General features: G+C 45.8%; 6 protein-coding genes and 1 long non-coding RNA gene across 20 annotated transcripts in view; 2 read left to right on the top strand and 5 right to left on the bottom strand.

Moving 5' to 3' along the window:
• Positions 1-535, bottom strand: part of LOC128329259 (uncharacterized) — a 2,482-nt gene extending 1,947 nt beyond the window's left edge. The window contains exon 1 of the long non-coding RNA XR_008309591.1: positions 426-535. This is a non-coding gene — a long non-coding RNA (uncharacterized LOC128329259). The remainder of the gene's footprint in view (positions 1-425) is intronic.
• Positions 536-53,831: 53,296 nt separating this feature from the next.
• On the bottom strand, positions 53,832-56,714 carry ARL4D (ADP ribosylation factor like GTPase 4D). The gene is made up of 2 exons (XM_053259057.1): positions 56,526-56,714; positions 53,832-54,975 (listed from the first exon to the last, which is right to left on the bottom strand). Exon 2 carries the CDS (start codon positions 54,903-54,905, stop codon positions 54,312-54,314), a length of 594 nt encoding a protein of 197 aa, XP_053115032.1. The 5' UTR covers positions 54,906-54,975; positions 56,526-56,714; the 3' UTR covers positions 53,832-54,311.
• A 2,548-nt stretch (positions 56,715-59,262) lies between these two features.
• On the top strand, positions 59,263-63,196 carry CCDC200 (coiled-coil domain containing 200). Its single transcript, XM_053264928.1, has 4 exons — positions 59,263-59,455; positions 61,116-61,224; positions 62,534-62,613; positions 62,998-63,196. Exons 1-4 carry the CDS (start codon positions 59,387-59,389, stop codon positions 63,022-63,024), a joined length of 285 nt encoding a protein of 94 aa, XP_053120903.1. The 5' UTR covers positions 59,263-59,386; the 3' UTR covers positions 63,025-63,196.
• Positions 63,197-64,077: 881 nt separating this feature from the next.
• TMEM106A (transmembrane protein 106A) lies at positions 64,078-89,428 on the bottom strand. 6 transcript variants are annotated; one of them, XM_053264925.1, is made up of 9 exons: positions 89,170-89,428; positions 85,554-85,752; positions 82,872-83,108; positions 79,635-79,698; positions 79,042-79,201; positions 76,802-76,942; positions 76,667-76,710; positions 68,213-68,266; positions 64,078-64,953 (listed from the first exon to the last, which is right to left on the bottom strand). In XM_053264925.1, the coding sequence occupies exons 3-9, from the start codon at positions 83,095-83,097 to the stop codon at positions 64,821-64,823; spliced, it is 822 nt and encodes a 273-aa protein (XP_053120900.1). In that variant the 5' UTR covers positions 83,098-83,108; positions 85,554-85,752; positions 89,170-89,428; the 3' UTR covers positions 64,078-64,820. The 6 variants fall into 6 exon arrangements, with proteins under 6 accessions (XP_053120900.1, XP_053120896.1, XP_053120901.1 ...); XM_053264921.1 differs by lacking the exon at positions 89,170-89,428 and adding an exon at positions 88,872-89,136; XM_053264926.1 differs by lacking the exon at positions 89,170-89,428 and adding an exon at positions 88,872-89,136 and having other exon boundaries at positions 85,554-85,679.
• Positions 89,429-95,707: 6,279 nt separating this feature from the next.
• On the bottom strand, positions 95,708-135,166 carry NBR1 (NBR1 autophagy cargo receptor). Of its 3 annotated transcripts, none has more exons than XM_053260103.1 (22): positions 134,864-135,166; positions 132,864-132,974; positions 129,045-129,107; positions 126,355-126,373; positions 124,513-124,535; positions 121,735-121,938; positions 118,149-118,205; positions 117,127-117,335; positions 115,255-115,416; positions 114,139-114,345; positions 113,066-113,222; positions 111,610-111,891; positions 110,462-110,614; positions 110,188-110,263; positions 109,404-109,514; positions 107,549-107,710; positions 107,307-107,450; positions 106,475-106,805; positions 100,350-100,444; positions 100,002-100,077; positions 98,710-98,815; positions 95,708-97,603 (listed from the first exon to the last, which is right to left on the bottom strand). In XM_053260103.1, exons 1-22 carry the CDS (start codon positions 134,867-134,869, stop codon positions 97,424-97,426), a joined length of 2,934 nt encoding a protein of 977 aa, XP_053116078.1. In that variant the 5' UTR covers positions 134,870-135,166; the 3' UTR covers positions 95,708-97,423. The 3 variants fall into 3 exon arrangements, with proteins under 3 accessions (XP_053116078.1, XP_053116079.1, XP_053116080.1); XM_053260104.1 differs by lacking the exon at positions 134,864-135,166 and adding an exon at positions 134,297-134,711; XM_053260105.1 differs by lacking the exon at positions 110,462-110,614.
• Positions 135,167-135,353: 187 nt separating this feature from the next.
• Positions 135,354-215,603, top strand: BRCA1 (BRCA1 DNA repair associated). 4 transcript variants are annotated; one of them, XM_053260100.1, is made up of 23 exons: positions 135,354-135,655; positions 136,395-136,458; positions 137,375-137,468; positions 147,756-147,809; positions 150,111-150,188; positions 150,820-150,908; positions 152,283-152,428; positions 156,377-156,473; positions 161,678-161,726; positions 171,745-171,869; positions 173,543-176,695; positions 178,591-178,679; positions 187,639-187,780; positions 196,919-197,071; positions 197,362-197,696; positions 199,889-199,976; positions 202,257-202,334; positions 203,553-203,593; positions 206,410-206,493; positions 209,086-209,140; positions 209,913-209,986; positions 210,744-210,804; positions 213,168-215,603. In XM_053260100.1, the coding sequence occupies exons 2-23, from the start codon at positions 136,410-136,412 to the stop codon at positions 213,302-213,304; spliced, it is 5,271 nt and encodes a 1,756-aa protein (XP_053116075.1). In that variant the 5' UTR covers positions 135,354-135,655; positions 136,395-136,409; the 3' UTR covers positions 213,305-215,603. The 4 variants fall into 4 exon arrangements, with proteins under 4 accessions (XP_053116075.1, XP_053116074.1, XP_053116077.1 ...); XM_053260099.1 differs by lacking the exons at positions 210,744-210,804; positions 213,168-215,603 and adding an exon at positions 210,493-210,736; XM_053260102.1 differs by lacking the exons at positions 136,395-136,458; positions 210,744-210,804; positions 213,168-215,603 and adding an exon at positions 210,493-210,736 and having other exon boundaries at positions 135,354-135,552.
• Positions 215,604-229,225: 13,622 nt separating this feature from the next.
• On the bottom strand, positions 229,226-267,436 carry RND2 (Rho family GTPase 2). Of its 4 annotated transcripts, none has more exons than XM_053263748.1 (6): positions 267,192-267,436; positions 265,557-265,644; positions 236,103-236,212; positions 233,102-233,236; positions 230,411-230,655; positions 229,226-229,634 (listed from the first exon to the last, which is right to left on the bottom strand). In XM_053263748.1, the coding sequence occupies exons 1-6, from the start codon at positions 267,291-267,293 to the stop codon at positions 229,514-229,516; spliced, it is 801 nt and encodes a 266-aa protein (XP_053119723.1). In that variant the 5' UTR covers positions 267,294-267,436; the 3' UTR covers positions 229,226-229,513. The 4 variants fall into 4 exon arrangements, with proteins under 4 accessions (XP_053119723.1, XP_053119726.1, XP_053119724.1 ...); XM_053263751.1 differs by lacking the exon at positions 267,192-267,436 and adding an exon at positions 266,969-267,124; XM_053263750.1 differs by having other exon boundaries at positions 229,496-229,634; positions 230,381-230,655.
• Positions 267,437-287,400: the final 19,964 nt, after the last annotated feature.

Raw genomic sequence — 287,400 nt, 5'->3', positions numbered from 1 at the left:
GCCATCAAACTATATGAAGCTAAAACGTTAGCCCATTTTCTTTATGGTGCTCAGACCACCCAATATTCCCGTTTCGCAGCCTTAGAAACAACCCAAACCAAGTTTCTGAGAAGCCTATTTCAAGTGCCTTGCTGTGAGTCTAATAAGAGTGGAAACTAGGGTCTGGCTAGCAGTTTGCAATTTATGGTTAAAGCTTATCCCCCCCCCCTCCCAAGAGTTTGCCATCTTTGATACTGAAGGATGGCTTTCAGTCGCGATGGACATTATTAATAGCAGAGAAACTCTATTTACTTGGATTCTCTCCTGAGCTATTGAGAGTGTGGGCCCTCAAACAAAGGCTGCTGGATATCACATACCAAAATGACCTAAGTTCAAATAAGTTTTATCTTGGGAACCAAATATATAATTCAAAACCAGCTAGGTACCTTGGCATGCTAATGGTGCCTAAGTATAGGAGAATGGTTGTAGGCACATTTTAATGCTCTTCCATCAGTAATGCTCTTCCATCAGAGGTTTTGGAGGGTAGCAGTCTTCCCTTTAACAGGGATTCCCAGATGTTGATTACAACTCCCATAATTCCCAAACAAAAGCCATTGCGGCTGGGGATTCTGGGAGTTGTAGTCAACAACATCTGGGAATCCCTGTTAGAGGGAACACTGGAGGATAGGTTTAAGTGGATTCCTTTTGAGCAACGGGTATGCCCATGTGGAGATGGAGTAATTGAGTTTATAGCCCATGATTTATTATACTGTACTTTTTATCGAGATTCTCGTACTTCTCTTATAGCTCCTTTAAGAAATTTTCCAGGCCATTCAGATGAGATTTTTTTGTATGTTTCCTTCTTGCTTACTACGACTCTGATGTTACATATAATGTGGCCAAATTTTGTATGGTGGTCAATAGAATGAGAAAGACTCTAATACTCAATCCAATTGTTATAGTTTAAAGCAGAGTTTCTTAACCTTGGGCCCCCAGATGTTGTTGGACTACAACTCCCATCATCCTCAGCCACAAAGGCCATTCTGGGGATGATGGGAGTTGTAGTCTAACAACACGTGGGGGCCCAAGGTTAAGAAACCCTGGTTTAAAGGGTAATTGTTATTAATGAATTGTTATTAATGTTTAAAGTTTATCTGTCTACTTTGTATTGCTGGTCAGAGACCAAAATAAAACTTAGCTGAATTGAACTGAACTATACTTTTTGGAGAAAGGGTAGACCAGAGAAAGTCAGGAGGAGCATGGATTTGTTAAAGCAGGAGGGACCACTTTAAAGATGGAGAAAAAACTTTAAAAGGTGTTCAGCAGTTAATTAACTTCTGAGAAGAAGGATCCGGGCTCAGGTACTCTTCACTTGCCAGCATCGTATAGTGGACTAGAGCTGGGGAGACCTGAATTAAAATCTTCATTCAGCCATGAGACTCACTGGGTGACACTGGGCGTGGGCCAGTCACTTACCTCTCACAGGTTTGCTGTGAGGATAAACATAATTATGCCCAGTGGTCTGGGCTCCTAGGAGAAGGAGTGGGATATAAAATTAATAATAACAACAATAATAATAATAAACATATAGAGAAGTTTTTCACACCAGGCTTTTAGTTCTCATCTCCTCCGGAATGGAGGGAGTACGTTCACATATCAGCCAAATTTACCCTGAAGTCCCTCAGGGTAAATTCCTCCCCAATATCTCCCCGAGATATCGGGGAGATATCTTCCCACACAATTTGGGTTTTTCATTGCGCGTTAGAGTGTAGCCCAATTTATCTTCCCACACAATTTGGGTTTTTCATTGCGCGTTAGAGTGTAGCCCAATTTATATCCGGAGTAAAAAAAAAATCCACTTTTTGTGTCTGTTTTTTTGGGGGGGAGCAACTTCTAATTCGCAGGAAAGCCTCACAGAAAACCCGCCGTAAAGCCTGCTGTCTGGGAAAGCTCAGAGGGATAGTCTTGAGAACTTTTGATGAAAAGCAGTATATAAAAATGTGTAATATCAGTAGTCCTACTGCAGCAAAAACGAAAAGGAATCTTGTTATGCCTTAAAGACCAAGGCTGTCCCTAGGGAGTGTGGGGCCCTGGCGAGGTCAAGCGGTGGCCCAGAGATGCGGGACTCCTGTAAGGCAAAGCAGTGTCAGCACGGAGATTCCTGCCTGGAGTTTTGCTGTCTGTCCCACTGTTGCTGGCCTCCAGAGCACAGCTCTCACCCCCAGCCACACTGACCCAGCCCTCTGACCCTGCCACAGTGTGTTCTGCTCAGCTGCATGCGATAGAGACTCTGGCTGGGCTGCACTCCAGGGCCAGCAGCAGTGGAGACAGGGAGATTCCAGGGCTTATTGAATGCTTGGGCTTATGGTACGAGTTTCTCTTTGTTACCGCATTCATAAGTTTTGTGGATATACCTGTTGTGTGTCCATCTGTCTGTCTGTGCGAGGCGGTTGTCAGGGTTCCCGGGCACCCTGTGTTACTCGTAGGGTCCTAGGAAGTCACTTTGCAAAGTTTGGTCCCGATAGCTCAAAGGATGTGAGAATGTATAGGGAACAGACAGGCAAACAGACATTCAATTTTATATAGACAGATAGTGATGCTGCCTCTGTTTGGCTCCATCAGGGAGGCCAAACTCTGCATCCTGAGATGCTTCAGCCTTTGCTGCTCCATTCCAGGCTCTCTCTAAATCCTTCCTTGAGTCTATCTCTAGCAGCTTGCTTCACGCACACACCCCTTGTAGGGGAGGGGGGGGGGAATCAGGTAATCCTATAGGAGGTGGGAAGTGTGTGACTCACATTTCATAATGGCTCCTTCTCTAGGATTAGATTGGAGCCATCCAGAATCTTTAGAGTTGTTAAGAGTGATTTAACTTACAGAATGGCCAGCCAACTAAGTACCCCATACTCACAATTCTATATTAACATGGGGGAGAGAAAGAGAAAAGATGGGTGGATTGAAGGGGATCTGGAATACAAACATTGCAGTTTGTGACCACGATTATGTACAGTTTAATCGCAGAGCACAGGCACCAATGGGGACTTCCCTCCTGAGGCAAATAGCAATGGAAGTGGGGTGGAATCTGAACCGGGACTATGGTGGGGCAATTTGGATTTAGGTCAGATTGTAAATGTAATGTACATATAATGCTATTTATACTTAACCAGGAGTGCAGACCGCCCCCCTAAGCATTTGAGGAGTCCCCCTTCGTTTTACTGCTCCCTCACCAAACATACTGTCATATCTTCAAAACCCCAAAACATATCTTCAGTCCCCGAAACATATTTTTCTCACTCACCGAAGTGTCTATCCACTCCCCAACAATATCTTAAGTGAGGAGTTGCTCCTCATGCTTTCCCTCTGTCTGCAGTCACCCCTATCTAACAAACATGCATACCCCAATCACACAATCTGTGCATGGTCTAGTTTGCCCTTTGCCCCCCTCCTCCCTCCCCCGGGAATGACCAGCAGTGAAAGGTCATTAAATAAGCAATCAAGCTACACTAAAGCAAGGGAGATTGCAACCTCATCTGATATAACAGAACTTCATTTCCTTTCTGTAAGGAGGTAGCTGAACATCACTACTTTACAGTTCCAAGGGCTAGGGGGCCATCTGAGGCTGAACGGATGGGTATTTGTTTTTTGTTTTAAATATGAGACCTTAAAGAAGACTTTTAGTCTCTTGCATTAAGGTGACAAGAAATGGAAAAGAGTCATTTAAAACTGAATACATATCCAATTGCTTTCATTCCGTTTACAGATGTAAATAATGCAAAACAAACAAAACCCAACTAAAACATCACCACTGTTGAAAACCACCTCTTAAATACAGTAAAGAGAGGGGTCAATTTCCATTGCTTGGAGGACTTCCCTGGGGGTATGAATGCAAGGAGCTTTCAGATGCAGGAGGCCAAGTTACACTGCAGACTGGTCAGACAGCTGCCCTAAAATATTGCTTCTCACGGCTGGGTGACGTTTTTCATTAGTAAGTTATTAACAAAGCCATCAGAGATGGATCATGGTTGGGTCCTGACTTCTTTCTGAAAACTGGACGTGGAGAGGGGGGCAGAATCTCATAGGTTGATGTTTGCCTGCAATATCCAGACGTCAGAAAGACTGTGGGCATCAATCCTAGATGGAGCTGGCCAAGTTCAAATGACATGATCTCACTGGTCTGGCATGCCTACTGATCAAAGGGGGGAAATCAGAGCAAGATTATGTTTAAATTTTGGTCTGTATGTAATAATCTCATAAATATGAAATACTGCTGTCTCCTTTTATTCTTAGTTATGTATTTTTAGTCGTTCTGGTGGGCTCACTTTCAGTACCTTGATCTATGTTCAGGAGGACTTTCTAAAATTTATGTGGTTTTATTGTTTGTAGTAGAAGTTTGATTGTTTTCTCTTCTTCATTTGTTTTAATCTCATGCTGGTCACTGACCAAAATAAAGAGATTTGATTTGATTTGATTATGAAAAACAGGGTTGTTATTCTTTGTAAAACTAAAGAGTTCACAAAGCAGTTTACATAACAGAAGAAATGTTTAAAAGTGAGACAAAGCATGAGTCCCAAAGGGACTCACAATCTAAAAAGCAACACAAGGGAGACACCAGCTGAATCTCCAGCCAAGTCTGAAAAATCTCCAGCCACTGGAGAGATACAATGATCAGTTGAATAGGGACAGGTGCTATCTATCAACAAAACAATGTTTTGAAAACATAAGACAACACCTCTTTAAAAGTGCCTCTTTGCCCAGGAGTAACCTGATTAAAATGAGGAGATGCTTGGAAAGGGGTGTGTGTGCGGGCATCTGAAATTATCGTAAGTGTAAGGTGTTTTTATAACACCTATAATATTTTAAGCACTAAGCGTAAAGCTAACAATAAATATGGATGAATAATGTTTGAAGCTGAAATCCTACAAATTTCAAACAGTTATTATACTTCCCTTTTGCAAGCACATTAATTTAATTCTCAAGTTCAAGTATTTCTTGAACTTAAGAAATTACCCCTCTTGTTTTTAGATATTCAAATAATTCTGACAAGTTTTACATAAATTTACTTCTTTCTGACATTCATACTGATGTTTGGCAGCAGGTAGCCGGGTTTTGTATGGCTACAATGAAGAGCCGCACATGGGGTGTTAGAAATGGTCAATTTAGGTTTTTAGGTGGTTTCATCTTATCTTATTTTACTCTTATGTAATAGCTTCTATATACTATTCTTATATATCTGTATCAATATTTACTCTTAAGGTTCTTTTCATATGAGTCTGAGTTGAAATCTGTTTATCTGATCAAAGATCGTAATAAACTGAAGTGAACTGAACGAATTTTAAACTGTTCTTTTCCTTCCCTTTTGCAAGCACATTAATTAAAAGAATTCTATTACATTTATTTAATTTCTTGAACTTTCCTATAAGTGTAATCTACATAAAATGACTTTGCCCAGTCAATGATGGGCCTCACCTACTAGTGTGGCCATATTTCTTCTCTCTTCATATTTCTTCCTGTACTGATCTCGCTCAGAGTCAGAAATTTCCTTCTTCTCTGACAAGTTCAGACACTCAGACAAGGGGCACCAGCTAAAAAATCCACACACACCATTTCCTAGTTCCCTCTGTCTTATCTTTAATGAGATCCCGGTTGTGAGCAAGAGAAATCAATAACCCTCATCTTTGTTTTGCACTGTGCCAAAGAAGGCCAAGTGCATTCCCATCAGTCCTGGCTGATAAGCACATTTGTATGGGTGTCAGCATGGGGAGCGAGAGAAGGATATGCTCCAATTTGCCAGTGAGAAGGAAAAGGAGCAGGGGCCTTGTGCTGGGGCTAGAGAAGGTCAAACAAGGCACTAATAGGACTGGTGGTATAATTAGATGGCAGGCAGGGATTTCTTTGGCATCTAAACACAAATAATATGAAGGTGAAGACCTTTTTGTTCACTCAGACCTTTTGCATTTTAAATTTTAACTGATTTTTCTTTAAAAGTCTTTTAAATGATTTTGTACTGTATTTTGTATTTTCTTTCTCCCCCTTTTTGGTCTGTTATGATTTAATGTGTTGTGTGTTTTTATTTCATGTTTTAACGTTGTGTTGTAAGCCAATAGCTACCAAGAGAACAATTTGTTATGGGGCGGCTAACAAATAAAAATGGATGTCGTTGTTGTTGTTATGCTATTTACACACAGTCTTCCAGATGTTATTGAGTGGATTTGGTACTTTAATTATTGGGCCCTTTCCAAGGATCTAGGATAACTAAAGAAGAATTAAAGATATGGTCGTAGTATTTGTGCTGTCCCGAGTAGTGTGGCCTTCTGTAGCTGATGTGTTATAATTTTATTGATGCCCAAGGTGTTGAGATTGTGTTCAAGTTCTTTTGGTACTGCACCAAGGGCACCAACAACTATCGGCACCACTGTTCTTTTCTTTTTCCAGAGCTGCTCAGTTTCAATCTGAAGGTCCTAGTATTTCGTTATTTTCTACAATAGCTAAGTGCTATTTTCAACAGTTGTTTTTCGTTGACTCATCTATCCCCTGGGATTGCAGTATCAGTTATCAGAACCCGATTCTTCTTGATGACTGTCAGATTAGGCATTTGGTGTGCTAAATACCTATCAGTTTGTATTCGAAAATCCCAAAGGATTTTTGCCTCTTCATTTTCTGTGACCTCCTCAGTTGGATGATTCCACCAATTCTTGCTTGCTGGCAATTTGTAATTCTTGCAAAAGTTCCAGTGGATCTTTGTTGTGTCTTTCCTTATATTCACCCCTCTGATGGGCACTATCTTGATGAAGTGGAGGGGCTTGCGAGCTTTGAGGATGCAGAGAGCTATGCTGGAGGGTCACCCAAACCAGACAGACCTCTGCTGAGAAGCCAGACTCTATGAAACGTAGGTTAGCGGATCAACGTTGATCTATAATGTGAATAATAATAATAATAATTATTATTATTATTATTATTATGGTATCATAGTTCAAACCCTAACCCTAAACCTTAAAAAAAAAAAAATCAAACATCAACCCAAAATTAAAATGACAGGTTAACATTAATAGCATCTTCAAGACTGATAATGGGGGGAAAACCAGGACAAAACCCCCAATACATTCCAATGTGAGGAACCATGCACAACTGATTAAGCAGAGCCAATAGAGCAAATGTGAATACAACAAATATTTCTAAACCATTTTTCAACAGAAGTTCCCAAAGCTGTTTACATAGAAATAAGTAAGTAAGCAGGGGCGGAGCCACCATTGGGGGAACGGGTTCAAAGAACCCGGGCCGCCACCAATCAGGGGCCACAACTGCAGCCCCAGACATGCCATCTGACGTCAGGCGCGGGGAGGGAGTTATTTTGGTCCCAAATGGGGCCCTGTGGCCCCGTTTGGAACTGAAACCAGCCCGCACTGCCAAGCAGCGGGGCCGCAGTGATTCTCCCTGCCTTAAAGGCAGGGAGAACCGCTCCTGGCCTCGCTGCCAACACAGCGGGGCTGATCAATCTCCCTCCCAAATGGAGCCACATGGCCCCATTTGGAAGGGAGACCATGCCCTTGCATCTGACATCAGATGTGGGGGTATGGCTAGCTGCCCCCTGCATCTGACATCAGACATGGTGGGTGGGGCCAGGGGGCTGCGGTGGCCACACATGGGCCACCACCAGCCTCCCTACGCTCCTGTAAGTAAATTAAATAAAGTGGGTCCCTGTCCCCAAAGGGCTCACAATCTAAAAAATAAATGTAAGATAGACACCAGCAACAGCCACTGGAGGGATGCTGTGCTGGGGCAGTGCATGGGGATCTCAAAGGCATTATGCCTGCCTTACTGCATTGCTAGATACTGCCTCTGGTCCCTCTCTCTGCAAGCAGGCTTTTGCTTAACAGGCACAGCATATCCATGCCTTTCCTCTCTTATTTAACTATATATTTAATTCTCCTGGGTGTGCCAGGGAAAAATGTGTCCCGGCAGCCCAGCTGATTGGCTGGGCTGCAGGGCGCCTGATTTGCTGGTGCACCCAGGAGAACAGCAGCAGTGGCGGCCATGGCCGGGGAGCCAGGCGGGCCCGGCCACGGAGGCGAGGCGGCGGGCCTGGCCGGGCAAGGCCGCGGAGGCGAGGCAGCGGGCCTGGCCGCGCCACAGGCCAGGCGGCAGCGGGCCAGGCAGCCAGGCGGCAGCCGGCCAGGCGACGGGCCAGGTCGCGGTGTGGGCCAGGCGGCGGTGGGCCCCAGCCTGGCCGCAGATGTGAGGCGGCGGGGGTGGCCCGGCCCGCCCGACAGCGCGGTAGTGGTGGTGCGGCGGGGCGGGGTGGGGTGGGGGCGGCCCGGCCCGGCCACGGCGGTGAGCCCGGCCAGGCCCGGCTGCGGCGGCGGGACTCGGCACTCGGCCCGGCCGCGGCAGCAGCACTCGGTGGCGGGCCAGGCAGCGGCGGGCCCCAGCCCGCCCAACAGCGCAGTAGTGGTGGTGTGGTGGTGTGGCGGGGTGGGGGTGGCCTGGTCCGGCCGCGGCGGCAGCACTCGGGTCAGCTAGTATATTATTAATTTTTCTATGTAAACCGCTTTGAGAACTTTGGTTAAAGAGTGGTGTATACATATCCTTTGATATTGACATCTCCGATGTGAAGATGCCCAAGGCAGCTCAGAATCATAATGTAAAACATCAGTAGAACATTTTTTTAAAAAACAAACAAAACAAAAACTTTGAGGTTTTTGGGGGGGATGAGGGGGAGTCAGAAAGGAAAGGGAGAGAATGGAGAAAGAGAAAACATGGTATTGTTTCTGAATAAAGCTTAGTGAAAGAAACATCAGATTGTTCACAAGGGAAGCAGCAATAAACAGTCCTGCCAGGGGCGTAGCAAGGTTGGAGTGGGCGTGGAGACGAGCTGCTGATTAACAAAGGAGAATTTCAACCACGCAATGTGATCCTATGTATGTTTTCTCATAAATCCTAACAAATTCAGTACAGTTTGCTTCCAGGTAAGTGTGCAGAGAATTGCAGCCTCAGGCAGCAAATCTAACCACATCTAGCTGGAAGTACATTTCACTGAAACCTAAAGGACTTTGTAATTTTTTTGTCATGAAACAGCCACTTATTGGGCTTTTAAAAATGGTTTTTTAATTTAAAAAATATTAAAAACCAACAATTTGTCCAATCCACTTCAATTTAAATATACATATTCCTCTCAAATCTCTCTGCTCAAAACCAAAGCCCTATGCCCAGTCATTCCAAGTGATGGTTTGTTTGTTTCTTTGTTTAATGAAAGCAAACGGCAGATTCTTCCATATCGGGGTGGAACTACTTTTTTAAAAAATAGGTTTTATTAATTAAAAAAATATTTAAATCCAGCAAATTCCTCAATCTCTGAATTAAATATTTAGAGTCATTTCAATCTGCCCTACATCCCCCCCCCCTTATATTAAAGCTCTATGGCAAGCAATCCCTAAGTATCCAAGGGTGGGGGGGGGGAATAACCACAAAAAGGAAATCACATCCTACCTCTATTACTAAGCCTGAGGAGTCAAAAGCTGGGCAGAGCTGTGGTGGAGGCCACCCTCCCTGCCTGCCTGCCTGCCTGCCTGCCTGCCTCCTTCCTTCCTTCCTTGCTGCCTGCTTGCCTGCTGGCACTCGGGTTCAGGCTTCAGGGAGGCCTGCATGGAGGCCTCTCTGGAAGCCCCGCCCACACACTGAACAGCTGAGAGGCGGAGACTGAAGGGGCTGCAGCTGCTGGCAGGCTGCTTCGCTCCCCTGTCCAGAGCAGGAGGGCTAGCAGGAGAGGGGGCCAGCAGGCAAGGTAAGGGGGACTGGCTAAGGGGCCTGGGGCAGGGGCCTCCAGGCCCTGTGGGTCTAGAGACATTTGTCTCCCCTTGCCCAATAGAACTTACACCCCTGATTCCCACATAACTGCATTTGTTTATGTTGCACGCACTCTACATGGGACTGCCCTTCAAGACAGTCCAGAAATTTCAGTTGGTCCAGAATGCAGTTGCCAAGCTATTGTCTGAATGCTATTATCTGGGGCCAGAAGGGCAGACAATATTTTGCCAGATTCTTTACCAGATTTACTGGCTGCCAGTTTGTTTCTGGGCTCACTTCAAGGTGCTGGTATTGACCTATATGACCTCGGTTTCCTATGACGAGAGTATCTCAGGGATTGCCTCCTCCCATGTAAACCTGGTTGAGCACTTTGCTCTACTTCTGAGACCTCTCTTGAGTCCTCCTAACAACAGATGTGCAGCCCGTGGAGACAAATTAGTGACAGGGATTCTCATGTGGCTCCCAGGATGTGAAACACAGTTCCCCAAGAGAGCTGCACCTCTCTCGCTGCCTGTTTTTATGAGAGCTTCAGTGGGCATTGTTAAGACAGGACCTCTTTAGTTCCACCCCACTGCTGCTTTTAAATTGCTGTTGAATTGTTTTGATTTTATTTCAGTCTGCTGATATATTCTTGTACTGTATTATTTCTATAACTGTAAGCCACCTTCAGTACACATCTGTAGAGAAAGGCTGAGTAAAAATCATTAACATAAATTTAAAAATTCATTCATCGAAGCTCTTCCCACAATCGAGGAGGAAGGGCTACCCTCTTTTGTGGGGAGGAAGCCCGAAAGTACTTACCTCCCCGCAGACAATCCTCAACCGGGCTCTGGGTGGGCGGATTTCCCGCCCAGATGAGCGATGGCTTGTCTCCGCCGCTCCTGTGCCTGGCCGTGGCTCACCCATCAGTTTAAAGGGGTGGGCGCAATGAAGCACCATTGTGCGCCCCCCTGGAAGCCCAGGAACGCACCGCGCAAGTGTGCAGTGCATTCCTGGGATACACCCCCCCCAAGTGTGCCGGCCACCTGAGACACAATCAATTGAACGAAGTTAATGGAGCACTCACTCCGTTAATCTCGTTTAAAGGGGTGGCTACGTAGGCAGGCTTGCTGCTGTGGAGCCACTGGGCTCACCCTCGAGCCCACCTGTTTTCAAGAGCGAGCAAAACTGGGCTGGACTCCCTTAGCCCGGTTTTGCTTGCTCTTGAGAATAGCTTCATCTTTTCTTGTCTCTCTGCCTTCCCTGTTCCTCTTCTCTTTGTTGGTTTGTTATCCTTGTCTCCATCTTACTTCTATTGTTTCCTGCCACTGCATTCAGACATTGCATGAACTGGCTTAGAACTTCAGGTTGCAGTTAATATTCTAAACTAGGGATCACGTCACAGACAATCCCCTATTTCCAGTTTGGGGAACGCCAGAGGCAGGTTAGCGTTTCCCCTCCCACTTTCTGGTCCTCCAAGCTTGGTTCCACCCACTTGTACAGCCCTACCAGTGCCAGGCTGTGGGCATGGCTTCACAACTCACAAGAGGGAGGGCGTTCTACAGGTCCAGCGCATCCAGCACCGACCTACCACTGCCGTTGCCTCAAGGTTTGCAGACTTCAAGCAGTCCTCCCCTGGTAATGCTGCTGGCCCTTTAATTATAAGAGCAGCAGGGCCTGATGTGCCTGTTGGCAGCCGGCAGAGGAAGTAGGAAGTGTGCAGGAAGGGGCGTGACATTCAGTCAGAGACATGCCATGGAGTGCTGGGTAAGCCCTAAAGTGTAATTGCTGCTGGTGCTGCTCCAAGCTGGCCTTTCACTGGTCGCATAACCTGTAAGCACAGTTATTCATTCATTCATTCATTCATTTGTCAAATTTGTGCACCACCCCAAACTTTCATCTCTGGTCTGTTAACAATGTTATAGCAGCAGATGCATGCAGACAACACGACAACCCCTTCTAACTAGTGATGTGCACGGACCGGTCCGGAGAACATTCCACAGGCCTCCGGACCGGTCTGATCATGGGGCGGCTCGGCGGTTCAAACGCCGGGGTGGAGATTCCTTTAAGGGTGGGGGGAGGATGTACTTACCCCTCCCACCGCTTTCCCCCCGCCAGCACGTTTTTTAAAAAAGCATTTGGAGAGGCAGGATACCTCCCTGCCGCCCCTTCTCCCTCTTGGTAGCAAAAGGCTTCAGAAAGCCTTTTGTGCGTGCGCATGTCGCGTGCATGTCATGTCTCCGCGATGTGCATGCGCGATGTGCGTGCGCGACATGCGCACACGCAAAAGCCTTTCTGAAGCTTTTTGCTGCTGAGAGGGGGAAGGGGTGGCAGGGAGGTATCCTGCTGCCCCAAATGCTTACAAAAAAATGTGCGCCGGTGGGGGAAAAGCGGTGGGAGGGGTAAGTACACCCTCCCCGCACCCTTAAAGGAACCCCCACCACAGTGCCAGACCTCAGCTCCGTGGTTCTGTGCACATTCCTACTTCTAACAGAGGGTTAGAGCAGTGAAACTGAGAAGTAATCCCAGCTCCAAATTCCAGTTTGGGGAGTAAACGGAACCCTGTGGTTTGGTTGCGAGGCCATGGTTGCATGCATTCACACATCGCATGAAACTTGAGTTACAGGTTTGCTGGTAACCTGTAACTCCGGTTTCTTGCGATGTCTGAATGCAGCCACAGATTGTAAACTGTACAGCTAAAATAAAAACTGCAACAGGATAAATATTGTCACATAAAATGATTTGATAGCTGAAAATAAAATTTAAAAAATATTTTTTAGTTCTCACATAAAAATAAAATTAGTGAACAATGTAGTATGTTCTTGTAAAATGTTACCTCTTGGACTGTTGTAGAAAATGGAGACATGGTTAGTAAATTGATATTTCAACATAATCTGCATTGTGTTGAACAGTGGGGCAGACCTCCTTCCATTGCCCCCACAAGGAAAATATATTTCCAGGATGCAGAAAACTTGAAATCCTGCCTTCAGCTGTTGACATATGGCCCCTTTTAACAATTACACCCACTTCTTAAAGAGACAGAACATTTTGGTGCATATAGGACACTGACTAAACAACAACAAACAAAACAACAAAGTAAGCAGAACTGAGCACCCACAACATTCACCCTATATCTGCCCCCCGCCCCGAATATTCCACTCCAGGGGCTGCAAGAGGTAGCTGGTGCCTAAGCTGTTTCCCCATTCCCCCCAGAGATGGTGATGAAATCCCCTCCCCAATAAGGTCCATGTGGGAGAAGGAACTGACTGTGTAATTTGACCATCTGTTCCATTATTCGAGGCCCATAAGTACCAAATGACATGTGTTGGAAGTGTGCCTGGAGGAACCTGGGATCACATCCAGTTGGGTGAATCTGGAATCGTGTGGGGAGTGGGATGTTTGTTGCCATTTCAAAACAATTGAGGATTTTTTCCTGCCCACCACCCCGTCCCCGAACCCACTTCACACTTGGATGTCCCGATTGGAAGGAGGATAGTGCAGAGAAAAGAGATCAAGAAAGATGGAAAGGTAACAGAAGCATTGTGGTCAAACTGGTGTAATCTCTAAGGATGATATATAAAGAATCAGACCGCGTATAAATGCTGCATACTGCACACCAAACAGCATCAGTAGATACCACATGCTAAGAACATGTCCAAAAGTATAGCAGATGCTCACCAAACACAGAAGATCCACAAAAATAGATGGGAATTGGAGGGAGCCAATTTGGCTGGGGCCTGCTTGGAAGTATTACCTAAATTATCCTGGATTTGTTTGCTTAGGTATTACCTAAGTTACCCTCTCCTACAACATACCCATCCCAAACCTGCTTTTAAGTATCATAGTTAGGAATCCCCCAAAAGGAATTCTCAGCATTCTCACAAGACTACAGCTCTCATCATGGTTGTCCAGGGGTAGGTTTGCAAACTGTCCCTCATTACACAGGATGTCCCTCATTTCAGGGATGAAATGTTGGTCCCTATAGGAACAGCATTTGTTCCTCATTTATTCAAAAGCATATAATTCAATTACATATACATCAATGATACTCAGGCTCTTGATTGCCACTGCATCCAGCCCCCACAAACTTGTGTCCCTCATTCTGGTAATGAAATGTTGGCAACTCTATGCAGTGCTGTAGTGTGGTGACTGTGAGGCTGAAAGTCTCTGGTTCCAATCCCATGAACTCACTAGGAGGCTTTTAGGCAAGCCATTTTCTCTCCGCACCAGATCCCCTCTGCAATATGGAGATAATGATAGTGCTCTGCATTGCAGGATTGTTGTAAGGATTTCCGAGAAAATGTATTTGAAACGCTTTCAGCATGTATATAACAACGAAAATATAGCACACAATATATTACAAGAATGGACCCAAAACAAAATATTGCAGTGTATCCCGGATGTGCCAGTGTTACCTGAGCCTGTGAATGAGCATGGGGCATGGAGCATGAGAGCGGGGGGGGGGGAGAGTTAGCAACAAAGACTGTTCTCACTTGGGTCTTACTTCATATGCAACTTTCCCCCCATGGTTTCTGGGTGGTTGTGTGTGTTTGCGGGAGAACTGGTGCTCTTTTTGTTCAAGCCCTCCTCTCTCCCTACAGAGTTCCATTACCCTGCCCACCCACTCAGTTAACTGAGCTCACGAACATTCTGTCCCATCGACTCACATGGGGGCAGCGTGGTTTTTAAATTTTTTTTATCCCTTTTAGATTTTTTTCTCCAGATACACCGATATATCGGCAGACCACCCCAGGTTTGCTGGTATTTCCCACATGCCTGCAGACACTCGGGTTCTCCATCTGTAAGAGTCCCAAATTGCAACACTTTCAGAAAGAGTATATAGATATTAAGTGTGTGCTTGCGGTGTGAGTGATTAACTTGTGTTAGGAAAGAGCAGCAATGAGGAACAAGAGAGACAGCAGTGGGTGATGATGATGATTTCAGGATCAGAAAGGGGTACCCTGTGTAGTGCAAGATTTTTTCATCATAGTTCAGGTGTGCTTTTATGGAGTCTGGCAGTAGATCCTTGAAGGAAAAAGGCCAAGAATGAGTTTGTTCAGCACGCATCGTACTTGACCTATAGAGGCATTGCACTTTGTACACACAGCACCCTTCTCCTTGGAAAGTGGGAGGAGCAGCAGAGATGACAGCTGGCAGCACACCCCTGAACACCCCCCTCCTCCCTGCCCCAGTTGGAAGAAGTTTAATTTATCCTTGCCACACAGCAGGGACCGGCTGCAAATTGTATTCATCAACAAATTACAGCAATTAAAAGAGGGGAGAAGGATACAGATGAGAGTGAGATATGACCAAATGGTAGCCATTTAGCAGTAATTAGACATTAGAAAGAGGGAGGAAAGAGGGGGAAGGAAATCAGTATATAGAAACAATATTATTAATATTAGGATTAATGCTTTTTGCTTAATTTTCAGTTGCAATGAATTCCCAAACCACAAGAAGAAGAAAAACTATAATATACAAACAATACCTAAATACAACAAAACAATAAAAGCAACAGAATAAAATAGCAAAATGTATAAAACACAGCAGCAGCAGTAGCAGCAGCAGCAGCAACAACATGATGAAAACAGACTTTTTAAAATAGTAGTAGATCATTTGATATAATGCTCCTAATGGTGAGCAAAAGATCTAAATTAATTGCTGGGGTGAATCAAGAAAGTTTTGATCGCTGCCAAAAATGTAAACCAAGGTGAGTCTTTCCGGAGAGGGCGTTCCATAGGTAAATATTCCATCACCAGTAAATAAGTGCTCTTTTCAGTTGCCATTGTCTCATTCATGAAGGTGAGGGCACATGGAAAATAACCTCTCATGGAGCTCTCGGCAAGTTCATATGACCAAAGGTTGTCCAAGTATCCTGGTTCCAAGCCATAAAGGGTTTTCAAAGTTAAGACCAACACTTCAAATTGTGCCAGGAAGTCAACAGGAAGCCAGTGGAATTTCTCCAACACTGAGGAGAAACATCCCCATTATTGACCAATACTAGACAATTATGTTGCTACCACATTTTTCGTCAATAGAAGTTTCCAGGTAGTCTTCAGTGGCAGCCCACGTACAATGCATTGCAGTAGTCTTAGCTGAAAGGGTAAACTCAGTGTGTGGCAACGGTGTAAAAGGCCACTTCCATGCTAGGGATCATTAGGAAGGAGATTGAAAATAAGAATGCTAGTATTATAATGCCCTTATACAAACCTATGGTGCGACCTCATTTGGAGTACTGTGTACAATTCTGATCACTGTATCTTAGGAAGGACATTGTTGAACTGGAAAAGATGCAGAAGAAAGCAACTGAGATGATCAGGAGCCTGGAGCACCTTCCTTATGAAGCAAGGCTACAGCATCTGGGGTTTTTTAGTTTGGAAAAGAGGCGACTATGGGAAGAGATGATAGAGGTGTACAAAATTATGCATGGAGAAGAGTGAGTGGACAGAGAGAAATTTTTCTCCCTCTCTCACAACATTAGAACCAGGAGCCATCCCATGAAACTGAAGGTCGGGAAATTTACGACCGATAAAAAGGAAGTACTTTTTCACACAGCACATAATTAATCTATGGAATTCTCTGCCAAGGGATGTGGTGATGGCCACTAACTTAGATGGCTTTAAAAGAGCTTGGACAAATTCATGGAGGACATTGTGGCTATACGCCACCTCCAACCTCAGAGGCAAGATGCCTCTCAATACCAGTTGCAGGGGAACAACAGCAGGAGAGAGGGTTGCCCTCACCTCTTGCTTGTGGGCTTCTCAGAGGAATCTGGTGGGCCTCTGTGTGAAACAGGATGATGGACTAGATGGGTCTTGGGTCTGATCCAGCAGGGCTTTTCTTATGTTCTTATATGTAGTTGGAAGTTATCAGGGAATGGTGTGGCCAAGCTATCTCTGTCCAGGAAGGGGCACAGTTGGTGGAAGGGGCCTCATGCCACAGACACTACCTGAGCACCACAAGTTAAAGTCAGAGCTAAAGCACCCCTAAACTGTGCGCCTGATCTTCATGTCACCAGGGGCGTAGCTATAACTGAAGCAAGTGGGAGGACAAATGTCCCTGGGTTTATGCGGGAGGGGAGGCCCACTGGCTGGACAACAGCCCACTCTTGCCTCCTGGCTCCCTGATTCATTGGGAAACTGCTGACTCCTACTGGAGGACTCGTCTCAGCTTATGCAAGACAGGTCCTCGCCAGGAAGGGTATGAGGCAGCATCCCTCCCTCCATTTCTTCTCCTGAGCAGGGCTGACCTTAGGGTTTGTGATACCCCAGGTGAAGTATGACTTTGGTGCCTCCCCATTCAGTTAACATTCTGTAATGTGCAGAATATAATTTTAACTGTATGCACCGCTGCTCAGGAGGAGGGGGAAGAGCAACTGGCCCTATCCAGCGTGGTGTAGTGGTTAGAGTGCTGGACTAGGACCGGAGAGTCCCGAGTTCAAATCCCTATTCAGCCATGACAATTGCTGGGTGACTCTGGGCCAGTCACTTCTCTCTCAGCCTAACCTACTTCACAGGGTTGTTGTGAGGAGAAACTTAAGTATGTAGTACATCACTCTGGGCTCCTTGGAGGAAGAGCGGGATATAAAATGTTAATAATAATAATAATAATAATATCTAGTCCCAGCACAGCATCCCTCCAGTGGCTGTTGCTGGTGTTTGTCTTACGTTTCTTTTTAGAATGTGAGCCCTTTGGGGACAGGGATCCATCTTTATTTATTTTTCTATTTTTCTATGTAAACCACTTTGGGAACATTCATTGAAAAGTGTTACATAAATATCCGTCATTGTCATTGTCATCTTCGCAGTTCTTCTGCAGGAAAGATGGGCAGGGGAGAGAAGAGCTCCCTACAGATATTTGTGGTTTAGCATCTTTACCAGCTTTTAAAAGAGCCCTTAAGGTGCATTTTTTTTAGCCTGGCTTTTAGTAATCTTTGAATGTTTTAAATTGTTATTTTAACAGTTTGTTTTCTTTTGTTTTTATTGTATTAATTTTTTGAACTGCCTAGAGCCTTTGAAGTCAGGCGGTATATAAATAAAATCAAATAAAGCAAACAAACAAACAAAGTGGGGGTTTATGGGCCCATCTTCACTTCTTGTCCCAGGTCCCACTCCAACCATGTGATTTCCTTGCATGTCACATTTAGTTAGCTTCCAGATCACAAGGTTTCTCCCTCGCACCCAAAGCACTGTTAAGTCCCAAAAACGTCTCTTTTCGAAATTAGTACCTACAAATCGACAGTTGTGGAACAATGCCTAGCAGAATTGTTCCACCACGGCTGAGCTCCCACTCCACAAAAGTAGGAGTTAAAAGTAGGAGTTAGCAGGAGCCAAGAGCCAAACCCTAGTTTGGAAAAGGAGCTGGCGGGCAACAGCAAGACATCCTCAAACAGCGCCAAAGCCTCCCTTTCTTCCCACATCAAGAAGCCTCCTCTGCTGCGAATCCTGTTCTTTCTCATGAGAGGGTAGTAAGGGGGAGAGAAGACGCAGTTTCCATGGAGGTCGGTCTGGACAGGCTGCAGGGTTGGGGCTTCCCAGACACTCCAGCCCCAGGGATTAAGCTCCCCCCCCGCCATCAGCTGTCAAGGGCTGCCTCTCCCCTCCCCCGTATGTCCTCTATGACCCAAGCAACACCGCAGGAACCACAGATGGAGAAAAGACCTTTTCTGCTGCCCTTTTACAGATTAGCTATTATAGACAACCTCTCCAGACATGCAGACAGCTGGGAAAGCATAAGAAATGGGGGGAGCGGGGGGGGGGGGGCGGGAAGGGGAGGGCAAGGCAAGATGGGGTTGGGGGAGATGGTTACGGCTGCTCCCTGGGCTGAAAGCTGCCTGATGCAAGTGACACTTCCAATTAAATCTGCAAAAGAAGAGCTGTGCCGTGGGATCTTCAATCAATGCTGCAGCCTTTCTGGGGGAACATCATGGAATTTTGCTAAACAGGATTAAAAAACAAAACAAAAAACACCAACCTTGCTGCACTAGCTGTTTACTCTGGAACTGCCAGCCTTTGATCACTTGGGTTTTTTAATGGGGCATCCAGATGATTGATTGACTGATTGATTGATTGTTCAATTTCTATACCACTTTTCATTAAAATAATCGCAAAGCAGTTTACAATAGAATTAAAACAATGCACAATTAAAATACAAAAAGTATCTCTGTTAAATATAAAAATAAAAATAATATATCTCTATTTAAAAGTTTAAAAACCTATACAAAACAGTAATACACAAAACACAAAGCAACAGGAGTAAAAACCGTAAAGGTAAAAGTGTGCCATTGAGTCAGTGTCGACTCCTGGCAACCACAGAGCCCTGTGGTTGTCTTTGGTAGAATACAGGAGGGTTTTACCATTGCCATACCTCGCTCAGTATGAGATGCTGCTGAAAACTGTACTCTCATATAAAGCCTGGGTAAAGAGCCAAGTCTTTACTTGTTTTCTAAAAACAAGTGTCATAAGCAAAGAATTGTTGCCCTGTTTTCCTCCCATTCTTCTTCCATTTGTTTTAGTAGCTCATTTATTCTGATTTTTTTGGAATAAAACAGAAGAGCAGTACGACACTAGCAGGTGTAGATCACCTTAGCACTACTATGCTGTCCAGTTACAGCCAGTTCCCCCCACCCACCCCCACTCAATTTCCTCACTGTACTGGAGCAAAATGTCTGTTTTAGTTTGTATTGTTACACTCTTTAACAGACAATCCTTTCCTTCCATGATCTTTATTTCAAGGACAGGACTCTGCATTTCTTTGATGAAAATATGAGAGATGGTTTAGATCTGCCGGTTCTAGATGGGGTCACACTCCCCCTGAAAGATCAGGTACGTATCCTGTTTCCCAAATTTTCTCTGGTTTCTCTGACTGAGGCTGTGGCCAGGAGCACTTTTTATCAGGTTTAGCTGATACCTGTGTTTCCTCTAAGGCGTGCACATGTGGGCATGCTCACATGCTTTTTGATGTCCGCTCAGTCAATTGTAGATCCCGCTCAGGTTGAATCAGAGAGGTCCCACTCTGAATACACATGCGCACACATTGCCTTGATACTGCCGCCCAGAGCAAAACTCTTTATGCACACAATGAAAAAAATGGGAGAGAACACTGGCTGATACATCAGCTACATCCATTTCTGGAGGTAAATGACCTTAAAACAGTGGTGCATATGCTAGGCTTGACTACTGTAATGCACTCTACACGGGGCTGCCTTTGTACATAGTCCAGAAACTACAGTTGATACAGAATGCGGCAGCCAGATTGGTCTCTGGGACAACACAAAGGGACCACATAACACCGATTTTAAAAGAACTGCACTGGCTGCCAATATGTTTCAGGATGAAGTGTGAAGTGCTGGTTATTGCCTATAAAGCCCTTAACAACTTAAGCCCAGTGTAATTAAGAGAGCGCCTTCTTTGTTATGAACCCTGTCGCCCATTACGGTCTTCTGGAGGTCCAGTTATGGTTGCCATCGGCTTGTTTGGTGGTGACTTAGGACCAGGCCTTCTCTGTGGCTGCCCTGGGGCTTTGGAACACGCTCCCTGTTGAAATAAGAGCATCTCCTTCTCTGTTTTTAGGAAAACCCTCAAGATGCACCTGTTTTCTCAAAAATTAATTTTAAACTGTTGAATTTGTTTTTATTTTATGAGATTGTTTTTACTGTATTTTGTGGGATTTTAACTGTTTTTATTCTGATTTATAGTGTGTGTTTTAAATGTTGCACACCTCCTAGAGAGGTATATACCAGGCAGTATAAAATATGATGGATGGATGGATAGATAGATAGATAGATAGATAAGATAAAATTCGAGTTTTGGATGGGAAAGAAGCAGAAATCTGACATCTCTTTCTGATGTTTGTTGGGTTGTGTGTGTGTGAGAGAGAGGGGGGGGGGTTGCAGGGGAGCAGGGGAGTTAAGGAACTGTGCCTCCATAAATTCCTGCCATTTCCTCCAGCCCGCCCTACCTCCTTGCCTTGTTTCATTCTCCAGAAGGCAGTTGTATGCTGTTGTGAGGAAAAAGCTTGTTCAAGCCAGGTGAGTTCTGGAAGGACGAAGCAGTAAAAATCCTTCCATGGAGGTGTGTTGAACTTTAGACTAGTTTCACCCGGTGTATAGGCTGGCTTATGCAAGGCAGATGGCCCTTCCCTTTGGCAGCCTTCATCGCTTGCAGCATTATGTCTTGCATAATCTTGCAAAGGGCAGGATTTCCAGCATATGCTCCCAATTACCAGGGGTTATTTTCTAGTAGCTCTCCCTGGCTGGTAAACACTGGCCCCAGAGGCAGCTCCCCGCCCCCCATCATGAGGCAGACTGAGGTTGTTGCCTTTGTTGTGGGTGCAAGGCAAGGTGCAGATGCCTCCGATGCAGGTGAAGGGTGGCCCCACCACCATGGGTACCACCACTCCATCTACTGCCACCATCCTTCCTTGCTCTGCTCTTCATTCCCACCTCCTAGTCCCACTGAGGTGCTTCACTTCTCCCCCCCCCCCACCCCACATTTGAGCTAGGAACACCCCTGTCACTACTCCCTGGCTTGGTGGTAGCACCTGAGAGCGTCCATGAGTTACTGCAGCTGCCTTGACAGCATGGCCTGAGAATGAACATAGGAACATAGAAAGCTGCCTTATACTGAGTCAGACCCTTGGTCCATCTAGCTCAGACCGGTGGCAGCGACTTCTCCAAGGTTGCAGGTAGGAGTCTCTCTCAGCCCTACCTCAGAGATGCCAGGGAGGGAACTTGGAACCTTCTGCATGCAAGCAGGCAGGGGCTCTTTCCAGAGCAGCCCCATCCCCTAAGGGGAGTGTCTTACAGTGTTCACACACGTAGTCTCTCATTCAAATGCAAACCAGGGCAGACCCTGCTTAGCAAAGGGGACAATGCATGCTTGTTCACAAGACCAGCTCTCCTCCCAGATGGATGCTGCCATATGGGTGACGGAGAATGCCCACCAATTGGTAGAGGACATCATGTTGTCCTTCACCTCAGGCAGCAAAATGTCTCACAGTTTCTCAACCACCGGTCCCTGGACCGCTGCCGCTCCGCAAAGGGTTGAGTGCTGGTCCCTGACTGAGTCAACCCCCCACCAAAAAACAACTGCAGTCAAGACACTCACTTCTTCCATTTTTCACATGGCATTGGCACGGAAGAGGAAGAGGAGGAGTATCATGGAGGCGTGGGACCCTGCTTCCGCCTTGCCTCCACGTGCTGCTGTGATCTTCCTACAGCTATCTTATTCCCTATCTTTACAGCTTCAACCTGTATGTGGCGCGAGGGCATCGAGGAAAAGGTATGGCAGTGGGCGCCACTTGAAGGGCTGCTGGTACTTGCATGCTCATTGTTTGCAGCCAAAGGTTGATTGATTGAAACCCAGCTGCCTATTGCGGCCGAGGCGCCTTGAGAGGGAACACTGTTTCCCTCTTGCATCGGTTGTGGTCTTTCGGCCCCCTGTAACCCCCTGGTCTGCACCACAGGTGGAAGACGGCAGTCCCCTTTGTGACCTCGCCAGGGGATGGAACCTCTGGCTGGGATCATGCTGTGGTGAGGGCTAAGCAGTGGAGGGAGGGAGGAGGGCCGCCTTGGCTTGGGCTTTGCAGAAAGGGAGTGCAGGTGGACCTTCCTCAGGGGAGGGGGAGCAAGCACGCATACCAAGGAGGGCTAAGTGGAGGAGGGAGACGGTGTGGTACAGGGAAGAGGCAAGATACCATTTTGTGTGTTCATGCAAAAGGGTCATTGGATGAATGGCAATGGAATGAAGTGATCCTGGGGATTTGATGTCCAGCACTGTTCGTGTCCGATCCCAACCGATTTAAAACCAGCTGCCTGTTGCGGCCAAGGCACCTTGAGAGGAAACGCCGTTTCCCTCTTGCATTGGTGGGACGTTGTGGTCCCTCAGCCCCCTATAACCCCTGGTCTGCACTGCCGGCCGGTGGAAGACGGTGGTCCCCTTTATGACCTCGCCGGGCCGGGGGGCGGGCAGCCTCTGGCCAGGATCATGCCGCGGTGAGGGCTAAGTGGTGGAGGGAGGGAGAAGGGCTGCCTTGGCTTGTCTTGCAGCAATGCGTGGGCAGCATGTGGGACCACGTGAGCTGCGTGGCCCCAAAGGCAGGCTGGTGTGATTGGTGCATGCAGAGGAGTTGGGAGGGGGGTACAGAGGTACGCGCTGCAAGAGAGGATGGGGGGACAACTGCTACACTCTGGTGCGCAAGCACAGTGGCGGCAGCTCTTGGACCCAGGCGACCTTCCGAGTGCGGTCTGGTGCACCATTGCATCGCCCACCCTGAACAGTGCCTTGTCTCCCCAGCGAGGAAGACGAGGCATCTACCACTACAACACCCCACGCCCGCACCATCTCAGAATCACCCCCTTCCCTTTAACGCCAGGTCCCCACTACTCTTCTTCACATTTTCTTTCACCATTAAAAAAACCCATTCCCAGCGCCTACCACATAACCATTTTTAAGGAGTTTTGGAGGAGCTGTGCTGGTTTCATTAGGTCCGCCTCACAAAGTGCACATCTAAGAGCAGGATCCAGATCAAGCCAGGAGATCATGAAGCACTGACACAAATGAGAGGTGACTAAATTAATTTCAGTGTGTGGTCCTGACTAATGTCATCTGGATCCAGCCCTGCGACTACACAACTCCTGCTAAAACTCCACCTCCATCATGAGAGGGTTAAACTGTAGAATTCAGGCTCTACTGACAACTTGCCCAGCTCTCCTCTCCTCACCTCCTTTTTGCTTTGCTTGACATCCAGCCTGATGAAGAGTTTGGGGGAATTCAAAAGCTTGCTTGTGTATTGTTTTCATTGGCCTCATGTAGCTTTTGAAATTTTCTAATGACCCAATATCCCCTCTCCATTGAGTAATCACAAGCACCCCCATCCCCACCTCGCACATACTGAAGATATACTAGAGACATATTTGTTCACCCAGGCTTTTAGATTCAGGGGTTCTCAACCTTGGGTCCCCAGATGTTGGTGAACTTCAACTCCCATAATCCCCAGCCATAATGGCCAAATGCCACTGTTGTTGGGGGTTATGGGAGTTTAAGTCCACCAACATCTGGGGACCCAAGGTTGAGAACCCCTAATATTCCATGTTTGCCAAATATTCCAAATTTAATGGTTTTTAATGCTTATATTATTTTAATTGTAAACTGCCCAGAGATGCAAGTTTTGGGCAGTACAGAAGTCTGTTAGATAGATAGACAGATGGATAGATAGATAGATACAGGTGAAACTCGGAAAATTAGAATATCGTGCAAAAGTCCATTAATTTCAGTAATGCAAATTAAAAGGTGAAACTAATATATGAGACAGACGCATTACATGCAAAGCGAGATAAGTCAAGCCTTAATTTGTTATAATTGTGATTATCATGGCGTACAGCTCATGAAAACCCCAAATCCAGAATCCCAGAAAATTAGAATATTACATGGAACCAAGAAGACAAGGATGGAAGAATAGAACAATATCGGACCTCTGAAAAGTATACAGTGTACTGTGCTTGATTGGCCAGCAAACTCGCCTGACCTGACCCCATAGAGAATCTATGGGGCATTGCCAAGAGAAGGATGAGAGACATGAGACCAAACAATGCAGAATTGCTGAAGGCCGCTAATGAAGCATCCTGTTCTTCCATAATACCTCATCAGTGCCACAGGCTGATAGCATCCATGCCACGCCGCATTGAGGCAGTAATTGCTGCAAAAGGGGCCCAAACCAAGTACTGAATACATATGCATGCTTAGACTTTTCAGGGGTCCGATATTGTTCTATTCTTCAATCCTTGTCTTCTTGGTTCCATGTAATATTCTAATTTTCTGAGATTGTGGATTTGGGGTTTTCATGAGCTGTACGCCATGATCATCACAATTATAACAAATTAAGGCTTGACTTATCTCGCCTTGCATGTAATGCGTCTGTCTCATATATCAGTTTCACCTTTTAATTTGCATTACTGAAATTAATGGACTTTTGCACGATATTCTAATTTTCCGAGTTTCACCTGTAGATAGATAGATAGATAGATAGATAGATAGATAGATAGATAGATAGATAAACTTAAACTTGAAACCCCTTTACTAACTGCTAGTCCGGGAAACTGCGCATGAAGAATGTAGCGGTCCTTGAAATTCTGCACGAAGAATTTAGAGATCCTTGACTCCAAAAGGTTGAGAAATACTATTGGACTGCCCTGACTGGCCTCATTGTGGAGACAGTGGCCCCATTTGGACATAGTGTCAAACCTTGGGTAGATGAAGCTGTGGTTAATCTGTGAAGCCAAGAATCATGCCTCAGGAGGTTGATCAACTGTGGTTTATCAACCTCTGGCATGTGGTCAGAGGAACCCCTCTCTCTTCTTAGTCCTGTCTATGATGTTAGAGGGGGCGTGCTCAGTGAGATTGTGCCCTTTTGCTGTTCAGATGGCAATGGGGTCTTTCTGGACAGACACGGAAACACAACAGAGAAATTGGGGTGAGGGGGTGGTGGCTGAGTGGGTGGAAGAAAGGACAGTTCATCAGAAAAACTGATGCAGTGTCATATCCGCGCAGCTGTTCCTGGAGCCTAGGGCAGATCTCATGCAAACTAATTGCATCTGGTGTTTCTGGGAGCTGTTACCTGTCCAGAAAGGCAGCGCCAGGTCAAGCCATGTGACTGCCACCTTCGGTTAGGAAGAGTGACATGCATTTTAAGCCTCCAAATCTAAAAGATAGCGGGGGGGGGGGATTGATGCATGTGATTTAGAATCACTGCATTTTAAAGGGCAGTGGTGCAGACTCCCCTCAATGGCAATTGCAGTGCAAACCCATACCCCGCCATTGGATGGGAGCCTACGGCCAGCAAGTGGGCTCTCCCTAGAGGGCGATCTGCTTGCCACTTTGGAATTAGACACCCAGAAAAATGGCTTTTCACTTCTTGCTGTGAGGATCCCTGTGTAGCTCCTGTGGAGGTCCTCTTTTAATCTCTCTGGGGAAATCATCCCCAGTTGGGAAGGAATGGACTTGGGGGCCCTCCCTCCTTCCCCCCCATGGAAGAGATGATTGGGCCCCTCTCTCTCCACTTTTACTGGTTAAAGAGAGACTGCACAAGTGTTCTCTCTACTTTTTTTTCATCTTTGTGCAGAATGAGTTATGCTCTAGGCCAGGCCTGCTCAATTTAGGCCCCCCAGCTGTTTTTGGACTACAATTCCCATAATCCTCAGCCACAGTGGCCAATAAGCAGGGATTATGGGAGTTGTAGACCAACATCTGCAGGAAGGCCGAAGCTGAGCAGCCCTGCTCTAGGCATACATATTAAGGCAGTGTGTGCACCCTTGCATTCAGAATGGGCCTTCCAGAGCGGGATCTAAAATTAACTAAGTGGACATATTTTTTAAAAATATTGCACGCACACATGAGCACTCCTTAATGGAAACATACATACTACTGTTATGATTGTGAACCGCCCAAAGACTTTGGTTTTGGGCAGTATATAAATGTAATAAATAAATAAATAAATAAATAAATAAAATAAAAAATACCGCTGCCAATACCACCCCCGATTGACAATGGGACAAAGGGTTCTTTAGGAAGGGAAGGGAATGGAGGGAATATCCATGCACCACTCTAAATCAGGGTTATGCCATTCATGGTTAATTTTTCTTTGCAGGAACACATTCTACTGCACCAGTCTTGGATACCTCCTGAAAAGCGGGCCACGTTATACATTCAGAATGCTTTTAAACAGATTCCCACTTGCAATTTGTGGCAGCTAGGGCAGTCATTTGTTACCTGTCCAGGGTTCCCTCTGAGGCATGGGCATGTGTGTGCACCCACTAGCTTTTTGATGTGCACACGGTCAATCTGAGATCTTGCAGAGGTTGAATCTGGATGGCTGCACTCTGAATGCATGAGTGCACACACTACCTTGATACTGGCGCCCAGAACAACATTTATTCCGCACCCAGATGCAAAGAGTTAGAGGGAACCCTGCTGTCCATGTCCACTTTAAAAACACAGATAATGTTCAGCCAAGCAAGGAACTCCATGCAGTGCTGCCCAATCAGACAAAACATGCAACGCATTTACCAAAATGGCTTCCTGAGCAGCTGTGTTACCTCGGGTGCTAGGTCACTTAAAGGGTTCCTTCAGGAGTGTGGCTATAATTGAGCGGATGGGTTCAAAGAACCCGGGCCCCCCAGCTCCTGAGGGCCCCCCAGCTCCACCCCTCGCTATTTTCTTCATGATCTGTCTCACTCCAAGGGGCTGTGGGGGGTTGGGGTGAACATGGGCCCCCTCTACCCTAGCTACGCCCCTGGGTTCCTTGCACATGTGCCTCTTCTTCTGCAATTGGAAGCTGTCACAACATTTTCAATCGGAATTATAAGTAGAGGTCCAGTGTGCCAGGCAACATGCCAAGGGGTGCGTTGCAGGGTGCTCGTGCGTTCCAAGCCTCAATCTCTTTTGGTGCTAAGCGCACCACAAATCAACCACACTCTTCTTCGGAGCAAGAAGTCAGGCTTTGCCCATCAAACTCCTTAGAACCCTCACCTTTCAAATGGCAACACGGGAGGAGTAACGCAGAACACCTGACTTCCTATCCTCCCACCACATGCCTGTACAAAAGGCCTGTTGTTAATGAGTAGGAGCCATCGACAGAGACAGACACCACATTTGTACAGCAAAATGTTATCTCTTTAATTGACTGAACAAGAAGAAAGTTGCCACAGGCTGCGTTACTACAGGTGTATTCCTGATGTAGCTTTAATTGATGTAGCTTTAATTGACCTCTGCCCAGGTGCAGCATCCGAGTCTCTTGCACTTTAAATGTGATGTGCTCTTTCATCACCACGCACCTGTCTGCCTTGCTGTCGAGGTGGTGGGAAATGCTCCCAGGCATATCTTGAGAACACTGCTCTGACTGACTGCGCTTGTCTGGTGCTGCTCTGACTCCTCTCTGCCACAAGAGGGGCGGGCGCTGATCCCTTGTCTCTCTCCTGCATCTGGCCACTGCTGTTCTCATTTGCCTGAGTGGCTGGCAGGTCTGGATGTTCCGGCAGCAGGACTTCTCCAGACGTTGTGAAGGATGCAGCAGGCCACGATGACCTGTGGAACCAGCTCCTCCTCCACATCCAGCAAGTTGCAGAGGGCATGCCAATGGGGCTTCAGGCTCCCCAAAGCCCACTCTGTGACCTTTCTCACACTGCTGTGGTGGAAGCTGAAGTTCCTCTCCATGGCCTTACGAGGTGCACGATAGGGGGTGATGAGCCACTTCTGAAGGCTGTGTCCCTGGTTTCCAAATATCACAGGCTCGACTGTAACACTGCTGACACTGACAGTGATGAAACCTCGCAGCTTCCTCATGGGCAGCAGTTGCCCCTACACTCCCAAAACTTCCAAGAATGTGCAGTATCTCCTGCCTCTGCATTTGTCTCATTCTGGCTTCCTCCTCCATGCTTTCCAGGATCATTTCCATGGCGATGTGCATTGCCATGCTGGGTGCTCTGCCCACCATTGCTCAAATCTTCTTCACTGGGTGAAAAGGAAAAGGACGTGGTCCCCCCCTCCCCCTGTGTGAAACCTGAAGTTGGCAAAAAACTGAACAAAACAGTTAAAAATACAAGTATTATTGAGCTTACCCCAAGTGGCACCGTTGTGTGGTGCTGCCTGAACTGTGGTGTCCTCTTTGGTTGTGCAGGTCACACACCCCTAAAGCCAGCCCTGACAACCAGTAGAGAAAAGTCTTGAGCAATGTTCAGTGGGGATGGGCGCTCAGGCAATACTTCCGGGTGTAAGAATGGGGTTGTCAGTCACAGGCAGTGTTCCTTGTAACAGGGATTTCCAGATGCTGTTGACTACAACTCCCATAATCCCCAGTCAAAGTCTCCTGCAGCTGAGGATGCTGAGAGTAGTAGTCAACATCATCTGGGAATCCCTGTTACAGGGAACACTGCTGAGCACTGTTCCCTCTAACAGGGATACTCAGACGTTGTTCACTACAATTCCCAGCATTCCCAGCTGCAGTGGCCTTTGGCTGGGGATTCTGGGAGTTGTAGTCAACAACATCTGGGAATCCCTGTTACAGGGAACACTGGTCACAGGTGTTGAAGAGTGCCCTGTATTTCCATCTGTGAAATGTTGGAGAGTTGTTCCTAGGCAGCTCTAGGCCTCGACACCTCTCTTTTTCAGGAGGAGACTCCTGCTGAGACTTGGTGAAGGAAAGCATGCATCCTTGGAAGCTGAAATGACATGGGCCTTAACAGTTCCCCAAAGATTGACAATTTAAATAGGACACCAAGAAAAGCCATGGGTTTTTTTTACCAGAATAAATTATGCACGCATGTGCCTCTCTGTGGACTGTATATTTATTCTGTTTCTGTTGGTCAGGACAGAAAGTGCGGATAACGGAGAAGGGATATGTGAGAATCCCTGAGAGGGATAAAGAAGTATGTGGAACACTGACACCCCAGCCCATGCTAGAAGTCCTGTTCAGCCATTTCTCTGGCTTCTGGGATTTCACAAGGCACTTTCATAGCTACTTGTCTTCCTGGTCAGAAAAATTTGCATAACTTTTCAGATGAAAGCTGAGTTTCCCCAAATACTAAATTCCGCAAATGACAGCACATTTTGCACTTGTCAGTGTAGAATCCAATGGAAAGAGTTGTGGAATGCAAGAACATAGCTATGGAGTGGAACCAGGAATATTAATAGTTTAATGAGATAGATATTATGTACAGAGAGGCAAGTGCAGACTGCTTTTCAGTGCTCTTGCTGCTGGCTGTTTGTTAGCCCCGCCTCTAGTCCAGGACTGGAATACAAGTAACTAAAACCCCATTCAAAAGCTGGCCTGGATCAAGGAATGGATTCACCAAAAATACCAAGACAAGTGCAGTCATGGCAGCCTGGAGTACATATCACCTGCCAAAAGGGGACAACTTGCACCTGCCCTGACTTCTTCATCCTTTCCACTGAGTTCACATTTTCCAGCCCTGTCCATGAGGGCTAGAAAACCATGCCAGGGAGCATTCCAGAGAGCAACCCACGTGGGCCAACTTCATATTCTATGCTAAGCAGGTGCTGTTTGTTTGCTTCAAGCAGGAGGTTCCATCTGTATCGGTAGTCCTCTTCCTCCTCCTCTGCAGCTGATTGGCAAGCCCATATTTAGTGCATATGGCATTCCAGAGCTTGTTTCATAACAGCTGGCAGGCAGCACCTTGGAAAGGGCCTTGTAACAGCCAGAGCAGATCCAGCCCTCTAGAAGGGAGTCATCCAGCACCGACTTGTTGCATGCTGGGTTCACTGGGCATAGGTGAGGCTGACCACACAAGGCACAAGGCAGGTGATATGTATTCCAGGCTGCCATGACTGCACTTGTCTTGGTATTTTTGGTGAATCCATTCCTTGATCCAGGCCAGCTTTTGAATGGGGTTTTAGTTACTTGTATTCCAGTCCTGGACTAGAGGCAGGGCTAACAAACAGCCAGCAGCAAGAGCACTGAAAAGCAGTCTGCACTTGCCTCTCTGTACATAATATCCATCTCATTAAACTATTAATATTCCTGGTTCCACTCCATGGCTATGTTCTTGCATTCCACAACTCTTTCCATTGGATTCTACACTGACAAGTGCAAAATGCATTTGAGGGACTCAGGAGCAATATGCAAATGCCTTCTCATTTTTAAAAAAGAATTAACATATGTATTTAAAACAACAAGAATTGTGACTGTTAATAAAAAACCATAAAGCACGACAACTGCTAGTTATTTATGCCAATATAGAATGAAACACTGTATAGAAATTGTCTGGCATATTAAATTTAAAAAGAAAAAGGAGGCACTTTTTCTTCAAAACCAAACAATGTGCCCACCTAGAGGTCCTGCCGACATAATGAGAAGAGGGAGAACGTCTGCAGTTTTCCTGATTTTTGAGGCGAGAGAAAGTCAGGCATCTAGCAAAGCAAGCATCGGGTTTAGCCTGACGAGGTCGTAGTTCAGGGGCAGAGCTAACATAGGGCTGACAGGCCCAAAGAACTTGCACAGCCCTGCCTCCTGAGCCACCTTGCCCTGCCCCAGGGACCACCTTGCTCACCTCCCCCCACCTTCCCTCCCCCACTGACCAGCTCCCCAGCCACCCCTGCTGCTGTCATAGGAACATAGGAAGCTGCCATATACTGAGTCAGACCATTGGTCTCTCTAGCTCAGTTTTGTCTTCACAGACTGGCAGCGGCTTCTCCAAGGTTGCAGGCAGGAATCTCTCTCAGCCCTATCTTGGAGAAGCCAGGGAGGGAACTTGAAATCTAGATGCTCTTCCCAGAGCGGCTTCATCCCCTGAGGGGAATATCTTGCAGTGCTCACACATCAAGTCTCCCATTCAGATGCAACCAGGGCAGACCCTGCTTAGCTATGGGGACAAGTCATGCTTGCTACCACAAGACCAGCTCTCCTCTCCTCCTCCTGTCCACCCCTAGTGGCGCTCCTACAGCCTGCTGTTGCTTCCCAGATGCTCAGGGTCAGAGCCCGTGGTAGGAGCATGACTCCGCCATCACTGGAGGCCGCCCCTGCCACACCTCTGCCACCGTCGCTGTCAGGGCCCAGGGGATTCCGAAAGCCCACTGCCACCACAAGGGAGGGCTTCCCTTGAGAACACGGTCCGCCCATTCCCTCCCTAGGCCACTGTCGTAGTTGGATGGTGTGTGTCAGTGTTGCTGCAATGGCAATAAAGTTTTGATTCCAGGTGTCAAGAATCATAGTCGTGTTTTCCAGCGTTTAGCTATGGGCATCCTTGCAGCCATTCGCTTCAAGTCTTTAGATAACAGAATAGAATTCTCCCCCAAATAACACCAATCGTGGGTTCAAGCAAGCTTGTACTCTGGTTTGTAATTTTTGCTCATTTCATTAAAGACCGCCGGCCAGAAAGAGAAGGCAGAGGAGCAGTTCCACCATAAATAATGCCGCCTCATTTCTGACAGCATGAGGGCCTCTAAACTTCTGTTGGCCACTGTTAGTCCTTTCCATTTTCCTCTACAAAAGATTCTCCACTCCATAATCTGGGACAACTGAGACCCATTAATGCAGCCTTGCAGCTTGGATCCGTATTTGGCACATTTACCAAACTGGGCCCATTCCCAACCCCATTGATCTTGTTTTGATTGTTTTAATGTTGTTTTTAGAATATTGTTTTAAAATTTTAAATTCTGTTTTAAATTTCTTGCTTTTAATTTTTTTTGTTTTTGTTTTTATTTAATGTTTTGCTTTTTAAATCTTCTTGTAAACTGCCCAGAGACGTAAGTTTTGGGTGGTATAAAAATATGTTGGTTAAATAAATAAATAAATAAATAAATAAATAAATAAATTTCCATCAGGACCCCCCAACCAAGGAAACCTGGGACTGAAAAGTGTGGGAACCTTCTCTTCTCAGCAGCCTGATCAAGCAACAGCTCTTGGGATTCTTTCAAGGAAGTCATCATGGCACCTGCCAGTTTTAGGACAGTTTATCCTCAGAAATTCCCCAGCACCAACTCCCAAATGACCCAATCGTAAGCTGGAAAGTTATCCTGATGAGAAGAGGAGTTGGGCTGGGAATGGGGATGGGACTTTCAAACCTTCCTTCTTCATTTCCCACTTTGGATGAACCCACAGCAGATGACTTTGCCGACAAGGACTTTCAGGAATCAGAAGGGACGTTGGCAGGCTCGGACAGCCTGCGGCAGTTCCATGCTCTGTCATTGAGCCCTGTGGTGGCCCTGTCTCCTGTGGCTCAGGAGTGGTGTCACAATATCCCTGAAACTCCCCCAGGGGATGAGGGAGAGGGGAGCCAGTTTTCCTCACTAAGAGATTAATTATGGGCAGCTGCTTTAATTAGGATGGAACAGGTTCTGTTTTATTGAGCAGGGAGGCCTTGAGCATCACAATAAGGCAAGAGTGTGTGTGCTCTCTCTCTCTCTCTCTCTCTCTCTCTCTGTGTGTGTATGTGCAGGGGTGAAGCTATAATTAAGTGGATGGGTTCAAAGAACCCAGGGGCCCCCAGCTCCTGAGGGCCCCCAGCTCCACCCCGCCCTATTTTCTTCAACACATCCCTCACTCCAAGAGTCTGCCAGGGAGAGGGGTGAACACTGCCCCCTCTCCCCAGCTACGCCCCTGTGTGTGCATGCATGTGTGTGTGTGTGTTTGTTATTTTAGAAGTTTGTCCCAGGGGGATCCTGTTGACAGTGTGTGTGTGGGGGGGGGGGGGTGGAGTCAGAAAGGAGAAGGAGAAAATGGAGTTGTTTCTGAATACACTCTTAGTCAAATCTATATAAGCTTACTTTGTGAGAGAAGCTGCTATAAAATAGCACACACGCGCGTGTGTGGTATTTTTTAAAACTTCCACATACTGAGGTTTGCATCCGCTCTGGACAGACGCTAGTCCTATTCACACATCACGTTCTATGCACACCCAATGGTACACTTCCAAGCTGTTGCCTGCACTAGAGGGGCCTGCACCCAGGTTCACTTTTAAAATGAAAGCATGTACATGCATTCGCATACAGATGGGTACATGTGTACAGATACCTGTATGCATGTGTGATGCAAAGTCTGAATAGGATTTCTGTTGTGCTTGCTTCCTTCCAGGACACTTGCCTGGAATACTGGTGTGTTCACCCAGGTCTTTCCCCTCCTTGGAATGATTGTGCCCTTTGACATTCCCTCTGGCCTCAGATCGGAGCAATTCCTCTGCGCCTTGAAATCCCCAAGAGCAGACCACATTTTGTGCTCCCCTTTGCTTCTTGCTCTAAGTGGTTCTACTCACACTTCCACGAACCTCAGTTTCCACTGACCAACACTGCACACAAAACAGTCTGGCCAGCTCTTGTGGTTTTTGTGTGCATCTCTGTGTGTAGAAATCAACAAACAAAGCTTTCCACAGCAGCTAAATATGATACCCTGTTAACGTCTTCTGTCTGCAAATCAAATTCCTTGAAAAGCACTGGAGCAGGGTCCACTTGAAGAGCTGTCAACCTTAGCATACCCTGAGCCCTGGATGCTGTGCGATCTGCCAGGAATATTCAGGATTCACTGACTGTGGAGCCAAGACACCACAGGAACATAGGAAGCTGTCATATGCTGAGTCAGACCATTGGTCCATCTAGCTCAGTATTATCTACAGACTGGCAGTGGCTTTCTGAGGTTGCAGGCAGGAATCTCTCTCAGCCCTATCTTGGAGAAGCCAGGGAGGGAACTTGGAACTTTCTCCATGTAAGCATGCAGCTGCTCTTCCCACGGCTGCCCCATCCCTAAGGGGGCAGTCTTACAGTACTCACATGTAGTCTCCCATTCAAATGCAAACCAGGGTAGAGCCTGCTTAGTAAAGGGGACAAGTCATCCTTGCTACCACAAGACCAGCTCGCCTCCTTTTTTTGGAAAAAAAGAAAATCCTTCTGCAGGTTCACCTACGGAAACCTTGTTACGACTTTTACTTCCTCTACATAGCCATGTTTGACCATCTTCTTGGCGCTCAGTCAGGGCCGTGACCAACCCCGGTGGGGCCGATCCAAGGACCTCACGAATCCATCCAATGGGTAGTAGCAATAGGCGGTGTGTACAAAGGGCCTCTTCTTTTCTGTCTAAAAAAAGAGGCACCAGCTCAGAATCACATAGAAATCTTGTCAAGGGTGGTCCAAGACATCTTGCTGCCTGAGGTGAAGGAGGCATGGCCCAGAGAAGTGAGGAGGGGGAAATGAACAGCATGCCGTAGCTGAATGAGAAAGGGTGATAGAGGCGAGCAGCAGGGAGGTGCATGGAGTGGCATGGTGGCGAGAGGCAGGCACTGGCCTCCTCATGGCTTGCACCTAAGTCAATCACCTCACCCTGCCTCATGGAAGGGTCACCCCTGAATCTTGTCCTCTGACTCGGAAGCCTTTCATCATTATCCTGGAGTCTTTGTAGTTGAAAGAAGGACACAGAATATACCCCCAGGTATGCCTTCCTATGCTTTTATTTCACCTGCCTGGACATTGAAACAAGGGTCCATGACTGAGCCAAGCCTCTGATTGACCACAGCTCCTGCGTACAGCAAATGTCTCTCTGTCTAGAATGTTGGAGGTGGCCTCTTGGGTGTGGAATTTCCTCAGCAGAGGAGGGAAGGCATCTGGCGGCAGCATGCGAAACTGCTGCCAGCCTTCCCGCCCAGTAATAACCACTTACCACTGCATTCCTGCGTCTTGTTGCATCTTCACTCATCTTTCCTCATCTCTTGACAGATGGGAGTGTGCCTCTCTCACCCCCGTGGCCATCCCTACCTCAGCATTTTCCTAGTAAATAGTTTTTCATCAAGGAAGCCTCCACCTTGCCATGGAGGCATAGAGGCCCTTTGGGAATATGGTAGTGGCAGAGACAATGCCAAGAGCCAGACTGCCCTTTAGCAGACCATTGCAATCCAGCAGGTTGCAAAGGTTGCGAGTCCCAGGGTGCCTACTTCTTCAGACGTGGAGCCAGCCGAATGGCAGCCTGTATCCAGTCCCACCCAGTGGCCCCTCTAGTGATGTCACGTGCACAGGGGCGTGGCTTGGGCTCCGGAGAGCCCTGAGTGATCTCTCTCCCGGTCATTTCAGGAAGCGTTTGCTGCATTTCAATGCTGCCTAAAATGACTGGGGAGAGCTCGCTTGGGGCTCTCCAGAGCCTGAGCCATGTCCCTGTGTGGGCTTCAGCGGCCTTTTTAACTGGCGTCCTGGGTTCTTTGAACCTTTTTGGTCAATGGTGGCTCTGCCCCTGCACTTCTCCCATCTTATCAGCAACCCAGCATTTTTTTTAATGAACTATCGGATTTTATTCTTCTAGTTGGATACTCAGAGATTATTTCAATGATTACCTTTTACAAATCTGAGACTTGTATGTGTGTGTATGTATATATATGTGTGTGTGCGTGTGTGCGCATATATATATATATATATATATATAGAGAGAGAGAGAGAGAGAGAGAGAGAGAGAGAGAGAGAGATTTAATACAGTTAGACAGTTTTTCAATTACATGGTTTTTGCCTATTGTATTAAAATATCAGTATAAAATATTTGGATTCCCTTTTGATGCATTGACATGGCGGGCATAACAGGAGCAATAGCAGCAGTGTGCCGCATGACTGCTGCTCCCGAAAAACACAGGGGAAGAGAGACTGGCTGTTCTAATGCACAACGTTGCGCACATGGTGGAACATGACATTTGCGCAGTTGTGCCAGTGCAAAAAATGTGCAAATGGAGTTGCACGGCAGAGCAGCTCTTATATATAATAGAATATATAATGGCTGCACTGCCATGCAATTCTGTTTGCGCAGTTTTTGTGCTCGCTTGTGCAACTGTGCAAATGTGATGTTCCGCCATGTGTGTAATGCTGCGCAGTATGTCAGCCACTGCTTCAAATGCTGGAGACTCGAGAGGGGACAGTTCTGCTAGCTTGATGAATCAGCAAAGGCTAATTTGCATTTGACTACTGGAAATAATCAGCACTGGCAGCAGATAGAAAATCTTTCCATCTTCCTCCCGTCCTGCTTTCCTGCATGTTCACAAGGCAGCCAATCCCTGAGCAAGTCCTTCTAGGTTCATGCTAGGTGGGGGGCCTTCGCCACACATACCTACACCTGTCCTTGGAGGTGTGTTTGATTGATATACTGTAGTTGCAGCACCCACACTGCTCAAAAGCAGGCTGCAAGTTTCAACCACAGACACACACCCTGAGAGTAGATGTGCATCTGATATAAGAAGGAAGATGCCCTGGCTGAAGTCTGCCGAGAAGTCACCACCCTTTCAACAGGAAAACTCTGCTCGCTCACTAAACCAAGATTGTTGTATGTGTGGGTTGACTACAATTACTGGTGAGCAGCTGACAGCACTCTCGCTGTTACTTCATGGCAGCTTTTTCTTTTTGCAATGCTTTGTTTTCAAGTTCTGTTCAGAGTTACCTGTTCTAAAAGAGCGTCTGTCCCTTCACTCTTGCCATTCTATTATTACTATTATTCTAATTGTTGTGCTTCACTCATTCAAGGGAATGAGTGCGTCAAAAATGGAGGAGCAGGGTCTGTTTTGAAAAGGGAGATCTATCTTGAGGATGAGGTGATCATGTGGACAAATGTCTGCAGGAAGTTTTTCACACCTGGCTTTTAGTTCTTATCTCCTCCGGAATGGTGGGTGTGTGTTCACATATCGGCCATATTTACCCTGAAGTCCCTGTATGTTTCCCAGATTATGGGGAACACCTATATCAGGCAGCAGTGATATAGGAAGATGCTGAAAGGCATCATCTCAGTACTGTGTGGGAGGAGGCAATGGTAAACTCCTCCTGTATTCTACCAAAGAAAACCACAGGGCTCTGTGGGCGCCAGGAGTCAAAGTCAACTTGAAGGCACACTTTACTTTACCTTACCCTGTGAGCTATCGGGGAGCATTTCACACACAATTCAGGTTTTTCATTGCAAGTTAGAGTGTATCCTGATTTATAACTGAGATTGAAAAAAACCCACTTTTTGCATCAGTCCCCCCCCCCCCCCCGCAACTTTGAACTTGCAATAAAGCCTCGCAGTAAATCTTCAGTGAAGCCTGCTGGCTGGGAAAGCTCCAGGAGACGTGTGTGGATTTTTACCAGGGAGCGATGTACTACAGTGTTGCATATACTTCAGTACGGTTAATGGAACTGCTCCAGGGTGATTGGCAAACATCCCTAAATGCGTTCAGGCTTTGTGTGGGGAATTAGCAAGCTGGGGTGGAGCAGTCCCACGTCAGAATAATTTTTGTGCAAAGTTCTGGTCCCGGGGAAATGAAGTGACAGAGAGGTTAAGGTTCAAAATAAAGTTCTATTTGGGGTACAGGGGTACAGCGGAATAAGAAAGTTGATTAAAGCGATAGTACTACTAAAATTATGTTACAAAGATTAAGCAGATACTTGCAAAGAGGCAATTTAGCTTAGTGTCCAAATTAGATGACCTCTAGGCTGGCTAGGGAAAAGAAGGCTTTAGAGAAACAGGGTTTTGGATTTAAGAAGAAGAGCAGGAGTAGGGAGAGCCCAGAGGGGCGCAGTGATTATCATACAACCTTGTCCTTCTTTTAGTGGATATTGGACCCTCGTGGCTCAGGTGCAATCAAAGTAACTCTTTCCTCAGGGATGGAACCAGGCGGCAGAAACCCGGAAGCAGATCGAGGGTTAGGCAGCAAGAGTAAATCCAAAAGGTGTCTGTTCTCGTGCAGCCAGCTTCCTGTAGCAGCGAGGCGAGCAGAGTAGATTGGGCCAGTGAGGAATCCTAGTCTGGAGGCTAGACGCGTGAATGGCGTGATGAGTAATACACGGCCTGGTGTTATGGCGGGTGCCAAATCTATCACCCTGACAGTAGGTGTAGAGACCAAATGGAGCACACTTGTTCAAGAAACCAGGCCCAGTTATAGCCCCAAACTGGCCCCCAGGTGAAATACCGGCTGCTCCTTCTTCCTGGGGAGGAACATTCCGGTGGATCTCAAAAGGATCCATTGTCTTTGTTTGTTGTGCTTGAATAAAACACAATGGCATGAATGGTCAAGAACAACCTGTATGTAAATGGACTAAATGGATGTGCAAGGATGGTATCTGATAGGTCAGAAGAACCTAGTAAACCAATCAGTAATTTTAATGAGAGTAGGGTTGCCATATTCAAGCTTCTCAAATCCAGGTGGCCTAATTTGCAGATTATGCAAATTATGTGGCAACCAATTTGCATCTTATTTATTTATTTGACAGATTTGTTTACGTTCTCCTCCTTCTCTGCCCTCTCATGTGATCAGATCCAGAGTAAAATCTGGACAATCTGGGCAGCGCATTGGAAATCCATGTAAATCCAGATGGAATTTGGCAGCTGGGTGGAGGAGCCACAATCTGGTGGCTACCCTAAATTCTGGAGGACATAGCAACCCTAAATGAGAGCACCTCTAAGTTCCTATTGCCCAGCCCACTTAGCTCTTTTGTAATGGGGAAGGGAGTTGCATTCACAGTGCCTCATCTGACTTTTCCTGCTGAGGCAATTAGCATTAGCTTGTTTGAGGCAAATGCAGAGGAGGGGAAGTAAAGGGTCAATCTTCAGACAGAGTGACCTTGAATGCGGAACTAACTCGAAAGCTAACTCGAGTCTACTTAAACATTCCCTAATGTAGGGAAGGACATGAGGCTAATCCCCTTTCAATCCACTTGGCAACTGTTTGAATCTGGGGGCGACCATCCCACTGCCTGCCAAGTGACCTGTCCCCAATATGCCAACAAACAGGCAGCCCATGATCCCGTGAGACTCCTGAGCATGTTAAGAGTGGGAACTACAAGCCTGTAGTCCCAAACATAAGCAGAGAGGCTTCTGGGAGCCTTCAGAATAGCAGTGCTGCCAACAGTGCACAGCAGGCACAGGATATGGTCTGATTTGGCGGGGGGGGGGGATTGTGGTATTCAGAGTTAAAGATGCATATTGTACAAGTCTGTGTCCGAGCAAGTGGCAAGCACAAGTCAGCACCTCTCATTCCACCCTGCCCCACCCCCACCCTGCCACTCTTACATTTACCTCAGAAAACACCAGGCACCAATTCTTTCCATTGCTAATTCCTGCAGGTCCTCAGCCTGTATTTCATTTGTCTTGGCTCACCAGTTGGGTCAAAATCATTATCATTATCCCCATGTTACAGAGCTGGACTTAACAGTTTACGCAGACTGGATGAGAGAGAAGGCAATTTATCTTTGTCTGAACAGATGGGAACGAAAGACCTTGAATGCCCCAGACTCTCTCTCTCTCTCTCTCTCTCTCTCTCTCTCTCTCTCTGTCACTCTTGTGGCTGACATGCCCCGGAGGACCCCAGCCCCTTCAGGACTGACAGCCAGCCTGGGAGAGTCTAATGTACCTCAGGTACAGAACTTGACCTCTTCTGCCCAGGAAAGCCTCCTTCCACCTAGTAATTGAACAGTTTCCATGTGAAGTAATTTGTATACTAGTAATATTTTTCCAAAAAAAAAAAAAAAAAAAGGAAATGGATAACCAAAGAAAGAATGGGAAGATCATAAAAAGCAGCATTGAGATTATGGAAATGTTTTAAACTTTGCCTTAGGTTTCAATAAATGTTGATTTATTCGAACTAGACTCAAAGAAAAGCTTAGCTTCAAAAATGTACATATTGAGCTTCTGACACTAATATTATTTTCTTGAATTGGGGGACTGATATGTCCCCTGCCACACATACACTTCAACATTGTGGTGTAGTGGTTAGAGTGTTGGATTAGGACTGGTAAGACCCGAGTTCAAATCCCTATTCAGCCATGGAACTCACTGAGTGACTCTGGGCTGGTTGCGTTGTGAGGAGTGCAGGCATGCAACGCTTGATACCCACTGCGCAGGCGCACCCACTGACAGGCCGACCAGCTGCTGCATCCGCGGCCCCGCAGCCACCACTACTGGGGGAAGACCTGCTCTGCTCGGCCACTCACCCCCCAGTGGTGAGGAATGGATAACAAATATTGGCAGGGCAGCGGCGGGGTGGGCGTGGGGAAGTGGCACAGTGGCCGGGCTCTGGGGAGTTCCCCTATCATTTGGAGGCCCCCTGGCGACAGCAGCAGCAGTGGCAGTAGCCACAGATTTAAAAAAGTTAGGGCGGGCCTCCAAAGCCCTTCAGGTCCGGGTTCCTTTTTGCCCTAGGTACGCCACTGCTGACGCCTGTTTAGAATTTGTGCATAACTGTGGTGAGGCTGTGATGTCGTTATGAGCTGTCCTCAGTCAGAGCAAGGCCTGGGGACTGTCAGGGCCCGGTGTATCCTACACACCGCTGTGCAGAACTTGGCAGCATTATACGTGAGGGTCAGACCTTCATCCAAAGCAGCATCATGGTGCAGGAATGGCTCAGACATCCAGGGTACTTAGTTAGTAGTGGCAAAATGAGCTTTGCGCAACTGTCTTTGTAGAAGAGGCAGTAGAGGAGAATAGATTCTGTAGTTTCGGTCTGCCCAATGTCACAGGGGCATCCTTCTATATCTGCCTTCTAAAACAGCGTAGGGAAGGGCAGGACATCAGGTGAGGGAGAAGGCCATCCTGTGGTTTGGAACTCTGAGCCGTGTTAGATAGACATATCTGCTAAATTTCCTCCAAAGTCCCTGCATGCTATCTGGGAACACTTCACACACAATCCAGGTTTTTCATTGTGCGTTAGAGTGCAGCCCAATTTATATCTGGGGTTTAAAAATCCATTTTTTGTGTCAGTTTATGGGGGGCAACTTTGAACTCACAGTAAAGCCTCACAGCCAACCCCGCAGTAAAGCCTGCTGTCTGGGAAAGCTCCTGAAGGCATGTGCTCCACTCCGCTTCATGGTCAGGCTGACTGCCTATGCGGTGTGCACTTGTACGGGCATAGGCACACTGAAGACATGTGTTTGAACATGCATGTGAGGCAATAGATCCCACTCAGGTTGAATTAGGAAGGTCCCATTCTGAATGCATGTCGGCACACACCGTGCCTTGATTCTGCCGCCCAGAACAAAACTCATTCCGCAATTCCCCTGCTAGCTGGGCAAAGAGGCACCTTTTACCGTGGTGATTCTCTTTATTTAGCAGGGGGAGAGTAACTGGCCCTGTCCACCCCCAGCACAGTACCTCCAGTGACTGTTGCTGGTGTCTATCGTATGTTTCTTTTTAGATTGTGAGCCCTTTGGGGACAGGGATCCATCTTATTTATTTGTTATTTCTCTATGTAAACCGCCCTGAGCCATTTTTGGAAGGGTGGAATAGTAAATAAATAAATAAATAAATAAATAAATAAATAAATAATATAGCTTGCTGCTTTCCCCTGTACATATGTTCATTGGACACATGAACCTTATTCAGACATGTATGTGTGTGCAGGTGTCTGTACACATCAGGGGCATAGCTAGGGGAGAAGGGACCCGTGTTCATCCATCTCCCCAGCGGCCCCTTGGAGATAATGAAGAAAATAGGGAGGGTGGATCTGGGGGCCCCAGGTTTTTTGAACCCATCCACTCAATTACAGCTACACCCCTGGTATGCATGTATATGGTTCTCTGTTCATTTAACTTGTGTACTGGCCACCTCAAATGCAGGGTAGATATAGGAAGTGTCCTACTCTAAGTGCATTGAACACAACATGTGAAGAACTGTATATGCATATCCTGAAAACAGATTGTACATGAGCTGAACATAATATAGGGCTGTATGATGACTTAGTCTTGATTTCTTTACACAAATTAGGCCTAAAGAGAATGTTAAGCAAAAAAGGAGACAAATTCTCATGGTGCTGCATAGCATTTATTGAAGCCCAATGCGTTTCAGCCTCAGAGACCTTTTTCAGGGGCAATAATTTGTAATATTTCAAAGAGACCTTGAGCAAGTAGTCTTTGCCTTCTTACAAAACTTCAGTAAATGCTTCATAGCACCGTGAGACTTAGTCTCCTTTTTTGCTTGTCTGGTTGGGTGCTTCCTGGTTTTTTTCTTCATCTGCTAAGGAGAATGTGGACTAAGTTTGGGAGTTTCTGTAAAGAGGAAACACTGTCAAGAAATTTCTCCAAGTCCAAGGTTATGGCCTTTGGGAAAGGCCTGCTAACGTGGCAAAGAGGCACCTTTTTAACATGGCGATTCTCTTTATTTAGCAGTGGGAGAGTAACTGGCCTTATCTGCCCCCAGCACAGTACCCCCAGTTACTGTTGCTGGTGTGTATCTTATGTTTCTTTTTAGATTGTGAGCCCTTTGGGGACAGGGAACCATCTTATTATTTCTCTGTTTAAACTGCTTTGGAAACTTGTAGAAAAGCAGTATATAAATATTTGTTGTTATTGATGATGGGCATACTCTGAAGCAGGTACAATCCTTTAAGTATCTGGGGATAAACTTTGATGCTAACATCCTTTGGAAACATCATACAGAGGCCACTTTGCTGTGCCCAGCCTCCATCCTTTAACTGTCCAAGACAGCACACACATCTTTGTGAGGCTAGTATCCTTAGAGGCGTATCTAGGGAAAATAGAGCCTAGGGCAAGCACTGAAATTGCGCCCCCTGTCCAAACATCTGACACCCATCTTTCAGATAACTTTACCATAATATCTGCTGAAAAATGCAAGTCAAGCTCGTTAATCTTTTAATCTTTCAAAAACTATTTAGCAGTGGATGTAGCCAGACCAAAAACTGCTGAAAAACTACAAATTTCAGTATGCTGGGGCTCATGAAATATCCAAATACTATGTGGAGGTGTACTTGGAACACTAAACAGAAGTGCCTGTCTAATTCTCTACTACGCATTGTAGCATCACTATTACATAAGTTTTAAAAATAAATGGAGAATTTGACTTTTCCCAGATACTCTGAAAATAATTAAAGGATATGCAGAGTAAACTGTGTCACTGCTTGGAATATATTCTAGTATTTCAGGAAGACAGTTAAAATGAGAGAAAGAGAGCAAGAAACTCCCAGTGGGGCTTAATACTAAGGATTTCATACTGATTCAAAGACAAACTCACCATTAATAGCCATATTATTAAGACATCACATTTAACTCATTTATCACAAGAAGCAAAATAAGAGCAAATGAATACAATCCTAGCTCATAAGCTTCAGCTCAGTATTCACAAGCCCTGATTCTCTGTACATAGTGCCAATCTGAATATGTGTACAGTGACTTATATTATATTAAAATTTTTTAATTTTTTTTAACCTGTAACCCCTTTGGGGGGCTTCCTAAGGGCCGTGAGGGGGTCTGCAAAGGTTCCCCCACCCCCAATGGCCTCTAGGGCCTCACAGGGACCATTTGAGCATGTGCAGTGGCCATTTTTAAAAATAACTTTTTAAAAAAATGACTTACTGAAAACAAGATGGCCACCACACATGCTCAAATGGCCTCTGCGAGTCCTGGCATGGCCTAGAGCCTCAAAGAGGCCATTTGAGCATGCACGGTGGCCATTTTGTTTTTGGTGGCTGTTTTTAATTTTCAATTTTTTTTTTAATTTTCAAAAATGGTGCCCCCCTTCAAGTGGCGCCCGGGGCACGTGCCCTGCCTACCCTACCCTATATACGCCCCTGGTTCTCAGCCTGGCTGGGAACACCTCCCCCTGCTTTTGCAAGCAGGGAAAAGCCATCCGGTCATGCTGTGAAGGCAGCATTGGCTGGAATTGCCTTCCAAATGGGCTGTTTGCTAGCGTGGCCCCCATCAGGCACAGTGGCATGGCAAGGGGGGGGCTGCCACCAGCAGACTGGACAGGGGCCGCCGTTGCCTCCACCTTCCGTACGATACTACTGTACTCCGTACTCCACCTTCCGTACTCCACCTTCCGTACGATACTTCCGCTTGATACTACTGTATTTTGTTTATATGCAATGGCCTATGGTTGAACATAATAAAGACTGATTGATTATAGAGCTGTAGAAGGCAAACCCTGTTGCCTGAACAGGAGTTAGATGAAGTGGTAAGCCTGTACCCGAAATGTACCACCCCATAGACGTAAGTTTTAGGCAGCATAAAAATATGTTAATAAATAAAATAATAATAATAACATAATAAAATAGTGCATTTGGGGGCTCTCAGGACTGAATGTCCCTTCTTGAGTAAAAACAAAAACACATTCCTCAAGCTGGTTACAGAGAAGAGTGCTAGTCTAGACATGCTAGCTTCTCATGTATATGTGTATTTATCTATTTTGTACAGAGGAGCATTCAATCATCTGTGCTTCAACTTGCAATCTGAAGTGATATAATCCACCACTTCCTCTGTTGCTAGTGAGAACCTTGTGGTGAGCATAGCTTCCTCTGGAAGCCGTATGATTTTGCCAACACAGCAAAAGGGATAGAAGCTAACCTGGATCGCCCATTTGCATCACTGTGGAAAATGAAAGGGACCTCAGGAACAAAGAGGTAAGAGGAGGCAGAGTGTGGGAGACATTTGCTTCAAGGTCATACCAGCCAAATAACTGTATTAGTTTTTAATATGACAGTATATGTAATTAAATTAAAATATAATATTAAATTAAAACAATTAAAACATTTCCACAGTGTAAAACAAAGTTTTAAAATTAGTTGTAATTAAAAGCCTGAGAAAACAGGTGTGTCTTAGATCTCTTAAAAAGCAATCAGAGATTGAGAAGCTTTTATTTTGACAGGGAGTGCATTCCAAAGCCCTGGGGCAGCCACTGAGAGGGCCTGACCCTGAGTTGCCACCAGATGAACCAGTGGTAACTGTAACCGGACCTCACCAGATGATCTAAATAGGCAGCAGGGTTCATGACAAAGGAGGCACTCTCTTAAGTACCCTGGACCCAAGCCATTCAGGGCTTTGTAGGTAATACCCAGCACTTTGTATTTCACTCAGAAACATATTGGCAGCCAGTACAATTCTTTTAAATGGCCCCTTCAGGTTCTCCCAGAGACCAACCTGGCTGCCGCATTCTGTACCAGTTGTCATTTCTGGACTATGTACAGAGGCAGCCCCACATATACTGCATTACAGTAGTCATGCCCGTAGGTTACCAGCATATGTACTACTGTTTTAAGGTCATTTACCTCCAGAAATGGGTGTAGCCGACATCAGCAGAAGCTGATAAATGCTCTTGGCCATTGCCTCAACCTGAAAAAACGGAGAGCATTTTGGATCCAGAAGCACTCCCAAGTTATATAGCTGATCTTTCAGGGGGAGTGTAATCCCATCAAGAACCTCATTGAGTGTTAACCCTTTGAGATTCTAAACCATCTCTTGGGTCTTGGCCCACCCCACAATCAGTACTTTCATCTTGTTTGGATTCAACTTCAGTTTTTTATCCCTCATCCAGCCCATTACCATCTCCAGAAAGGCATTTAGGAAAGTTATGCCATTTCCTGATGAAGCTGATAAGGAGAAATAGATTTGTGTGTCATCAGCATATTGATAACACCCTGCACCAAATCTCCTGATGCACTGACCCAACCCTACTTACCTCAGCCGACCCAGAAGGATACCATGGTCAATGGTATCAAAAGCTGCCGAGAAATCCAAATGGATCAGCAGAGCCGCACTCCCTCTGTCAATATCTAATTGGAAATCATCCATCAGGCCAACCAAGGCAGTCTCAACCTCATAACCCACTCGAAAGCCAGTTTGAAATGGGTCTAGATGAACTTTGGCCCTCCTGCAGATGTTAGCCTGCAGTTCCCATAATCCCTGACTATTGGACACTGTGGCTGGGGATTATGGGAGTTGTAGTTCAAAAACAGATGAGGAGCCTAAGTTGAGCAGGCCTGGTCTAGATCAGTGTTTCTCAACCACCGATCCGTGGACCGGTGCTGGTCCGCGAGGCATTGGGTACCGGTCCGTGAGGCATCACTAATAAAAATCACACACACCCCAAAAAACAAATTTTGGGCTGGCAGGGGCCACCAGAAGCTATCCAGAATTCATTTCCAGGCAGCCCTTGCTTCTGGATAATGTTCATTTCACTTCCTTGAAATGAATATTATGCAGCAGTGAGGGATGCCTGGAAATGAGCTCCAGAGAAATGCCTGAAATTGTTTTTTGGGGGTGCCTGGGGGTGGGGTTGGGGGTCAGGGGGGTGACCCCTTTACTAACTGCTGGTCCAGGAAATGGCGCGTGTATAATGTACTGGTCCATGACTCCCAAAACGTTGAGAAACACTAGTCTAGATAATCAGTTTCCTCCAGGACTGTCTTGAGCTGAGAGGTTTTACTGCCTGATTTTAAGGTTTTAAATGTGATTTTTAATGAAATTGTATAATATTTTAACTTTTGTAAATAGCCGTGGGATGTCTTATGAAAGGCAGTATAAAAATTGAATAAATAAATAAATATTTTTTTCCATGCCAGAGCTCATAGCCCAGAAACATATGAAGTAATAAGACAAACAGGAGTATATACAGGAACATATAGGAGGATGCAGCGATTCTTGATCCCTTCCAATCTGGGTTTTGGCTTGGGCGTGGGGTAGAAACGGTCTTTGTAGCCCTGGCTGATGATCTCCATCGCCAGCTTAATAGGGGAGGGTCAGTGTTGCTATTGCTGTTAGATCTCACAGCAGCATTTGACACTGTGGACCATGATATTCTTGTCTACCACGTAGCTGATGCTGGGATTCGAGGCGTGGCCTTGTTGTGGCTGCGTTCCTTCCTACAAGACCGGGGATATAGGGTGGCAATGGGCAATGAGAGGTCTTCATGTCAGGTACTAACAGGTGGTGTCCCCCAGGGGGCTATTCTCTCGCCCTTGCTGTTCCACTAGCAAAGCTGGTGGGGAGTTTTGGGCTAGGGTGCCACCAATATGCAGATGACACCCACAGCCCAGCTGACCAGGTGTTTGGAGGCGGTCGCAGACTGGCTGAGGCAAAATTGTCTTCAGCTTGATCCGGATAAGACTGAAGTTCTGTGGCTGGGCCCGAAGAGGTCAGGGGGGAGTTTTCAGTACCCGACCCTTGATAGTGCTTGTTTGATACTTCAGCCTCCTGTGAAGAGCCGGGGCATGATTCTTGATGCCTCTTTGAATACGGAGGCTCAGATCATGGAGGTTGCTCAAAAGGCCTTCTTTCTGTTACGCCAAATAGGGTGGCTGGCCCCCTATCTGTCCCCTCCAGACTTGGCCACTCTGATCCATGCGACGGTCACTTCCAGGTTAAATTATTGCAACTCGCTTTATGTGGGGCTGCCACTGCGCTTAACTTGGAGATTGCAACTGGTGCAGAATGCAGCGGCCAAGGTCCTTACTAAGACCCTTTGGCGAGCACGTGACACCTTTGCTCGTTCAGTTGCACTGGTTGCCGGTTGAGTCCTGGGTTAAGTTTAAGGTATTAACCTTAGCATTTAAAGCCCTACACGGTATGGGCCCTCCATACCTCCAAGACCACCTGGTTCGATATGTCCCTCGCTGGGTCCTGAGATCAGCCACAAGTAATGCCTTGGTGATCCCGGGCCCTAGGGATTTTAAATTGCAATCAACGAGAGCCAGAGCCTTCTCAGTGGTGGGCCCGACTCTATGGAACAGTCTCCCGGATAATATCAGAGCTCTCCATGATCTGTTGGCCTTTCGCAAGGCATGTAAGACTGAAATGTTCCGCCGGGTGTTCAGACGCTGAGATAGCTGGTCGTAGAGTGCTCTTGTAATCCATGGTTATTATGTCATGTGGAATGAGTATTGTATGGGGTTGTGGTTTATGAGGCTATGTAAGATATATTTTTATGAAATTGTGTTGTTGTGTATGTTTGTTTGTAAGCTGCCCTGAGTCCTATGGGAGTAGGGCGACATATAAATCTAACTAACTAACTATGCAGAATGTCCCTCTCAGCTTCTGAGTAATCACAGCCATCTCCTCATCCCGTCTTAGACCTCACCTGAGATGAGAGCACCTGCTCAGAGGCCAGAGAACATGACTTCCAGGCCTTTTTGAGTCACAGCTCCTCTAATGATGGGCATCAAGAAGGGTCAGTGGAAATTAGCAAAGGCCACACGGCCTGACTTGTGTTTTTAAATACTGCCTTCCCCTATAGCTAGCCTCAGCTCCCAAACCTGTTTTCATTGACAGGGCTTGTTCTCTGACCCTGTGAAGCAAGTGAAGACAGTCCCTCTCTGAACTGAACCAATTGCCCGCCAGGCACTTGAGCATCCAGGAAAGACAATAATGAGTCAGCATGGCTAATCTTGGGAGTGGTGTATGAGCGGGAGAGAAAGCCTGGTTTGGAAAGCCCTTATATAATCGTTCCAAGGGAGATTTAAACCTGTTGCCCTCCATTCTCTTACATAAAAGGAGGGATTAGTGGCCCAGGCTTGCTCCCAGCAGGGAAGAGCTGTTGCTTGTCCAGCGCCTCCAGAAGCTTAGTTTGGCATGACTGACAAAAGCAATGTTAGGTCACTGCCCACCCCAAATCAACTCACCCCACCCAAACACCTGTATAGTTCTATAAAGGCCATAGGCTACAGGGACGCCAGTGATTTAAATAATTTTAATAATTTGTTTTAACAACTGTCTTACGCTGTTTTTATTGGGTCATGTTTTTAAATCTGTGTTTACTTTTAAATATTTCAAATTGTGTACACCGCCTAGAGACGTACATATCAGGTTGTATAAAAATATGATAGATAGCTAGATAGCTAGATAGCTAGATAGCTAGATAGATAGATAGATAGATATCCTTCCCTAGGGTTCCTGTCTGGTCAGGTCCCATAGAATCAGGGCAGATTAGAGATTCTATTGGTAGACCAATCACCTTGCTGCCGCAGCCACTATCTCCTTGCCTGAATTTACAGAGGTGGTCTTCGACTTGGTGATTGCCCCCCACCCCGCCCACCAGTCTCATGAGTCTGGAGGATTTCAAAACCCTTGTCTAGACCATCTCAGGATCTAATAAGTACAAGATGTCATCAGACAGAGTTGTACTCTGAAGTTTACAAGCTAGTTGTGCTGACAGACCTCATGCACTATTTAAGAACTTGATTTTTATTTTTATTTTGCAGAGTGTTCCCTCTTTAAACTAGCGTCAGTGTTTTTAGCTGCTGATTTTCTGTTTCTATTGTTGTATCCGCTTTTATGCAAATCATTTTATTCTAAGTGCTGCTTTTATCTTTTATTTGCAAAATGCTCTGAATTTGAATGAAGAGCAGGATAGGAATCTGTTAAATAAAGCACTCTTCCTGGACAGAGATAGCTTGGCCACAGTGACCGATGCTCTGGTAGCCTCCTGTATAGTCTACAAGAGAGCACCGCATTATGACTAATATACAAATATGACCAATATTTATATATCGCTTTTCAACAAAATTTCCCAAAGCAGTTTACATAGATATAAATTAAAAATGGTTCCCTGTCCCCAAAGGGCTCACAATTTTAAAAACAAACATAAGACAGACACCAGCAACAGCCACTGGATGAATGCTGTGCTGGGAATGGATAGGGCCAGTTGCTCTCCCGGTGCGACATAAAGAGAACCGCCATTTTAAAAAGGTGCCTCTTTGCTCAGATAGCAGGGGACTATACATGGGGCTGCCTTTGAAGACTTTTCAGAAACTTCAGTTAGCCCAAAATACTGCTGTGAGGTAATTAACCAGGAACAACCAGAAGAAACACATCTAATTGGTTCTTGAACTGAAGTCAGCCCAGCGCCACTAAGTTTCTGAGCACCATCCAAAGTGTCAGCGCTTACCCTTAAAGCCCTATGTGGCCCAGGCACAAGGAGCAGGAAGACTGTCTTCTCCCACATGAGTGTACACACACATTTAAGGTCTTTTTCAGAGGCCCTCTGAGCCCTCCCCCTCTCCACCCCCCACCTTGGGTGGCCATCAGAAAGAGGACCTTTTCAGTTGTGGCAAGCTGTACTTGGAATGCCACCTCCAGGGAGACTCGCTTTGTGACCTTTGTGGTGCTAAGCAAATACCTTTCGATGTGCCCAGGCCTTCCAGCATGTTACCTAGCTGGTTTTAATTGGCTGCCTTTTAGGGTGGTGGTTTTCTTAATTGGCAGCTGCTAGATTTCATTTCGTTATACAAATCCATAGGCTTTAATTTCTATTGTTTTACAACTGTCGACAGTCATTGTGACAGTTTTAATAATGAAGGGTGGCACGGAAATGCTGAAATAAATAACACACACACTGCTGGGGCACGCTGCCAGTATCTAGAAATAACTTCCAAACGAGAGGGGAGGACTTCCAGGCAAAACGTGAACCCTGCTACCTCTTGTTTTAGAGGTTAAATGCTGCTGGTATGGCAATAGTTGCTCTGGGCTACATGGAAACTGTACTTCTAAACCCAGTGCCCTGCCTGTTTAACAACTACTGCTGCTTTCCCCTAAGTTGCAACACTGGCAGACAGCAGGGGAATTGCAGGGAACCCAGAACAGGGATTCTGAATGTTGGGTCCCCAGATGTTATTTGACTTCAGCTCCCATGATCCTTTGGTAATAATCCAGCTCCTATAATCCCAGTGGCCTTTGGTTGGAGATTATGGATGTTGAAGTCCAGTAACATCTGGGACCCCAACGTTGAGAATCCCTGATCTAGAATACCACCAAGCTATGATCACACCAACTCAACGGCACGTTTTACTTTATGGTCACCATTTAGTGGGGCAGGAAAGCACCTGCACCAAGGGCTTGGCTTGAGCCAGTTCTGCCAGGCCTTAACCCCACAACCTGTTTAGTGTGCCAGGACTCAGTCCTTGAATATAAACACACACAAGGAAACAGAAGAGCATAAGCAGAGTGACTTTCCCTTCTGAGTAATCACAGCTGCCCCCACAAAGCAACTGGGTCAAACTAAGTAGGATTCCAGAGATCAGGAACTGAAGCTCCTGACTTTTCCCCTTTCCTCTTTAGAGTAGCTGTGGGGGCCCCCACTGCATTTGACTGGAGCACTGGTGCTAGGTGTCTGATCCTCCCCCCGCTGTTTTCTCCAAAGTCTCCCCAACAGCTGCTTGCTCTACAAGGGGGAAAGAAACACAGGTATGTGTATTTTTCCCTTCATGGGCAAACAGCTTGACACAAGATTAAAAGGGCCAGTTACAATTACACTGTTAGTGCAAGCAAAGGATGCAGATCTCTGCCGTGTATTTTCCATCACACACACACAGGAAGAACCAATCATGTAATATGGAGTTTGGCCTCAAGAAGCAGGATCTCTGGGTCACATGCTGTGGTTTCCAAGAAGACCCAAACGTCCCATCTCATCCTGGGAATTAAGCACTGGACAGTTCTGTGTATCTCAGAAGCTCGCTTCCAGCAATGACCTCAAGGACATTGTCTTCTTTCTTCATCTGCACTTCTGATTCCACGTGGGATGGGGCTGTAGCTCTGTGGAAGAGCACCTGCTTTGCATACAGAAGGCCCCAGGTTCAATCCCTGGCACTTCTGAGCAAGGCTTGGAAAGAAGCCTGCCTGAAATGTTGGAGAGCCACTGCCAATTGACAATACTGACCTAGATGGACCAATGAACTGACTTGCTTTAAGGCAGCTTCCTATGCTCCTGTATGTCCAAAGGAAGGCACTAAAACAGACTAATAAGGTGTTTACAACTCTGATGGCAGAACTAAAACTCTGATGGCAGAACTAAATATTATGGGGGGCAGGGAGATGAGGTCCCAAATGTTATCATCATAACACTAATGCAGAAGTTGGTTAAGAGATTTGCAGGGGAGAACTGGGTGGTCAGATGGCTTCACCTTTCTTCCACACACACGTTCTCCCCTGCAAAAGTCCCAGACTAGTTCCACCCACCCACCCAGGGACTCAAAAACCTGAAGTAGTTCCAGCTGGGGGAGGCATTTGTAGGGGGGCGGGAACTGGTGGGCATAAAAGGGGTTAACATTCATCCCTTGCCCTCACCTACAAATGCCTCCTCCTCTCTTGTTATCTTGGGTTTCTCTACTAAGAGTATCTCTATTTCCAGTTGGAAAGGTGCCCTACCAAACTCTGGGGATACATGTGGGGTAGCTGGACACGTGTTCTGCCCGTTTAGTAAGGAAGCCCACCTATAACTCCTCAGCATCTGCAAACAAAGCACGTTTTTGGCACATGTGTGGGCTCTCATGCCAAATAAGAATGGAACACCTCCTCACCCCACCCCACCCGGGGTATTGGGCCATCTGGAAAGCTGGTGTTTTTGCTAAGTAAATTTGCCAAGCCAAAAACAATTACACCCTTTTCAGTCTTGAGGCTGAGCCAATGCCAAGCTCTTCCGGACACAGCAGCTGTTGCCAAAACACGCACTAGTTTGATCCTGTAGTTGGAAGTTAGAATTGCCAGAGGCCAGGAGCTCAAATCTGTGTAGATGCCATGTGCAACATCCCTCAGCCTAGATGTGTGAGGCCAGGTGTCAAGGAAAGCACACGCTGCACATGTTCAGAGGCTAATGTCACCATGGAAGCTAAGACAATCCACAAAAGATAATGAGTGAACAATTTATAGCTTCATAGTTATGTATCATATCCTGTGGACATTTGATTGATCATATTCAGCTGGTTTTTTTTTCTTTTGCAACCATTGACTCTGGTTTGTATCAAATAAATATTTGTATGTCCGGAGACGCTGTATCCTGCCATAAAAGACTGAGCCCTGGAGCATTTTCAGACAGCAGGCTTTACTGCTGCTTTATTGCCCCCCACAAACCAATACAAAAAGTGGCTTTTTTAATCCCGGACATTAATTGGGCTACGTTCCAATGTCTAATGAAAAACACAAATTGTGTGTGGAGTGCTCCCCAATAGTTTGCAGGGACTTTGGGGTAAATCTGGCCAATATGTGAATGCACACCCTCCATTCCAGAGGAGAAGTGAGCTAAAAGCCCTGTCTGGAAATGCTCCTGGCATTAAAAATTGGTTTCCAAGCTGAGCCCCAATTGAAATTAAGTCCTGAACAAAGCACAAGCCAGGGACTGTCAGTCTGGGCCTTTGTTAGCCCCATGGGTAGGTGGGGGGCATAATCAGAGCCAAAGCAGATGGAATTTCACTGCCATTTAAAGCCCCTCCTCTTACACTCACCCCTCCATCTCTCTCTCTCTCTCTCTGAGTCTGGAATTCAAAACAGAATTCTTCCCCAGCACAGGGGGAAACTGGGAAAGCTGCACTCTAAAATGAATCATGCCAGGGCTTAAGCTCTTCTGGGAGTCACAGCCTATGTTCCTAGATGACATTTCCCCAATCCCAGATGTTGGGAAGCTAGCTGTGGATACTCACTACGAGAGGGGAAAGCACATCCTCCCAGGGGATGATGATCACAGAGATACGTGAAGGAATCACAGAGATATGTGAACGAGAGGCATTACTTCCCAGCATATGCAGATGTCTCTCCCCCCCCGACCCCCAACACCTCCCATTGCTGAGCAGCCACTTGAGTCCAGGGATTTGTGGGAAGAGCATCCGAGGCAAAATGGGGTGACCTCTAGGCAGCCAGGAGCTCCAACACCAAGCATACCCCTCCTGCTTGGAGGTCAAGCACTACCTCTTTCCAGGAAAGACCTCCTTTAGATCTGCCATGCAAGAAACCTTGCCTTCATTCCCCAGCCCTGCCTCTTCATTCCCCAGCCCTAGCTTATATTATTATTATTTATTATGCTTCCACTCTCAAGCAAAGTGCGATCTTCCTTGGCCTCCGTGCACGAAAGGTTACAAAAATACATTCACCAACTCAGCAGACCATCTGTTTAATAACTTAGGGATTGTTTTCTACCAAAACTATCAAGAGCCCATAAAAGGACCCAATTCCAACTTTAAAAAAAGAAAGAAATACAAACAAATTATGGTTGAAGCAAAGATGGGGCCAAAGAGGGTCTCTCGCCGCAGCCTCCAGCTCTCTGGAAAATGTCCTCCAGCTCTTCCACTCCATGTTGTCCCTTCCACCCCACGTTGCCGGCCTCCTGGCAACTTCCCCCACCCCAGTGTCAAGGGAGGCTACCAGGATACCATTGTGCAGTTCGTGGCAAGTAGAGGCTCAACAATCCACAAAATCAGAATCCTCTAAAGAGGAAACTGGAATCTGTCCAGTTTGGGTCCACAGGTTCCCCCTGCATCAGTGACCTGGGGGTGGTAATAAAATTCCTGCCCAGGTACAAAATGTCTAAATTGCTGAGAATGCAAGGTCACCCCCCACTATGCTTCCTGCCTCCTCTCAGCGCTTCTTTTTGCTGTTGCGAAGGAGCTTTTTGCGTTTGAGAATCATCTCATAGAGCTTCTCCAGGCCTTGCTGAAGGCCCAGTCCACTGATAGCACTGCAACCCTGGATGTGGCTTAAGGTGGTGGTGCCCAGTTCATGCAACCCTAGAAGTTTCTCCACCTCAGCTACCGAGAGCGCCTGAGTTATGTCCTGCTTGTTGGCCAGCACCAAGACAGGGACCCCCTGGTTGTCCGAGGAGCGGGTGATCTTGTGCAGCTCCACACGGGCCTCCTCCAGACGGTCAGCCTCTGCTGAGTCCACCACAAAAACTAGGCCATCCGTACGGCGCGTGTAGGATTTCCAGAGTGGGCGCAGCTTCTCCTGTCCGCCCACATCCCACACTTGGAAAGTGATGTGGCGAGAAGCCCCCAGCGGCACCCGGATCTTCTCCATGTTGAAACCTTTGGTGGGCGCACTCTTGACAAACTCCTGGAACTTCAGGCGATACAGCAGGGATGTCTTGCCAGCTGCATCCAGCCCGACTACAACTACGTGCAGTGCCTGCAAGGGGGGCAGGAACGGAGGCACTGGAGCCAGCTGGTTCCCCATAGTCTGCTGGATGGGAGCCAAACCTTGCAGGGTGTTGCCTGGATGATCTTTGCTCACAGCAGCTGTAGATCTGTGACAAGACAACCCAGGGATAAAGTTAATACATGTACAAACCCATGACACAACCCCAGATATAAGTTCAAGATTTTTTAAAAAGACTTTTTCGTTTCTTTATTCCCCATACCATATTTGGTTATCTTCTTCAGGTTCCAAAATAATGTTTAAGTTCAGACTTTGATATCCCACAGCTCAGATCTTACGTTCAAGAGAAATTCTGCTGCGGGGGAACTTATAGGAGCATGAACTATAGCAAATGAAGGATGCTGAAATCCCAATGACTCCAGTAAGAAGCACAAGTCCTGAACTTGTGCCTGTATTCAGACCACCACTCAGAGAATAAAAAATTTAATGGCACAGTTTCCTTTTCATATAGAAAAAACCCTCTAAAGATTCCCCAAAAATATTTTTTCCGAAAAAATATTTCCGAGTTTGTTTGTTTTCCAAATCATTAGGTCACTAAGCGAGGGTAAAAGAAATATTGAGATGAACAGGTAGTGTGACTGAACTAGAGACAAAGCAAAGTGGCTCGGCCAAGATCCATTGTCAAAGGTGCCCTGAAGATGGCCATATGCTCTCTCAAGGCAAACAATTGCCCAACACACAATCTTCTAAACTATTAATGCTAACAGAGTGTTTATAAACATGCACAGCAGCAGGCATGGCACAAGAGGTGCTTATGCTGTGCTCAGTGTCTAAGGCGAAAAGTCCTGAAAACCACTGCTGTTAATCCCAGCCTCACAAGCACAGCTGTGGTTAAAGTAGATCTGCACATGTTCAGAGGACTCTTGCATTTCATCCTCCTTCCCAGCCTTGATCTGTGCACAAATAACAGGTTCTGGGGCTTAGTCCTGATGCTCCAGGGTTCACATTAAAATCCTGGATGTTCCCATCTCCCCCCCCCCCCAACACACACACGGGCACATGTGCAGTAAGTGGCAAGGTCAGAACTATGCTAGTTCAGAACGGCAGGCTAGGAGATTCTTCTGCAGCAGAGGTTTCCACTGTGGTTGCGGATGATGGGAGTTGTAGTCCAACACATCTGAGGACAGAGTGGAAGTTGGGACACCCTGCACTGTAGCAATGCCATTGACACCAGATGTTGTGCACAGTGTGGCAGGCTAGTAGTAGGGGCTGTGCACAGGGTACAAGTGTTGTGCACAGAGTCCTTCCCTCTGGGCTGCCACCTTCCCCTACAGACAGTGCTTTTTCGGCAGAAGAAGGAGATGCCAGCCAGGGCTTGTCTAACTCGAAACGCTACTCCTTGATTGGAAACCCTTTCCCCAATTTCTGGCATCCGAAAATATAGTTCTCTGCTATAGACACTCCGTAATGACTGGTGAGAGAAATTCACTCTACACTTGCTCAGAGGCCTTGTCACCTACTTCGGCATACGTTCTACAGGCGGTTACGGTTTACAGCCGTTCTACAGCCTAGCATTGAGCAGAGAGGCTTCATTTCGGAACAAATGAAGCCCAGCCTGGAGCATTCCCAGACGGGGTTCTGCAGACCTAGAGGGCGAAGCGAGGCGAGGGCAAGGGCGACAAACTCCCGACATCTTACCTTCCATCGGGCTCCCAGGCTGGCGTCAGTAAGCAGCAGCCCGTCCACAATGCGCACTCTCCTCCCGCGAAATCAGCACTGCACAAACTCTCCACGCGACTAAACTGCCGCCCAGTGAGCGCCGGACTAAAAGAAGCTGCAGCCGGCAAGCAGGGCGGCGAAGCCAGCTCGGTGGCGTCACGGCTGTGCCGGAGCCAATCAGCGCTCTTTTGGAGCGTGCCTGCCTGCAATAGGGAGGAGCATCTGGAGGAGGCGTGTCTACTAGATGCGGCTGCTTCGAGAGGACCCCGCGAAGGGCTTTATTGCGGCTGCGCACTGAGTGTCGAGCCCTGTACGTGGATGGTTTGGGCAGGCACATCCAAAGCGGGATATCTTCTAGCTGCGGAGTTCAATCTGATTCTGCGCCCCACCCAGGAGGACTTGTTTTTAACATCAGGGCTCTCAGCCTCGGGGACAGAAGGGTAAAGGCTCTGCCTCAGTTCATGTACTGAATGCACGACTTAATTTCCCCCCGCCCCAGAATCTGTTTCCAGTTGCAACCCTTTGAACTTAAACATATGTTTAAGTTATTTTAAAAAAACTTACATTTAAACTTTTTCTCTTTTCTTTCTTTCTTTCTCCCCCCCCCCTTGTTGTTTTAATTTATGTAAACCACCTCAAGTCTAAGGAAGTCAGGAGTTCAATAAATTTGCTAAATAAAAATAATAAATATGGCGAAGTAATAAAGGCCTGAACTGGAGCATCTGCAGAGTTCCTTTCATTCACTCACCCACAAATAATCAGCCCCATCACACATGGGCATAGCGTCCATTGTATTTGTATAGCATTGTATAGCATTTGTCCATTGACAAGTGTCCCCGGGTCTACAGGGTCAGGGGCTTCCCAAGCAGGCCCCCAAGCAGACCACCTCTCTGCCACCCCTACCCCACCGCCACTTCTTATCTTGGCCTCCGAGGGGTGGGGAGTGATCCAAGAGGGGGAGGCCACCCCACATGGTGGCAGAGTGTGTGTGCTGTGGCTGTCAGGCTTCTCCGGCCGGCCTGTACACCTCTCCGGCCGAACTGTGCACCTGTGTAGTTCAACTATGGACATCACATGCCTGTGAAGTCATGGGCATGCAACATCCATAGTCGAACTGTGCCGGCGTGCAGCTTGGCCAGAGAGGTGTGCAGGCTGGCTGGAGAGTTCTGACAGCCACAGTGTCCGCCACCGCCACCATGGGGGCCAAGATCAGAAGTGGGAGCAAGGCAGGGGTAGCAGCAGCAGCGATGTCAGAAGTGGCCAACAGCAGGTAGGAGCAGCAGCGGGGAGATGTTGGTTGCCCCGCTCCTTGCATATGATGTCAGATGCATGGGGCAGGGCTTGGGGCTCTGGGGTGTGCACAGTGGCGGGGGCCCTGCCAAGATTTTGTTCCCTGGCCCCTGGGGGGCTTGCTACACCCCTGCCATCACATCTGCCAGCTTACTTTGAAATAAGAGGATGGGGCTCCCAGGCAGGTTGGAGCCCTGACCCCTTTATTTCTAGAAACTGACCACCTCCCAATTTTTTGATTTTTTTTCACCCTTGACCTTCCTTGAACATTCTAGTCTCCATGCCGCATTTTCCAGTCTCTAATTCTTCTAATGCCCCTCTGCCTTTTTCATAGAATGTAGATTGCCAGCCCTCTGGGTAAGGATAGCAACACTTCCCTGATCTGCACAGTGCCTTGCACACCCTTGATACTAAATTCATGTTTACAACAATTCTAAGAACAGTCTGTTACCTACAGATGAGCACTTGCTCCCCAGATGACAAGTCCCTCTCTGATTTGTCTTACTCCTTGTACAAAGATTATTTTAATATAACCATGACAATTAAAAAGTATAGGCTCATAAATGGTTTTTCTGCATATAGTTTGCCCTCTAATCTTGTACATCCCACTTCTACATCCCTCCTCTGGATGAGGGTGCTTCTGGGTTTTGTACATAATCTAGCACACTACAGAAAGAATAACCTGGGTGTATTATATTTTCTTTCTCCTGTTCCTATATGGACCACAGGTCTGACTTACGAACCACAACTTCATATGGTTTCCAGGTCAGAGAATGCAGGTTGAGACCCTGCTGCACTTCTCTTTTGAAGTATTTAATTGCTGACTGGGTTGAAGGAGCTGGTTCAGTTTAACCTGGAGAAGAGAAGGCTAAGGGGAGATGCGATAGCCATCTCCAAACATCTGAAGGACTGTCATATAGGAGGAGAAGTGTACTTGTTCTCTTTTGCTCCTAAGACCAATGTATTGCAGTTATAAAGAAGCAGGTTTTGGCCAGAGCTGTCCAACTGTGGAACAGTCTGCCTCATGCAATGATAGGCTCTCTTTTACTGAACGTTTTCAAACAGAGGCTGGACAGCTGTCTGTCAGCAATGCTATAGTAATTTCCCGCACTGAACAGGGGCCCCTTCTAGCTTTAAAATACTATGATTCTATTACTTCTGGAACAGCACCCCCCACCCCCACCCCACCGTCCGTGTCATCGAATATGACTGTGCTGGCCTTAACGACTACTACAAGCCCCATGTGCACGACTGTTCGTCAGAACGGATGAGTTCAGTCCCAGAGGAAGCTGGAGAGTGGATAAGCAGTGAGTAAGAATTTTTAAAATAATTGCTTGTCCGCCCAGCTTCCTCTGATTAAGGCGGAAAATATAGCAATTCTTCACTCGTGGTTTTGCTGCCCCCCAGTGGACAAGAGCGCAATGCTCAGGAGGGAGCTTCCAGCGTCCCTTTAGTTGCCTGGTATCCCAGCATTGTGAAGCCCGACGTAGCGGCACCGACGGCACAACCGCGGCTCTTCGTGGCCGACCCCCTGGGTTACAGGCAACACAATGGCCGCCTATCACTGGGAGGCGAGGCGCAAGCAGATGCAGCTGGAACGCCGGCTGCTGCAGATGCAAGTAGGTCTCTTAGGGGAGGGGGCCTTAGAAGGCCGAGAGAGAGAGAAGGGAATGGTGAACGCTAACGGGGGTCGTGGGGCTAAAGCGGAGGCTGAATATTCGCCTGCGCCCGAGGCGGGGGGGGGGGGGGAGGCGAGGCCCTGTAGAAAGCAGAGGGAGAGAAGGAGCTGGAGCCCAAAGAGGAACAGGGAAGAGGAAATACGAAGGTGCTGCTTTATTCTGAGTCGACCCATTGAGCCATCCATCTAGCCCCGGAATGTTCGCAGGCTTTGATTGGCAGCAGCTCTCTCACGTCTCAGGCAAAGAGTGCTCTCTCCTAGGCCTGCCCACTACCCTGGATCAAACAATGAACCCCTCCCCACGCCAAACCGCCTTCTTCAGAGAGGCAGAAGGGATAGCATAGAGCAAGGTGTCACCCAGCCAGCAGCCCACGTTTTTCAGGGGCCCGGGACATTTGTCATCCCACCTCAGTCACCCCCGTTCAGTTATAGCTGCTCCCCTCTTGGGGCTTGAACTTGCATCTGCATGCAGTGGTAGAGAGCATCTGCTTTGTCTGCAGAAGGGCCCAGGTTCACTCCCTGGCATCTCCGGGTAGGGCTGGAACTGGGGCGCTTTCCAGATTAGCGCTCAAAAGCAGCTAAATGCCTCGTTCCAGCAAATCGCAAAGCATAAAACCTGCAGGGGGGAGCAGTCTTGTGAAAACTTCCAACCTGGAAAAACAACAGCTTTTTAAATGCCAGATATACGACATCCTAGCTTTATATTGCAGCGATTAAATCCGAAACAAGGCATTGGCAATGTGAACGGCAGCCTTGGGAAGCCAATGTGAACGGCAGCCTGGAACACTTCCTGTGTTCCACACTTCCTGGGAACACAGGAAGTGTGGAAGCGCACTTCCGAGATCCCCCTGCAGGGTCTTATCTGGAAAGCACCTGAGAGAGGCTCCCTCCTTCCTGAAACTGCTGCCAGTCAGCATAGACCATATTGAGGGAGGACTTGCCTAGCAAGCATTAGGTTGCCGGTTTGAATCCCCACTGGTCTGTTTCCCAGACTATGAGAAACACCTATATTGGGCAGCAGCGATATAGGAAGGTGCTGAAAGGCATCATCTCATACTGCGCGGGAGGAGGCAATGGTAAACCCCTCCTGTATTCTACCAAAGACAACCACAGGGCTGTGTAGACTTCAGGAGTTGACACCAACTCAAGGGCACACTTTACCTCAGTATAAGGCGGATTCTTGTGTTTCATTTGATTATGACCCCTCTTACAGTGTTCAAGAAAGATATGAACAGAAGTCACATGGGCCTAGGAAAAGGGGAGGGGTGCAGGGCACCAAAGGAGAAAAGCCACGAGCAGGGACCAGATGGCTGGCTAGAAAACGAGAAAGGCTGAGGAGAGGAGGAATGCACACAGGCTGCAGAGGGGAGGATTCGGGAAGAGAACTGACCAAGAGAGAGAAACTGGCTCTTGCTGCACATATTGCAGCCTTTGGCAGAAAGCCAGCTAATCATCAGAACAGAAAAGGAGCAGTAGGCCGAGCTTCCCCTTGGCAAAGGACTGGAGACTAGAGAGGGAAGGAACATCCATACCAGCATTGACCAGGAAGAGATCAGTTGGCTATTTCCTCCCCGCTCCACACACCTTATTTTGGTACACAGGAGAAAGAAGCCATTGAAGGAAAGCAGCACCAGCAAGCTAAGGAGAGCAAAGAAATGCAGTCTGATCAGCTGTGTCCCTATGCTGTATCCCCGGATCTATTATCACATGGTAAGCAAGACCTGAGTGGGAGAAGCTGTAACAGAAGAGAAAGGAGTACCTAGTTTGAAGAGGTCTAATGTATGGTGGGGGGGGAGGCTTGTTGAATTGTACCCAGCCTTGGCCCACTCCCCAGCCTGGGGGTGGGGGAGATTTTGTCCCACTTATTCATTGTTCTCCCACCCTAACCACTCAGGGTTGTATGCTTGAAGTTTTTGCTTGCAGCAACTGGAACTGGTTAAACAATCACTGCATTTGCAGACAACTTGAGCAGCTCACTCATGTTTATGTAGAAGTGAGCAAGAAGGAATTGGAGGCAGGATCTATGCCCAAGACCTATTTTTACTAACAGTAAAGTACAGTATTAGTAAATAAGAGGGCTCACCTGGGGGGATGCACAGGGGGCATTTTGCAGTTCACCATCCAGTAATTACTAGTGCAACTGTAATGCTTCTGAGATTCTAGGCAGGCTTGAGCCTCAGCTTATTTTAGGAATTAACCATTGTACCAATTTGGAAGACCAAACAGGCACAGACCAAAAATCAGTTCTAGAGGTGGGGTGAATGTGTGATTACCATAACAAGAAGCAATCCTGAGCCTACTAGATCAGTTTTATTTTACTTACACACACTGTGTATGACAAATAAAACACAAACATAACATGCTGAATAGCGATCTGGTGGTAGAACAGTCAGAAGCTACTTTGCCACAGGGCCAGCTGCAGCCCACAAGCTCAGTGCATGAAATATTCAAGTACTGAAGGCATTTGCAGATTAGGTGTAGAATGTCGTGGCCAGTAGTCCTCTCTAAAGAGATGGAGATTAAATTGCAAGCGTTTATTAGACTTCTAAAAACAGAAGTTCAGTTGAGCTTACTCACATAGGCAGAGGCTGCAGACCTATGCACTCTAGGACTTTGCATGTATATTCCAGGTGTTCAAAACGCTCCAGACAGACTTTAGTGTAGTAATATTGACAACAGCCCTGAAAAGCAGCTGATCATCAGTCTTCAGAACAAGATGCTGAGGCTGAGAAAATGATGTGGCACACACACAAAAACCATTTCTCTTGGGAAAGGCGATTGGTAGGTTTTCGTACTAAGGGAGGAGTTGGAGCTCAAATCTGCCATTAGCCACACCCTCTTACAGCCTGCCAGTAGTCCATCTCCAGTCCCCTTATAATTCCAGCAGGCTTGCTGTGGTTAATCAGCAGAGAGGGAGGGAGGGAGGCACGCTGCATTGACACAAAAGCCTTCATTAATGTTTCACAGTCTTGGCTCTCCCAAGTACGTAGCTTGACTCCCGCTTTCTGATTCCTTGCAGAGGTCCCCAAGCAAGACCGGTGCCCATGTAACACTGACCATGTGCCGAACCATAGTGGCAAACTGCTGAAGAGGTACTCTGTAAGTAGAGAGGGGAGCCAGGGACAAAATTGCCGGTTGCTTGGCAGCATCATTGGGGCAGGACACCCTGTTCCAGGGCAGCCAGCTGTGAAGCAGGAAAGTTTTCTCCACCCACTTTGCTCCTCCCCCTTTCCAGGCTGCGTGGGCTTCTCTGGGTAGAAGCAGCAGCCGCACTTTGATTCAAACCACCTCCCTCTCTAGCTTCCACTTTCTTCTGCCAAACGGTTTTTGCACCAAACACAGAATGCATTCCTTGGCTGATATTTTACATTAAGCAGGCTGGTCGAATGGGAGTGGGGAAAGAAATGATGAAAAGGCTGTAGCATTTTCTCTTATAGACATTAGATTTGGCACCAGATGGCCTCTCTCTCTCCTTTCTCCTAGGATTCAGAGTACATACAGCAGTGGTAATGACTGAACAGCTGGCAGCAGCAAAAACCCTCACCTGTAATTCTGAGTTGGTGGACAAAGGATCACCCATTTTTCTGCTATAAGAAGTCCACCAGAATGAACAATGAAGAGTTCCTGGCTGCACAAATGGGGGACCTTTCCTATCGGAGAATAAAATCTGGGACTTCAGAGACCCAAAGCACTCTCCTTCATGTGAAACTGGGCACAGCTGAGTTACAACTTTCTTCACACACCCCAAACCCCTCTTTGGTGCTGCCCAAGTCCTTGAAAACTGCCAGCTACCACTACACACAAACTTACACTTTCCCTTATGGGTGAGTGCCCAATCCTGCCTAAAAGCAAATAGTAGATTTAATTAGGGGAAACCTCCATCAGCAGAAGAACAAGCTTGCCCAGTGAAGTTGTGGAAACATCTTCCTTGGGGGTTTTAGAAGAAGGTATAGGATGTTTGATCTTGGGACAGGCAATTAGACTAGAAATGCTTTTCTTTCTGATGACTTTCCTTTTTCAAAGTTCTCCCATGCAACAGTTCCCACTGGCTACCAGGCAGTGCTGTACAGATATTTCCATTCCACCCAGTGTCAAGTCTCTCCTTTCACCTTGTGCATTTCCAGATAGCACCAAAGTGTGGGATCTGCAAAACTTCCATGTGGCTTCCAAGCACAAACTTCCTTGTCATCGTACAGATGCTCCCGCAGGCTTCTGTGCTCCTCCCTGTACTCACCCTCTCTAGATATGCTGAGCACCTTGCACAGTTTCCCCAAAGCCACCTGCTGGCCAGCTCTTGCCTTCTGCAAAGAAATCATCTTTCCCCCCAGTCACTAAGGGGTGGGTTCTTTGAAAGCAAGAGCTGGCCAAGAGGAGGCACTGTAAAAATCACACAAGGTCCCGGCTTGTCTTGAGTACAGGGGATAAGATTGCACTTAGCAATGAAGCCTGCAAGAGCATCTGTACGGTGCGTAAGAACTTGCACAAAAGAATTTTGAACTTGTGTGGAAGTTTCAACGTCTGGAAACCCCCAACATGTAAGCCAAAAAAACACAATAGCTCTGATCATGATGCATAGGAATTTATTTTGGAAAACATTTCTTGAGCACTATCCAGGGAAAAACCCAATTCCAGTGTAACTTTCTATCTTCCTCTGTTCAAGAGGATTGCAGTGTGGGGGTGGGGGTGTTACATTATATTTAGAAAGACCAATACCTGAACGTGGATATATTTCTAACTTCCTAAACTGCTTCAGTGCTGCATACTCTTTTGGCTTCCCACACAGAGGTGGCTGCAGAGAGCTAATCTGATGAATGAGTATAAGAGTGAGTCCAAACACAGCCACCCCCTCCTTAAAACAAACAATAGGGTGCAGAGTCCGTCTTACTGCTTGAGAGAGAGAAAATATTGAACAAGTTTGAAAACCTCAGAGGTCAGCCCCCAGTCCTCCAAAACAAGAAACCCTGGCTGGCAAGGCTCTGCCATCGTCCCAGCTCGAGGCCAGCAGCCTCCAGGAGAACATTTAAAGGAGTCCAGTGCCGTCTGAACAGCCCAAGCAAATTCCATCATAAAATCCTGTAGGGTCCAGCATGGTTCCACTGCATTCTCTCCCAGAGCTGGATGGATTTCTGCCACAAATCATCAGCACCCGCAGATCTCTCTAAGAAGAGGAGTGTCTCGGTGCAGCTGCCTTCCTCCTTCACAGCAGAATTCGCAACACTGAATCAACATTTGCAAATGCTCCCCAAAGGAGGGACAAAAATGACGCCGCAGTTCCACTGAACAGAAGACTTTGTTCCTCGGGAGCTTCACAACAGCTGTAGGGAATTGGGGAATCCAGAAGTCTTGGGAAGGGTGGCATTACCCCTACAGTCTACATACTGATAGCTTTCGAAAGCCAGCTGCTCTGAGTGAGAGAGATAGGAGCACGTCAAGGTACCTCTGGTGGGAGAGAAACAATATGTGAACATACATTGGAGCAAGTGTGACCTCCTATGCCATTGCAGCTATCATGTCTTTGCCAGCTTTAATTTTAGAATCTGAGCCCTAGAACATAAGAACAGCCCTGCTGGATCAGGCCCAAAGCCCATCTAGTCCAGCATCCTGTTTCGCACAGTGGCCCACCAGATGCTGCTGGAAGCCACAGACAGGAGTTGAGGGCGTGCCCTCTCTCCTGCCATTACTCCCCTGCAACTGGTACTCAGAGGCACCCTATTCACATGCTGTATCCAACCCCTGTACAATCAGTGTACAGAGTACCTAGGTACAGTTATTCACATGTTATGCTGAACATGGGTACAGGGGTACACCTCCTATCTGCACTATGCATTTGAGGGACTCGGGTCCACTTTTAGAATGAATGCAAGTACAGCCATTCACACCACCACCACAAAGGAGTGTACAGGTATCTGGATGTAGCTACAACATAATGTCTGAATAGGGCTCTGGTGTGGCCCGCCAAACAGACAGAAGCCCCTCCTCCCTCCCCTCCACCACTCTCTGCTTCCTTCCTTCCAAGCAGTGCTTAATTTGAACCAGCCCCAGAATTTGTGTTCTGTGTCCAGGTTGGGGAGCTATGAAACACTACAGGAGAAAGTGTTTCTGAGCATGTGCAAACTGCAGGGTTTCCTTTGAGCCGGGGCTCAGCCCTGGACCTTATTTCCACAGCCACAGCATAGCTCTGGAATGGACAGGATCGTCCTTCGGGCAGAGCGACTGGTGCAATCGCCCCGTGCTTGGATGGGCCCTCAGCCATGCGCCATGTGCTGGCCTTGGCTCCAAGCAGCGCAGCAACCAGCCACCACGTGTGCTTGTGGGGGGAGCAGCAGCAGCGGCACGGCACAGCACACCAGCAGTGGCTGAGTGAGCGGTGATCAGCCTGCTCACTCGCCTTGTGCCCTGCGCCCGCCTGGGTTCTTGGCAGTGCAGTGGCAGCCATGTGTGCTGCCTGCAGGGAGGGGGAGGGAGTGGTGGGGGGGGCTGGTCACAGCAGGCAAGAGCCTGCAATAGATGGAAGGTGGGACTCTCCCCACTTGCCCAAAAAGGATCATTCACTCGCAATCCCAGCAGTCACCCACCCACCCCATTGGGCATCTCCCCGAAGCTGGGATCTGTCAACCCCTTTGCTTCTCGTAGGAGGCGGATCTCCAAGAGTCCAGCATCCAGTCGCGGATGGGTTATTTATTTATTTGATTTATATACCGCCCTTCCAAAATGGCTCAGGGCGGTTTACAGCATGGTTGACACACAGTGGGCTCAGAAAAGTGCCCTGCAACAGTTGTTGCCTCTGCACAAGGGCTGGGTGCAATAGCAAGCAGTGGGTGAGGAAGGGGTTGTGGCCTGAGCGGTGAAGCTGTCCCTCCTGCAAGTGGCCCCTAATGGACATACAGATAGACCCCATCTGTCTGTCAGACGTGTGTGTGCGTGTGTATATATAGACTGTAGAGGGAGGTGTGTGGGGTGCATCAGAGCAAGTGTGTGTGTGTATATATATATATACATACATATACATATGGAGGTGTGTGGGGTGGGAAGGAAGGAAAGGAGCATATCCGAGAGAGGTTTCACATAAAATATAGATTTATTTATTTATTTGAAATGTTAAGGGGCCAGCACATGCTGATTCGACCCCAGCCCCACACCCCACTAAGGACAGCCCTGGGACTGGAACCTATTTATAACTTTGTATCCTGCCTTTCTACAGGGCATTAGGAAACATAGGAAACTGCCATATACTGAGTCAGACCATTGGTCTATCTAGCTCAGTATTGTCTTCACAGACTGGCAGCGGCTTCTCCAAGGGTGCAGGCGGGAATCTCTCTCAGCCCTATCTTAGAGAAGCCAGGGAGGGAACTTGAAACCTTCTGCTCTTCCCCGAGCGGCTCCATCCCCTGAGGGGAATATCTTACAGTGCTCACGCATGTAATCTCTCATTCAAATGCAAACCAGGGCAAACCCTGCTTAACAAAGGAAACAATTCATGCTTGCTACCACAAGACCAGCTCTCCTCTCAGCAGCTACAAGCACAAACAAACTTCTAACAATATTCAATGCATAAAGACATCAAAACATGCATTAAAAAAAGCCAATGCAGTAGTATAAAGCCAGGAAATAGTGACAGCCGGTTTTAACACACCTCTGGGAAGGCCCATTGGAATAAAATGGTATCCACAGCCCTTCTAAAGGCAGGCAGTGAAGGGGTCAAACATATTTCTGTCAAGCATACTTTGCTTGGGAGCCTGTTCCAAATCTTGGGTGCCACAACGGAAAAGGCCCTCTTTTGGGTACCCAACCACCACACAGCTCACAGTGAGAAAGGCCTCGGACGCAGAGTGGGGCTCCGGAGCAGGCTCATAAGGAAGAAGGCCATTCTCAAGATATTGTTGTCTTAAGCCATTTAGGATTGCCTCCTAAAGGCAGGGAGAGCTGCTCCTGGCCAATTTAGCTCCCAAACAGGGCTGCACAGCCCCTTTTGGGAGCTAAACCATGCCCCTCACATCAGACGCAGGGGGCGTGGCTAAATGCTCCCAGTGTCTGATGTCAGGTGCAGGGGGCGGGGCTAGGGGGCTGCTCCTGGAGACCCAATAGGCAAAGAGTGCTTATGGGTGGTAGGAGGGAAGAGAGATCTTGCCAGGTAGTAAAGTGTGCCGTCCAGTCGGTGTCGACTCCAGGCACCCACAGGGCCCTGTGGTTGTCTTTGGTAGAATACAGGTGGGGTTTACTATTGCCATCTCCCACGCATTTCGAAACTATGCCTTTCAGCATCTTCCTATATCGCTGCTGCCCGATATAGGTGTTTCCCATAGTCTGGGAAACATACCAGCGGGGGATTCGAACTGGCAACCTCTGGCTTGCTTGTGAAGTCATTTCCTCGCTATGCCATTATGTGAACCCTGCCAGGTATTTGAGAGGAGAATATTAGAAACTACAAGCTTGATGTTCATGACTTAGAGGACTTCCTGAGAGGGGTGAAAGGGTGATGTCATCTTGGCACTGCGAGAGAAAGAAAGGGAAGCTTCACAGAGTTTTTGTGAATTGACTGGTGGCAGGAAGAAGAGGCTAAGCACGGGGGAAGAAACAGCTGCCTACACAATCACAGGCAAAATTATACTATTCCCTGGATGAAAATGCTAGGGATGGTATGAGGGAGAGACCGCACAAACTCATCAGCTATTGCCAAGGGGCGGGGAAGTACACTTACTGTATGTGTAGGAGAACATTGTGAACTTTTATTCTGGACCATGTGCAAATGTTGCTGAAAGAGAGACAGAGACAATTGGGAGGATTATTTTAGGTAGCACGTGCAAGATCACGTTAACACAGTTTTTAAGTTCACTTCAGCAGAAATGTAGGTTTTCCAGAAAACTTTGAAGAGGAAAGTCTGCAAGCATGAGGCTGGGGATGGTGATGATAATGCAGGGATGGCCAACCTGAGATTCTTGGACTGCAGCTTTCATCGTGCCCATTTCCCATGGAAATTTCTGCCTCATTTGCATAAAATTTGGATTAATTTCTTCGCAAAACTGTAAGTTTTCCTGATGCCATAAATAGATTGTGATCTGATTTGACCTATTTATACTTTTAAAAACCCTCCACCATATTATAATTTCCCCTCACCGTGCAGTCTCTAAAGTTTTTCAAGTAGTCAAGTAAAATTTTTAGAAATGGAAAATTTTCCACAGAAAAAATAAGGTGTGGGGAAAATTTCCCACTCCATATCTCTGCACTTTAGCCACTTGTTTACACTCTGAACTGAGACTGGTGTTCCATTTTTAGCCCACTTTCCTTAGGGCAAGTAAGCTTATGAGATCACCCTCTTTCCATGTGTGTGTCTGTACCAGCTTCGCAAAGTCTGGACTGATTTGAACCACATTTGGTACAGTTGTAGGGACACTTCTATGGCGGCGTAGTTTGTGATGATGTCATCCACTCCAATTCAAGAGGGTGGGTGTGTGACTGTTTGAGGTGGAAGTTGATAATTAACAAGATTATAGTGAAAGAAAATTAGGCAGATTAGTTCTTACCAGAACATCTTGTTTGCTAAAATGGAGTATACTTCATCTGCAGTCACAAGCAGGGAGGCAGGGGTGGTCTTTCCATGAGGCAGGGTGAAGTGGTTGCTTCAGGCACAAGGTGGGGAGGGGGCAGCATGCACTGGCCTCCCACCACCATGGGCACCACCCCATGGGCCTTCCTGCCACCACCACCACTCCTCATCCCACTGAGGCATGCTGTTTGTTTCCCACTGCTCACTCCATTGGAGCACACTATGAACACCCTCCACCCCACCCAACAATATCCTGGCTTGGTGTCATAGTACAAGACACTTGACATGTTGCCACTGGCCTGAGAATCCTGAGCACGCACCCACAGGTGTATGTGGGGGCATCATGTGTACTTCAGGCAGCAAAATGACTTGGACCGCCCATATAGGGAGGTCCTGTAACTGCAACAGAGCATCTCCTTGTCGGCATCTCTGCAGAAGCTTCCAAGTTCAACCCTCGGCTTCTCTAAAAGGATCCATGCTCTCTCCCTCAGTGTTTTTTAAAAAAAACATCTTAAAAACACACCTTTTTAAAGAAGGCTTTTTAATTTTCCACTATTATTATTTTTATATCTGGTAGGTTCTTTAGCTTCTTGTAATTTTCAGTTTTAATTTGAACCTAATAATTGTGGTTTTTAATCTGACTTTAAAAAAAATTCAGTTCATTTTATTACTTTTATTGTATCTGTGTCTATCTTATTGTTGTGAGCCACCCCAAGCAGAAGTGCACTGGAGGGACGGGTTAGAAATATTTAAAATAAATACATACATATACATACACAGGCTAGAAGGGACCATCTGCCCAAGACCTGAAAGAGCTAGTGCCAGTACTGGACTAGATGGACTCTGCATAAATTAACATCATATGTAAACAAAGCGAAGGATGGTGATATTTCAGGGGTGGCTAAGCTGAGGCGCTCGAACTGATGCTGGACTCTAACTCTCTTCATCATGATGGAAGCTAGTCTGATAATGGCTGGAGAGCCTCAGGCCGGCCACCCTGGGATAATTACTTCAGATTAAGTCCATCAGATCTTGTCACCACTGAAAGTGGGTGCTACATGCGCTTCAAGTAACAGCCTGTTACATTAACTCAAGGAAACAGACTCCAACCGCCATCACCCTATGCTTAACCACGGATCTCATTATCTGTGGATCTCATGAAGCAGCAGCCAACCAGCATGTGCAAAGAGTCAGAGATGATATTTCAGGACACAGGAACAAAATGAGTTGCACTGAAAGAGTGCTGTAAAGCACAAATCTGTGCAGTAAGTCAACCAACCAAGCAGGGCCGGATTAAGGGCAACTGATGCTCTAAGCACAGCCCAACAATGGTGCCCCCCAGGCCTCCCTCCACCAGAGGCAGCCATGGGGTGAGTGGGCAGAGGGCAGGCTGCGGTTGTCTCCGCCGGGAAAACTGGAGCATTAAGCATGGGAAGGGGTGGTGGTCAGGGGCCTGAGCCGAGGAAGGTAGCGCATTAAGCCCCAGGAATGGGGGTGGATGAGGGGGGCGGGGGCACGGGGGGGAAGAAACAGGGTCTCCCCACATGGCCAGCAAGAGGCGCAGAGGCCTGGTCTACCTCCATAGCCATCTATGATGGGTAGACAGGCCTCCAAATGGCGGAGGCCCGGTCTACCTCCATCGGCAGCCTATGCCTCCAGGTCTCCGAACTATAGAGGCCTGGTCTACCTCCATAACAGACTATCGTAGGTAAACCCGACCTCCGTTCTGGACTTTGTCATTTGGGGCTGCACAAATTGGAGAGCCCGGTGGCCCGGGCAGGAGAAGGCAGAGAAGGCCACTGGTGACACATCATTAATAATGCAATACTAACGCAAATAAAACTAAAAAGAGACAATAACCCAAATATAGCTTATGAAAACAGAAGCAGAAAAAAACAAAGCTAGCTACATCTCTATACACATCTGTCACCATTTTGTTTGACTTATGTTTCTGTGGTATTATTACTCTTATTTTTCTGTAGACCTGACTGAATAAAGCTGTAAAAGGTAAAACACAACTGTTCCACTGCCTATAATTTCTTATAAATAGCCACAACAGAAGGAATGATTGCGAAAAATATTTCATCTTCAGGGTCAGACATCATAACATACAATCATCTTTTACGTGAAGTTTTATCAATATTTTGTACTGCTCTTTACAGTAATCTTTTGCAAGTCAATGGCTTTTTACTTCAGATATATAGTTTAGTAGTTTCTCAAAACTTTAGTCACTCACCGAGCCAAAGAAAACTTTTTTTTAACAATGCAGAATAAAGTTGCACACGGCAAATAAAAATAATTACCAAAAAAATCGACTAAAGTTGAGTGTGGCAGTGAAAGAGTTAAGGGCATGATAGCTAGGGGGGAAACTCTGTGGTGACCCCCTTCCCTTGATGCCCTAAGCACATGCTTATTTTGCTTAATGGTTAATCCAAGGCTGCAACCAAGTGATCCTATTTCTGACGAATGTGCCTGTTGGGCAGGGCAGAATGACTCCTCAACTCCATTGTGTTAGGAAATCAAGGCAGAGCCAAGGATGTTGTGGGGAAAAGGGGGAAGTTCCTCAGAATCCTCTCTCTTTAGAGTGCCCTTCCGAGGTGTGGGGCCCGGGGCCCCCTTCCAGATAATTCTAATAGGGGTTTAATTAGTGGGGTCCAGGGCGGTCGCCTGCTTGCCATGCCCTAAGGACAGCCCTGGCTGGACTCATCCCAACACTGACATAATGTTATGCAACGTGTAACATAATGTTAAGATTCATTTAGCTCCTTCCTTGTTGGTTTTTAAATCTCTATTGAAGACTTTCCTTTTTCACCAGGCTTTGACCCTGTAGTTTACCTATTTGTTTTTGTTTTCCTTTTTTCCTTTTTTGTTAGTTACTTTAGTTTTATTTAGAATGTAATTTTAATGCTGGCTTGTTTTGCATGTTTTTGTACACCACCCAGAGTCTTCGGAGTGGGCAGTATATCAAATGTTTATAATAAATAAATAAATAAATAAATAGCAACTGAAGTTGATGGAGAATCTCAGACAATGACTTGCAACTGCAGGAAGTTCTCTCTACTTCCAGCTCCTCCACTATAGGAACATAGGAAGCTGCCCTATACCGAGTCAGAACATTGGTCCATCTAGGTCAGTACTGTCTACACAGACTGGCAGCGGCTTCTCCGAGGTTGCAGGCAGGAGTCTCTCTCTGCTCTATCTTGGAGATGCCAGGAAGCAAACTTGGAACCTTCTGCATGCAAACATGCAGATGCTCTTCCCAAAGTGGCCCCACCCCACAAGGGGAATATCTTACAGTCAGAGGCGTAGCAAGGTTGGAGTGGGCCCAGAGACAAGATTTTAAAATGGGCCCCTCGCCAATATACACACATCACACTTCACAATATATAGTGCACACACACTCACTTCCCCATTATGAATACGGCGTATATCTAGTTCACAGGAGCGGGTCCAGCAGGAAATTACAGGGGGTGCAACAAGAATTCCTCCCCATAAAAGATTCCACTCCCATATAAATATTGGGGCTTGGATTGCTCTCTTGCAAATGCACTATGCCAGCAGGTATCAAACTAAAATTTGGTGGTAGGCCAGATTAGGTTCTTTTGCAGCTCTGGTGAGCCACACATAGCCTTGCGTCCACCTCATACCCCCTATCTTCCTCCTCCTCTCTGCTCTTTCTTTCATTCCTTTTCCTCCCCCCCCCAATTAGCTGAATTCACTACTTTTTACACTAAAATACACTCAGGGAAAGATTTATTTATTTTTAGAAGAAATTCGGAACATACCTGCTAATACCAGCTTTTTGCATGGAAAATCCTATCACTCTTCTTCTCTCCCTTACAAAGGTGTTGGTAGGTACTTAAAAGATCCAGGGGGTGCAACACAGGTGAGTGGGGAGTCATGTGATGTGCCTCTGAGGGGCCCCTTGAGGCAGTGGGGCCCTGAGACAACTGCCTCCCCTTGCTTAATAGTAGTTATGCCCCTGCTTACAGTGCTCACACATGTAGTCTCCCATTCATATACAACCAGGGCAGACCCTGCTTAGCAAAGGGAACAAGTCATGCTTGCTACCACAAGAACAGCTCTCCTGCCCCAACAGAGAACAGGATTCTGACCAACTCTGCAGCCAGTCACAGTACACCATGAGTAAATAAGCCCCATCCACGGAATATACGTGCCATATATCAAGGCATGCTGCATGGGGCTACATTGCTGACCTCATGTCTAGAGACAGTATACAAGTGGAGACTTTGGCAATGGGGACTCTTGCCAAAGAACTCTGGACACGAAGTGGAGCACATTCCGCTGACAACAAGCAGCCAAGACTAAACAAGAAATACAGGAAGGGCAGACAGACGCCATTTGTCTTCTCAGAAGACTGACAGCACCCTGCCTCAGGACTCCCGAGACAAAAACCCAAGAGGAATCCCAACTCCACAGCTGCAAGGACAAGACACTTTACACAGGGAAGGCAGGACAGGCTTCGTCAGAAAAGGGGATACCATAGCCCTATCCAGATGTTAAACTAAATGGTGCTGTGCTTCCGGTCACGAAAGTGTCCATCATCATGGACATGGCATCCACCTCTATACACCACTGTAACCGTGAGTGGTGAGCTATGGGGGTGAGCGACGGAACTAGGGCAGGACTTCTGGCCCTGCTTTAGACACTGTACGCGAGTACAGCTTCTTCTAATTTAACATCTGAATAGAGTTCATGTCTCAGTGTAGGACACGTGAACACCCTCTGTTCTAACCCACCCCCAAGCACCCCAGAAACCGAGAAGAATGTGACTCAACGTAGTCACAGCTACTCAGGGCCCACCCACTTCCCTCCCAGCAACAAGCCTAACACCCACCCCTCAACAGGAGGTGGCAGAGTCCCTCATACAGGGGAGCAGTGTTCCCTCTAACGGATTCCCAGATGTTGTTGACTACAGCTCCCAGAATCCCCAGCTGCAGTGGCTTTTGCTTGGGGATTCTGGGAGTTGTAGTCAACAACAAATGGGACTCCCTGTTAGAGGGAAGTATGAAGTTTGTAGGAGGAGAGTCCCTACTGGCCACAAAGCCTTTAGGTACAAGTAAGATCCCCTACACTGGGGAAGGCAAACTGGAGCATAGATTCCTTGAGGGGCGAACACCCAGGTTCTACACGTTACCACAACTGGCCCAACATTAACAGACCATTCAGCAGAACAAACCACTAGCAGAGTTTAAAATGAACTCCCTGAATAGGGGAGCACTGTCTACCTCATGTATTTCTCAGGCTAACCTACCTCCCAGGGCTCTTGTGCAGATAAACATAACCATGTACACCACTCTGGGCTTCCTGGAGGAAGAGTGGGATAAAAGTGTATATAAATAAGTCTGGTATGGTGCAGCAGCCACATGACGACACTCTCACCTCCTCACTCATAAGCCCCAATGACCATCTTGTCACTGGAACTCTGTTGTAGCTCCTACCTGTGTTCCCTCTAACGGATTCTCAGATGTTGACTACAACTCCCATAATCCCCATGCAAAAGCCATTGCAGCTGGGGATTCTGGGAGTTGTAGTCAACAACATCTGGGAATCCCTGTTAGAGGGAACACTGGCTCCTACTTAGGACACCTCCGTTTTCCACCCATCTTCTACACGTGCATAGGCAGGGATGTTCCCCACCTACTGTGGTGAACACCTACTATGAACCACGAGCAAGGTCTGCAGCAGCACAGGCAACCAGTATAAAGCCAGCTGTTCCTCTTCAGGATTGCCACCCTTTTGTTACAGCAGGGATCATGTGCCTTTTCAGAGTCCACATTTACTTTCTGCTGGTTGAGCATAGGATTTAGACTACATTAGGTCTGGTGCTATGGTCACCCAATATAGCAGTTCACTGAAAAGTCTATTATTATTATTAATTTATTACATTTATAAACTGCCCCATCCAAAGGCTCTGGGTGATGTACAACAAATTTAAAAAGACATAAAAACACACAATTCAAAACAGTGCTAAAAACAAAACAATTCAAAAACAAGACCATTTAAAACCAATTAAAATACTTTTTTAAAAAACACACACTTTACAAACCTTGGAAGACCAGGCCAAACAAATAAGTTTTTAGGGCTTTCCTAAAGACCGACAGTGAGCCTAAACTATGGATATCTGCCGGGAATGCATTCCATAGACCAGGAGCACCTACAGAAAAGGCCCAGTTCCGAGTTGCTACCAGACATACCGGTGGTAACTGGAGACAGACCTCTCCAGATGACCTCAACGAGCGATGGGGATCATACCGAAGAAGGCGCTCTCTAAGGTAGCCCGGACCCAAGCTGTTTAGAGCTTTAAAGGCAATAACCAGCACTTTGTATTTCACCCGGAAACATACTGGCAGCCAGTGCAACTGTTTTAAGACAGGCATAATATGGTCTCTCCAGGTTACCCCCGAGACCAATCTGGCTGATGCATTTTGAACTAACTGAAGTTTCTGAAATACGTACAAAGGCAGCCCCACATAGAGCGCATTGCAGTAGTTGAGCCTGGAGGTTACCAACTGATGCACTACTGTTTTGAGATCGTTTTTTAATAACCAGTTACAACATGCACCTCTTCACCCTCACCACACTTCTCGATCACAGTGGCTAACAAGCACAATTCTAGAATGGAGAACTTTGGAAAGGGCTAGCATTCTGCTGAATGCTCATGTACACCAGCTCGCCTTTCTCTGTGTTAAAGTCCCTCAAAAGAGAGCTCTCTTCCAGTTTGTATTCAAAGCTAACAGAGAAGTTTTTGAACAATATCATGCCTTCCCTTCCAACAGTAAAAAAACCTCCTCCAAAACCAAAGCTACAAGCAAACACAGACAGTACACCGTGAAGTTAAATAACTTTAAGTCAACCTTTTAAAAATCTTTCTGTATTTTGGACAGTACTGACAGGCATTGAACTGGTTTCTTTTTGCAACCATGTTGGCTATGCTGTGTTACTGTAATGGGATAATCCATACTTCCAAATTTAAGTTTAAAAAAAAAAGATACTGATGACCTTTCCTTCTAGGATTGCAATTCCCCCCCCCCCAAGAAAACTGAACTGTAAGTTGTTGTAAAACTGACAACTTAAAACCCTTCCTCCAAGGAGCCTTTTATTCTTTTTAAAGGCACATCCATAAGTTCTGCACCATGTAAATTGGTCAACCAGTTGGTTAAAAACCAAACACATGAGGCTAACAAGTTGTTCTAGTAAGCACTAATCTGCTTACTTCCTTTCACTATCCCTACAACTGGACTAAATTTTGTCCAAATCGGTTAGGCAGTTCACAAGTTAGCCCAATTGCACCTCAAAATGTTCGTACGTCCTCCATCTTGAACAGGGGTGGATGACATCATCACGAAGTACACCGCTGAGGTGTCCCTACAACTGTACTCAGTTTGGTTCATATTGGTCCAGGCATTGCAAAATTGATGGGGGTTGGGGGACACGGACATGGATGGATACACACGGAATGCTGGGTGATCTCAAAAGCCGACTGGAAAGTAGGCTAAACAACAAACAGTCATTCGACTGGTTGACTGCTTTACTAAAAACAAAAACAGTATTTCTCAAATACAGGAACAGACTTCACATACTTACTAAGTGTTATTGTCCGAGATTTTACTGGAGACAGTGTAAAGTATCTGCAAACAAAGAGAGGACGTTCATATGTAGTTAGTTCATCCAGAGCGTGTGTGCTCACCTGAGTATAAAAATGCTCCATCAAGTCCTCACCTGAGCACCCTGAAGGGGACTGATGTCTAGCTGGGGCATCACAGTTTTTTTCCCAATCACCAGGGCCTGGTGCAAGACTTCAATAGCGAGCTGAGCCACACGCACAGTGTAAAAGTTGTTGTTTGTCACATTCAGCATATTCTGGAAAGACAGGCAGGCAGCAAGTGATGTGGTGATGGCCCCCAGCTTGGATGGCTTTAAGCTGGATTTAGGCACACCCATGGAGGAGAAGTCTGTTAATGGCTATATCGCTACCTCCAGACTCTGAATACCAGCTGCAGGGGAGCAACCGCGGGAGAAGGGATATGTTTTCATCTGCTGCTTGTGGGCTTCCCAAAGGCATCCGGTAGGCAACTGTGAGAGAAGGATGCTGGACTAAATAGGCCTTGGGCCTGATCCAGCAGAGCCCTTCTTACGGGAGAAGGCCACACACTGACACCAGGGTGGTGCTGTGCTTCCCTATATAGCTATATTTCCCCATGAAGGGCTTCACAACACTGCTCCTCCTGTCTGTGTAAGTAGGAACATAGGAAGCGGCCTTCTATCAAGCCGGACCATGGGTCCATCTAGCTCAGTATTGTCTACCCTGACTGACAGTGGCTTCTCCAAAGTTGCAGGCAGGGAGCTCTCTCTGCCCTATCTTGGAGATGATGCCAGGAAGGGAACTTGGAACCTTCTGCATGCAAGCAGGTAGATATTCTTCCCAGAGCAGTCCCATCCCCTGAGCAGAATATTTTACAGTGCTCCGAAGAGCTGGTTATGATTGGGTGTGCAACCATAATCTGGACGAGAGGTGTCCAGTGCATGGATGAAGGGGTTCACAATGTTGCAGAAAGGTTTTGGCATTATGTTGAAAATGTCTTGGATCGTATTTATACTCCGCATAAAACAATAGTCTCTCAAAGTAGCCAACAAAAAGATGCTGCAGATCAGGTGGTCCATAGCATCCTTCCCCACAGCTCCCTGAAACCAAACAGGAGGCCTACACTGTAGCGCAAGGCACTGAACAGACCACAGAACCAACATGGCCCACAATACTTTGGGGCACTCTGTCAACCAGGGGTTCTCAACCTTGGGCACCCAGATGATGTTGGACTACGACTTCCATCATTACTAGCCACAATGGCCCTGGGATTTATTTTTAATAATTTATTCAAAATAAATTAAAAAGTAAAAATAATTTTATAAAAGAAAAAGGGAAGATGGCCCCCTGCTGCCTTCTCTTTGCTGCAGAAGAACTATACAGACATTCTTGGGACACCCCCTCTCTTGCTGCTATGCAAATAAAGTGATACACACTCTATGCATGCAGATACTGACACTCCCTGGCTCAGACACAGTTTTTTGAAAAACATATACACCTACTACAGTCACCTCACATATTCATACATCATCAACAGCGAAGAGCTTTCACTCTGCCAGAGGGCCCTCCTCCTTCAGTGGGCCAGGGACATTTGTCCCCCTTTGGTCAGTTATGGCTACACCCCTGAGCAGACCTGTACAAACCTGGAATTAGAGAGGTTTCTAGATTAAGAGGACCTCCACCCCCCAGGCAACTGTGATCCCAGGCAGTTTTATTTCCTTCCCTTTTGCGAAGGGAGGGGGCATGATTTTACCACACACACCCTCAAAATACAACCCAGAACTGGAATCCAGAGGAATCCACACACGCTCCAAAAGAGGGTGGGGAGAGGGAAAACATCAGAAATTAAAATGTTTATTGGAAATTATGATTGCACAGAGTATTTTGGCATACCACCTTCTTCACAGGCAAAAAGGCAACAATAAAAACTGTATTCAAGACTACACAATAAATATATATTCTAGTAGTGGATATAGCATTATCACAAAACAATTTTAAAATGCAGTTCTTTTGGCCAAGTACAGTACACCACTTCGAGAACTTTTTCTGTTGAAAAGTGGCATATAAGTGTATGAACCCATTACATAGAAAAGTAACATACCAAGGGGTGTTTGTATTTTTAAAGAGTATTCCACAAAATTGTGAATTGGAGCCTAAATGTGTTGGACAGTCCGTTTACAATAATTGTTCTAACTTCTAGCATCTTTGTGGGGGGCACTGCCTCTTTTCTTTGATTTCCAGGTTCCTTAGTATTACCCCATCTTTTTCCCTACACAAATACAATCAACCTCCCCTCCCTCTACCCCCGCCCCCGCCTCATAACCTTCTAGTATTTATTATTATTCCACTCCACAGCCACCTCCTTCCAGGTACTTACAGTCATATTGAGGGCAATAGTGTAAGCAGAGTTGTTAAAGGAAATGGAGGAGGCGTTCAGTCCAGCAGGGATCACCGCAATGGAGCGTGGAAACAGGAAGTACATCATGAGGCACGTCACCAGCAGGCAAATGGCCACTGTGAGGGATACATACAGCTTCCTACAAGAACAGATTGTGTGAACATCAGTGGTTGCAGAACCACCAACAAGGCACCCAGCATCTGTCAAAAACAGCTCCCAGAGAGTTACATAGGAAGCTGCCTTCTGCTGAGTCAGACTCTTGGTCCATCTAGCTCAGTATTGTCTACACAAACTGGCAGCGGCTTCTCCAAGGTTGCAGGCAGGAGTGAGTCCCAGCCCTATCTTGGAGATGCCAGGGAGGGAACATGGAGCCTTCTGCATGCAAGCATGCATATGCTCTTTCTAGAGCAGCCCCATATCTCCCAGTGCTCACATGTAGACTCCCATTCAAATGAAAACCAAGGTGGACCCTGCTTAGCAAAGAGGACAATTCATGCTAACTTCCACAAGACCAGTTATGAGCAAGGTAGCAGTGGAAAGAAGGGGAGGGGAGGGGTCAACACCACACTTACGTTCGCCTTGGCTTCAGCCGTTGGTCTCCGTATGGAATGAGAGCTACCAGTTGCTGTTCTTGCTCTGGAAGCAGGGAAAGTGAAAGCAAGTCAGGGATGGGCCTGGAGGACTGTCAGATGCATAGGAACATACTAGCTCAGAGTGGGAGAGCACAGGCAAGGTCCATTTAATAGAACAGTCTAGCCGCAGAAGATTTTATGTAGCTGAGGCCATTCTCATCTCAGAAAGCATATAAGAGAGCTTGAGGCCCATGGGGGAAATGGACACCCAATTTTAATTCCAGATCAGTTATACAGGCCTAGGACAGCACAGCTCAAGGAGCACACAAACAAGTTGGAAGCATGACTGTGTGAACTGCGTTGTGAACCGAGTGTGTGTGACCTTGCAGTGGATTTGGGGCATTTGTTCAGTTTAGGCAGGGATGAGTGGCAGGAGCATCTTCTTTCTGGAGAAATGCTCAAACCTTTAGACTGACTGCATAAAAAACAGAGGCTGTGACTCACACCCCTCCTGCTACTCACAGGATCTGTGCTAATCTATGCTGATTGTCCTAGTCTAAAGGGCAAGCCAGGAACTAGCAGGATCAAGACAGGCAGCACACTGCAAAACAGGAACCACCACCTAATGCTGTTGCACAATGTGCAGTTAACTCGCTGCCAGAGCAAGATGCAAGGCATAGGAGGCTTTTCAAAAGAACTGAAAACACACACACACACACACACACACACACACACACACACGAGTGTACTGTCATTGGTCAATAACCATGATAGCCAGAAAGACCACCTCCGTGCTGAGGGACAGGATACCTTCAATTAATAGAGGCCAGGAACGAATAGCAGGGGGGATGATATTCCTATTAATAATAATAATTTGATTTCTATACCGCCCTTCCAAAAATGGCTCGGGGTGGTTTACACAGAGAAATAATATATAAATAAGATGGATGTAATATGCAGATAAGCAAATTTGCAGATATGCAGATAAGATGGATGTAATATGCAGGGAAGCAGGGAGCTTGGCCAGGGCTGGAGGACAAAGTTCTCTGGCAGCTCCCCAGCCCTATAGGCTTTACAACCGCACACGCTTTGCATGCGCATACCCCAAGCCGTGCCCCCTGCGTTAGATGTCAAATGCAAGCTCTGTCAATGCCCGGCAGAGCTTCCCTTCCCCAGTCAGTGGTTTGTGGAATCGCTGACTGGGAGCTCCTTTTGCTGACTCCTCAAGAAGGCAGGGAAAGGAGCTCCCAGTCGGTGATTCCACGAACCGCCAACCAGGGAAGGGAAGCCCTGCTGGACTCCGGGCATTGGCCTCGGCCCCATGCGTCTGATGTCTCCCATCTCTCCCCAGTCAATGTTTCATTGCCGTGCTAGCTGGCTGGACTTCCCCCCTCAGCACAGCCAGTGGTTCAGTGGCTTGGGAGGAGGAGGGTGTGCCTCGTGCTCCCAGCCGGCAAGTGCCCCAGATGCTGTGGGAGGGGGCACCTTGGTGACACCCCCCACCCAGACCCTGTTGGCCAGGGGACGATAACCCCCCCCCCGCTCCATGGTCTATATGTTCCTGCTACTGTGCAGGGCTATACAACTCTGGACTGCCAGCTGTTTGACTACAACTCCCATCATCTCTGACTCCCATCATCTCTACAAACGAGTGGCCACCAGCTTGTCTGGTGGCGACTCAGGACTGGGCTTTCTCTGTGGCTGTCCCAGGGCTTCAGAATATGCCCCCTGCTGAAATATCTCTTTCCCTGTTTGTTTTCTGGAAGACACACAAGACTCTCCCCGCAAGCTTTTAATTAGAATAATTTTAATTTAATAATTTGTTTTAATAACTGTTTTATACTATTGTTTTTATTGTGTCTCGTGTATTTTAATTTATGTTGACTAAAACCTTTCAAATTTTGTATACTGCCTAGAGACGTACATATCAGGCAGTATAAAAATATGAAAAGAAAGGCTGCCCACTGTGGCTAGGGATGATGGGAGTTGTAATCCAACAAGAGCTGGAGGGCCAAACTTGTGCAGCCTTGCCCTAAAGCTTCTGGGTGGCCACAGTCCACAGCCAGGGTGCTAGACCTAATGGGCCAACTGGTCTGACCAGCAGGGCAAGACATTTATTGCTATTCACTATCTTAGCAAAGATAAACACAGAGAGCTTTGTGGAACCCGAAAGGCTAACTAACTAATTGTGGCATAACATTTATTGACCAAGGTTAAAATTTGCCTTTCTGACATGGACTCTAGATATACAGACATGGGTACAGAGAAAAATCCAGAAACAGAGTGGCCAAATTGCTATGCAATTCAAGAGGCAATTCTCTTTGGCAACGGCAAAGTCTATGGCAATTCTACGTAAAGCTTACATGTATATAAGAGAAGCACAGCAATAATAATTTGTAACAGCAAAGCTAGGAAAACAGAGTCAAGTTAATTTAATTAACACCTCTAAGTGAGTGAGTGAGTGAGTGAGTGAGTGAGTGAGTGAGTGAGTGAGTGAGAGAGAGAGAGAGAAACACTTGTGATAGAATCAAGCTTTTTGATTAACTTTAATTCAAAGTGAGATTCTAGTGTGAAACTGCTGAAGTTCTCTGGCTGAAAAACAGAGACTCTCAGGTTAGCCGACTCTAGACCACAAAAGCCCACATTACAATAAAGCTCTTAATCGTTAAGGTGTCACCAATTTCAGGCTCTTTGTTGTTTGCCTGCAGCGGACTAACATGGCTGCACCTCTAAAAGCGGTTGCTATGGAAGGGATTCGAGCAGGGATGGAGCTGTAATTGGGCGGACGGGTCCGAGGAACACCAGCCACCTACTGCTGAGGAGCTGTCAACTCTTGAGCCCCGCCCCCCCGCCATCCCCGCCATTATAATGTGGGGTCCCTCTGCACTGTTCCCACCTCCTTCACCGCTCCTGCCTCCGCCCACCTCCCCATCACTTCTTGCCACAGTCAGCGGATGGATCGGGTGTTCATCCCCGGCGTACAAGCGAGAAAAGAAGCAGTCCATCTCGCCATGGCTCACTCGTTGCTGGGTTTTATACCGCAAACATCCAATCCACCCACTCGCTGTGGCAAGAGCCGGTGCAAAGTGACGGGTGGGTAATGCTGGCGGAGGGGCAAGCGCAGAGGGGCCAGGGTCATGCCTCCTCTCATGTGGTCTGGAACACAAGCCACTACAGGGCTTCCTACACTCCTGGATCCAAGCATAGGGGTTAAGAGGCCCGGAAAGTGGCACCTACCTCGGGGAATCCTCCCAGTGCCCTGGCAGGTAGGACAGGTGACGGAACACCGACTGGCATTGCCAGCGGTGGCCTCAGGAATATCCTCTCCATTGACGCTGGCATAGCAGGATGCTTCACCCTCAGTACTAGAGGAACTTTTATCCAGAATAGATTTGGTTTCATCTGGCTCCTTCCCACTGCACAGCTTCCTGAACCACGAGAGAAATTTGTCCATTGCTGACATGTGCCGTATCGCTGGTGCAAGAAACAAAAATTTTTGACAAGTCAGAAGCAGAGGGGCTCACGGCCCTACTCCCAAGGCAGCACTTGCCTTCTGAGATGAGACCCCTTGCAACCGAGGCAGTTGTGCCCCATTTTCCAGCCAGACCCAATTCAACCTTGTCTGGCTCCCTGTTATTAGAATCCTTTATATCCTCAGCCAGACTTCTGTTTGGCCCCTTTGGTTATAAGCAGGGTATTTAAACACTGGTTAAAGACTAATCTCCAGTCTCTGGGAATTCAGACTTGTCTCCCTCATCTCTCCTTTCCTTATCTGTCCAGTCTTTTAGGCTAGAGACAGACAAACTTTTCACAAAGCTGTAGGCAGTCTGAAAGATGGATTCTTGCTTGGAGTTTGTATACTCATCCCACTTTTTGTCTCTGGCCAAAGAGGTTCCGCAGGTTTTCATACTGTTCACAAAACCTGCAAACCCTGTTGGAGCAAAAGCAACAGGGGGACAACAAATGTGACTACCCCAAGCCGGGGGTGGGGAGGGGGGAAGCCCCTCTCCATCTCCAGTTCTCTTACATTAAAACGAACGCTCGAGAGCAGGGGTTGTCTCTTGTCTCATGCTTTCGCACACATGCATGGGTAGTGATGGAGAAGTCAGGAGGAAATCCTCAATTTTACAGCCTAGAACACCAGCAGCAGGACCCCATTAATAAGGGTCTGCTGCACAGAGCATATTGCTCTGATTGTATTCTATCTGTATTGGTTTTTGATCCATTTCCGGGTTCAATTTAAAGGGTTGGTGTTAACGTTTGAAGTCCTAAATGATCTGGGGTCAGGATATCTGAAGGACCCCTTCATCTCACCGTTGCCCACTCAGAGGCACAAGACAGGGCCTTGTTCATTATAGTGCCGCCTTTTTCATTGTGGGGCCGTGACTGTAGCAAATGTGCCCTTCTAGGGGAGGACTGGTAATCAGCGTTCCCTCTAACAGGGATTCCCAGATGTTGTTGACTACAACTCCCAGCATCCCCAGCTGCAATAGCCTTTGCTTGGGGATTATGGGAGTCGTAGTCAACAACATCTGAGAATCCCTTTTAGAGGGAACACCACTGGCAATCACTGCTTGCCTTCAGTCAGAAGCAGAAACTTGGCTTTTCCAGAAGGCCTCTGGAATATTTAATATTAATCAATAAATGTGCTTGCAGTCAAAGGCCAGTGCAATCAGGGAGAAATTGAAATAAAATATAAATGCCATTAACATTAAAAAGAGCTTCTGTATTAGGCATCAGATAAGCTCTTCTTCTCCACAATAATATAATATGTATCTGCCGCTGGACTGATTGGTTTTACTGTGATGCTTTCTTCCAATGTTGCTAATAATTTGTAGATTATGTACTGTTTTTAATATTGTTCTAATTCCTTCTAAATTAGAGGGTTTTAATTCCTCTATTATATTGTTTTAATTTGGGCCAGACTGTGTAGGATATTAAATACTGCAACACATAAAACCCAGCAACAATTATTTGTAAAGCACTCTGCAAATGAAAAGCACTATATATGCATGAAAAACAATCATAAGTTGCATCCCTTTATGGTAATAATTGTCCACTAAATCACATTTCTGATGTCCTTTACAATCAAGAGGAGAGGCCCTTATTCAAACGGCATTTGCTGAGAGAGGTAAATTCGCATGAAGACTAGAACAGGGCCTCTAGTTCCCTCATTTGAGACCTCTTTCAAAGACAGCCCCACTTCCGCCTATGAACACACACTTATCAATGCCAGTGCTGTACAGTTTTGCTCAGGCCAGCTTAATGACTCCTTGTGATCTTAAGAGACAGGCTGTGGTTTTAAGACCAATCGGCATTATTTTGCATATATTTATAGCAAGGAGAAAGTCCTTACTCAGCCCAGGATAACATCTTTCCAGTGGCTGTTGCATGTGTGCATGTGAAGATTGTCATGCCTTTCGGGACAAGAAACCTTTTTCTCATATCTTTTGCTATGTAAACTACTTCAAGAACTTTGTTGAAAAGAGGTATATAAATATGTTAATAAATCATCGTCATCATCAGTCTTTTATTATTGTGTTTGTTCTTCAATAACGTTGTGCCGTCGAGTCGGTGTCGACTCCTGGCAACCACAGAACCCTGTGGTTTTCTTTGGTAGAATACAGGAAGGATTTACTCATACTCCTGCGCAATATAAGATTATGCCTTTCAGCATCTTCCTATATCGCTGCTTCCCAATATAGGTGTTTCCCATAGTCTTCAATTCCAATTCATTTTTGTATTTGGATTATTTTGTCATTAGCTGCTTTGAGCAGTGAATCCTGGAGATTTTGGTTTTAAACATCTGTAAACACACACAAACACACCCCAACCCTTTCCTCCAGCAGTCGTTCAAAAGGACAGAATTTCCTAGAGACAACTTATTTCACAGAAGGAGCTCTAGGAGGAAATGCTCACCTGATAGATGGGGAAGCAGAAGCCAACAGAAGGTCACTCCCAAAGGTTCCCACTTAGGCCAAACATCAGAGGACCTAACTAGGGGATTTCCAGCAGCTTTTAACAGGTGTAAGCTTCCTGGAGTATCTGCCAATCAGCAACAAACATTCACACTAGCCCTTAAATGCCACACAGCATGCCTAGAAAAGCAGAAGTAGGACTGGATAGGGGAAGAAAAGGGAAGATAGTCTTCAGACTGCAAACAATGCTGATTGGCTGCTGCCCACCCCAACCCTTAGGAGAGCCATCCCACCTTTCTCCCATATGGGATCACAATTTAGACTCTTCTACCTGTCTACAAAGGAATGAGGGGTGCTTATTGGAGCAGAAAGGAATGTGTGTGTGTGTGTGTGTGTGTGTGTGTGTGTGTGAGAGAGAGAGAGAGAGAGAGAGAGAGAGAGAGAGGGGGGGGGGGGTGGGTGGGAATGCCAGCTTCCTCTGGCAAGCTTAGCCACACAAATTAGCGTATATTATACCAATTCAAATGTTTTTCAACATTTCTAAGTATGGCTGCGAGTAGATGTAAGGTTTCAGGACAAAGACGTGAAGCACTGACTTTAGCTACATTAATACCTAACGTTTTTGCCTTTAACGAAGTTGGAAAATTTTTCTTGCAAAATGCATCTTCCAGTGCTTTCAGAAATTCAGATATTAAATGTTTCAACAAAGTGTCAAAAATTGTGCCAGTCCAACCTAACCCAAAGCAAGAAGCGAGGACAGTGCTCACGCACAGTAAATCTGCATGAAAATAAGAGCTAGGGGGCTCCCTAGGAGTCAGAATAAGAGAAAGCCCCACTTGAACACAGAATTACACCATGGCTTCTTCAGCCTCCTACACCTCTGCTCTATTCAAGAAGAATAAGACGAATCTGAGCCATCGCTCACCACATAACATCCAGAAGAGTCTCTTGACAAAAGGACTCTTAAGACATACCTGTTTCTCAAGCTTTTAGTTAATTTTAAATTGCTTGTTTTATAGCATAAAATTGTTTTAGTCGTTTTATCCCGTTTTATATGTGTAGTATTTTAAAGTATGTATACCTTGTGTTGATTTATCTCGCTTAAAGCACATATTAATGCTCATGGACCAATCTAGCTGGGAGTAGGCTTTGGGCGGGGAGAGGAGCCCCCTTAGTTTCTAACAGCCTTACAAATCTGAGATCAGAGGAAAAGAAGCTTCAGGCAATCTTGCACTCCAGCAGTTCTCTTTTTACAAAGAATGACAGACTAATTCTTTAAGAAGCTGCACTCTTCATTCAAACTCAGACAAGCCCTTCTCTAGTTGATGCTGCTGTAAGGAATTATGCTGTCCTGCTATTCAAAGGCTTCCTTTTACTCTGGCTTAGCCCCAGCAAAGGTTACCTAGGAATGCAGATCACATATACTTGACAGGATGGGAGCTGAAAGCAGTATTCTGTTAAGGGGTAGTGTGTTGCAAATGCTTAAACTCACCTCTACAGCAATGCCTTTAACAGCAGAATATGCAGGTACTGTATTTACAAGTGATAATGTACAGAGTGCTGGTCATTACCTAAAGAGCCCTAAACAGCTTAGGTCCAGGATATTTAAGAGACCACTTTCTTTGTCATGAACCCTGCCAATTATTAAGATCATCTGGGGAGGTCCAGTTACATCTGGAGGTAACTTGGGGCTGGGCCTTCTCTGTGGTTGCCCCAGGGCTTTGGGATGCACTCCCTGTCAAAATAAGAGCTTTTCCATCTCCCATTTCTTTTTAAAAGACCCTTAAGACACACCTGTTTTCTCAGGCTTTTCATTAAAAATTTAAACTGTTTAATTATTTTTACCCTGTGAAATTATGTTAGTTTCACTCTGAATTGTTTTTATTCTGTGAAAGTGGGGTGTTTTTTTTAAGTATTGTAATTAGGATTGTGTACACCGCCTAGAGATGTATATATCAGACAGTATATAAATATGATAAAAATGCTTATCTCTATACTGCTACAAGTTTTAGCTGCTGAGAGCTGTATATTTTAAGCTGCTGTAAGAAGCCCAAGCAGTAGGGAGTAGGCCAAGCAGGTCAGCTGGCAACCCTACTTAGGAGAGATGTATGCCAAAAGGGGAGGGTGACAGAGCAGGTCATTTTAATGTAAGCAAAAGAGTAATAGAATTCAAGTCTGAAGCCTGCTGGAAACAGCTGCAATCCTATACACAGGCTCCTAGTGTTCTGTCTAATTTTTTCATGTATGTGCAGAATGTGTTTTGTTCTGGGTGGCAGTATCAAGGCAATGTGTGTGCACATACATTCATTGTAGGGCCTTCCTGATTCAACCTGAGCGGGACCTAAAACTAACTGAGCAGACATTAAAAAAACTCATGGGTGCGTGCACATGTGCTCACCTTAGAGGGAACACTGCTAAAAGTAAACACTATTGACAACAGCTACTGAGTGAATATACATAGATTTGCAGTGCACAGACGGGAGGGAGAGGGATTTTCTGGGCCACTTGTTGCCTGGGGACTAGCACTTGCTTCCTGCTTGCTTCCCATATCAACCTGCACATGACCAAGTCTGTTACGATTATGAAAAGCACTGTAAGCCTTCCTGGTACTCTCTTATTTAAACTGTAGATGGACAGTTTAAAGAAAAAGAAATGTACCAACTTAAGACTCCTCTTTGAGAAGCACAATACATAGGCATGTTTCTCCAACTTATCACAGCTGTTTTGAAGGTCTACTTTGAAGGTCTACTTAGGTATACTTAAATTAGGCCTAATGGGGGAGGAGTGCTCTGAAGGACCTCAAAGAGCCAGGCAGGCAGTTTCCTTTGCATTGACTGGGGCGGGGGCGGGGGCAGCTAAGTGGGAAAGAGTGTCATCAGGGGAAGGGGAAGGCAGGAAGAAGTCACTATGGTCTGAAAAAAAGATTAATGGGGCCTCTACATTCTTGCAGGGCGGGGGATCACATGCAGAGAAGATCTCTGTGTGGCCAGGGGGGTTCATAAAAGGCCCTTGGGGTTGGGGTCGAGAATGTCAGATGTATACAAATGGGGATGGGACTCAGCCATTGGGGGCAGAGAGAAAACTGGTGAGTAGACTTAAATTGTAAAATATCTGTTTAAAAAATAAGAACATCGAGTAAGAAAAAAACAGGAAATAGAAAACATCAAAAATTCGAGAAGGGAAAAAACGATCTGGTGGAATCGTCCTTATCTTATGGGGTTTGGGGGGGGGGGCTGATGAGGCACACTCCAGCCTGGACAAAGCACCTGCTCATCTCCCTCCCACCCCAAGAAGGGAAACAGCATCCTCCACAACTCACCAACCTGACCCGGGCCGGGAGGGAGGCCGACTCCAAGGAGAACCGAAAAAGAAACCCAGCGGGGCTTTACTCTCACTGCCTCCCGGCAGAGGTGAGAACCAAGTAGCTCCACCCCCAGCCAGCCGCCACTTCCTTGCTGGGCCTTTTTCGTTTCATTAAAATAGATTTCCTCCCGGCGATGCCTCCGCAATAACCCCAGATTTGCTTCATCACTGCTTAATGTCTCCACAGGAGGAGGAGGCGGCGGCAGTAGCGGAGCGCAACCTTGCCTGGAAGTCACGCACGCCGCCTGACTTACCGCGCGATCCCGGAGCAGCTGTCCTCTCTGCCTCGGCACTCCGCCGCCGCCGCCGCCGCCGCCACCCCACTGAGTTCAGCGGGATTTCCTCTCTGGGAAGCCTCCCTAAAGCGACGGGAGCCCGATCTTCTGAATGTTGACTTGGAAGTCAGCCTCGCGAAGTTCACTTGTTGGAGCTCTTCCCCAAATCAGGGGGCCTCGGACTGCGGCGGCCGTGGTGGAAACCCAGCCCTTCTCCTGCCAGTGGTGGTGGTGGGGGGCGTGATCCACGTGCGGGAGGGAAGCTGGAGGCCGCGGCCAGTCGTTTGCAACGCCGAGGCTGCATTTTGTCTGAACGATGATGGGGGAAAAGAACTCCTTTTCGGGCTCTCGCATCACTTTGACACCCGTCACTTTTTCAGGGTTGAAAACTCTGCCTCGCTCATCCTCGCTTCTTATTTGGCCAGTCCCCGAAGACCAAGAGTAGTTGGTTTTGAAAATCCCGAGAGAGATTACAATCCTGGGTTGGTTTGCTTTAATCTGCTAAAATGAACTCCACAAAGTTGTCACCCCGCGGGTCTCCTGCAATGCCTTCCGCTTTCACTCGCGTTCTCCCTTCACTCTACTTTGCTGCCCCGCCTCAAGCATGAAACTCAAGGCATCTTTTCCCTCCGCGCACTTTTTTATTAATTCAACTCTCTCCTTTAACCGAAGGAGGAAATCCGCAGCCATGACAGAGGCTAGGCGAGAGGCGGTTATCCCGGCCCGCTAGGGAAGAGGGGGCCATCAAACCCCTGCTAACTGGGCAAAGAGGCACCTTTAAACCTGGTGATTCTCTTTATTTAGCAGGGGGAGAGTAACTGGCCCTATCCAACCCCAGCACAGTACCTCCAGTGACTGTTGCTGGTGTCTATCTCATGTTTCTTTTTAGAATGTGAGCCCTTTGGGGACAGGGAGCCATCTTATTTGTTTGTTGTTTCTCTGTGTAAACCACCCTGAGCCATTTTTGGAAGGGCGGTATAGAAATTGAATTAATAATAATAAGAAAAATAATGATCATCATCATCACACTCCTGGATGAACCAAAGTTGCTCAATGCTTACTTAGAATGGCCTCTTGAATAACAAACTTGAGTACTGCAACTGACAGATAAGGAGCTAATTTCAGTTCTGCTGAGGGCCTGTGACCTCACTTGTGGCTGTCTCTCTCTCCCTGTGCCCACACCACTCAAGTCAGCTTTTTAAAAAGCTGTACTTTATTATTACAAATAATTAAAAAAACAAAACCTCAATGTTTGAAACTTGGCAAACTCACTGTGCAACTTTAAAAAGGGTGGGGGTGGGGGGAGGCAGGGATCCACACCAGCAACCCCACACCTACCCTTGTAATTAGTGCACCTCCCCCACAAGGTGCAACTGTGGCTGCTGATTTTGATTTCAAAAATACATACACAAATAACAGAGAAAAAGATGTGTCAGTGGACCCTTCATTTACAGTGCAAATGTACACATGTCTACTTGGAAATAAGCATTCATATGTATTGGTGGGCCACTGTGTGAAACAGGATGCTGGGCTAGATAGGCCTTGGGCCTGATCCAGCAGGGCTGTTCTTATTTATGTTCTTTAGTAAACCTCACTGCATGCAAAGCAGCTAATTCACAGGAGAGCTAGAATTGCTGTCCTTTTTTCCTCACATGCTCAGGCCAGGCTCTCCAAGTGGCTTATTAAAAAAAAAGATTGTGCCATCAAGTCACTGTTGACTCCTGAGGACCACAGAGCCATGTGGTTTTCTTGGCAGAATACAGGAATGGTTTACCATTGCCTTCTCCCACTCAGTGAGAGATGATGCCTTTCAGCAGCTTCCTATATCTCTGCTGCCCGATATAGGAGTTTCCCATGTTCTGGGAAACACACCAGTGGGGATTTGAACCTCCTGCTCTCTAGGCAGATTGCTTCCCCGCTGCGCCATTAGGTGGCTAAAGCATAATTTAAAACATCACAAAACAGCTAAAACCCAGCATTCGCTGCCTTCCTGACATTCAGCCAGAGACACTTGACTGGGGAAGAGGGTTCCAGAGACAGAAAGTGCTGCTGAAGAGAAGAACGCCTACGTTCTGTCCAGAAGTTCTGTTCTGTCCTAAGTTCTCCTTGAACCAGGGAGGGGACTTGAGTAAGATCTTCGCATTTGATCTGACAGCATATGATCAGTGTTGCGATAAGTGAATTTAAAAAAAAAGGTCTTGAAACAAACTAGCAGCCAATGCAGATAAGAACTGGTGAAATATCTCTGCTTAACAGAAGTCTCAGTACTGCATTTTGGAGCAAACATTCTTCAGTATGCATTGCAGTAGTCTAACTGGAGGTTAGCATGACATGATTCTATGGTGGTTACTTTGTTCTCCAGCTGACGTACCAGGTAGCACAAGAAAAAGGCACTCCTGGCCCCATGAATAACCTGGTCATCCAGTAGCACCTGCAAGCTTCAAACTTGTCCCTTCAGAGGAAGAGTGATCTTTTCAAGAACCAGCTACATTGCTGATCCTAACTCAACTTTTTTTCTCCAACATAAATCTCGTTTATTTAGATTAATGTTTTGAGGTTGGGTGCTTTCAAATACCAGCTACTGCAAACAGAGGGGATAGGAAACACTTTTCTACACCAGCATGGTGTAGAATCCCCATTCAGCCATGAGACTTGCTGGGTGACTCTGAGGCAGTCACTTCTCTCTCAGCCTAACCTACTTCACAGGGTTGTTGTGAGGAGAAACCTAAGTATGTAGTACATCACTCTGGGCTCCTTGGAGGAAGAGCGGGATATAAAATGTAATACACAAACATTTTCGTGCCCTGCTTGTGAGCTTCGCTGGCCAAAGAGCAATGCAATTTTGGGAGACGGATTGTGGATGAGAAGGAGTTTTGATCTGTTGTAGCCAGAGTATTCTTGGCATTCTTCTTCAACTTTATATTATACTAGTAGGTAAGGCCCATTGTTGTCCAGGCAAAGTCATTTTGCATAGATTACACATCTAGGAAAGTTCAATAAATGAAATCCTGGTGGCCCTCTAATATTGCAGGGTGGTTATATTCACAATATTGGAGTTGTTGACCTCACCCGAAAATGGGGTTAGGTTCTTTAAACAATCCACTCTCATGGCAAGAGTGGATGGAGCAGCCTGGGGAGAGTGGCTATTTAAACTTCCCCACATATTAGCTGAGAAGCAGGGGGAGGTATAAAGTTTAAATAGCCACTCTCCCCGCTTTTCAGCTGATGTGAGGGGAGCTTTAAAGAAGCGGTGCAAGAGGCGAGAGTGGAGGGTACAGGCTCTCCCCTCACACCAGTTCTTTAAATCTCCCCACATGCTAGCGGAGAGAGAGGCCATTTAAACCATGTGTCAATTTGGGGGCAGGAGTGGTTTAGAAAATAACAACCAAAACCCATGAGAACTAAACTTTGAACATAGGAAGCTGCCATATACCGTGTCAGACCATTGGTCTATATAGCTCAGTATTGTCTATACAGACTGGCAGCAGCTTCTCCAAGTTTGCAGGTAGGAATCTCTCTCAGCCCTGACTTGGAGATGCCAGGGATGGAACTTGGAGCCCAGATGTTCTTCCCAGAGCGGCTCAATCCCCTGAGGGGAATATCTTACAGTGCTCACATATCAAGTCTCTCATCCATATGCAACCAGGGCAGACTCTGCTTAGCTAAGGGGACAAGTCAAGCTTGCTACCACAAGACTAGCTCTCCTCTCCTTGTATTCAAGTTGGCCCATGAATGGGCAAAACCACTATTTAAGGACCACCTGTGTATGCCACAGAAGTTTTTATTAATGTGCTTGCAAAAGGAAAGTAAAAACAGTTTGAAATGTGTAGGATTTCAGCTTCAAACATTATTCATTTGATTGAATACTTTCCATATATGGTAAAATAGATTCATAGTAAATGTAGATCAGAGAAAGATCTTCTGCTTCTCTTAGGAACTAGCTGACCCCTCACAGAGCATCTGTGTGCTCTTTGGGGCCGGCGGTTACCTCCCCGCCCCTTCTGCCCCAGTCTCTGCTTCCGGACCCAGCCACCTCTCCTCCCCACTGCCACTTCTGCCCTTCCCACTTTCCCCCCTTTCCCCCCTTTTGGACCTTGCCTCTACAGGCCCCGCCTCCACTCAGAGCTGCTGCCATGGCAACCAATCCTCCTGGGTGCACCTCAGCCAATCAGGCACGTCCGCCGCCCAGCCAATCAGCTGGGCTCTGGGACATTCCAAGGCACACCCAGGAGAATTAATATAATAGATAACGTGACTTTGGAATTATTAATCTATTGAGGGTTAATAATCTGCTGAGTACAGTTAAAATCTGATTATATTCAGAATTTCTCCTTTTTAAAAAAAATCAAACCTTTCCCACAGGATATTTCAGTGTGCATTCAGCTAATTTAAGTGACATGATAGTTCATGCAAAATTTGGTATCTGTAAGTCAATGGGAAGTGTGAATTTTTCACACTAACTCTTCAAAATACATAGTTCATTCAGGGTTGACCCTAGGCTAAATAGTTCCCCATGAGAGAAGCACATTCACCAGTTCATTTATCGGTGTTGCTAAATTGTGCAGGCTCGGAAAGCCTAGTAGTAGTAGTATCACAGCTCCTATTTAAGGGGCCCAGATTTGATTAAGTGCCGTCAAGTTGGTGTTGACTCTTAGCAACCACATATATTCTCAATAATTTGCTGCCAGTGCTCTCCTGCTCCAGTTCCGAGATCCCACTGAAGTTTCACAGGCTTTCTACAGCTTCGTAACATGCAGTATACACAAGCAGTGAAACACCAAGGTCAGTTTGGCACCCGCTTTAGGTAGGTGCTCTGAGCGACTGCCTGGCTGACCCAGCCCAAAGGCTGGCCCTGATTTTAAATCTGGGATCTCCTTAGCTGGCCTAGAGGGCTGTTGAGCAGCTTTAAATGTACACTGAACGTTATGCCTCTCCTCTACCTTTTAAACATTGGAATACATACAATTTTTTAAAAAAGTAAACACAGCTTCCATTCACTGCCACATTTTTTAATGTGTGAAATATAGACAGCTGTGCACATTGTCTACCATATACTTAGAACTATTTGCTGGGTCTCAGCATCTCTAGGTAGCAGAAGGGTGGCTATTTATATATTATTAATACTGTTATTTAGAACACTAGTAGATTGCTTTTCAACAAAAAGAAGTCAAAAGGAGAAGATTCAGTGGCAGGCAGTGGGATGTGTGTGTGTGTGTGTGTGTGTGTGTGTGTGTGTGTGTGTGTGTGTGTGTATGTGTGCCTGGCTATCTTGGCAAAGTGGCACCTTTTACTGTGGTGATTCTCTTTATTTAGCAGGGGGCGAGTAACTGGCCCTATCCACCCCCAGCACAGTTCCTCCAGTGACTGTTGCTGGTGTCTATCTTACATTTCTTTTTAGATTGTGAACCCTTTGGGGACAGGGATCCTTCTTATTATTTATCTGTGTAAACTGCCCTGAGCCATTTTTGGAAGGGCGGTATAGAAATCAAATAAATAGAGATAGAGAATGGAGCAGTCTTGGCGAGCGAGCGAGAATGAACTGCTCATTCTCACTCTTCATGCACCACCTAGCTGCCTTGCCCCCACCATGAAATTAACCCCAGGTGCACGGGTTGGTATTCACTAGGTTGGGGACTTTAATCCCCAACCTAGCAAATACCGTATTTTTGCAGATATAACCCGTGGGGTATACAACACAGTTTTTACATAGGTGCAGTCTGCACTGGTTCCACACTTCACAGGAGCAAGGAATAGCCATTTAAAGGCAGAATAGCCAGCTAGGACACCTCTTGTCTCAGACAGCAGCAGCTGCTTTTCTTGTTCACTGAAGCTTTTCCTTTTTTGGTTTGACAAGGTGTTCTTGTACACTTGTACTGCTTTTGCAGCAGTGAGAATACACAAAAACACCCTGTCAAAGAACAAAGAGTTTTGACAAACAATAATTGCTGCAGCTGTCAACTGTAATTTAGAACGATAGAAGAGGTGAAGCTACTTTTAGCTTTGAATGTCCATTTGAATGGTGCAAGCAAATGTGGGCAATAAAAGCTTGCTTTTTAAAAACAAAAACGCCCATTCAGCTGTGTGTGTGGCTTATATTCAAGAAAATATGGTACCAGCTTGCCTGTCTAGGGTTAATGCCTGGGCAAGGTCAGAAGAGCGAGAATGAGCTACAGCTGTGGCACATTCCCCAACCCCACTTCCAGCCCCACCTGTACTGGATACCACTGAGAAAATGGCTCCTTGTCCCCAAAGAGTTTGCAATCTAAAAGGCAACACACATTTTTGTGCTCAAAATAAAATGTTTTCTAGGAAGAAAGTCAAGTATTAACTCCACAAGTATGCCTCCACTGTGCAAGCCCTCTGTCAACCTAATGTTTAACATACTTGTAAATAAATCCCACTGATTTCAGTTCTATTTACTTTCAAATAAGCTTGTTTAAGAGGGTGGGCTACCTCACCCAGCAAGCAAAGTAAAATTTAGTAGAGAAAAATGTTGTGTTAACAAAAAAGATGAAGCTTTTTTTATTTAATGTATACTTTATTCAGGTTTCTGTCACACCCAAAGACTGTTTAAAGTGCTTATTCTAAACAATATACAAAGATCTTAAAATTTGTACTATTTAAATTATTATCCATGCATCCTCCCACAAAATATACAAAGCCAACAGAAGAAAGCTTTAAATTTCAGCTTCTAAGAAACAAAGTTTTCTCTATCAGGAGTAACAAGAAGTTGGCTGATTGAATTGGTAGCAACAAAAAGAGAGAGAAAACTGAGAGGGAGATCTATCTAGAAATACCAGTATTTTTCCCATTGCCCCAACAGAGAAGTGTCCCAGTTGGAAGGTCTCTGATCAGAGATGTTTAGCTTTCCATGCACTGATTTAATTAACACATATAATAAAAAGACAAATAGGTTTTTCCTCAATTTCTTACTTTTTTCTTTCCCTCTTGCTTGAGCAAAGAGAAGCTCTTCTGACTTCCCCATTCAGATTCCTCCTATTAACCAGGTTAACTTTTTTCCCCCTGGCAGCTACAGAAAAGTCAGACTTTGGTTCATCCCATCATGTTTTATGAAAAGATAGCATCCATCTTTTATATTTGAAAAGTCAAAAGAAACACCTGAGAGTAAAAAGAAGAAGGACACAATCCAGCAAGAGTGGCCACAAATCCTGTTCCTTTTAAACAGGACTTGGACAAGAATTCCTCATGGATTCTTGAGTTCCGCATATTTTGATTGACGGAGATGAAAGATTGCCTCCTTAATGCCATCTCTCATCTGGTGTTTCCCCCACCCCACACCCCCATGTTCTACTCCATGCAGAGAGTATCTGGCAGGCATTAACTACATATTCCACTGCTCCATGGTTTGATAAACGATGCAATTTTTTCGTCTCAAAACTGCTCTGGGCAGAGAGGATCAAGAATACTGCATGAGAGTGTCTCTTCCTCTTGAGTGGCACAAATGGGTCTACAAAAATAGTGTTTGAAGACCCCAAGTGTGTCTTGACCATCCACCCTTCAAATACTTTATGCAAGAATAATGATTAATAATACCTCTAAAGGCTTACATACTAGGAGCCACTGCTCTTTGTTTTGGTATTTTTTAATGGCAAACCACCTGCTCAGCCCTGCTAATCAGTATTTCACTCACACAACTAGCAGCAAACAGCAGCGTTTGGGTTTGGTGGGATTTGCTAGGAGAAGGCAAAATCAAGAATGTGATGAATGCTTTTAGGTATGGCTACTGCCCTGCAAGACATGCAGCATGAAAATGCTGGTGGAATTATTGCTTCAACAAGATCCAGAAGGTTCAAACAGCTCAGTCACTCCCTTCATGGGAGGAGGGGTCTCCAGTTTTCTGTGAGCTTAGTTCCATCACCAGGAGAAGACCAAACGGACAAAGAGGATGCAGGACCCAAGTCCCTGGCTGTTTGCTTGCTCACTCACACTCACTCCTTAGCTACTATTAAGAGAAGCTGGTATTATGCCATTTGAAAAGCCTAGTGTCTCAAAAGTTAAGAGAAATAAATCGTAGTGTCTGAGCCAAGAAATATAGGTGGTGGTGGGGTGGGGGGAGAAGAAGGAGGAATGTAAGATTTCAATAGAAGAAACAAAACTAGAAGTAAAGAAAAAGTTGAAGCCAAGCCATCTCTGCACGGCTGGAACAGAAGAAAGCCAGAAGCTGCTGGTGCCATTTGCTCCTCAGGTCTTTAATGAGCAAGATGAAGGAGGCTCAATATTGGTTCCCATACCAGTCACCATGACTCAACTGGAGCAGCTCTGTGACAACTTGAGCCATGTCACACTTGTGTTTCTGCAGCAGTCGGAGGTTGAGCTGCCGGTCGCAGAAGCCCATTTCACTTAGGTTGGCCAGGAAGACAGCTGTATGTTCCTCAGTGATCACAGGAAGAGCCTTGGAAGGACATAGGCAGAATTAGCAAAACTAGGAAGAAACTGGTGTGCAGCACTTTTAAGTTTTAGAATGATACAAGTTAGAAGGGATCAAAAGCCCATGTACTCTAGATCAGTTACCTGCTGCACAGTCACTCCCTCATGGTCCTCACCCCACCCTGACTAGCTTATAGTGGTGTGCACGAACCGGTCCGCAGGCCATATTAGAGGCCTGCGAAACAGTTTGCAAGTGGCCGAGTCCGGCGCTCCGGCACAGGGAGGTGAGTGTCTCGCTTTAAGGGTGGGGAGTTGTACTTACCCCTCCCGCCACTTTCCCCCCTCTGGCGCTCCATTTCTCAGAGAAATTTTCGGGGTGGCAGCGTTCCTCCCTGCCCCCTTGTTGACCGGTAAAAGCGGAAGTAACTTCCGCACATGCACCCACCGTTGATGCCCGCCCGCCGCGCAGCATACGCACACAACGTGTGATGTGTGTAGTGCGCGTCAGCAGTGGGCAAATGCGCGGAAGTTACTTCCGCTTTTACTGATCAACAAGGGGGCAGGGGCGGCAGGGAGGAACGCTGCCGCCCCAAAAATTTCTCTGAGAAATGGAGCGCTGGAGGGGGGAAAGCGGCGGGAGGGGTAAGTACAACTCCCCACCCTTAAAGCGAGACACCCCCCACACACACACCTAGCGTTGGACCACGCCTCCGCAGTCCGTGCACATCCCTACTAGCTTACATAAAGTGAACCTGCTGAAGAAACCAGTCCAGGCGACTGCAGTCAGCCAGCTTAACGACATGTAGGGGGACGAATTCCTTCCTGACTCCAACTATGGCTGTCAGTCAAGGCCCCAATCATGAGTCAAAGCCCATGCCATCTCAAGTTACACAGAAATGAGAAATGTTTCTGCAGTGCCCAACAGCCTGTTCCTGATCATGGCAATTCCGGATGCCACAGGCTTTCAGGCTCATCTTTGAAAGTCAAGAGAGCTAGAAATTTGTTTTCAGGATGGTGTGTCCATCCAATACCAGACCTACAGTTGCAGGGCTGTTTACGAAAGCCTGGAATTCTAAGCCCCTCTTGGTCCATACCACAGAGACACTGAGTGTTTATACATGAGCAACTTACCTGCTCCATGGAGGGTGGTCCAGCAAACAGTGCCTTGTAGGCAGAGGCAGCCACTGACAAGGCCCCCTTGACGAGCCCACCAGCGATGCTGTTTACCTGTGTGTGTCTGCAGAGAAGGTTGCAGTTAAAGAACATCAAGAAAAAGGGAGGAAAGAACCAAGCAGATGCTCCTTAATGGAACATGCACTGGGATTTCATTGATATACTTACAAAAGAAAAGAGATCAAGAGATTTGGATGAACAATTCAGAAATGGGCATGGCTAAAGTGGGCGTGGGGAGAGCTTCCGTCTCCTATGTCTGTGTATCCTCGCTACGAACAACAGTGTGTACGCACACCCCCACCCCCACCACTGCTATCTGAGATCTTTTTAAATGGGAGACTGAACCTGGGACTGTATGTATCCAAAAAAGCATATTCTCTGCTACTGAGCAATGGTCTTTCCTTAAATAAGCTGTCTCAGTTAAGGACATCTGCATAATTTATTTTGCTTTAACTTGCCATGAGAACAGGAAAACATTTTACAGAACATGGAAGCCACACTCCTAACCACTGTGAAATCTAACAGACCCATTATATTATATGGTCTGAAGTGCAATGAGGCAGCAACCTTACTGAAACTAAGTAGATCTGGCTCTGGACTGGATGGGAGCACCTAGGAAGCCTATGTTTAGTGCCTTGAGGAGAGTTGGTCTTGTAGTAGCAAGCATGAATTGTCCCCTCTGCTAAGCAGGGTCTGTCTTGGTTTGTATTTGAATGGGAGACATGTGTGAGCACTGCAAGATATTCCCTTTAGGGGATGGGGCCGCTATGGGAAGAGCATCTGAGGTTCCAAGTTCCCTCCATGGCATCTCCAAGACAGGGCTGAGAGAGGCTCCTGCCTGTAACCTTGGAGAAGCTGCCGCCAGTCTGTATAATACAGTATATGGCAGCTTCCTATGAGTTATATGGAAGGAAGATAAGGTATAAGTGAAATGAAGAATAAATAATGGTGTCAGATTTCAAAAGGCATTTCTCACATTTTCAAGCCTATCTTTTACAGCCTTAAAGGACATTCTCTAGATGCTGCTCCTTGCTATGTGCCAAATACCACACTTGTAGTACGTGGAACACATACACAGCCCGGCTTAAATTAAATTTACACAATTACAAGATTAAAGTGGAAATTTTGGGGAAGAGGATGAGCTTGGGAAGGTATCACTGTACAAGTAACTGACACAATTTCTCAATGTGAAATAGACCACCACTTGATAGCCAGATCAAAACGCAAGCCCATTCTGAGCCAGTTATTACCTGGAAACTTCTGAACAAGTTGTTGTGTTAATTACAATCCCTGCAGGTGGAAGTCCAGAAATATCTCCTTGGAGCTCTAGAAGAGTGGAGGGAAAAGATTGGGAAAATGAGGACAGAAACAGAAGGAAAACAACTATGTAGGGATATGAAATATTTCATGGGGCTCACATTGTCCTAGCTGAATCTGTAAGAGCCACTGTTCTTATTTAATGAAAGCAGCACTATATATCTGTGCATTAAACTGACTTGGCACTTTAAGCCTCTGGAACAGAATAGGCTATAAAACTAATGAATGAGTTAGTACCAGTTGCTAACCAAATTGTCACCCATAAAACTACAGCACAATACCTTCGCTCATTTGGTCAGGAACCAATGAAGGGGCTTCTTCTCCACTGGGAGTACTCGTTTCTTGAGAACCATTATTTCGGGAAAGGGCCAAAGATCTATTTAAAACACAACATTTGTGAAAATATACAGCTGCCACGAGGGAAAAACCGAATATCTGTTTTTCCATCAGCACAACCTAGATCAGAACTGGAGAGTCATACTCATTACATCTACACAATCCACTCAAACCTATGATGTTCCATTTGGCTTTAGTTCCATTATGGAGGTTTGTGGTTTAGTCAGACTGATCTACACACTGGGCTCAGACTCGGCTATCAACAATTCCTCTCCTCTGGAAAGGAGCATTGGTTCACTTACCGTGAAGGCTTCTTCTTGCTGTGGGAGCCGAGGACATCCCTGAGTGGGTTATCCTTCCCATGTGCTCCCAGGCAGGACTAACTGGAAATGTTACAATGCCTTAAGAGCCTGGGCAGAATAACCCCGCCCAGTTCTTTTAGGCCAAACAGACTACTAGCACAAAAGTACATAATAACAGTTGAAAACACATAAAAACCTTTGACAATAGAGAGAACATGAAAACAATAGCAACTAAGTAAACAGCGACATTGTACAAGGCTGTGTGAATTCCATTATGCTTAGGATTCCCATAGAGTAGGCCAGGACGTCACCTGGGAGGGCCGAGATGTCCTCGGCTCTGGCACCAAGAAGAAGCCTTCACAGTAAGTGAACCAATGCTCCTTTCTCTGCTGCCTGGAGCCGAGGCCATCTCTGAGTGGGACGTACCACAGCTCTGGCCAAAAAACACTCTCTGGGAGGGAGTGTCCTAGCCTAATCTGGGGGAAAAACCTGTTGCAGCACCCTACGACCGAATGCTGCTTGAATGGAAGAATAGGAATTGATTTTATAATGTCTCGTGAAGGGAGAAGGAACATTCCAAGTAGCTGCCTTGCATATCTCCTGTAGCGTTGGTAGAGAAAGCAGCGGATGTGGCTGCCACCTTCGTAGAATGCGCCAGAATGTGCTCAGGTGCGCGTAGATGCAGGGATTAATAAGCTAACGAAATACACACCTGTATCCATATGGCAATTGTTGATGCTGAAACTTGTTTTCCCATAGAAGCAGGTAGAAAAATGACGAACAGGGTCTCTGTATGTCGAAAAACTTCTGTACATTTTAGGTATATCTTAAGGCATCTCCTAATGTCCAACTTGTGCCATGCCTTCTCTCTTATGTGTACCAGATTAGGGCAAAAAGAAGGCAACACAATGTCCTGTGAATTGTGAAAACAGGACGATACCTTGGGTCTGAAAAAGGGGTCCGGTATCAGACAGAGTCAGCTGAGAATATGCAGAGATTTCTGTGCGCGGACAGTGCATGCAGCTCTGAGACTCTACGTGCCGAAGTAATTGCTATTAAAAACGCTGTCTTGATGGATAAGATCCTCAGAGGAATAGAACGTAGAGGCTCAAACGGAGGGTCCTGTAGTGCTTTAGGAACTGTATGCAGTCCCAAGATGGGAACCTGTGTACCACCATAGGGGATAGGCAAAACCTCTTAAGGTGGGAATGGTTGTGAACCTTTTCTTCAGGAGCTCCCGAAAATCAATTTTACTCAGGATGCTGCCTGGAGCTTCAAAGTATTAGCACTGAGCCCCTTGTCCAGACCCTCCTGGAGAAAGGCTAGGAGATGTTTAATGTTTGCAGTGCCCCAAGGTACCGAATATCTAGCCAACCAACGAAGGAAGGCCCTCCATGTGCACTGGTAAATGCGCTTAGTAGAGTCTCTTGTAGAAGCCAACATAGTAGCCAGGACTCTATCTGAATACCCATGTTATTTTAGAAGCCCCTGCTCAGTTTCCAGGTGGCTAGTTGTAACCAACCTAGATCATGATGCTCTACTGGTCCCTGATGTAGTAGGTCTGCAGATACTGGTAGAAACCATGGTTCTCCTGCGGCCATATGAAACAGTTCTGAGAACCATAGTCTCCTTGGCCAGTATGGGGCCACCAAGATTACCTGGGCCCTGAGCATTCAAACTCTGTGGAGAGGAAATGAATACAGGAGGCCCGATGACCAGTCTGTCGATAGTGCACCCACTGCCTCCACTCGTGGACAAGATGAAGAACCTGGGTATTTGAGCATTGAGAGCTGAAGCAAACAAGTTGACCTGGGGTCTCCCAAAGCGCTCTGTGATTTTCCAGAATACTCTGGGATTGCAGTAATAAGGTGTTGTAATAGTTGTCCCCGACTCAGCCAGTCCGCAATTGAATTGAGGTCTCCTTGGACATGGTGAGTGATGCCTGAGGCTAGCTTGTTCTCTGCCCAGCTCATGATCAATGCCGCCTCTGTCTGTAGTGATCTCGATCTGGTTCTGCCCTGTCTGTTTATATGGGCTTTTGCAGTTGTGTTGTCGGTCCCAATCAACACATGCTGTTGGAATATCAGGTTCTGAAAAGAGATCAAGGTCAGGTGAATCGCCCTGAGCACTAACCACTTGATACTGTGCAATGCTGTCGTTCTGGACCACCACCCTTGAGCTGTTCTGTGTTGGCAATGTGCCCCCCAACCCGTTTTGCTGGCATATGTTGTAATCAAGATCCGGGGTGGGTCGAGAAACTGTTTCCCCTTCTGCAGGTGGGAGTCTTCTATCCACCACTGTAGTGACTGTACAACTTGTAAGAGACGTCCACTAAAAAGTTGATTTTCCAGCAATAGGTATGTGAAAAGGGAGTAGAAACCACTGGAGATCCCTCAGGTGGTACCTGGCCCATGGTACAGAATCTAGAGATGTCACCATCAGACCTAGAAGTTGAGCTAAGGCCAATAGCCTTGACTGTCCTGTTAATAAGACCACCGACATCTCCTGCTGTAGGGCTTGCATCCGTTCCCTTGGCCGGTATACTCTGTCTCTGAGTATCTATCTGGACACCTAGGTGTAATAGTTGATAAGATGGTTCTAAGTGGCATTTGTCTTTGTTTATAAGAAACCCATGATGTTTTAGGGTTTGCAATGTTATACGTAGGTCTGTTGTAGGTCTGATGACGACTTCAGCAGGAGTTTGTCTAAGTCAGCAAAGATGGAAATTCCTTGTAACCTCAGGAGTGCTATTATAGGTGCCAGCACCTTTGTAAACACCTGTGGGGTGGATGAGAGCCCGAAGGGTAGGGCCTTGTATTGATAATGAATTCCACTGTATTTGAATCTTAGCAGGTGTCAACTTTTGGGAAGTATTGGCACATGTAGATATGCCAATATCTGTTGATATTAATAGGTCCAGGTGTTGTAGGGCCTCTGTTATAGAACACAAAGATTCCATGTGAAATATGTGCCTTGGCACCCAGCGATTCAGATATTTTAAGTCCAGCACTGCCCTGAGGGACTTGTCTTTTTGGGGGACTGTAAATATTATCGAGTAAATTTCCATTCACTGTTGAGCTAATGGAACTAACTCTATTGCCCCAATATGAAGCAAATGCTATATTGCCCCTAGTAGCCCCACATGTTTTAGAGGCCATCGGGATCGAGGTGTGGTTAAGAATCTGCTGGGGGGAACTGAAGTCAGATCTATTTTGTAGCCTGTCTTGACTGTTTTCAACACCCACTGATGTGTGATTTCCCAAAACTGTGAGAAAGTTGATAGCCATCTCCCCAGGCCCACCAGAAATAAGTCATTGTTGTTTCTGAGCTCTAGGCTGGTTGGTAAAGTTCTGGCAGTTCTGACTGTATGTTCTTGCTCCCCGTTGTCTGTTCCATTGGAGGCGCTGAGACCTGAAGTCTCTGTCCCTACTACAGAAGGAGGGCCGGAATGAATGAAAGGGCTGGAAATGATACTGGAACTTTCTTCTAGGCGCCAGGCAGTCCAGGCGATGTGGAGGGGTAGGTACTGGCATAGTCTTACGTTTTTCTTTTGACTCAACTAAGACATCTTTGAGGGCCTCATCACCAAACAACTTTACCCCATCAAAAGGTACTGCAGCTAAATTAGCCCTAGACGCTGTGCCAACTGGCCAGTGCTTTAGCCAAAGATTACGTCTCGCTACCACAGTAGCAGTAGAAGTACAGGAGGAGAATCATATGGCATCTAATGTGGCATCGGAAACGAATGCCTGAGCCTTCTGGATTTTTATTAATTGATGTCTAAGAGAGAAGACATCTGAAGAAAGGTTTTCAATTAAATCATCCAGCCACACCACCGAGGCGTGAAACAGCATGGAAGGTGCCGCTGAAGCCCTGATGGATAAAGGAAGATGCCTCATTTGCTTTTCTAAATGAAGCATCTATACATGTGTCATTTTGGACCTTAAGTGCCGATTCCCCATCCCTGGGTAACAATGAACCACTGAGTAGGGCCAGCATTGGGGCATCGGTCAGAGGTACTTTGAAAAAGGCAGCAGCTTCTTGTTGGAATGAATAGTATTTATTGGCTACTGCAATAGACTTCCTATTATTTGATGTTAACCAACCATTCCTCTTTGACCGTGTCAGCAAAAAGTTCAGGTAAAGGTAGGTCAAGTTCTTTCCCTTGTTGCTTGGGAGATACAAGAGCTCCCTTTGTGGGAGGTGGCACTTCTACTGGTACCGCAGGGGAAAGCCCCAACGTGTGAACAGCTCTGCGGACCAAGGGTGTAAAGTCCTCATGAGCAAATAGGCGTTGGGATAAGGTGGAAGCAGGGTTCTCCTGATCATCCGACTACTCCCCCTCTTCCTTATCCAAAGAACCCAGAAGTGGTTCCCCAACAGGGTCCTCTATAGGGTTAACTGGAGTTGGATTTGTATTTAATTCAATATCATGAGGTATAGGTGCAGATCCCTTAGCCCCCTGAAGTGGAGAAGAAGTGACAGTTCTGGGTGGATTTGGAGCAGTAGCTACAGTTATCGGTCGGTTCCCACTAGTGGTAGTGATAGGTACAGGAACACGGGGAGTGGGGTTGGGGGAATCTGCTCCAGAGTTCTCAGAGGACTGAATTTCCCTCTCATGGACAATAATATCCCTAGGAGCAGGCGACTTGTATTGTGCCGCCCTTTTAGTAGGCTTTCTCTTCTTTTTGGCTTTGCCAAGAGACCTGGTCTCAGTATCAGTGGATGAAGATTCAGAAAGTGCCTCCCTGCCCCTTTCCTTCCCTCTTCTACACTTCTGAACCACCCCTTGTAGTAACAGAGCTGGGGTATTTTTTATCCAGTCTTGCCAGGCCGGTGGCATTTCTTGGGGGAGGTTAGCAAAGGTGGCCGACGAGGAGGGACCCGCGGGAACTGCGCCCTGACTAGCCCCGCCAAGGAGGGATCTCACCAAAGTCGTAAAGTCCCTCTTGCTACATCTCAAGACTCCTGTAGATCCGTGGCGGTCTGCCGCAGCATCCCTGGAAGTCGGAGAGGAGCGGTTTACAGACGTGGCGCCTCCCGACCTTCCTGCCAAATGTCCAGGGCTGTAGCCACCCGCATTGGGAAGGGTGTGTGGCATCCCCGAAGTGCTCAGCAGCGGAGGGAGCAAGGCTGCAGCCTGGCCCATGCTGTCCGGCACGGGCTCTCTCTGAGCTCTCGCCAAGCTCCTTGTCAGTCTAGCCAGCAGATCGCCCTCTTGAAAACTGGCCTCCATTTCGCTTGTAGGGTGCGTCGGCGCAGCCATTAGAGGTGGTGCGAACGGGGGAGAAGAGCCTGGTGCCCAAGTCAGGCGTGGAAATCTCGCTGCATTTTTGCCCTTCGGCAGCAGAATGTGCCTAATAGCCTGTGCCCTTTCCATAGACAGAAGGGACAAACGGCAGGAAAAAGGGAGCAAGGAGGTGGTGGTTGGTTTTTTTTAAAGGTATATGAGAAGGTTAAGGAGAAAGATTAGAGCAGAGGGAGTAATAAAAGGTTGTAGTAAAAACAAATACGAAGGAAGAAGAGAGATATTTAGAGCTAGGAAAAAGTACAACTGCCTAGGAGCAAAGCAGGAGTAAAAGAACTGGGCGGGGTTATCCTGCTTGGGCTCTTAAGGCATTGCAACATTTTCAATTAGTCCTGCCCGGGAGCATGTAGGAAGGATAACCCACTCAGAGATGGCCTCAGCTCCAGGCAGCAGAGAAGCTGTATATGACTACCAGAAAGGCCTCAACACAGTCCTACTTTGTTCTTGCTCTACATAGTACCTTGCTGGCTGGGGTTCAAGGATCTGAGGGATCAGTGGCTCCTCATCCAAGGTCTGCGAGGTTGTCAGGATATCATTGATACTGTGAGCTGTGGGGTGGCTTTCTGCTCCAGGTCTTGCTGGGACCTCCATTGCTTTCTCCAAACTTGGCTGTGAGAGAGCAGAGCTGTACATGGATTCACCCAGAGGGCGACTAGTGTCAAAGCACTCTGGGAGGATGATGATGTAATCCTCAGAAGAGGCAGACGAGGCCTGGCTGCGGACTTCATCCTTAGCATCATCTTCAGCCTCCCTGTCACTTGATTCCTCACCGTCTTGCATTAGGAGTTTTTCTAGCAGAACACAGAAAACATTCTTTTACTACGTGGATCATTGCAGGCTCTCTCTAGACCTCTATTAGTTCCCCTTTTGCAAGGTTCTTCAAGCCATAGTACCCTGTCTAATCCTATGTCACAAGATCTTTCCCCCACCAGGCCTTTTCAATAAGTTTGGAAGGGATCAAAAGAACATCACCTCCAATCCTGTATCACTCCCTTCGCCAAACTACCACCCCCCGCCAAAAAAACACACACACACACACACACACAAAAAACCCTCAACAAAAAGCCACCACCATTTTATACAACCTACAGAAGTATACCACAATCAGAAGCCAGGAGCAAAAGGGTGGAAGATCTCTTTTAATCTCTGCTCATAAGATGGGTATCACCATTCCTGTTATCATGCTCTTCTTTGCTCCTGTTCCAAATTGAGTCCGTCCTTCCTGATCAAGGGAATCTATGATCAACCCTCCCATGGATAATACTGCTATCTTCGATTCTGCCCTCTCTTACCAAACTCAGGTTCTTTGGCCACCTCCATGCCTTGGTTCCTGGATTCTAGTTTGTGTGCTGTGGATGAAGGACTACTTTTAATCTTAACGAGGTCTTCACTCTTGGAGCCGTAGTGAATGCTATCCTGTAGTGCTTGTAGAGAATCTAGGTCAACAAAAACCAGAGGTACATATCAAAATGCCAGGTGCCTTCTTTTGTACACACAAGACTTTCAAGAAAGTAGCTCAGATTAAAACACTCACTCTGCAAAGATTTATTCCTCTGCAGGGGTCTGTGGTCAGGTGCAGCATCCAAGGTGAGAGAACGGATGACTGTTTCGCACACAAACTGGGTCCCACTCATGTCTTCCTCTCCTTCCTCTTGGTTTGTTGAATTTTCTGCTTTTCCTTTCTCCCCCCGAGTATCTGAGGGATGAGAAGTTCTCATCAGCACATACCACAAGATTCAGAAGCCACATGGACAGGAAATGTGACAACATTCGTAGAGGATGGGGCTTGAGTCCCTCCCTTGGTGACCACTTTCAGCCAGATATAATACAGGGCTTTGGAAGAATGGGACAACTAAAGGAGGAGCCAGAATTCTGGCCAGATCATTAGCGACACTGCATATTTCAAAATATTTATGGCTGCACTAAGCCGCAGTTGTAGTTTGGCACTGAGCACAGATGTAAGCAACCCAGGAATCCCACTTTCATTCAAGAGAAAGAAAATATCAAACTTTCCTGGCCTTATGAAGCTGCAGGTATAAGTTTTAAACTGTTAGGAAATGGCCTGGTGAAATCTGCAGAATTAGTGAGATGGCCACCAACTGACACTGGGTAGCATCCACAGTGGCACTAAAAGAAGGAGCTTTTGGGTTAGAGCACTCTGCCAACTTGCACGGCCAGTAACGCAAGAGGAGTCCCCTGAATGCAGGTTGCACAAGGAGTTCCTCCTTTTTGTATACATGGGCTTGTATAAGAGGTTTTGCAAATGCAAGAACTAGTCTGGAACAGAGATGAATTTCAGTGTGCCATGGCTGTGTATGTTCCCACAATTACCCAAGAGTATTTATGTGCACGACCAGTCTGGATGCTACCTCATGTGTACTGAAGAGAGGGCTAGGGCAGGGTGGAGCTTTTCTGCCTATGAACAGGAGATTGCTTGTCCCTAGTTGCCCACAAAGCTGGAGAAAATGCCCTGGACTCCTGAAGGGATGGACTGTCTCTGACCAGACAATAGCTCCACTGATCTTTTGTTTACTTCTGTACACCCACATTTATTCTTGCTCCTTTGCTTCCAGGCCTGTTAAGCATGGCAGTCTTTGCCTCTTTCCTCAGAGCAAGGTGTGTAGGCTGGATGCATACAAATAAATCTGAGAAGAGGGTGAGGCCTGGAGTAACGGCTACTGGCAGGCATCCTGATTAAGGAAGCACACGTCTGGGGAGGCCGTATGGGGACAAGAGGGTCCTCCTGCGTGTGCACTGTTGCTTCAGAGGGTGAAGGCTTCCACACGTTGCTTGCATCCAGAAGCACTCTGTAAGATCGGAAACCCAACGCTATGTAGCGCTAATAAGTCTCAGCCCTCTGGAGCAACTGCGCACATCTAGGAGGGGCATGCAAGATCCCTAGACGCCCCCACAGAGCCTCCTCACATACACACTTTGTTAGTGAGGATGTCAGCCCCGATCGCCACAAAGGAACGGATGTCTTCCTAAACCAGCAGAAGCCAATACTGCCATTTCACCAATAAGATTTTAGGGTGAAAGAACTTTTGGGACACTCTCTCCCAGGTGGCAGATTCCCCAAAGACAGTTTATTGCCTTCCAACTCAGCTTTCAAAGTGGCACCTCTCCCATCCTAGTGGCTCAGGAGAAGGGGAAAGAAACAGATCTGCCAAGGTTTGGGGCTAATACCGAAGATAAACTAACATTATACACATTTACCTTTGCCAGAGCACACACACCTCTTCAAATCACACGCCAGCATCACTAAAACAAACTAGGCAGGTCCTCCAATTCTAGGGGTAGCACTTGGTTTTGTGGCTTCTAATTGTCAGTAAGCCCAGGAGAACCCAAAGGACCCCCTGGGGCCATCTAAAAAGCTCCTCATTGCTTACCAGACAGTGGCTTACATGTGCTTCCATCATTCTCTTCCTCTATCTGGTCCAAGCCAGCTTTCTCCAGCAGGTGACTGTCATAGGGCAGCGGAGACATGTGCGGAGTCATGTCTAGAAAAACAAGGTAAGAGAAGATGCCATCATGAAGAGCAACCACTTGCTCTTGACATTCTCAGAAACAATTTTTGGGGTGTCCCTCCAGTGCCTCATTTGTATAGAGGTGCAGGGGTCAAAGTCTAGCTGGACCCAGACAGCACATGGTAGGGAGTTTTTTGGTGGCTATTGTGGTTGCTCTATGGTGAGGGAAATGTACTTTACAGATGCGCAACAGGTTGGCACTCCTCACATTGAGCTTCAAAGGTTTAGGAATGCAGCATCTTCGGGTGTCCTGCCCACCATAATTTGATTAGTCAACATTCTTGGATGGGGTTAGGAAGCTATATAAACTTTAAACAGTATCTGCTGAGGCAGAGAAGCCAGGGTGTCCAAGGCAAGCAGCTACTGGCCCTGGCCAGCAGTAAACACTGGATCAGAGGAGGAGGAGGAGGAGGAGGATCAGGATATCCTTAATAACTGACAGTCCCATCACCACTCTATGCCATGAGAAGAGCAGGGTAGTTAAAGGCCCAGAAATGTCCAAGGTCTGCAAGGAAATACTGCCAGAGCACTCTGCCCTAGTGTACATATGGAATAGTAGGCATAGATCTTTTACAGCAAAATAGGAAGATGATCTACCAGCCACCACCATAGCTCAAAGGCGCTCTTGAGTGGGGATGATGCTTACCAACAGGAGTGTTATGAGGAACCTGCTCCAGTTCTTGCACTATGTTAATGTCCAGCAATTCAAAGGAGAGCAAATCCTAATGAACAGAAACCAAAGGATTCAAGTTAGGGGGTAAAGAGAGATCTGCAAAACACACACACACACACACACACACACACACACACACACACACACACACACACCCCGCCACCAGTCAGCCAGACCCTAATTTTGTAGATTCAGAAGACAAAACCACTAGATGTTCTGCAAGTCCTTGTTGTGCCTGCAGTTTCACCTGAGCCGTGAGAAGGTCGACTGATGGAATGTAAAACTCTCGTGTGCTGAGGATGCTCTTCACCTTTGGGGGAGCAGCTAGGTTGGCCAAACCACCCTGCATGGCACTATCAGCAGTTTGCAGAGCTTCTGCCTTGAGGTTTGGGGGTCCTTCCTGCAGAAAGCAGGGAACAAGAGGAATACTGAAGGGAGCATCAACCACCCCAAGGTAACCAGGCTCATCCTAACTAGGCACAAACAAGCCATATTACGGTGGTGATTCTTTCTGGTCACTAAGTGTTTGTTTTGTTGTTCCACATGTCCATCAAAAAGGCTTGGATGAAAGAAAAGAAACATAGGATGGGGAGAGTCTGGATCCTCCCCACTCCCCCCACCCACATTGTCTGGGAGACTGATGAGTTGAGTTAACAGACCAGCTAGCTCAGGCTGGATGCTAATACGGCAGACTAAAGCACATTTCCCGTTCTCTCCAGGAACAGATGCAACTCTCACATCGGTTCACAGCATGCATGCTCCACATAGTCCTGAACACTACTGATGTCCATATCTTTGAATAAAGACAGCATTCCACTTGTCAAATGTGCTTGCAACTTCCTAGCTCCTTCCATAAACTCTGAGCCCATTCTAGGTGGGCTTCTTGTCAGGAGAAAAGGAATTATACCCCTTGCTGATTGCTTATTGATTAATGGGAGATTATTCTTCATCCAAGAGCTTCAAAATTATAGGAGTTTTAAAAACCCACACATACTGAACAGTGTATTCAAAGCACAAAATGCTGGGGTAGGCTAAAAGCTATGGGAGCTATGGGAAGGTAGTTCAGGGTTATGGTGGCTGATGGAAGAAGAAAATAATAACAATAGATAAAGCAGGGACCTGAGGAAAGAGCAGGTGGAGGAGGCAGCGGCCCAAGGGAGGAGGAGGAGGAGGAGGAGGAGTATATTTTCAGTCACTGACCAGAAAAATAGATACATAAGATTCATAAAAACATTAAAAAAGAAAAACTCAACACAGATTATAATAAAAGCTATCTTCAGGGAAAGAACTGTAAAATGCCATACTGAGTACACAAGAGGAAGGGCTATGGAGAAAGAAAGAAAAAAAGGAGTCAGGGGAAACCGTGACATCAGCTCAGGGACAAGTTTATCTCACCTCTTTTTTACAAGGTGATCTGCCCTTCTGGCTTAAATGGGACATCAGTTTGTCACTCTCGGGGTAATCGGAGGAGGGGTCTACCACAATGCTGCACCAAATCCGGGGTCCGAACTGCTCCCCTCTGTGTGATAGCCGCCAATGAGATGTGTAGGTTCCTTCTGCTGGGGGGGCTATGAACTCCACAGAGACGACCCCCACTTGCCCAGGTAGCAAGGAGGGCACAATCGCATCCTTCTTCCCTGAGGACACCAGAGTTAAGTTCCCCCACATGAATTTCAGCTGGAGGGTGGAAAGAAAGAAAAGCAAGAGTCTATTAGCTCTTCCTCATTCCAACTAAACACTTGAAGGAGAGTATACATGCACTGCAGAGATCTGTCCACAATAGGATGTCTTCTAGTCTCCTTCTATTAAGTGGAAAACCCAGATTCCAATCCCTAGGCAGGACTGAGCCTTGCTGAGTGGCCTCAGCTATTGTGCTGCCTCACCCAGAAACAGAATATTCTTGGAATTACACAATATAGAGCACAGATTCTCAACGTTGGGTCCCCAGACGTTATTGGACTTCAACTCCCATAATTCCCAGCCAAAGGCCACTGGGCCTGGGGATTGTGGGAGTTGAAGTCCAATAACATCTGGGGACCCAACGTTGAGAATCCCTGATACAGAGGACATACCACAGTCCAAATCCTTGGCAGAGTACCCCTTGTCCCTGTACTCTGGCTACAGTCCCTTGCAACCGAGGGCAGGACGAACTGGGCTACTGTAGAGGCAAGGAACTAAAGGGCAGTGAAACCAGGAGGACGAGGTGCCAAAGAGAAGATTTACATATGGATTTGAATTAAGCCGCCAAGTATTTGGCTATAGGCATCTTTCAAGTAATTGTATTCCAGTGGATGGCAAATAACTTTGGAACATGTTTTGGAAGCAGTACCCGTCTGTGTTGCATGCAGGATAAGTTTTAGAGTGAAGCGGGAATAATTTTTATCCAGCAGAGCCATCCTCCACTGCCCCCACCACACCCTGCACAAAAAATGGCCCATCAATGGTTTGATACCATTTCCTGAAATTAATCCTTCAGGTTCCATTTATGGCTGAGCAATGGGGCAGGGGGACGGGGGCTGCCACCCTTGTGCCTTAACACTGGCCAGTGCCCCAGATCGGCTGCTGGATGGCTCCAAACAAAAGCCAAGCTGCCACCCAAATAAGCAAGTTATGTACTTGGGGACTCTTGTTTACAGGAAGCAGCACAACAGAGAAGGCAACGGGACTCTGTCCAGGAACATGAAAAAGTAGTAAGAAAAGGGCACTGCTCAGCTTGGGCAAAGTGCTTCCCCTTTACTGCGGAGTAACCACAAGTTGCTACAAATATGGGGGTGGAGGGGGAAGAGGGCATGTTCTGCAGGCAGATCCGATCCTCAGCACCTATCTTTAGCCACGGAGTACGGGAAAGCACCTTGGTGTCAGAGCTCCATTCCATGTTGCCAGTGTTCCTCATGCGCCAATGTTTGGTGAAGGTCGTCCTTGGCTGGAGATGGGTTCCGTCTGGCAGATTCTCATCCACAAAGGCAGCACTCAGTGTGGGGATAATGACTGGGCAGCCCTGAAGGGGACTGGAAAGCAAAAGCAGCTGCTGGATGTTACTCAACTCAGGCGCAGTAGAAAAATTCACCCCCTCCCCTTATATGAAGCAGACTCTGGTCTGTAGTTTAAGATCAGGTCTATGCTACAAACTGCCATGACTCCTCCCCGCCCCCCAACCAAGGAACTCTGGATAGTGCAACCAGAGAAGGAGCCCGGGATCGCAAACATGGAAACCTCAGCAGGCTTACAAAACTACAATTCCCAAGGTTGGTTGGGGAGGAAAGGAGATGTAAAATAGTGATGTGCATGGACCGGTTCGCAGGCCATTCTAAAGGCCTGCTGATGGGGGGGGGGGGTTTCGTGGTTCGATGCTGGGGTGTGTGTGGCTCTTTAAGGGTGGGGGAGGGTGCACACTTACCCTTCCTGCCGCTTTTCCCCTGCCAGTGCTCCTTTTTTGAACACCATTTGTGGAAGCAGTGTACCTTCCTGCCACCCCTAACCCCGTTCCTCGGCAAAAGGCTTCAGAATGTGTGATGGTGCACGCGTCACGTGTGTGCTTTGCATACATGCGTACACGCCGTGCGCATGCACAATTGCACATTCTGAAGCCTTTTGCTGAGGAATGGGCGGCAGGAAGGTATGCTACCGCCCCAAATGCTTTTCAAAAAAGGAGTGCCGGTAGGGAAAAGGGGCAGGAGGGATAAATGCACCCTTCCCACCCTTAAAGAGCACCCCCCCCCGCCCAGCTGCGAACCGGAACGCTGCAGTTCCGTGCACACCACTAATGTAAAAAGCTACAAATGCTGGAAGGGAAACAGAAAGTCAGACACAGCCCATAGGCACTGGCTAAGGCACAGCAGACTCCAGAGATGCACAGAGTTTACCAAATTCCAAATCTGAGGATACAACTGCCTCCCCATTTGGCCCAGTCCCAAGACTGCTTACAGAAGGGCATTGGGTTGCAAGCTCTCAGATTTGGCAGTTGTCAAGCCAGCACTGTCCAGAGCATGGGCAGAGTTCCACAGGTGGATCTTCCGGTGCAGCTTCAGCTGCTTCTTGAGTTCCCGCACTTCAGCTTTGCGCTGCTTCTTCTCTGCTCGCAAGCGCTGCTTCTCGGCCTTCAGGAAACGCTTGTCCATCTGTTTCTGGAGCCTGAGTGGATCAAAAGAAAAGTTCAACTCTGTCTGAAGATAAACAAGTGGCTGCTGTGGTCAGGAGAGTACCTTTGCTGAGCTCATGCTGGTGTGCCAACTGTGTCTGTTCCTGGAAAAAGCAAACTTGGCTTCCATCAGTCATGGCACAGACACATCTTGTTTGAACTACTTCAATGTGCTCATGTGGGGCTGCATTTGAAGACTGTTGAAACTTCAACTGGCACAAAATGCAACTGCTAAAGTTCTGACTGGGAGAAGTTTTGCGGGGCACAGAACTATTTTTGCTGTACCTGTGTTGTGTGAATAACTGTACCCGTGTAACTCATTGTTTGAATACTGAACATAAAGTGTGAATTGGGCTTTTGGGTCTGGGGTAAGATACTTTGCAAGGGACCTAGAAGAAAGTGGGACTGGTAGGAAAGATCTGGTCAGGCAAAGTCCAGCCCTGGACCTCTGGAAAGCGCTTCCTGATGAAATTAAGAGTTTTCCCTTATCTAAATGTTTTTAAGAAGGACCTGAAATCATACCTGTTTAGCCAGGCTTTAAGTTAATAGTTCCAAAGCTTTGGGTTTTAGAGTTTTTAATTTTAATTTTAAATTATTTTAATCATATTAATGTTTTGATGGTTTTAGATTGTGAACCACTCAGGGACTTTTTCTTTTTTTGTATGGGGCAGTATAGAAATGAAGTAAATAAGTTAATAAGTAAAGTTTGGAGAAAAGATCCCAAGAGGCAAGAGGGAGTTTCATATATTGGTGTGAACTTAGCCAAATCATTGACTGTAAGCCTCTAAATACCTCTGGTTTTCTTCTACATGTGTATTTATTCACAGCCACACATGCCACAAAAACAGAGCCAAGTTAGCTAATGCTGGCCAGAAAGCGAACTGAGTAAACTGGCTGCTCACCTGACTTGTTCCAGCGTGGCAAGGCGAGGGGAAAATTGCCCAAGGTTGTAGGTCTCAGAGATGCACAAGACAGGCCTCCGCAGCTTCAGAAGCACATGATTAGGATCATGGGCATATATCCCTGCTTCACACAATTCACAGATGCTATAGGATGGGCACACACTGTGAGGAGAAGAGAAGTGGTGGGTTATCAAACAGCTATTCATCCTCACCAGCTGACTGGTAAAGCCAATTTGCATTGCGATGCAGTGATAGGTCAAGAACAGATAAAACTAAATATAAGTACTTATAAAAGAAAGTAAAATACTTGACTTATCAGAAAGTAAAATACTTGACTTATCAGTACCCAGAATGTTGGGGGCAATATGCTAAATCATTGTAAACCACTTAGAGAGCTTCCAGCTATAGAGCGGTATATAAATGTAAGTGCTATTGCTATTGCTATTATCACCCAATTGTCACTGGCCGGTAAGCAGCACTGCTCCCCACCTCCTGCACCTCACTGACTAAGCTGTTGAGATGTCATGAACTGTTCAGACATAATATGAACCATTCACACATACTCTGAGCAGTTATAATATCTCAGAGTGAAGGTGCCAATCACAGTATTCTGACAAACTTAGCTTCTGTAAGTTTGGGTGGCAGGCTGAGGACAGGAAAAGAGAGTAGGAAGAGGACCCAACGGTAGAAGTTGAGAAAAGGAGGACAGGAAACCCTTTGTTGACAACTAGTTTTTACCAGCAAACACATATGTGTGCATGTGTATGTGAGAGAAACGATCAAGCCCCCATCTTTTAGAAATTCAACGCATGTGAAAACCCACTTTTCATTGGGAGGCAGCGTGGTGTAGTGGTTAGAGTGCTGGACTAGGACCGGGAAGACCCGAATTCAAATCTCCAATCAGCCATGATACTAGCTGGGTGACTCTGGGCCAGTCACTTCTCTCTCAGCTTAACCTATTTCACAGGGTTGTTGTGAGGAGAAACTTAAGTATGTAGTACACCTCTCTGGGCTCCTTGGAGGAAGAGCGGGATATAAAATGTAATAAATAAATAAATAAATCTTACTTTAACAATTCCTGAAATGTCAGGAAAAGCACACCAGTGAATAAATCAGTCATCCTCTTGCTGAAATAGTTTGGCCTGCCTGCTTTCTACCCTGAATCCCACCTCCGCCAAGGAAAACAAACTAAAGCCAGACAGTTCAAGCAGAGATAAAGCAAAATAAATTAGGGAGAGAATGGGTGGTGAGAAGCAGGAGGTGAAAGTCACTGGAGCTCCCCCTCTCAGCCAACCTGGAACTAGGGATATGCGCGAACTTGTTCGGAGGCCCTTTTGTCACTCACCCTTCCCCCTCAGTGTCTGTAAAAGCCTTCGGGGCGGCAGTGTACCTCCCTGCCACCCCTTCCCCCTCTTTGGCCGGAAGTGGCTGGAAGTACTGGGCGCACGTGCGTACGTCATGTGCGTGCATGTTAGATGGGCACGTGTGTGCAGCGCGCACACGGTACTTCCGGCTGAAGAGGGGGAAGGGGCAGCAGGGAGGTACACTGCCACCCTCGAAGGCTTTTACGGACATTGAGCACCAGCGGGGGAGGAAAGCGGGAGGAGGGGTAAGTGCACCCTCCCCCGCCCTTAAAGTGACACCCCCCACCCCCTCGAGCCACCCCTGCCTGGTTTCATGCACATCCCTACCTGGAAGTGCTGCCCAGTTTGCCTTTGACGAAAGATTCATTCATTTTGGCCACAAGGGCTAGAAACTTGCTCTTTTACATAAAGAAAAACTCGTGAGAATATCGGGATGCCAGATTCCGATATCCTGGACATGAAGAACCAACAAAGCGACACGTTTGTCCTTTCAATGTTCCGCCCATACCTGCACTGGTAGCGAATGCCCACAATGGGGGCCTGACAGTTGCTGCAAGAGAGGAGCCAGTCAAAGGGGTTGCCTTGCATGATGGGGCTTGTAGGGGGTCGGTGTGTTGAGCTGCTCAAGGAGTTAGGAAACTGGCTGGAAAGGATAAGCTTCTCACTCAGCTTCTGTTCAACCATTTCAACGGTCTCTTGAACCACTTGTGCTCGGAACTGGAGAAGGAGAGGGGAGAAAGAGGCGCACTCTGAGCAAAGTCACCCATCCCCAAAAACACCCAACTTCCCATCCCGTTCCCCAGACATTAAAACACTACAAGTGACAGACTGTAAGTTTTGTTCCTGACAACAAAAAGGAGAACACAACACAAACTGCTGTCAAATCCAGGATGTAACAATAACTGCATCTGCACACTTCCAATTACCACAAGCTAAAAATGAGGGCTGAGTTTGTCAGCATTCCCACAAAATCCCCCCCCTTTCCATTGTCCTCACTCTAATCAATAAAACAGTCCCAGCTCCCTCTTAGCAATACCAGTCATGCATCATCTCTATATATAATATACTAAGGTCATACGTGGCAAGCCCCACCCACACAGTGCTTTACCAATCGGAGGTAACAAAACAGAAGCACCGTGGTGATTGGGCAGTGGGGATTCCATAAGCAGATAGGGAAGAGGAGACTGGGTGAGCGAGTGAGCAGCGGGGAGGGGGCAAGTGAGAGTGGATGTCTGACACTGAGCAATAAGGCAGGAGCTGTGGCGGGTTGCAGGGGGGCAAGGAGAGCAACGAAGTCCTAGCACACAGATGGTCTGTGCAGGTTCAGCTAGTATATATTTATTCAGTTTGGAATTTGGTGCTGTGCAGTATCAAATTTCATTTGTACTCCAAGCTCCATCTATGTGGTAGCACAAGTAGGGAAAGAGGCACACAGTTCATGATGTCAACTTGAGACGTTTCCAGTACACACAGACTCTTACATAAATAATTGAAAGAGCAAATAAAAATTTAGAGGGGGAAAGTACTCACCCTTTCCAAATAGCTTGTGAACCACTCAGGAGGGACTTCACTGGGCTGATGATCACTCTAGGGAGATTTTTTTTTAAAAGTGTAGTTGCACAATTTAAACACACATCTTCCTTGTGCCCACTTACAATCTACTTGAGAGTCTGAGCCAACAGACTTATGTGCTCTTCAATCTTGGACAGACTGCTTTACTTACAAAGAAATATGACTAGACTTCCTGCTAGAAATCTGAATTTCATTCTTCTCACGACGCAGGGACTATTATAAGAACATAAGAACAGCCCTGCTGGATCAGACCCAAGGCCCATCTAGTCCAGCATCCTGTTTCGCACAGTGGCCCAACAGATGCCGCTGGAAGCCACCAGCAGGAGTTGAGGACATGCCCTCTCTCCTGCTGCTGCTCACCTGCGACTGGTATTCAGAGGCATCCTGCCTTTGAGGCTGGAGGTCGCCTTTAGCCCTCCAACTAGTAGCTGACGATAGATCAAGAGCCACAGGGATTCTCCCAGGTGCAATAGTGGGAAGAAGAGGGAGAGAAGGATGGAGGACTGGAATTTTGCATTAGAAGTTGCAGATTCTGCAACTGGTATAAATGGATATTCTTTTATTCTACAGACCACCTTTGGATAGCAACATCCACGGTGCAGAATTTTTCCTGCTAGGATTAGGACAGGGCATAGAACTCACAACCTTTTCTCAAACCCAAGATCATCTGAGCAAGCAGAAGATTTAGGATCAAAATATCATTGTTATTTACAAACACAAGCTAGATAACACTGGTGGTGTAACAACAAAGAGTCTTTAAAAATAAATACATGTAAAAGGAAAAAGCTTAATGGATTTGGTCTATTTTAAAACTGAATTTTAGAAGTTGATAGTCAAAATAAAAAAAAGAACATTTTCATCCAGCATAGGAGATATCTGTTGTGATGAGCTCAAGAGTTGTGTGTTGGTATGCAAAGATAACACTGAAGTACAGTTGTGAAAAATATCTGAACATCCTCAACTAGTTTTCATTGAGAAGAACATTTACTCTATGAAGAGTACAGCAGATGCCTTCAGCTATTATAGACAGGTGCAACAGGCAAGTTCCCTACAATTCACACTTTTGCAATTGCAGACAGGGGGTTAACTAAGGATTTGTCTCATGTATTCAGCTGTCTTATTTCTAGAAAATCCCCAAACAAGAATGCGAACACTGGTCAAATTTATAAAAAAACTGAGCATGTTTGCAAGCTCTTCTGATAAGAGGATAACTGAACTAAAATAACTTTAGGGTAACTTAACAGCTAAACAGCATCAATTGTATTTTGAGTCATCTGACAGGTTGCTATCTGGATAATTATAACTGGATGTGTTGACATTATGCATTATTAAATGAGCTGATGAAATTTTGATTTCAATCCTGTAACCTATCTGTAATACGTTTTGGCACTGACTACAGCCAAATAAATCAATAAAGAGCAGCATCCAGACTAGTCAGTCATGACCAAGAACCACTAGAATCAATGAGACAGGTTAGTCATAACTAACAAGTCCCATTAGTTTCAACGGGACTTGTGACTAAGTTAGTCTGGATGCTGCCCAAACAGAATTGAACAATTTTACTATACTAGCTGAACCCACACAGAACATCTGTGCGCTAGTGCACTCAGCCTTTGGCTTCCCGCCACATGCCCGTTACTCCTCCCAGGTCACCAGTTCCTCCCCCCCCACCCACTCGCCAGCCACCCATTTGTCCCTCCCTCCGCTTGCTGTCTCCTCCTCTCTCTGCGCAGGCAGAGAGAGGCCTCATTGAGCCCCAGTGTGGCTCAACCTGTCATTTGGCTGGCAGGCGGGCCCAGAGAGGGAGGCTGTGCCGCCCTCTCCACCACCTGCTTGGCTGGTCTCGTAGGAGCGGCACCTGGGCTGTCTGGGCACTCCCCTGGCCACTGCCTACTCTCTCCCCTGCCCACCCGCCATTTTCTTTCTCCGGCAGGCCATCTGGCCAGCCACCGCCACTGTCTGCCGCTTCCTCTTCCCCCTTCCCACTTGCCTGCCCATCCATTCACCTTTTTTTGCTGCCTGTCACTTTCTTCCCCCACGGCCACTGCTTTCTCTCCCCACCTGCCTGCCTGTTGGCCTTATCTTCACCACCACTGCTGTCGCTTTCCTCTCCCCAGTCCCAGCTGTTCACTCGTGAACTCTCGCGAAAGCTGCCACACATGGGATTAGCCGCAGGTACCTCTTAGCAAATTATATAGAGAGATATTTTGAACCTAACATTTTGTTGGAAAGATTGGGACAAGCCTGAGGCAGAGAGGATGGAAGTCATGGAATGCTAAGTCCAGTGATAGGACAACACAGGAGGTAGGGAACTGTGCAGAATGAAGCGATGGTTACTAGTTTGGTGGCTACAGGTCACCTCCAGCCTCAGAGGCATGATGCCTCTCAATACCAGTTGCAGGTGAGCAACAGCAAGAGAGGGCATGTCCTCGCCTCTGAAAATGTGGGCTTTCCAGAGTCATCTGGAGGACCACTGTGTGAAACAGGATGCTGGACCTGATAAGTCTTGGGCCTGATCCAGCTGGGCTGTTCTTATGTTTGTTCTAAACTGGGGGTTGGGGCCGGGCAGGGCAAGGCAAGGACTGTCAGGAAACAGATCTTGAAACTGGGAAAAAGGAGGGAGGGGTAAAATCCAGTTTAATAATTATTAGAGTTGGGGGGAATTCTCAAGCAAGTTCTTGTAATTTTGAATTAATTTCCAATAAATACATATCCCTGCTCTGCTCCCCCCTCAATCGAAATCCAAAGTTGTTTGTTTTAGAGGCCAACTGAAATTTATTATAGTCTTAAAATAAACAAGACTTTTAGTTCTTAAATAGTATCTTTGTTTTATATTAACCACTAGCAACTGTATAACAATACTTATTCCCAATTACTGAATCTGAAACCAAGAATGTTATTTTTGAATGGTCACCTCGCTTAACTGTGTTCCTGCACAGCTGCCTTGGCAGTGAAGTCCACATGAAACTGAAGCACAGGTAATTGAACATACTCCTGAGCCTCTAGCTGCAAAATCCCCATCAATAAGAACTAAAAGTTTGAGGAGATCTCCACATAGTTTCAACCCCGAGAAGTAGCAATCCCATTTATCCAATACATTTATTCAACAATTCATTATCTGAAACATTGGGGTCCTGAGATAAATGGGGCCGTGTGGTACCCATCTGCTGGAAGAGTGTATTCTAGAAGCAAAGCACGGTGGCAAGAAGAAAACATCTAACAAACAGAATAGCTACAGGTACCGGATAGCAGGGTTTAATAAATTCTAGGCCATGGTGCCGAGAAATTTAACGGTGGTGCCTAGACTAGGATATTCAAAGGTAAAGTTACTTAAAAGCTTTATTTGTCCCAGGCAGCCCTGCTGCTGTTTTAAGTATATTACTTGTAAAGGAGTTAAAGAGAAGCACAGTGACCCTTCCCCTCCACCAAGTCTGTCGCTAAGTCCAATAATTTTGCCAAGAGCCCTAAATTTTTGGGCTGGCTCTTAGATTTTTATTGTTTTTAATTGTCAAGGTCTGTCTATGGACATATCTTTTGGTCCTACCTGGTTCTTCTCATTCTCTCGTTCAACGCCTTGGTCCTGCCCCAAGGTGCGGGCAAGCATGGAATAGTGGGAGAGGGGCTTCCTCCCATCTTTGGGAACAGGGCGTTTCTCCAAATCCTCAGGGGCTTCCTGGGAAGACATGCTGGGAGCCTCGCTTACTTCATAAACGTTCATCTGTAGCCAGTTATTTTGCTTCACTGCAATCTAAAGAAAGAGTTTGCAATAAAGATCTGTCCCCATACAATCACATTCTCTCTCATGAGTCACGTGCAAAGCTTCCTTACGGAAGCAAAGCCAAAGAGGCAAGTTACAGGCCAGCCCCAAATAATCCAATCTAATTCTTCAAAATAAACATAGCTGTTGGGGGTGGCGTTTAACACTAAAACACACAATAAAACCCAGAAGGACATGCAGAAGAGATGTGCTGACAATGGATCTGGATCTGAGGCTATGAAGCTGTTTCTGATTTGTTTCAGTATGTGGCAGGTAACAGAGCTGCCGAGAAGGGAACCACAAGTATTCACCAATAGGGATGTGCACGGTCCGGCCCAGTCCGGACCGGCACCGACGGGGGGCCCTTTCTTTTAGGGCGGGAGGGCTTGCTTACCCCTCCCGCCTCTTCGGCCCCCTCCAGCGCCCGTATTTAACTTAAAAGCGGGGCGCTGGAAACCAGCCGCCCCCGCCGCTACCACCGCCCCCCCCGAGCAGATTAACAATTAAGGGTGCCCCTGCCGTCGCCCGCCCGCCCGCCAGCCAGCCAGCCAGCCAGCCAGCCCTCCCTCCCTCCCAGCTGCCCGCCCGCCCGAGTGTGTCCCTACCCAATGCTTGAAGTAAACGAGAGGAGCTACCGAACGGAGCTCCTCTCGTTAGCAAGGCTTCCAGAAGACTGAAGGCGCTTTGCGCGCTGCGCGCATGCGCGCGCCACAAAGGACGCCGGAGGCCCAGTCTACCCGCCGGGAAAAGGCCGGGTAGACCGGGCCTCCGGTGTCCTTTGCGGCGCGCGCATGGGTGCGCGCGCAAAGCACCTTCAGTCTTCTGGAGGCCTTGCTAACGAGAGGAGCTCCGTTCGGTAGCTCCTCTCGTTTACTTCAAGCATTGGGTAAGGACACACTCGGGCGGGCGGGCAGCTGGGAGGGAGGGCTGGCTGGCTGGCGGGCGGGCGACGGCAGGGGCACCCTTAATTGTTAATCTGATCGGGGGGGGCGGCGGTAGCGGGGGCGGCTGGTTTCCAGTGCCCCGCTTTTAAGTTAAATACGGGCGCTGGAGGGGGCCGAAGAGGCGGGAGGGGTAAGCAAGCCCTCCCGCCCTTAAAGTCATACCCCCCACCCGGACCCGAACCACCAAGAGCCGAACCGGTCCGGCAGTTCGGCCATTCCTTAGAATGGCCGCCGGACCGGTTCGGACTCACCACTATTCACCAAAAGAAAATTCAACCTGAGGCAACAAGAGAAAGGCAAAACCAGGTCAAAGGGCAGAAGGAGCCACTTTCCTTCTACCACCACCAGAAGCTATCTCTGAAGTTTGCTAGTGACTTTCCCTCAACATACAGCCTTGAGCAAATCACTTTCTTTGTTTCATCTCTCTCACACAAAGAAGATGGGAAGACAATCACCATAACGACCAATGTGTACTTTGCCAATGAAAAGTGTTGCAGTCAAATAGTTGAGACTAGAACCCAGAAGCAGATACAGAGCACAGCAGCAGCCAAGGCCAGAAGAAATGTGGAGAAGGGTGATATATGATCAGGGCTATGGGAGAGGAGGAGGAGCTTGGCAGATGGGCCCTGAACCAAACAGAGAGGGGAGATAAGGCAAAAGGAAAGTTACAGCATTCCATATGAGAGGTGAACAGAGCACGGGAAAGTGTTCACATGAGTGTGGTGTTGATTCACTAGAACTTTACACAACTCTGGAATGCCTAAGTGTGTAGTAACATAACAAGTACTACCTACACTGAAGTACCATTAACAGGGTGTCTCAACAACCATTTTCTCGAGTGTGCTTAATGTTACAGAAACAGCCCAGCAAGGCTTAACACAGCAGATAGAAAGGCAATATCTCAGATTAAAAAGTGTGGGTTTAGAACACTCAATGGAAGCTTTGCCTTCCCACTCCGACTACAGATTTCATGCAAGGCAGCCTATTAGCATTACGCCAGCTAGAATACTCTGTAAACTCTTTAGAAAGGACATATTAACCGCAACATCACACAGGAACTGTGCCTCACAAGCAGATATACAAGCAAATTATGTTTTTCAACTTCCGCCTCCTAATCCTGCATCAGGAATTGAATCCATGCAAACACAGTGGCTGACATCCAGACTGACTCTTCACTGACACACTAGTTTTCTGCTGCATATATGTGAGGGCCATGATTTTCAGCAGTCTCTCGTTCCCTCGGAAGCAATTTGTGCCTTGCAAAATTGTCTCCCCGAGGATCTTCCAATCTTCAGCAACATAGTTTTGGAAGACACAGGTAGCTACAAAAGGAAGGGGAGACTGCCAACAATCGTGCCTCCACAACAGAAAACTCTGGCACACAAGCAGAGGGTTAGTCTGGATGTTGGCCAGTGACCCTGCAACCCTTGTGAAGAGATGCTGACACCATCCCTGTCACTCTTCAGGCACAGGATCTTAAGGGAAACATCAATACAAGTGGGCAATTCTGAGAATGAGGAAGGGAGAGACTTCCACAGATTCTTCCCACACCAAAGAACCCCCACAGTCTTGGAGATGACCTATTTCAGAAGCAGTCAGAAAAGCTGGCCATACGCGTTACCTTCAAAGCTTCTTCATATTCCTCTAGAGAGAGAGAGAGGGAGAGAAAGAAAGAGAAAGACTGTCAGGCCCCACATCCAACATTGCACTGAAAGTCATTTTAGCACATTTTATGATCTGCAATCAGGACTAGACAAGTTAACCTTTATATAGCTATCTAGACAGACAGACATTCACGCACTCACTCGAGTTCATCTTCTCATTCCTGGCTGCCACATGAAATTCCTCTCCCCACAATCCAAGGGTTGTTCAAACATGTGAAGGAGAGATTCCTACATGCCTGCATTTCTGCTCCTATATGGATTGGCTTGTTAGATGCCAGTTGCTAATGCGAAGTAAAAGCCATGTCCTGAATTTTAACTGACATTTCACATTCAGATGCTCTACCATATTTTTAGCACACTGTCCCTGATCTATGCGTGTAGGTACCAGGTTTTCTATCTGTTCTGAAAACATTCTGTTTTATGAATGAGTTGGTGAGGCCCAACTGTTGTGAGTGTTAATATCTTGGCCTCATTCATTTACTGAAGGCGCATAAAGATTGATAGGACATTAACAGGCTTAAAAAGACCCTGATTAACAATTGCTGTTACTTGCAAGTCACATCACAGGCTGTGCTGCTGCGATGTTATAAATTAATGCTGCGATATTAGTGTTATAAAACATTAATAAATATTTTAACTGTTAAAAGGGGATTGTGGCTATTTTCTGTAAGCGGAGTGAAATATTTTGGCTTGGAAAGGCTTCACACATGGTCTAAGAAGGGGACAGGCTGTATGTCCACAGCAGGAAGGGGGTACAAAGATGCTAGATAGGAAGAGAAGCATGATAGGCAAGGATCTGAGGAAGAGTCTAAAGGCTTTGGGGAAAGGCAGGTAAGAATGCAGTGAAAGAAGGCTAGGGGAAACTTCACACAGGAGCCCAAAGAGATAGGGCAAGGGCTGAAGCTTACCCCTGCTAACAGGGCAAAGAGGCAAAATGTGGTGACTCTCCTAGAATTAGCAGTGGGAACGCTACTGTCCTCACTCAGCCCAGCACAATGTCCCTCCAGTGGCTGTTGCTAGTGTCCCTGTTGGTGGTGCATGGTGTTTTCAGATTGTGAGCCCTTTTAGGACAGGGAGTTTTTTTCCCCTTATACCTTTTGCTACGTAAACCGCTTTGAGAACTTTTTTGTTGTAGAGGTAAAGTGTGCTGTCAAGTCAGTGTCGACTCCTGGCAACCACAGAGCCCTGTGGTTGTCTTTGGTAGGATACAGGAGGGGTTTACCATTGCTATCTCCCGTGCAGTATGAGATGATGCCTTTCAGCACCTTCCTATATCACTGCTGCCCGATATAGGTGTTTCCCATAGTCTGGGAAACATACTGGCGGGGATTCGAACCGGCAACCTCTGGCTTGCTAGTCAAGTCATTTCCCCGCTAGGCCAGTAGGTGGCTAGCAGCATATAAATAAAAATATCAATTTGAACAAAACAGAAAATCTTTGTCTACAGAATTCTAGTATAGTAAGTTAACTGGAACCCAGAAATGCCTTGGAACGAAAACCTAATTCCTCTTTAGAAAGGAAAAGAACCCTGGGACAACCATGAAACACAACTGAATAGGATCCTCCTTGTGGGGAGGTCGTGAGGGAGGTTCTCTTGTGCACAAAAAGTGTACGCTGTAAAGTGAAGTAGAGACTTCTCCCCATTATTCAACCTACAGGAGTACCTACAGCTGCTGCTCTCAGAGGAATGCAACCTAGGCTTCTCACCAGATCTTACTGGACACCTTGGACATTTTTAATAAAAAAGATGGCAATAAATTTAACAGCAGCAACAAGTTAGCGAGCCAAAGGCAACTCACCTGCACTGTTGACAGACACCTGTGGGGAAAAGGGAAAAAAAGGAATGAAAGAATGTCTCATTCTCTTCCTTGCTGCTAGTCACACCCACCATCCTAAAATCACAATTCTCATCAATTTTTCATTCAGGATTTCAGAACTACTGCTTGGCATCTGTCCCCACTCACATCTTTATTTCCAGTTATCTCATCCTAACCTTAGCTTGGCTTGCAACCTCTCTAAACAAGAAGACTTCTCTTTTTCCCTTCTCACAAAGTAGTGCTGTGTTTCAAGATGACCAATAACCCTATCCTCTTTAGAGTGGCAGGAGACTGTACTAAATGCTACCTAGAGAGAAATATACATATGTAGGTCCTATACATATACATATGCCCCGCCTATATGTAGGTCATGATCTATCCTCTTCCAAGGGGCCCAGGTTCCATGCCTAGGGCAGCTCCCCAATTCCCCCTCACCACAGATATATCAGTACTAGAGATCCTCTTCCTAATCATGGAGCTTGACACCCATGTCAATACAACAGATTGGAGTGCAGTGAAGAAGTTCACTGTTCTCACTGGGAGAGGAGAGCTGGTCTTGTGGTAGCAACCATGACTTGTCCCCTTAGCTAAGCAGGGTCTGCCCTGGTTGCATATGAAAGGGAGACTAGAAGTGTGAGCACTGCAAGATATTCCTCTCAGGGGATGGAGCCGCTTTGGGAAGAGCAGAAGGTTCCATGTTCCCTCCCTGGCTTCTCCAAGATAGGGCTGAGAGAGATTCCTGCCTGCAACCTTGGAGAAGCCGCTGCCAGTCTGTGAAGACAATACTGAGCTAGATAGACCAATGGTCTGACTCAGTATATGGCAGCTTCCTATGTTCCTATGTAAGTTATAGCAGGAGAGTCAGACCCTTCCCAGCCAATAGGTTTCGCATGATGAATTCCAGTGTGTTATTTCTCAACAGATAAATGTGGAGAGAGGGAGAGAGAAAGGGAGAGAGAATGAGAACTGTACAGAGCCCTTGTTCTAAAGGTCAGTGAAAACACCAGACAACATACTTCCAACTTGACTTTGACCAACTCCATGTGCTTTATATCTGTGGTGCCTACATAAACACAGACATGCCTTACTGACGGTGTTTATGTTTCCAAAGGAAACAAACTTGTAAAACCACTGCTTTCTATTGTAAACCAGCCAGCTGCCCACCACATCTTCCTCTCTGCAGTCTTCAGATACAAAATATTATGCCACATCCTGGCAGAGACTAAATTAAAAGAATATCAGTGTGACTTGAAAGCTTGCATTCTGTGTTAACTAACTGAAAGGGGGTACTGCCTAACTTGTGTGTATAGGTGTACATAAAACCAGCCGGCCCGATTTGGTTTGAGTCCAAACTGGACCTGGACTGGGCCAGGTCAGTCCGGCACCACCTCAAACCCCTCCCCTGACTCAGTGGGGGTTCACAGGCTTTTTCTTTTTTAATTTTTTCTTTTTTGGTACTTAGCCCTCTGGGGGGCTTCTCTGAGGTAGCAGGGGGGTCTCCAGAGGTTCCCCCTCCACCCATGGGCCTCCATTATGCCTCAAGTCATCCTGTTTGGGTGGTCTTTGGCCCCTTCCAGGCCTCACCCCTGTTGTAGCCATTTTGGAGGCTGCCGCCCAGACCACACAAAGGCCCATTAGGCATGCGCGGCGGCCTCCAAAATGGCTGAGACAGGGGTGAGGCCCGGAACAGGCCGAAGACTGCCCAAACAGAGCAATTTGAGGCATAATGGAGGCCTGCAGGGGGAGGGGGGAACCTCTGGAGACCCCTGCAACCTCAGAGAAGCCCCCCAGTCTGGTGCCAAACCAAACAGGTGGGGGGTGGGGGAGAAGAGGCTTCAGTTAGACATCGGACCGCCAAACTGAACAGGTTTTATGTCGAACCTGTTTGTACATCCCTACTTGTGTGTTCTAGAAGTGATAGGATTTCACATAAATAGTAAAGAAGCAATTGCTGGATGCTAAGGGTATGTGTGTGTCTTTCTCTTTATTTAACACTTAAAGGGCTTGTTGAAACAAATCAGTTATCCTTGGGTAACAACCCCTGAACACCCAATCCTTCTTCTACTAATACATACAATGGGGATAGGGTAGAATTCAGAAGAAACTTGAAAGAAAGGCAACAACTTCCGATAAAAATCAGGGGATCCCTTTTTTTAAAAAATCTTTGGATAAGCAGAGTAGGACTCTTGCCACTGGAAGGTTATGTTCACAAAGTGAACAGCAAATGGTCCAAAACAACTAGCAAATAGTGTATGGCTGCAACAAACTGAGATTTCTTGTAGACAGGGGTTACTGTTTCAGTATAATTATTCTAAGATAACATTTGAATCCCAATTGTATAAACAAATTTCAAGATAGGTATCAAACAACAAAGCTAATTCTAAGCACAAATATTACCCAGTGCCAGCAAGGTGTCTGCTGACTTGAGGAGGGTATTTTGTAAGGAAACAAACTTTTTTTAAATAGAGAAGCTAGGTTCCATGATGCTCCAAAAGAGCGTAACTTTTCAAATGTGAAAGGTATATACTTTCAAGCTTTCATTATTTTTAGACTGAGCCCTTTTTGGGACAAGGAACCATTTTATTTTAACTTTGTTATGTAAACCACTTTGAGAAGAGTGGTATATAATATGCATAAGAACAAGACAGATTTTCACTGCTGAAGTAGAATACCTCATCATGATCCTCATCCAGGTATTTGATCTGGATATCATTCAGGTCAAATGAGACTTTCACCTGCAAGAAAATTGACATGCCATGAACTGGGCTGCCATGATCATTCCTATAGCCAGAGACACAGGTGGGCTCACATCACAGGGACAGCCATGCTCCTCTCTTCTCCAATGCCTCATACATGCCCTTTTGGGGACAGGCAGGACTCCCGCCTTCCCCACCATATGCTATGGATTATATGTTTTTAAAGGATCACAATTCTGCACCAAAAAGATGAAATTCTGCGACTGATTCTATCATGAAAATTATGTTCATTTGCATATATTTATTTTGCATAGTGCATTCTGTTTGTCATAAAGAAAAGCAAAGAGCTAAGCAGATGTCCACACCCTGACAAGTGGAATTCCTGCCCAGTTGCTCCACCCCATTGTCCCAGATTTCACCAGTCATTGTCCATACATTAGATTTCAAGCTATGCTTGATTAAACAAAAATTAGAATTCAGAATCTATTTAGAATATTTAGAATCTACGGGACACTACTTGGCATTGTGCAAAATAAAGCAAAAACCTACCCAAATTCATTTGAGTGCTGTTGATGCAGGCATGACCTTAACACCCAACGTGGAGATGCTAGTGGTTGCCCCTTTCTGGGTTGATATAGATGTTGGAAGAACCTCGAGGTTCTTGGACATTACATACCAGCATGTGAGGCCTCTTGGTTGCTATGGTGTACTCACCTGATGGCCAGCATTTCAAAGAGGCAGATTTTCCCCCTCCACACATCAGAGGGTGGAAGACTTGACTGTACTATCAGTCAGAATTGGTGGCATATCAACATCAACACCTCATGAGAAGTAGGGGTGTGCACGGAACTGGGTTTGGCTGAAGCACCTGTCCATGAGCCATTTCAGTTGAACCAGCTGGCAGTCCAGTCCATTTGGTCGAACCAGGTTGACCCCGTTCAAGGGCCATGCTTGTAAAGGGGAATTCAGTGAGGATTCCCCTTTACAAGCAAAGAGGAACCCTGCTTTTAAAAGGGTTCTAAGGGAAGCGAGAGGGCACCTCACCGGCTTCAGTAAACCTCTCCGGTGCTCCCACCCCAGCAATGCAGGCTGGTGGCAGCCCATGCTGATGGGGGGGGAGGGGGAAGTGCAGATGGGATTTTGAGAGGCCGTTGCAGCTGGTAAGGTGCCCACTTGCTGCTCCCCCCAGCTGCCCTTAGAACCCCTTTAAAAGCAGGGTTCCCCTTTGCTTGTAAAGCAGAATCCCCACCAGATTCCCCTTTACAAGCATAGCCTTTGAACTGGGTCAAACCCGAACCCATTTGAACTCGGACTAGCTGCCTATTTTCAGGCTAATCTGGTTCAAGTTCAAACCACCTGAACCAGGCTGGTTTGAACTGAACCTGGTTCAATTCAAACTGATTCTGCACACCCCTAACGGAAAGCCTACACCAAAATCGATGCACAATGTCAATAACAGTTTGTGTTAATTGCCACCTCAAATTGTCGTAACCACTAACTTCTTCACCTTTGTTTTGTTGAATTCTTATTTCTCTCTCCCATCCCTTATTTATTTATTACATTTTGATACCGCCCAAAATGCAAGTTCTCTGGGCGGTTTACAAGACAATAAAAAGATTAACACGTCAAAATTTAAAATGTTAAAACTATTAAAACACATTTAAAACAAAGTCTAATTAAAAGCCTGGGTGAACAAATGCGTCTTGACTGCCTTTTTAAAAGTTGTAAGGGATGGGGAGGCTCTTATTTCAGCAGGAAGTGTGTTCCAAAGCCTCGGGGCAGCAATGGAGAAGGCCCATCCCTGAGTAGCTACCAGACGAGCCGGTGGCAACTGCAGACGGACCTCTTCAGATGATCTCAATGGGAGGTGTGGTTCATAGCAAAGAAGGTGTTCTCTTAAATACCCAGGGCCCAAGCTGTTTAGGGCTTTATAGGTTATAACCAAAACTTTGTACTTTGCCCGGAAACTTATCGGCAGCCAGTGTAGATCTTTTAAGATAGGAGTGATATGGTCTCTCCGAGATGACCCAGAGACCAATCTGGCTGCCACATTCTGGACTAACAGCAGTTTCCAGACTACGTACAAAGGCAGCCCCACATAGAGCGCATTGCATTAGTCAAGTCTGGAGTTGACCAGCAGATGTACTACTGTTCTGAGGTTATTAACTGTTCTTTTATCCTCATCTACCACCCCACAATCTTCTCCTCTGTTTTTGTATTAAAACAAAAAGGGGGAAATGTATGAAGCTATTTTTTTAAAAATGCCCTCACACCCTCAAGTCTATATTCGCAGTCATTGGGATTAGAACAATATTGTCCCTAACAAGTCACCAGGTTCCACTGCCAATACCTAATTCAGGTCTAAGCAAGTGACAGTGGTGAGGCTTCTCTTAAAAACAACAACAACTTTTTGCTGTGCCAGAAGGAGCAGAGGTGGCTTAGCAGCATTTGAAGCACTAATTTATTATTTATTTGTCAAGAATGCTATCAGCATCACTGGATGCTTCAAATGTTGCTTGAGCCACAGCTGTCCAGAGGCACAGCAAAAAGAGGATTTAAATTTTCAAACACAGAAGCCCTTCAGTTTAGCACTAAAAAGGCTAAACTCTCCCAAGCAAGTAAACTCTTTTGTGATTGGCTATGTTTGAGGGGGGCTCAGCAACAAGACATGATTCAAAGCAGACTGAGACTATTCTCAGTGTGCTAAATTGGGTACCCAGCAGGGGTGTCGCAAAGCTGGAGCAGGCCCTGGAACAAAGAGTGAAAATGAGCACCTGGGCTTCCCCACCAAAGACATGCCTCCACCCCCATATCTCTGCTGCAGAAGCACTGTTAAGGGCCTGGTGAAAAACAAAACATTTTCAGCACACTTCCTTGCTCACTTCTTTACAAATATCACACATGTCTCATGCACGTCCCCCCCCCCCACACACACACACTTGAGCATGCACATTTCCCTGGCTCAGAAATATTTTCTCAAACATATACACCTTGGCTTGGAGCCAAGAGGAATCCTTCAATCAGGAGCCAGCCATGTGCTGGCGAGTCAGGGAGGGGGAAAGCGAAAAGTGATCTGTCACCCAGTCAGCAGTGTCCACCCCGTGCCATTTCCCCCTCCTCGTTCAATTATAGCTATGTCCCTAGTACTCAGTATCAAATTCTAGAAAATTTAAGGGGTGCCAGTAAAATCGCCAAAAATGTATGTTTTGTCTCTAAGGCTTGGCAAACAAACAATGAACCATACATGCAGGCAGGCTAATGTGGATCTGTGAATACACAAGCAAGATAAACACCAACATCCAAAGGGCAAGCTCATGATAAAGTCCAGGCAAACAGTATTTTCTAGCAAAGGCATACAAAGTCAAAGTGCCTGCACTTTGTGACTAGACAACCACACTGGGATTCTATTTGGCCAGGCTTTGCTTTCAGCAGTATTACTGGACCATATAAGTCCGTGCATTTCTTGTTACTTTCAATACAAAGTACAGATCTTTTTGAAGTTATTTAAGTTGTTTGAGAACAAACACCTCAGCCCCCACACCCTCCAGAACAGAAAACTGAAAAGCCATCCTGCTGGATGTAGCTCAATCTTCACCTGCCTCTTGCTATGAGAATGAAGCAGGTTGGTAGTGAAGTTCTTACAAGGATCCTGTGCACCAACCATCATTGGTGATCACATCATATTTAACTTTCCAACCACACAGATTCTTCTGGGAAGCCAATTCTGAAATGCTTCTTCATCTATTTTTCTCCTACAATGCCCAATGAGACTAAAGCAGCTTAAATCAAACTCACCATGGCTTCAACATCAGCCCATGTGGTATTCAGTGAATCTGACACAAGGAAGCTCTGGGTGTCACCTCGGAAGGTCACGCTGAGATTTACCTGAGGATCCATGCTGCAGTACTATGGAAAGAAGATGAAAGTGCCAAATCAAAAGCTAAAGTGTCTGGATGTTGTGAATGTAATTCCTCTTTGAGAGAAGCAAAAATTGCAACTCATAAAGCTCAGGAAGTGTTTTATGTCAAATGCAAGGATTTCTAAAAGTAGAGGAGCCGGGGCTCAGACCTGCCTGGACACATCTCTAACTGCTCTAGAAGGCCTTCTTCCTGACCCTAGATGGGTATGAGAGAAGGCTACCGTTCACCAGTAATGAGAAAAAAATACATCACATATATACAAACATCCTCTTTTCTTTACTATTACAGCATACTGAACACCAGTAAAAACAGGTTCCAGGAAGCATGCATATTCATTTTGAAAAGCAATATATAAAATATTGTAAAATAATAAACATCACCATTTCTTTGACTTTGGTTTGGGGTGGTATATAAATGTGCTAAACTATGTTTCAACAACCCAAGATCCAGCTATTGCCACTCATTTGGTATGTTTGCTTGTCCCCCTACCCCCAACAGACTTCTCCCAGAAGTCTGGTCTGCTCCATTTCAGAAAATCTCCTACTCAGGCAGCTGTTTGCATGACTATGGAGTCAGGTGATTGGAAGCACCAATTTTCCTGATGTCATAAATGAGCTAGGACAGCAACTTTGCCAAACCCCACACACTGACATTTCCTTTTTTCTCATATAAAGTTGCTCACCCAAATCATCTTAAAAAACAATCCGTACAACACTTTAAAAGAAATTAATTACCTATGAAAACAACAGACAATGGTACAAATTAAGATAGAAGTGTTCTGGGTCATTAGAGCTGCCTCTAGTACTTGTAGATGCCGAATATTTTGTGAAGTGCAAATGTGTTAAACCAGTGGTCTTCAGTCTTCTCAAAGTGGGGACCCCGCCCCCTTTACTTCAACCAATGATTTCTTTTTATTTCTCCCCTTATACATTTGATCTCAATGGGCTTAAGCACATCTTCCTGTGTGTTAGATTTTGGCTACTTTACTATCTCTAGATCTGTCCTTCTTTCTTTTCTCTCCCTGCCCCCCTCCAATAGATGTAGCATTCCTTCTGCAACCTACATTAGGTTTGAACACAATAAAATTATGGATCAAAACCCACCAGCTGAAAACCAATGCATTTAGTTGAAAAAACATTCAGTGCTTTTTCATACTCCTACAATAAATTTAAAGATTATCCATACACACACTATATCTACATTTTAACTTCACAAACATCGGTGACAGGCACCATCTCGTAAGATGGTGAATACAAGAAACCACAATCATAGGCTATATACCAGAAATTCAACATCAGGCTGACCTACTTGGTGTGTTGGAGGAAGGATTCCTATAGTTGCTTGTCACTGAGGCTGGCAACAACAGTTATGCTTCCTTAGGGATTCCCACACATTGCATTAAGGCTGCAATCTTTAAACGAAAGTCCCATCGAAATCAGTGGGGGCCACTTTTAAGTAAACATGCATAGGAGGCTCCATAAAATACACAGTAAAAAGGGGCATTTTCGAGCACTACATTAGTATGGCTTGTGGGTTTTGTGTGTATTTAATCTGGATTACCAAATTTGAAATCAGATACTAAAATGTGCTAGGCACGGGGGAAAGCTGCCTAACCTTAAAATAAAGGCAGAAAAACAACTTAATTTCCTAAGAAGAATTAATTCCACACGCCACAAGAATGGAAGAGGGGTCAATTCAATAATGCCATATTGCCAGAGGAAAAAGAGAAGGATGGGGTATATGCAGGAAAAGCAACTCAGGGGGGCGGGACTATTAAAGGAAATACGTCTGACCCCCGGTATCGAGGTCAGTCGTGAAATGCGACACTGTTCTGAATAATACAGGACAGATTACGGCAAATGGGATGGTTCTTACCGTCATGCAGCCGGTCCCGGAGCTATTAAAAAGCGGGACACACCCGCCGCTGGTGTACCGGGAACAGAGGTTCTCTCCGCTGCCGTCCTCTCAGCGCTGTGACGTGTAACATGGCTGATTCACCAGCCGACCCTCGTAACAGCGGCTGCTGACAGTACTATTGGACCATCTTGCCTGCCATTCATTCCACTTTTTAATGCCATTGGATAATGTACGCCAATGGGGCGGGCCATTGGGGGAGGGCCTGGAGGACATAACAATAACAGAGGGGGTGTAGAGAATCTATCGGATGTATCCGGGGCTCAAGGAGGTTATTTCCGTTTTTCTTACGATAGACTACAGTTCCCAGGATGCTCTGTTCTCAGAATTGCACGTAGGCAGCCGCTTCCCATAGTGGCTTTTTAGTTACAATTTGATCGCTCAGACTTTATTTGTTGAGTGCAGAACCGACCGCCTACAGCCGCGGCCCTTAGCTGGACTGTCACGTGGGACAACTGACAAACAACGTCCCACGCCCTTTCCCCGAGTGTTATGTCTTGCTTCCGCGGAGGGCTCCGTTCTGGATCATGTGATCATGACGGATGCGGAAGCGGCCCGACGATTGGTTGGCAACTGGTTGCCTAGGTGACTGTCGAGGAAGGCGCGAAAGCGACGTGTGATACATACTTGGCGGGGAGAGAGAGTCGAAAGTGAGTTAAGGAGGGCGGAGGGTAACAGACACAGGCCGCTTAGGGGAGACAGAGCTTGGTAAGGGAAGGCTGCATTAAAGTGGAGGGGAGCCTGAGATGACAGGTGTGTATTTATTATGTACGGTAATATGAGTGAGCGTGCAGCTGGCTAAGCGGGGGAGGCTGTGGGGCTTGAGAGGGGAAGAGCGGGGGAGGAGGTCAGTCCTCGCCCCTGAGGTGGGAGGGAACTCCTAAGTGAGAGCGGGGAGGATGGGGAATGAGACTGTCATTGGCTTAGGGTGGTGTGTTGGGTTTCCAGGCAGCCTCTGGGGTTAGACATGGGATGGGCAAGCAAGCGCTGGGAAGGCTCGTCCAAGAGTGCCGCAGGGAAAGGAGGGCTTTGCCAGGGGTTGTTTTTCTCTCCTCTGCTGCGGTCTTGGGGACAGGTGTACCTGGTGGGACTTTCTAAGACAGGGGTGGGGAACCTTGGTCCTCCAGCTGTTTTTGAACTACAACTCCCATAATCCCCAGCCACAGAGGCCAATAGCTAGGGATTATGGGAATTGTAGGCCAACATCTGCAGGAGGGCCAAGGTTCCCTACCCCTCTTCTAGGAGGAACGGGAGTTCTTTAGGCTTTAGCAACCCCCTTAAGCATTGCTAGAGGTTGGGGAGCTAAACGATGCCTAGGGAAGGAAGTGGTTTGGGCGAGCTTAGTTGTAGCCCTGCTTGCTTATCTGTGCTTTGCTAATAATAACTTTAATTTTGATATTATTATTGCAATCTTATACTCGGTTTCTTGATCAAATTATCCTCCATATGGCATATCACAATACAAAAAAAAAAAAACCCAACAACTCTGCAGGCCTTGTTCCCCTGGATGATGGCAGAGGCCAGAGTGTTCCGCCCGTCAGCTATGCCAACCCAGGGTAGGTGCAGAGTTTCTTCTGGCAGTAAGTGGGGAAGCAAGCTTCTTGCAGCTGCTTAGTGTCTGGCCAATAATTGGCACAAAGGTGGTAACTGGGCCAAAGTTGCAGCAAAAATAACTTCTCCAGAAGGGAGGAGGCAACTCACAGAGTAACAGCACAGAGACACAACAAGCCCAGCAGAATCCCTTTGCTGGCAGATCTCACAAATGTCCTTGGCTTGGTTATTGGCTGCTGAGAAAACAAACAGATAAAATAAAATAAGGAGGGGGGAGTGAATCTCACAACTGCAGCCTGTTACCAGCGTGGTGTAGTGGTTAGAGTGCTGGACTAGGACTGGGGAGACCCGAGTTCAAATCCCCATTCAACCATGATACTAGCTGGGTGACTCTAGGCTAGTCACTTCTCTCTCAGCCTAACCTACTTCACAGGGTTGTTGTAAAAGAGAAACTTAAGTAGGTAGTACACCGCTCTGGGCTCCTTGTAGGAATAGCAGGATATAAATGTAATAATAATAATAACAACAACAACCAGTTCTTCTCTCCATTCAAATGCAAACCAGGGCAAACCCTGCTTAACAAAAGGGACAATTCATGTATGCTACCACAAGACCATTTCTTGTGGTAGCACGAGACTTTAGAAAAACTTCAATTTCTGATCCAGTTTTTTTCACTTACTGTTCTGCATGTTTTCTTGCACAATTGATGTAAATTCCTCTGAAGTGAGTAGGACTTAATTCCTTGATGCTATATATCTGTTGTTATTTCTCCTGTTGGGCTTCTGAATGTGTTTCTTTTTCTGTACTTACTTCCAAATCAGCAGTCATAGGTCTGCTTCGCAGAATCTTGGGGTAGGAAGCATATTTAATATTCAAAATACTAGACCTGAATGATTGACATAAAGCTTTCTGTTTTTAAAGGTATAAAGGGAGCTATGGAGTCCCTTAGTCCAAGAATTGCTGAGGTTCATGGAATGCTGCTAGCTATGCTGAAGAACTTGGAATGCCCAATATGGTATGAAAAAGAAGAACTGGAGCATCAGGTTCTGATTGAAAACCTACATGGTGCTTAAGGAAGAGTTATAGGCCTCCTTTGGGTGGAGGCAACAATAAACACACTTTAAAAACCTACTTCCTTACTTACTTGTTTAGATGACAATCTGTCATAGAAACCAGCTTAATCTCCAACAAATTGCAATTAAAACAGTCCTTAAACCAACCTACTTGGGAAGATATGCTTTGTCACTTACAAAAAAGCTTCCAAAATCAGTGTAGTGAAACGCCTGCAATCCCTTTTTATGATGCTGCCCTTGCTTTTTCACCCTGTTTTTGTATACAGCTTAATACAGTTCAAGATGTAAAGGTAAAGTGTGCCTTCGAGTTGGTGTTGACTCCTGGCGACCACAGAGCCCTGTAGTTGTCTTTGGTAGAATACAGGAGGGGTTTACCATTCCTTCCTCTCATGCAGTATGAGATGATGCTTTTCAGCATCTTCCTATATCCCTGCTGCCTGATATAGGTGTTTCTCATAGTTTGGGAAACATACCAGTGGGGATGTACTGAGATCAAAATGAATTTGTTGAATATTATTATTATTAATTCAGTTTATGTACCTCCCTTCCAAAAATGGCTCAGGGCAGTTTACACAGAGAAATAATAAACAAATAAATAAGATGGACCCCTGTCCCCAAAGGGCTCACAATCTAAAAAGAAACCTAAGATAGACACCAGCAACAGTTACTGGCAGTTACTCTCCTCCTGCTAAATAAAGAGAATCACCACGTTAAAAGGTGCCTCTTTGCCAAGTTAGCAGGGGCATTAATTTCATTTGGGCACTAACTTTTCTATGGAATAATTTTAGATAACTCATTTTAATAAATGTATAACTTTTTATGCACATTTTTTGTGTATGTAGCATAATTATCTTGATTCTTCTCAGAAAGAAATCAAGGGTAAATCTTATGTCCTATGAGAATTAAATGCACGTGGTAGTTCCATGGTCTTATAATAAAAAAGGTATCATATACATATTGATGCATCATCGAGTTTAGATTAATATCTTATAAAACTAATTGAAGTCACTAAATTGTTTGACAAAAAGTGCAATGAATTTATGCAAATGTTCAATAGCAGCTCTAAAAAGCTGAAATGAGCTATTGTAACATTGAAATTATAAATGTATAGAAAAGGTTTAATTCTAATAATAATGTAACGCACAGGGTACTCTTAAGAATTTACTGCAAATGCAGATAAGTGTAATAATTCCTGTAATATAGTAAAATACAGTGGTCATGATCCAGGCACAGTCAAGCACTTTGGAGCCCCTTTGATCTCAGTATGTGCTTGATAATTGTAAAGCAGGGGTCTTCAGCAGGAGTTATACAGCCATTGACCATCTGTAGCTGGCTTCAGATCCTGGCTTGTTTGCAAACTCTGTTTAGAAGAAACCAGGATTTGCTGCATTTGGACCTCAGAGCAAATCCTGTTTTGGTGTAAGCCAGGATATTCTCCATGTGTACAAAAGGGAGGGGTGAGCTCATGCACCCTAGACTCAGGAATGTTTCAAGGTACTAGGAATAAAGCATGTGACATCCAAACTGGGCCACTGTTTTGGAGCAAGAACGTTTTTGAACTGAGTTTGTATTTATTTATTTGATTTTTATACCGCCCTTTCAAAATGGCTCATGAAGAGTGGCTGATGAAGAGGTTGATGGCTGAAGAAGAGGTTATTCTAGCCTGAAACACATTGGGTTTCCTGTCCTTTTATTTTATTTATTTTGATGCTTGCTTGCTTACTATTTGTTTAGAAAACTCTACTCTATTTTCATAGAATCCACAAGGTGGCTTACAAAATCTCATAAAATAAAATGGTACACAAACAAAAAGAGGGATAAAAATAGAAGCACAAAATAAAACTAATAAATCATAAAAGCACATAATAATCAGTATTTTAGAGCTGGAAGGGACCTTGGAGGTCTTCTAGTCCATTGGTTTTCAAGCTTATTTTCTCATGACACAGTTGAAGCCAATTGCATATTCATACAAACTAAAATAATAATTCTCAAAAGGGTTTTCATAAAATCAGAATGAAATTTCTCAAAAGGTTACTTTAAAAATGTTGTGGATTATATTTTAAGAGATCATAAAAATCAGAAACTGACCCAGTACTTTAGAATTGTTTTAGTCAAACTTCCTACTCAGTGCAGGAATCTGTGACAGTATCCCTAAGAGACATTAGGAATGTGCACAGACTGCAGCTCAAGTTCCAGTCTGAATTCAGACCGATCTATGGTCCATCGGGCCAGTTCAGGTGAACTGGTCTGGTGGTTCCAGGTGGCAGCATTAAAAGTAAAGACACAGGTCCTTACCAGCATGACTGCCACAGCATCGCTCCCCCTAGCAGCTCGCACACGGAGGTGCAGCTCTGGCACTCACCTGGCCTCCGTGCATGGGCTGCTGGGGGGAGTGATGCTACAGCAGGAAGCTGCCTGGAGCAGTGGTCATGCTGGTAAGGACCTATGTCTTTACTTTTAAAAGTGCCACTCGCAGCGTGCCCCGCTGCCACCTGGAGCCACCTTGAATTGCTGGACTGGTTTGTGGTTTGTCTGAACCAGTCTGAATTTGGACTGGAACTCAAACTGCAGTCTGTGCACACCCCTAACAATCATTCCAGCTTCTGTTTGAGAACCTCCCAGTGAAGGAAAGCATGCCACTGCATGAGACAGATTGTTCCACTATTAAAAAAAAACTCTTAAAGTTAGGAAATTCCTCTGAATGCCTCCCTTAATCTGCTTTGTAATTCTAATGCATTGGTTCTAGTCCTGTCCTCAGTAGTACAGAGAACAAGTCTGCTCCATCTTCTATGTGACAGTTCTTTGGATATGGCTCTCATATCCCCACTTAGTCTTCTCTTCTCCAGGCTAAACATATTCACTAACTATTTCTCAAGGAACTTGGTTTCCCGACCCCTCACCATTTTTGTTGCCCTTCTCTGAACCGGTTTCAGTTTGTCAATCTTTTAAAATGCGGTGCCAAGAATTGAGCACAGCATTCCAAGTGAGGTCTGACAAGCACAGAATAGAGTAGAAATATTTGTTGTGATCTGAATACTATGCCTTTGTTAATGCAGCTTGAAATTGCATTAGCCGCACACTGCTGGTTCATGTTCAACTTGTGGTCCACCAAGATATCTAGTTTCTTTTCAGGCCAGGTCTGCTACATCCTATACTTGTGTGTTTCAATTTTTCTTACCTAAATGTAGGACTCTGCTGAACTTCTTGTTGACCTTGACCCAGTGTTCAAGCCTATCAAGAATAATCTGCGGATAATCCTTTCTTTCCTTCTACAAGTCATTTATGATGATGTTGAACAGTACAAGACCCAGGACAGAACCCTGTTGCATTCAGCTTGTTACTTCAGGGTGATGTGGAGTCATTAATGAAAACCATTGGGTACAGTTCAACTTACTGTTAATCCACCTAACAGTAGTATCATCTAGTCTGCATTTTACCATCTTGTCAACAAGGCTATCATGGGAGTCTTTTTCAAACTCTTAGCTGAAATTAAGGTACACTACATCCACAGAATTCCCATGATCTGCTAAACTAGTAATGCTGTTTTGAAAGAAGATAAGATTAGTCTGGCATGACTTATTCTTGACAAAGCCTTACTGGCTACTAATTATTACCATATTGGCGCCTAATTATTATCATATTCTTTTATTATTTATTTATTTATTTTATACTCCGCCAAAACTTACGTCTCTGGGCGGCTAACAACAATTAAAACACATATAAAAGTTAAAACAATACAGTAATTTAAAAACCATAAAATTAACCGTACTTTTTAATTAAAAACCTGAGAAGGCTTGGGTAAAAAAAAGGGTTTTCAAATGTTTTTTTAAAATAGCCAGAGTTGGGGAGGATCATAACTCAGCAGGGAGCCCATTCCACAATCTTGGGGCAGCAGCCGAGAAGGCCCGTCTCTGTGTGACCACCAAACGAGTTCGTGGTAACTGGAGACGGACCTCCTCAGATGACCTCAATGGGCAGTGGGGTTCATAGTGAAGAAGATGCTCTCTTAAATACCCAGGACCTTTTCTAAGTGGTCAGATACTGGCAGCTTGATAATCTGTTCTAGGGTCTTACCATCAAGCTGACCAGTTTGTTGTTCCTCATATCCTCCTTTTCTTCCCCACAACATTTTTTGAAGACAGGGACAACATTTTCTTGCCTCCAGTTTTCCAGCACCTCAGCCATTCACCAGAAGTTTTCAAATTTGGCTCTGAGATCACATCTGCAAGTTTTTAAAAATATACTACTTTTCAACAAAGCAAAAATTATCAAAAAATTGTTCCTTGTCTTAAAGTGGCTCTGTGTGTGTGTGTACGTACGTACGTACACGCACATCGGCAACGTACACGCACCCCAGCAACAGCCACTGCCAGTGGAGAAAAATTGGGCTGGGCTGTGTAAGGCTAGTTTTCCTCCTGCTAAATATAGAAGAGCAATCACTGTAAAAAGTGGCTGTTTGCTCAGTTATCCGAGGCTAACTGATGTAAAAGCTCAGGAAAATAGAGTGGTCTTGGCCTGATGCCTAAAAGACAGTAATGAAGGCACCAAGTAAAGTTGCTTAGGGAGGGAGTTCCAAAGCTAGAGTGCCACAAATCAGTCTCAGTTTATTTGGGCACTACCCACTTTGTGTACTAAGTTAGTGAAGAAGCAGAACTAGCATCATATTCCCACCATTCCATGGTGCTCCAGAAGCAATGGAGCTTTAAGACTAAACTCTTAAAGATCTGTATCCGTGTGATAGTGTTCTTCTAGGCTGTCTCTGTTTGCACAATTTACAAATAACACCAAGTAGATAGGAGAATAAAATATTAATGCAGCATAGCCATATAAATGTATTAAACAGAGAAGCAACTAACGTTAAAATAGAGGTTATTCCAAGTTTAACTTCTGTCCAAATGTTACAGGTAAAAAAACAGCCATTTAGGATTTGCTAAAGTCTTTTGTGTTTGGTTCATGAATGTGAAGTGTTCACTCCAACCCTCAGTCATACAAATTCTTGCACATAATTTTATTTCTGCATGGCTGTGACCTCTCCAGCCTTTCTGGTAGACCCCACAGCTTGCTTTCTGCCTACTCTCCTCTCAAATTAGTGAAATACCCAGTGGAGCTGCTTATTTCAGTTTATATCCCAAGAGCCAAGACTATCAGTTGTGAGTTCTCAACAGCTGGGCCTGAGATCACACTGATAGGGTACAATAGTGGATTAAGGCATTAATCCAGGCTCTAATCCAGGCTTCCCCAAACTGCGGCCCTCCAGATGTTGCTGAACTACAACTCCCAGCATCCCTAGACACAATATTTTGTGGCTGGGTATGCTGGAAGTTGTAGTTCAGCAACATCTGGAGGGCCGCAGTTTGGGGAAGCCTGCTCTAATCTCTTTCCTGGGTTCTGTAGGGCTCAGCCTTAGATTTGCAGTCCAGCCTAGCAGAGATAAACCACCATCTGACATGATGGTCCTTTCATGCATATTTTGGTCAGTTCTGTACAGTTTTGAACACTAAAAAGAGGCTCCTTTAAAAAGACCCTTAATATCCCCTTTTCATTTGTGGTGTTTAATGGTGAGATACACAAGCCTGGTGGGCATTTGGGACTCCTAATGAATCAAAACAGTTCCGTTTGCTTCGAAGGTTACTTTGCAAGTGAGAAAAGGAAGATGTGTGAATTAGTCATACATTTTCTCTAGAAGTTTCCTTGTAATGTCCAAAGCTTCCCTGAGGTAAAGGTACTTTGGGACACAATTCCACATCCCCGCCAGGTCTAGGTGACTGAAGATTTTGTAGAGGGGCTACTAAACCCACAGACTCCCCTGTGTGCTCCTGCCGTTCTTCCACCAGCATGGAAAAGGCTTTATTGTGTTTCCCTGTGAAAATAATAGCTTCGTAGTGCTTTTGAAAGCTTAGGACTTCTGTCCTCAACAACAGGTGTTCCTTTCTTCACCGGAGTAATGGTTAAGCTGAGCCTTGTGATCCAAATCTGACTGATGAATAGCTAAAAGGTGGCAGCCAGTATCTGTATAATTTACTCTGTGAGGTATTGTAAATTGCCAGAATAATACAGCAGTGTTATGCACATTTCCTGCCATTTTCTTATCCTGTCAAGGGTAATTAATATACAAGTCTGGATCTCTCAGCTTCATCTAGCTATAAGCTGCTGCCAGTAGCAAGTGAGTAAGGAGGAGGGAAGCAACTTGTCCACTGGCCAGTCTAGTTCCTGATCTGAATGCTTAATTGTATGCATGAAATGCTTTTTCATAAAATGTTTGTACCATCTTGCTCTCTCTTTGTGACACTGATCCCAAACTGACATTGTAGGGATATGAAATGATCTCTCCCCTTTAGTTTTTAATGCAGTCTTTAGCCTGCTCTACCCCAAAGACAGCCACAGGGCTTTGTGGTCACCAGGAGTCAATATCGACTCGTCTGCACACTTTACCTTTACCCCTTTAGGGCATATCTGCAGGAGAGGGGCATTGCAATTTTGTGCATTTGGCCTTCCCAGAGGCATTGGGTTGGCCACTGCAGGAAACAGGATGCTGAACTAGATAGGCCTGTGGCTTGATCCAGCAGGGCTCTTCTTATGGGCTAATTTAACCACTTTAATTGTCATATCTTCATAGAAAAACCCCTGGGCACTGAAGGTGTTACAGTTAAAAGCATAGATTTTCCTGGCACTCTTTGTAGTGAAAGGTTCTGGTTTTGCTTTGTTTGGATTGTGGAATATTGCCTTGCTCTTATGTGATTTCCCTCCCACCCCCATCGCAAACATTCCTGCATTGCTGCAAGATTTTTGTTGTCATAGCAGTGAACACTTGGGGGCACTAAAACCAAAGATAGGAAGCAGGGTTATGCAGAAAATGCTATCCCAAAATCAAGTCACTAATACTGTTCTGCACACTGCAACCTTGCTCCCTTTGTGTGCATGGAATTTCTGTGAGAAAAGATGGTCCTTGTACTGAGTCTCAAGTCATTTAAGGCTTTACTTAACTATTTTGAATTGTGTCAGGAAACAGGCTGGTAGTCAGTACAACTGCTGAGTTTGCTTTGGACTTGCAGTGATACCTTGGACAAACAGCTGACTCTTATGTGTCAATTAATTGACCAGTTCAAGCCAGTATGCCAGATTTTCATCTTCACCCAAAAATGCATAATTATCATTTGCTTTGTTGTTTCTTTGGCTCCTATACTCCAACTGTACTCCCAACTGCAAAGTTCTCATTTCAGACTTCATTGCACCACTCTTTTTCTTAGGCCCTGTATAGGGCCCTCCCCAGCCCCTTTTACTTTTGGCCTCTTCTTAAACCACTGCTTCTCCCATCTATTTCCTTTTACACCTCTGCCACCTAAATCCACCTTCCTTCAAATTCCTGCTTCTCAGCTCTCCTTCCCTTTACCTATCCGTCCCTTCCCTTTCAGCCACTGTACTTCGAGGCATTCTTCCTATTTAAGATTTTCGTTCTTCAGCCTCCCTGCCTATTAAGCACCACTGCTTGTGTGCCCCTGCGCTCCAATATCTCACAGTCCATTGTCAGCTTTTTCTTATCAAAACAAACCCTTCTCTTTATCTCACAAAATCAGTAACTTGTCAGCATTCTGTTACTGCCATTCATTTGAAACAATGGAACGTATACTGCTCTGTAAAAATGACAGAGAATATTCTGTGACATCTCAAGAGCCCAACCAAAGGTGACGGGCAATAGTCAGTTTTTAGTAAAATCTACTTATATGTCCTATTGCTTTCAAAGAATGTATCTTAGAAGAACCATATCAGGTAGCTGCCTCATGTAGACATTTTGGGCCTAGAAGTCTTAGCAAAAGCAAACAGATTATGTTGTTCCAAGTGATTTGAAAATTAGGCCAGTTCAGATGTTATGGCCAAATCATAATTTGCTCATTAAGAAATGAGCTACACACTTGCTCCCTTCTAAATTACTTACCAAATTCCATAATAGTGTTCCCTGAGTAGATATCAGAAAGGGTTGACGTGTCCCTGAATTTATGTCTTTATTGGCTGCCAGCTTGTAGAGTTCTGAGGAGGTTTGCTTGGTGCCTGACCTAGTTGGTGTTCAGTTAATACCTTTCTGTTTTTTCCTGGCCTTTTAAGTTGATGAAATATTGTACTATTGCTATGCTATTTTCCTGTTTTTACTATACTGATTGCTGTTTCGTATTATTTTATATCTTTCTATGTGAACAGCCCTGTAAATGCATTTGAAGGTGCATATATATACACATTTCTCAAAGCAAATCAGTTCTCCTGAGTAGCACTTTTAGATTAGGAGACTGGGCCTATTGTTTAGGACTCAGCTGAGGTCAAGGTTAAGGGTGTGCATGAACTGAGGTTTGAGCACTGGTTTGGTGCTGAACCAGTTCAGACAAGGTCCGAACCGGTTTGGCACTGCAGGAAGCAGGAACTTTAAGAAAGAGGAGAACAGGGTCTTACCTGCTCTCCGCTGCCCCATGCAGCTTCATGCTTGGGCGGTGCTTGTCCCAAGTACCTGCATGCGGCACTAGCACATACACGTGGCGTCCACGAATGGTGTTGCTGACTATGCAAATGGCAGCTGTGCATACACGGAAGCCATGTGTGTGTTGGCACTGTGTACGGGTACTTGGGAGGAGTGCTGCCCCAGCAGGAAGTTGCATGGGGTGGCGGAGAGTAGGTAATGATCTGCTCTCCTCTTTCTTAAAACTCCTCCTTCCCGCAGTACAGAACCAATGCTCGAACCTGTGTTCTTGCACACCCTTAGTCATGGTTCCCCCCACCCCCAAAGTATTGAATTAGTATGGCAAAGCTATTCAGATGGTGTTATAACCCATTATTGCAGTTATGAATGGTTACTGTGCTTACCTTGTATGCATTGAGCTTTTCATAGAAATGTGACAGCTACTTGAATTTTGTGGCCTTTTGGACCCATGTATACCTAGGTTATGTGTTATTGTAATGACCAGTCTCCCCCTCCCTCTAAGTTAGCAGGAAGTAAACCCCTTTCTTGACTGACAGGCTGGTGACCTCCAGGGTTGGTCCAATCAATCCAACAGGTGGGTGGAACATAAGAGCTTCAGGGTGGGGATTCTGGGAACAAGAAAGGAAGTCATGGCAGAGAGTGTGGACTAGCATGGAGTCAGATGCCTCATGGCTGGAGGCTGCAGGATAATCTCTCAGGATGAGAGATCTGCAGGAGACTTGATTCTCATCAGGAGTTTAGTGAGTCAAGGAAAGGGGAAGCCAGGACTTTTTGGCTTTGGGAACCCAGCTTAGGGAACAATCTGTGTAGTCAGACTTTGTGTCAGGAAATTAATTTTGAGTTGTGTGTGTGATTTGCATTTCCTAAAAATCTGTTATTTACAACTAAGTAACTAAATTTTAAAGTGTGCCACCCCAGCATCATTTGGAGTGGTTCTGAAGTATTCTTTTAAACAACTAAGTATTTTGAAGTGTATCTAAAAGCCTCAGATGGAACTAGTCTGTAGTAATTGAATAAAAGTTGTTTTTTCTTTGTTGTTTACCCCTCCCAAGCCTCCAAGGGTGGTTATTGACCCAGCAGGAGGCAGGGGAATTTCTCTGGTGCAAAATGAATCTCAATGAGAGCTTGGCCAAATTAGCTCCACGTGCAGGCAAAACGCATGGGAGGGAAAGGTTTTTTTCTTTAGTCTTGCCTGTTAGCAAAAAGGGGGAGCAGATTTTTGCATTTGTCTAGTACCCAGCTATAGAGGGACCTTGGACCAAAGCACTCGATCCAATGGTCCAGTTCCAGGCAAGTCTTAATGTGCTTGGTGGCAGCAGGAATCTACCAGAACCTCTGGGTTTCCCCGGAACCTTTTTCTTTCGGGTATTCAAAGTTACAGAGTTTTAAACCAGCCAGCCTGCATCTGAGAGCACAGGACAGGGATAACTCAGTGCTAAAGTCTTCCACATGCTGCAGAACTAGTTTAGACCAGTCAAGGGAGATTATCCATTAACCTGGCCTGAGTCAGGAAAGGAATTTTCCACTACCCACAATCCGCTACAGTTCTATATAACAATCTGAATAGCTTTGCCATACTAATACAGTACTAAAGACCTAATTCATGCAATGGATATGCTAATCTTTAAGTTGCCACAGGGTGTTTGTTTTGGTTTTTGCTGTAGCAGACAAAGATACTTCCACCTCTGGAATCTGGTTTATATATGAATTTCATTGAGGATGCCTTATATGAATTCATAGCTGATGCTTTGTTTACTTCTTCTAGTCTGGAGGTGATAAAGGAGCCAGTCTCAACAAATTGTGCCCACATCTTCTGCAGGTAAGCCTCTTCTCAAGGTTCTGAGGCCTTGGATAGATGACCATCAGTGAGGAGTAAAGCATCCCCCTTGCACGCAGAAGGTGCCAGTGTTAATCCCCAGTATTTCCAGTTAGAGGGACTTGCATAGAGAATTGAGAAAGATCTCTGCTTGAGACCCTGGGGAGCCACGATGAGTATAGGTAGTATGGGGCTAAGTGGATCATTGCTGTAAGGCAGCTTCTTTAAAAGGATGAAGCAGCTTATTATAAGCACATCTGAATCTTAAGGGCCTAGTCTTAGTATTCATAATATCTTGCTTTCTGAAATGTGGCAATACAAATGGCCATTTACATGGGACACAGGTTTTGGTTGTGCCATACTAGTGGATCTATGGTCTCTGTATGGTGTAACCAACTACTTAGATTGCTAAAGTATGGGAGAACACTTTGAAACTTGTTAGCACCTTTTGCCAGTTAGGCTTCATTATATCTATACAAGGCACTCTCCTTGGTGCTGTTGTGAATATAAGTAAAGGGTAAGTAAGTACTTCACAGGGTTGTTGTGAGGAGAAATTTAAGTATGTAGTACACTGCTCTGGGCTCCTTGGAGGAAGAGTGGAATATAAATGTAAAATAAAATTTAAAAAAACCCCAATGATCTATCTTCACTATTTTGCAAGCAGGGCCCACTTTGGCAAAGATCTTTCAGTGTGAGAGTCATTTCCCACTGTGCTGCTTTTCTCACTGCTGGAAGGGCCTTTTAAGAGAGACAGAGCTCTCTCTTAGGAGTTTTGTGGGGAAAGTTCTGGGGAGGGCTACACTTCCCAGCATGCTGTACGTGCCTTCCAATAAGGTGCAGGGGCTCAAGAGGGCTCCAATTCCCTTAAAGGAACCCAGGAGTGCTTTTGCCTAGCTTTGGCTGGTGTGCCACCTGTGCCCATTCCTGGAATGGGTGGAGCTAGTTATGGTGGTCCATGCCCTTATCTCATATTTAGACTACTGAAACATGTTTTACATGGGGCTGCCCTTGAAGACCTGTTCTAAATGACAGTTAGTGCCGAACGCAGCAGTGAGAGTCTTAACAGATGCCAGGCACTTGGAGCACATAACCCAGCTTCTGACCAACATACCTGAAGGACCGTCTACTCGCACATAGCTCTGCCCCACTCATAAGATCAGGCATAGGTGCTCTTCTGCACCTTCCATCACTGTCTGAAGTGTGGCCGGTGGTAATGTGGACAGGCATTTTCTGTTGTGGCCTCAGCTCTTTGGAACTGCCTCCTGACCTCCAGCTTGCCTCTTTCCTGTTCAGCTTCAGACAGACACGGAAGACGTTTTTATTTCAGATGCTTTTTCTTAGTTTCTTGCTCTTATTCTGATTGGCTGCTGTTTTACTGTATTTTATTTTGGATGATTTGTCTTTTTACTGTATTTTATATACAGTAATTTTGAAAGCCACTTTGAATCTGTTTGGAGAAGATTTAATGGCATATAAATCCTATAAATAAATAAATAGATAGATAGATAGATAGATAGATAGATAGCTCATTGTTGGGAAATTACCAGAATGTATATTTGATACCAACATATCAGGCAGTCCATTGCCCTGTTAGAAAATGTAACAGATTGAGCACACCTATCTAAGGCTTGACTAAACCAGATTCCTTTTACTGTGTGGTACCCATTATTGCTCATATTAATAGATTCTTACTCTGTGCAACCAGCTTTCTTCCACATATCTTTTTGAAATGACCTTGATTAGTAAGCTTACGTCTTCTACTGCTGTGTTGGAAAAGCTCTTATTGTGATTTCTTACTGATTATTTTTCTGTGATCTCTTGAATTGTTATGCATGTAATTACTTTAGAAAACCGGGAGAAGTAGGGATCTACATGTTGATTATATTCTTTCTGCTTCCTGAGGAATGGACACTAGAGAAGCAAAAACTAACATATCACCTCAGAGAAGTTACTTTTTTGCTGTACTAGTAAGGAGGGAGGGCTGGCATATGGATGCTTTTGCCCTCTTGAGCTCTACCTGAGACACAGACTGAGGTGAGAGATGAGGAGTGCAGGCCTCATGATTTGGAAACAATTTTGTAGGCCATTTGGAGAGTAAGCAGTTTGTTTTAGTTCATACTTGGCAAAAGAAAACAGTGCACACTAAGCATGACAAGGATTATGTGCACAGATGTGAGATTATGCCAACAGGATTTGGTGGGGAGAGGTTTTGGGGGGTTGCTTGTATTTTTGCTTCCTCTTCAGATACACATCGGTCTTTCTGAGGCTATTTAATAGTGATACTTGTTTTTTCTTGTGTACTAGGTTCTGTACAGTTAAGCTCTTCAAACAGAAGAAAGGTGTAACACAGTGTCCCCTGTGCAATGCCAAAGTCACCAAAAGGTAAATTCCTCATGGCCAAATATCATTCCAACCGAGTGAGGGACTGAAGAGATGGAACAGACTAGCCCAAGTACAGAGTAGTTCTAGGACGACAATGGCACTGGTGGTCAGAAGGCTAGAGCCAGTCCCTGCAGTGGAGACACAGATGCAGACTGATCCTAATGCCTGGAGTGTGGACTGGCAAATGGAATGGGCTGTGGAAGGAGTGCCATCAGCTAGGAGATACATAAGGAGCTTTCCCCCCCCCCCCCGTTCAAAAGCAAATATTCAGTAAGAAGAGCAGGGGAATTGATATCTCATAAAGCATTGTCAATAGCACTCTTGTCTTAACACAACCTGCTGCCTTGACATTAAAGCCACCTTAGGGTAATGATATGAACCTGCAAGTGTAATGCTTGCTGTCTCTTGGGCTATTCTAAAGTGAGTAATTCTTTAATTACACTGGGGGGGAAAGGCTTCCATGTCTTTGGAATTCAAGCTTCTACTCCTTAGAAACCATTCGTATTATCTTCATTATTAAAATTCCTCGGGCTTGCCTCCTGAGCTCAGTCTCTCAGGGAACTGTAGAAGAAATTATCCATTTCATTATCTTGACAAAGCATTGTTGGTTGACTTGTTTTGTTTGTTTCAGGAGTCTACAGGAAGACGTCCGATTTAAACAAGTAATTGAAGGGGTGCTGGAAACCGTCCATGCTTTTGAGCGTGATACAGGGCTTAAGTGTAGGTATTGTATGTGAGCTCCTCCCAACAAGACTAGCTTGGATAAGATGAAAGCAAGCTAGTAGTGTCAGAATGTCTTCCCAGTCTTGTTCTTGTATGCAGGACTTGACAGCTAATTTTCTGCCTTTGAAACTTGATTCAACATGTTGATATTTGACCTCTAAAGTCCTCACTGACCTGGTCCATTCCAGTCTGTTTTCTTGGCACATTTTGTTTCAACCTCTAAGATGTTAAAAATGCCGTCTGAAGTGCGTCTTCTGTCCATCAGATTCAAAACCCAAAGGGGCATAGAGAGCTGTGAGTTTGCTCTACAACTTTGGAACGCTCTTCCTCTTGAGGTTTAAGAAAGCCAGAATGTCTTTTCAAAGGCAATGTAAGATAAGCGTTTGATAAGCAGAGGCTTACTTCCTTGCAAATTAGTCTGCACTTAGCACTAGGAGAGGACAGTTAAAGGCTGTGGATAGCTCCAGTGACATTGTGGAAGGAGTGCAAGGAATGCTGGGAAATACGGTGTTTCCTAGTGCTGTGCTTTGATGGAGCTCTCTGATGAAAGTGCTGGGAAGGGTTACATTTCCCAGTATTCATCACCAAGGCTTCCTGCCACTTCATTCCCTTTAATGACTCTCCTTTGGTGCTTTGCACAGACCACTCTGCACAGAGGTAATGGGGGGTTTAAGTCCAGGCACAAATGATTCAGCTTCACAGCTGAATCTTTGCACAGGCCCACTGGAGAGCACTGAGTGAATAACTTGCTCTGACAAAGACTAGAACTGGAATGAGGTCTTAAATACCTCCAGACTCCAACTACCCCTCTCAGGGTCTGCCTCCCTGTCTCAGGAGCAGAGAGATTTAACAGGGCAGCTCTCTGGCCCGGAGTCCAGCACTCCTTTATCAAGTTCCTTTATCAAGTTCCTCCTGGCCTGTTGCCAGCGTGCAGGCTTGGGAAGTGCAGAATACTCAGTGTGGAAGAGGGTGATTCATTGCTCAGGGCGAGGATCATAAGTTCCAAGGCATTTGATTGAAAACTCAAGTTTCGAAATCTTAAACCACGTGTCAATCAGAGAACCCAGCGTTTATCACTGTAACCCAAGGTTTGTTAACTTGAAGCCATAAGCCTAGATCTGCATTCAGTTTTCAGTGCATGGATTGTGTTGGGCATATGATTTCAATACTGACTTTAGGTAGTGAGCACTCCACTCCTATAAGGTTGAATTTTTCTCTCATACTAGTTGGCTGTATAAATTTGCAAGATTAAAACCTTAGAAATGCTTTCCACTTTAGACCAACATAGTCTACAACATCTTTAAATAAAACTACCATCATGTTGAAAGATGAAATAAAGGTTTGTGCTCCTTCCTTATGTTTTCTTTTCAGTTGCAGATGATCAGTGTTTTCCTAAGAAAGCTATAGCTACTGCTTCCGCTTCAGTCCCACAGAAAGAACAGCCCTTTATTGACAGTAAAGGCTACAGGAACAGACTGAAAAATGTGAAGGGGAAAAAGAAGGGAAATACTTCCTTGGTAACAACATTTTTCATTCCTTTTGTTTCCTGTCTTGATATTCCCCACTTTTAAATTAACAGCATCACTTTGATTTTAATTCTATAAATCAGCACTTGAGTTGAACTCCTAGGCTGTGGAAAAAGTGCTAGTACATAATATTTCCCTTTAGAATAACTCTTTCTTTTTAAGTGTCTAAATGAAAGCTGTTTTATTGCTTTGCAATATCAAAGCTATAATGCATTTTAATTGTCATTGAAATTACTGCTTTGAGGGATATTTTTCCCTACTAATGTGCAGCAGGGAAGCTTCAATGAGGAACTGTTAAAAAGGGATGCGGCAGAATAAAGCAGTTGGCTATTAAAACCAAATGGCCTTGGCGCTGCAATAACCTTAAAGAAATTGGAAAATAACTTATCAACATGATAACTTTCTCCTTCCTAATTTTTTGACCTGCGCTTTAGTTGCTGACCTGCCTTGAAGTAAAACTTTCTCTCTGGTAAATGGTGGGTCCTGCTAGTGGCCAAATGGCTCAGTGATTTGCCATTGCCTTAAGGTTGTGTGTGTTTGGAGCTCATTCGTAGGGAAAGGACCCAAACAGCAGGGGTTTGAAGCAGGTAGCTCACTTCAGTTGGAAGGGAGCAATGATTAATTAGCATAGGGCAGAGAGGCACAGGTGTGGAAGGTAAGGAGAGCAGAGCTGGACAAGGCTTGTAGGCCAAAGAGGAATCCTGAGCAGTTGGTCCCCATTGCAGTGTCTGGGGGGGAAGGGAGTTTGGCTATGAGTTACAGGAGTCTGCCCTGGAAGCTTATTGGAATGTGCGGAATAAAAAAAAAGCTGTAAAACATGGGGAGGGTTCTACCACATCCCAGACTTCCTAGCAAGGAAAGGTTGAATAGTGGGAGTGCTAGAAAGTGGTGTCCTTTCCTGTTCCCCATAGAGTTCTATGGAGAAACTGCTGGAAAGGACTCTATTTCCCAGTGCTTTCCCACACACCCTCCCAGATGTCACTGTTTATTTATTTATTTAACATATTTTTATACTGCCCAAAACTTACGTCTCTGGGCGGTTTACAAAATAAAAACAGAAAGTAAAACATTAGTTAAAACAAAAAGTTTAAAACATTACAACAATTAAAAATTTTTAAAACAGCATTAAAACCATTAAAACAATATTAATTAAAAGCCTGGGTGAACAGATGTGTCTTTAAAGACTTTTCTAAAGCTGTCAGAGATGAAGAGGCTCTTATTTCACTAGGGAGCGCATTCTAAAGCCTTGGGGCAGCAACGGAGAAGGCCTGTCCCTGAGTGGCCACCAGACGATCTGGTGGCAAATACAGACGGACCTCTCAATCATTCAATTTTTATTACAGCCGTTGGCCAGCCAAGAGATAAAAATCAGAATAACAAATATAACTAATATACACCAATAGGAACTGATAATAACACACAATAAAGCAGTATACAAGCATCCAGGATAGATTACTTTAAAAATAGTAAAACAGTTTCTAAAATTGAGACCTTAATCTCATAGCAATATTAAAAAAAATTGGCCACCACTTTTGTGATCTCACAGCTTGTATCCGCAAGGCAATATTGTGTATAAAAAAGCTCACACCTTCCAGGAAATCTAACTAACGGGGGAAATAAGTTCTTCTCTGACACTTCAATACAAAGAACAATATAACAGAACATGGGTAACTGTTTCCAGGAGGCCAGAGCCACAGGGGCAGAAAACCGTAGCTGAAGAATTCTTACCGAACCTCCTTTCCAAAAGAGAGGAGGGCAGCACATTTAAGCGAGCCCGAGCAAACGCAACCTGAAACTTGGAAAAGTGAAATGTTGTTAGATAATTTGCACCTCTATCTCCCATAGTGGGGGGAAATCCCAAAATGTAGGGGAGAGCAGGTTCTGTTAGCCAAAGACATGAGTTCCTGACGTTCAGTGTCATGCAACAGTAGAAATAGTATTTCCTTCACCTTATTATTCTTAAGAGTAAGTAGTTCAGAAGGAGAAAGTCCCAATTGCATTATTTTGTTGTTTACATAAGATAGCCAGGGGTTTGGATAAGAGTCCAACCATAAATAACGGAAGAAAGAAAATTCCCGAATCTCTAAACAGAGTTTAATCCATCTAGCAAAAGTAAATTCCCAAGCTTTACAGGCTATAGAGAAAGACCCAGATTCCAGGCAAAGAACAGAATATGTCACACACCTAGGTACTGCAAAGATTGCTCTTAGGAATATAGACTGTACTCTCTCCAATTTAATTGTTACCCCCTGTATCCATAGTGAGGCCTCGGGGTAGCAACGGAGAAGGCCTGTCCCTGAGTGGCCACCAGACAAGCTGGTGGCAAATACAGATGGACCTCTCATGATGATCTCAATGGGCGGTGGGGTTCATAACGAAGAAGACATTCTCTTAAGTACCCAGGGCCCAAGCTGTTTAGGGCTTTATAGGTTATAACCAAAACCTTGTATTTTGCCCGGAAACATATCGGCCCTTCAATACAGGAGTTATATTGTCTCTTCGAGATGACCCAGAGACCAACCTGGCTGCCGCATTATGGACTAACTGTAGTTTCTGGACTACATACAAGGGCAGCCCCACATAGAGCGCATTGCAACAATCCAGTCTGGCGGTTACCAGCAGATGTACCACTGTTTTGAGCATCTCAAGAAACAGATGCAGGGCTCTCCACTCATCTCCAAGAAACGGACACTAGGGCTCTCCAGGTCTGGATTTCTCTTTAAGAGGCTGCACCGGTACAGGGAACAGCACAGCACAGTGCACAGGTGAATTGTGGGAATAGTCACCTCCGCACAGTGCCAGAGAGGCTATGCAGATTATTTAACTTTGGCTATTCATAGCCAAATATTTGCACTGGCCTACCGAATTGCTAATTTTGTTTCAACTCTGTGTTGTAACTACCTGATAGGAAGGAAACATTTAGCATGATCTGCCACCTAATGGCACGGTGGGTAAATGACTTGATTATCAAGCCAGAGGTTGCCAGTTCGAATCCCCGCTGGAAACACCTATATTGGGCAGCAGCAATATAGAGAGATGCTGAAAGGTATCATCTCATACTGCATGGGAGGAGGCAATGGTAAGCCCCTCCTGTATTCTACCAAAGACAACCACCGGGCTGTGTGGTCGCCAGGAACTGTCGAAACTGACTCAATGGCATACTTTACCTTTTACCTTTGCTTCATCCAAATAAACCCCATTCCACTTGCATCACTCAAGTTAGAGTGTGCCCCATACTAGTAGAGTTGCCGTGCCCCCCGAAATTCTGTGTTTCATGTGGATTTTAAGTATCTCACCCAGATTGCTTAGCCGACCCAGATTCACCCGGATTTCAGCTTTCATTTAAAAATAAATAAAAAAGCTAAACTCTAGCCTTGTAGAAGTGGAGTTATAGAGCAAAACGTGCAGTTACTATTCTGCTTAAAAATTATTTTCAAGCCAATTTACATAATATGCAAATTAGGCACCCAGATTTGGAAAGCCAGAATATGGCAACCCTACATACTAGGTTACGTTCTGCAGATCATGATTTATTTGCATCTGCATATAATGGTTCCCCCTTGCCCTGCCGCCTTAGGCCAATTCTGTAGTTATGTACCTAGCTAGAGCCATGTAGGTGAACAACGGTCTCAGATACCTCATTGAGCAGGTCTTGTGGTCAATGACTTTACTCTTAATTGGGTCATGGAAAATGTTTCTTCCTGAGGTGTGGAAAACAGTCTTTCTCACAAGAAGGCCAGCACTAAACCTCCAAATGAAAAATCCTTATAGGAAGTCTTTCACAAGCCTATTGCAGCTTGGGGAGAGCAGAGTTTCTGCAACAACAAAGATTAGAGAGTTTCTTGGTTAAAGATTCAGCCTTGTGAATACAACAGGATTGCTTCTAGGTGCAAACTAATATTTGTCTTCTAACCAGATCTTCTGTACTTACTTTGGCAGGGGGAGAACTCCAACTTGCCACCAGGCAATGGAATTGTCACAAGACACTCTCTGAGGAATAAAAGAAACTCCAATAAAGCCATCTCCTTGGAAATTGGTGAGTGTCTTGATAAACTGGGTCACTCTAAGCAGCAGCAGAAAAACTTCGGTCCTACACCTTCTACTGATAAAGGACTCATCCAGGCATCTTGCTCTTCTGTATTTCTAAACTTTCTTTTTGGTGGTGTGTGTGTTAATTTTGTATCTTGCTTTTCCCCCCTTAAGAAGCTTAGTTTTTTGCTTCACAGCAGTCTAATGAAGTAGATTAGGAGATGACAAATTTCTCCCCCTCACCAATAACTTTTTATTCGATTTTTCCACAACACACACACACACACAATACACGGCGGGGGGGGGGGGGGAGAAAAAGAGAAAGAGAAAAAAAGGACTTCCATCTCATCATTAGAACAAGTATCAATTACAATACCAAAGTCTTGCCTGATACCTGTTACAGGAGATGACAAATCTTGATTGGTCCTAATAATCACATTGCTTTACTATCTCAACTTGCCCAGAACCACCTAGTGGACATAGCTAAGCAGGGATTTAAACCTCAGTTTCCCACATCCAAACCCAACCTTTTAGCCACTGCACCATCTCGGTTGGGCTTGCATTCTCTGCTCCTTCTATGAGTTGTTTTCTGAGGCTGTTTCCTACTCTGAATTTTCTTTCAGTCCACCCTGCTTGTTCGCTCCCTGCCCCAGGTTTGTCAGCGTTGGTTTCCCTAGACTAGATCCTACACAAATTTGCTGCTTCTGGACCCTGATTCAGACATAATACTGGAAAGAGAGTGTTTTGTCTGAATCAGGGTCCAGAAGAAGCAAATCCTGATTTTGAAGCAAAGCCCCTGACTTTGATTTAAAGATAAGAACATAAGAAGAGCCCTGCTGGATCAGGCCCAAAGCCCATCTAGTTCAGCATCCTGTTTCACACAGTGGCCCACCAGATGCCGCTGGAAGCCTACAGGCAGGAGTTGAGGGCATACCCAGCCACAAAAAATTGTGTCTCGGGATGCTGGGAGTTGTAGTTCAGCAACATCTGGAAGGCCGCAGTTTGGGGATGCCTGCCTTATCCCATGACTGCTAAGTTTTCTCAGGAGTCTTTGATGAGGAACTTTGTCAAAAGCTTTTTGGAAGTCCAGATATACTATGTCAACTGAATCACCATTATCCACACACTTGTTTACACTCTCAAAGAACTCCAAGAGGTTTGTGAGGCAAGATTTACCTTTGTGGAAGCCATGCTGGTTCTCTCCCAGCAGGGCCTGTTCTTCTATGTGCTTTACAATTTTATCTTTGAGGATGCTTTCCATCAATTTGCCTGGAACGGACGTTAAGCTAACTGACCTGTAATTTCCCAAATTGCCCATGGCTCCCTTTTTGAAAATCGGTGTTACATTTGTTATTTTCCAGTCCTCCGGTACAGAGCCCGATTGCAGGGATAAGTTATATATTTTAGCAAGGAGGTCGGCAATTTCACATTAGAGTTCTTTGAGGACTCTTGGATGGATGCCATCCAGTCCTGGTGATTTGCTAGTTTTTAGTTTTTCCAGACAGTTTATAACATCATCTTGTCTCTTCTATCTGACTCAGTTCATTAGCTTCCATCCCTGAAAAGCTTGGTTCAAGAACAGGTATATGCTCAGTATCCTCTGCTGTGAAGATGGATGCAAAGAACTCATTTAGCTTCTCTGCAACCTCTGCAAGCTTCTCTGAACCAACTTTTTGTTGGTTACCTGCAACCAACAAAATAGCCTCCTTAATAATCCCTTTCACTCCCTCATTGTCTAATGGTCCAAACGCCTACCTGGCAGATTTCCTGCTTCTGATGTATTAAAAGAAGTTTTTGTTACTCCGCTTGATGCTTTTAGCTAAATGTTCCTCAAACGCTCTTTTTGCCTCCATTACTGTCACCTTGCATTTCTTTTGCCAGAGTTTGTGTTCCTTTCTGTTCTCTTCATTTGGACAGGCCTTCCAATTTCAAAAGAAAGACTTCTTCCCTTTTATGGCTTCCTTGACATTACATGTTACCCGTGCTGGCATCCTCCTGGACTTAGTGGTACCTTTCCTCCTTTTGAGTAAATGTCCTTAAAAAGGACATTGTTGAACTGGAGAAGGTACAGAAGAGGGCAACCAAGATGATCAGGGGCCTAGAGCACCTTTCTTACGAGGCAAGACTACAACACCTGGGGCTTTTTAGTTTAGAAAAAAGACGACTGCGGGGAGACATGATAGAGGTCTATAAAATCACGCACGGCGTGGAGAAAGTGGAGAGAGAGAGATTATTTTCCCTCTCACACAACACTAGAACCAGGGGTCACTCCATGAAATTGATTGCCAGGAGGTCTAGGACCAACAAACGGAAGTACTTTTTCACACAACACGTGATCCACTTGTGGAACTCTCTGCCACAGGATGTGGTGACGGCCAACAACCTGGATGGCTTTAAGAGGGGTTTGGATTACTTCATGGAGGAGAGGTCTATCAATGGCTACTAGTCAGAGGGCTGTGGGCCACCTCCAGCCTCAAGGGTGTGCCTCTGAGTACCAGTTGCAGGGGAGTAATGGCAGGAGAGAGGGCACGCCCCCAACTCCTGCCTGTGGCTTCCAGCGGCATCTGGTGGGCCACTGTGCGAAACAGGATGCTGGACTAGATGGGCCTTGAGCCTGATCCAGCAGGGCTGTTCTTATGTTCTTATGAGTATACAGTCTAACTGGACTTCTAGTATTATGGTTTTGAGTAAACTCCATGCATTCTGGAGCAAAGTGACTCTCCTGATTTCCCCTTTCAGCTTTCTTTTCGCCATACTCCTCATTTTGGAGAAGTTTCCTCTTCTGAAATTCAAAGTGTCTGTGTTAGACTTCCTTGGTGATTCTCTCCCCACATGTATGCTGAATTTGATCACACATGGTAACTGTTCCCTAAAGGGTTGATGACACTGACATCACGCACCAGGTCCTAGGTGCCACTCAGGATTAAGTCCAAGGTTGCCTTCTCTCTGGTTGGTTCCAAGACCAACTGTTCTAGTGCATAGTCATTCAGCGTATCTAGAAATTTGACCTTTGTCATTACCTGACTGTGAATTTACCCAGTCTTTGTGTGGGTAATTGAAGTCACCCATTATTACAGCCCTGCCTCTCCTTGATGCCTCCCTGATTTCCTCCTGCAACTCCCAGTCACTGTCAGTGTTAGATTCTATCCCTTCTTTAACATACAGTGCTACTCCACCTCCAAACACCCCTCCCTGGCCTTCCTATAGAGTTTATATCCAGGGATAACAGTGTCCCACTGGTTCTCACTGTTCCACCATGTTTCTGTTATGCCCACTATATCTATTTATGCATTAGCAACCAAGCACTCCAGCTCACCCATCTTGGCTCAGAGGTTTCTGGCATTGGCATATAAGCACCTATACGTTGAATCTCTCACCTGGTATATGCTATCTTTCTTTTGAGTCTTTGACCAGCTGGCACAGCCTTCTGTCTGCTCTTTATGTAGTTCTGCCCTGTCCCCTTCTGTTTTATCTGAATCCTTTGCATCCTTGCACTTGAAAAGATGGCATTTGCCGAACCGGATGCTGTCCAGCTCCTGTCAGTTATTCCCCAGGCGTCATTTTAAAAGCTGCTCTGCAACTTTTTTGATTTTAAGAGCCAGCAGTCTGGTTCCATCTTGGTTCAAGTGCAGCCTGTCCCTTTTGTATAGGCCTTGCTTGCCCCAAAATGTATCCCACTGCCTAACAAATCTTAAACTCCTCATCCATTCATTGAAACCCCTCTGCTCTGCTCTCACTGTACCTGCACGTGGAACTGGTAGCATTTCTGAGAATACTACCTTGGGCATCCTGGACTTCAATATGCTACCTATCAGCCTAACTTGGGCTTCCAGGACTTCCCGACTACATTTCCCCACATCATTGGTGCTGGTGTGCACCACGACAGCTGTCTCATCCCCAGCACTGCCTAATAGCCTATCTAGACGCTGTGTGATGTCCGCAGCTTTCGCACCAGGCAGGCAAGTCACCGTGTGGTCAACACGTGGGTCACAACCCAATCTCTCTATGCCTCTGATTGAATCACCCACTACAAGGAGACCCACACCCCCCAGAGGAGTATGCCCTGTGTGAGAGGATATAGGCTCATCTTCCATGGAAGGGGTCCCTTTTAAAGGATCATTTCCCTCTTCCTCAGACAGATGTCCTCCTTCCCCGAGATCTTCATTCTCCCTGACAGTAGAGGAGCTATCAGTCCTGGAGTGGGATGCCTCTACTGCGTCCCTGAAGGTCTCGTCTGCATGCTTCTCTGTCTCTCTGAGCTTCTCCAGATCCGCCACCTTGGTCTCAAGCGAACAAATTTGTTCCCTGAGAGCCAGGAGCTCCTTGCACCGAGCACACACCTATTACTTCTGCCCATGGAGCAAATAGTCATACATGTGGCACTCTGTGCAATACACTGGGAAGTGCCCCCTCCCCTGCTGACTTTGTATCTTTATACTGTTTTTATTGGCTGTTCACAGTATTTAGAGATAGTTTATTAGAAGGATAGGTCTCAGCTGTAATGGTCAGCTATTTAACTGTCCAAACAGACTTTCTCAAGAATATGAGGGAGAAATCAGTAATTATATGAGGAAGGGATTTGTACTTACCTTCTCTTCTTCACCAGGCTCCTTGTGATCACAGGGGCTTGTTCCAGGCTCCTCCGCACACGTCCCGCTAAACTCCCTCAAAACTTTGTCTTGTTTGTTATCCCTGTTAGCTATTCTCTTGGGCCTTCACCTCTTATGTAGAGAGTAGGTTTCAAACTGAGACACAGAACGTGGGGCCTCCCACAGCCCTAGCTGACTCCACCCCCTCCAGGCAGGGACAAACAAAAACACTGGAGTTTGCTAGCCCTGGCAAATGCCATACATACATACACAGACTAGGACCTATCCCTTAAAGAGAAACCAGCCCCTCAAAATCTCCCTTACTCCTGTTAGTTAGTTTGAAGGGGGGAAAGGCTAGATGTTCTGTTTAGAAAAGCGTGCTCACCTCCTGAAGCTGCTTCTGCTCTTACCAGAGGAGGCTTCAGACAGACACAGGATGTTAATGTTGTTTCTAAGTACAGTTGTTGGCATGGTCAACCAGGATTTTATGGGATCTTGAGAATCACTAGGCCCTAAAAACAAGGCTGGTTTGACCCTGCTGGTCCTCTCACTAGCAGTACTGGTTGTGATTTTTGAATCCCTTTTCTGTTGAGCCTTCTGATTGCAAGCATTGTTGTTTCAGGATCTGACTCATCTGAAGATCTCTTTAAGAAGGCACATACGGTCAGATGGTGAGTAGAGCCATCATTCTGTGATGTCAGCATCTTCTTGCTTTGCAACATTTATCATTTTTCTTGCTGAGTCTCCTCTGGGGAGATCAGACTGTCATGCTCTGAAGATGGTATTGTCAAACTTAGCATTGCTAGTGGCCCTCTGGATCAATGAACTGCAGCTCTGCGATACTGGCAAGAAAAGAAAAATCTCATGCTTACTAAGAAATCTCGTTTTTCCCTTAACATCGCACAAAGAGAAATGCCTTGAAGAATAAGCAGTGGCTGCTCCTTGATGAATGTGAAATGTTCAGTGCTCCTCCACTTCCCCTCCCTTGAGGTGTTTATGAAAATGCAGAAGGCAGGGAAAGGGGTTGTGGCGGGGTGGGTGGCATCCCTCGGGAAGCTTGTTTCAGCCCAGGGATCACTAGCCGCTGACCCCTACTTTACTTTGAGCTGGAGCACAGCCTCGGAAGCTGTGAAGTAGACTATGAATGAATTTGCTGGTTTTAATCTGAGTTCATATCTGAGGTTTAGAGCAGATAACAATGAGTTAATTAACACAAGCAAAAAATAAGATGGCATTCATCTCTCCTTCTTGTTCAGTGAGGGATTTTAAGGTGCCTCTGAAATATGCTCAGGATAGGCCTCATAGGGTGGGTCTTGATGATGTGGGCTTTGTGTTTAAATCATTGTTTTGTGCCAAGCAAAGCAGATTTCTGTGACCCATATGAATTGTGGAGATCAGACGAGTGAGTATGCATATGCTTGTTTAGAGTTTTCTGTTTCAGTTTAGAGACCTTTAAGCAAAAGCCTCCTTTTGATCATGAAACTATGCTGTCCATCCACTTAGTGAGGTGTTCTTGCTTACAAAAGTTCATGCCATCATAACTCAACCAGTTTTTCTTGGTATTACTCTGTTGACTTGCTGCATCAATACCAGAATAATCTGGACTAAGGTTTCTAGGACATATTCTTTCTTTGACCATATTATGCTGAGTGCTGTACAGAAGTGGTGCAAAAAAAAAAAATCGTAATTGGATATTGTGCTGCTAACACAGTGAGGATGAAGTGAGCAGAGAAGCTTTGCTGTCCATCAGCTGATTGTCCCCAGCAGAGCTCTTGCAGATGTTGCAGGAAGGAAGATTCTGAGGACAAAATCCGAATGGAATAGCGAAGTCACTTCACAGATACATGATACTTCAAACTAACTCCTTCAGGATGCATATTCTAGCCAACAGCTGTGTGTTCAATGACCACACAAGCCCCTCTTAAAACTGCTTCACACATTTGACTGTTCTCATAATCTAAAAATCTTTGCTTGCTGAGTCTGCCATTTTGTGTAGCTTCATATATCTGCCTGCCTGTCTTCATATAATTGGATCTGGAAGGGACCAACAGACCATTTCTTGAGCCATCCATTCACCTAAAGCCAGAATCATCTTCAGAAATGCACAGGGAAAAGACCCTTGCAATGCAAACGGTACCACCAAGGCATCCAAGTCACTGGTCTCGGGGATGTGCAAAAACAAAATATATAAACCCCAACAGAATCTTTAGCCATTTTGACCAAACAAAACTCATCCACTTTATCTCAAGAACACACCATCCCAGCTGCCTGATTCAGTGATTATGACACTGCAGCCTCAAAGGCTGTGTATATTTAGGAATTGGTGTAGGTTCAGGATCCAAATCGCATGTAGGGACTAAAGAAATAATCTTGCTAACCCTAACATGTAGTTTCATAAAACGAGAGAAAAAAGATTTGTCTTAGGGCTCAGGATGGCCATCAGTATTGAATTGTATGGCTAAATTCATGCCCCTTAATTAAAGATCACACAGTAGAAATACATAATATAAAATGGGCCCAGGCCCTGCAAAAAGGGTAATTATCGGGGGAGAGGGGGATGAATCCCATTTAGAAGGCAATTCCCAACATTCTGTTGCTATCTGGAATGGCCAAAAAATGGAATTCATTAAGGTACAGCATAGTATAGACAAATATACTCCCTCAGTGACCTACTTTTATTTCCCACCCCAGTCAGTGCCGGTTAGAATTGCCACATGTCCAAGATTGGCCTGCACAATTTGGGAATCGGATGTCCTCTCCAGGATGTAGGAGAAGTGTCCTGGATACAAAATGTCCAGGAATTTGAGTGGGAAGATTGCTTTAACGAATTTTACCCATTTTTCTGGTGCTTTTCTGCAGGCATTTTAGCTACATGTTGTCAATATTTAAAAGTATAGATGAAAAAAATGTTCCAAGTCCTATTGTATTAAAACAATGATCATTTTATAAACTGTTGTTAAAGTAAAAAACATACATGTATTTATTTATTTATCAAATTTATACCCCGCCCAAACTTACATCTCTGGGTGGCTAACAACAATTAAAACACACATAAAAGTTAAAACAGTTCAACATATAACACCACATATAAAAGTTAACAATACAATAATTTAAAAACCATAAAATTAAACAGCATTTTTTTAAAAACCTGAGAAAGCTTGGGTTAAAAAATGGGTTTTCAAATTCTGGTTTTTAAAAAAATTGCTAGAGATGGGGAGGATCGTAACTCAACAGGGAGCGCATTCCACAATCTCGAAGCAGCAACTGAGAAGGCCTGTCTCTGTGTGACCACCAAACGAGTTGTTGGTAACTGGAGACGGACCTCCTCAGATGACCTCAATGGGTAGTGGGCTTCATAGCGAAGAAAACGCTCTCTTAAATACCCAGGACCTAAGCAGTTTAGGGCTTTATATAACTAGCACTTTGTATTTTGCCCGGAAACCTATCGGCAGCCAGTGCAACTCCATCAGCAAAGGAGTAATGTGGTCTCTTTGAGGTGACCCAGAGACCAACCTGGCTGCCGCATTCTGAACCAACTGAAGTTTCCGGACTACATACAAAGGCAGCCCCACGTAGAGCGCATTACAAAAGTCAAGTCTGGAAGTTACCAACAAATGTACCACTGTTCTGATGTCACTGATCTCGAGAAATGGGTGCAGCTGGTGTATCAGCCGAAGCTGATAGAAAGCACCCCTGGCCACCGCCTCAGCCTGAGAAACCAAGGAGAGGTGTGGATCCAGAAGGACTCCCAGACTGCAGACCTGTTCCTTTTGGGGAAGTGTGACCCCATCCAGATCAGGTAGATCAAAATCGGCTCTGGAGTTCTGACCCCGCACAATAAGTACCTCCATCTTATCTGGATTCAGCTTCAGTTTATTCTCCCTCATCCAGCCCATTACTGCTTCCAGGCAGGCATTTAGAGAGGATATGCCATCTCCTGAAGAAGTTGACATAGAGAAGTAGATCTGGGTATCATCAGCGTACTGATAACACCCAGCTCCAAATCCCCTGATGATCTCTCCCAGCGGTTTCATGTAGATGTTAAAAAGCATTGGAGAAAGTATGGAGCCTTGATGGACACCATACTTAAGCTCAGATTTTGAAGAGCAACAATCTCCAATCAACACCATCTGGGACCTGTCCGAGAGGTAAGAGTGGAACCACTGTAAAACAGTGCCTCCCATCCCCCAATCCCCTCAGACGTGCTAGAAAGATACTATGGTTGATTTTTAACTATGCATTGGTCTATGACCGCAATAAAGGACTGACTGACTGGTTGATAGTATTGAAAGCCGTCGAGAGATCCAAGAGGACCAACAGAGTCGCACTTCCTCTGTCAATTCCCAATTGGAGATCATCCATCAGGCCGACCAAGGCAGTCTCCACCCCATAGCCTGCCCGAAAACCAGTTTGAAATGGGTCTAGATAATCGGTTTCCTCAAAGACTGTCTGGAGCTGAGAGGCCACCACCCTCTCAATTACTTTGCCCAGCCACAGGAGGTTGGAGACAGACCTATAATTGCTCAACTCTGAGGGATCGAATGCAGGCTTCTTTAGAAGAAGTCTAATAATTGCCTCTTTAAGACAAGGAGGCATCCTGTCCTCCCTCAGAGAAGCGTTTATGATTTCTACCAGGCCGCCTAGAACAGCCTCCCTGCTAGATAGAACAAGCCATGTTGGACAATGGTCAAGAGAACACGTGGTGGGCCTCACCGCTCCAAGAAGCTTGTCCACATCCTCAGGAGTCATAAACTGAAATTGATCCAGTTGAATCACATAAGAGGAGTTGTTGGACACCTCCAGTTCAGACATCAAATTAATTGTGGAGCTTCATCTAGGTCGGCCCGAATCAGAGAGATTTTGTCTGCGAAAAATTCATTAAACACTTCACAGCAGGTGACTGATGCTTCCAAATTCTGGTACAGGGGAGTGGTGGCAAGTACTAGCTCCCTCACAACCCTAGACAACTCCGCCGGACATGAACTCGCAGAAGCAATATGGGCAGAAAAGAATTGCTTCTTTGCCGCACGTATCTCCTGAGCATAGAACTTTAAATGTGCTCTATGTCGTAATCTGTCGGATTAGATTTGAGTCTTTCTCCACTTGTGCTCCAGTCACCTACCTTGCCGCTTCATCCTCTGTAGCTCTTCTGTATACCAAGGGGCCAATTTTGAAGCAGGTCGGAGGGGACGCTTAGGAGCAATCGTGTCTACTGCCCTGGTGAGCAAGTTGTTCCAATTCTCAACCAGGGCATCAACAGGATCACCAGCAAACCCAACATTAAATCCTTCCAAAGCTTCTTGGAATCCTACTGGATCCAATAACGTCTTCAGGTGGACCATTCCAATAGGCCCCTCACCCCTGCGGAGGTGGGAAGTGGTTGTAATCCCAACCTTAACCAGATGGTGGTCTGTCCATGACAATGGGTAAATCACAGGAGTCCCCACCCACAGAACACCACCCTGATCAGAGTAAAAGACCAAATCAAGCATGTGATCTGTAATGTGTGTCGGTCCAGAGACCACTTAAGATGGGCCCATAGTTGTCATGGCCGCTATGAACTCCTGAGCTGCCCCAGACAAATTGGTCCCAAAACGAACATTGAAGTCCCTCAGCACCAAAAGTCTGTGATACTCCAACGCAAGTCCCACAACCAGGTCCGTGAGCTCAGTAAGGGACTCAGTTGGGCAGCGGGGTGATCAGTACACCAACAGAAGTCCAAATCTATCCCTGGTCTCCAAACTTAAGTACACACATTCAATATGGTCTGATAGCCTAACAGGGACCCTGGTAAGGGAGATGTCATCCTTATAGACCACAGCCACTGCACCTCCCCGCCCATGTCCCGTCACCTGCTCCTCTACAGAATATCCTGGAGGGAGAAGCTGGGACCGAACTGGACCACTAGCTTCCCCCAACCAAGTCTCAGTAATACATATCAGGTCGGCCTCTTCATCTGTAATCAAATCTTGGATGAGCTCTGGCTTATTTTGGACCGACCTGGCATTGCAGAGGAGCAAAGTAAGGCTATGTGGGTTGTTGGCAGTGCTCCCCGGGGTCAAAGAGCTGGCAGGGCAGCCGGAAGGGGAGACAGCTATTAAATTTCTGACTACCCTTCCCCTGGAATGGCCTGCTGACCTGCCAACGTTCCTTCTTCTATTCCCCACCACCAATGGAATAGCTGCCCCACATTCAGTGAAGGTGCCCCCTGTCTCCCCATCTCCAAGCAGACCCAAACACATTACCCAATCTCAGTTACAAAGCTGACACATTTACTGCTGCAACTCCTCAAACAGTAGAGTGCAGCCCAACCCTACGCCCAAGGCCGGCACCAAAGAGGCCGGCCCCCTTTGGCGGCTGCCTACAGGCTGGCCGCTCCGCCAGCTGTGCCGCCTGCCACAGGCCTTCCCTTAAATAGCCTCCAGAGCCCTTCCTCTCACAAAGGACCCTGCGTAGGGCTGATGTGATCAGTCAGTGCCTGTAGGTGGTAAACGTCGGCACTTGAGGGAAGGGAGGATCTCAATTAGACAGCAGGACTGTGCTGGGCTAAGTTGGTCTGTCCAGCAAACAAACCTATTTAATACAGGTTTCGTTCACTTCTCACCTGCATTTGTTTTACTGTCATTATACTTATTTCACATATTCATGTTTACAGAGGTGAAACGCTCCTACTCCTCTCCTGTGCAAAGAATGCTATGGGGGAAATGGGCAAAACAGCCAAGTTCTACTGATGAGCACTCTTGCCAATCCTGGTCAAAAAAGTAGGATTTTTAAATTGCCCACCCCTCCTTTTGGTGGTTGTGCCCAGGGAGTCTCTCTGACAAATGTGGCAACCTTACCGGTGGCTCAAGACTTCTATGTGCCTGAGGCAGGATGCCAAATGCCACCTTCTTTCCCTCCCTCCCTCTTTTTAAAAGCAGGGGACAGGAAAGCATCTTCTTGCCTTGCTGGTGCCGCAGCAATCTGCTGCCTAAGGCAATAACCTCACCTCATAGAAGGGCTGCCTTGACCCCCACTGGGATTTCCTGGTGTCTCATAGTGACCACGGGGGGTGGGTGGGTTTAGGGTCATGGATACAAGTGCTGGACTCCTCCCCTCTTGGTTGCTCCAGTATTGGTCTCTATTTTGTGTCTACAGAGATGGCTGTTTGTTTAGTCTTTCTCCCCTTTCAGCATTAAGATTAGCTTTCCTATCCTTTTGTAACATCTAAATAAATCCTTGTAGTTATTCAGCCTTAAAGAACTGTCTCTGGACCTCTTGCTTGGCTGAATTCTCACCAAATTGGTTTTGTTCTGCTATTTGGGGCCTGAACTGCCATTCTTCCCCTACCGTGGCGAGGGCAAAAACCTCCCATCTACTCTTCACACTGGATGGCCTGTCCCTTACTGTCATGGGTCCTGTCAGGGGTTCAGCTTGTGTGTATGCACAGAGCATTGGGAGAGGCACCTCCTTTCTCCTCATTCCTTGTCTTCCTTCCACATACACTGTGGAAGTCTTCCTTCTGAAAACAGACACGCACACCCCAACCATGTATGCAGAAATGTTCTTTTGAATATGAAGGGGGAAGAAGCAGAAGGAATAACTTTTAGCTAAACTTTCAGCAGGCATAAAAACAAGAGAGTCTGCCTTACTCTCTTGTGCTTTCTGTTAGCTGTAGCTCCAGTAGAACTGCCCTTCCCCCCCCCCACGCTAAAACAGCAAATGGAAGTATGAGCAGCGTTAGGGGAATGAAGCAGGATGTTGCTGGGCTGAACCAGATATAGGACTATTTTCTCCTTTGCAGTATTTTCTCCAAGTGCTGTTTTTGATCTGCTTAGCACTCTCCTTTGGTGATGGGCCGTGCTAGCAGTCTTTACTAATTGAACCAAGGGACCCTGAACACAGGAGAATGGGAACAGATTCATTTGGGTGTCCATTTTATTTTCTTAGTATATGAGGCTTATTTGAATATGCCAGGGTGGAACATTTAAAATGTACTTTTAATCCCACCCCCAGCCCCACTCGCAATGTAACAGCAGTTTGCTCCCAGTGGCATCAGTAATGTTTAGGTTTTGTTTGTTATGTTCTGTGTTTTTCTGCCATACAAAGCAGTAATGTTGCATAGTGTGTGTTGCAAAATGTACTGCACAAACAAGTGGGGGAATGATTTTAGCCAGTCTCTCCTTTTTTCTGCAGCCTACTGTGCCACTTGAAAATATGGCCCTGAGGGTTGTGGGACCCTCGGTGAGATATATATACGTGCATGCGCACACACACACAGATGTAGATATAGATATAGGTGGCTTCAGAAGGAAGGGGAGATTGTCCAAAATTGTGCCTCCCTGCTTGTACATAAGGTACATTGGTCTGGATGTCAGCCACTGAAATCCAGTAATATAAAGTTGTTAAAATATGAAACTCAAAAAGCTCTCTGTATCAAGGCACAACTATTAGTTCATCTAGCTCATTGTTGCCTGTACTGGGCTAGCAGCAGCTGTCCTTCAAGGTTTCAGAAAGGGTTTCCCATCTTACCTGGAGAGATGCCAAGGATTGTCTAACAAAAATAATTTCACAGAGGGTGTCTGTTTGGTGCTGCTCACAGCACTATTTCAGGTGGGGAGCTGATACCCTTTTGGTTTGTCCCCACACCCTGAGAACAAATGTAGTACTTACTCCATAGCCTCTTAACTGAGCAAGGGACTATAGAGATGTTTGTCTTTCCAAAGGGATTGTATTTCCCCATTTGTGCTTCTTCATCACATTGAAATAGTTGAACTTATTCAGTGGCCCTAGGTTATGTTGCAAAGAGAGCTATTTATTTATTATATTTATATACTGCCCCTCCCTGACAACAACAAAAAACATTTACTTGTCATAGAGATGATGTTGGGATTTAATGTATAGCTTCATCTGTAAAGGACACTTGTACAGATGCGCTCAGCTACTGTGAAACACTTGTCTGTACTGTGATGGCTTAGCTTGCTTGTTTGCCTACTGTCGGGATGTCATGTTACCTGGTCGCTTGGGTGGCCCTTTGGAGAAGGGCATGGCATCCCTCTTCTGAGGCTTTCGTTCCCTTTAGGGGGCAGTGGGTATGAGAAGGGCCCAGGCTGGTTGGATCCCAGTAGGGTTGAGAGGGCAAGGCAGGGAGAGCTGCAGGAGACAGCTAGGTTGGGTGTAGCAGGAAACAGGAAGCGTGGTCAGGAAGGGGGCGGTCCTTGAAGTAGGCTTTAAGCCCTGTCGGCTCTGCACTGGGGTATTGAAAGACAAGGCAGCTGATGATGAGGGGCTGCTTCTGAGTATGGGAGCCAGGCGTTCTCCAGGAGAGGGAACTGGCAGAATGTAGCAAGCCAGGAGGAGGGCTTGGGTGACAAGCTAACCTCCTCCACTGGCTGTTCCCGAGGCTGACCCTTTTGGGGGTGCTGCAGTTAGGGGTGTGCATGGTCCGGATACCCTGCGGTTCGGTACGGGGGGGAGTTTCTCTTTAAGGGGGGGTAGTACACCCCCCCCCCCCGCCGCCGCCGCCGCCGCCGCCACTCTTCCCCCTCCTGCACTGGCGGTTTCCAAAACATTCTTGGGGCGGCAGAGTTCCTTCCTGCTGCCCCTGCCCCCGTCGTTGTCCTTGCTAACGTAAAAGTAGACAGATCTGGTGGCGCGCATGCGCCCTTTGCGGCGCGTGCGCTTGTCCTCGCCGCTGGCACGCGCCGCATGATGTATGTGGCGCGCACGTGCCAGCGGCAAGGACAAGCACACGCGCCGCAAAGGGCGCATGTGCGCCATCAGCTCTGTCTACTTTTATGCTAGCAAGGACAACGACGAGGGCAGGGGCGGCAGGGAGGAACTCTGCCGCCCCAAGAACGTTTTGGAAACCGCCAGCGCCGGGGGGGGGAGTACTACCACCACCACCCTTAAAGAGAAACTCTCCCCCCCCCTGCCCTTCCGAACCGAACCGCGGGGTATCCGGACCAGTCCGGAGGCCTTGTCAATGGCCTCCGGACCGAACCATGCATACTATCTAGCTGCAGTCACTCTGGAGTTCAAGAAAGGCTAGGAGCCCACCTCGTCCCCTGGGAGTCGGACACCTACTTTGGCAATATAGCCCTAATAATTGTAGTGCTTAGCTGGCCTTTAATTGCCTTCTGTATGTACTGTCATGTCATGGGAGATGGGTCATAATGGTTGGCTCAGTTCCCTGCTGCTAAAGTCTCCTTTGGTGAATTTTAAAAGGGGTGGTCTAAGGAGAGTGTCCCTTGTTCCAGGCAAGCAGACTTCAGTTGGCCACAAAAGCCAATAGAATAGGATTTGTCAACTGGCAGCCATCTCTGGATACTTGGAGGTGCCATTTGCCTCCTCGCCCCGAATTCCTGAAATAGCTTGGAAGAATTGGAGAGACACACTATGGAAACAAACTAAAACAAGTCTCTCCTTCTCATCTTGAAGTGAAGGAGCTGGAGAGAGGAGAGTGTTCCCAGTCAAAGTAGCTGAGTGACAGAACTAGTTGCCAATCAAAATCTTAGAGGGTCTCTTCCCCCACCCCACCTGAATAAGGCTGGGGGGAGAATGGGAGTGCTACACGAATGACTCGGCTTCCATCCTGGTTTCCTTTAGTCTTCTGAATCAAACTGTAGTTTGACCTGTAAAAAATTTAATGACTTGAGGCTACCAGACAGTTAACCACCCGTTTGTGCACCACCTCCTTCTTCTTCATAGTGTGGATTTTGAAAGCGATTCTGGTTCTCAAGATGATGGATGTACCAAGAAGCAAAGCCCAAGCCTGTGTCATATAAAGCTCACTGAGCCAAGCGCTGAAGATGTGGCACCATTAGATATCCTAGGTATGAGAATTTCTCTCCAGATGGCACTTTTAGGTGGGACACTTAGTGCCCTGGCATAAACCAGGCTCTGATAACTACTCTGGGGATTTACTTGCATCTTGTAAAATTGGGCTGATAGTCTTCCTACCTCTGATTTTATGACATGCTGAAGCAGTAAACAAGATTAAAGCACTAGGCAGAGTGGGTAAGCTCATTTCTGATGTTGCAGAGCAGAGTTTGTCAACCAGTTCCTCCTTATCTACATGGGTTGCTAGCTGATGAAGGCTGAGATCCAAAATGCGACTTCGGGTATGCTTAAGAATATGGATATACCTACTGGAATTTTTTACTTTGAACAGCAGACCCTTCCCTAAGTCCAATCCATAATAACTGGAATACTCTCAGTTTTAAAAGCTGTTTTCCATGCAGCTTAGAGAGTTAGGGAGAAGTGTCCCTGTTTGAGAAACACAAGCCCAAACCTCTGGCCAAATGATCTTTTAGTTGATTTCTTTATGTTGCAAGCATTGCAGGGACATTTTTCTGGGTATCGTAAAGAAAGATGGCAGTTTGCTTTTGAGATAACAGTACTCTGTTATAATTTTTTTTTAAACCTTTCACTGCTTTGGAAAAAGAAAGGTACAAAGGTGCTTTCAGAAATGCAAGAAAAGCAGATTCCACAAGGTGACTGACTTGCCAGATTAACTAGTTTGTTTTTTAAAAATTGGTTATTTAAAGCTCTAGTAGATTCATCTCACTAATTAAATTCCACAGCTCTAAATTTCTACCTATGATAAAATTGACCTCCAGAGCGGGGTTTGTTTGTTTTTTTGTCTCTTGATGTGTAAAACATTCAGTTCTAATTCTTCAAACCCCAAATATGGCACATTTGATAGTGATTTCTATTCTACTCTTTCTCTGTCATTGTTTTGATTTATATTATAGCAATTTTATATATAGCAGCCCTGTAAATATACAGAGCAGATTTAGAACCTAGTACTAAAATTGTAATATTGAGAGCTGCACTTAGAGCCTCTCATTTCTAAAGTTTGATCAGAATGGATCTGATGTGTCTTTTCCTGTATTGATAACTGTTTCTCTAATTTAAAAAACAAAAAAATGGAAAGAGTGAGCAGGCCTCGGCCTACTATTCTACAATTCTGTTCATGATAACAGATTCTGCTATTTTAAATTCTAAAGTATTTTGTACACATGGAGAAGTGCTGCACATTTATGTGAGTAATCAGTGTCCAAGGAAGGAGTTCCTAGTTTGTTTGCAGACAAGCTTTTTAGGATGCCTGCTGGTATCATTAAAGCACTTAAGTTAAAGCAAGGAATGTACATTTGCTGATTATTGTAGCTTGGTAAAAATGAAAAATAATAGAGGGTAGTGGAACCAAGGAATGCTATTGGTGCACTGGCTACTGCAGAGCCAACAACGTATGGATGCTTAGCCAGTAAGAACAGTTGTAGGGCTGCTCACTGGGATTCCCAGTACAGCTGCCTTACTGCACTTCATCTCACAAAATAACAGCTTCCCTTTGGGGGCAGGTGAAAGCAGAGTCAGTACACAGCACCAGTGAGTGGAGTTCCTGGGAAGGAAGCAACTCCTGGATTAGTGCAGGTGCTGGGAAAGGGCAGCAGGGAAAGAAGGAAGTGCCAGAGCCAGTAGACTTTCTAAACTTTTCTGTTTTCAGGTGCATGTGGTTTCTTGGAGGAAGGACTAGGAAGCACAGAAGGCACTCAAGAAAACACTGGAAATGTAGAAGTTGAGGAAAATGGGGCTGTGGAGAAGAGCCAGAGTTTATTTGTTCCAGATCCCTTCACAAAGGAGCATGACAGCAAATCTTATTCCAGATCTGTACAGGAGGATGAAGCCACAAAGACCACCACAGACAAAAGGACAAGTAATAATGTAGAAACAGTTGGCATTGTGCTGCCTGCTGGAATTGCACAAACCTGTGCCATCCTGTCTGAAGTTGAGCAACAGCAGCTGCAGACCCAGGCTTCACCTGATATTCCTTTAAGTCAAGTCTCTGGGAAGAAACTGAGGCAGAGCATCCAGAAAGTGAATGAGTGGCTTTCTAAAAGCAAGAAGAGTGCTCACACTGAGGAGGTGGCTCAAGATCTGGATCCACGCTTGTTGAATGTAGACTCACCTAGCTCACAGAAGGACAAACGGATAGAAGAAGAGGAATTGACAATATGTGATGGTGACAGGCTTTTGTCCAAACCAATTTCCTCTAAAATTGAAGATAAAATATTTGGGAAAACATACAAAAGGGAACGCAAGTCAACCCCCCGTTGGAATGAGAAGAAAGCAATCCAGATCTCAACAGAAGAAGGCACTGCTGTGAATATCAAATCTTGTGATACACCTGTAAGGAAAACCTTAATGCGAAAGAGGAAGGCTTCATCAGAATTGACACCTGAGGATTTCATCAGGAGGCAGGATGTGAAAGCAAGCATTAAGAGGCCTGGTGAAGATGAAGATCCTAATTTGGAAGAGGGTGGCCAAGGTTATCTTGCTAATAAAAGTCCTGTGCCTGAGGAAAAGGAAGCTGAGTTTCCAGCAGAACCTGTCAAGAAAGGTGTATCCATTTTGAAAGCTGATACCAGCAACTCAGCTCACTTGAGAACTCCAAAGAAGAGAACTAACTCTTTGAGCAAGAGGAACAGGCAATTAGTTGGGCCAGTTGCTGCTTTGCAGTCAGTGATGGATAGAAGTTCCAGGTCCCCTGGGAAGGATGAGATGCAGATAGACAGCTACCCAAGCAGTGAGGAACCAAAAGAGGAAGGTCCAGGCCAGAAGCAAATCAGGCGGAGCAGGAGGCTTCAGGTACTGACAGAAGAAGCCCAGAGGGGTGATAGGAGACTTCAGTTGCATACAGAAGGAACCTGGAGGGAAAGGGAGCCAGCAAAGAGAGGAAAGAAGCAAGTGGAAGAAAGAGAGAGGAAACAAAGTGGGTCTCAGGTGGGAAACATTTCATCCTCTCCCTCTGTAGCAGATGATGACCCCACCATATTGCAAGGCAGGCTGCAGGAGCATATGCCTTGGTTGGGTGCCAACCTGATGGGCATGGAAGATGCTGCAGATAAGGTTTGTACTAATCCTACAACCTCTCCTAGTGTGTTGGGAGTTGTTAAAGGTACCCCAACTGTTGAACAAACAGCAGAGGACAAGCAGCAGAGTCCTCCTTGCATTGTTCCCAATGACTCTCAAGGGAGCTGCTCACTCTTGCAGCTTCATTCTAGGAAGGTGAGGCAAAAGACTTTTGAGGACAAACAGTTCAAAGCAGTACCACAGTCTGAGAAAAGTGCATCGTGTGCCCAAGAACTGAAGAGTGATGGGTTTTGTACGAGGGATATGACAGAAAGCTACAAAGTCCCCAAAACAGGTGGTAAAGCAGGGGCTTTAGAGTTAAATCCAGAAACTGATGACAGTGAACTGGAGACAGGCTTCATGCGGAAGATATTCAGCCGCTGCAAACGCCAATCATTCTTGCTGCATCCAAGTCCAATGAAGGAATCTGCTGCAGAAATTCAAAGGGAGCCGAGCACAGACTGTGTGCAAGACAGCAAGTCTGATTGTGTGAGGAAATCAGTTCAAGATGTAGACAGGATTTATGAGGAAAGAGGACAAGCTCTTACTTGTGAGGTGACCAAAGGCATCTCTGTCCAAAGTCTGTCATCTTGCACCTCCAGTTTCCCTGAGCATGAGAGTAGAACTGAGCACTTCCAGGTTGCTTTACAAGCTCCATCTCCTGACCATCCATCTATTCCGGTGCGTTCTGCCAGTAAGAGAGCTGAGGGCAGAAATCAGCTACAGAGTATAAATCCAGGAAGTGAAAAGGAAGCACCCCCAGAAATGGGAGAAACTGCAAACATGGATGGCAGCAGCAGAAGCCCAAGTTTAAGTCCCATTAATGAAATAAATTCCTATACAGACTGTTTTCAAGGAATAGGACCTGAAGGTGCTGAAAACAAAAGGCTGGCATTGAGCTCCCAGCCAGAACTAGTACAGTTGTGTCCTGAAGCTTGTCAGCAACCACGTCCTGAATTCAGCTCTGTCCACACTGGAGGGGAAAGTAGCACAATGGAACAAAAGCAACTGAAGAGCAGCATAGAACAAGCAATAGAAATTTCCAGCCCAGGTATTCCCAGGTGCCTGGCTTCTGGAGATAATTTGGAACAGTCCACTGAGAGAGAGTTTCACAGCTTTCCACTGTTGTCAGAAACACCGAAGGGCTCGCTGGGTCCAGGCAATGAAGGCAAAAAAAGTCCATCTAATTTTGGGGAAATGGGCAAGAAAGGCATCTTGGCTGTGTTTGCTAAAACTGATGAGGAAACTCCCCATAAGAGAGACCTCAACAGCAGCAACGGATCCAAATCAAAATGTAAAGGCCTTGTTAGAGCATGCCGGAGGCTGGTGCGGAAGCTGTCATCCTCAGAAGAAGAAAGTTCCAGTGAAGATGAAGAGTTGCCATGCTTTCAGGCACTGATATTTGATCAATCAGCAAGTACACCACTGCAGGCAATGAAAGAGAAGGAGAAATCAGCAGAGATTCTAGCAGCAAGCCGCAGAAGTCACCTCAAACCCAAGGATAAGGAGGCCTCTCTAAGTCAGGAATCAGGGTATTCTGTGAACCTCTTTTCCTCACAGTCACATGCATCTGAAGATGACCCTAGCAAATTTCATGACTCGGGACCTAGAATTCCAGCTTCCACAGGAAATCTGACAAGTTCAAGTATGAGTAAAAAGGCCTCTCAAACGAAGGACAAAGTCTCCAGAGATGCTGGGCAACTGAAAGATGGATGCCAAGAACATATGAATGCAGAACTCAATTTAGGTACAAAGCTAGCTAGCTCTTTTCCTTCTTCTTTAAGCACTTATCTGAGACTTGAACTTTGCTTTTCTGCCTCCATTACCAGCTCAGTTATTATATTATTATACATATTTATATACCACTCTTCAACAAAAAGTTCTCAGAGCAGTTTACATCATAAAATAAAATGAAAAGATGGTCCCCTGTGCAAAGAGGCTCACAATAGAAAAAGACACAAGGGAGATGCCAGCAACAGCCACTGGATATATTATATTAGGCTGAATAGGGGCAGTTGCTCTCTGCCTGCTAAATATAAGAAAGCCATCCCTTTAAAAGGTGTCCCTTTGCCTGGGGATAGGCCATCTTAACTACCGAAGCAGTGTAAGATAAATAGAAAGAGAGCAATTTTTCATTCCTTAACTTTTATTAGTAAAGCATTAAAAACTCCCAGCACCATAATCTTCACTATTTCATTTAAGGGAAGAATCACTGAAAAAGAGAGTGAGAACCTTAATAATGGTGCTACGTAATGACAAGCTACGTAAAGATAATTCCTACCTTTGTATGGATCTGCATACAGTGTGAGAGTTGCATGCAGAATGCAAGCTTTCAGGTCACACTGAACTATTCTCCAGGCTGGATTAAAAAAGAAATAAATTAGATATTTCCATTCCACAGCAGTTAGTTACCCAGTTAGCTCTTGTCTGCAAATCACATAGCCTGCCACAGAAACATCTGGGGGTGGTGGTGTAACTTACTTTGAATTTACAGTTTGAGGAAGAGTCCTGACTCATTTGAGAGGTTTCATCCTGCATTTCAGATTCTAACTTGTAGTTCTCTGTTGATGCCCTTTAAGAGGTGGTTCAAACAGAACTATTGCATATTCTTCCTGTTCTCCCAAATGTGGAGGGGAGATGCATGTCACCAAACACTCTACATGTTCACTACAGCAGACACCAGGGTACCTGCAGTGTTGCATAAAAACGCATTGTCCTTAAGACTTTATCCAATAACCTATAGCAAGAGAATACCATATTCTTTCTTTAAAAGTTATATATACATTCCACAAATGAGCCATTATACACCTATACTTTCTACAGTGAAGGTAAGGTAGGTAGGTGTGGACACTTGGATTAAACATGTGTGCACTCACATTCAGTACTTTACACCATGAATAATATAAGCTGTGGGATTCATTGCCATCCAGCAGAATGCTATAGAATACAGAGTTGATTAATGGCTTTAAAAAGGATTGATGCATTACAGATTGTCATTGGTTGCGGGATACAAAACTCCATATAGGAAGACTTGCTTGTCTGGATCCATTCTAGGACAGTCTCTAAAGAAGGCTTTAGTTTCTCAAAGTGACATTTGATGAAGTCAAATCTTCACAAGTCCAGGCCACCCATAAGCAAATATTTGTATAATCCATACTTTTAAAAAACAACAACAACAAAACCCTCTTAGAACTTAAATAAAGTGTTCAAATGGAGCTGGCTTGCTTATTTGCTCAATTCTTCTACGCTGAGACAAGACAAGAAAAGGCATCCCTTTTTCTCTAGAAGTCCTGCTGAGTCCTCTAGCTTCTGTCCATACACTTTCATGTTTAATTTGACAGTGTTGTCATTGCCCAATGTGGCTGAACTGGCTCCTAGGAATTTTGAAGTATTTCTCTAGCCCTGCCACTGCTTATCCCATCTGTGTTCTTTCAGCTCAGGTTGTGATTCTGGCACAAGCCAAGTTTCTGCAGTCTTCTAAGCTTCCCCATTATGGCACATCTTGTTCTTTTAGCTAAGGCTCCCCACTCTGCTTCCTCAAGAGGGTGTAGTTTGGCTGCATCAATAGAGACTCTTTTTGGGGATTTGTGCATCTCTGCCCTGTTACTTTTTGTATGTGAAACAGTGGTTTGTCTTTTGAAGGTGAAGAAACAATGGACTATGACAGCGAAGCTAGCCACATGTGGGATTCATCGGGCCTGTCCTCCCAGAGTGAAACCCTCACCACACAAGTATGTGATTTCTGCTTGTTTCAGAGATGGCTGTAAAGGACTAAAGCAGGCAAAATGCAGTAAGGGGAAGACAAGACCTGGAGATGGGGACTCTCTGAAAAGCTGGTGGAGCACTAGAACAGGCTTCCTTGCTGGAAGAATTGTTTAATCTTAATCACTGAAGTCCTTTTAAGAGCAGGTTGGACTAGTATTAGATTGGTTAGATGGACTCCACCAATGATGTGGGAAAGCAGCAGCTAGATAAATTCATTTTCAGTGCTCCTACCACAGATGTCCATAAGTCAATACTTAGCATTTGTACAATGCACTTTACTTATATTGTTCTTTTGACAGTTGTGTAAGGTGAGTAGTATTATCAACATATTGTAGTTGAGATGGAGGATGGGCTGAGAGTGTGGTTTGTCCAAGGCTGCCGATTGATTGATTGATTGAAGTCATGGGAGATGTGGACCAGGGACTTTTGATCTTTTTTCTGAGCCACTGTGCAATATCAGATCTCTCTGGAGAAGAAGATGCGCATTCTTTACAGAGATATTTAGGTAGGATCCCTTTCTAGTCATTACAATGTAACCGCTGCATAACCTCTAACAAGCTGACCTCTGTAAAACTGGGAAGTCACCCCGTGCTGCAAACTTGTTACCTTTCTTCTTCAGAGAGGGGGAATAGCATTGTGTGGTTTATTCCTCCCACTCACTCCAGTAGGCTGAGCCATTCTAATTTAAGCTTGCTTGGCCTCTCAAGTAGAAGGAGTCACTTCAGTTCAGTCCTACCTCCTCTGGGATAATAGGACTTTGTTGATGCACTGCTTCTACCCTGTTCCTTTCCTTATGCTTCAGGCCAAGAAGAGAGTCAGAATGCTGCAGCAGTTCTTGGGAGATTCAGTAACCGGCCATGACTCTATCCCAGATGACACTGTGTGTGTCATTCTGTTCTTTGGAAGAGAAAATGGATTTCTGCCAGTCTGTGAACCTGGATGGAAAAGCCCACCCAGTATGAGGACTGTTTCCTCATTTAGACTGTGAACAATCATGATAGGGAAGAGGAAACAACGCTGCCACACAGACTGGATATCTCTGGCATCGTATTGACTTTGGTCAAGGGTAGTGTTGTGCCCTTCCATCCAACACTGGGATGAATCCTACCACTGGGCAATAAGATCTTGCTTTCTCTTTGTCCCCTACCCCATATCATAAATGGGAGTTCTTCCACATGATCTCTGTGCTTTACACAATTGGACTTTGTGCCTGTGCAGAGACCTCATTGAAGTTATCCAAGTTGATTTCCTTCCCAAATAGGCGGTAGATTTTCCTCCTTCTGGTGACATCATAGCCTCCAGTCTTTCTTCATCCGCCAACAGATTGACACCGATCTTTGCTCTGAACTAAAAAAACACCCTTTTATTCTTCATACTTTCAAACCTCTAATTTTCTCTCCTTGTCTATCATTGTTTTGTTTTTTCCATTCTCTCAGCGGTTTGATTTTCTTCACATCCCCCCCTTCCCCAGCCACCCTGTGGAGGGGTCAGCATTTTTTACCCCCTGACAGCCACTTTTAAACCTTGTGCCCATTGCAGGGCCAAGCTCCCTTCTACGGACAAAGACAACCTCTGCCTCTTTTGTCTCAGCGAGGCCCATAAAGTGGAAATCTGTGCACTCTGCCACATTCACTAAATGGGCCAGAAAGAACTGGGCCTCTCAGTTCTTGGCGCTGGGAACAAGCCCTCCAATTGTCTCAGGTAGCCTCTGCCTCTTCCACAATGCAGGCTGCTGCAACCACAGCCCCTTGCTTCAGCCGCTGCCAATTCATATAACCTTGGCACCTCCTCTCAGTTCTCAGAGCCTGCGGCTCCCACTTCACTAGATATGGCATCCTCCCCTAGAGCTGCTGCCTAAAATGTGGCTCTCGTGTCTTCGGGATCAAATCCCTCGGCCACATCCACAAGGAGGGGAGAGGAGAAGACTCAGCCACTTTCCAAACCGCTCAAATGCCTGGCACCTTCCTCAGAGACTTCCGCTCTCCATAAACAGAAAAAGAAGCGCAAATTATCGAGCCATCAGAAAGCGCCTCTATCAAAGCAATTGACACTGCCTTCTGACCTTTTTGAACCCGAGGATCAGGGCCTCAAATCCGAGGGTGATCCCCTCAATGCGGAGGAACCTCTAGATACCGAGGACCAATTTTTAGAGCAGGAGGATAATTTTGAACCTGAAAGCCAATCAGTACAGGGAGTATCTCCCAGTAGAAGAGGAAGATTTACAATCCAGATTTGAGGCACTCTATCCCAGGCACCTGCTCCCAAGCTCATCACAGGCCTATACGGCCCATTGATCTCAAGAAGACTCTCTCCATATCAACCTCTATTATGCCAGCTGGGACAAACGCTCAGCCTATAGGTCCTACAACACCATGACCTCTTACCCTGGGGAACTTAACCCATATGACATCTCCCAATGGCATTATGCCCACACAGAACAGCCTTACAGGTAGGGATGTGCAAAAAATTTCGGGCACAGAACGACCTGTGCCCGAAACGAACAATTTCGGGTGATTCGGGGCCGAACCGAATCACCCCCGATGTCCCCCGATATTTTTCGGGCACGAGCCGAATCACCCGAATTTCGGACCCGAAAAATTCGGTTGATTCGGTTCATGGTTGATTTTTGGCGATTGTTTTAAGTTTTAGTGACTTTGGGGCAGTTCGGGGGCATAGCATGGGATCTGGGCAAAAGGAGTGGGGTGGGGTGGTAGTGCCTAATGGGTGCAGGCTACCACCCCAATTTCAGGGGGAGTTTTTTCAGGAAGTTTTTTCAGGAAGTTTTTTCTGAGGTGTGAATTCTCATTCTATCATAGCAAATGAGATTTTTTTCAATTAAACAACTCTCATGACCCCACTTTCACTTTTTCACACCTCAATTACTATGAATAATATGAGGAAGTAATCAATTTAGCACACTTCACCTTATGAAGACAAACCTCATAAATTCACCAAAATTCACCCCTCTGCCCAATCACTCTGAAATTGGGGACGGGTGGTAGTCTCCACCCATTAGGCACTATCTACCAGCCCACCCCACTCCTTTGGGGCAGATCCACTTACTGCCCCCAATCTGCCCCAAAGACACCCAAACTTCAAATATTCCCAAAAAATCAGCCCTCTGCCCAATCCCCCTGAAACTGGGGTGGTAGCCTCCACCCATTAGGCACTACCACCCCACCCCACTCTTTTGGGGCAGATCCACTTTCTGCCCCCAAACTGCCCCAAAGTCACTAAAACTTCAAAAATTCTCAAAATATCAGCCCTTTGTCCAATCCCCCTGAAATTGGGGTGGTAGCCTCCACCCATTAGGCACTACCACCCCACCCCACTATTCTGCCCCAGGCCCCACTTTCTGCCCCAATCTGCCCCAAAGACATGAAAATTTCAGAAATTTCCCAAAAACCAGCCCTTTGCCCAATCCCCCTGAAATTGGAGTGGTAGCCTGCACCCATTAGGCACTACCATCCCACCCCACTCCTTTTGCCCAGATCCCATGCTATGCCCCCGAACTGCCCCAAAGTCACTAAAACTTAAAAAATTCGCCAAAAATCAGCCCTTTGCCCAATCCCCCTGAAATTGGGGTGGTAGACTCCACCCATTGGGCACTACCACCCCACCCCAAAATTTTGCCCCTGGGCCCCTTTTTACCCACCCGAATCGATTCGGATTAAATCCGAATCCGAACCGAATCAAGGGTGATTCGGGTGACCCAGATTTGGGCACAAAACAGAACGGGTGATTCGGTTCAGGTCCGAGCCGAATCACCCGAAAACCCGAATTGCACACCCCTACTTACAGGCCTTCTCAGTCCCAGCTGGACCAGTGGGACTATCACAGACCCCACAGAGACCACTCTTGATCTCCACAATGGGCCACCTTAGCACCTCCTCACAGACCAAGCTGTCCATGCCACCACCTGTCACTGCCCTAATGTCATCACTGGGTCAAACGTCAAACCACGTCTTCAAAGCCACCATCTTCAAATCCACAAGCCCTTACACGGGACAAACCACAGGCCCATCCAGATCAGCCTACTAATACTGCCACTCCTCTCAGTCTGACCCAACCAGACGCGTTCAGAGTCCTAACCCACTCAAAGTGCCAAGGAAACCTCAGGGCAAGATAGTGATGGAGAGGCAGATACCCAGTCATCCCAGTCAGATGCTGCATCCCTAGCCTCCTCTCCCATTGACCTCCTAACTGACTCCAAACCAGGATCTCCTTCAGAGGACTATAAGATCTATGCAGAGTACATCTCCCATATTGCAGCCTCCCTTGGCATACCCCTCGCTCAACAAAACAAGGCTGAACCAGACCCTTTATTTGGCCTCATAGAAACAGACACATGGGCCCTATCTCACTTCTGCCAAATGCTGCCCTCATGGACATCGCCAAGACCTGTTGGGCATGACCGTCTTTTCTGCCTCAGCCTACCAAACATTTAGAAACATTTTACAGGGTGCACACGGAGGATGAACAAGTGGGAAATTTACTACAACACCACCCTACTCCTAACTCGGTGGTAGTAGAATCTTCCATTTCCAAGAACAGCATGCTCCACCTCCACACACCCAGACAAGGAGGATAGAAAACTGGACAGATTTGCAGACGCCTCTATATCTGCCCTACATTTCAAGTTGGCTAACTACCAGGCTTACAACGCCTGTTATAATCACTTCCTCTGGGAGAACCTAGCCCCCTTCTTAGACCAGCTGCCTCCAGCTAAAAAGGAGCCTGCCAAGACCTTCCTCAAAGAGGTTACCCAGTTAGTCAAGCAGGAACTCTGCCAGACATTCAGCAGAATGTGCCTCTATAGTCATGGCCACTTCCATAGCCATCGGTCACCACGCATGGTTGCGCTCTTCTGGCCTAGCCTACGATGCCCAATCCTGAATAGAATACTTGCCCTTTGATGGCAATGTGCTATTTGAGGAAAAGATGGACAAAAGACTGCAAAAGGTCCAATGCCTTCACAATACTGCTTGTTCCATGAGCTACCAACCATCCACGCCTAGACAACAGACCAACTAGATGGAATTGCACTCAATCTCAGCACCCCTCTACTCAATACCACCAGAGTTATCGTTCCTTTCATGCACCTGGTTTCAATCCTATGGGAAACGTTCTTCATACAATATACAGCGTACACCACCCAATAAGACCAGACAGCCTGCCTCCTTCCCCAAGAAGCAGTGACTCTTCCCTCCAGCATAAGAGGGTCCCCTGACTGTCTCCCTACTTCTCGACATGGGAGGCCACTACATCAGACTTCTGGGTCCTCACAATAATAAGAATTGGGTACGCACTGGAATTTTCATCTATACCCCCATTCAATCAACCAGTCACTACCAAAGCCACCCCATCTTACTTGCAGAGGTGACTTGGTTACTTGACAAAGAAGCCACAGAACTGGTTTTCAACCCTTCCTCAAAAGGGTTCTATTCCCCATACTTCACCATTCCCAAACACGACGGAGGCTTCCATCCTGTCTTGGACCTCAGACAACTCAACCACCGCATCACCTACAAACGCTTCCATATGCTCACCATCACTACTATTCTCGCCTTTCTGTAAATAGACACCTGGTTTGTGTCTCTAGACCTCAAGGACTCGTACTATCATGTTACCATCCGTCCTCAACATCATCACTACCTGCACTTCAAAACTGGAAACAACACCTGCCAGTTCAGGGCACTCCCTCCCCCCCCCCCCCCCCGTCTTGATACATAGATGATTCCATTGCGCCTATAGCGGTACATATCCAGGGAGCAGCCAGTGTTCAGGCCAACACTCTCAGCAGAGCAGGCGCAGACTCCCATGAGTGGCAACTAGACCGAGACATCCTGCTGCCCATTTTTAGCCTACTTTCTAGTAGGCTTATGAAATCACCCGGTATTGAGTGAGTGTGTGTGTGTCTGTGTGTTCATCCCCTATCAGCTTCGCAACACCTGGACCAATATGAACCAAATCGAGTGCAGTTGTAGGGACACATAGGGACACCTCAATGGCTTAGTTTGTGATGATGTCATCCACACCGATTCAAGATGACAGACATGTAAACTTTTGAGGCACATGTGCACTAAAGTGTGGACAGTCTAACCAATTTGAACCAAATTTGCTACAGCTATATGGGCACATAGGGATGCCCCAGTGGTGTAGTTTGTGGTGATGTCATCCGCTCCAATCCAAGATGGTGGATTCATAAACATTTGAAGTGCAAGAGATCTAATTTGTGGATCTCAATTTGAACCAGTTTAGATCTCCTTGTTTCCCACTTGAATGCCCAGTACTGGCTGTGGCCCTCACTCCCTAGGCAATGCCTTTGCCAATTCCTCCACAGAGTGGCAAAGGCATTGCCTAGGGAGTGAGGGCTGCAGCCCGCCCTGGAGAAATAGAGGGGACACTGGGCATTCAAGTGGGACACAAAGAGGTCTATTTCTGGGTGAAACCACCTGAGAACAAGTTGTTCTAGTAAGAACTAATCAGCCTACTTTCCTTTCACTCTCTCTGCAACTGGACTAAATTAGGTTCAAATCGAGATCCACCTCGAGTGCTTCGCAAAATCCAGCATGACCAAGTGGAGTGCACCCTAATCGCCCCTTGGTGGCCCAGACAGCCATGGTTCTTACACCTCGCAGCAGGTAATCATCTTCGTCTACCAGTTATTCCTCACCCAGCGGGCAGGTCAGCTTCTACATCCAGACCTCCACAGGCTCCATCTCTCGGATACAGACCTCCACAGGCTCCATCTCTCGAAGAAATCTGCAACAATAAAATCATATCAGCATAAATGGACCTTCCTCCACAGAACATTGACCCCAAGGAGGTTTCTTCAGAACATGTTTGTACCTATCTTATCTCCCTGAAGGAATCAAGGAATTCCTCTCTGAATTCCAGGAAGGAATCCTGATCCCAGGAAGGAATCTCTCCCTGAGGAAATCAAGATGTCTTCCCTAAGGGTCCATTTGGCGGCCGTAGTAGCTCACTCGCCATCCTCCTTTACGTCCTTCTTCAAGGACCATGTTGTCAACAATTTCCTAAAAGGCTTAGCTCATCTCTACCCTGATATCCCCATCATGTCTCCACCCTGGGACCTCTCTCTGGTACTCACCTGTCTCATGAGACACCCCTTTGAACCCATGCAGATGTTCTCTCTGGACCTATTTTCCTGCAAAGTGGCATTTCTAGTATCCATCATGTCTGCAAAATGTGTGAGCAAGCTACGGGCCTTACGGGTAGACTCCCCATACTTAGTCGTCCACAAGTACAAAGTAGTGTTCCATCCTGACATCGCCTTCTTACCTAAGGTCGTTGCCTCCTTTCATCGATCTCAACCACTTACCTTGCCAGTTTTCTTTCCCAACCCTTCGGATGATGCATAGTGCCATCTTCATGCACTCTGTGTCTGCAGGGCTCTTGTGTTCTGTGTTCATGGGACCACTGCATGGCATTCCACTCAGTCGCTTTTTGTGACCCACACAGGCCCCAACAAGGGCAGCCATGCTTCCTCTCAATCCATATTCAAATGGATAGTTAAAGTTATAACATTGTGTTACCAACTTGACAAGAAGGACATACCTCACTCTATAAGGGCTCATTCCACCAGAGCAGTAGCAGCCTCCACAGCCTTTGACAGGGCCGTCCCTATTGACGTCATCTGCCAAGCAGTAACCTGGGTATTCCCACACTCATTTATTCACTTATTCATTTATGCACTTGACATTCGCTCCTGAAGAGATGCATGAGTCCTGCAATCACTCTTCACTTGAAAACCCACCTCCACGTAAGACATGTGTACGGGTGCAGCTGGCTATGCGCCCAATCGTGTAAAGCACAGAGACCATGTCGAAGAATGTCATGTTGTTTACGTGTAACTCTGGTTATTTTAGTGGTCATCTGTGCTCTTACATGCCCATCCAACCTCCCCTTGTTAGTTCTTTAAGTTGCCGGATTCAGTGACTGAAGGAGGGAGGCTATGATGTCACCGGAAGAGGGAGGAGCTACCGCCTATTTTAGAAGGAAATCAGCTTGGATAACTCTGATGAGTTCTCTGCACAGGCACAAAGCCCAATCATGATGGGGCACAGATGACCACTAAAAGAATCCATGTTACAGGTAAACAACCTGACATTTTCTCCACCCCAATTTTGGAACGGGATAAGTGGAGGTGGTAGAACATGATTTGGGCCAAGACCTGAATACCAAGGGACCACATGCAAGGATAGCGTATCTGCAGTACAATTCTTCCTCTCCTCCATTCTTCTTTCCTTTGAGTCCAAAGCACTGAGTGCTCCTTCCTCTCATTTCTGCAGTCCCAGGGCAACTGACAGAAAGTAAGCCCACTGTAACTGCTTGTTCTGTTGTGTGGCCAAGGGGAATCTTCTTCTTGCTGTTGTGCTCTTCCTTAGAAGGAGAGTTTGCAGTCCCTCATGGTCTTTAGTCCTCTCGCTGGTGGTAGAGGCCAAGGTATGCTTCCCTTCTACAGCAATAGATGCATTCTCTTCAGTGGATGGAAAGTGTCCTGCCTGCACCGATCTAGTTGTCTCATCGTTTGGAGTCAGACTAGAAGTCCTTCAGCTCCAGGGCTTTCAGCCAGAGTAATGTGAGTTTTGAAAACAATTTTCTCTTCTGTTCTCTCCTCCTCTCTCTGTACTATTTTTTATAGAGCTGTGTTGGCCTCCACAGTTAACATTCTGAGTAGATTTGCTTGGTTTTGAGCACTTTTTTGTCTTAGCCTTTTCTTTGCTTTGCAAGGTCCCCAAACTGATCTTTCTACTCAAGAAAACCAAGCAAGCTTAATTAGAAGGGTTCTACCTACAGGAGGGAGCAGGGAGAAGTAAAACATACAAAGATACCTTGTATCCACTGAAGAGAATGATCCTATCGTGCAAAGTCTAAAGTTTATTTCTCATCCATTTGTAGCAAAGAGATGCCATGCAGAACAATTTAAAAGAACTCCAGCAGAAGATGGCTATTCTTGAAGCAGTTCTTCAGGAAACCCAGAGTGATGACTCAAAAGAGTTGCCACTGCCTTGTGACAAGAGCAGAAAAGATCAGAAAGGGGGTGAGTAGGGCAATGCCTTTAATGCTTTCCAAGAAGATGGAGATTCTAGAATCCTTTCCTACCAGTTAGCTTGAAATACATCTGTGCTAGGGATTACTTTCATAGAGTTGTAATTTTCATTATAGCATTTGTAAGCTGCACTGCAGACATGCTAATAACCCAGGTTGGCTTCTAGTTTTGACAGCAGCCTAATCTGAATTGGAGATGACATGACAGCTACCAGTCCCCAACATACGCTAGCATACACTGTTACTCCGTGCTACTGAGGAATAGCTAGAGGACCAGGAAGAAAGGAGAGTTTCTGTCAGGAAATAGCTCTGGAAGATCGGGAGAGACAGCACGAAACCCTCCTCTCATGCATATGCTCCTCTCTGTTTCTTTCTACACTTTCCTTTCTGTTGTTGCTGTTGCTACTACTACATCTATACCACCTTTCAACAGAAGTTCTCAAAGTGGTAGAAAAAGTAAACAAAGGTGGTTCCCTCTCCCGAAAGGGCTCACAATCTAAGGTAAACAGAAGGTAGACACCAGCAAAAGCCACTGGAGGGATGCTGTGCAGGTTGATAGGGCTAGTTGCTCTCCACTTTAAATTCACCACTTTAAAAAGTGCCTCTTTGCCCAGTGGGGTCTGCTGTCTGAAGAAATATGACAGGAAAGGAGGAGGCAAGAAAGGACTACTAATTTAGTGCCAGGTTGCACATTGGGAGCATGTCAATTTCAGACCTGTATTTTATGGCTAGGACTCCTAGGCCCCTGCACTGAGCAGCAAACAAATGTACATGGAGGAGCAGTACAGCTGTCAAACAGAAGTTAGTTGACAGGGATGTGCACGAATCAAGATTCATGCACTGATTTGAAGCTCAGCCCGGGCACCTTTAAAAATAAGGAGAGCAGGTCCATTCCTGTTCCTCCACCACTCGCCGCAGCTTCCTGCTGTGGTGGTGCACCCCTCGTGGTGCGCCAGTGCACACATGGTCTCCATACATGTGCGGCGGCCATATGTCCCACTGTGTGAGGGGTGAGGGGTGCTGGGTGCACCTTCCACAGCAGGAAGGTGCACTGAGCTGTTGAGGAGCAAGTATGGACCTGCTCTCCTTACTTTTAAAGGTGCCCGAACTGAGTTTCCAATCAGTGTACGAATCTTGATTCGTGCACATCTCTATTAGTTAATCCCTGGGGCCATTGGGACGCTTGTTGGGGGGTGGGTGGGGGGGAGTTTCACAATAAGCTTGTCTGGCCCTGGATATTGCTTCAGCAGTGCCCAAGGTTCCAGTAGATTGTGGCACTAGTTATTGCTGCATCTCATGGCAGCAAGTTTTGGGAGTTGAGGTGGGTCCCCCTTTGTAGAGGGGTGGCAGAAAGGTATTTAGCAATAGCAATAGCACTTACATTTATATACCGCTCTATAGCCGGAGCTCTCTAAGCGGTTTACAATGATGTAGCATATTGCCCCCAACATTCTGGGTACTCATTTTACCGACCTCGGAAGGATGGAAGGCTGAGTCAACCTTGAGCCCCTGGTCAGGATCGAACTTGTAACCTTCTGGTTACAGGGCAGCAGTTTTACCACTGCGCCACCAGGGGCTCTTTACCAATTGTTGATAATCCCAAGTGAAATATTCACCACTCTTGACTGTTCTGAAAGGAAAGACAAAGAAATCAGACGATATATGAATACTGGGGCAGTTCAGACATCATGTGGAGCCAAGATTAAACCTTGGCTTTGCATGCCAGCAATTCATATGGTAATGCGTTTTTGCTGCTGTTGCTGTTTCTGCTGCCAACCTGTAGCTGGCAGAGCAGGTTATTGTTCCCATTCGTGTTGCATGAAGAGCAGTCCAGTCACCTCTTGGTCCTTCGTGTTTCATGGTCTCCCTTGTAGCTAACCTGTGTCTTTGCATTCATGTGTCCTGTATCTCGCTGCTGTTCTGTTATACTCCCCATCTAGGAAGTAGGGGTTGAAACCCAGAATGATGGGCAGCCCACGGGTTTTTGTTCAATGAACAAAAAAGTTGCCTCGATCCAGCCCATAGAGTGCAACATCTAGGCGTGATTATCGGACACCAGAGCTGTCAGGATCTTGTTTCCATAGGAGAGGAAAGACAAGTTGCAGTCTCATCAGATGGTGTCATTTTCTTTCAGTTGGTGGCTTCAACAAAACAACCTCTCCAGGCTCTATCCAAATCATTCTAGCTGCAAGTCTCAGTGGCTGGGGGCTTGCGGTTAGTCCAATATGGCCCAGAAGAGATGAACAGAGAGCAAAGCAATGCATGGTCTACATTGGTTGGGACTGAGAACTATCCAACTGGCCCTCGCTTCAGTGTTTCCTCTAAGGCGTGCATGTGTGCTTTCACTCATACATCTTTTTATGTCCACTCAGTTAATTTTAGATCCCACTCAGGTGTAATCAGGAAGGCTCCATTCTGAATATATGTGTGCACACACTGCCTTGATACTGCCACCCAGAAAAAAATTCATTCCACACACAGATGAAAAAAATTAGAGAGAACCCTGCCTCTCCTCCTCCCTTTCCTTCCAGAAGAAACTTCTGGCAGACAATGTCACTTGCTGCAAAGGCACATGTTGGCCATTATAGACTAGACACCTTTGTCTTCTGATGATGCACCTTTGAAAGAATGGTGCTCCAAATGGTTCTCTCCCACTAGACCTGAGCAGTGAGGAGACTTGTTGAGAGCATTAGTACTGCTGCCAAGCATCCCACTGTGGATACCCTCTACAATTGACAGGTATTAGAGTGTTGGACTTAGAAGAACGATAAAAGGTTTCTTATCATCTATGGATAGAAGATATCCAGCCCCACCCAGTATTAAATGTTCTCACTGCTCATAGAGAAGACTAGGAGCAGCCAGTTCTGCTCCTAGGACACTGTTAGGCTTAGTTTTCCTGGGGGTGGTTTTTTATCATACCTTTTTCTCCTACTTCTCTGTTATTTCAAAAAAAGTATAGTAAGTTCTTGACACAGTGCTTGCTTAGTGTGTTTTTTAAAGTAGTCATTTTTTTAACCTCTCAGCTCTAGTATACTATGTCTGTCTGTGTTCATTTCCTCCTCCCTTTTCGAAAGACATTTTAAAGAATTTGCTTAGCCCTGTCTCCAGAGCAAGTAGGAAGAATAACCGACTCTGGACATCCTCTCTCCACTAATGAGAAGAAACCGTCACAGCAAGTCCAATGCCACCCCGCCCCCAGCCCTTCTTAACATCGTAGTTTCATTCTAAAATCAAACACTTCCTCTGTGCACTTCATTACCACACTGTAGATTCAGCCGCTGATGAGTTTATGAGTTAATTTGCTCATTGTTACCAAGGAGTTTATGCATATTAAGCTTGAGCTCTGTTGCCATGGCACTGGTTTTAAAATGCGTTTCAATCACCGTATTGTTGTGACAGTATCTCAGGTTAGTTTGTTTTCTTCAGTTAAATAAATCTGAGAAGCCACCTTGGCCTTGCAGAGGGTGTTCTTTTGGAATTGCCCCAGTTGTAACTAGCTGTGCTTATAAATGATATCCTAAGAAATGAACCTCACTCAGGGCTGTTATTGGCAACTCACTCAGACTGTGCTTTGAGCAGGCAAGATCAGCTTAGTTACCACATCAACAACCAGTTCCCTTTCTGAGATGATTTTGCTCTTTTTGCATTTGACTTCTCGAGAAATCTTGATTGGCATTCCACTACTTTTTTATTATTGATTATTCATATGCCAATACAAAACATTATCTGAAGTCTGATACTACGAAGTTCATCATCCAAAATTGTATAGGGCAAAAATAACTGCTCAATTTCCACTAATGCAAGAACCTGAATCTATGGAACATCTTGAGTAAAAAATCAATAACACCAACCAAAATATTCTTTTGTAATCCATTCAGACATCAAATCTTCCTAGAGATTTATGAGCTCTGACTCATAGAATTTATATATATCCAGAGAACATTACTTCTTTATCAAACCTGTGTTTTAAGCTGCTTCTTTCTCTTTAAGTGTTCCCGTTATTTTGAGCTGCTCTACAACAGGCCTTTGTTTTGACATAAACCCCTAAGAGAGAAAGGGCCCATCCGGGGGTGGGGGGACTAGTTGAGAGACAGCTTGCTTTTTGCTCTCTCCTTCCTGCCTCTCAGAAAAAGGAGGCAGGGTGGTTGGGGGCCAGGGGCTCATCTTCACCTTTTCATCCCCGGGCCTGCTCTAACCATGCTACACTCTGTGACCCACCAACCTGAATAGAGTCCAGCAGCCATGCCTTGTGGGCTTGCAAATAATCGACAGTACCTCCCTGCTTTTCTAGTCACAGGCAAGCAACAAACTGGAAGGTTTATTGAGCCTTTGGTGGGCCATTGTTTGTTGCTGCTGAACTATATTCAACTTGGTGAGTCGCAAAAAGTGCAGGCCTACTACCTAATAGTTGGTCAAATCCAAGATATGTCTTAACCGCAAAGTTTTCCAAGGACCACTTCCATGTTACTTTCAAATCTATGGTTTAAGTAGGATCAGGAAAAGGGAAGGTTGAAGATCAGAATTTGTCACAATGAGGATTTTGGATAGCCAAGCAAAACGCTTCTCCCAAGCCATCCTAAGGAGATTAGTGGGTTCAACTTCACAGCATCCAATATTCTATCTCTAGCCGAGGCAACTCTTGATGCTCTGGAGGAGCAGGAAGAGGGAACCTCAAAACTTTATTCTAGGGGTGGGTGGGGATGGATATGAGAGGGAACTGTTCTTAACTCTAAAGGACCATCCAGGAGGCATCTCTGTAGAAATTTCAGTGCTTCAGACACTTATCTAGCTCAGGCTTATGAGTAGCTATTTGCCTACTTGGCAAGTAACAATTTCATACCAGCAAGGATGTATTTGTAAATTGGAAGAGAGCTGGTCCTGTTCTGTTTCACCACTACTGCTACAACAGGCTTGTAAACACTCCTATAAACTAATAACTTTTGTGTACTCGCCTGCAAGTCTGGCCTGGCTCCTTGCTCTCACCAACTGCCTGAAGAAGCAGTTCCTGATATTTTACATCTATATCTATACACATACAGGGGTGAAGAAATGTTGGCTCAGTTTATCAGCCAGACAAAATGTTTTACTCATCAAGCTATGTTGGTACATGGCTCATCAGGATTTTTTTTCACTCGTCACAGACTAATGTATTTCTGCAGCAGAGTGTTTGTGTGTGTGTGTGTGTGTATAAGTTTGCTTTCTGGTCTCCTATATGTTTATAATTTCTTTTTTTCAAAGTGAACTTCAGCTTATCTGGAGAGGGCTGCTGAGTTTGAAATTCACTACATCCAGATATAAGTTGAGCCTTATTTGATATGAGGAAAATATATTCCTGATGGGTCTGGCTTCAAGATTAATGTTTTTGTGGCATTTTGAAATCCAATCAAAGCTAGCTCCTTAGATGACTATAAATAGCATGTTTGAGTATTAAGTCAGTGAAATCGATTAATTAGCTTCCTCTGAGCCCGGAAACAGACTGAAAACAACTTAATTAATACGGCCCTTGTTTGGGCTGTCAGGCCAGAATAAAGTATTTTGAGTCTTCTCATAAAAGCTTCAACCTGATTACATTTATTGATGGCTTGATTACAAATTATAACCCCCCCTCTTGGCTGTTCTAAAAAGCCTTTTGCCTTTTTTCTAATCACTTCTGGGGAGAAGAGAGATTAATGCTCTTTTGAGGGATCGTAAATACAAAGCGTTAAAAAGTAGTAAAGAGAACATTGCCTTAGGCCTGTTCTGCTGTTTTCATGTTTTTTCCTGCTATTTTATCATTAGTTCCACCAAATGCATCACTTGACACTTTGTGAATGTATGTGTTTTTTAAAGGTGATTGAATATTCAAAGTGTAATTTGAGTACTGAGTTACATATGAGCAGTATATCATACATTGATGCAGCCCTGTGGGTGTTTTATGGACCTGTAAAGATGCAGCTACTCTCCAGTGTCAGGAACTAAAATGGTTCTACTTTCCATGGTTAAGGTTTCATAATAAATCAGCAAAATACTAAAACTGCTTTAAAGACTCATGTCACTTCAAGATAACTGGATGAAAAACATATCACTCACCTTGTGATTCATACAAAACCTATTTTGTAAACAGACTCTTAGTAGCTGGAGCCCAGTGGATCTTAGACTACTACGTGAATGTAAAATGGATATCCTTTTCTAAGTATATAATAGGTTCAGAAATTGTCATTCATTATTAGTAGCACCCGCTCAGACTTTCATTGGGTTGCTGTGAATGTTCACAAACATTCTTATGAGTAATGTTTGTCAGCAGTAAAATGGCGGTTTCACTTCTCAGAGTGTTCATTTGGATTTAGGGAGAGGCAGTGTGCATTTACTAGGGGGTAAGCAGACAGACAAGAGAAGGCTGGTAGTCAGGGGGGTAGGTGGAGGTGGAGCTGTGATTCTGGAAAATCACAAATTGAGGGTGAACTGGTTTTCCAGTTACTACCAACTAAACGTTTAGATGCAGGCCTTTAGGAGCTAAAGCATCCTAGTCTTTTCTTGAATCTTCAAGAATGCAGACTCTACTGTAATGTTATGCCCTTTTATGTATTTTCTGATTTGCTCTTTGCTGCCATGATATATAGCTTAAATTGTCTCTGTGCAGTGTTTCTTTACTTAAAATCTACTTATTTTTTTAAAAAAATCTTTCATCTTAGCCTGATCTTTACTATGTGTTCTTGAAATAAATTTAACTACTCTGAACCATATTTGAACTAGAACCCATTTCTCAGGGTAGGTCTGGCGTACCTGTGTATTCTGCTCATAGAACTTGGTTGGAAGTTTCCCAATAATTTGTTTATCATATTTATATGCTGCCTGATATATGTATATCTAGCCAGTGTAATTCAAGTTGCAATATAATTCAACATAATTCAAGTTGCAATATAAAAATAACAAGTTCTAGTAAGGAACTAATCTGCCTACTTTCCTTTCACTATCCCTACATTTGTTTTAAACTGAGGTCCACAAGTTAGATCTCTTGCACCTCAAATGTTCACATGTTCACCATCTTGGATGGGGGAGGATGACATCATTACAAACTACACCATTGAGATGTCCCTGTGTGTCACTCACTACAACTGTACCAAATTTGGTTCAAATTGGTTAGACAGTCCACAGGTTAGTGTACTTGCGCCTCAATAGTTCACATGTCCACCATCTTGGATCGGGGTGGATGACATCACAAACTACACCTTTGGGGCATCCATATGTGTCCCTAGAGCTGTAGCAAATTTGGTTCACATTCGTTAGGCGGTTCACAAGTTACCCCACTAGTGCCTCAAATGTTTGTTACCGCCATCTTGAATTGGGGTTGATGACATCATCATATGTCATCGAGGTGTCACTATGTGTCCCTACAACTGTACCCGATTTGGTTCATATTAGTCCAGGCATTGTGAATTTGATGGGGGACACGCACATGGACACATGAGATGCTGAGTGAAAAATAAACAATTAGAACACTTTCACAGAATAAAATAATTAAAAATAGTTCATAGAGTAAAACAGTTTCACAGAATAATACAATTAAATAGTTTACAATTAATTGTAATTAAAAGCTTGAGAAAATAGGTGTTTCTCAGAGATCTTTTTAAAAGCAGTCAGAGATGGAGAAGCTCTTATTTCGACAGGGAGTGCATTCCAAAGCCCTGGGGCAGCCACAGAGAAGGCCCAGCCCTGAGTCACCACCAGATGGCAACCGTAACCAGACCTCCCCAGATTATCTTAATAGGTGGTAGGGTTCATGACAAAGAAGGCAGTCTCTTGAGTACCCTGGCCTAAACTGTTCTAGGCTTTATAGGTAATAACCAGCACTTTGTATTTCACTGGGAAACATATCGGCAACCAGTGCAATTCTTTCAGAATTGGTGTTATATGGTCTGGCTGCCGCATTCTGTACTAGTTGTAGTTTCCAGATGATGTACAGAGGCAGCCCCATGTAAAGTGCATTATAGTAGTCAAGCCTGGAGGTCACCAGCATAGGTACTACTGTTCTAAGGCCATTTATCTCCCAAAATGGATGTAGCTAACATATCACCCAAAGCTGATAAAAAGCACTCCTGGCCACTGCCTCAACCTGAGAAACCAGAAAGAGTTTGGGATCCAGGAGCACTCCCAAGCTATATTCCTGACCTTTCAGGGGAAGCATAAACTCATCAAGATCAGGCAGATCTAAAACGTATTTCGGGTCTTGACCTCCCACAACTAATACCTCTGTGTTACTTGGATTTGACTTTAGTTTGTTATCCGTAATCTAGCCCATTACTGCCTCCAGGCAGGCATTTAGGGAAGTTATGCCATTTCCTGATGAAATTGATAGGGAGAAATAGATTTGGGTGTCATCAGCATATTGATAACACCCTGCACCAAATCTGATGATCTCTCCCAGCGGTGTCATGTAGATGTTAAAGAGCATTGGAGACAGTATGGAGCCTTGTAGAACTTCATACAGCAAATCTCTCGCTTTGTGGAGCAGCAGTCTCCAAGTGACACCATCCGGAATCTACCTGAGAAGTAGGAATGGAACCATTGTAAAACAGTGCCACCAAATCCCACCTCCCTCAGGCAACCCACAAGGATACCATGGTCAATGGTATTGTAAGCTGCCGAGAGATCCAAAAGGATCAGCAGAGTCGCACTCTCTCTGTCAATACCTAATTAGATATCATCCATCAGGCCGACCAAGGGAGTCTCAACCCCATAGCCTGCTTGAAAGCCAATTTTGAAATCGGTCTAGATAATCAGTTTCTTCCAGGACTGTCTGGAGCTGAGAGGCCACCATCCTCTCAATCATGTTGCCCAATCGTGAGAGATTAGAGACAGGCCTATAGTTGCCTAACTTGGAGGGTTCCAATGTAGGTCCCCCCCCCAAGTATGGTCTAATGATAGTCCCATTAAGACAAGGAGGTATCCTACTCTCCCTCAAAAAAGCATGTTTACCAGACCTTCTCCAACAATCTGATTGTTAGATGAATCAGATTGTTGGGCAAGGGTCAAGAGAGCAGGTAGTAGAATGCACAGTTCGAAACAGCTTGTCCACATCCTCAGGAGTCACAAACTGAAAGTGATCCAGTCTGACAAAATAATAAAAACAAATTTTATTTTTTGTTTTTAGGAGTGGCATCGCTTGTGGAAGCAAATTCTGAAAACTGGAAAACAAGCAATTCAAAAGAGTCTTTGTCTGAACTGCCAGCTACACCAGAATATCCCATCAACAGCAAATATATGGACCCAGTGGTTCAGCAGTGTCAGAATGCACATGAATCAGGTAATTCAGGAACTATGTGAGATTAAAACTGAATGGTATCCTCAGAGTGCACTTCTTGCTATTGCCTGAGCTGCTGTGAGGTCATGGAATGCTTTGCCCTTGAGGGGAAAAGCTTTTCTTGTATACAGAGGTGTAACCCCCATGATCCCATAGCCCCCAATGACGTGATATTTGCAGATTTCCATATCTGCAGTTGCAGCTGGGAACAGAACCCCCACAAATATCAAGGTTCTCCTGTATGGGCGGTATATTTAAATACATCTGTGATGGAACTTTTTCTTCTCTTCCAGGAAGTACAGCAAAGTTGAGACCTCGAAGCAAACAAAGACTCACAGATGCCTTACCTCCTGCCAGAAGCGTACATAGCACTCCAGGCAGATACTCCACCTCCATATCTAAGTCTGAAGAGCACACTTTAAGCTGTTTGGCCACCAGGGGGTCTCCTGCTGCTGCACAAGATACAGACCAATCAAGTGCTACAAGACACAAGGCACAGGGAAGGCCACACTCTTCCTTGGCACCCATCACACACTGCAGTTCTGGGAAAGCTAATCCTAAGAGTTCACTTTTCACTATCACGAGAAATATGTCTCTGGTAGCATCAGGTTTAAAACAAGGCGAGCTGGTACGTGTGTGTTGACATACTTGTAGCCCTTTAAGAGCGTACAGAATTCATGTGCAAACCAGTGTGGCCTAAATCAGAGCAAGGCTTAGGGACCTCAGTTCAAATCCAGCACTTTCCGTTTCCATCAGAGCAACTAGTCTATGCTTTGGTTCCTATTAATTTCACTGTGCGTGTATACATTCTGTTAGACATGTCCCTGGGTTCACGGAAGCGCTGGTGCTGCCCTGTAGAATTGGGTTGCTTGCTTTGAGAATCATTGCTGTTAATAGCCTCTCCGAATCAGATTTTTCAACCAAGGCTGGAAAAGGGTTTGTAACTTGTAGATGCCAGCATCAAACTTTCATGAGCCAGACCTGCCAGGGCTGAAAATTTGTGAGGAATGTTTAGATGTGAATGTAAAACATCTGTAGTGACTAGGGCTCTTGGGTTTTCTTTCCCTGGTTCTCGGGAATAAATTACCACTGCTCCTATTGCAATAGTAGTGTAATACCTTTATTAGGATTAACAGAAACATCACAAAGAATCAAGCAAGCTTTTGAGTTCTTCAAACTGAATACTGAACAAAACAAAGAGGACAGTGGGAGAGGATGTGCTTAAGTTTGATGGAAAAACTGCTGCCTTGGAGTTTGAAATCTTGCTGAGGGATGGAGGAGGCACCTAATTATTGCTCTTTTTGTTTGCAGAGTGCCATAGAATCTTGACTGCATTTATTCACAGTATCCTTGTCAAGGAAGGACACTAGTATTCCAAATTTTACAAAGAGGAGTTGAGGCAGGGCAAACATGAAGTGCCCAAGACTGCACAAATGAGTCAGTTGCAGAGACTGGAGATGATCAAAGCACTGTGTTTGGTGCTTAGGAAAAAGCAGTGTTTTGCACCAAAGTATCCCAAACCCCATGTGAATGGTGCATTTTATTCATTTACTTTGTTAAAATACTTATATACTGCTTTTCCAAAGTTCAGAGTAGTGTGTAACTAAAAAAGTACAAATAAAATAATTTAATATTGGCTTACTATCAACTGCCTATAGCTAATAATTTGCATATTTTCCTCTGTTTTCCACAGTTTATTCTGTTTCTGGTAGCTATAAGGAAGGGTATAAAGTTATGCAGGGCACTCAAGATTTCACCAGGCGTTGGCCACATACTTTCAAACTTGGTTTCACAGCCCTAAGGTCTAAAAGCATGCCTTTATTTTCTTTTTCTCAGATAAAGCTGAGCTTCTCGGGATTCCTCAGTGCCAGTTTCTGAACATGTGTGGTGAAATTGCAGAATATGCTCAGCCACAGACAGGATCCCAAATCTAATGCTGTTCACATATAGATGGCCAAGTGGAATTCTTGCTTTTATTTAGCATCCTGCTTAAGGGTGGCAGCAAACATAACCTTTTGTATCATCCTCACTTGAAAATTTGTGCCTAATTGGAAGTTTGTTTTCTGGATTCCTGACCCTGGCAGGATGTGGTATATGCACACGTGGGTGGCGGGGGCGGTTATTTTCCTGTTTTTGACAAGACAAGCTGTATTGGTCTGAGAAAACAGTATCAAGGCTATATGTCTTACATACTTCTGCAGTAGCACACACACTTGAAATTTAACTTCTTAAGAATCACGGCCTTCATAATGAATGAACAGGTTTTTCATCCTCATGGCTGTAAGATAGACTTTTATATGTGTGGGCAGTGCCTGGTGATATGGTGGAAGCCAAAGGCAGGTGGAGCAGGTCCTGGGCTATCCTGCTTGACTGTCCTCCTTCACTGTCCTGCTTACCTTCTTGCTCCTCCTCATGGCTGATGGAAGTGGAACAATAATCTGAGATGAGCAAATAAATATTAATTCCAGTCATATGGTTTGGTTACTTTAGGAAGCATCTTGTTTTTGGTTTTGTTCTAAATGCAGCATATTTTCAGGCCTTCTGGGGTCTGCTTTAAGGCAAGCAGAATGTTTCTACTCTAAATAGCTAAATTTAATGTCTTTGAGGCAATCATAATATTTGTATATCTGTTAGCAGAGAACTCTGCCTGTTTCTTCAAAACACTTTCTATCATGTAGGTCACATGGTCCTCCCAGTGGATGTTCTTAATCCCTCAACCACAGCATTTGTAACTTTTAAAAAGCTCCATTCAGAAGTCAGCCATGTCCAATGTGTCAATAAAATCAATTTTTTCTAATTCAGTGTTTGCTTTGCTTCTAGCGACTAGTGCAGAAGTTTGCCAGGAAAACTGAGAGCGCTTGGTCTAATAAAGTTACTGAAGAAACAACCCATGTAGTCATGAAAACGGGTAAGTCGAGAGCACTGAGAACAGCTTACCATCTGCAATACTGTATTAGGTGGGTGGGTGGATAGGCTTCATAGGACTGTCTAAGTTGAAATTAATGATTAGAGAATTCCACCTCCTCTTTCTATACATTTTTAGAGAAGGTTTGCCAGCAATGATTAGCCATGATATTTCAGTGGGTACCTTCATGGTCAGAGACAGGATTCCCCCCCCCGCCCGCCCCCTGATTTCTAGGTACTAGGTACAACTTACACAGGATTATACATCATACTTTGTTCATGAACTTCCCAAAAGCATCTTGCTGGCCCTGTTGGGACATAGGAAGTTGCCTTATACTGAGTCAGACCATTGGTCCATCTAGTTTAATATTGTCTACACTGACTGGCAGCAGCTTCTCCAAGGTTTCAGGCGGGAATCTTTCCCAGCACTACCTGGAGATGCCAGGGATTGAACCTGGGACATTCTGCATACGAAGTTGTTCTACCACTGGGTTATGGCCCATCCCCAAAGCTGGCATATATGGGTCTCTCATCCAGGCACTGACCACACCAAGACCCGCTTAGCTTCAGTAAGGTAACTGTATCATGTGCCCTCAGATCAGGGCTGAACAACTTTTAACCTCATGTGAATGTTGGACTACAGCTCCCATCATCCCTGACTATTGGCCACTGTGGGGTGATGGGAGTTGTAGTTCAAAAACAGCCGGAGGGACAAAGTTGTGCAGCCCTGCCTTAAGCCATGCTCTGGGTACACACTTTGTCTACTGGGGTACTAGACTAGGTGGCTCTTGGTCTTTACTAGCAAGACTGTTCTTAGGACTTCTTGCGAGGCTTTGAGGATCCTGGGCTAGATTTAGGTTTCTAAGGCCTAGCCTGGCCTAGTCTTCTCTGATTCCACTTTGATGAGCAATGAAGACTTCCCTCTTAAGGCAAGACTTTGGGCAAGGAGGTGAGAGCAGCAGCTGCTGCTAGGTATGGTTTGGATATGAAGTTTTGTTGTTTTTGTGCTAGTTAGCCTGGGCTCTTAATCATGGGGAGGCTCTCTCCTCGCATTCTGTATTTGTCCGAAAATGCCGAATGCAGGGACAGTGCAGAGGGGCTGGTGTCATGGCATGTGTGATGCCAGGGCCTAAGTAGCTGGCATGCCCCTTTCCCCTCCATGCATTCTCTTGAATGCCTGAAGAAGGCTACTGTTTTCCTTACTTTTGTGATTGATCCATGGAAGCTCAAGAATCTGAGCCTCTCAACATCTTTTTTGAGTTTTGTTTTTATAAAATGCAGCTTTCTAGCCCTTATGGCTGTAGAGAGAAACTGGAAAACCTGTTGAAATATAGGAAATTAGTTTTGGGGAGCAGGGACAAACTGAGCAGAACCTTTAGTATTATTGCTCCTTGTCTGATCTCATGACTAGTATAAGCACAAATATGCACACTTATTTCATTTGAATAATTTTTCAGGTCACCAATGCCAGCGTTTTTTTAGCCCAGAATTTGAGTTTTTAGCACCACTGATAAGGTGTTAGTATTGGATGAACAAGGTAATTCCTTGATGACAAAAGGAGTGAGTGTTCTTATTTTATGCCTCCCACAACACCACCACCTCCTCCTCCTTCTTAAAAAAAAAAAAAAAAAAAAGCACTTTAGACCTTGACATGAGGGTCAAGAACGCGTTGAATATGTAAGAGAGCCCGTATGGTGTAGTGGTTAGAGTGCTGAACTAGGACTGGGAAGACCCGAGTTCAAATCCCCATTCAGCCATGAAACTAGCTGGGTGACTCTGGGCCAGTCACTTCTCTCTCAGCCTAACCTACTTCACAGGGTTATTGTGAGGAGAAACTTAACTATGTAGTACACCGCTCTGGGCTCCTTGGAGGGAGAGTGAGATATTAAATATGTCTTTTTTAAAAAAAAAAGAATAGTAAAGGACTTTGGACTTCTGATGCAACCAACAAATTTACATGAGATACTGAAAATTATTTCACAGTTCCACCGAAGAATTGCTTGTCTGTCAGATCCCTTGGTCAGATCCAAGCAACTGTGCACCTCATGCCACATCCCCAAGGGGCAGTTGGGTTACTTTCCCCCTCTAATCTCTCCGCTCCCAGCAAACTGCTTCTTGAAATGGAGGGGAAATATCAAAAGCAGTTTGTAACATAGCGTGAGAGTTTATTAAAAGAAAAATGGTCAAAAATCCAATTGGGCATTCCTAAATTAACATTTTTGATCCTGGCTCTTGCTTTTATTATTGGCACCTAGAACTAATTGAGATCTTTCTCGATTTTCAGATGAGGATCTAGTCTGTGAGCGGACTCTGAAATACTTCCTGGGTATTGCTGCACGGAAATGGGTGGTGAGTTACCAGTGTAAGTATGAAGCTTGTAGAAATGTCTCTTGTCTTCTCCTGCACTGAAGATCTGTTGCATTCTCAGCATCTAAGGTTTCCTGAATCAGGCCTATGGAAGCTCATGCCATAATAAATTAATTGGTGTTCAGGGTATCGCATGACTTCATGTTGCTACTGTAGGATTAAGACTGAAAGATATGTGATGAGATTTCTAACTTGTTCAAACAGCCATGTGGGGGCTGAACTGGATTGGGGGAGCAGCATTTGTGGTGGGGAGATAAACCTCCCCTCTAGTCCTGTTTTCCCAGTGTTATTTGTCCTGTGGTGGGGAAACATACAGATCTCACACAGGTATATGTATGTGTCCTCTATTAGACAAATAGCAGATTTGGGGTGGGGAGCGTCCCCCTCAGTGCTGTGTAGACCCAATCATGTTTGCAGTCCCCTCCAGCTGCTTTTAACTGAATGAAACTGGAGGAGCTTTAGTAGGCAATCTCCCAGAGTCTCATTAGCCCTACCACAGCTATGGTAGGGCCATTTTTCTCCTCTTTCTATGCATCATTGCATCATACAGACAAGACTCTTTTATTTCACACTCTGTGATTGCAGCATACAAATGTGGTGGTTGGCACTAGGCAGAGCATCCTGAGAGTCCTCACTTTGGCTCATATGACTGTGATAATGAGCATGAAAATGTTGCAAGTGTCTGCTGAGATCATGGGAGCAAGAAGAAATGAGTAGGGCTTGCTGTGGGTGGAAGTTGAGATTCAGTGCTCCACACAAGTAAAATGAGTGATGGAAACTGAGCAAATGGATAGGAATTTGATTTGATTTGTGTAACTTATTCAGGTTGCAGAATTTGTCTCTTTCTTGATGAGGAATTTAGATTGATTTTAAAAAATCTTTAAATTGCTACCCCACATACAGTTGCTCTTAGACGGACTAGCGTTTTCTTTCCAAACTGTTTCATAAACTGTTTCAGTTTAGTGCAGCATTGGTATTGAAGAAAACCAGGCTAGATTTGAAATCAGTAAGGAGTGGGAAGGATAAATTTTCTAGGAGGGTGCAGTAATACTATCAGCAGGCAGCAGTATTTAAATATGGAATTGCTCAATTGTGCCACATTGACTCTGTTTTCTTTCGTATCTTGAGGTAGAAATGAAAAACTTCTCATGATGTAAGTGCTGAAAAGAACTACTTGTTTGTTTTAATAACTTTTTTGTTTGATGTGTCCTAGGGATTGTACAGTCACTCAAGGAAGGAAGAGTCCTAGATGAGGTAACTTTGATGTCTGTGCTTGTATTTGTTTGTGAGCTGTTTGCAGAACCCTTAGAGTTTGGGGATGAAAGCAGAGGGAGAAGGAGCGATTCAAGCAAGGCTACTAATGATGTACTGTGGCTCTTTATTTGCTGTTATTTAACTTGCTCATCAGAATATATGTTGGAAAAAGGACATTCTTGACTTACCTGCAAAGTTCTCCTCCTCCTGGAGAAAAGAGAGCAATTACCATTGCGGGGGAAAGCCACTCTTCCAATGCTGAGAAGGTAGTCCAAGAGGATGAGGAGAGGTTTCTTCCTTCATTCCCCAGACACAATTGCCAAGAAGAATGTTTCCACCAACTGAATGCTAAAATTGCTACAAATTTCTGGAAGGGACAGAACAACAGATGCTGGAAACAAAATGGAGAGAGTAAAGTGACCATCAATGGAGGTTGAGTTCAAAGGCGAGGAGAACTGGAAAGGGAGAAAAAAAGAACTAGAAAGTGGTCCACTAACCCTCTGCTTAAGGCACCTTCCTGTGGGAAAAGATACTAAACAGACAATTGTTTAATTAGATGAGATTAAGTCTAGATCAGAATTTTCCTTTCTTTTGTCGACAGGAGGAGGGCAACTAGCACTGGGATGTTTTAAAAATGAATCTCTCTCTCTCTCTCTCTCTCTCTCTCTCTCTCTCTCTCTCTCTCTCTCGGTCAGACTTCCCATGGCCAATAAACCTTGGGTGCCACTGAATCAAGGATTCAAAATCCTTTGGCGGACTTGTCATCCAAAGGCCACCTTGGCTGAGGCCAAGGAGGTCCTCCTCATAATGCCTAGTAAAGATGCACACTAAGGCCCAGGTGACCATCCTGCATATATCCTCTAAGGGAGTTTTCTCCCAGATGGCCAGACTTCGCAGAGGCTGTGTCACTTCACTAAGTGTGTCAGGATGCCCTCTTGCAGATTACTGGAAATACAGACCATGGCAATCTTCTCCTGAAGCCACCATGTCAGAGAAGCTGTGGGCAACCTCCAGCCCAGAGATGACTCTTTTGAACGAGTCAAACTGGGATCTGTGTTGACAAATGGGCATGGCTCTATCCACATGTAGTGGCTCTACACATGTTAAGTTTATCATGCCCCTTCTTCCTCTTGGGGTTAAAGGATGAGAATGGAAGTGCAAGTTCCTGCAATCTGGGATGCTGAATTCTTGAGAATGAAGGATAGATCAGGTTGGAAGATCATCTTGTTCTTGTGGGAAATGCAGGGTGGTTCTTCCACAGAAACAGCTCTCAGCTTTGGCACACTGTGTGCCCAGGTGGTTGCCACCCAAAAAACCAGTCCTCAAGATCAGGATTTTTAGTGTGGAGGTACCTAGTAGCTGATTATTATTATTTATTCAATTTCTTTAGCGCGCTTCCAAAAATGGCTCAGGGGTCTAGCTGGGCTGTGTAGGATCACAGTTAAATTTCATTTGGCACCGTATGGACTGGTGCTGGACTCACAAATAAAGTTAATTTGAGGAATCTTCAAGTGTGTAACTGTGAAAGAAGGAAGCAGAGTATTTCAGGTGCTATCTGGTTTGAGCACTCACCTGTGTGGTGTGTTTAGCACGTGTTCTGATGAAAAATCATTTTGCAGGAATGCCTGACACTACCAGGGAAAGTGGACATCTACTTTCAGCTGACGTGACTTGAAAAGAGAGCCTCTTCACTTGTTGTTTAGGCTTTTGCAATCAGGTCTGTCCTTATCAGGATGTGATGGACCCTGATGAGGTACTGAAGCTGAAGGAGAGCCAGCCTGATTGCCTGGGAAGCTTATCCTTTCATCTTTCTCTGCACCTGACTATATTCCAAAGGTGCTACTTCATTGCAATTGCTTCTACAACTTCTGAAGCTGGCACTGATAGTGTTAATCTTGCCTGAAGGTGAACATTCCCCCGATCAGATGTCTAGGCATTCTGCACCCTCAAGGCAATCTCTGCACTGATGTGGGTACAGGAATCTTTACATTCAATCAATGAGTCCAAAACATCTAGAAGAAAGATTGGAATGACATTTCACCTCATAAAGGGAGTTGAGGCTTGAGATTATCATGTTCAAAGGTTTGTCCAAAAACTGGAGGTGTGATGTGGGGTACTGTCAAAGAAGATTCATCAGTGAACTCACTAAGGCTGATTTGTCAGAGCATAAGGAACGCTCAGTCTACTGTAGGTGTTGTGTATCCCTTCCATGCAGTGAAGTGCCAGAGTCCCCCCACCCCCAACCCCTGAAAGGATCACTCAAAACATAATTAAACCTTTCATATTCTCTTTCTCTCTCTCTCTCTCTCTCTCTCTCTCTCTCTCTCTCTCTCTCTCTCTCTCTCTCTCTCTCTCTTTCAATATAATGCTTAATATCAGGTGTGGGAGATCGGTGATTCTTCCTACAGCTTCACCCTACTACAATGAGTATCTATATACCACTTTTCAATAAAAGTGCTCGAAGCAGTTTATGTTGAAAAATAAATAAGATTATTCCCTGTCCAAAAAGGGCACTGAATAAATAGAAATATAATGTAGACACCAGTACCAACCACTGGAGAGATGCTGTGCGGGGTTTGGATAGGGACTGTTCTCCCCTAAATAAATATAAGAGGACCACCACTTTAAAGGCGCCTCTTCACTCAGTTTGCAAGGGTTGAGTTCAGTTAGTATCCCCCTCCTGCTGTTTCCATTTCGGCTGAAGGGGTTCCAGCTTCCAAAATCCAAGCACTCCCTACCTGCTTCAGCCTCATGAAATTGGCACAACCAGAGTTTCATTGGCATCTGACTTTATTTTTGTGTGTGTTGTCTTCCAGGAGGAGTTTGAAGTGAGAGGAGATGTAATCAATGGGAGAAGCCATCAAGGGCCTAAAAGAGCAAGGGAATCTCATGCTGGAAAGGTGCAGATACTTTAACTACTGCTATTGTAAAAGGAATTGAAATGAGGAGCTTGTCTGTTCATACATGATATTATCCCTGGAGTGTGCACCTCTTCTGTTCTCTGTTTTGAATTTCTGTAATTGGAATGCCATTGCTAGGCAAGTGTTCAGTTGTGTGCTGGCTCTTTAAATTTACATATATGCGCGTACGCACACACTCTGAGCACTAGGATCTTTTGATTATAAATATTCTTAAGAAGGGTGGCTGGCAGAATACAAAATGTCATGCTGCCCTGTTTCTATAGCAGGAAAATAACAGCTGCTTGCTCAAAAAGGAAAGGGGGTGGGTTATAATTGGGTGTCAGTGCAAGTGGTGTTCAGGATGCTACAAAGCTTGGATCCTGCTGTGCTCATCTGATTTGTTTTGTCTTCCTTCCCCATCCCCTGTGCTTCCACCCCAACAATCTGAAGATGTTGAGGCCTGCCGGTTATTTACTCTTTTGCGTTGTTTGTACCATAGATACTGAACATTTCATAGCTTAATCCTTCCGTCCAATTAGAGCTCTTAAGGCAGCTTACAGTTGATGTAACTACTATTTGCAATGTGTTTATTATAAAGACTAAATGCAGATACAGAACAAAAAATAATGGGGAAGGGGGGCAGTAGCAGATTAAAAGGTGAAAAAGCCTAGCTAAATAAGTCTTTGCCTGGAAAAGATAGAAGACTCTTGTTCTCGGGCTTCTGTTGAACTGGCTCACAAGTTGTGCCCATCTGGCTGAATGGGAGCTTGAAGCCAACCAGTTTCTTGCACCTCCTTCCACTGCTTAATAGTGCTCGCTTGCTTGCTTGCTTCCTACCAGCCAGAGGGAAACAGCTCATGGAGTGGAGTATGAAGCTTTCTTGGGGATAGCTTTTTGGTTCCCTCTGTGAACCTCTAGCTTTTTGGTTCCCTCTGTGAACCTCTAGCACAGTGGATGTGCTAGAGGTTCCTGCACAATACATCTTTGCTTTTTTCTGCCTGTCAGCCCCTATCAAAAAAGCACACTCGTTACTGTCCATATGCCCTCAGCATCCTCACCCTTCCCATTCACCTTCTTGCACTCTAAGCCTGCATTTTCAGTCACAGAGAACCTGGTTAAAAGGTTAATCAGGATCAGTGAACCCCAAGGAGCTTATCGTGAGAAGGGTAATCCTGTTCAAACTGCTCTAGTTAACCAGGATAGATAACTAGAACTGAAACCTAGTTATCTATCCTGGTGGAATCCTGGTTTCACCAGGATTACTCTGGTTAATTAGCATTGGCCTGAAATTTTGCATATACACAATTGGCTCTGTTGGGCTCGCTGATCCTGATTAACTTTTTAACCAGGAACCTTGTGATTGTGAGAATGCAGCCTAAGTTCTTCACCCACTTACCTACTGCATCCCTATTCTCTAGCTATCCATATTCTCAACAAAATCACTTTTCTCAGCAATTACACTGATTATCAGCCTTCTGTGACTAATTCTTCCCCTTCTACAATCAGGATGTTCAGAACATTCTTTGGCAACATTGTATCAGCCAGGAATGAGGAGGGAAGATTACAGCCAGTTTTGTGCGCATGCATCCATATGTACGCATATACTTTAAGAATTTTATTAAGACTTGAGGGCATTGTGATCCAGTAAAGAAGTGTTGTTACATGATCTTTCAGTGAGTTTTCCAGTGAATAGGTCTTCAGAAGCACATGAAATAGCAGGGGTAAAGGTAGGGAAACAGAAGGAGGTAAGATGGCTAGCAAAAGATGAGGTTGTGTAAAACAGAAAGAGCAAGGAAATGCATAAATGGAGATAAGGAAGCAGATGGTCAGAGGTAGAAAAAGAGTAGAAACTGTAAGCTGAGGTACAAACGGAGGCCAGCATCTGGTTGACTGCTTAAAATACATTTCAACTTGTGTCTAGTTATGTGTGTTTTGTTTTTGTTTTAAAATATCTGGTCATGACATACTAAGACTTGACCAGAAGGCTTCTGCCCGAAACGTTTCGGAGGCCATTATGAAGGCTTCCGAAACGTTTCGAAACGTTTCGGCACTGGGGGCGGTTTTGGTGCCGAAACGCCGACGGAGGTAGCACTTTAAGGGCAGGGGAGGGTGTACTCACCCCTCCCGCCGCATTTCCCCCGCCGGCGCGCTGTTGTTTTTAAGCCCTTCGGGGCAGCAGTGTTCCTCCCTGCCGCCCCGTTTCCCCTGTCGGCCGGAAGTCGCGAGCACGCGTGCGCCCGTCGTGTGTGCGCGCGTGCACGGCAGAAGGGCGCGCATGCGCATGCACGACGGGCCCACAGGTGCTCGTGACTTCCGGCCACTTCCGGCCGACGGGGAAAACGGGGCGGCAGGGAGGAACACTGCAGCCCGAAGGGCTTAAAAACAACAGCGCGCCGGTGGGGGTAATGCGGCAGGAGGGGTGAGTACACCCTCCCCCGCCCTTAAAGTGCTACTCCCATCGGCGCCGAAGATTTTCGTGCACATCCCTATTGACCAGGACTTTAGCTTGGTTCACACTCATAGACATTCCACAGCTCCTGCTTCCAAGAATTCACTCTACACCCCTATTAACACACTTGCCTTCCTTTCTAGCTTTTCCAAGGACTGGAAATATGCTGCTATGGGCCATTCACTGACTTGCTTCCAGGTGAGGGACTGAGACAGTTGAAGTGAGTTGAAAGAAGATGGTATGAGGTGAAAGTAACCCTGGTCCAGTCTCAAGGGTTGAGATTATTTCAGCAACAGCAGAGTTGTTACCTTTGGGAGGTGTTCAGTCATCCATAATGTCAAAAAAGGGACTGTCAAAACTGCCTGCAGTTTTTTGTCTGATCAAGCAGTGATATTTATCTGGACAGGGATAAGTATGCTCTGCTCAGATTCTGTTACAGGAAAATCAAGGTTCTGTAGCTTAAATATGTTGTGCAAATTTATGTGCATCTCTTTGCTTGTTTTGCATAACTTAACTGTGTTTCTGGTAGCCATTAGGAATGAACAGATGTACTAAACTGAACAGCACTGATACCCCTTCCCTGAACTTAGAGCCTTCTAGCTTATAAACGTTTACTGGCTACACCTTTCCAAGTTTGTCTTCACAGCCATATGGCCTAGCAACCTGTTCCAGGGTGATGAATTCTGTGCCCAATGCCAAATTCTGTTCTTGAATGGTTCCGTATCCAAAACCACAGAATAGAATCATTTTTATATTCATTCATTCATTCATTCATTCTATTTCTATACCACCCTTCCAAAAGGTTTGGAAGGTCATCCCTTTTTGGGGATAACCTACAAGACGCTCAGATGCCAGTACACTGACATTTCTTTTTTTATCCCCTAACATGTGAATGGCCACTTTGGGCTTTGAATGGGAACTCTGCCATAGTAGTTGAATGATTCTCATTCTCTCTCTCTCTCTCTTTCAGAACAACTAGAGTGGATGGTAGAACTATGTGGTGCCTCCCTGGTGAAGCAGCCTCATTTATTTGCATGTGCAACGGTAAGCGTATGTTTAATATTGTGGATGAGCCAAATTTTCCTTCCCTACTCCAAATACACACAGGATTTCCATTTGTTCATGTTTCGCTCTTCTAAACCACTGATGAGTTTGGCTAGCTGTTTTTGGACTTAGCCTTAATCTAATGGTTTATGCTGAAGAGTGTGTGTCTTTCCAAGAGTGTGTGTCTTTCCAAGGACATACAGACCTGATTAATACAGATTCCGACTAATGGTTCACCTAGCCCATTATCTTGGCTGGTAGCGGCTGTTCAGGGTCCTTTTAACCTGAGGCACAAAGCACGTTCTCTGCCACTGAGCTACAGGCCCTTCCCCTGACCCTTGCTTTTTTTGCAAGTCATTCTCCCGTCTGAAACTGTGGAACTGCAACTCAAGCCTTGTGGAGAGAAGAGCTGTGCAAAATGGGAGACAGAGAGCATATGCTAATTCGGGCATCAGAGAGTGCTGTTTTCACAGTGTGACACCCAGGCCACCTCTTTTTACCTACAGATATGGCCTCTCCGGTGCTGCCTTCTGCTCTCCTTGCTATTGCTTTATTGCCTCCATCACATTGTGTACCCCTTTGTGGAGTCGTCTTTTCCTCCTCAACTCCTCATCTGCCTGGAGGACTGCAGTAAAGTGAAGAACAGCCCACCCTGCTATTATCTCTGCCTGCAGACAGCAGAAGAAATTGATCCTGTGCAGCTGAGCTAATGCCACTTCCCTCTTCATTCTTGTCTCTTATCTCACAACCCCTTCAGAACTCAGCTGCTGTGGTGGTGGTTCAGCCCGATGCTTGGGTGGAAGATGCTGGCTGCCAAGGTGAGATTATACTGCTGCCCGTTTCTCCCAAGATAATTCATGTTACAAAGTGTCCAATTGTCCTCTAGTTTGGGTAGTAAATGCCAATCATCCTAGATACTGTATCGAGAAAGCAGAATTAGCCCTGCTATGATTGGGGATCAGGAGTCCACAAATATTAGCTTGGCTTACTAGCCAGGCATTATTTGTCATTGCCACAAATCCCTCGCCACCCTAGAGGGCTTGGGAGGGAGGTGGGATCTTTTTTTGCTGCACTCAGAGTCTCAGAGAAGACTCGGGGTTTTTTTACTAGGGATGTGCACATGTTCAGCGGTCTATACACAAACCACCGAACCAGTTCAAAAGACCGGCGTTTGACCTGGTTCAAAGGTGTGTGGCAGGGGAGTTTTTGCACGCACACCAGCCACTTCCGGTATTTCGCTGACTGGGACAGCAAAAGAGTATACAGCCACCCTGCAACAGCAGTTTTTGAAGCAGCGCTGGAGGGGGAAATGTGTCAGGGCAGGTAAGGACACCCTCCCTGCGCCTTAAAGCTAACACACACACACCTGCCTCCCAGGTGTGCATGGAACCGGTTCCATGCACATCCCTGTTTTTTATTTCCTCCAAACTGCAGTGCAAATGAGAACTTCGTGGGGTGGGAGGGGATCTGTGTAGTGCTGTGCATCCGGCTTGCTGAAGGGCCAAGGCTGTTTGCTGATGATGTGGCAAGTGAGTTCAAGGGGTTTGCCTGATGGGGTTGGTTTCACAGTCGCCGCCTCCTGGCACAACCTTTCTCTGGCCTCACATTTCATGTAGAATGAAATGGATGACATGTGCCCCTGCACAAAGCCCTCCCCATCCCCAAGCGGTGCCACCTGCTGTCTCCCACCCCTGTTCTCATCCTTTTTGCTTTGCATCTGCATGTTTTGAAATGGCTTGGCAGAACTAGAGGGGAGACACAAAGGCAAGGGTATATTGACAAGGGATGAAGGAAATCCTCCTCCTCTTAAGGCTGTTGCCTCATTCTCCAGCATGAAAGATACTGGGTGGGGGAGACGGAGAGTTGTGGCGTGCCTGTGGGAGGGTAGGCTTGACTCCCGCCCCTTGGTTACATGCACACTATCACTCCAGATTACCTGCTGACAAAATTAATTGCTAACAAGAGGGGTAAGAGGATGGGAAAGCAACAGTTTGGACTCACTGCCAGCACCTGCCCCTCACCATCTTTGGCCTGGTTCAGATGTCACACAGCACCATGGTTTAATTTTGGCTCTGCATGACATCCCCTCAACTAGGCTGCATGCACTCCCCTTCATGCGTGAGCAGGCAAAAGTTTTTGCTTCCAGTCCTGGCCCAGAAGAACCCAGGATTTTCTGGGTTCGGTTGCCACGGCAAATCCTGTCTTGTTCAAGATCAGAAGTTAAGCGTGCACATGAGCTGAGGTTCAAGCACAGGTTTGGTGCTGCAGGGAGGGCAGCAGGGCTTTAAGAAAGAGGAGAGCAGGCCCTTACCTGCCCTCGATCCCTCCATGCAGCTCCTGCTGGGGCGGCACACATCCCAAATACCCAGCACTCACATGGCGTCTGTGCAGGTGCCATTTGAGTGGTCAGCAACACCATGCCAACCACTCACATGGCGCCCACGCATGTACGGATGCCATGTGCATGCTGGCGCCACACATGGGTCCTTGGGACGTGCGCTGCCCCAGCAGGAAGGTGCATAGGGCGGCAGAGAGCAAGTAAGGACCTACTCTCCTCTTTCTTACAGCTCCCTCTTGCCACTCCCCTACCCACGGCACCAAACCAGTTTGGACTTCATCTGAGCCGGTTCAGCGCCTAACCTTTACTTGTGCACGATTCATGCACTTCCTTATCAGAAGTAGAATAATAGAAACATAGGAGGTTGCCATATACTGAGTCAGACCATTGGTCTATCTAGCTCAGTATTGTCTTCACAGACTAGCAGCGGCTTCTCCAAGGTTGCAGGCAGGAATCTCCCTCAGCGCTATCTTGGAGAAGCCAGAGAGGGAACTTGAAACCTTCTCCATCCCCTGAGGAGAATATCTTCCAGTGTTCACACTTCTAGTCTCCCTTTCATATGCAACCAGGGCAGACCCTGCTTAGCTAAGGGGACAAATCATGCTTGCTACCACAAGACCAGCTCTCCTCTCCTCTATTTGCTTGTGCAGACCCCAGAGCTAGGGGACACCACACAAACCAGGATTAAATCATGGGTCCATGTGACATCTTAACCAATCTGCCGTACTGCTGAACTATTGTTTTACAACGATGCTCTTAAATAAAGCCTATTCTTGACCCCTCAGGGTTGGGAGGAGAGAGAGCATATCCACTATAAGTCTCTCTGTTGGTCTTGTATTACAGAGTTCCTGTTGCAATGCAATGCGACTGTAGTTGCACGTGAGTGGGTGCTTGACAGCGTTGCGTGCTACCAACGCCGGATGTTTGATGACTACATTGTGCAACAGGCAAAGTGTGATGACCCTTTGGAATCCTCATAGGCGCAGAATCTTCCAGACAGCATGTTTGTGGTCCTTTTGTGTGAAAGACTTCTGTACAGATTGTGGTGTTTTGGGGGGTGGTTTTGTTGTTGTTTTTTGAGGATAAATATTGCAGTGGGCATAAAAGTGCCTTGTGTCTTGCCAAAGGCAGAACTTAAAACTCTGTATTAGGATAGCTCTTGCAATAAGTCAAGAAATAATATGTTCCTCTGAGGTGATGCAGATGAATTATTTAATATTTGGATACTGCCTTGTTTATGGGGGTGGGGTGCTTTTTTCTTTCCACACAATGTCTTGGAGATGTATTCATTTGTAAGAATTTATATGGAGCTCAGGGCTTTAACTAACTCAGGAAGGTTGCAGCGGTTTATCCGCTTGCTTCCTGTGAGGGTGTTCAAAAGCCTGCCACATACAAAGATGCTCTTGTTCTGGATCACTGGCATAACTTTTCTAATTGGAAGCATTGCCAGCCTGGTGAATACACAAAAAGTCAATGCAAAGGATCTTTGTGTCATGAGGCAACATCTGCCAAGTCATAATTCCTGTGTTTTGCAAGGAATAATCCAGAAGTGATCTCCCTAAATAAACTGAGCCTCTTTGCACACTTTACCTTTACCCTTCCTAGCAAGCTACAACAAACCCTTTTCATTGACGACATATTGGAAGCTAGTGAAGGCCCAGCCATTATATCACTGACAAAATAGCCCTTCGAAATCCCTGGCTGCTTCTGATACTGAAGGAACAGAGAAGTTGTCTTTGAGACGACAGAATATTTTCTGTTCCATGTTGCCAAGCAATTGAACTTCAGAAATAAAGTTGCATGCTCACAGCCAAAAGAGAAAATGGATCCTATTCCTGGAGTTCTAAGGAGAACTTGCCAATGGGCAACTTTTGAAAGAGCTCTATACTGCCTCCCTGATAGAGCTCAGCTCAGTTCTGGACATCTGTAAAATGGGGAAGGGATCCATACACTGTAATTCTGAAAGCAAATAAGACAAGTGCAGATTTTTCTCAATTGTACAATGCTAGTATATGTGTGTGTATGTATGTATGTGAATGAAAGAACTCTCACACAGCTAGGTTTTCTGATTTGGGATTGGAATTTATATCCTTCCACCCCCCTCTATCTCACTGATGAACCCAAGACAGCTTACATGAACAAATACTTTAAAACTGTAAAACAACTCATTGTACAGAGTGTTGTAAAACACACCAGTAAATACCAAAAGCACTCAAACTGCAGCACAAAAATTTCTGGTTTTCAGTGGAAAGGAGTTTCATGGGAGCAGAGCTGTCTCTCTCAAAAGGCCTTGCTGCACCATCCAGCCGCACGTTTTACTCTGCTAGGAAGGAGCAGGGCTCCTCCTTGAGATCTTAATGGGCCGCGAGGAGGGGTTTCTCAAGGGAGACATTCCTGTTAGAGAAAGAGGCCTGGACAAAACTGTAGTACAGGAGCAGCTCAGCTGCCTCTGCACTGAAAGGAGATGATGAAGGGTGAAGGTAGAAAAGGCCCATCTGGCATGGTCCCAAGCAGAATGAGAGCTCCTTCCACCCTCATCTGCCCCTTCTCAGAAGTTGACTGGACAGGCACAGGGTAAGCAGGACTTCTTTCTTAGAAGTCCCAGGGGCTTGCTCACTGGCTGCCCTTTGTTCCAAGCATGGGCTCCAAGCAGTGTATAGTTTACTCTGTTTTAATATTTTAAACGTTTTGCAGTAGATTTTTACTGCATTCTATTTTTTATAAGGTTGTTACCTGGCCTGAGGCTGTCTAGATACCAGCAGGTTTATACGTTTTATGAATACGTTAATAAATGAAGTTTGCATTTTGCAAGCAGAGATGCAGACCTCTGGCTGCTGTTCTCCCCAGATCCAAACCTGAAGAGCTAATAGAACTTACAAACCTGCTGTATCCAGAGGGCCCTAGGGAATGTAACAACGAAGACACATAAGATTGATAGACTAAGATTTGTTCCATCAAGTGACAGCCCTCCTAGATATAGATACATGTGTGCATCATGTAATACAAAAATATGGGCAGGCTTAGAGCACATGAGCAATGATTGAAAACAGCAGTTACTATGCAAAAGCTCACATAACTTTGTGCCCTGTTTAACCACAGTGCCACAGACTTGTTGGATTTGGATCCTGGAATTTAAAGCAGGGGTTCTTCACCTGGACTCCATGCCCCACTGGAGTCCATGAGGTAGTCCAGGTGATCTGTGGAAAATATTGGCTGCACTGAATTTAATTTGCTTCCTGGTGAGCAGGTTACTTTCAAGGATAAAGTTCTTGAAAATAATTATTCTGAATACTGTTTTTATTGAAGCTCTATGAAAATATGTACATGGGGTGGGGGTCCAAGGGTAGTACTTGAAGATCGGGGGGGGGGTTGCTGTAGTTGCAAAAAGGTTAAAAATCCCTGATTTAAAGAGCCTGATAGCCACTCTCTAAGTCAGAACCATATAGCCACCACTCCTGTCCCCTAGAGAGAGTTATACGCTAGGCTTTAGGGTGCAAGTAGAATTATTCCCAAAAGTCTCCCAGGGAAGCAGAGAGAGAGAGACGTAAAGTGGCAATTTCATAAATGCAAAATGGCGCTTTCAGAGATGGGTTTATCAGCTGGTTCCATTGGAATGAGAAGCAGATGCGCTGTTTCATGTTAGATGCATAATGGATGCAGATGGGTTCAATAGCAAGCGGCAGAATCTGTAGCCTGATAGCAGTGGAAGGGGACAATCTCGATGCAGAGCTCTTGCAACAACATTTTTTTAACTGTCAAGTCAGCCTCCCCTTCTGACTGGCAGTTTGCTTATCTTCTGAGTCCACCTTGGTTTCCGTTATCTACCTTTCCGGAGATTATAGCTATCGGGTAAAATGCTACACAGGTAATATGAGGAAACTGCTAATGTGCCTGCATGGGCACTGCTATGAAATTGTCCCTTGGTTTGGGAGGTGAATATAGATGCCTTTTGGAAAGATAGCTGCTGCCAAAATTGAATGGGGGCAGATATGTTGCACCTTGGATGGCACCTAGGATTTCGATTTGGCTTTTTTGCACTATAATTATACTGATCTAAATTTCTGCAAGTTTGAAGAAGGTGCAACTTTTCCACCTGCTTATTAGGGTGAAGGGTTGTTAGTTCCCCTCACCCTTCCTCTTTTTACACTGTAGAATCTTGATATATGGGGCCCTCTGAGCCTTTTGTCTGTGATGCTTTGGTGACTGCTAACTCCCCAGTCCTGGCTGCTGTGTTTCTTGTCTATACTACAGGCTGTTGAACAGGATAGTCAGTACCTCCAAACCTAGAGTTTCCCTTTGGAACATTAATAATGGGGGTTACCCATTGTATAAGAGTGGTGGAAACACTTCTCATTTCTATAGTGTTTGCCACAAAACTGCATTCTTCAATATTCCTGGATGTATTTTACCCCTTTCCCCCAAACATCCCTGATGAGTCTCTTCCAGGATCACTCATCCTTCAATCTGTCCCTTCCCCCTGACTCTATGCTAACATTTTTTTGGTTTTGTTCTAAAACTTTAATTTCTTCCTGGTCTCCTGCCACATTTCTCTGCCAGTCACGCCATCCCATCAATCTTAAACCTATTCTCTTTCCAATTTTCTCCACTGTTGAGGCTATTACCTCCTGCAAGTAGCCCAGCCAGCTTCCCTCCTTTTGCTGCTTGGTGGTTCTGGCAGCATTTTATAAAGAGTTATCAGCAAGCAATCCAGGAAAGGGATGTAGGTGGAGAGAGAGGCACACCTGGAAATCTAAAAATGTAAAGTTGCCTGTTAAGCTACCTCGGGGAAGTGGCGTAGGATGGTGAAATTGGTCTTAACTTCACTGATTTAATATTGGCTCCTGGCAGGAGAACATGCCTGTGAGGAAAGATTTGAGATGAATTCAGGAAAGGCTTATATCAGAGTCTTTTGAATTGTATTTGCTTTGTACAAAACTTTAGTGGATTTAAACCAGTTTCAAACTGGTTTCTCTTATGGCTTCCAACTCAGGAAGACGTTTTTCTGAAAGGTCTAAGAATCTCTAATGTGGAACTCTCAACACTGTCATAAAACTGAACAACCCAAGACAGAAGTAACAGTTCAGCCAGTTCCTCTTCATAATACAGATGTTGGCTTCGGTATTCATTTATCATTCTTTCAGCTGGTCTGTCATCCAGTAGTATGGTGAATGTGGCTCTGTGACTGTTCTTTGGACCTACTCTACAGTTTTGAAATGGTTGCCCACCATTATGGGAAACGTTTGAGGTAGATCTTGTAAAGAACATTGATTTCTCAGTATGAGAGAGGACATGTTCAAGCCCACCACTAGCTGGAAACCCCTGGATTGAACTTGGGCCTTCTGCATGCAAAACATGTCTTCTGCAACTGAGCTATGCCTCTTTTCCCATCATAGTAATGCCATGAAGAAAGGACACATTCAGGCCCACAATTTCACATGCTCAGGTGTTGAGCCCTAGGAATCATGGCAGGGGTCAGCCATCTGGGATACTGCACCAGGGCACAGGGCCATCAAAATACCCATGGCCCAACTGCTGAGATCCTGGTAGAAAGTGATGATGGCTATTGGCTCTGATTGTCAGGCCTGCCCTAAACTGCCTCAACACCTGAGGCAGCATACTAAGCCGCCCCCACCCAACTTCACAGGAGCACTTTCCCTCACCCCACAGAGTTTTCTTTTCTCTTTAGAGCAAAGTGCACGAAGGAGCAAGGGATTTTTGTTGTTTTGTACAGCACACTTCAATTACTAAACCTCTGAGCTATTCCAGTTCATTTTTTTTAGGTTCATATTTTGAATGCAAAGTTCTCCCAGACTTGGAGAGTGATGTCTTCAGAAGTCTCAAAAGGTCTTTTGGGGTTAATACAGAAAGCAAGCTGCTGCATTTCCTGTTTTCCCCAACACTTGGAATCACAGTGTCATTTGGGGGCTGGGCTGAGGCCTATCTAGCCTAGGGACACCTAGCTGCAGCCAGGAGATGACTTCTATACATGCACCAAATGTTGCTGACAGCCACCTGAACGCCCCATGGCATCATGTGCCATGAGTGGAGGGTTGGGCCTAAGTGCTGTGGGGCTGCAGATGTTCCAGGCTTCCAGCCAGCAGAGGCAAGGCAGGAAGTTTCAAGAGCATGGGAGGGTGTGACTTCTCCTTGGATCCCAAGCAGTAATGAAACAGATTGGCATTTGGCAACCTCCATTTCATCATGACACATCCTTTCTTTGCTAATCTGTCCACCCAGATAGGTTTATGGCACACAGTCTCTTGGCCCAGCTGAATTTCTATGAATGTTTTTGAGTTTTTCACAATCATTCCGCATCCACAATTCTGTCCAACTTGAACACTAGCATATGCCTAAATCAAGTTAATCTGTTCCAGACATTAATTCTTGCAACTCCTGAGCTTTATCACTTTTTAATTTGGATGTTGTTGTCCCTTCTGTTTGCCCATTGAGGAGCCATGTAAAGCAAGTCATTTTCCACTCTGTACAGGGGAACCTCGGCCTCTGCAATATGGACATAGCTCAGGCCATGCAATGAGGCCATAGCAGAGGTTTTTGCTTAAGTTACACTCTGACTGAAAACCTTGCTAATGAATGTTGGTAGTCTGGGCTAAATGTGTCGCGGGAAGGTCACCTTGCAGATGGAGAGAAGCACTTCATAAGATCATTTTGCAAATTCTCCCTGTGCAAACCCAGCCATCATCAACTTGCTCTCTCCTCTGGCCTGTACTTTTGCTCACTTTTCTGATTCCTGTTGCTCACTGGTTTGTGTTCTTCTGGTCTTCCTTGTTCTGATCAAGCTTCCCACCTAAACCTCTTTTCCATATGATTCCAGTTGCTGCTTGCTTGCGGTGATTGGTTACTGAGTCTTTAAGCTTCCCAGCTCAGCAGGCTTCTTACAATTCTGGTTATAACAAGGAGGTCTTGTGGCAGTGCCAGGAGCATTCAGTCACAGATGTGAAACTGAGGAAACCTTGGAGTACAGTAACTGCATTTGAGAAGTGGAAAAAGCAGAGAGCAGCCCTGCCTGAGGGCAAGGATACCCTATCCTTAGCTTGCCAATGTTTTTACAGGGATTCTGCCCTCCAGAGAACCAGCATGTGCCAGAAACATGTAATCTGGAATGGGCGGTTGTGCCGCCCAACTAGCATGCTTTCCCTCCCAGCACAATCCTCCTTGTTAAAAGCATCTCCGCTTATGGCCCGCTGGCATCTGGCAAAGGAACATGGCACAGCGCTATGTTCAGCACGCAAAGCAGCAGGTGAGCTTCGTGAGCGGGCAGGGTGGTTGTGGAGGAGTGGAAGCCCAGTGGTATGCTGTTAACCCCAGCCTAGTTGAAATGCTAAAAAGATTGGCTCCGTAGCAACTGACATCAGCATTTCCAGCATGGATGCTCTGTGAAGGCAGAAATCAACAGGTGACCCTTTCCCATTAGGGCACCCCTGTGTCTGGTGGTGGAGGGGTTGTTTTGTATACTGATTTCTGCCTGTGGCATAGCTGATAAAGGCATGAGATTGCTGTCCATGAACATGTTGACAATCTAGGTCAGGGATTCTCAACGTGTGGGTCCCCAGATGTAACTGGACTTCAACTCCCATAATTCCCAACCAAAGGTCACTGGAGCTGGGGATTATGGGAGTTGAAGTCCAATCACATCTGGGGACCCACACGTTGAGAAACCCTGATCTAGGTAGTCTAACACTCTCAGTGCATCTAGTCCAACTGACTGTAGCTGTCTAGGCTCTCGGGCCCCCAGAGTGTTCCCCTGCCTGAGATCTTTTTAATCGGGAGATTGGACCTGGGGCCGGCTGCCTGCAAAGCATGTGCTCTGCCCCTGAGCTATGGGTCCTGTTTCTAACATGGAGGTGCTTTGAGTCGCTGTTAGATGAATGCAGAGGGTTAGCCAGGGCTACAGCAAGGCTGGCGTGGGCCCTGGGACAAGAAGTGAAGATGGGCTACAGTGGCTCCCTCCCACTCCGTGCTGCAGAAAAACTGAGGACACGGTGCAAAACAAAACATTCTTGGCGCGACCTTTCTCTCACTTCTATACAAATAATATCGCACACACTCCACACACACTGACAGTCTCAGTCTCTCTCGCGGACATCCCTATGGCTGAGAAGCGTGTGTGTGTGTGTGTGTATATATATATATATATATATACACACACGCACGCACGCACGCACATTCTCTCTCTCTCTCCTGGGATTAGCTCTCTCTTACCATCCTACTAACATAAAACCAGAGGCTTGGTGTGTGCTGGGATGATTTGGAGTTCATTAATGTATTTCTCAGTGATCTCCCACCCATGTTTCAGTGCCAGTGCTCAGCCTGGGAGTGGAAGTCCAAACTTTCCCCAGTATGTGACAATGTGCCCCCTTCACATTTAGGGGCTACCCGCATATTTTGAATTTGCACGCACACACACACCCCCAAGGACATATGGTGCACATGCATAAAGGCATCTGGAGAAACCACTGCTGGCTAGGGAGGACAGGCATCCAGGCAGGCTGGAGCCCCAGGATGCCTGCTTCTATAAATTGTGCACAGAAGTCGTTGTTGTCATGGTAAATAGCTTAGATGAACATCTTGGAATAGGTTTCTTGCAGCATGCTACACTCAGAAATTGCTAAGCAGGGTGTTCTGCAGTGAGCCATGGAGACGCCGCCAGCAGATCGCAGGGAAATAACTCAGTGCACGTAAGCAGCTGCCGCCGTACTGTTCCTGCTCTCTCAGACACAGCTGCTAATGAACTCTGTGCACTAAATAAACGCTCCCCTGCCTGCCTGCCTGGGAAATGATAGGCTTGCAGCAGAGGGGTGGGGGAAACAGCGCAATGCAGGCGGCCGTCATGCAGAGGGCCTGGTTAGCTGCACTTGTTCCACATTACGTCACCCCCCAACACAGCAGCAGCAGCAGCTGGCTCAATGGGTGGTTGGGCTGTGGGTGGGGGTTGCAGAGGAGATGGGCTGGATTGACTGAGTCATGTTCACTCAGCCGGTTCTATCAATTTAACACATAAACGCACCTTAACTGATGTCCTGTTCCTGGTGGGGGGGGGGTGAGTTCAGCACTGCAACTTCACGATCAAGCAGTGATTTGTGTGTTTGACATAGTCATGGCTGGGCTGTGGTGCTGGTGGGGATCTGCACCTGTTGAGCTGCTCTCTGTCATGCAGCCATTTAAAGCATCAGAGCTTGCTGGGGGGAAGAATGGCAGCCTGTACCAAATGGCCAGCACGCTCAGGCCACGATTGGCCAGATAGCCTGCTCTGCAGCTTCATCATCAAACCAGACAGCAAAAGGAAATATCCAGTGTCTTGTTCTTATGATTAGCAGAAAGCCGCCTTGACGGCTAAGTTTTGTGCAAGCGTTAGAAAAGTGTCTCTTTGAGAACCTGCCTTGTCCCATGGGTTCATGTAGTTCAATGTAATAATAATAATAGTTTGTCCAATGCACAGTTCCATAGGTAACAGAATCAGGCATGTTACCACTTTTTTTTTTTTTAATGAGTGTAGCAAAGGAGCATCTCCTACTATCAGGTCATATGTTTACAAAACCCTTAAATAGTATAATGTCCAAAACATGCAAAATACATCTGTGACGGAATCAGAGATGATATCAAAAAATTCTGGCTCCATTACTGATACATTTTGTATGCTTCTGATATAGTACTTAAGAGTGTTGCCAGTGGCCATATATAACAACTTGAAAATCTGCTTAGAGCTACAGTCATAGAAGACATGCTGACATGCCTGATTCTGTTACCCTTAGAATTGCCCCACTTCTAGAGAACAGGCAACTGTTCTCTCTGGTCTTTCCCAGCCCAGCTACTGGGATTCCTTTATATGGAGATCCCAGCGATTGAACTTGGGCCCTTGTGGACACCAAGCATATACTCTACCGCTGTACTATGGGTGGAGAGTGAGTCATGTTGCTGGTGTCTATCTTATGTTTCTTTTTAGATTGTGAGCCCTTTGGGGACAGGGATCCATCTTATTTCTTTGTTATTTCTCTGTGTCAACTGTTATTTCTCTGTGTAAACTGCCCTGAGCCATTTTTGGAAGGGCGGTATAGAAATTGAATAAATAAAATAAAAATAAAATAAATAACAGACCCTATTTTTAATGCAAGTGTGGAAAGTCCCCACAGGAGTGACTGAGTAGAGGCAGTGTTCCATTCCTTTAACAACTCTGCATCCCCAGACAAATGGGATTGGAAGCCAGGGCTTCAGACCAAGCAACCATGACTTCCAGGCTGGTATGTGCCTCCTTGGCACTGCTCCTTTTGCAAATTAATCATGGAGCCACTTTTTGTTGTTGTGAAACAGTTCCAAACAGTTTGTACTGGCATACAGTAGTTGAAAGCAAAGGGCTCATATGCGTTCTTAAGTGTGGGTGGGTTTAGAATGCACTTTTTCATCTGTGTTTGTGCAACCGGGGGGCGGCGGGGGGATTCGAAAGGAGGGGTGGTGGAGAGTCTGGATGCTTTTGTGCTACCATGGCATTGCTTACAAAAACATCAGCTGGTTCACTTGGTGTGCAGCCAGAGATTGGCAGTCGACATGACCCCACCTTGCATTTCCCACTGTGCGACTGGAGATACCCAACGTTCTCCAAAAGTGCAGCCATGCCTGGGAAACGTGGGGGTTCATTTCAGGCCCCTACTCCTTCAGCACATGCTTGTCTGTGGACAGGGGATACTAATGTGAGTATTCCTCATCTAATTGAATAGTGGGCTCCCACTTTTTCTCCTCCAGTTAGAGCATTCTCTTACCTTGACACTTTAAAAAAAAATCTCACTGGAGAGAGACAAACCTTAAGCACTTGCTCAATAACTCACATTCTATGTTTGAACACTTCTTGATCACTCAAAGGTCGCATTCTGCTAGCTCCGTGTTTCGTAATCTGCATTTTGTTTTAAATTTTTAATCAGATTTGTTTAATATTCCACCACCCCCCACTTAATATTTTAATTGTGTCTTTTTAACCATCTTGTGTTAATTTTTTTTTTTTTGCTGTAAACCGCCTTGGGATTGCTTTAATGAAAGGCGGTATATAAATAAATAAATAAGTAAATAAATAAATAAATAAACAGACAAACAAACAAACAAACAAACAAATAAATAAGGTCAAACTTAAAGCAAGTGCTTGGGGCTAGTGTGCTTGTTTTTAATTCAAAGAAATAGCAACCGCTTCGGAGTCACCATGGATCTGAACCAGAGCATGGGGAGGGGGTTATCCCTTTGCCCCATCACAGTCCCTAAGTGGATCCCCCCCCCAGCTGCTATTTGCCTTGCGGGGGGGCGCTCCCCCTGCTGTGCTGCCTTGCAGGCTCACTTACAGTGACTGTGAGTACAGAAATTGGATCCAGTTACATTGGCCTAAAATCACCCAGAATAAATCAGGTGTGAATAAGAGTGCAGAGATCACAATGGGCCATGGAGGCGGTCTTGAAGACATACAAAATACAAGAAGAGACTGTGCAAAGCTACACCTGGCTTGAATAGTAAGGTGTCTTTTCACAAGTAAAAGCAAGGCTATTCTCCACTGAGCAAGCCAACAGTCAATGCTGCCCAAGAATTAACCGTCTGGGCAGGTTCCAGCAGCAGCTTATAAAACATACAGATGGTTTCCACAGCTGTCAGTTCCAGCTGCTACCCCTATCTCCCCTGCTTTGAAATATGCCAGCAAGGTGTCCTGTTCACATTGCTGAGTTTCTAAACAGAGGCTGCTTCAAAGTTACCCCCTTTAATTTGGCCTTGAAGGCTTTTCACCCTAACTCCCTCTTTTGGGGGTATCATGGCCAATCAGTATGAAAAATGCATGTGCTCAAATGCGCTCTTCTTTCTTATTCACATGTTCTAGGGGCTGAATCCAAGCATTCAGAGCTGATTTTAGGACTAAGCCCCAGCTGAAATCATGCCTGCTTAACGACAGCCAGTTCTAGGAGAAACTGGCATGCAGAGAGAGGGGCATTCAGATAAAGGACAAGGGATTCCAAATGCAGGGTTTCCAACAACTCAGCATGAACAGCTGATAAAGCTGAAAAAGTCCCAATGTAACCCATTGCTCTTGTTTCTTTAGAGAGGAACTTGGCAAGGAAGGGGGGGCGGAGAAAGCGAGTGAAAATACAGGAGATCTATATAAATACATTGTATAAAAAATGGAATGTTGTCACTGTTGCATTCCCCCACCCACTGGCGGAACTGCTGTGATGTCACAACAGAATATTGGCAAATGGTGCAGCTTCTGCAAATTAAGCAAAAGGCAGTTTTGACTTGGAAGTGGACCTCAGAGACCTAAATGCAGGAGTAACTGCTGTTCACATGCAGAGAATGTACAGGCAAGGGGGTTTAGGCGGCTGAGAGCCAGAGAGCATTTAGAGCATTTTTAGCCCAGGGTTCGTTTTTCTTTAGTCAACAGCAGCAAATGGAAACTTTTTTCTAGGGTAGTTTTCATGAGGAAAATCCTATGAATTGGGATTACGGCAGGAGTAAATTTAAAGGTTCCTGCACCCACTGCTGCAGGGCTGCTCCAGCTGCTCACTAAAGAAAAACTAAGCCTAAAAAGAGTGACTATCGAGGCCTGTAATGTAGAGGGGCCAGATATGAGATTTCTGGTGAGACAAAAGAGAACAAACCCATCACATCTGAGGCTGCAGGTTTCCAATGTTGGTTTTCCTGGTTAAGAAAACAGCAGTCATCTTCATAAATACAAGTGGCTACTTTTGGGGGAGTCATTCCCAAGAGTTTGTGCCACAGTGATTCTGTGGCTGCAAAGGTCTGCATGTAGGAAACGGTTGCTAAGGCAAAACCAATTGGTGTTTCTCCATCCTTCACAGGCTCTCCAAGAAGCCCGTTCAGCTTTAACTGCAGTGGCAAAGGTAGACATTGTACCTGGGCATATTTGTCTCAATTGACAATTGATCCCCTGGGACTCTACACCAACCTTGTCTGGAACGATCAGCACCTTTTATTCTGGGCACCTGTACTCTACTCGAGGCACTCAATGACTTGGTCTTTGTGGCCTGGCTTTGTGGCAAGAGATTGGATGACCTTTCAGTTCCTTCCAGCTTTGATTCTGTAAACCTGATCCTAAAACACCCCTCTACTGGGGCTTTGCGAGTGAAGTCGAAGTATGCCACCTGCTCCACAGCCAACTCCCTCTGTTCCTCAGGTGTGATATATAGCAACAACAGGGTGGAAAAACCGATGTCATCAATGTAACTGTGATCCCCAAGGAAATAAGGACTCGTAAATGAGACCACTCACTCTTTAACCCTGGCATTTTATTTTATTTTTCAGCAGCAGGGCTCAGGCTTGGATCCAATGTTGCTTGCAGAGAATACCACTGAACCCATGCAAAGTTCCTTCTCCTTACCAATAAGTAGCCACAACCAACTCTCATGCCCTGGGGGCGTAGGAGGCCAGGTGGCAAAGACAGCAGACACAGCTTCAAGCCCATCCCCTCTTTTTAGAAAATAAAAATTGTGATGGAAAGAAAAATCTTTCACCCAGAATCCATCACAGACAAGGCGGTTTAAACCTACCTTCCCCACAGACAATTGGCTCCCCTTCCCTGATCACCAGCCCAGACGAGCAGCGGCTGCTCCCAGAAGCTCCGAGGGTTGGGGTGCTGGGATGTGCCGGCATGCCCCTGGGGCTCCGATAATGCATCGCAGCACTCGCACCCTTAACCTCATGTTCAAGGGAGGCTACTTAGGCAGGTTTGCCACTGTGTTGCTGCCAGGATTGGCCCGATCCACGTGGTTCACATGTGCATGCAAAAGCAGGCTGAGCTCCCCTAGCCTGTTTGGCACATGTGTGTGAATAGCCTCAGGGAGTCCAGGGGCACCTTGCTTAGAAGGGGTGTGTGTGTGTGTGTGTGTGTGTGTGTGTGTGTGTGTGTGTGTGTGTGTGTATAGAGTCTCTCACACACCACTGTAGGCCAATTCTTAAAGAGAATGCCATGTACCTCCCTGCCACAGCTGGCTGAATCTAATCTCTCAGGCTATGAAACCCCTTGACTGTCCTAGACCTTGTAAAGTTGGCAGCAAGCCATCCTTTTGCAAAAAGAAACCTTTGATTTATTTCTGGGGACATCTTTTTCTCTGTACCCAGAGTCCCACTGCTAGTTAATTTTGGAGTTTATGAAGCTTTTATTAAAGCAGTACAGTGGGAGGATGCTATTAATGATTAATAAAGGCATTCTAAATTTTTGTCTTAACGGAGGTTCATTTATGGTCAGCACTATTACACTAAATATAGGATTAATAAATCATGAAGGGCTTTCTCGCCGACAGAGAAATCTCTGTAACCATGTGTTACTCTGTCTCACAAGGCGCCCATCGGTGAAGAGTTCATTCACAGGGTAGGAGGGAGGGAAGGCATCCTATAGACCAGAGAGAGGCAGAAAATTAATGTTCAAGGAAAGAGAGGTGCTTTCTGATCCTGGTGCAAAACAGGTACATTTGGCACTATTTCTGCTCATATGTTCCAGTACTGGGTCCTAGCCTTACGAACCGGTTCTGGGTCTGAGAATGGCTTAAGACTTAGCCACAGGGATTGATCCAGCAAGTTGGAGGCCAAAATAACAATTAGAAAGAGACTGGCAGACTTGTGGGTCTTTCAGCATCAACATCACAAAGCTTTAAGGATTCTCAACAAGTGTGAATGGAATGCAAAATTTTCCCACTTGGGAAAAGACAAAATACCTCAGAAAGAAGGCATTGTTCTCTTAATAAGGATTTCCCCCACTAAATCTTATGAGTGGAATTAATTTATGCATTAGAAGCCTAATATGGTAATGCTGAAATACCTAAACCCACAGGAATGATTTCCCCTAGTAGGGAAGTCATGCCAAGTGACTGACCTGCTTTTCTCCCTTATGCACAACACTCTTAGCCACCAACGCCCAGCCAAATTAGTTTTAACATTTTGCACAGAAGGGGACTGAAACGCTCCAAGCTCTCTGAGTGGTTAGACTTCTACAATCCAATCTGAGAATCTCAGGTGATTTTTTTTTAAAGTGCCCCCACTCCCAGTTGCTTCTTCCTTCTCACAGACAATCAGAGGATAAAGCCTTCCATGAAGACATAACTTCCAGGTCATCAGTGTCTGTCTGTCTGTCTGTCTGTCTGTCTCTCTCTCTCTCTCTCACACACACACACACACACACACACACACACACACACACACACTTTCATAAATTAAGGCCTAGATGTGGGTTTCAAGCCACTCATAGCTGGTTGACTGTGGCCTCAGATAACCTGGGTCAAAATCCCAGACCAAGCTGAGGCTGCAAGAGGAACGCTGGAAGACCAGCTGCTGCTCAGCTCTGGCTTACACACGCAAGGGACAATGGAGTCACTGTACTCAACCCCAGCACATGAACAATTGTGCCTTTTTTTGGGTGGACAGGATAAACAAGCGGCCTCTGCTAATCCTGTGTGTGAGTAGTCCTAGGCCCAACAAATGGTGGCACCAAGCCCACCATCCTGAAAGAGAGAGGCTGCGTATAATGAACCGTTCAGTTCTAGACAGAGAAATGGCAGGAGCCACAATCCCCTACATCTCGAAATGTGGGTATAGGCTTTGGTTACTTGAGTGTGAGGCAGAATGCTCAGACACCCACTTTCAGATACACATTCTGGCCTGTACCCGAGTCCTAACTCAAGATGTACAGCAACAGCGCTCAATAATATCAGCACACAAAATGCATTCCCAGTTTGTCCAGCTGGTGGGCCTCCATCACCAACCTCACCCACTCCTTCAGTTGCCCAAAGCTTGGGAGGGAGGCAATATCAGCTCCAGAATGTGTTTATAATGCTAGGACGTGGCTCTGGAACTTGTGAAATAGTAACAAAGAGGCCAGGCATTTCCCCCTCATTACTGTTTTCCCTTCTAAACAAAGAAGCACCTTTTAAAAGTGGCGATTCTCTTTATTTAGCAGGGGGAGAGCAACTGGCCCTATCCTTCCCCAGCAGAGCATCTCTCCAGTGGCTGTTGCTGGTGTCTTTCTTTTTTTCCCTTTTGTAGATTGTTAGCCCTTTGGTAACAGGGAGCCACTTTATTTATATCTATGTAAACTGCTTTGGGAACTTTTGTTGAAAAGAGGTATCCTTTGTATTCGTTACCAAAGATAATTCAGAGATGGAGCAATTCCAGGCCAGCAGTTTGGGGCCCCAAACCTCCTCTTAGAAATTTACCACATAAAAGTCCTTAGTGCAAAAGGGAAGAGAAAGTTAATATGAGTGATGAAAGTTTTCCATTTTAGAGAAGATGTTCTTTGTCCATCAGGACCTCAAACTTCTCCCTCCTCACCCCTCACTTCCCAGCTGCATTAGGAAGTATGACCAAGTTTCTTGGAATCCTTCCTTCCAGCCCCACAGAAGATCACCTCCTGACACACCACCAGCTCTATTCCATTCCAGGAACCTAGCTTCTCCTTGCTTGCTTCACACATTGCAGATTTGTTCACCGGCAGCAGTCAGTGGCTTGACCTCACTGATTTGGCAGGAACCTTAATGCATGTAGGCAACATATTACTCTCTGGTTCCTCCTCCACACACACGCACACACAAACACACACAGGTTGTGCTACTGCCCATCAAACGCATGTAGATCAAGTTACGTCATCTCAAGAGAATTTTAAATGGCTACATTTCCATGCCATCTAACAATCCTGACCAGGTTCTGGCAGCTCTTGATGCCCCAAAGAAACATGTTGAGGTACTGGTGAAGAGGACACTTCAAAGTACAGCCATGTTTGAAGAAAAATGATTCCTGCCCCCCACCCCCAAATGAACTCCCAAATGCATTTTCTTTGGGGCAAACGAATAAAAAAACAGCACAAAGCAGCACCGTGAATTGAAAGACAAAATAGCAATAAATCACCAAAACCATTCTGGTTTGCAATTTTATGGTTAATTTACTACCTGTGGTACAGGAAATGGAGCTACCTTTCTCTCGATTTTTCAGGAGAACTCTTCTGCCCCCAGCACTTCTGCATCATCACAGTGTGGCAGTCAAAAGCATCTGAAGCAAGAGGCGGCAGTGGGGGAACAGCAGTGGGAAACGGGGAAATGCTGGCCTCTTCCCGTGACTTTTGTAGTCGATACAAGCAGGTTTTTCCGCCTCCTCTTTCTTCTCCGTAAGCAGACAAGAGGCACACAGGTGCCATGCAACACAACTCAAGGCAATGGAGAGTGGGGCAGGGAGGACTGCTGCGGGGTGGGGCAGGGAGGAGCTTTAGCAGACACAGGTTCTGAGCTGTGGGCTTTCCAGCATGGGAAAAACAGAATAAGGCTTTGCCTGTTGGCAAAAAGAGATGAACTGTTTGAATAGTACCCATCTGACAACGTCTCATTTACAGGGCATTCTGAATTTGTTCACAAGTTCGCAAAACGGGCCCTGTCCAACTCTCCCAGGGTCTTAAATGAGTTTCCTTTTAACAAAACCCTTCACTTCCTTTCCTGCAGCTGCCCACTTATCTTCTGGATCATTCCCCTACCAAAATTTGGTCTGGATCATTCCCCGTTTGGTCTCCTCTTCAAAGTGACCATACTCTGCTATAATCCTTCCACAGCTCTCTTTATTCTGTGACTGGCCCTAAGCCTCACCTGTGCGTACATTTCAGAAACACACACACACACACACACACACACACACACACACACACACACAGAGTCCATGCACATAGCACACTGCCACATGCCATGGCTGGAAAAATACCAGACACCTGGTTGCCTGGGTATCTACACATCTGAGGCTAGCTCAAAAATAATCAAGGATTTGAAGACTCATTCTTTCCACCTGTGCCACAAACAGTGATGTGCTCCTTTCTTCTGGAGGATGTCTGCTACCTGAGCATTTCTGTATTCTGTGCAACACTAGCCCATCCAGAAGTTTTCACCATATGCATAAGATTTGCAACTTCAGCCCGACCCACTAATTTGCAGGCTTAATTTTCCCAGACCTACGTCCTGGGGAATGTGGCCCACAGTGCAGAGACCTCCCCATGACCAGTTACTGTACAAAAAGATATGAATAAGTCACACAATTCTAGATGGCAGCCTCTCCTCTCTCACATCACTGAGCAGCTCTTGGCTCGGTCCTTGCGGATCTCAGAATCAGCCAACAAGTCCGTCCGTCCAGGCACCTGCGTGACCCGCTTCAGCCCTCGCTTTGAGTTGCTGCGCTTGAGGTGTTTGTGTACGCGGTTGACAGATGCCAGGGTGGTCACATGGAAAACGTCCCGCACACTATTCTCCGACACCTTGGAAGAGCACTCCACATACGCCACAGCTCCCAACTGCCGGGCCAGCATGCTGCCCTGTGGGGAGAGGAGGAATGCACCAAAACATTATGCCGGAATTCACGCACAGCCTTTCCCTTCCTCCACTTGCTTTTGTACTCTTCCATTTGCAGCCTCCTGTCCCCCACCCCTCCACCCCTTGATTCTGTCGAACATCTGCCAAGTGCCTCTCGGTCCTCTAAAAACCTTGTGCCATTCTCATGACACTTCTTCAATACAGATCAACCATTCACTGCAAGATGCTTCCCACCTATCGCCTCCCCCAGATGCGATGTTTCTCCATGCGTTTCTTTTATTTCACAGCTAGGAGTTAATTTTAGTTCTTTCCTAGAAGGTGATACAAGTACCTTTTCTCAATCTCTCTCCCCACAACTTACACACACAAACACACACACTGGGAGAGGGGGCTGATGTATAAAATAGGAAGGGGTGAGAATACCGATGCTTGCGGATACCAAAATGTAAAAATAAATAATGATGGTTAACTGCCTTACTGGACTGGTATCCAAGGTGCGTCCTGCCAGGTTCCAGCCACTCCCAGGAACAAGCAAGAACGAACAGAAAGCTACCTGCCTCAAAACCTACAGCTTTGGCTTTGTTCATCCAGACTTCTGTTTTGCCCATTCCCTTGGGCAAAGACTGGACAATAGCATTAAAAAAAAAATCGAGATGAACTCTAAAAATGCACCACATGCTGATAAATAGCAGTCCTGTGCTAACTGGGCAAAGAAGCACCTTTCAAAGTAGTGATTCTCTTATATTAAGCAGAACCACCACTGAGCAGACAGATTCAAAGACAGCACCTTCTTCTGTATGTTCCCCATCGCACATTGAGATAATCTGGAGATGTCTGTCTCCAGTTAGCATCAGTACGTCTGGTGGCGACTCAGAGTCGGGCCTTCTCTGTAGCTGCTCCTGGCCTATGGAATACACTCCCGGCAGATATCCACAGCTTAGGCTCGCTGTTGGCCTTTAAACTTACTTGTTTGGCCTGGCCTTCCAAGGTTTTTAAATTTTTTTTAAAAGTATTTTAATTGGTTTTTAATGGTTTAGAATTGTGTTTATATTGTTTTGAGCACTGTGTTTTAAATGGTGTGTGTTTTTGTGTCTTTTAAAACTGGTTGTACACTGTCCAGAGCCTTTGGATGGGGCGGTTTATAGATAGATTGATAAGATATGGTAAGATACAGTAAGATAAAAAAGAACCCAGCCGTGAGCCATGGAAGAGCCGCACGAGCCCTCCGGAGTTCATTCCCAGCCAGCAAATGCTGGGTGCATGTATTTCCCTTTCTCTCCCTCGCTGGAGGGTGAGAAAGAGAAAGAAATGCACCCAGCCAGCAATGCTGGCTGAGAAGGCGTTCCAGAGAGCTTGAGTGGGCCCTCCAGCAATCAGGCCATGCCCACAGGCATGTGACATCATGCACAAGGGGTGTCACTGGCACAGGCAGCATGCACACGGCAGGGCCACCGGGGACAGGGCAGAACCCGTGCCTCCATTCCCTGGCTTTGCCACTGGCAAGAGCTTCTGGCCCTTTTCAATTCCAGCACAGCATCCTTCCAGTGCCTGTTGCTGGTATCTCCTTGGACGGTGAGCCCTTTGAGGCAGGGGCGTAACAAGGCTGGAGTGGGCCCAGAGACAAAATTTTAAAATGGGCCCCTCGCTGATACACACACACACACACACACACACACACACACACACACACACACACTTAACAATATACAGTCATGTGACTTGCCTCTGGGGGGCCCCTCGAGGTGTGGGGGCCCCCAGGCAGCCACCTCCCCTTGCCTAATAGTAGTTATGCCCCTGCTTTGAGGGACGAGGGACAGAGAACCCCGTCCCCCTCCTCTCTCTCCCCAGCAGACACTGTGCCTTAGGTAAACCCTCTAGTCTCTTCTAACTCTACAAAAGCCCCTCCCAGTACCAAGTAAACCCCAGCCCAAACACACACATGCAGAAATGCACACTCTGTATCACCAACAACTGCTTCACAATTACACACTTTCTCCATAGAAAACACTTGTGTGCGTGTGTAGCGGGGGAACTAAAGCAACAACACACCATGTGTAGATTGCCATATGTGATCAGAGCTGTACTGGGAACTGTGGTCAATTGTGGCAGCAAAACATACAGGTGTGCAGATATCAGGTGCAATCACCTGCACACCTTCAGATGCTTGACCCCAAATCCTTACCTCTTCCATGGTCAGTCGTCAGTTTCTAAAATGTAAGGTGCTGTGGTTCAAGCTGGCCTACCATTAACTTCCTCTGACATTAAAGATCTTCCCTTTCTCCAAGGTCGGGCTGGCTATCACTACTCAATGGTCATAGAAATGCACTCTGCACTTGCTCAGAGTCACTATTATTGTTCCTACTGTGCATTTTGGAGCTAAGCCTTAACACCGATAACAGATTCCAGGGCTTAACCCTAGTGAACCCAGGCTCCGGCAAAAATACAGACCTGCTCATGTGTGACAGGGATAAGGCGCTGCTTGGAGAGTTCCCGTAAGGTGTTGAGGTCAGTGCGCATGTCCAGTTTGCAACCCACTAGCACCACTTTGGCACCAGGGCAGAACTCCTGCGTCTCTCCCTGCCACTGCAAGGGAAAAACAAGAAGAGTTGGGGTTAAATCCATTGGCACGAAGGGCGGTGGCACAGTCACACCACACATTTTCTACCCCCATCACTTCTGGCTCGCTACATTTACCTCTTTGAAGTGGCTTCCCTGCAAAGGCTTATAAAGAACAAAATTCAATTGATAATGTTGCCCAATGCCAGGTTCCATAAATCAGTAGCCATGCAGGAATCCAGACAGGAGAAGGCAATGCCTGCCCATATGTAGTCTGTATACATGAGACTCTATCCCTTACAAAACATACACTGGAAGCCAACATTTTTATTGTAAGCTTTCAGGCAGAAGTACTTTGGGTGGGCGGGTGGGGGGGGGAGTGTTTGTGTAGCATGTAGCATCATGGGCACTTAAATACCAATACCGAATTGGTGGTCTTTGGTTTGTGTTTCCCAGTGATGAGGACTTGGTCCTATGCACATGCTCAAAAGTATTATTTTATTAACACTGTGTATATTTCACGATTCCACCTCACATCACTCACATACCGAAACTGATACCAGCAATACAGTTCAACATTCTGTGAGTTTCTGCTTTATTTTTCTAAAAACCAGAGAAGATTTAAAGCCTTTAAGGTTGCAAGGGCTTGCATTGTTTATACAGTATAGATTTCAGAATTCAGCTTTCTGGGCACAGAATTAGAGTCACCTTGGTGGTTAGAGAGTTCCTTGTAAAGGTAAAGTGTGCTGTCGAGTCAGTGTCGACTCCTGGCAACCACAGAGCCCTGTGGTTGTCTTTGGTAGAATACAAGAGAGGGGTTTCCCATTGCCATCTCCCACGCAGTATGAGATGATGCCTTTCAGCATCTTCCTATATCGCTGCTGCCCGATATACCAGCAGCCTCTGGCTTGCTAGTCAAGTCATTTCCCCGCTGTGCCAGTAGAAATCAAGTTTGTATGGTGTGGGGGAAGATGTGCTTATTCAGAGAGTCTCCAGTGATTTCCCTTCCCCTCCCCTCTGGCCTTACAAGCTGTTTGTATGAAGCCAAAGCTCTGTGAAAAACAAAAGCTGGTTCCTATTTTGCATGACAGGCACCGATTATAATAATTCCCCACCCACCCATTCCTTGCATTCGTATCTAAGCCTGGGGGTAAGACACACAGCTTTTAAAGTCTCCCACATTTCAAAATGCTAAACTTCAGCTTCCACTTCACAGTGCCCGAGGAACTCTGCTTGCTACACAAGCCTGCAAAACGCACACTGGAGGGAAATGGAAGACTGCTTAGAAGAAAAATCCCAAGAGATCCCCATTTGTTTTATGTAGTTGCATCACACACACACACACTTCTCCAAAAGCCTCTGGGAGGGCTGTAGCAAAGACAAACTGGAGGTGAACAGTGCAGACTCAAGACAATGGCAATTTGCCAGAATAAAAAGGGGGTGGTGTACAGATTTTTAAGCAATCTCAGGCTTCAGGCAGCCAGAAGTCTATCCAAGGTCAACATAGGATCAAAATAGGAAGCTGCCTTATACCGAGTCAGACTATTGGTCCAGCTAGCTCAGTACTGTCTACACAGACTGGCAGCAGCTTCTCCAGGGTTGCAGGCAGGAGTCTCTCTCAGCCCTATCTTGGGGATGCTGCCAGGGAGGGAACTTGGAACCTCCTGCATGTAAACATACAGATGCTCTTCCCAGAATGGCTCCATTCCCTCAGGAGAATATCTTGCAGTGCTTGCACATGTAATCCCTTAGTCATATGCAACCAGGGCAGACCCTGCTTAGCAAAGGGGACCGGTCATGCTTGCTACCACCAGACCAGGTCACCAGGCCTATATTGTAGTTGGACTAGGTGGGTACTTGTGCAGAGGGATTCCAAGTCCAAAGACATAAGTACCAAGCAAGCTTGAGTTCTAGCACCCTTGTTTTGCTTGGGTTGTGTGTGTGTGTGTGTGTGTGTGTGGTTTTTTTTAAGTTAAGCACTGCTCACACAGTCACACAATAGAAAGACATTTGCTTCCAGTCATTCTGATTCAGATAAGGCCTTATCTATTGTCAAAGCAGACACTTTCTACAAGGCTGGTCATAATAAACAGCCGCACACAGGATATTTCACAGATGGTTGTATTCTATTCAGTAATCCTTTGCAGTTTTGGGACATTTGTTCCAAGGGGGATCCTGTCGAGAGTGTGGGGGGAAGAGTCAAGAGGCAAAAGGGAGGGGAGGGAGGATATGGAATTGTTGCTGGATAAACCTTTCGTTAAAGCTACTTTAGATTTCCTTATATGTATGAAGGAAGCAGCTATACGACACAGATGTGCCGAGCACCATGTGCAAGGGCCCTGCCAGTACCGGGCTTAGCCTCTGATCTCTGCCGTGGAGTGGACTTAGAACATAAGGCCCAAGGCCCATCTAGTCCAGCATCCTGTTTCACACAGTGGCCCACCCTGGAAGCCTACAGGCAGGGGTTGAGGGCATGCCCTCCTGCTGTTACTCTCCTGCAACTGGTACTCAGAGGCATCCTGAGACTGGCACACAGTATGGCATTGCCATTCTGTTTGAGGTCACTTGCTTTTGCACACGGAAGCATCAGCAACACATGGATAACAGCAGCTGCCTGGAAGTCGTCAAACATCAGGTCTGCAAGCTTATTAAGGGCTTGCTACTTTTAACAACTGCAAGCCAACATTTCCAGGAACACAAGCTCCAGAAGGGATGCCACACCAGAAGACACAGAATTTTGGAGTAGACGAGGAGTGCCTGCTCACTCTTCAAGAGGAGAGTTGGGAATCCAAAAGATGCTTGCAACAGCTCCCCCAAAGTGCAAGGGACCTCCACAGCATCCTTGATCCATATACGACCACATCCCAGACACACTCGGTTTTAGTTAGCTCACCTTTTTAGGGACGCTGTCCAGGGTCTCAGGACGGCTGATGTCAAAGCATATAAGAACAGCGTCTGAATCCGGGTAGGCAAGAGGGCGCACGTTGTCATAGTACGTTGAGCCTGCAGGGGGGGGGGCAAGGGAGAAGGAGAGCACAAGCCCTTTGTTTAGTCTTGGGACCATACATGGCCGTTAACCTTTCGCTCAGAATGACATCTCTTTTGCTCAGGTATGCAGAAGTAGTTCAGGTACCTGAGGTAATGAAGAGCGGTATATAAGTAATATTAATAATAATAATTTCAAACAGATAGCTTCAGCTGTTTAGCTGAATTCCACACAAAAAAGCTGACCAATTATTGAAATCAGTACTTGGAAACGTTGAATTTTTATTTTTGCAAGACTAAATTGTAAGTTTCGATGATAAATGGTTACCAGTAAGGATAATGTGCCCATCCACATGGTCAGCCACTGTGTATCATTAGCTTGGCTCGTGAAGTGACAGAAAGTGATCTCTGCATGGCAGCCCCAAAACGCAAACAGGTAAGTAAGGCTCAGACAGAGCCTTACAGCTTGGGACTAAGTTACATGAGAGACAGCCTTGCCCCATATGTCCTGATTCAGACCTTAAGATCCTCTTCAGAGGCCTTGCTCAGAGTGCCCCTGCCAAATGAGGTGAGGCAGGTGCCTACTAGGAAGAGAGCCTTTTCGGTGGTGGCACTCCATTTATGGAATAGCCTCTCCAGTGAGGTTCGCCTGGCACCGTCACTTTGTTCTTTTAGATGCCAGGTAAAGATCTTTGTGTTCACTCAAGCTTTTTAAAACTGATTTTAAAAAAACAGTTTTAAAAATGTTTTCTATTGTATTCTGTGTTGTTGTTGGAGTTGTGTTTTACTTATTTTTATTGGATTTTTTAAACTTTTGTGAGCCACCCAGCGAACAGTCTATTACGGGGTGGCTGCTCTGGGAAGAGCAGAAGGTTCCAAGTTCCCTCCCTGGCTTCTCCAAGATAGGGCTGAGAGAGATTCCTGCCTGCAACCTTGGAGAAGCCGCTGCCAGTCGGTGAAGACAATACTGAGCTAAATAGACCAATGGTCTGACTCAGTATATGGCAGCTTCCTATGTCCCTTGTTGTTGTTCAAGGCCATCCAATAAGCTTCACAGCAGAGCATGGAATGTGAACGTGACATCTGGACCCACCACCCCAGCCACTGAACCACAGTGCCACTTCATCCTCAAATCTCAGAGATTTGTGCTAAGTCACTACCATGCAACATAGTTGCAAACGGGGTGTGTGGTTGGCTCAGAATGCAAGGCTGTCTTTCCTACACTTGCAAGCAATTATGACTTCCAAGGGGAGATGGGGAGCGGGGGTGGGGGAGACAGAGTGTCAGCAAGGAATGGAATCACGGTGGTCCAGAGGATAGGCTAGGGGTGGCCAGCCTGAAGTTTTTTGGCCTTGTTAGTGGACTACAATTCCTCATCAACTGTGGCCAGGGATGATGGGAGTTGTAGTCAACAATAGCTGGAAAGCCTCCGGTTGACCACTCTTGCAACCACTGGTGCCTTTAAAATGTGGACCTAGTAACCAGCACCTGGGTTGCCAAAACAATCCAAGAATGATTGTTCAGAAGCAGGTTTCTTCCTCCCGCCCCACCCCAGAGAAACCTGACCCTTGCCTGTTCTCCCTTCCTACTCAGCTTCTTGAAAGACCAACCTGTATGGAAGGTATGAAGCAAGGGCAAACCTCCATAGCTGTGAGCATCATTCCTCTGCCATTTATCTACCGTAGCCAGCAGCCACCCTCTGGGAATGAGTCTCCTGAGTCAGTGTAACTTTCAGATAAGATTAATCCTTAATCCGCCACCTAAGGCTCACACCTAAGGACTTGATTAGCAAGCCAGAGGTTGCCGGTTCAGGGATATAGGAAGACGCTGAAAGGCATCATCTCATATTGCGTGGGAGATGGCAATGGTAAACCCCTCCTGTATTCTACCAAAGACAACCACAGGGCTCTGTGGGCGCCAGGAGCCAACACCGACTCAACAGCACACTTTACTTTAACCCCCCTCATTTTAGAGCTAAGCACCACTTAGAAGGATGGCGGGGAAAGAGACACCACTCATATGTCTTTCTTTTTCTATCTAAAAAACTAGATCCTAAGTTATGCAAGTTATTTTTCCACCCCTGTATAGTTCCAGATCCTACTTTTGCAACAGACATATTGTATGGCCTTCAGCAAGTTACCCATCTCTTAGTTTCCCAGCTGTGAAAATGGGAAAGATAACTGGCCTTACAGATTGCAAGGGCAACAAAGACTGTAAAATACTTTACAAATACAAATGCTATGTAAGTGATTCACGGTGGCCACAGACTGGAAGATCAGGAAAGAACAGCCCTTATGTTTAGAATAGATGCCTGGCAGTCTGGAATGGATTCACCCTCCTCCTTTTTCAGCACATAAAAGAGGTGCCAGCATGCGGAGCAGAGGCCATAAATTAGCAGGCTGCAATTATGTATTCTGCCGCGGCAGGATCCAGTAACGATACCCAGCACACACACACACACACATCTCTTAAATGCAAACTGGACAATTCAGTCTTTTGCTCCATAAACGGTTTGATTTGAGGCACATTTTGTGGGCAAATCATAGAGGCCTCAAGTAAACAGCAGTGAAGCTGTCACACAACAATATAGGAGCACGTTTCAGTTTGGCAGCATGAACAGGGTACAGTTTCCTGGAGGGATGGAGAAACAGATGCTTGGAAGGAAGGAGGGGGGGGAGGGAGGGAGCAACAAATAGGCAATCTCTTGTTGGAAAGACTGGAAACTTTGTACACTTATTCTTACATTTAGCAGGAAATGTCCTGTCCTCTTCTGGATAAGTCCTTAGGGCTAGAATGCTTGCCACCCCACAGGGGAGGAACAACCTCCCCTTGCTGGGTGGCAAACCTCCTCTTGCTCATTGCTGGGAACAAGAATCACCCCTTAATTTCTAAAAAGAGGTATGGTGGGACTCCGGCCTGCCTGGGAAATATGAACTTGGACCTGCAATCCTCCCAATTATATAGGGACCGACTAAGTTTACGCAGCGGGGAGGGAAAAGCACTCTACAGAAGCTCAAAGGCACTCACTATTACCATTTCAAATGTTTCAAGACAGAGTCCTGGCACTAGAACAACTCTGCTGGGTGCTACGATGAAAGCAGGGCTGCCACCAAAAACAGCAGCCGTGTGTTTCGCTCCCCTCTCCCTTTATATAACACCTGGTACAACTTGTCTATGTTCTGACATCACAATATTCTGTATTTCCCCACCTGCCACTTGACATCAATGGTTGGCAGTGAAGATTGGGGAGGAATGCAAAATATTGAGATGTCAGGATACAGATAAATTGGACTTGGAAGGGGATATCCGGGGTCGGAGGCAGGGGGAGTAGACTCACCGCTACTTTTTTCAGCAGCAGCTGTGCAGGTTAGTGTCTAGTCCTGGCCTGTGTCACAGAGCCTGTTGTGAAAGTTAAGCAGTGCAACCAGAATCCTCCCCCACAGTTGGATGCCACAACCCTGTCCCAGCTCAGCCAAATGTATCACCAAGTAGGCCAAAAACTGCAACAAGCAGCTGCACTTTGCACACAGAAGAGAGCCAATCCCTCCTCTGTTCTAAGAGATAGTGCAGCTCCTTGACGTAGGGACAATGGCTCACTCAAGTTCGGAGAGAGGGAAGCTGGATGCCCACACTCTTTCCTGGCATATTGAAACTAGCAGCTGTGCCAAAGAGCCAGAAAAGCTGAGAGAGGGAGCGGGGAGGGAGGAGAGTCTTTATACCAGCTCAGCCAAATTCACAGCATCCAAGGAGAGCAGAGGTGGGTTGAACTCCCGAAACCATCTACTGCAGGTCTGCTCAACTTCGGCCCTCCTGCAGATGTTGGCCTACAAGAACGCCTTCTTCGTTATGAACCTGGCCGCCAATTAAGATCTTCAGGGGTGGTTTGTCTGAGGGTGCCACCGGCTCTCAGAGTCTTCTCTGTAGTTGCCCCTGGCACCTCCTGCTGAGATTAGAGCTGCTCCATCCCTATTGACCTTTAGGAAACAACTGAAGACACATCTCTTCAGCCAAGCTTTTTAGCTATTTAGTGGTTTTATTTATTTATTTATACATTTCTATCCCACTCTTCCTCCAAGGAGCCCAGAACAGTGTACATGGTTATGTGTACCCTCACAACAACCCTGTGAGGTAGGTTGGGCTGAGAGATACATGACTGGCCCAGAGTCACACAGGGAGTTTAATGGCTGCATAGGGATTTGAACTCGGGTCTCCCCGGTGCTAGTCCAACACTCTAACCACTACACCATGCTGGCTCTTTTTAGCTATTTTTATTTGAACTTTTATATGTTTTAATTGGTGGTGTTGCTTTTTAAAATTGTTCTGTTTTAATGTTGTAAACTGCCTAGTGGCTTCAGTCGTGGGCGGTATACAAATATTCTAAATAAATAAAATAAATAATAGATACAACTCCCATACTCCCTGGCTATTGGTGACTGTGGCTGAGGATTATGGGAGTTGTAGTCCAAACACAGCCTGGTGGGGGCAAAGTTGAGCAGGCCTGATCTACTGCGACTCCCTTGCTTCATGGCAGGACAAGCCCTCCACAGACCAGCCCTGAGCTCAGCATCCCACTAGCAAGAGGGAGGAGTGCTCTGCAGCTCCACTTCCCAGGCGGCAGCTACGTCTACCCTTTCCTAAAGGTTCAAACCCAACTTTGGGCAGAGTCCGAGGCTTGGAGGCGCCTGGGTGGGGAATGGGTGCAAGCAGAGCAAGCCTCTGCCGTGGTGGTGTCTATCAGCAAGCAGCACAATCCTGTTGAGTGCAGGTCTGACACCCCCCTGCAGGCACACAGTGTGCAAGCTGAGTAAACAAAGAGCCCAAACTGCTTCTGCAGTGAGTCAGCACCGTGGTAGGGCATGCCATGTTAACCACAAGGCCATCTTATTTATATGGCACATATGGCACCATCCATCTTGCTCATCCCTAAGGAATATGATACGCTTGTGTCAGGCCCAGAAGACTGCCCACGGCTTCCAGGAGGGACCTGCAGCTTCTCCTGGTGAAGGAACAAACACAAGACATCCCTGGCAGGCTGCAGAGCAGGCTCGAAGGGCAAGAGTGCTGTCATTCTCTAGCCTCTACAGGCCTTCCAAAACATTATTATTATTATTATTTCTTGTTTACACAGTCAGACAGGTGTTATTGACTGGTTTGTTTTATCCAGACATCGAGTCCTTCCCAAGGACCTGGGATGCCAGAATTTTATTGTCAATGGTTATAGATATCGTCGCAGAATATAGGCTGTTCCCAGTAAAGCTGCTTTTTGTAATTGGCTGATGGTGATTTCTGTGGCCCCTATGGTGTTGAGGTGCTCTTCAAGGTCTTTTGGAACTGCACCCAGGGCGCCAATTACCACTGGGATTACTTTGGTCTTTTTCTGCCACTGCCTTTCAATTTCAATTTGTAGATCTTTGTATTTGGTGATTTTCTCTATTTCTTTTTCTTCTATTCTGCTATCCCCTGGTATTGCTATGTCGATTATTTTAACTTGTTTTTCTTTCTTCTCAACTACAGTTATATCTGGTGTATTGTGTGGCAGATGTTTGTCTGTTTGTAGTCGGAAGTCCCATAATATTTTTACATCTTCATTTTCTACCACTTTTTCAATTTTATGGTCCCACCAATTTTTGGCTACAGGTAGCTTGTATTTTTTGCAGATGTTCCAGTGTATCATCGCTGCTACCTTGTCATGCCTTTGTTTGTAGTCAGCCTGTGCAATCTTTTTACAACAGCTGATTAGGTGGTCCACTGTTTCATCTGCTTCTTTACAAAGGCGGCACTTGCTGTTTGTTGTGGATTTTTCGACTTTTGCTCTTATTGCATTTGTTCTCAGTGCCTGTTCTTGCGTAACCAGTATTAAACCCTCTGTTTCTTTCTTCAAGTTGCCATTCTTAAGCCATTGACAGGTCTTGGTGATGTCTGATTTTCCACTTATATGGTGCAATTATTATTATTATTATTACATTTTATATCCCGCGCTTCGTCCAAGGAGCTCAAAGTGGTGTACTACAAACTTACGTTTCTCCTCACAACAACCCTGTGAAGTAGGTCAGGCTGAGAGAGAAGTGACTGGCCCAGAGTCACTCAGCACATCGAACTCAACAGCCTGCTCATATTATCTCTGTAGCAGTTTCATGTCTGGCTTAGTGGGGTTCCCACATGTTCATAACGCAAATAAAAGAATGTGGAGGATAAAGAAGAGCCACCCGGAAGAGGAAAACAAAGCTGATGTTCCAGAAGCTAGGCTGTTCACAGCTCAGGAGGAGTCAAGGATCTTAGTAGGAAACACGTTTTCAAATACCATGAGGACTAGAAACTGGATTCTCAAGATGCTCCTGGAAGCCATAATCTGTACCAAGGTCAAGGCTACACACTGATCAAACCCTGTGCCTAGCATTTTAAAAGTGTGCTGCCAGCTTCTAGAAACTGGAAATTTATTCTACTCCTGATGCCTATGACAAAATACTTCACTGTCCTTATCTTTTTACTCTTACAACTACCCTGTGGAGGTAGCTAGACTGAAATCCAGGAACTTGCCCATGGCTATGATGTATAAGCTGCATAACTGACTTGGGGATATGAGCCAAGCAGCCCTTAACTTCCTGGGGAAAGCGGCGGGGGGGGGGGGGCATCATGGCTCACATCCACTTGAAAATCATGCTCTCTGCTTCTGAAGCCTTTCCCCCTAATCCCACAGGTGGGGTGGCTAATTTTGGCTAGCTCAAGGGAAAGGTACTCTGCACACATTTAGATGCACTCTTATTCCTTCACATAGTCAAAGCCAGTGTGGTGTAGTGGTTAGAGTGTTGGACAAGAACTGGGAAGACCCAAGTTCAAATCCCCACTCAGTCATAAGACTCACAGTCACCTGCGTCTTGGCCTGTCCTACCTCATAGGAACACACGAAGCTGTCATATGCCAAGTCAGACCATTGGTCCATCTTGCTCAGTATTGTCTACACAGACTAGCAGCGGCTTCTCCAAGGGTTGCAGGCAGCCCTATCTTGGAGATGATGCCAGGGAGGGAACTTGGAACCTTCTGCATGCAAACATGCAGAGTGGCTCCATCCCCTAAGGGAGAATCTTAGTGCTCACACATGTAGTCTCCCATTCAAATGCAACCAGGGTAGACCCTGCTTAGCAAAGGAGACAATTCATGCTTGCTACTACAAGACCAAGTACACCTTAAGTGACACAGCGGGGAAATGCTTGACTAACAAGCAGAAGGTTCAAATCCCCGCTGGTACTATATCAGGCAGCAGCGATGTAGGAAGATGCTGAAAGGCATAATCTCATACTGTGAGGGGGGGAGGCAATGGTAAGCCCCTCCTGTATTCTACCAAAAGAAAACCACAGGGCTCTGTGGGCGCCAAGAGTTGAAATCGACTTTACGGCACACTTTGCTTTTTACCACAAGACCAAGCCACCTAATCGCACAGCGGGGAAATAACTTGCCTAGCGAGCAAGAGTTTGCCAGTTCGAATACCCACTGGTATATTTCCCAGATGATGGGAAACACCTATATCGTGCAGCAGTGATATAGGAAGATGCTGAAAGGGATCATCTCATATTGCGCGGGAGAAGGCAATGGTAAACCCCTCCTGTATTCTACCAAAGACAACCACAGGGCTCACCGACTCGACGGTGCGACTTTAACTTTACCTACCACAAGACCAGCTCTCCTTTCATAGGATTGTTGTGAGGATAAACACCACTCTGGGCTCCTTGGAGGTCAAGAGTGGGATACAAATGTAAATAAATAAAAATGGTCCACAGTGGAGTTTGGGTCCCCAAAGTGCAGATCTGGCATCCTCTTCCAAACCTCCCACTGCCACTGTACTGCACAGTACCATTTCAGATTCAGAGGCAACCACCTCCCAACTATTCTCCAGCCCCTTTTCCTCGGCCTTCAAGTCCACACACCCCAGGTGAAAAAGGAAGCCACCACCCTGCTGCAACCCCCTTCCCCACCCATGCACACACACATTGTGCATGAGAAACAGCCAAGCTATTGTCCTCATGCCAGGACCTGCCAAGGGGGAAGTAAAAGCAGCAGGCTTTTTTAAAAAAAGTTTTTTAAAAAAAAATGCTGCTTGAAAAGCTGTCAGAGAATGAAAAGGATGGACGTGGCAGCTTTCCCAAAGGCCTTTGGTCAATAGAATCTGGAGCGGTCCCCAGCACAAGCCTGGGAAACAGCCCCCCACCCTCTGAGAAATGCAGCCAGCCTGGATTTCCCAGAGGTAGGCTGGGGTGGGTGGCGCCAAGGGGAAAAGGGAGAAACGCCGAAATCCAGCCCCCAAAGCTGCAAAGGCCCAGCCATGGAGCAGAAGCTAGACCTTGCCAAAGAGAGCAGCACACTGCAGTCAGGCCACAAGGGTGCTTTCTCCACAGTGCCTCCCTTCTAGCCTGGGCGGCTCGATCTGTATACTAATAAGGAACATGCTGTTAGGACACGGACCAGGGCCGTAGGGCAATAAATGCAGGATTGGAAATGAAAACGGGAACACATTTGCCGCATAACAATAATGTTTCAAAAATAACGGTCACTGGAGGACAAAAAGAGAGGGAAAGATAAGAGCAGATATTTGCACTGCTATGTAGCAAATCGCATAGAATTTTAGAATTGGAAGGGACCTTGGAGCAGGCCTTGCAGTCCATTCCCTATCTCAGTGTGGGAAACTGCTAAAGGTAAAGTGTGCCATTGAGTCAGTGTCAACTCCTGGCGCCCACAGAGCCCTGTGGTTGTCTTTGGTAGAATACAGGAGGGGTTGACCATTGCCTCCTCCCGCGCAGTATGAGATGATGCCTTTCATCACCTTCCTATATTGCTGCTGCCCGGTATAGGGGTTTCTTCCCATAGTCTGGGAAACATCCCAGCGGAAATTCAAACCGGCAACTTCTGGCTTGCTAGTCAAGTCATTTCCCTGCTGTAACATTACTGCTACAGCATTCCTAACCGAAGATCATGCAACCGCTACATAAGAACAGCCCTGCTGGATCAGGCCCAAGGCCCATCCAGTCCAGCATCCTGTTTCATACAGTGGCCCACCAGATGCCGCTGGAAGCCTACAGGCAGGAGTTGTGGGCATGCCCTCTCTCCTGCTGTTACTCCCCTGCAACTGGTACTCAGACGCATCCTGCCTTTGAGGCTGGAGGTGGCCTTTAGCCCTCTAACTAGTAGCTGATGATAGACCTCTCCTCCATAAAGTTATCCAAACCCCTCTTAAAGCCTTCCAGCTTGCTGCCTGTCATCACGTCCTCTATCTGAAAACCTCTGGAGAAGGAGAGCCCACCACAGCATGAGGCAGACTGTCCTATGGCCGAACAGCTCTTCTAGTCAGGAAATTATGCCTAAATCTGGTTCCATGTAATTTCAACCTAGCCATCTCCCCTTGGCCTCATAGGATTTGGTTTCCAGACTCCTCCTCACCAGGGAGTAGCCACCAGTAAACAAGGAGGGAAAGAAATGTCCCTGGGCCACTGGGGTCGGTGGAGAATGCCATAGTGCCCCTCTTCCAGGGCACCCCCTTGTCCTTCTCCTGCACCCAGCTGGTAAACGACGTGCTCACTGGCTGAGAGCATGAGGCACGGGCTCTTTCCTTCCCAGCCGGCGCTTCATTAAGACACCAGCTGGGTGCTTCTTTCTCTGCCTCACTCAGAGGCAGAGGCTGGAATTCACGAGAGAAGGAAAGGGAGAGGGGTCACAGGACCTGTCTTGCTGATACTGGCCAACCCTGTGTCTGATGTCAATGCAGGGGACATGGCTGGTGCATGCATGTGGCACCAAATGGTCAAGGGGCAGCTGGCAGGGTCTTGTCTCCTGGCCACTGATGAGCTCTCTGTGGTGCTGCTCCTCCTCCTCCTCACTATTTCAGCTGCCTTCCTCTGAGCCCATTCCAGTTTATCAGTGTCCCAGAACTGGAGACAGTATTCCAAGTGTGGCTTGACCAGCAGAGAATAAAGAACTATTACTATTTGTGACCTGGACACTACGCCTCTCTTCCCACATCCCAAGATTGCATTAGCTTTTTGAGCAGCTGCATCACATTGCTGGCTCACATGCAACATGTGGGCCACTAAGATACCCGTAGTCTTTTCACATGCACTACTGCCAAGCCTGGGCTTCTCCGTCCTATACTTGTGCTTTTTTTTTTTTTTTTTTTTTTGCTCAAATACAGCACTTTACATTTGTCTCTCTTAGACTTCATCTGGTTCTTTTTGGCCCAATATTCAAACCTGTCTAGATCATTTTGACTCTTTGTTTCTGTTTTCTGTGTTAGCTATCCCCCTAGCTGCACATCAATGGCAAATCTGACAAACATTCCCTCTACACCATCATCTAGGTCATTTATAAAAGCACACGGCCCAGGACAGAGCTCTGCGGCACTCCACTCAATACCTCCCTCCCTGCTGAGTCATTAATGAGCACCTGTTAGGTATAGCTGTGAACCCACCTAATAGTAGTATCATCTAGACCACATTTTCCCACTGTATCAATAGGGATAGCTTGGGTAAATTTGTCAGGTGATTTGCTGGAATCAAGAAGGGCTATGTTCACAGCATACCCATGATCAACTAAATTAGTAACTCTATCAAGAAAGGAGGTAAGTTTGATCTGGCATGATTTGTTCTCGACAAACCCCTGCTGGTTCCTAGTAATCACTAATGGTGTGCACGGAACCGGTGCCTGCTGGCTCGACGGTGGGGGGGATCTCTTTAAGGATGGGGGAGAATGCTCTAACCTCTCCTGCCACATTCCCCCCTCTGGCGCTGCCTTTTAAAATGGTCTGGCAGGGCGGCAGCGTACCTCCTTGTCGCCCCAGTGCCTCATCAGACTGAAAGTTGCCACTGTGCATGCACATGTCACAAGGTGCACACGAGCGAGTGTGACATGCGCAGCGGCAACTTCCGGTCACTTCCAGTCCAAGGCAATGAGGTGGCAAGGAGGCACGCTGCCACCCCGCTGGACCATTTTAAAAGTCAGAGCCGGTGGAGGACGTGGTGGGAGGGGTAAGACCCTCCCGCATCTTTAAAGAGATCCCCTCCCACCTGTGAACTGCCAGTCTTTCAAATTGGTTCAGAGGCCCATAAAGGGCCTCCGAACCAGTTCTGTGCACGTCCCTAGTAATCACCACATCCTTTTCCAAGTGCTGACGGATGAACTGTTTAATAATCTGTTCTAGGATCTTGCCATTTATTGACCTCAAGCCGACTGTAGTTTCTTGGATCCTCTGTTTCTGGAAGGCAGGAACAACATTTGCTTGGGTTTAATTTTCCAGCAGCACCTCACCCATTATCTAGGAGTTTTCAAAGATTACAGAGAGCAGCTCTGAGATCACCTCTGTAAGCTCCTTTGCTACCCTGGAATGAAATTCATCTGGCCCTGGAGACTTAAGTTCATTTAGGTTAGCTAGGTGTTCTCTTACCATTTCCTCTCCTGTCTTGAGATGCAATTCCATCCTTTCTTTGTTAGTGCAACCATTGCCCAGATGCAGCATGTTTTCTTTGCAGTAGAAGACAGGAATTAAGCAGTTGTGTATCAACTCTCCATTACTCATTACCATTTCGTTATCTTCTTCAAGCAACAGATCTACCACTTCCTTCATTTCCCTTTTGTTTCCGACACATCTTAAACTCTCTCTCTTCCCCTACCGCCTGCATTTCTTGCAAGTCTCAACTCATTTCAATCCTTAGCTTTTCTGACAGTCTTCCTACAGTTCTGAACCACTCTTTTGTACTCTTTCATTGTTAGATGTCCTTCCTTCCATTTTCTATACATGGTACTTCTCAGCTGTTCAAGAGCTCTCTTATGAATCCACACTAGTTTCTTTAGATGTCTTTTATGTGCATTTCCTTCTCATGGGAATTGTTTGTGCTTGTGCCTCCAGAATCTCACTTTTCAGAATCTCCCATCCCTTTGGGACTCTTCTTTTTCCCCTTAAGGTTTCTACTCATGGGATCCTACCTAAGTTTTCTACAAGTTAAAATCAGCTTTCCTGAAACTCAGCATGCACCTTCAGTTTTCCCTCTCCTTGATATGAATTCTGAGATGGCACAGTCACTCTCCCCCCAGAGTCCCCACACACACTTCATTGACCACCTTCTTTCTTATTGGTAAGGATAAGTCCAGGATAGCTGACCTCCTTATTCCTTCTTCCAAAAGATGAAGCTGTCAGCAAGGCAGGTCAAGAACATATTGGACCTCTCTGCAGAGTTAGACTTCCAGCAGTTGTCAGGATAGTTGGAAATCCCCCATTACTGCCATAGCTTGCCTCTTTGAAAATCTGATTTAGGAAAGCATCATCCATGTCTTCTGTTTGGCCAGATGGGCTCCCACAATGGTATTGCTTCCATTTCTTTTATTTTTACCCATGACCATTCATTAATTTCTGTGCAGGTGCATAAATTCATTTAGCAGTGTAGGGTAGAATTTATTCAAAATTAATCTAAATAAAATAAATTGATCTTCAGTTGTGGCTGCCAGGAAGACTACAGTACACATATCTCATAGAATTCAATGGAGGAAGCCAAGCCAGTTTCTACCCCACCCATTCTATTCACCTCCACCACTCCCTGTTCCTTCAGGCATGCAAAGAACTAGCAAGAGAAAATGCATTGCAAAGTGCTGGTGCTCTCTTAGAGGACTGGTGAGTACAGGGCACCATCTGAGAGCAAGAGTGGATTCTCGATGTACTGCTTGCATGGAGCAGTGGTCAGAGTGTTGTACTAGAACTGAGGAGACTCAAGTTCAAATCCCCATTCAGCCATGAAACTCACTAGGTGACTCTAGGCTACTCACTTCTCTCTTAGCCTAACCTACCTCTACCTCACATAACCATGTACACCACTCTGGGCTCCTTGGAGGAAGAGCGGTATATAAATGTAATAAATAAATAAATATAAATAAATAAAGACTCAGTAGTGGGCAGTATACAAATTTATTTTTTTTAAAAGGTAAGTAAGTCAATAAATAAATAATTTGAAAACCTAAACTCTGCGCTAAGAAAAGCCAAGTACCTAACTGTTCAATTCAAATCAAGCAGACTTGTTTATTTTGCATACCTTTCTTTTTGTCATAGCCACGTGCAGAGGCAAGCGGCTACACAGAACCATGAACGCCTCACCATCACCACCACTGTGAGTCCTTCTCAGGACAATCTTCCCCCTTTGCTTCCACCAAGCATTTCCATACATTATCAATTTTTTCTCTACAGCAGGGCTGGTCACCTTCAGCCCTCCTGGAGATGTTGGCCTACAACTCCCATCATCCCTGGCTGTTGGCCATTGAGGCTGGGGAGTCCAAAAACAACTGCGGTGGGGGGGGGGGTCAAAGTTGAGCAGGCCTGTTCTTCAGCCATAAAGGCTAGAAGCTTACCATTTTTTACAAGGATGATATTTTCCGGGAGCTGAATTCTATATCCAATAAGATGTGATTGTGCAAGCAAAGTATATAAAGAAATCTCAATCAAAATACCATGTTGATAGAACACACAAATGCAGTGGAAAGATAACTAAATAAATGGTATATTCAGTCCATATATTCATATATTGCTGTCAAACATAGTGCACGAAGGAGGAGCCAGGCTCCTATATGGACCCAGAGAGTATAGTTTCTAATGTTTCTTTGATGTGTCCTTAAAGTCTTTGATAATAAGCCTCATGGGTCACTGAAGAAATGAAGAGTTGTGGGTGCACACATTCCAAATCCAGGAAGCAGAGCAGCTGACTAAGATGGATGGATTCCAAGTTCAAAGCCTTGAACAGCTGGCTGAGGTGGATATATTCTAATTTCCAGAGCTCCAAAATAGACCTTATATTCAAATTTCCAGAGTTCCAGAATAGTCCTTGAAAACTGCCTAGGTACCAGTTTTTTTCGCCAAAGCTTCCTCACAAAGGACTATGAAAATAAAAGCACAACACTGTCTGCTACAATATGGATAAACATCATACTGCAATATCTTTAGAGTGCACAATAACATGGTGCCTAATTAACAATGAATTCCATACTCCCATGGTATAAAGTTAACTCTTACCTGAAGGTAATGCTTCAAAACTTTCCTCAAGGTTGAAATCTTATTTTTTACTGAGTGCTACTGCATAGACTTCTTATATACAGCTGCCCATAAACTCACTGCCTTAAGTGACAGCTCTTGGGAACTACTTGCTAGCAAAAAAATTTTTTTAAAAAAAAAAGCTCCAATGGCATCAGAGTGCAACTGAGCAGGTCCTAAGAGGACAACAAAGGAAAACAAGAAACTGGGAGAAGAGAGGGGCTTAAGCACCAGGCTCCTCCTGAGGGTTGCTACCTTTATATAAAGACTCTGTACTTTGAACACAGGGGTGAAGCTATAATTGAGAAGATGGGTTCAAAGAACATGGGGCCCCCAGCTCCTGAGGGCCCCCCAGCTCCTCCCCTCCCTATTTTCTTCATTATCTCCCTCACTCCCAGGGGCCGCCAGGGAGAGGGGTGAACATGGGCCCCCTCTTCCCGAAGCTGTACCCCTGCTTGAACAGATATTTAAGAAGCAGAAATCAACAGGTAAGGACTGTCCTCATATGGAGATGCAGAGATAGGAACATTTCACCTGTTGGTTTCTGCTTGCAATACAGCTGTAAGAGGTAAAACCTCTGTCTAGTAAAGAGATGGCAAACCTACCTGACTCCACAAAAAGAAAAAAGTGGGGAAAGAACTGACATACTTAAGGTTCCTACAGGCTCCACAGAGAAAGCACTGTGACTGGATCATCTCCCCTCAAGCAGTAACACAGATATGCTTTAGCATCCAATCCAGGCCTCCCCAGAAAATATCATGGCAACCCCACATGCATTTTTCTATCACTGACCTGCCAAGCCAGGCACCCAAAGGGAGCATCTTTTATTATTATTATTACATTTATATCCCGCTCTTCCTCCAAGGAGCCCAGAGCGGTGTACTACATACTTAGGTTTCTCTTTCACAACAACCCTGTGAAGTAGGTTAGGCTGAGAGAGAAGTGACTGGCCCAGAGTCACCCAGCTAGTTTCGTGGCTGAATGGGGATTTGAACTCAGGTCTCCCCGGTCCTAGTCCAGCACTCTAACCACTACACCACGCTGGCTCTTCCTGAGATCCCGATCTGCAGATACCTCTCATTTTAGGATAGAATAATATAATTTTAGAGCTGGAAGAGACCTTGGAAATAGATGTTCTTAACCAACCCTGTGTATTCATATATATTATTTGTATTGACCTCTCCCAACTGCTTTCTGGACATCTACTAGTTGTGACATCTACCTAAATGGCCAGTTATTAAATACGTCTAAACATAAAAAGCAGAACCGCAGTGCCAGTCACATTCTGGACAGCCGCTTCCCCTCCATCAAAGCATCTCAGAGAAGTGGGTCCCAGATTTCACAATATTCTCTAAAGAATCAAATTCCACTGCAAAATCTTGCATGCCTACAAATGTACTCCATTGTTATAGGATGCCTTCACATTGTTTGCTAACAGCATCTCCTTATTCTCACTCAGCACTCACTGCTTTTTTTTTTTTTTTTGCAGACAACAACAACCAAGGGCTGATTTCATATCCCACTTTTCACTCATAGAAGTCAAGAGGATGCAGAATCAACATGTGACTAGGAATGTGCACAAATCGATGTGGCACAGTCTGCCGAATCACTTCAGCAGGGTGGGGAGCAGCACCTTTAAGCATGAGTAAAGCAGGTCCTTACCTGCTCCTCCGCTGCCCTGCTGCTTTTCCAGGCGTGGCGTGGCACTGATCAGAACTCTGCGCACGGCTGCAGGGCTTCACCCATGGCCGGCTGCACATGGACTTCTGAGTGGCACAGCACCACGCCTGGAAAAGCAGCGGGGAGGCGGCAGAGAAGGTAAGGACCTGCTTTAGTCATGCTTAAAGGTAACGCCGCCTGCCCCACCAAAACATTGGTGCACATCCCTACTTGTGTTGGACCAGAACCAGGAAGACCCGAGTTCGAATCCCCATTCCCCCATGAAACTCACTGGGTGACTCTGGGCCAGTCATGTATCTCTAAGCCTAGCCTACCTTACAGGGTTGCTGTGAGAATAAAAAGCACCATGTACACCTCTTTGAGCTCCTCTGAGGAAGAGCAGGATACAAGCGTAAAAAACAGACAGATAAATAAATAAAATACTTGTGATACATCACAAGAGGAACACAGGTGGGACAATAATCTAGGAGCACATGCTCCTGTCTGCCTGGCTCATAGCAACCCCCTCCCCTATAATATTATTTACACCAATAATACTAATTATTGGAGAGCCAGCGTGGTATAGTGGTTAGAGTGCTAGACTAAGACCGGGGAGACCCGAGTTCAAATCCCCATTCAGACATGATGCTAGCTGGGTGACTCTGGGCCAGTCACTTCTCTCACCCTAACCTACACCACAGGGTTGTTGTGAGGAGAAACTTAAGTATGTAGTATACCGCTCTGGGCTCCTTGGAGGAAGAGCCGGATATAAAATGTAATATTATTATTATTATTATTAACAACAACAACAACAACAACAACAACAGGAGATCCAAAACCGCTGATACAATATGCAAACTGCACACTCTCTGACCGGACCATGTCACAATTCTGTTCTGTCCAGCACTTGGCACATAACCTAGCGTTGCCCTTTTCCATCTTATGTTTCCCAGAATACTGGGTGGTACCACCACCTTCCAAGCCCCTAGCTCTGAAAACTGAGGAGTGAGCAACATCCCCCCCCGCACTGTACTTAATCTCATCAATATTCCTCAACATTCTTCATCCCTCCCCCCTTCCCAAAAGCGGGGGATCCGTTATCAGAAGCTGCAGGTTCCCACACTCCTCCTCTCCAGGCTAAATGCCTGCTGAATGAGGGAGGGCTGAGTGGCAAGAGAGAATTCCAAAGTCAAAGACTTTTCTCCATGTTTGGAGTTCTCAAAAAGGGCACCAGATGCCTTTCTAAAAAAGATGTCGAAGTGCTTTCTTTCCTAAGAGAGAGGTCCTGGGGTTCAAGTCTGCTTGGGAAGCCTGCTTTGGGCTGCCTTTCACCTAATCCCATGTTCATTTTGATTTTGGGTCAGTGGCAAGAAAAAAGCACTCTGCACTTTCCCTAGAGAAGTTTCCAGTTGCTATGTCATATGCTTCAGGTCTGAAGTGTCACATAATTATTATTTTTTAAACCAAACAAGTCTTGGGGCTGAGGCAAGCTGCAGACTCAAAGGAAGCTCCAGCTCCAGTCAAAACAAAAGCTCCCCAAATGGAAAGGAACTGGTCTTCTCTGCATCTCCACACTTTTCCGTCCTCTCATTTTGCACCAGTTCTCAGGCAAAGGCAGAGCTTCAGCATCTCCAAGCAATGCAAAGAAGAAGACTTCATTTGAGTCAGACTTCAAACCTGGTCTGTTTCAGTGCCAGTGCTCTGTTCTGGAATGAATGAGGAAGAGAGTGCCTCTGACCATGTGCAAAGTGCCTTTCCCTCACCACTCAGTAGATCAGACAGCCTCTATGCATCACCAGGTTCCTGCAAGTTCCCATTTCATTTAGACTCATGTCTCTCCAAAGGTCACTGGGTAATTTTGCTCTTTGTAGACTATTTTTATGCCATCATTTAAAGCTGCACATCCTTTTAAAGCCCCAGTGCTCTGATTAGTTTTCTCACCAGGTCAGCATTTCATTTCTGAACCATGAATATGAGTGTATCCGAAAGTCATACTTTCCAGCCTGAAAGGCTGGTCATCTAACATCAGGTGCCAGTTGTGGTTCTATAAGTAACAAGAGAATGGTATCCTGTACATGCTCAGCAGCACTCTTCTCTATCATCTCTTCACATACCTCCCATCTCAGATTTAAAACAGGTCTATGGGGGCTACACTCTGGAGTGCCTTGGCTCAAATTAAACCGGGCACTCTGGGCTAAATAATTATCCCAGGGGTGTCTGCTACCTTTTTATGACACTACCCTCTCTTCCCCAGCCCCACCCCAATGAACTCCTTTTCAGGAGAAATAGCTTCCTTTCCCTTTGCTCTCAGCACACTCCGATTTGCATCCATCCATCAGCACAGACCTTATCCAAGCAATTTCAGCAGCCACTCTCTGGGGAAAGTGGAAGAGAAAATCGATAACCTCCTTTCCCTGTCCATGTTTGGGTTTCTTCGCCAATCTCTGAAGGGTACCCAGGAAAGCAGAGCCCAGCATTTTAATCTCTTACCAAGCCAGTAGCTTGTGGAGTGTTAGATAACAGATGAAGCAGGCTCATGGGGCCACTTTTGAGTTGGTACAAAGATATGGACGCTTTTGAGCATCACAGAATTCTTTGCCAGGCAGAATGCAAACCGCTAGCTTGGCAAAAGATGCAAATGCTGCCTCTACTTTTCTCTCCACAGACTGCTGAAGAAAGCAGAACAGGAGAATCAGCATTATTTATTCATGCCTGAAGAAGTGTTCTGTGATGCTTGAAAGCTCACGTAATCATATGCCAAACTATGTTTTAAAAAACCATTTTGCCTGCTTTGTATTTCCAATCTTTTTAGGACAACAACAATAATCAGAACACTTTCATGGTTCCCCTTCTCTCTCTCCCCAGCCCAATTGGCCCCCAATCCCTCCTCAAAACCCATCTCTTCCATGATGCTTCTGGCTTAAACCCTTGGCCATCCTCCCCAAAACCAAACCAAAGTGCAAATACTGGAAGATGCATCTGCTCCTAATTTGCCTCTCCTATCCCATCCGTTCTCTCTCCATGGACAAGCTTTAAATTGTAAACTGCCCCTCCTGGTTCCACAAAATTCTAGGCACAAGGCAAAATGTAACATCTCCACGAGTTCAACACTAGCTTGTATTTGGTAGGGCGGAGGGGGCTGCTCATGCTGTCCAAAGGAGCAGCCCCTCTTCCCCTTTCCAACCTAACTTAAATTGGGAGTTGGGGAAGTGTCTTTATGAGACCCTTTAACTCTATCATATAAAAGTGGTTGTTGTAACAGATAAATTGGCTCCTATTCATAAATTTTCAGGAGATAGCTGGACATATTGCCCATACCATCCAATTACTGGAAATTCCCATTACTGGGAAATTCTACTCAGAAAATGCACATCCCAAAATACCAGACGGTCAAAAAGTCCTTCAGAAAGAAGTAAATCTGTCATCCAGGCATGGATTATTTTTGATAGCCACCAGGCTGTTAGGCAATAAAAAGATAAATAAACCAAAATGACAATCACATCAAACAACAGTTCAATTCCTTGGCCCCTCAGGTTTCCAGGAAAGTTCACACACACACACACACACACACACACACACACACACACACACAAGGATTAAACCCAGGTGCAACACATCCCTATAGGTCCTATAATAAAATTTAAACAGCATAACAATATCCCTACTAGTGATCCTTCAATAGGAAGTTCTTCCTGTAAAGGAATTATTGTTATTCACTTTCACCATTTAAGGCCTACCAAGGCATTCCCAAGTACACATAAATTTCTCTTCAAAATTAAGAAGAGATTAGCCTATCTTTCCCCTCTTACATTACTGTATAAAATGCCATGTATAGCGATGGCACTACATAAACAACACTGAACAGCATATATAGTCATACACATAACTGTCTGTGTGTGTGTGTGTGTGTGTACACACACACACACTACAGTCTCAAGAGGAAGAGAGTAGTTTGTTTCTCTGTACTTCCCAGTCTACTCCAGCCTCTTTGGGTTTGCATCGAAATTATGCTGAACAGTGGGAGCCTTCACACGACCACGGCCAAGTTGGTAAGGTGGGCACCGGAGGTGGGATGCACTCCCACCAGGAGTGATGCCTGAACCTGCCCAAGTCCAGGTTGTGGCTGGAGTTATTGACTTCTGACTGACTTCAGCCCAAGATTTGTAACCAAGGGCTGAAGCTGGCTTGAGCAAATTGGTTAGAAGTTGGTGACTCCAGCCAGAAATCGGACTTGGAAGGGTTCCGATGTAGCGCCCGACTGGAGTGCGTGCTCCACGGGAACCTCTGGTTCCTGCCTTACCAACTTGGCAGTGGTTCTGTGAAGCCACCCAGTGAATAGAGTCAGGAGATGGCAGCTGGGAACAGAGCACTATGGGGGCCTACTGACACTAGGAGGACACTTAGACAGTGGAACCCTTTATGGTCCAGCCAATGTGGCCAGCAGGCTACTGTGGAACTCCTGAGGCCAGAAGAGCTTCTGACTACAAGTCTCTCTAGAGAAGGAAGGCAAATAAGACTCTACCAGAAAATATGGGATGTACCCCTGTAGGTTATATTTTTTTATCCACTTTTCTTTCAAGATACTCTGGACAGTGCCCTAGTCCATCTCCTCCTCCATTTTACCTTCACAACACCACCATAAGGCAAGTCAGGCTGAGTGTGCGTTTCAGGTCACCCAGTGAGGGTCATGGTTGAATGGGGATTTGAACAGGCGTCTCCTAAGTCCTAGTCCAACACTCTAACCAGTAAACCATGCAGATGGAAGTCCTCACTGTTGAACATAGGAACATAGGAAACTGCCATATACTGATTCAGACCATTGGGTCTATCTAGCTCAGTATTGTCTTCACAGACTGGCAGCGGCTTCTCCAAGGTTGCAGGCAGGAATCTCTCTCAGCCCTATCTTGGAGAAGCCAGGGAGGGAACTTGAAACCTTCTGCTCTTCCCAGAGCGGCTTCATCCCCTGAGGGGAAGATCTTGCAGTGCTCACACATCAAGTCTCCCATTCAGATGCAACCAGGGCAGACCCTGCTTAGCTATGGGGACAAGTCATGCTTGCTACCACAAGACCAGCTCTCCTCCCACTATGCACTATGCTCAGAGGTATTCCATATATCGTCTAGGACAGGCCTGCTCAACTTTGCCCCCCCAGTTGCTTTTGGACTACAACTCCCATAGTCCCCAGCCACAGTGGCCAATAGACAGGGATGATGGGAGTTGTAGGCCAACATCTACAGGAGGTCAGAAGCTGAGCAGCCCTGGTCTAGGATGAACATGGGAGAGGGGAATAGAGGGAATCTGCTGCACAGCACTTTACAGAAGAGTCAGTCTAAAAAATGAAAACCTGCAAAAACGGAAAACGCATTTTAGTTAGGATGTGACTGGCGGCTGCTTCTTCAACCTGCTGCAATATAGTCCATAAAGAAATGGAATTCAGGGCTACATGTTGAAGAGAGGAGCCAGTCAAAGCTCCTTTATAGAAACAGTGAGTAAAAAGAAAGGATGGGAAGTGAGCTGGTCTTGTGGTAGCAAGCATGACTTGTCCCCTTAGCTAAGCAGGGTCCACCCTGGTTGCATATGAATGGGAGACTACATGTATGAGCACTGGAAGAGATTCCCCTTAGGGGATGGAACTGCTCTGGGAAGAGCATCTAGATTTCAAGTTCCCTCCCTGGCATCTCCAAGATAGGGCTGAGAGAGATTCCAGCCTGCAACCTTGGAGAAGCTGCTGCCAGTCTGTGTAGACAACACTGAGCTAGATGGACCAATGGTCTGACTCAGTATATGGCAGTTTCCTATGTTCATGGTATAGAGCAGGCTTAGAAGAGGTTCACATGAGGCTGGGCTCATCTCATTTCTCTGTTTTATCTCTGGAAAAAGTTATTGGGAAGAAAGTGACTTCTAAGCATTGAGGAGTGCAGAGCTTGAGATAAATCAAAATGTGACTAATTATCAGAGCTCAAAGAAATATGTCAATTAGTAATAAAAGAGTGCATCTAAGCATGAACAGAGTGCTTTCCCCAACGAGTAACAGCAACAGCGTATCCATTTATCTGGGATTACAGATTCAAGGGAAGGGTGCAACTTCCAGACAGGCTGGAGCTCCAGTACTCCTCTCTTAGAAACGAAACACAAAACATTTCTACAAAGGACTTGCATTTAAGGGTAAAAAATAGCTCTAAGAGGCAGCTATGTAATGCATTTACCCTGCTCTATTAGCTCTAAAACAGTTGCCAGATCAAAGCAGCAACTTATCTAAGAACCCTTAGAAAAATAAAGTTTTAAAACTTAAAAGAAACAGGCAAAGCAGTGGAGAATCAGAACACCTACAGCAAGCCCCAAAGCAGGAAGATCTAACATTTTTAAACTCCTCTTGCAGTTCCCAACTACCAGTACCTTCAGGGCAAAATTAAGCAACAACAGCAACACTCCCTTGTTCCTTCCTTGTGGCTCACTGTGGTCAAAAAGGCTCCCAATTACTTAGGATAGATTACTCCCCACTTCCCCCCTCCACTCCCCGGAAAAGCTCAAGTTCCAGAGGGTTTCTCCTCAAAACAAGCCAAAGGTCTGTGACCTCAAAACATTACTGTAAAAGCAAAACAAGATTCCTTGACCATTTTACTGAGACAGAAGTTTGACAGCTGGTTTTGGTCATTTAAAAAAGCAAAGGATAAACTGGGCCGGAGTGCCCCTCAAAAACTGGAGGAAAATTTGCTAAGTAAAAAAATGCAAAATGGCCACCAATTTTAACACATTTTCTCTTACAGAAGTCTGAAGAACGTGCATTTGTTGTCTAAGTAGGGGTATTTTCAGTCAAGGAATTCATTTTGTCACCATAAAACATCCATTGAGATTGGGATGTCTAACTCTGTTTATTTTGAACTTTTACAGGTTACTGTACAGGATGACACTGAAAAGTTTGCAAAAGAAATTATTCTGGTACCATTTTATTCAGAACATGTTTCTTTATTACATAAAAAGTTGAAGATGTAACTCAAAACAAAATGAACAGACATCAATGCATATATGATTAAAATGGGGAATTTCAACAGCACATAACTTTATTAATACATAGACTTTAATCAAATCAGGAAGGGCAACACCCCTGAATTTTTCCTGAATCTAAATCAGTGAAATGCAAAACTGGAGGTATGTTATGACTGCATAAAAATTATTGCAAACTGCATTTCAAGAGAAAATCTTTATACTGTCATATCTTTCAAAATATGGCATGTTATAGGTCTCACTATGTAGATACTCTGCACAAAACTTCAGATAATTCAACATAATGTTCAGATGCTATCTGCTTCAATGATTGTCTTAGAAAACTCTAAATTCCACAGCAGACTGAAATATTTTCCAATCAGCAGCACCTGGATCTTGAATGCCAGTGAATCCCCCTTTCGGTAGGTGTGTAGCCAACACATTCACAAATCCTGCTGTGTCACTCTGACAAGCCAGAAATTCTTCCCCCTCTCAAGTTTCAACTGCATATCTGGTGACAATAAAACTTCCGTTATCTGATATCACTTAAAGATTTTCCTTTGAAAAAAGTAGTTCTCATCTGCTTGTGACAACTTTTTGCGCACTCATAATATACCTCCAGTTTTTCCATTCTATCAAAACTTCAGGAAAGTGCAGAGTCTGCTCTTATGAGTTTGATGAAAACATGATATATGTTAAAGTTTTGAGGTGTTAAAGTTTCCATTTTAATCCCATTATATGCTCTGCTCTTTGTATCAGTTTGCTCTTTTAGATGCCAGGTGAAGCCCTTTTTTGTTCACTCAGGCTCTTTAAAATTTTGATCTGATTTTAACTGATTTTTTAAAATGACTTTTAAATTGTTTTGTATTATATTCTGTATTTTCTTCCCCTTCCCCCGTTCTTGGTTGGTTATGATTTAATGAGTTGTTTGTTTTCATCTCATGTTTTAACGTTGTGTTGTAAGCCTCCCAAAGAACAATTTGTTATGGGGCGGCTAACAAATAAAGATTATTATTTATATGTTGACACCTTCAGAAGATCTGCTTTGCTTTCAGTTACATTCCTTGTAAATGATAAATAAAACATTTCATGATAAAATGGTACCAAAATAATTTCTTCTGCATTTCTAGCCTACTTTCTGCATGGAAAGTCCCCTTATGAAAAGGCCTTGCTGTCCATGTGTCCATTTGTGTGTGTGTGTCCCCACCAACAATTTTGCAAAGCCTGTACCAATTTGCACCAAATTTGGTACAGATGTTCAAATGTGGTTTGTTGAAACTTGAACAGTGTGGTTTGTGATGATGTCATACACTCCAATCCAAGATGACAGCCACACAGAAAGCAGGTGCATTAGTTCGTACATGAACTGCTTGTTTCAGAAACATTCTGCATAGTAACTTTACTAATGAAAATATAAAGTACAATAACCCATAAATGTTCAAAATGAATAGTTTTGGAGGTTTTGCAGCCTCAGTGAACGTTTTGTGTTGGCAAACAGGGAATGCTTGACTCAAAATATTTCTACTGAGACACCAAAAATCTTACTCTGTAAAAGAAAACATGTTTAAATCACTTTTGGGCAGTTACCATCTTGCATTTTTACACAGCAAGTTTCTGTCAAATTTTGGGAGGGTCAGCCCTGCCCAAATTATTTTCCACCCTTTTAAGTTGTCAAAACAGCTGTCAGACTTTTGTCTCAGTAAAATGGCCAGAAAGCCCTATTATTATTATTACATTTATATCCCGCTCTTCCTTCAAGGAGCCCAGAGTGGTGTACTACATACTTGAGTTTCTCCTCACAACAACCCAGTGAAGTAGGTTAGGCTGAGAGGGAAGTGACTGGCCCAGTCACCCAGCTAGTATCATGGCTGAATGGGGATTTGAACTCGGGTCTCCCCGGTCCTAGTCCAGCACTCTAACCACTACACCACGCTGCCTCTACTATTAGAACTGCCTCATTGGATCAGGATGAAGGTCTATCTGGCTCTGGTCAAGATTGAAGGAACTGTGAGCTGTTTCCAGAGGTAGAGGTGGGGGAAGCGTGGTCTTGTGGGGTCTTGTGTGGGTTGGAGGAGAGCTAGTCTTGTGGTAGCAAGCATGAATTGTTCCCTTTCCCATGCAAGGTCCACCCTGGTTTGCATTTGAATGGAAGACTACATGTATAAGCACTGTAAGATTTTTTTTAAAATTTTATTTTATTTTTATTCTTTACATTTTATATCCCGCTCTTCCTCCAAGGAGCCCAGAGCGGTGTACAACATACTTAAGTTTCTCCTCACAACAACCCAGTGAAGTAGGTTAGGCTGAGAGAGAAGTGACTGGCCCAGAGTCACCCAGCAAGTATCATGGCTGAAGGGGGATTTGAACTCGGGTCTCCCTGGTCCTAGTCCACCACGCTAACCATTACACCACACTGGCTCCTTAGGGGATGGGGCCGCTCTGAAAAGAGCACCTGCTTGCTTGCATGCAGAAGGTTCCAAGTTCCCTCCCTGGCATCTCCAAGATAGAGTTGAGAGAAATTCCTACCTGCAACCTTGGAGGAACCACTGCTAGTCTGTGTAGACAATACTGAGCTAGATGGACCAACAGCCTGACTCAGTAGAAGGTAGCTTTCTATGTTTCTAAGGGCAGCATTAGACTTGTGGGGTCCTTCCATACAGAATATCAAACTGCATTTGCAACTGAGGGTAGTTTCAAAAGCATTTTGTACCATGACATGCCGGGTGTGTGTGTTTGTGTGTGTCTTCGTGTTTAATGTAAAAAATTACACTAGGCTCTTACAAGCTCTTTGCATGATCTTAAGTAGCTCTTTGGATCCCAGCTTCTGTCTAATACCAGATGCCCCCAGGGAAGCGAGAGAGAAAGAGTGAGTGTAGGGGGGGTATTAAAAAGATAGCCATCATCTGCTCTTCATTCCTAACATCTGGTAATCATAGGAATCTTCCTACCTCAGAACATGAAGTGTCCAATCATTAGCCAAGCTCCCTAGCAGATATCAATAGATTCATTCTCCATGAATGTGTTGCAAATCTAGCTTAATCCACTATCATTACTAAGCATTTCTGTAGCTCTTTTTTGCTTGGCAAAAGATCTGCCAAGTTTTGGGCTGCTGATCTCTAGCCTAACAGCGTTATCCATTGAACCTTTCCCAGCTTTGGACAATGTGTGCATCTGTTAAACACAAGAAGATGCTGAAGCTTTGTTATCATTTCATGCACCACTCTGGCCTCCTGCCGCAGGAGAATGATTTGCTTGCTTCCTCCTCCCACAGCCAGTGTCTCTGATTGCAGCCCAAGGAAGAGACGTCCCTTTCTCTACCCAGACAGTGGAGCCTTTCTGTAGCCTCCCAAGAAGCCACCAGCGATTTTGCCACAGCTGCACCACACACAACAGAGCCCCTTCTTACACAACCCAACAAAGCCGATGAGAGAACCCGTGCCAAGGGAAGGGTCTGTCTGTGACAGTCATGGTGCTGAAACGTTAATGATTGCAAAGCCCAGGCTGAGGCGGAGCAAGGGAGCCCTGACAGTTCTGACAAGCCTTTTCCCGCCAGTAACGTTTATCTCGCACATCACCCAAGCTGAAGCGTCGCACCCGCTGCTGCTGTGCAGCATCCAGGGCAAAGCGCAGCAGGTTTTGCCGACAGATGGGAAACCATAAAGAAAGATTTGGGGGTTTTAAAAATAAAAGGCAACATGTGAGAAGAAGAACCGAGGACAGAATGAATCAGAGCGCCCAAGTCTGGCTTTGGAACAGCTGCTGCTGGCAAGAAGGAAATCTTCCCTTGTGTAGACAAGAAGAAACTGGGTCTTCCTGCCTTACATTTCTCCCAGAGGCGAGGCCCACACATGGAGTCACAGCTCAGTTTTCGCCTTTCTTCATGCCCGGCCTCACCGTGAGCCTCCGAACTCATTCTGTACTTTCTCAAAAGGTACTCCTAATCAGGCGCTAGCAGGAAACAGCATACCAAACACAAAGGCACAGACTGGAGATCGCAGGGTGGAACCCAGAGAGATTAATGAGCTCGGTTGTGTTTAGGAGACATTTTATATACGGGCCATGCAAAGTAAGCTTTCGGGTAGCAGAGCTCAGCACCAGAACCTCCTTTTAATGCCAAGACTCAGCTCTGAAACATGTGGACCTTTGAGCATCTGCAGGGTGACTTTCCTTCTGCACGGAGTACTCGAAACCAGCCCACAAAATGAAGGGCTTTATTCATTCCGAGGCTTACAAGGTTTCAGCCCCAGCGTCTGAATGCCAGAGCGCAACTTTGAAAACCTAGAAGAATGTCTTTCCCTCACTGCCTCTGAGATTAGGGGGCAAAGCGTTGGCAGACCAGAAGGCATGATTTCTGGACAGGCTGGGGCAGGGAAATCGAAGACCTGGTAGAAAGAGAATGCTGAAAAACTTATCTTATAATGCAGATAGCAATTTCTGGGCGGGGGGGGGGAGATTTGAGAATCCATTGCGATAGAGAGGAGGCAAGGATGGAGGGGTGGGGGTGAGATAAAGAGCCATACAAATGTTTAACAAATGCTCCAAGATATAGCTATAACAGAAGTGTATCAAAACATGTGCAGAGTGCATTTCCTCCTAATCAAGTTGTGACACACGCAGACCTCCATCATCTTGTAGCGACGAGTTCACCAATTTCCTAATCTTATCTGACACAGGAGATAGGGTCACTTTGCATCTCACCACCCAGAGGGGAGGAAATTGGCACACTCTTTGAACTACAGACAGGTGTGAGACCCACAGTTGCTGGATAGCCAGATCACCCCCTCCCTCATGGCTTTAAAGCCTGGCCAGTGTTCACTCTTTTCCATCTGCAAAAATGGGTGTTCCACAGAGAAGCTGTAGAGATTAACGCTCTCTCAGCCAAGGACTTGCCTACTGATAGACGAAGGTAAAACTCAGTGCTGGTCAGTTAGTAAGTACTTTTTGTATTTTCTTCTGAAATCCTGCATTCCTTTACTTCCAGTTTCACCCTATTTCCCCCCAATTCCTTATTCTGTGTGCAGTCCTATTCTGTGTGCCTCATAAGGTCATTCGCTACTGTTGAGTTGGTTTCAGAATACTATCTTGTTGTCTAGAGCTGGGTTGTGTGGACTCTGGCTGTACAGTACCTGTAAGTCCCAAGCTGGACAGTTCTAGTTGTTGCAGCAGTGCCTAAGCTTGGGCAGTGGCTTTAGATCAGTTTTCAACTGGTGGCAGCCTACCTTGAAGGAGCAGCGTGCTCCTAGATTTGGGATCAGAGCAATCTCTCTACTGAGGGTAGATCGTAGGAAAGCATAGACACCCCACCCCCACCCCATTTCATCACATAAGTAAAACCAATCAGTCTGCATACACCTGGGAGAGGTGTATCTAGGGAAAATAGCGCCTAGGGCAAGCACTGAAATTGCGCCCCCTGTCCAAGCATCTGACACCCATCTTTCAGATAAGTTTACCATAATATCAGCTGAAAAATACAAGTCAGGCTCGTTAATCTTTTAATATTTCAAAAACTATTTAGCAGTGGACGTAGCCAGACCAAAAAATGCTGGAAAACTACACATTTCAGTATGCTAGGGCTCATGAAATACCCAAATACTATGTGGAGGTGTACTTGGAAAACTAAACAGAAGTGCCTGTCTAATTCTCTACTATGCATTGTAGCATCACCATTATATAAGTTTTAAAAATCAATGGAGAATTTGACTTTTCCCAAATACTCTGAAAATAATTAAAGGATATGCAGAGTAAACTGTGTCACTGCTTGGAATTCTAGTCTTTCAGAAAGACAGTTGAAATGAGAGAAAGAGAGCAAGAAACTCCCAGTGGGCCTTAATACTAAGGATTTCACACTGATTCAAAGACAAACTCACCATTAATAGCCATATTAGCAAGACATCACATTTAACTCACTTATCACAAGAAGCAAAGTAAGAGCAAATGAATACAATCCTAGCTCATAGGCTTCAGCTCAGTATTCACAAGCCCTGATTCTCTGTACATAGTGCCAATCTGAATATGTGTACAGTGCCTTATATTATATTAAAATTTTTAAAATTTTTTTTAACCTGTAGCTCCTTTGGGGGACTTCCTAAAGGCTGGGGGGGGGGACTGCAAAGGTTCCCCCTCCCCCCGCTGGCCTCTAGGGCCTCACAGAGGCCATTTGAGCATGCACAGTGGCCATTTTGTTTTCAGGAGCCTTTTAAAAAAAAATTTATTTTACAAAATGGTGCCCCTCCTGCAAGTGGCGCCCGTGGCAAGTGCCATGCCTGCCCCACCCTAGATATGCCGCTGCTGGGATCAGGAAGAAACCATTTGACCTAAAAGTTAATGGCTTCCAAGATTATTATGTATTAAATAAACCAACTGTTCACAAGCAGGGGGAGGGCTCCTCAAGTCACTCAGATCTCCTCCTCTCCTATAAACAGAAGAAATATTCTGCCCTGAGCCATTTTTGGAAGGGCTCAAACAATCAATCAAACAAATAAATAAATAAATGGAATATACATTTAAGGGAATAAAAAGAAGATTGCAGGAATCCTAAACAAGGACAGGCAGAACATCCACAGACTGGTTCCAGTCCTGTTCCCAAAAATGCCACACACCAGTTGCAGGATCACACCAGTTGCAGTGTCAAAACCATCCAGTCGTAAGCCTCAGTTCCTGCTCTCTTACCTGAAGTGTCCCACATGTTAAGTTCAATGCGCTGCTTGTCAATCTCAAAACTGGCTGTGTAGTTCTCGAACACGGTGGGGACATAATTCTGAAGGTGGGGGGAACAACAGGATACACGAAAACAGAGTCAATGCAGTGTTGATTGGAAAGGAAATCCCCCACTCCTGCACGCACAGACACAATTTCAGTTATTCCTCAGGTGCCTTGTGCCTCCTGCTGCTCTTGCTACTGGGTCTCCCTTACCCCAACAATTTGCAATGTCTAAAGTGTCTCTGGTGCTCACAGCTGCCCGGAAGCCTTTGCTCCTTATGTCCAATACTTCTCCCCTGGCTGCATTTACTTACGGGCAAAGAAGAAGCGCACTGCATGTGCTTAGAGGCATTTCCCCTGTCGAAGTCCAGGCACTGATAAGAAGCCTGGATCTCAGCCCCATGAGCATCCTATTAGACGCTTTATAGAGTTTTTCAGCTGTCAACACTGGCAATTCCACAAAGGTGGGACAGAAGCAGGCGGGCTGCACCTCCAAGTTTCCATCCATGCTGTTATAATCCACCACCACCCCCATTTCTGACATCTTGCCTTGCCACTCCCGCATTACATGGTTTGCCTACACCCTTGGATTCTCCTTCCAGCTCTCCAAATCTGGCTTCCTACCCTAAGCCATGCTCTGAACTGCCTAACCCTTCTCCATGTATCTCAAATTAGCTTCCAAGTTGTCCAGTCTCCTCACTACCCACCTAGTAGAATCAGAAAGCCACTGCTGGGCAGGGGTGTAGCTCCAACTGAGTGAATGGGTTCAGACCCCCCCCAGCTTCTGAGGGGCCCCCAGCTCCCAAGGGGCCCCCACTCCACCCCTCCCTATTTTCTTCATTATCCCCTCCACTCAGAGGGGCCACAGCCAAAGAGAGGGGTGAACATGGGCCCTCTCTCCCCTAGCTACACCCCTCCTGCTGGGTCTCCCCACTGCACAAGGAGGCTCCCCCCAGGTTTCTTCCTCCAGCTCCCCCCCATATCTCTTTTGCCCCCCCCCAGATTAAATACACACACACCCCTTCCTTTCTTCTCCACTCTCCTAGATATGACTCTTGCTCTTCAGTCCCACATTCTGACAGTACACCTTTGGAGGAGGGGGGAGCCCCTCTCCATGCCTCCCCCCTTGCTCTAGATCTCCAGCAAGTCTGATAAAATCCCTCCTCCCTCCCGAACTCCGACTCCACAGTAGTCTCTGCCCGCATCCTTAGAGTAGACCATGCCCAGAATCCAGTCCCAGACTCGCCCGCTCCCTACATTGCACTCCCGCAGCACCAGAAGTCCACACACCTCCTCCTGCACCCCAGGTCTCTCGCTGTAGTAGCCCCCCGTTCCACGGGCTGCCTTAACACCTCGACAGCCTCCCCCCCCCCCAGTTTCACCTGCTTCCAATCCCAGTCCCCAGGAAGGAGGAGGATGACCTTCCTTCTTCCCTCCCAGCCCCTCGGAGCCAGCTCCGGCGTTGCGTCCTCTCTGGCTGAGAGCCCTTCCTTCTCCTCCCCTCAGCCGGGGCGACCACCGCAGCCCGGCTCCTCCAGGAGTTCCCGGACTGCCTGCCTCCACCCCACTTCGACTTCCTCCAGCGGCTGCCCGAATCTCCCCTACCTCGGGGTAGGCGTCCTTGGCGAAGACGTGCAGCAGCGCTGTCTTGCCGCACTGGCTGTCGCCCACCACCACGATCTTGCAACGCGCTAGCTGGCTCTCCATGACGCCTTGGCTACCGACTGACCCCACGGCGCGCTGCCTACTCGCTCCAGCGCGGCGGCGGCAACGGCAGCATCGCAATATCTAGGCTGCCAGCTGCCTGCTCGCCTTCCCAGTCGCTCCGACCGGCTCCTGCCTCCGCCGCCGCTTCCCGGCTCCTCATGCCGCGCCCCCCGCTCCGCCCTCTGGCGCCCCCTCGCTAGGAGCCTCGGTGCGCCCAGCTGCGCACTCCTGCGCTCCGTCACCAGAGGGGGCACTGCGGCGCGGACCACCTCCGGCCGATCCCGGCAGGTTGTGGTGGGGCTTAGCGCCGGAAGGGGGCTTCGGCCCGGAGGGAGAGGGGGAGGAAGCTCCCCAGCGGCACGTCGGGGGTGTGGGGGCTTCCTGGCAGACCTGCGCGCACAAGCACATCCCCGGGAGAGGCTCCTGCTGCGAGCTATGAAGTGAGCCTTCAAACCTCCGCTGGTAAGTCTCCGCCGGGGCCCTCTCAGGGCTGCTCTTTCCGAAGAGACGAGACTTGAACCTGCGAGCCTGGAATGGCCGCCCCTGACCGGCAGCAGCCCTTTCCTCCTTACACCTCCCCAATACAGTGTTTTTTGTCCTCCCGTTCTCTGCATGGCCATGAGAGGTTCCTTTCTATATTAATTTGCATCTAGACTCATGTCTCCCCGAATGTTTCCCTGAAATGAGAAATTCGAAGACTGACAGATAGACAGGAGTTGGGTTTGGTCCCTCCCCCCGCCCCCGTTTGTTTGTTTTGGTGTCGGGTTTGTTTGTTTTGTTTGTTTGTTTTTGGTCAACAATTTGGCTGCGAGGGGGGGGGAAATAAAAGGAAACATTTCATTCCCAAGGCATAGATTTGCAGTGCTGGTGAGAACTCTCAATACCTCTAAAGAAGAAGAAGAAGAAAGAAAAGGACCGGCTACATTGTTCAACCATGTAAACATGGCTTTAATGTTTGTATGTGGATCTTGGCTGGGTTCTCCCTTGGCCACCTGGGGGCGCTCAGCGTCCTGTTCTTCTGCCAAGATCGGGCAAGGAGGACATAGAGTAATTAATATATAACTAATCAGCAGCAGGTGGGAGAACCCAAATACAATATGCTGAATTATTCTCACTCCACAGTACTACCACAGCCCCCCCATTATGCCCTTTTCCTGCCAAAAGTGTGACGCTTTTAATGTACTATATTTGTTTGATTGGCAGCTACCTTAGTGCAAGGATTGAAAGGTGGACTGTAAACATTAAGTGAAACATCGGTAATACAATAAGCTATGTTTGAATTAATGTTTACAGTCCACCTTTCAATCCTAGCACTAAGGCAGCTGACAATCAAACAAATATAGTGTATTAAAAGAATCATAATAAAGAAATTCCCAAGCTGTGCCACCGAAAATAAATTAAGAACTCCCTTTGAGCTCAGTGTGCACTCATAGCATCTAAGCTTAGAACATCAGAACAGCCCTGCGGGATCAGGCCCAAGGCCTATCTGGTCCAGCATCCTGTTTCACACAGTGGCCCACCAGATGCCTCTGCGAAGCACACAGGCAGGGGGTGCGGGCATGCCTTCTCTCCTGCTGTTGCTCCCTTGCAACTGGTATTTAGTAGCATCTTGCCTCTGAGACTGGAGATGATTCTCTGAAGCTTAATTCTCCGCTCCAGGCTCCAGCCTTACCTCCTTCCAAACGGTCTTTCCAGTTAAAGCATTCCATCACTCCCAGTGTAGAGAAGAGGAGAGCTGGTCTTGTAGTAGCAAGCATGACTTGTCCCCTTAGCTAAGCAGGGTCTGCCCTGGTTGCATATGGATGGGAGACTAGAAGTGTGAGCACTACAAGATATTTCCCTCAGGGCATGGAGCCACTCTGGGAAGAGCAGAAGGTGCCAAGTTCCCTCCCTGGCATCTCCAGGATAGGGCTGAGAGAGAGTCCTGCCTGCAACCTTGGAGAAGCTGCTGCCGGTCTGTGTAGACAATACTGAGCTAGATAGACCAATGGTCTGACTCTGTATATGGCAGCTTCCTATGTTCCTAAGCAGCAGAATTCACTGCCCACAGAAGAAGGTGCCATTGCATCTCTGCATGAGTTCCAAGTCATGTCCAGAATTCATGTAGCTAGCTGGAGTAGTTTGGGTCTTTTATTTAAAATATATTTGTATATTGCTTTTCTAAAAACACCTTTTCCAAAGTGGTTTACATTAAAATCGAACGTAAAAGTAAGGAATAAGGAAGACAACAAAAGGGCAAAAGCAGCAGGATAAAATGCTATAAAACCAGGACAATAAATATTTTTTGGTGGTCTCAAGGGCCCATTTAAAAGGCACAAGTGTGAGATCCCCTCAGGTAGGAAGTTCCAGGGAAGCACCACCACTGCCACTGCCAAGGCTCTGTCTCTGGTCTGTAGCAGCAATGAACTGGACAGCAGCAGGGCCTAAGATGAAGATCCTGCTAAATGGGCAAACACACACCTTTTAAAGTGGCTTCTCTCTTATACTTTGCAGGGGGACAGCAATGGTCTCCACTCAGCCCAGTGAAGCATACCTTCCAGTGACTGTTGATGGTCTCTCCCTTCTTTTTAGACTGTGAGCCCATTTGGGACAGGAAACCATCTTATTCCTTTTTCTATGTAATCTGCTCTGAGAATTTCCTTGGAAAAGTGGTATATAATAATAACAATAATAATATTGTATTGTGTTTTATATGGTGAAAGTCTCCTTAAGACATCTTGATCCCAGACCCCATAGGGTTGTTTGCCTACAGGACTGTGTAGGCTGTTATATGTTGGCTGATGGGCTTTTTATTGTTGTATTGCCTATTGTTATGTCTTTGATGTTTTGTGATTTTGATTGGTTTTTATGATTCTGTATTTTTATGGATATGTCTTTTTTCTTTTATTGTGGATCACTTGATGAGAAAGGTGAGATATCTTTTAAAAACAACATAAAGGCAGAGACAAGGGAGGGGGATTAATTCAGAAAAATGTGCCTCAGGTATTAGAAGGTTGGGAAATGCAGCTAAATACAGCTGGAGCAGAACTCTAAGAAGATGGCTACCAATATCCTGACTTGTGGTAGTAAAACTTGCATCGTAATATCATGGCAAGGCTGAGCAAAGCTCAGGTTCCTAAAAGGGCACAACTAAATTCTTAGCACTGGATTGCCAAATGTAGTATAATGGAATTACCGTTGCCCAGGGGCGTAGCGAGCTTCCCTGGGACCTGGGGACAAAGAGCAGGAAAGGGGCCCCTGTTGTGTGTGTGTGCATGTGTGTGTGTAGCGTGCACATGCCCTGGCGTCCCAAGCCACGCCCCCTACACCTCACATCCGACACAAGGGGGTGGGGCAACCTGCTTGCCACTTCCTCCTCTGCACTGTGATGTCCAGAGATGGAAAATCCAAGGGCGCTTTACAAAACAGCGCTTCCATTCAGAAGGGAGGTGGGAAATGCAGCCCTTACCAAGCCCTGCGTGGTTGCCAGGGAAGCCGCTGCTCCAAACAGAAAGAGCTGCACCAGCTTCTGGCAGACCCCCGCTCCCTCCCCACCACTGCAGAAGAGAAAGGGAGCAGATGCATGCGCATGTGCCCGAATGGTTCAGCTCTAAGTTGAGAAATATCAGCAGCACAGTGGCGGCAGTGGGGGTGGGGCAGCAGCAGGGTTGCCCCGCAGGAGGCGTCTGCTTGTGGGCCCTTTGTGGGCCCCATAACCCTCCAGGCCCAGGAATATTTGCGCTCCCTTGTCCAATGGACCCTATGCCTGTGCCGTTGCCAACTTTTGAACCACCCCCACTGACTGTCCCTGAAATTTGTATACTGGAGCTTGCTTGCTTGCTCTCTCTCTCTCTCTCAGCAAGTTTCTAGCCCTTATTGCAATGCTTTATTAGGGGTCAGAAGGTGTTTCCTCTCTTCACCCAGTTACCCTCATAGGATGCAAAATTTCTCCATCCGAGCATCTCTGTCCCACAATTGTTCATCAGATCCTGGGGCCAAAAAAGAACTTTCTTATTCTTTTTTTGTGTGTTTAAATTTTTATTGATTTTAACAATATCTTAACATCCACATCACATTAACAAATATTGACTTCCCGCTCACACCTCCTCGTGAATCACCAACTATAGAATTAACCCTTGCTATAATAATAATTCAAAATATATATCTTAAACCTTACAAACTCAATTTTGATCTACCCAACCTGCTAATATTACTAAATCTCAAACCCTGTTGTAAAATCAATATTCATTGTACTGGAGTATCTGCTTCATCTTCCGCCACACTCTCCGGTCCCAGGAATGTTCACAAAAGTCAGGAGATCAGCCGGACAGCTGCTCAGAAATTAGGCCTATTCCAGGACTAACCCCGGATTTTCAAATGGGTTCCAGAGTGTAGGCCCAATTTGAATTTTGGAAAAGGTGTTAACTCTTTGCACATGCTCAGAAGCACTGGCTTATTTTATTATTGCATGTTCTAGGTCTCAGCCTTAGTTTTCAAAATAAGGTCTTAAGTTGAACTTAAGCTATGGTGACTCAGAATGAAGCCTGCTTGCGTACCCCAGCCCCGCCAACAAACCCTACTTCCCTGTACCACGTGTACCATTAAACAATCTTCATTCTGTCGACAGGAGAGTGCCCACCTCCAGTTACAGATAGGGAGCCGAGTCTTGCCTCACACATTGATTGCTTCAGCCAAAATATCTGCCCCAGCCCTAAGATCCTAAAGGCTGATTCTCTGACCCCTTCAGCAAATCCATCATTCAGATAGCCTGTCGTCATTCATAAAACCTGTCTTTGTTATCCCTAGTGAATGCCACCCACAGAAGTCAAAAGGAGCTTCAAAAGAATCAAGCCCAGATGGGACCAATCCTGGCAGACATTTTAGTGCCTTGTAATGGTGTTTATTAAGGAAATGCATTATTTACTGCTAATCATCATATTCTTTAAAAGCGTTCTAAGTGCAGCCCGGATACATAATCATAATTGCTTTTTTCTCTGGTGCATATGACAAATCCCACTGGCAAATGCAGAGGAGAAATAAGAGAGAAGGCAATTGGTTCTGTCACCATTAATTCCGTTTAATTCATTCAACACTTTATGTTCCTTACACCTTATTTTGTATTCACCCTACCAACAGTCATATGCCAGGAGACGGCTGTTCCCATTCTACAGAGAGGAAAACTAAGACCAGTGCTTATCACGAGTAGTAGCTCCTCAGATCGCTCTACCTCGCTTACATACTCAAGCCTTATATTGGGTATCAAGGCTCAACACTGGAAGATGACAGTGATGATAAAGAGTGCCTCTGAACGTGTGCAGAATGCTGAACAACAATTGAATGTCCTTGGCAAGAAATTCAGACAGCAGCTTTGGGACTTTTCTATTCTTTATTTTTGTCAACATGTAAAGTTCCATACTTTCATCCTCTTCTTCCATACTGAACATATTTTCAGTGCTAGTGCCCAGCCTTGGAACATGTGAAGTAAAAGCGAAGGGTCAGAGTGCCTCTGAGCACATGCAAAGTATTGAGCATATAGTTCATGCCCAGCTAGCTAACCCTCTACAGTCCCTGCTCAGGATATCTCTATGCTTGCTCTCAAAAGGAAAGCCATTTTGCCCTGGAGCTTTCCCAGACAGCAGGCTTTACCACAGGTTTACTGAGGCTTTACTGCGAGTTTGAAGTTGCCAAAAAAAAAAAACCCGATGCAAAAAGTTGGATTTTTTAAAACCCCGGATATAAATCAGGCTACACTCTAATGCGCAATAAAAACCCCAAATTGTGTGCGAAGTGCTCCTCAATAGCTTGCAGGGACTTGGGGGTAAATTTGGCTGATATGTGAACACCCCCCCCCCCATTCCAGAGGAGATGTGAACTAAAAGCCAGGTATGAAAAATTCCTTGCTTGTTGCGAGACTAAGCTTCCTTGATGACAGACCTTGGCCTCCGAACTGGTTTTAATTCCTGGGACTTGGTCCTTCGAACATGTGAAATAGCAAGCGGGTAGAGAAGTGTCTTTCCACTAAGCAGTCACCACTAGGCCCCTGGATCTGGGATAAGGGAAAGGCTATCTGGCCAGAGGGGATGCCCAGTTCGCAAAATGAAAAGTAGCAGGCCTTAAGTTTGTGTGTGAAAGTCACAACTTCTGACACAGAAGGCATGCCTTGTAATCCAGATGTACAAGAGGAGGCACATACTTGGTATGTGGTCTGAGGCACTCTGACCCTCCGCTTTTACTTCACATGTTCCAAGGCTGGGCACTAGCACTGAAAACAGACTGTGTATCCTGGCTGAAACTAAGCCCTGGGCATAACTATGCTGAGTCTACTCTGTGGTGATGGCAGCAAAGAAACAAACAATATCTCTCTGTCACTGTTGCCTCTGTGCAAGGCTGTATGATCTAGCGGAATTTTTCCAAGTGGCTTGAGGCCTCCTTCAGCTTGACCTGCAAAGTGATGAATGGCAACGCTCGGTGATCTGCGGTACCTTATTTGCAAAGCACTTTGAAGATAAAGTGGCGTGCATCCCCCTCAAGTTGGACACCACAATTTCTGTGGTTCACCCTATGGATGCATCCACAGCAGCATCTAGTCCTGTGTTGTTGGGTGGATTTCAGTTGTTGCAGCCTGGGGATGCTTGGGAGGGAAGGCCTATCACTTGCTTGCCCAACTCTTCCTCCTCTTGGCTTATAACATTCAGAAGAAGGCAACTGACAAACTGGGTCCGGAAGAAAATTAAGCCTCCTTGCAAGACGGAGTGGCTTTGACTACCTTCAAGAAGGCAATTCTAAGATTGCACATTTAAAAAATAAACTACAGTTTAAATAACTTCCAGCAGGATTGAGTCAAGGCCCAGACATTGTACCAGCTTTAGATATTTTGCAGCTGAAATCAAAATATATCTCTCTCATACGGCAATGCACCTCCCCTGGAATCTGCCCTCCACCCCAACATGGACCTCTTCATGGCACTTCCTGGTATTGCTGTCCCTGCTGCTAAGACATCCCGTTCCAGAGGTTATGGATAGCACTCAAATATCCATAAATGACATCTTGCAATTTTCATTAGTAGAGTTATTTATTGAAAGAGAGATGGGAGGGTTAGTGAGTTTGAGCTAATATCTGGAAGGCTGTCTCACAGAGCAAAAAAGCAGAGAACTCCAGAGATTTACGGTAATAGCAAATCTTCATTTGTCAAGGATGGGACAAAATGCAAAGTGTGTATAAGAGAGAGAGAGATGCTGATGGAATGAAGATTAAAATGCTTTTGGCAGCACTGCCAGGATATTTATTAATGGATAAGCAGACGGATCCAGTTCGTTATTTTTCAAAGCAGGTTCATCTTTCATGAATAAATATTAGTGCTTTTCTGGCTGGAAAGAGACATAGCTAGGCGGAGTCATTCCCACTGAAACAGACCCTGCAATGTTTTTTGTAAGTAGGAAATGACATAACAACTTTAGAGCATTTTGTAGACTGACGACAGGCTGTCCCAAGTACGTTTTGGTGTCACAGATAGAAAATCCAAATAGCACTCCCACCATGCACAGGGACATACAATGGCGCTGTTGCACAACTCACATTCATTCAGTGGGGATTGTGCAGGAGAACTGCCCTCTGGATTGTGTTGTGTGTGGCAGAGACATTGGTCTTCCTTGCTGCCACCTTTAATGGCACCCACAGTCCACCACCTCTGTAGGGTTGTTAATGGACCAGGCAGAAAAAACCAGCATGGCCACCTAGCACACCTTGGAGACAAGCATGGCCACCTGTTAATGTCTGCAGACCAAACTGCTGTTAAAGATCCAGGAGCAAGGGCTGCTAACAAAGTTGGCAACCCTGCACTTGAGGCAGCCACCTCATTTTGTGATAAGACTGCCTCTGCCTGAAAAGGGCTTTGCAAACAATAAGTTAAGAATTATTTCCAGAAAAGCAGCTTGCTGTTTGCCTTCTCCAAAGCCCAGATTGCTGTGCTCAGTTTCCAAGGTGCCGGGGGCAGTGATGAAAATGGGTGGGTGCCTGCAGTCAGGTTCCGTGTACCAGCATAAGGTTGAGCAAGTGTGTGGGGTCACCACCCCAAGTGATAGCTTTATATTAAGTTTCAGAACATTTTTGGGATTGTGAACTCAGAAGACTGTCAAGACAAGAGATGGACATAGTTTGATTTTTAAATTGACTGGTGCCTGCCAGGAGCTCTGTATCAGAGTCAGCATTCCCTCTAACGGAATTCCAGATGTTGTTGGCTACAACTCCCAGCATCCCCAGCTGTGATGGCCTTTGGCTGGGAATTATGGGAGTTGTAGTCAAGAACATCTGGGATTCCCTGTTAGAGGGAACGCTGATAGGAGTCCACCAAGTACCCTAGGAAGGCCAGTTTCTTTTATGTCTAGGTATGCAGGGACAGATCAGCTGAGGTGGCACAGCGGGGAAGCAGCTTGCCTAGAGTGCAAGAGGCTGTCAGTTCAAATCCCCGCCGGTGTGCTTCCCAGACTGTGCCTAGTAAACACATTTGTAGTCACCTGTATCGGGCAGCAGCAACATAGGGAGGTGCTGAAAGGCCTCATCTCATACTGTGCAGGAGGAGGCACTGGTAAACCACTCCTGTATTCTACCAAGAAAATGACAGGGGATGTGATCACTAGGAGTTGATACTGACTCGATGGCACAATGCAATGCAGGGACAGGCTGCAGCTGTTCAGTATACTCTGTACAAGCTCAGATGAACCTTTATTCTTTATTTATTACTTTGTATCTTTAAGAAAGGGTATACCCAGAGGGTTGGAGCTAATTAGCCATGGTTCAAGGAGATGGGAAGGGGCACTAAGACCCACAGCACCTGTGAGATGTTTGTTTTTTGTTTTTGTTTTTGGCCACTAGGTGTCCTGCCTCAAAAGCTTCAGATTCATCTGAATATAGGTTAGTATCTCACTTGCACTGTATTGCTTGTTCAGTGTATGTCAAGCTGGTGTCGATTCCTGGCGCCCACAGAGCCCTTTGGTAGAATATAGGAGGGATTTACCATTGCCATCCCCCATGCAGTGTGAAAGGATGCCTTTCAGCACCTTCCTATATCGCTGCTGCCCGATATAGGTGTTTTCCAAAGTCTGGGAAACATACCAGCAGTGATTCAAACCAGCAACCTCTGGCTTGCAAATCAGATCATTCCCCCTCTGTGCCATTAGGTGGCTTATACCAAAGGGACTAGTAGGGACCAATTCAATGTCACAGCTCCAAAGCCCTTTTCCTTGTGCCTCCGGAAACGGCTTTCCTATGATGATCCTCCCTGTGGTGCACAAAACGTTTAAAAGCTTCTTCGCCTGTGCAATGAACCAAATGTGTGCCGTTTCCCCATGGCAGCATCAGCAGTTGCCAAGCACTGGTGTGGATACGTTGCTGTATTTTGGCGGATACGGGGAGCAAGAGGCTTCTAAACATGGAATGATGCCAGGATAAGTGCTTTTCAGTGACCTCCATTTCCATCAGCCCTCTGATATGGAGGGGCTTGACAGGGGGACAGCCTGACAAACATGGGGAGCTCAACAACACAAAAATTTACAAGCATTTTTGGCATTTTGGCTGGAGTGCTTCAGATCATGTGCAAAGTATGTTTGCTTCAACATGGGGAAGCTACTACCTGTCCACTTTCATTTGGGCTTAGGGGTGAGGGCTTCTTCCAGGAAAACTGAAACCACAGCAGCACCTCTCTTTTTAGAAATTAATCACTGTCTACCTGCATGCATTTGGAAACACTAATTTCCAAACTGATGTACCCTCCATCAACCAGAGGAGGGCAGGCAATTCCAGAGGCTAGGATAAAGCAATTACCATCCATGGCCACAAGAGGGCCCATTGCAGTCAGATCTGGACCTCAGTCAAGGCTCTTTCATGTTGCTAGAATAGAGAACATTTTCCTTTGCAGTCACATAGCTTCTTCTAAGAGACTACTCCAGAATAGGCTACTTATCTCCTCGAACAGAGAAGAATCCAGCTGCTGCACAATTCTTTACACAACCGCAGAGATGAAGCAAGGCAATCTGAGGTTCCAAGGGAACTCTCATAGGGGTGGGTGGATTTTGAGTTGCCAGCTCCCCCCCCCACCACTGCCCCATGCTCCTTTAAGCAACAATTTGATCTGCATATGTTAGCAGATGATAATATTTATTGTTCCCATGCTATTAAAATCTTCCCCTGCAGATCATGCTGCTATTAAAAGTATAGGAGCAGACAAGGACATTTGTTTCTGGTCAGTTGGCAGCTCTTAGTTTTATGCCACAATTCAGTGTGGCTTATGAAGCAATAATAAAAGAACATTTGAGTGGTTATCTGTGCACCTAAAATATGAGTTTCTGTGCTTGGGTGGAGCTTGTAGTCCCCTGCTATCTGAGCAAAGAGACGCCTCTTAAAGTGGTGAGTCTCTTTATTTAGCAGGGGGAAAGCAACTGGCCTTATCCAGCCCAAGCACAGCATCCCTCCAGTAGCTGTTGCTGGTGTCTGTCTTATGCTTCTTTTTTTAGATTGTGAGACCTTTAGGGACTGGACCATCTTTATTTATTTAGTTTTATTTCTCTATGTAAACTGCTTTGGGAACTTTTGTTGAAAAGCAGTATATAAATGTAGTAGAAGTGTGTATTATAATTGACATTACAATTGCAATGCTTTTTTTTAATGCACAAAGAAACTTGTAAATATTTTAACTCTTTTTGTTAAATGGAAAGGGTTTAAAAAAATAAACCCTAGAATAAGTTGATTCCTAATGATGAATGTATAGGTATATTTCAGTTTCTCTTGTAACTGGATCTGCATTCTACAGCCAGGTAAGAAAGGTGAGAATAAAGCATGAAACTCCATATCTGTGTCTGCTGATTAATTACAAATCTATTGGATAGTACTGAGAACATGTCAGCTGGTTTCTTTGACTTTAAAAACATGGTATTTGAAGCTATATTCACTCAGAGGAGCTACAGATTTTTGGAAATGGCGCCCACCTTGTCAAACCAGCCTTCCTCAACATGCCCGTCATTGACACAAAGATGCCCAACTGGAGGATGCCTGTGCCATTAGGCAGCATGATGTTGCACTGCAACACCACCCCACCTTGCCGTGATGCCAGGGCACACAGAGGCACTGCAACACAGCTGTTCTCATGTGCCCCAGCCATCTCTTGGCATCTCCAGTGGCATCATTTGACTCCTCTACAACTTCAGCCAATGACAAGAATGTTTTGAGAAGCCTAGTCAATGCAGGCAACTTTTCTGCCAAAGATCATCCACAAGAACGTAAATACAAAACAGAGGTGCTGTTTTGTAGGCTGGCATCTTTGCCATCAGCCAGCCCAAGTCCATCGGCAACTAGGCTTCTATAAAGAACACCAGTTAAAGCATTGTATATTTTTTGACTGTAACCCGCTTTGGAATCTGTCCTGGCTAAAAAGTGGGTATAAAATAAATATAATGAAATGAATATATTAATTAGATTTACAGCAAATGATGGGCTGATGGTGACAATCAAATCAGGCTTCCAGTAGCTGAGCTTGATGAATTAGTGCAAAGCATTTCAAAAGACCCTCTCTGCAATCTGATTACACAGCCCTTGCAATCCTGAACTGCTAGTTGAAAACTGAGCTCCTTGCAATACTTTAGTGGAAGGGTTGGCTGATCTGGTAGTTCCTTCATTACATATGTAAAGGTCCTTCCTTTCCTGGAGAAGGGTGGCAGGACCCCAAACTCTGAAAGATGCTCCTAATTCATCTTGTGGCTGGCTGACAGGAGTCTTTACAGGAGTGTGTGTGCGTTGTGGAAATTACCAAGACTCTACTCCCTCCCTGGCTTTTCCAAGATAGGGCTGAGAGAGATTCCTGCCTGCAACCTTGGAGAGACCGCTGCCAGTCTGTGAAGATAATACTGAGCTAGATAGACCAATGGTCTGACTCAGTATATGGCAGCTTCCTATGTCCCTATGTACTCAGTTAAGTTGCTTTTCTCCGTGGGATTTCAGTGGGATTCAAGCAACTTCATTGTGTGCAGGACTGCCTGTACATTCATGCATGCATACACATCCACACCCACTGCAGGAGTATCACTTGCACTGCTCTGGTTATGAGCTTTGCCTGATTACAGAACTAACCCCTAATTTTGATGCAATGCTGGATGCATGGCCAAACATTAGAAAAAACCTTTCCCCCAACCTTCATTTCTCCATGGGAAATGATGGCATTGGCTCTGAATTCCTCCTGTGCCGGGTGAATTCTGGTTCTGCATCTTGTCTGGAGGGGAAGATCAAGTAAAGTGTGTTGATGAATCTAAGAAGGTGATGGCACAGATTCTAAGATTCTGGATGCCTGCCAGTTGATGGCCTCAGAAGCAGCAGCTGGGGAGGGGCTGGTGCCATCTACTGAGTCAGACCATTGGTCTATCTAGCTCAGTATTGTCTTCACAGACTGGCAGCAGCTTCTCCAAGGTTGCAGGCAGGAACCTCTCTCATCAGCCCTATCTTGGAGAAGCCAGGGAGGGAACTTGAAACCTTCTGCTCTTCCCAGAGCGGCTTCATCCCCTGAGGGGAAGATCTTGCCGTGCTCACACATCAAGTCTCCCATTCATATACAACCAGGGCAGACCCTGCTTAGCTATGGGAACAAGTCATGCTTGCTACCACAAGACCAGCTCTCCTCTAGCCCCTCATAGCAAGAAGCACGAGGAGAGGAGAGGAGAGGAAGCTGTTTTATTATGTGTGTGATTTAGGCAACTGCAATTCTGTAAGGTTGTGGAAGGGCAACACATGCCCAAAGAGATTGCAAATGGGTGGAGCTGCTGTAGAAAATAACTGGATTTGCCCACCCTGCTGAGTAGAAAACAGGATCAAGGACTTGCAATCACAGGACTTTTGAGTCGGGGTGAAATTAAAGCTAACTAGAGAGTAAGTCAGCCAAGAAGTGGCCAATCCCCTTTCATGAGGCACAGCAAGGGAGTCACCTCATGTGGCAAGTTATTGGGGTGGCAAGATGTCTCCTGCCATGGCCATTGCAGCAGCTCTTTGGGACTGCATCTGATCCTTGCAAGCTTTGTCTGCCCTCTCACTCCTTGCAGTGCTTAGGGGAACATAGGAAGCTGCCATATACTGAGTCAGACCATTGGTCTATCTAGCTCAGTATTGTCTTCACAGACTGGCAGCGGCTTCTCCAAGGCTGTAGGCAGGAATCTCTCTCAGCCCTATCTTGGAGAAGCCAGGGAGGGAACTTGCGACCTTCTGCTTTTCCCAGAGTGGCTCCATCCCCTGAGGGGAATATCTTACAGTGCTCACATGTGGTCTCCCATTCAAATGCAACCAGGGTGGACCCTGCTTAGCTAAGAGGACAAGCCATGCTTGCTACCACAAGACCAGCTCTCCTCTAGCCCCACATAGCAAGAAGCACGAGGAGAGGAGAGGAAGCTGTTAGCTTCCTTCCTTTCCCTCCACCCCACCCTGGCACTACTTTCAAAGCTCACAAGAGTTGGTTTTATAAGGGGGCTGGCCCCCATCAAAGGTGGAGAGCAAACCAGCATTTTGCACCAAGCATACCTTGGGAAACTCCTGATACTATACCCAACATTAACAGGAAAGGTGCCGAAGCTAAGGCCTGCCTACAAGTCACCATCTGCATCTGAAAGGCCTTTCTCGAACCCCAAACAGGTGGAGATTAGTTAGGGTTGCTGGTCTTGTGACCGAATCCTAGCATTGAAGACAGATGCCAGGGCTGAGCTCTGGTGGAAAACTTAGCTCTAGTCCGGTGGTTTTCAAACTGTTCCTGGGAACTCTCATTTTATGTGAGGTTCCTCAGAGCAAAGATCAGTCAGTCAAACTTTATTACGGTCACAGAGCAGCACAACAAAGCATAACATGCAAAGATCAGGAATCTGATCTTCCTCACTCCTCTGAAAGGCAGCCTGCCTGCCACTACTGGCCTTCCCCTGCAATGTGTGTACAGCTGCAAAGGAGCTGTGGGGAGGCCTTTATTCGCCGCATGCCATGTGAAGGCAGCCTAGGATATGTGCTCTCCGCAATATGAAAGGATTCATTGTCGGACAAGTTGGGTATGAGAAATGTTTCCTATCGATCGGGAGTTTGAAAAACCACTGCTCTCGTTAATCCCAGGGGGTGGGTCCATGGGTGTGGATCAGCTGAGACACACATCACCCATGTGTCAACTTGTCTGGAGTTTAGGGCACAGGGTGGGCTCTCTCTAGGGGAAAGAGAAGAGGCACGCTGCCAGCAACCCACCTAAGCCACCTGCTACAGGGCGTGGCTTCTCAGTCTTGGCTCCCCCCCGTGGTCAAAGGCCATTGTGACTGGAGATGATTGGAGATGTATTTTTATTTAATTTATGTATGTATGTATTTATTTATTTACTAGTCACATTAGGCCTGTTACATTAACGGGCGCTAGAAGAAGGCCGGGCCACCCCCGCCCCGCCGCACGACCATCACCGTGTGGCCGGCAGGGCCGAGTGTGGCTGCCGCCACCAGTGGGCCCAGTCCCCCTGCCGCTGCCAGCGGGCCCAGTCCCCCCCCCCGCCGCCAGCGGGCCCAGTCCCCCCGCCGTGGCCGCCGCCACCAGCAGGCCAAGTCCCGCCGCCACCGCCATCTGCCATCGGGCCCTGCACCCCACCGCGGCCGCTGCCATCGGGCCCAGTCGACCCCCCGCCACCGCTGCCATCGGGCCCAGTCCCCCCGCTGCAGCCGCAGCCACCATCGGGCCCAGTCGCCCCCCCCCCGCTGTCGCCCCCATCGGGCCCAGTCGCCCCCCCGCCCCCGCCCCCATCGGGCCCAGTCGCCCCCCCCGCCACCGCCCCCATCGGGCCCAGTCGCCCCCCTGCCGCCACCGCCCCCATCGGGCCCAGTCGCCCCCCTGCCGCCACTGCCCCCATCGGGCCCAGTCGCGCGGCCGCGGGGAGGGCGCCTCCCCGACACTCCCAACATGGCGGCCGCTGCCCGCTCCGCTTCCCTTTCGCCGTGTTCTGCGCATGCGCGCGCCACGCATGCGCAGAACACCCGCCGGAGACGCGGACGCAGACACGGACGCAGGCACCCTAGCGTTTTATTACATAGGATTAGATTTATATGCCACTAAATCTTCTCCAAGTAGCTTCAAAGTGGCAGTCCAACAACATGATATGGGGATCCACAGCTGAGAACTCCAGCTATGGGGAAAGGAAGATTATGAACAATCCCTGACCAGGGAGAATATTTATTTCTAACCTGACACCGAACAGGGCAACATCGGAGCCTAGGATGGGAATAGAGGTTGTGATTGCCAGCAGTATGTGCTTTGACTCACTTCTTTTGGTCATCTGGAGCCATTCACCCTACATCTACAAGCACCTTTTTGCAGTGCACCTGCTCTCTGTTTGTAACACACTGATGGTAATCAAGTGGAAAGAGCTTGGCCTCGGTATAATTTTTTTTTTTTAAGAGAGGAAGTTTTGGGACTTGGTAGCAAATGGCACCCATATGCATAATACTATTCCAGATGCATATGTTTCAGCAAATGGTTGGTTTCAACATGTCCCCCTTATTTACAGTTGCCCCCAGAGTGAGCCAGTAATAGAACATACAGATACACTTCCAGTGTGGTCACAGAAGCAGAGTGTAAGCAGCTGATTACTGCCTTCACTCTTGGGAAAGATCCTGGAGAGAACATGGTAATCCCTGAAGTCTGTAAACTGAATGTTTGCTGGTGGGCTCCCAATCTGGCAAGACTCTTCTAAGACATTGACAACTTGTGTGCCATACCCCATAACTGGAAACAAAGAATCATATACATTTTTTAAAAAGATAACAGGCAGAATCCCTCTAATTATCATCCAATTAGTCTTTTAGATCTTTTCTCCAAGCTATATTATTGATATCTTTTTAATAAGTTGGAGGATTGGGAGGAATCAAAACGTTTTCATCCAGAGCAGGCTGGTTTTCGTAAAGGCCATAGTAGGATTGATCACTCTGCTACCCTGAAGGCCCTAATTCAGAAATATATCAATGGCCATAAAAAACAACAACTTTATGTAGTATTTATAGACCTTACGTCCGCCTTTGATTCAATTGATAGATCTAGATTGTGGGAGAAGCTTGAGAGGGCAGATATTGATAGGCAACTGCTTAGGTTACTGATTGAATTACATCTGAGTTAGATCTTACAATGACCAGCAACAGAACAGAAAATAAAAATGCAGATACACAAGGTATTCATACATTTCTGACCGATGTGGACATTTTCACTAGGATTGGTAAAATCAAGTCTAGTCTCAGATCACGATAAAAGCAACATCAGAGAAGGATATCCGTTGTCCTTCCCACCAGATCCACAAGGACATTGGCATTGCAATACAAGTATACCCTGGAACTGACCTTCTAATTGTGCTGAGGGAAAGGCACTAAAATGGGCTCTAGAAAAAGCCCAGCAATATTCTGGGTAAGTGAGAGCTGATAGATAGAATGCTGGTACAGGTCTAGAAAGTTCCCTCAGTCACTTATAGGAATTAGGCAGCAAGCTTAAATCACTCTGCAGTTCAGTATGCAATATACACTGTTGGATTATATCTTTAGACTTTTCATGGCCCAGAGAGAGTAGAAAATCAGGAGAAAGGCCATAAGAGAGCAATTTTCCCTTTACACCCTTCTGCCAAGCAGACTGACAATTATCTGACATAATTAGAGCTGTCAGTCTTACAGGGATAAAATTGAGCCTAAGCCAGAAGAAAATAGCAGCCATCCAAACTCTGGCCTCAGCTCTTATCAGACCTGCTTCCACTCTCAATACAGCATTTGCAACACATCTAGGTGTGGTAAAAAGAGCTCCTAGAAATCCAGATTGAACTCTTTCAAGTGGGCCAAAATTGGAATATGGGCCCAACTGTGTTCCATATAAGAGTCGTGTTAATGGCTTAGCAGAGAATAATTTAATGTCTGCAGGGAGGAAACTTCCTCCCTGGGCACAAAGTTTCTCCCTGGGAATCTTAAAATTGCTGCAGCACTTCTCTCGGCCAATGTAACAGCATGCTTAACTTGCAGAGTTTTCTTTCCATTGACTGAAAAAGACACCGTAAAATTTAAAGCAGCTTACTTGCTCAATAGATTGGTTATCAATATACCAATTATAGATTTTTGGCCTGACGGAAAAGACCATAATTTTCATTTTAGAATACCTGATGACCAAGGGCTCTTTCTTAAGGGCTCGCTTTAGGCCAATTTCAGTTTGTGATAAAATTACTGCATCATCTGTGTACAGTAAAATAGGCAGGCATCTGTTTGCCAGCTTAGGGGCATGTAGATCAAGTCCCTGCAACCGCTTGATTAAAGACTGTGTTTATTTATTTAATTTAATTAATTTATTTATTTACATTTTATATCCCGCTCTTCCTCCAAGTTGCCCAGAGCGGTACTGCATAGTTAAGTTTCTCCTCACAACAACCCTGTGAAGTAGGCTAGGCTGAGAGAGAAGTGACTGGCCCAGAGTCACCCAGCTAGTATCATGGCTGAATGGGGATTTGAACTTGGGTCTCCCCAGTCCTAGTCCAGCACTCTAACCACTACACCACGCTGGCTCTCATGCTGATGTTAGTTGATGTAAATATTAAACGAAAAAGGGTGCCAAAATACAATCCTGTCTAACACCCTTATGTGTAGAATGGGGTTAGACAGATGTCCTGTTAAATCGCATCTAACTCTAAGGCTGGTTTTCTTGTAAAGTTCATATAACAATAACAGCAGGCATCAATCAGTTGTAGAATTTTTTAGTTTGGCACAGAGATAAACTCTTAAAATGGAGTCAAAGGCTGCCCTAAAGTCCACAAATGCTGCAAAAAGAGTTCTTTTAGGGCTACCAGTATATTTTTCTATTATACTGTGCTGCAGAACTAAGCAGTGATCCATACCAGATCATACCAAAGACCTACCAGATCTAAATCTGGCTTGTTCCTCCTCTTCTAAGATGTTATCTTGATCAATCCAATCGTATAACTTCCAGCTAGGATGTCTGGCTTATAATTTACTGATTATATTTAGATGACTAATAAGTCTGTAATTGGCAGGATCCTCTCTGTTACCCTTTTAAAATATAGGAACTATAATAGCCACACCCCAATCAGAGGGGATGTGGGCAGATCGATCTATATGGGTAAACAGGGAGGCTAAAACCAGAGCCCACCATTCCAGGTTAGGTTTAATCAGTTCTACTGGGATAAAATCATTTTCTGGAGCTTTACTGAACTTCAGCTGCGCAATTAGTTGTTCAAGCTCTAAGACCAAAGCTGGAGGCCAGTGTTGGATATTATTAGCCAATAGGTCCCACAGGGAACTGGGAATATCCTGCTTTGCTTTCCATATAAAGAATGGAAGTAGGATTCCCAATCCTCAGCTGAGATAGAACAAGCCATCCAGGTCAAACTGGAGTCAGAAAACCTAGCAGTAATCAGCCAGAATCTACTAGAGTCTTTATTCCTGACAGCCGAAGTCAATTGCAGCCAGGTTTCCAGCAAGGCAGCTCATTTTTTCCTCTTCAATAAGGTTTTATAATTTATTTTCAGTTCCAACAGTTGTCAATTAAAATTGGCAGAAGGATTACTTCTATAACAAATAAAAGAGGAGTCTTCTTGGCAGCCACACAGTCTTGATCAAACCATTTCTTAGATGCATAGGATTTAGAACCTGAAGACCTCTTATCAGCTTTAACAACGAATCTCTGTAATATCTGAATAAGCAGATCATACGATACCATAATATTATTAGCTGGAGGGATTGAATTCTTACCTTTTTCTAATACAGCCTGACGTATTGAAATATTCTCTGGTGGATTGTACCAGTTCTTAACTACATTTCTGTAGCAGATTACAGCCTTTGTCTCAGAGCAAGCTCACATGAGGGAAAGAAATGCTGGATCATCCCTGCTGAGCTGCCTGGCTAGGCTTCTCCTAAAACTCTTCTGTATTATCAATAGGTTCAAAATGCTGCTCTTATTGACAGAACCTCCCTGGGCTTGGAGTGGAATCCAAGGGGGAACTCTCTTTATTTTGCTATTGGATAAGTACAAAAATCTTCCACATGCAAGCCTACACATGGTAAGAAAACTGATAGCTGCTGAACGTTTGAGGACATGTTTGCACCAAAGAAATCCCCCTTTGCCCCCACTTTTCCTGAACTAAAAACCCACTCAGAGAGGCTTATAAAAAGAAAATTAAAAAACAACCCCAGGTTTATTCAATTACTACAGACTGGTTTCGTCTGAGGCTTTCTCAGCTTTTAGGTACAGTTAAGAATACTTAGTAGGGTTATAAAAATAGGTTGCCTTAATGCATGCTTAAATGTTTATAGAGTCTTTGGCAACACCTTAGGTAATATGGGCATAGGCTAGTGTTTCTTATTTTAATTATGTTTACCTGCAACATATTTACCTGTACAGTATACAAAAGCACACACACCAAAGAAATATAACATCCCTAATGCAAAGTCTGACTAAACAAACTTTTCCCTAGACTAAACTTCCCAAACTCATAAGCCCTGGCTCCTTGCCTTGAACTCACCAAATGCCTGATGAGAATTAAAGCTTCCTGCCTTCCTGTGTTTCAAGGATCTGCAGAGTTATTCTCCTGCAGCCAACTTCCATGGCCACATGTCCTTCTGAGCACCTCCAGCCTAGCTTCTTCTCTAACAAAGAATTCCCTTCTTTCTGACAACAGCTCTCTAGGTCCCACCCTCCTGGTATGCTGATTGGCTGAGCCCTGGAGTTCACCAGCTTGTCAGTCAAGACAAGGGTTCACTTCTGGTTAACTCATTAGAGGGAGGGAAGACTGGTCACTACAATTACTAACTTGGCCATCCCATCTAACTCTAGAGGGCCCTGAATTACATTCTAATATAGAGGCTAGGGTGAGAGTGGGCCAACAAGGGTCTCTCACTGATCCTATTTGCTTTAAAAGAGGAGTTACAGGGCTGCTTATTGGCTCCTTTATTATTCAGTTTTTATATCAATTGTATTGTATTGGCTATGGAATTGAAAATTTGTTTTCTTCTCTCACAGTGGATGCAAAGTCTCAATGATATGACACTTATCTCTTGTGCTGCAATTGGATTTAGAAAAATGTTGATTAAACTAGCTAATTATTGTGAAA

Source organism: Hemicordylus capensis, chromosome 6, assembly GCF_027244095.1.
Source record: "Hemicordylus capensis ecotype Gifberg chromosome 6, rHemCap1.1.pri, whole genome shotgun sequence".
Classification (NCBI taxonomy): domain Eukaryota; kingdom Metazoa; phylum Chordata; class Lepidosauria; order Squamata; family Cordylidae; genus Hemicordylus; species Hemicordylus capensis.
The sequence above is the reverse complement of the archived record's forward strand: the minus strand, read 5'-3'. Positions and strand labels throughout refer to the sequence as shown.

Bases quoted from the DNA above. Each gene is read 5' to 3' on its own strand.
- ARL4D (XM_053259057.1), bottom strand. From the start codon at position 54,905: ATGGGGAACCAGCTGGCTCCAGTGCCTCCGTTCCTGCCCCCCTTGCAG.
- CCDC200 (XM_053264928.1), top strand. From the start codon at position 59,387: ATGGCCGCCTATCACTGGGAGGCGAGGCGCAAGCAGATGCAGCTGGAA. The intron at 59,456-61,115 runs GTAGGTCTCTTA...TTTGGTACACAG, and splicing joins GCCGGCTGCTGCAGATGCAA to GAGAAAGAAGCCATTGAAGG. The intron at 61,225-62,533 runs GTAAGCAAGACC...GATTCCTTGCAG, and splicing joins CCCGGATCTATTATCACATG to AGGTCCCCAAGCAAGACCGG.
- TMEM106A (XM_053264925.1), bottom strand. From the start codon at position 83,097: ATGTCAGCAATGGACAAATTTCTCTCGTGGTTCAGGAAGCTGTGCAGT. The intron at 76,711-76,801 runs GTGAGGACTTGA...CTTTGTTTGCAG, and splicing joins GTCCCCTTCAGGGTGCTCAG to ATACTTTACACTGTCTCCAG. The intron at 64,954-68,212 runs GTAAGTGTACTT...CTCTCCCACCAG, and splicing joins AATGTTCTCCTACACATACA to AGGTACCTTGACGTGCTCCT.
- NBR1 (XM_053260103.1), bottom strand. The intron at 107,711-109,403 runs GTAAGCAATGAG...CTCATCCCTCAG, and splicing joins CACATGTAAGCCACTGTCTG to ATACTCGGGGGGAGAAAGGA. The intron at 107,451-107,548 runs GTGAGTGTTTTA...TTGTTGACCTAG, and splicing joins GAGGAATAAATCTTTGCAGA to ATTCTCTACAAGCACTACAG.
- BRCA1 (XM_053260099.1), top strand. From the start codon at position 136,410: ATGATGGCAGAGGCCAGAGTGTTCCGCCCGTCAGCTATGCCAACCCAG. The intron at 150,909-152,282 runs GTAGGTATTGTA...TTTTCTTTTCAG, and splicing joins GCGTGATACAGGGCTTAAGT to TTGCAGATGATCAGTGTTTT. The intron at 176,696-178,590 runs GTACAAAGCTAG...TGTCTTTTGAAG, and splicing joins GAATGCAGAACTCAATTTAG to GTGAAGAAACAATGGACTAT.
- RND2 (XM_053263748.1), bottom strand. From the start codon at position 267,293: ATGGAGAGCCAGCTAGCGCGTTGCAAGATCGTGGTGGTGGGCGACAGC. The intron at 236,213-265,556 runs GTAAGAGAGCAG...CCCCCCCTGCAG, and splicing joins TAACATGTGGGACACTTCAG to GCTCAACGTACTATGACAAC. The intron at 229,635-230,410 runs GTGAGAGAGGAG...TTTTGCCAACAG, and splicing joins GCCAAGAGCTGCTCAGTGAT to GCAAAGCCTTATTCTGTTTT.